Source organism: Telopea speciosissima, chromosome 6, assembly GCF_018873765.1.
Source record: "Telopea speciosissima isolate NSW1024214 ecotype Mountain lineage chromosome 6, Tspe_v1, whole genome shotgun sequence".
NCBI lineage: Eukaryota > Viridiplantae > Streptophyta > Magnoliopsida > Proteales > Proteaceae > Telopea > Telopea speciosissima.
In genome coordinates, this window is record NC_057921.1 from 58252686 (window position 1) to 58473932 (window position 221247).

A 221247-nucleotide genomic window follows, 5' to 3' on the forward strand; every position below is an offset into this window, starting at 1 on the left:
GAGTTGGTTGCCTATTTTCTCTAGTTTAATCACATAGGTATTGAATATAGGTTATATACACTCCCATAATGAAACGGAATAGCATATAATCATCTAATCAAGCCAAAAGAAACGTTTTTATAATACAACAGTAGAATTGGGGAAAAAGAAAAAAAAAGAACCAGCAGAAATCAATTGCACTACTATAGGTGCAAATCTTACCTAACCGTGTGTAGGATCAATCTTTTGAATGAACTTTTATCACATTTGATGTAGCACCACCCCTTCTGAATTTCTGCAAAATGGGTTGTCCCCAAATATTAGGGTTTATCAATTTGTTTATCGATGGGATTAGAGATAAAAATTAGGGTTTATCGATTGGGCTTACCTTCAGTTTAGCCGGATAGCATTTAAAAGAATATGGCCGCAGCTAACCGCTAACTTGTACGATGATGTTCTCTGATTTCGCCGGAGAAAGAAGATAACAGATGTGTTCGAACAAGAAGAAGAAGAGATACATTTTCTCTTTCTCTTTTCTCTCTATTTGTTTTCTCTTCTTATTAGGCGGGGGTATTATTGGAATATTACAAATATAAGGGCAGTTTGGGGTTTAAACGAATATAATTAGGGTGATGTCATCACTTAACAGCTCTTTTTAACGGCAAGGGTACGGTTGATAGAATCTTGGGAATGCAGGGGAGGGGAGAGTCATTTCTCAAAACCCAGGGGAGGGGTTTGTCATTAGACCATAATCGAGGGGAGGGGGGAGTAATTTACTCTAATTAATATATTAATATGTATATATTGATGTCCACACTACAAGCTGCCAAGGAATAAAAAGATTCCCAAGATTCTTTCTTATGGGGTTTATGCTAAAGAATAAGAGCGGATATTCGCAATAGCTTTAGGTGTCTGATAGCTCTCCATCCTTGTGTTGTCGTTTGGGGGGAATAAGAACAATTCGAATGGACCACCCGGTCTAATTAGATGAAATGAAAATCAGATTTTTGAAAATCTTTGCTTCTTTCTAACTCTAATTTATAGGGTTCCAACTGATTTCAAGTGATTCTGATCCTTCTACCAAAAAAAAAAGTGATTCTGATCCAACAATGGGGGCCGATCCCAAGTTCGATTCACTATACTTGAACCATGCTCTCAATAGCATTTTGGTTGGTTGGACCATCTGAACATATAGGTTATATTGGACTAAAGCTCATATATATTGTTTAGCCAAAGCTTCCCTCTTCCTCTCTAAAGTTATGAAAATATGTGTAACTAGACAATAGTGTATACTTTATAGCACAGGTCTCTGGTTCGAGCTGTGCTATACAACACCAAAGTAAATTTCAAGGTGATAATGGATACATTGTAGCGCTAGTGGTGCAAGTTTGGCCCTGATGGCCCAACCCCAACTTGGCCCGGCCCAACTTGATCATGTCTTTTTCTTCATGTTTTATTTTTTTATTTTTTTATTTTTTATTTTTGTTCTTCTTCTTTTCTTCTTCCAAGCTTAACCAGCCTATGTATCTCCCTCCCCCCCATGGTCAAGGCCAATCAGGGTCAATCCGGCCCAACCCTATGGGTGGGTGAGGGTTGAATTTTCTGGCCCTGAGTTAGGGTCCGGTCGGGCCTGGGCTCAACCAAGAGGGCTCAGGATTGGACTAAGATTTTAATGAGCCCGACCCAATCCAACCTTGTTGCAACCCTAGTAGCTATGATGTAGCCTTGATCCCTACTCCAAGACAATGGTGGATGAAGCAAGCCAGTGATTGACGCCAACGGAGTTGGTTGTTCTCTTCTTGTTGTGATCCTTTCTCTCCTTCTTGTCGATCCCTAGGTTCCATGTAGTTTTGTTCCTTGAGGGTCGCTCTGTAGTGCTATAATCCCCACGTAGCTTTGTAGTTTTATATCACCTATGTAATATGTACTTCCATCTTTAATGCCCCCACCCCCCAAAAAAAATTATTTATAAATTTAAAAAATATAAAACAAAGGTTAGGGAAATTAATTAGTCTAAAGAGAATATATTATATACTTCTTCATGTACTACCACTCTAAAACTAGACTCTTATCTGGTAGGTTGGATGTCTTTAGATTATGACATTACATCAACCATCCATCATCTATGGTGGAGGATCTAACCCAAAATCTAAATGCATTAGGTGGCTGTGGGAGCTCCTCAAATAAATAATGAATGTGAGATTATAACTCTATAATTTTAAACACTCTCTCACGTTTCATGTGCATGATAACATAATATGAAAGTAAAAAACTAACGAACCATGAACTCTGATACCATGCTCAAGAGTTCAAATTAGAACTTTACATAAAGAGAATTCCTCGAGTATGTAATAACACTAAGGACGTAAACAAATCAATATGAAACTATAAATCCTACAATATATCTAGGCTTGTTCACTCATTTTTACACGTTATTTCTTTGTTCAAAAACAAGAATAACTCCTCTATAACCACAATACATCTGATAGGGAGGGAGGGAGAGAGAGAGAGAGAGAGTTATGACTTCAAAACATATGACGAGTTTTTATTTTCTCAAGTATGATGCAGTCTAGTGCACCTTTAAAGTGCATAATGCAATGGTCCCTGTTGGATGCACTTTAAAGGTGCATTGAACCGCACTTGAGAAAATAAAAATTCATTTACGATGACAAATGGAATATACTATTTTTAAGTTCCTTGCACTATTGTCCTCACGTACAGATGGCACCTAGAATGTGAGCCCCTTAGATTGCTTGCAAAGCTATCTTTCTACCAAATGCCTTTGACCAATGGGACCAACAAAACGTGGCCACTACAGTCCTGGCTGCTTCTTCAAGGAACAGAGACAGCTATGGAAAATGTTGCAAACCATAGAAACTGAAAATGACGGCATCTATATAGTGAAAAAGATCCTATCAATCCGGGCAGCATGTAGTCATGTGTAGCGTCTGAGATGAGGCGGGCGCATTGACTGCCTTACTCCTACTTGGGCAAGAAATTTAGGCAGGGATAAGGTGATAAATGTACACCGCCTCATCTCAGGTGCTGTACATGCAGCACTGCTGCCCGGTTCAAAGCAATAGAATTGACCGGTTTGACTAGCTATCGCTCAACAAGAGAAAGGATCAACTGCATGTACCAACTGGTGAATGTACATCTCAGAATCAATCAAATTTTAATTTTATTTTCATAAAAACCCCTCTTCCCTTTGTAAATGACAAAAATAGAGCAGGTGGTTGACTCTCACATGTACGTTCACCTGTTGGTACATACAAAGGAACCGAACTCATCGCTCAATAGTTCATCAAGAGTTGGTAAAATTTCAAACGATCTAAGATCAGAATGGAGAATAAGCTACGTCTGATCGGCTAGGTATTTCCTTAACATTGAATCCAAAATTCCATGTGATTTATTTTGTGAAAAAGAAAAAAAAAATCTGAAGGTTTAATTTAGGACCCGGTTGGTCTGGTCTAACCTCATGTTTAATGAATACTCAATAATGGATTCGAAGTATAATTAATGCTATTTTCATGTACCCAGAAGGTATTTCACTGACAACTTACACCTAGCGATAGATCAATTTATAGCGATCACTGTCTGAATTCTCTTTCACAAGAACATTTCTCTTGTCACTGTCTATAGCTATTACTTCATGGGCTATGTGGCCTCATAAAGGCGGGCTTTTTATTTGGGTCATAGTACCCGAGTCTCTTGAGCCCTTTAGCTCATTGAGATGGATTTTTAACTTGAGAAAGTGTAGGAAAGTTTGAAATGTTTCTCTTATGGGAAAGAGAACGTTACCCGATCACGTGCAGCGTGTGGCCCCTATGCCCAGACACAGGACTGTGTGAAATGACCGCCACACCTTCAGGGATTTCGTGCAACCTTGTGTCTAAGCACATAAACCATGCACCGCACGTGACCAAGTAGTGTTCTTTCTCCCTTCTCTTATTTAGCATAGCTTTCTTGGAAACTACAATAGACTTGCGAAGGAAGTGGATATGTCTAATAAAATGTGCTCCCCTTTATAACATAGCCTAATTAGTCTCTATGGTCGTGTAGATGTAACAATGGAATGTGATGTTTCCAAAAATCTGAACTATCCATTTTTATGATTTTTTTAAAAAAAATCTAAATTGACTGTTCCCAATCAGAGTTGGAAGAGTGGACAATAATGTATGGAGTATCGGTATACATGTTGGGATATAAATGGGAATGGGTTCCGAATCTGACACTACAGATTTAGAAATTGAAGCTGAACCTCCCCCCAGCGACCATGTAGAAGGAACAAGTTCCTCTAAACGCAAGGTCGACAGTCAAGATCATCTTAATGATGATGAAGACTTCCGTCCTCAAGACGGAACGCGTACATCTTTTGGTGAATCTGTTTTTACAATCGAAACAGAGGGAATTTACACCAGAAAGGATGACCTACACAAGTATGGGTTGGCTTCTGGGGCACCTACCTCGATTTGACCCATATACCCATTAAGGATTATGATAAGGCTATTAACGAATGGACACAAACTTTTGCCATTCTCATAGTCAATTACAAGACTACTTGGCAAGCTGAGAAGTTCATAGAATAACTCAGTGGTTCTCTATAGGGAGCTGTAAGAGATTTTCTTAAATCTAAAAAAGGGGAAGAGAATTCTCGACGGATTAACTGGTACAGCATCATTAATCAATATACATTTGAAATTGTTCATATCAAAGGCACTGACAACTTCCTGGCTGATTATCTTAGTAGAGATGAATCCTCGCCCTCCAGACAAAGGAAAAGGTAAGGTACCTCCTGGTACTAACAAGAAAAAGTCCTCCAAAGGAATACTTCCCTTTGTTCCTCGACTTAGCGGAATTCTCATCCGAGATCCCCAATCAGCAGTTGCAGCTCCTACCCAAAGGAATGCTTCTGGAACATACGATTCTACCCAAAGGACTGATTGTGTACGAATTCCTGCCACCCCAACAGAATTCACTCCATCAGTTTTTCAACCATACAGTCCCTATTTCTACCCAGGAAAATGTGTGCGACAATACAAAAGGGGGATGAAATATACTCTGGAATTTGACATGTGGCTAAACTAAACCATGTCCTCTCTATCCAATGGTTGGAATGGAAATATCATTTGCCCACGTGGTTGAATAAATACCATGACATTTGAAAATATAATAAACTTTTATGACAATAATATTTTGCCTTTGTGCAAAAGATCGTTGTCAGGCTGTGAGGCCCCTGCACAAGCGTGTGGGGGCCAATGAGAGCGCCGGCAAAGGAATCAACAGAGGTGGAATTTTTTCATTTCAGGAGTGGACAAATCATTTTGCGTGATCCTATGTTTGGGCGCAGGCTACACACAGCCTGAAGGGATCTCTTTCTCTTAATCTCTTTTTTTCTGGGTAGAATCATGTTTGTGGATAAAGGTGTAACTAAGGCCCTGTCTTGGTTGGGAAATTAATGCAATTTTAATAGGTGAAGCTCAAGGCCCAGCTTGATAAAGATAAGATTTAAGCACTAGTTTTCATGGGCCGGCCTGAGTTGAACCCCAAGATGCAGTATGACATTTTTGGGCCGTCAAGGTTCAAATGCTATGGGCCTATGGCTTTCCCATTGATGTGTGTGTGTGTGTGTGTGTGTGTGAGAGAGAGAGAGAGAGAGAGAGAACCCTACCCCATAGTTGCGTGTGAACCTTATCCCTTAATGGCTTACCATTTAGGTCTGATCCAATCCGATTCAAACCCAATCGATTATATAGCATATTATAATTATTATATTGTGAGCTAAAAGAACTAGAGGCAGACCATAGGAGATGTTGTGAGGAAGGATATGCATTGTTTGGGTCTTGTACAAAATATGACATCGGATGGAGCATGTTGGAGGGCTAAAATCCATGTTGCGGACCCCATTTAGATGAGATTCTCCTAAGTTGCTGGGTTGTGTCTCATTCTTCTCTTATTTTCATCTTTCATTTTGTTGTTATTTTCCATCCTTCATCAATCATTTCTCGTTTTTCATTCCCCATCCTTCTTTTCCCATCTCTTCATCCCCTTATTTCTGTTTAGACCTTAGTTTTCCCTACTGTGTTTTGTTGGATCCATATAACCGGTCCCATTAAGTTGGGATAAAGCTGAGTTTGTTATTGTTTATAATTAATATCTTGTCTTTTTGTTTTTACAAAAGAATTACACATAATTATATAACATTTGGGTTTGCACCCTTTGCGGGGGAGCATGGCCCTTGTGCATGCATGGCAGCCATTGAGAGCGAGCACGTTGCATCATGGGGCCAAGATTTCTACCTTTCATGGGAGTGGGGCAGTCATTTCTCTCTATGTCTGGATGTGGGCGATACACTCCCCCCACAAAGAACTTTTCTCCATAACATTTTCACAAAAAAAATAAAGATTAGGAAAAGAAAACTTAGCGAGTAGCGGCAAAAAAAGAATATTAGGATAAAGAAATGAACTCCGAATTCGGCTCCTCTCCTACTAGTCCAACGTCTAGGGAGTGTCTAGTGAGGCATCCAATGACATTGAGCTGTTGGGCGCACACAGTTGTATGCCTACACGCTTCAGCGCCATTTTTTCATTTCTGCTTGAAGTCAGGGAGCGTGTATACTAATCCCGATACCGATTACTAAAACCCTGGCGTGGATATAATGTCTGTCTAAGTCTAACGTGTTCTCAACTCTACAGTCCGATTGGAATAAGATCGGAGATCCAGTTTTAACCATCGCAATGTGTCTTGTCAATCAACGAACAATAATACTCGACGACAATGAGAGAATCTCGGTTATAGTTTCTCTGTCAACCCTGGTTTTCGCGGGAAACAATCTGAGTCTGAGGCTGAGGCTCTTGGGCGGTTGTGAGTTGTGACTTGCGAGCCTTCCTTCCCAAATGGATGCGAAGACCTAAACCAGCCGCCGGCAAACCGTAGAAAATGGAATATTTCGCACTCCCCATCCTATATTAAAAAAAAAAAGAAGCACAAGAACAACAATGCCGGATACACCTCCTTTCAGATCCAATTCCGGCAGAAAATCCGTCGACCGACCCAATTTCACGACGAGAACTAGAACCAACCACAGCACAGGTGGTGAAGAGAACAGAAATCCATCATCAACAAAAATTCCAATTCCAGGAATCAGTAAGAAGCCTCAAGAGAAACTCATTAGTAGTTCCGTACCGAACTTGCAGCGGCACCGGAATCCCAACGTCTTCAAAACCAACGAGAAGTTGAAGACGAAGAAGACGGGATCAGTTACTCCTTCGGCTTGGGCATTGTCTCCTGGTAGGACATCTTCCAACGTCATCAAAGCCATCGATAAGTTGAAGACGAAGCAGACGGCATCGGTTACTCCCTCGGCTTGGGCATTGTCTTCTGGTAGGACATCTTCTATCTTTCCGGTTTCGAAATCGCCGGCTAATTCCTGTAGAACGACGCAGAGAACTAGAAGTGTCAGCAGCGTTTTGTATCGTTCCCGGCAGAATAAGGTTTCATCGGTTCAAGATGAAGCTTTACATCAGTTACGTGTAATGCATACGAGGTTATTGCAATGGAGATTTGTGAATGCTAGATCTGAATCCATTTTAGCTGCTAAGAAGAATTTGGCAGAGGTAATTATCAAAGAAAGACCATTTTTTGTTCTTTGCATTTTGGCCACCATCACCCACTGGTAATTGAGAATTGTTTGATGATTTGTAGAAGAAAATATTAAAGGTCTGGTCAAGGATCATTCATCTCCGGAATTCAATTTTAGAAAAGCGGCTTCAGATTCAAAAACTCAAAAATGATATTAAGATTATTAGAATTATTAACCCTCAAATTCGCATCCTTAATCAATGGGAAGAGATTGAGAAGAAAAATTCAGAAGCAGTTGCAAGAATTGGGAGAAAATTGTTGGCATCGGTAACTGGAATTCCATTGACAGACGCTGCCAAGGTAAGGATCAGGGAAGAAAAACTGCAGCAGAAACTTCTAATCCACCATTTTTTATATAATTATAACTTTCTCAAGTAACTCTGTCTCTAATTATCTCTCCCCCACCCCCCATCTCCTTCCATTTTTTTTAATGGGTCAAAAAGGCTGATACAGATTCAGTACAGAATGCAATGCTCACAGCTATGGGTGTCATGGATAGTATTGAAGCAACGATTACCAAATTCATCTCGCAGGTTGGATTTTTATAAATTTCCCATTCTATAAATTAAGTGGATAATCTTCTTGTTTTGCAAGATGAGTATCAAGAAAAAAATCTCATTTATATTTTCTTGGGGGAAGGGTTTGCTGTCCGGTCGCGTGGCCCTGCACCAGCGCAAGGGCCAATGATGAGACATGCAGGGGCATCCAACAGGAGGGGTGTTGCGGCAATCATTTCACCCCTTGTGTGGGGGCAGGGGAACGCGACCAGGCAGTGTTCTTTTTCCTCATTTTTTGTTTTTTTTTTACCAGGTTCAGGAAATAGATTCATTAGCTTATGAGCTTGTCAATACTGAAGAACAAGCGAGAAAAGGATTAGAGGAATTGAGGAAGGAAATAGCCATTGTTGCATCACTTGAGGTAGGTCTTAATGTAACTTCCTGTATCTTCGGATTATTTCAAATTTATCTTTCTATTTTTATTTTTTTTCCTTTGTTCTACCACATTATGTTCATGCTGTCTCAATTTCTTGGTTTTCTTGCTCATTTATGCTCATTCTCAATCTATCTATTGTTGACAAAAATTTCAAAATTAATATATAGCTTGGACTGTAACATAATATAGCTACTGGTGTCAAAGGCAAAATTAACTCTTCTGGATTAAAATAAACTTGCCCACTTGTTGAATCTATTAAAAAACTTTCCTTACCTCCTTATGCACTTTATATTTACAGAGAAATAATTAGTTGGTGTCAAGAGTTTTGGAGAAAGATATGAATTTTTTTGAGCCTAGATTCTAAACTTTAGAATGATCATTCCTATTTTGATATGTCTGAGGCATTGATGCTTCAAATGGGAGGGCAGGCCTTGGTGCAACTGTAAATTAAGGTTGCTCCATTGTGATAAAGTGGTCATAAGTTCGAGTCTGGAAACAGCCTCTCTGCGAAAGCAGGGGTAAGGCTGCGTACATTATGACCCTCCCGAGACCCCACAGTACGTGGTGGGAGCTATATGGACATGAATCTCTTAGTTTCCCACACATATGCTTGAAAAGATGTATTTAACTTCTCATTCTTTCACCTGAGACTTACTAATGCATTAACTGAATCTCCTTTCATTCTCTTCTTTTTTTTTTCATTTTTTTTTTTTGGGTAAGAAGTGTCTAAATTACTCACTTGAGCATGACCTTCATTGTAGGGAGCCACTTAATAAATCAGTTAATCACAGATGTAGCCAATCCACTTCCATTAGGTGCTTTTTTTTTTCTTTCCTTTTGAAATTTACTTCCATTAATCCATTTAGTGCTTTAATAACACTTAATGAATCACATCTTCAAGGTAACAGTCACAGGAGAAAAGCCTTGGGGCACCATGTCATTCAAGCAGCAAAGGAGAGAAAAGAAAAAATTATTTGTGATCTTATGCTTGGTACAGGAAGGTTAAAGAGAAGTCCTTGGGTTATACTTGTCAAGTGTACAGAAAAAAAGACACGTAGGACAGTAAGCTTGGGTAGCTGGCTTTGTTTACTGGTCTCTGCACCATTATATCAGCCATTTTGTTTCCCCACCCATGAGATTAGATCTTTTGCAGAATTTTCCTTTTTTTTTTTTTTTTTTTTTTTTTGTCTCTTTTATGAATCTCTAACACAGGCCAGTTGAGTATGGATTTATTGTTTTATGTTTATGGCACCAAGCAGCTTCTAATTATCTTTCTGGGAAGAGCAACAGATGCAAAAATATTATGAGAGTATCAATGGGGTGGATGAAGAGATTCTCTCCACCCACGGAGATTCTCTCCTTACCGTGGGTGGAGAGAAATTGGGTCCAATGTAGTAAATGGCTTAATTTGAGCCCTTTACATCAAATTGCAACACAAGCATGGTGCAAACCAAATTATAGGAGAGAGAGAGAGAGGAGGGTTTTTTTTTTGGTAGAAAGAGAGAGAAGAATTAAAGACCACAAACTTCCCGATGTTGCTTTTAGTAAAGCAAAGTAGTAGGAATTTAAAGGATAGGGTTCCTTGAAGAAAGACTAATTTTGCTCTGACACACACATGCGTCAAGATGGGCCGTGGCGGAGTTGGATCCTGTCAATCCGGGCAGCGTGCAGCATTTGTGCAGTGCCTGGGATTGACAGGATGCTTTGACCGCCTTACCCCTGGTCGGGCAGGGCGTTGGGCAGGGGGTAAAGCGGTCAAAGCGCCCTGTCAATCCCAGGCGCTGCACACTGCTACACGCTGCCCAGATTGAAAGGATCTTTTTCTGGCCGTGGCGAGGTGAGGTGTAAACATGATATTTTTTTTAAAATTTTTTAATGTTTGGTGAGCATCGTCTAATACATCGCCGGCATCAACGATCTTTCATTGCATACCATCCAAAATTCTTTGGATGCCGATAATGATTCTCTTTGAGAGACGCATCTTTTGAGTTCTTTTGAACAGGTGTTTCCTAAGGGGTATCTAGAGGAGGTCATGAACACTTTGTTACCTCTCTCTCTCTGTCTCTCTCATTTTGGCCTATTGTTTACTGTTTTGAGAGTTCTCTTTGTTCTGTTTGTTTCGACTTAAAATTTGATATTTAAATGAATTTTTTTTTTCAATGTTTGTTTCCAAGAGGTAAGATATGGTGTAACAGATTTTTGACTATTTTCTTGCCATTTATTTTACCAGAAAAATTATTTAAAATAAGGGTCCTTCTAGGCATAACTCTTCACTATCCATGTACTTCTAATGCATTATTCCATAATGCATACCAAGAAAATTGGATTTGACAGCGTTAAATCCAAAGTGAACAGCAAGAATGCGAAATCGACCCATAATGCATTCCAAGAATGCATACCAAACACAGCATTAGTACTCCTCTTCCAGCCCTATCTATGTTTTTGGGAGTCTTTAATGCTGTTAAACAATGAATTACAAAAGCAAGAAAATAATTTCAATCATATATGTAGGTATGAGGACCTATTAAAGGGAACTCTGCTGGGTTTAAAGAATGCTGTTTTCCAATTACAATTTATCATTGATATTGAAGAAATTCTGTTTTTACAAACAAAAATTTACTCACAAATTGGACTCATAATGGGTTTCTCCTGTAGAAACTACCTAGTTTTTGGCCATGTCATGACCAACCTTTATGCAGGAGGGAGGGAACCCTTTATCTCTAGGATTTCCACCTTTATACTAGGTGGGGAAATTCTGTATCAAATACTACAGTATGCATGCTTACATTGTAAGTGCAGAACATGATAGAAGTTTTATTTAAGGTTCTAACTTCAAAAAAATGCCTGTTTGATCCATTCAGAGACAGCACCAAAAAAGAATTGAAATAATTCCTATTAAACAGCACTGCTCAATTTTGATATACATTCCTCACTCAAACCAAATCCTCAAAAGCTGTTGGTGCTAGACAACCTTCAATTATTTTTCGAGTACCAAAAAATCACAAGAGTGAAGAATTTTAAGTTTACAACCAGAGAAATGGATGTAAAGATTGTTGTAATAGTTCCAAAATAAAAGTATAGAACACAAATGTATCACAACCAATGAGGTTGGTGTAATGGTTCCAAAAAGAGACATTTTGGAGAAAAGAATCAATGATCAACAGGCCTTGGATGGATCCAGAAGAAACTTGGCTGTAGGAAGGAGAGCAACAGCGCCCCGTTGTGGATTCTGAGTATTTCCTATAGACCCTCAACTTTCTCTGTGCTGCCATGGTATGGAAGCTAACTAATAGCTTTGCTCTGTGACTGTTATAATTAACAACATTCTATGAAGAACCATATAAAACACAATTTTGTTTTAAGAAAAAGAAGAAAAGCAAAGAAGAGGTCATTACATTAGCTGTGCTTCCATGTAGCCTGTGTGGAGCTTAAGTGTCTCAGTCCAAAAAGGTGTTTTGTTCAGTGTGCACCTTGCAGCATATACCACTGAAGCTGCTATCATCGATGGACAGTACATAATGGTGGCGTAGCTCATTATACAAAGTTCAGCTAGAAAGAAAACTATACTTCTGGAGCCCAAATCTCCTCATATTTGCTAGCTATGAGCATGGCACCAATGCCCACCAGCTGCAATTCTCTCCTTGAGGTTAGGGTCGGACGGTTCGGTTGGGTTAGCTAAACATGTACTTAACCCATGACCCATCCCAACCATCCCTTCTTGTCAGGGATGTAAACGGATCAAATACGGAACGAATACAGATCGGATGTGTTCGGATTTGGATATATCTTGACTGGATATAGATGCGAATCGAATTCGTATTTTCAACTATTTGTTTACATCCTTGACTAACCTAGACCTTCCTCCCCTTGACAGATATGATTTGTTTTTAACTATCTCGATTTACATCCTTGAACCCTCAATTTCATTAGATATTTAATTTTTTAGTATTAGTTGATGTCTATTCGGATCCAATAGATTTTTTTCTGGGTTATTCAAATTTAGATACGGATGCAAATCGAATTCAGATTTTCAACTATCCATATACATCCCTATTTCCTATTAAGCCAATCAACTTTACATGGCATAAAATTTTACTTTTGACTTGTTCTCCTTTTTTCAATAATTTTAAACTCTGGTTTGTGAGCCAAGTTTATGTATTAATTGAAGTTAGGATCATACTTGCGGTTTGATTTGGCTAAAGACATACTTAACCCAGTCCCAACCATGTCATTTCACAAGAGGAAGAGAGATAGAGAGGGAGACCCATGGAGTGCTGGTACATCAAGCCAATCAAGTTTATACGAACTAACACATTTAAGGGTAAGAGATCATTGCCTGGTCATGTAGCCTCTGCACCAGTGCAAGAATCAATGAGAACATGTGCAAGAGCATCAACATGGATTAGCTCTTTATTTCATAAAGGAGGATGGTAAATTCATGTGCTCATGTGTCTAGACCCAGGAACCACGCAACCAGACAACAACCTTTTTTCCATATGTAATTTGGCGGTGAGCTCACAGTTTTTTTTTTTTTTTTAAGGGTTTTAGTGAGTACGGGGAAAGGAAAGAAGTAAAGGCAGGCAGGTTCAAACCTAATTAATTTCCAGCATTTTCACTATTTAATTTAATGGGTTCTTACTTGGCCTTCCCCTCAATGCTAAGCCTTAAGCTAAAAGGTTGCACAATGGTTGATGTACTGATTTTTGGCCAACTGGAAGGTGATGCGGGAAATTTCAACTCTTGGGAAAACATGGTGTTCTCTATATTAAATATGTTGGATTTTTTTCTCTTTATTTTCAATGATTTGTCTACTTAAGTATTTTCCCTTTTCCCTCTAACGATTTTTATTTCACTATTTTTCCACTATATTTAAGACATGGGTTGGTCCAAATTCGAGGTAGATCCCAATGTAGCTAACATATTCTTTTATATAAAGTATGGGGGTGGGGGCAGGGGGGGAGAATGCTATTTGATCACGTGGCCCACATTGTTCCTGTGCCTAAACATAGAAATACGTGAAAGTACCATACTGCCTCCATTGAAAAGGAAAAACCTCATCCAAGACGATGCTTGTTCATGTACTCCCATTGGTCAACATGTAGGCTCTAAAGACCCAGGTAGCGATTTCTTTCGTATTTGTTTGTTGTCTTTACAGAGCTTGATGCAGTAATAATTGTGAAGGTTATCTCTAGAAGAAGTTGTCTCTGTGTCGACTCTTCCAGATTCGTTCGTTGGGAAGAAGAACGATGGGGTTTTAGAACTGAATTGTCCTTCAAATGGTATAGTTAACCAGGGTTAGAGTGGTTAACTAGGGTTATGGTAAGGGTTGGGGTAACCTGGGTTAAATAAGAACTTAAAAACTTGTTATTAAATTTTGACTGTTAGATCAGCTAATGCCACAACGTCACAATTCTAGGGGGGCACTGACAAGAAGTTACAAATTGGGGAACCTGAGAGGAGAAAATCTGGGGAAAGTAGTTATTTTTCTCTCTCTCTCATAAAATGGAGAATAATTAATTACTTAATGGGGCATTGAAATAATGGGAGAAACAAACTAATCGAATGATCATATCGTAGGATCTTTATCACCTCCAGTTTCGTGCTCAGCCCAATTCTCCAGTTCCTTTAACAAAGGGGTAGAATGATCACCCTACCCCTGCCCAAACATTCTGCCCAAGTGGGATCCACCACCCCCTATTAGAGGAAATGGGAAACTGGACCGTCAGGAAACTGGAGGAGATAATTTTTTCTTTATGCATTGGAATGACAATTATTTTAATGGTCACACAGGCACCTAAAAAGGCATCCTCCCATCTCAATCTCCTTTTGAGGTTTCTTTACTCTTCCTCCAATTGGGCAATTCATCGTAAATTTTCTCGGTAAAACTAAACAATATGTGGTGAAAAATTCCGTGTTTTATTTTCTCTCTTTCGTCCAAGAAAGCAATCAAACACAGCCCAAGACTCTCATTTGTTATAGAACATGGAATGTGTGAAAAAAAAACAAAGATCAAACACAGAGTGACCACAAGAGAAAGTGCAGGAGTGAAAAGCATGAGAACATTAAAATTTGAGGATTAACAAGCCAACTAAGATCATACAACACTACCCAAATAAATTTGAAAGTTATAGATGAGAGGCAGGGGGAGATTTTTATCCACCCCACCCCACCCACACAAGAGGTGGAATGGAGATCTTTCAAAGCAACCAAATATTAGTAAAGCAAGAAGTTACTCATAATCAGCTTAATTTGAATTTGTTTTGAGTTATAGAGTTATGTAAATGAATATCCAGTGACGTATCCAAAAGAGAAGATCTCCGTAACACAATACCAAGAAGTGAAGAGGATTTGTTCTATTAAATCATATGAAGCTTCAAAGAGAGAGAGAGAGAGAGAGAGGTTTACTAGAATTAAAGTGCAACCAAGGAGACAGAATGAAGGTTATCCACTAGGGCTTGTGAGGGTCGGGAGTGTTGGGCAGCAATCACCCTCTCACGGACCAATCGGACAGCTCTCTCCCATCTCTGGCCATTGCCGGCACCAGGAGTTGAACCGGAGGCCGGAATGTCGTCGAAAATTATCCGACTCAATCGGAAAGCAAAGAGAGTGATGGTGGCAGCTAAATCAGTATAAGATATGCCCACAAATCTGCTGAAAGGAAGCTTGAGTGCAAAAGGCCACACCAGAGCAGTGACAAAAGAACTAATGAAGCCATTAGTGGCACTGAGAAGCTTCAGCTTTGCTAATACCAGCATGTGTACCCCCATTTATCTCTGATCACTCACTCAGTCAAGAGCCCAACCAAAATAACTTGAGAACCAACAATAATAATTAATAATCTGTACTTGTTGACTGCTAAAATAAAGAGAGAACAAACAATAACAATTAATAGTTAGAAACAGAGATGGAATGGAGAATGAAAAACAGAGATTGCAGTATTATGACATGTCTATGCTTTTCTGCCATTGGAGACCTTAAAAGCCAAAGAAGTGAGCTATTTACTTATCTTCTGTTAGATACAGAAGTGAGGGTAGTTTTGGTTAGTCATAGGGAGAAGAGAGAGAAAGAATTTGTGTGAAAAATATCTTTAATCATCATTTTGCAATTACCAGGATACCCTTTTTTTTTTTTTTTCTCGGACCTGGATCCTCTGCAGCGCGGCACATGGCCCTGCTGTCCTGGGCCTGCAGTCCAACACAGCAGGGCTGTTCAATGCGCGTAGGACATCCTGCCGCGCTGCAGAGGAGCCCAATCCTTTTTTTCCCCACCTGATTTCTAAAACAATGACTTCACCAGTAAACGCAAAGGTAAAAGCAAGGATCAAAATCTCGGTTTCGGACCTGGTTTTGATCAGACCCAAAACCAAGATGTAGGAGGTTGAAACTTCGGTTTCGACCTTGAGTTTTGTTTTGACTAGGCTTAAAACTGAGACAACCCGAAGATTTCGATCAATTTCGACCCAGATTTAGTTCCATGGGTAAAAGGGAAACATAATGTTTTTTAAGTTGTGTACATTTTGTGTGGTTTTTGTCAATAATGTGTACAATGGAACAAGATTTCATAAAGTAGTTTGTTGAGTGGTCCAGTCCAGTCCAGCCCAGCCAAGAACAAGATTAACTCTTAAAAAGTGCCTCACAACTTCGAGGAAACTTCCATCCTCTTAACTTTTTCAATTCGTCCGTAGGAGATGGGAAGTAGGGTCTTTCCACAGATGCTTCTGACCTGCTATTGTCCAAAATGGATTAGATGTTCAGCAAATTATTATAAACACCATGACAGGGCCACTTAATAGTTTCATTGGCTACACTCGTCTCTTCAAAAATTGAAAAAACAAAGATGAACACTTAACAAAGCAGCCCATTTTTAAGTAACTTAATACTTTTCTTGTCTTTTCTTTTAATAAGGAAAACTCATGCCTTCCTTATTTAATGTACAAAAAGAAAAAAAGAAAAAAGAAAAAAAGAAAAAAAGAAAGAAAGAATAGCTATTATGCAAATGCCATTTGTGAATTGTGTTTGAGATCTTTTGATTTTGATTTATTATTTTTTTAAATTTTGGGTAGGTTTTAATTGACGGTAGAGGGAGAAGAAAGGGACAGGACCCAAAGATAAGAGTGACAAATGGGCTAAAATTTTAGGCAGAGGGATGAAAAAGACAAGGAAAAGATAGCATCAAATCAACTCAAAAAACAAAATAAAGGAAAGTGAGCTTCTAATCATCTTTGATGACAATTATTAGCCAAGTGAAGGACCTGAGTAGCCCTGAAAGTCTTTGATAGTTTGACATCACTGCACTTGTAATGACCTTCAAAAGCTGGTATCTCTCCAACCGAATTGACCAGATAATTAAATGGAGAGAGGGCATCTGAAGGGACTATTTTCCTGTATTATCTAGTCCAGACAAATAATAGCTTTTGTCATCTTTTGGGAGATGGCCATTGATTGATATTGAAGATCTTCATAAACAATAGCCAAATGTGTAGCAGTAGTTGGGAAGAGAATTACATGAATAATATTTCAGAATCTGCAGTTGTTCACCTACCAATATGAGTTCGTATGAGAGCTGAGAGATGGTGACTGGAAATACTTAATTGCCTATGCGCAATGTTGACCTGTTCATCAGATGCATATGTGAAAAAATTGAGAAATATTAAACAAGGGAGAGAGCTTCCCATGCAGTTTAGGGAGGAATCTCCTACCCTATACCAATCACGGCATGGGAAACAGTTTCGTCCAATAGGAGGCCCGCATGGTCAGAATGTGAGAAGGTGTCATTCCTTGGACCAATTCAGCAGCACATTATCAGTCATCTCCAGTCTTCATCTCCATAGTCCATCGATCTGTTCGCCTATTCCATCTTTCCATATCAAGTGATACGTGAATTGCTCAGTATGTGCTTTGCCACTACCGGAGCTGGCGGAAATAGCTTAATGGTAGAGCATATCCTTGTCAAGGCTGAGGTTGAGGGTTCAAATCCCACATTCCACTCCTGGCTAACACTCAAATAGAAACAGATCAACAAGAAAGGAAAAACCAGAACAGAAAGCCCTACAAACCCATTTACTTCCTCACTACCTTTGTTCATGGCTTCATAAAGAATGGGGTTATGTACTTACATCTCTGTTCTTTCACTGCCAATGGATCATTGTCAAGTAATTTGCCAAGCCACTGGCCAGACTTGCTGGAGGAAAGCTTCCCACAGTTTATCTACACATTAGAAATTTCAATGCAATTCAAATACATGTATAAAGATGATATAATCCTTCCAATTTTATTACAGTTTCTTGCAGTGATTAGAGGTGGCAATTAGGTGGGTTCTAATGGCTAAGTTAGGATGTCTCCAGCTAGATGCCCAGCACAAAATAAAAAAACTAAGTAAATTTTTTTAATGTAATTTCATATAAAGCATGGTAATTAGGTAATTGACCAGAAAACCACGAACCTTAAACTTTAAACAATGAGATCTAAAAGCCATTAAACTTCACCAAGAAAAATTAGCCGAAGTTGCAGAGGTTACTAGAGATACTGAAGGAGATATAATTGGGAGAAAGAAAAAGGGAAAGAAAAAACAAGTAAATAAATGAAGGAAAGAGGCTGCTACAGAGAAGGAATAGAGATCACCATCGGTAAAGTTGTAGACAATCACTATCCATTGAGGTCATCGCATTTTGCCTTTAATCTTACAAATGCGCCATTGTAGTTGGTACAAAAAGGATGAAATCATGAAAGGAAGGAGGACAAGGAGGACCTAATAAGGGCATCAGAAGGGTATTTGGGAAAAAGTATTCAAACCTTTGTTAGAGGTTGTGAATCCCGGCTCTCCTCCAGCCGTGGCAGGAGCTGGAGGATCCAGCCCAGCAAAAACAAGGGGAGTTTGGTCATTCACAGGCGGCCCCCTATGAAATGATCAAAACACCCTTGTTTTTGCTGAGCTGGATCCTCCAGCTCCCGCCACAACTGGGGGAGAGTCAGGTCCTAGGAAGATGGCTGATTGTTCATCGAACAATGGGGAAAAACTTTGTCCAAAAATTCAAAGAAGATGATAATGGGAAAAAAAAAATGGAAGATAGAATCTTTTTCTTTCCTTTTCTCTTTCAATCTTTTCTCTCACACCCTTCAAAGGAAAGTGGATTCATGATCAGGTGGGATGTCATGTTTGAAGGTCATGATCACTTACTTTGTATTTTCCGGTAATATAATTCAAGAAAGCTAAAAATGAAAAAAAATAAATAAATAACTAAAAAAATTTAAACATAAGTAGCTAGATAGCAGGAGCAGCAAAAGCACTGATAAAATAATGAGAAAAGGTTCCTCGTATTGCCAGTGTGGAGAATCTCTCACACCAATGGCGACACGAGGAAAGATATCATTCACATGAAGACCACATTGTTAAAAGAAAAAACTAGTACTTAGAAAACCCACGTAAAAGGGTGTTTGGTACATTGATTGCAAAAAATTATTTGTGATAAAGCTATCATGTGACAAATATGGGGAAGAGATCACTGTTTGGTCGCGTGGCCCATTGACCATCCAGGGACCAATGAGAGTGTGTGCAGGAGCATCAACATGAATGATATTTTTGAGTTCACATGGGGTGATGTGATAATTTCGTGTGCCCCTATCTAGGCACATGCTCCACGCAACCAGTCAACGTTCTTATTTTGTTTGGTAGATTAAATGAGAACTGTTTTTTTTTTTCCACCATACTCCCTAAGGACCCAACCACCCTTCATGTAAGGCGGGGGAGGGAATTTAGTCTCCAACCTTACCACTGGACCAATGGTGGTTCTCAATTAAAGCATAACTATTTGTTGCAACACCTTTACACATTGGATCTGGCACTTCTCCACGGAGTCCATTGCCCAGGGATACATCCAACGGCTAGGCTGTCGTACACAAATCCCGATGCATGCCAAGTCAGCATGCATGGCAGCCTGGCCATTGGATGTATCCCTGGGAACTCCCTGGAGAGGAGCCAAATCCCTATAACCGTGCTTCCAGCTTCTTTTTGTTTTTTGTTTTTTCCCACCAAACCCAATCTGGTGGATATTGTTGTTTCAATTTTGGTAAAATCTAAGGCTATGTTTGGATGCTAAGAAAACAAAAACTTACCCCAAGGGGGTTGCTCAGTTGGCAACGACCAACACCTCAAAAGTAAGAGGTCTAAGATCAACTCTCATTGGGACCTGCACCGGTAAATATATATATTTATAAGCTTCCAATTCTAAAATAAATAAATAAATAAAAATAACAAAAATTATGATCACATAATGATTGATTTATGTGTGTTACCATATGTGTCTTCATAGCTATCTCATGACTAGGATAATTGATTCTGTATCGTAATCATAGGAATAGATTAGGATCTTTCCATCTTTGTTGGGTGATTGACCCTTGCATTCTTTGTATATATATTGCCTATTATATCAATAAGATACACACACAAATTCAAATCCTATATTCTATGTTATTTCCTTAACATAGTCTCCAATCATCAATTTATCGCCAGCTCATTGGTCGCTTAATCTATCTTACTGTCACCCACCCTGAGATTGCCCATACGGTAAACATTATGAGTCAATTTATGCACCAGCCCCGTCAACCGCATTTGGATGCTGCGCATCGATTGCTTCGTTATTTAAAAGCAATGCTAGGGCAAGGCATATTTTTTTCTTCAGCTACTTAGCTCCAGCTTTATGGATACTATGATTCCGATTGGGCCACGTGCCCTATGACCAGACGATCAATAACTGGCTACTGCATCCTCCTTGGCTCTAGTCCCATTTCGTGGAAAACGAAAAAGCAGACTACTGTGTCCCGTTCCTCTGTCGAAGCAGAATATCGAGCCATGGCCGCTGCAACTTGTGAGATATCTTGGTTGACTGCTTTGTTGACTGACTTGAGGATATCTCCAACATCCTCCAAACCTCTATATTGTGATAATTAGGCGGCCATTCACATAGCATCCAATCATGTTTTTCATGAACGCACCAAACACATTGAAATAGACTGCCACATGGTTTGTGAAAAACTTCAACAAGGCCTTATTCATCATACTAAAGTTCCCAGTTCTGACCAACTGTCCGATCTCTTCACTAAATCACTTGGTTGGGAACCGTTCCAACATCTCAGCTCCAAGTTGAGCTTTTGTAATCTGCACGCTCCAACTTGAGGGGAAGTCTTACCATATGAGTCTTCATAGCTATCTCATGATTAGGATAATTGATTCTGTATCATAATCATAGGAATAGATTAGGATCTTTCCATCTTTGTTGGGTGATTGACCCTTACATTCTTTGTATACATATTGCCTATTATATCAATAAGATACACACACAAATTCAAATCCTATATTTTATGTTATTTCCTTAACAATGTGTCTATTAATCTTTTTAAATTAAAAAACAATTTAATTTTTCTCGACATCCAAACCCATAGCATAAGAGGTTCATTCTCTGTTATTCATTCCCTAGGTCCCTGGGCAATGGACTCTCTAGAGTGGAGCCGGATCCCAATTATAGAGCTCTACAACCTTTAAGACCCAGGTATACAAATGGTACGAACCACCATTTAAGGTAAAAAGAGAGCTGGATTTACACCCTTATGACCCAGGCATATACAAGTAGTAAGAACCAGGTATACAAGTGGTGGTTCTTACCATGGTTTTAGTGCTTGGTATCGGATCTAGTATCCACAAAATTGATTGATATTGAAATAATTATTGGTATGGATCAATCGCGTCAAACAAGTTTACCCCTGATTAGTGACTTGCGATACCGATACATATTGCCGAATACAGGGGATACCGATAAAATATACTATTATGATATTACCCTTGTATATACATGCAAATCCAGCTTTATACAAGTGGTGTTCGTACTACTTATACAAACTTATGACCCAGGTATTCAAGTAGTAAGAAGTAAGAACCACGGATCAGAATCATCTACGGCCTGCTGCCCGTAGCAGTCATAGCAGCCCACTAATGAGGCATGGTGCAATGAAAGCCTTACCCCTGCTCGGGTAAGGCACTCGAGCAGGGGTAAGGCGGTCATTGCACCGCACCTCATTACGGCGCTGCTATGGCTGCTACGGATAGGCAGGCCGCAGACGATCCAAATTGAAGAACCACCACTTATAGCCCTCACGTCGCCAATCTGAATGGTTGATTGCGTCACTTCACCGCCAAATATGCCACGTGGAAATACAGGGCCCGCGATAAGTTCCCGTTTGACCAATGACCAATGACCCAGGATAATCTCCCTTTACTAATTATTAGATTTGGGGACCGCCCCTTTCCTCGTTTAAGTCGTATGCCCTTATTAATCCTCGTCTGTACAAACCACGTCGGCGCCGGGCCGGCAATCCAAAACCCTCGAAAAAACCCAACTCCGACTTCGCAGACTCACCTGCACCTGCAACTGATAGAAACTAATCTATCGTAGCTGAAACCTTCTCAGCGAAGGATGAAGGAAGAATCAAACGGGCCACCAAACAGAGAGTTATACGCTCTTCTCCATATCTCACCTGAAGCTTCAGATGAAGAAATAAGGAAAGCTTATCGTCAATGGGCACAAATCTATCATCCCGATAAATATCAGTCTCCTCAGGTAATATACTTCTTTCCATATTCATAACCTATTAAACCAATTCCTCTAGTCTGATATGCGGTTTTCAGCGCAACCAAACATCGATTGCTTCCCTGGATATTAAAACTCGTGTACCGAAACATTTATTAAGAATCTTGCATGCTTGATTTGGGTTTACGTTGAAGTATGAATACACAATGCTCTTCTGCATTCTACTCTGTTTAATCCATTGGATGCTGCAATTAATGGTATTATATGTTGTTCGAAAAGGATTGCGGCGGTCTCACTTACTGGGTTTCGTTTTAGTTACTATTCATCAGTTATTCCTGCTGGCTGTCTTATCCGGTGATAGTTATATAATGCTTGATCTTACTTGGATTCTATAAGTGTATTCGAATCATGAGCTGGGTTTATGGTGGACACCCCCCCAATTCTGTGTTTCTTCAAGTTTTAGAAGGTTACCTCGATAATGCTCTTAATACACCATATGATTAGAAAAAGAAGACTGGATTTTTGTATGGGTGGAAATTGGACATGCTGCGAATGGAAGCACAAAAAACTAGGCTCTGTAAGCACATTGAGGGCACTTTGCATCAAGTAGGCACTCAGGCAGTTGCTGTCTAAAAGTTTGATATGACCTGTTTTTTATATGCTTAGACAATTGAACTGGGTTTTGTGGGTTTTGAAAAAGGTCTGGTCAACTGAGCTTTAGGTGGCGGGTAACTTCTGCCATCTCTTTGTGGTTGGTTGGAATATGTCTGATTTGAAAAGTAAACCATAATGTATTTTCAGAATGAAGAGAAGGAAGATAACTGGTGGAAAAGGAGGGTTCTGTAGGCAGATTTATGGCAGGGTTAATCCAATGAATTGACAAGTGATGCAATGCTAATCCCGAACCGATGAAATCCAGTGGAAAATTAGTTTGCGACAGGATTGCAGGGAATAAGGACAATCTAGAATTGAGAGAATTCAAATATCAGAATATCAAATGATCTGATTTAGTCAATATACTGGTTGAACACTCTAGGTATAGTATAGGGAACAAACCAGCAATATTATAGAATAATCCAATGGTCAGATTTTCAGAATATGTCAGAATCTTTCTTAATATAAGAAACTGAAATTTCTACCAGGAAACCAGAATTCGACAGAATCAGTTAACAAACTAATATGTTGATTAAGCAGCAAACAAAATCCTTAACTGAAATCAGAATTGAAAATCGATCCAAAAATAGGAGATTTGAAGAAGCAAGAACAAACTAGGACTATTGAAAACTATATGATTTTTTTTGGTAGTTTTGATCAAACTGAAACTGAAACTAAATACAAACAAAAGATAGAAAGGATATGATTAGGAATCACCGCCTGATCTGCAGAGCTAGCGTCACCATCGGTACCCTAACCTTGGAATCACCACCAAGGAGCCTACTGCATCACCACGCCAGGGAGGTAACTGCCGTCGACATAGCCAAGAAGATCATAACCTCGCAGCAACGGCAGGAACTGAGTGCGCCAGAGGAGAAAATTCGAAGAACTAAGCTTCAAAGGGAGATGTGATGTTACATTTGGAGTAGAGATCGAAGAGGCTAGGAGACGCAAAGAAGCAGAAATGCTACTAGCTGTCATGGGAGATGAAGCGGCCATTGGTGAAGAAGAGAAAAGGAAACCCTAAGAGAGTAAAGGAGCTCGTGAGAGCGATTAGGGCAAGACTGATACCATGTAGAAAGTAAAGGCGAATAATCTTCTCATTAACCAAAGAGAGTATATATAGGATACAATGGAAACCCTAAGCACTAAAAAATAATAAAATACATGACAGCTGGACAGATTAGTGACGTGTATCCTTAACAGTCTGAATTACTGTAGAACCACAGGCAAAAAGCCAACTTCATATATCAAATTCGTGTAAAGTGTTGTAGCCCCTTACAAAATTATATAAAAAACTTAAGGGAAAATGAACTCTGTCCGGGAGCGTAGCATATGCTAGCGAGCTCTCTCCTCCCCCAATGAGATGACATATCTGCCCCTCTATTGTGGGAAGAGAGAGATAGACTCAGGGAAGCTCTTCCCAACTCTTAAAACAAGATTCAAACTAAACCTAAAATTCTTCCACCCAATAGCTTACCTTGGAGGCGGTGTTAGCTAACTAGGAAACTATAAGGTAATGAAGAAAACAACTTGAAACAGGGCTGGACTCATGGAGACCAAATTCAGCTCAACTAAGACACTTTAATAACAGTTAAAAATAAAAAAACAAGACTCTAACTAAACTGATAAAGTAAATCCAGTATTCATTCCTCCTACCCATATGTTAGGCCCATTAAAGTGGCCTATTACAAAGAAAACCTCATGGACCAAAGGCCGAACATGTATGGAACCTTACCCAATGCTTATTTCAACTAAAATAAGCCCATTCCTCTGATTTATCTGCACTAGTAAGACTATTAATAAATTCGTAGAAGTGGAGGATTCGAGTTACTGAATTTCAGGAGACATCAAAGGCAGAAGGAGTAGGAATTCGTTGGCCTCTGTGTTACAACTATTCTTCAAAGGGAGCTCCCTTTTAATGCTTGGTGGAAAGAGAGAAGTGGCAATATCTTTGGGGCAAGCTCACTTAAGCTAACTTGGAAGCTCAAATGGTGTTGTTTTTGTTCAACCATTTTGGAGGCATTAATAGAATTAAATTTCATAATATTTTATGCTCAATTGGTGAATTTTCTTGTATGGTCGATAGCTTGTTTTCACTGGGTGCTTGTGGTTTTCTTGGTTTCCTTCTTGGTTGTGGGGCGGCCTCTATTCTCAGATTATATAGACGACGTGCTATGTTTAATTAAAAACCCCTAGGACTTACTCATATTTTTTTTTTTTCACATGCTTGTTTAATTCAGATGAAGGATATCGCTACAGAGAACTTTCAGCGGATTTATGAAGCATATGAAATTTTAACAGATGAGAATAAAAGGCAAATATATGATATCTATGGTATGGAAGGATTAACTTCAGGTTTAGAGCTTAGTTCAAATCTAAATCAAGCAGAAGAGATAAAGAAAAAGTTTGAAAGGTCACGGCGGCAGAAGGAAGAGGAAAAGGTATATTCCCATGTTAGGCCTTCTGGTTCAGTTGTCGCAGCTTTGTCATTTCCACGGTTTCTAAGTGGTGGTGGCATCATGAGAGGGTATGCATCTCATCTTTTAGATCTTTCTTTGATTTTCGATTTCATGATCCATTTTAAATTGATTCCATATAAATGTTTTAGATTCCTTTGAAGCCTTATAATGAGGGAATAGCTGCTGCTTCTGATCTTTGAAATCTAAAGAAGGGGGGGGGGGTGTGCTACACCCTATTTGTGCTTTTTGGTTTCTTCTTGCTTTAAAAAATGGTTTCTTTGATATATAAAAAAAAATTTAGGCAGTCTAATCAAAATTCTTGGTTTGACAATAATTACTTTGATGAATTTTCTAATCTAACAGAAGCCAACAACATAGTAAGTTGCTTGGTCTGCATATTGTTCCTCTGGGTTTGGGTCCCCTCCTCCCCCCTCCCTGGCCCGCGGATAGTTAGGCCCCAAGGGGAGTTGAACTCATGAACTATTAATTGTGAGGTATTGGTCCTTGCCAACTGAGCTACCCCCTTGGGGTAAATAGATATTATTGGGTTTGAGTTAGTGTCCTTACCCGTCTAACCTTGATTGCTTAGACATCATTCTACCTTTATACCAATTTTATTGGATATTGATCAGCCAACATGCTTCAATTTAGTTTTCAATTTAGTTATTTATCTTTGCTTAATCTGGGAGTTGGTGGGGAACCCTTGGGCCCTTTTTCTGATAAATTTAGTTTCTCATAGGATGGCTTAGAATGAACTTGCAGCTGATCAAAAGGCTGTGGCTTCTGCACTGGTCCTGTTTTCTTTTTTGCTTCTCTCTATCATGCTGAAATTTTAGTAGATGGTAGAAAATCCTTAGACCTGTACTCTGATCTAGTTGGCAGAAAATCCTTAGACCTCTACTCTGATCTAGTTTGGTTCTTATTGGATGGCTAGGGTTATTTACTTGCATTGAATTTGCTTTATTTTTGTTACTTTCTTCATCTGGCCACTGAAGTTTAGTTTAATGCATAACTGTCAGAATGGCAATGTCTAGTGAAGTTCAATCTCAGATATCCAAGCGAAATGCTATTGCTGTTGGTGGCAATATGACAGTAAATGGAAATTCTGGGGGTGGAGCTGCTACTTTTCTGTTGAGGCACCAGAGTTCTTCAGTTGCTTCCATAGAGTTCATGGCATCAGCTGGTTTACGGTCACTTATTGGGGTACAGATGTCGCGGTAGGGCAATTGCTTTTGTAAGTTACCTCATATTTTTAGCATATTCTGCTCACCAGTGATTCACTATCATCATGATCTTATCCATTATTTCACAGCCATCTGTCTCTCCACTCAACAGCATCAAGTGGAATAGCAATATCTTTGAGCGATGGTACAATTAATCTTACCAATACTTGGACTCGGAAACTCTCTGAGACAGCAGATGGAAATGTATGCCTTTTCTTTTCAAAAGTAGACTGTTTTCTTTCTAGTGTTTCTTTCTTTCTTTATGTTGTTTCCTGGTAGAGGGAGAGGGAGGGAGGGAGAGAGGGAGAGAGAGAGATTTTTATTATTGTCTATTGTGAAGGTTTTTATTATGTCTACTGTGGATATTTTGTTTGGAAATGGGAAATTAGAAATTTTTATTATGTCTATTGTGAATATTCAAACAACACAACCAGCTTTTTCACTATAATTTCTGCAAGGAACCTCTAGCTTATTCCACCCATCATCTGTCCGGAACAAATACTAGTGGCTGGCCATTCTCTTCATCCCTGATACAAACCGTAGCTGTATGTTTTTCCCACTTTCTGTTGTCTGTTGACCTACTAGAGTAACAATTCCAGCCATTAAACTCACCTTCCAACTTCACAGAATCCTCAGACACAGCAACCATTCCTTATCTCTATTAACTACTGGCCTACTGCCATATCCCTAACTCCCCAACCCTAGTTTTACTTCAAACCTTAACTTCTCCTTTACCTTTTACACTTTTCTATCTCCTACTTCCACTATAGAAGATGCTGTTCTTGGTTTATTTGACTATAATGATTGAATTACAATGGATCCTTCGTTCTACGTCAGATCTGTGTATCCCATGGTTGTCCTATATCAAATTGGTATCAAAGCTCTGTTTTGTGGCTCTTAGTTATCATTTGCATTAGCAAGGAAAATCAGCTACAGAATTGGGTCCTTGCATTAACTCTTCTTTGTGATTGTGATGGGGACATCATGCCGCACCATTACCAGAGGCCCTTTGTGCACCACTACCAGAGGCGTAGGAGATTACCATGGAGCCAGTTACTATGGTTCGATGATGATTTCATAGGCTACAGGCCAACTCGAGGCTGTTTAGACTTCTAGGGTTATTTTAGTCTTTTTTATCTTAGTACTTATGTTAAATAAGTGAACGGTATTTTAGTATTTTATTTATTTGTTTCTGCAGTTTTGTTTCAGCCCTTGTAACTTAAGTGAGGGTATTTGGGTAATTCCTTTTGTTTTAACTAGGGTAAGGGTATTTTAGGGATATGCATGTCTTTGTTTTCTATTTAGGATTGTATTCAGCCACTTTTTGGAATTAACGAATGAATGAAGATTGAAGACAAGAGTGCTGCGTGAAGCTCTCCCTCCCCCTTTTTCACGATTTTTCCTCTCCCTGTCATGGTACGACCCTCTTTCCCTCATCTCTCTCTCTCTTTCTTTCTTCCCCTCCCCTACGGCTCTCCTTTCTCTTCTCCCTTTTCCCCCCCGGCTGCTGCTGTCGTGAGTCCCTATTCTCCTCCCTGCTGCTGCGTGAATCCCTTCCCCCCCTGCTGCTGTCGGGAACCCCTTTCCCCCTTCTGTCCATAGTAGCTGAAGCACTCCAGCCCCTTTATTGCCATTCCCTCCATCTCCCTCTCAACCGAAAATCCTTGTTCCCCTTCCTAACCCTATCATTAACCACCCCAGCCCGTTCCCAGATTTTATTTTGAAAGCCTTAATCCTAAATCAACCTCTACAACCCATCCCTTCTTTAACCTAAGTAAACAGTATTTTATAATTTTGTTTGCTTGATTTTCCCACCCTTCTCAGCCCCAAAACAGTACCTGTTATGAATTAATTGCCTTGTCTTGATATTGGTTTATATTCCTAATGTTCTAATTAGTGGCTTATTAACTTACGTGGACTGTCATGCATGCTTACTGAATCTTTGAATGCAATGCCATGAATCTTCTTACCTAGCCTTGTGGAGCTAACCATGTATGTTGCTTGAATTGATTCCTAAGACCTATGGTGTTTATTCATTTGATTTATGTTGATAATTGCTATTAGTAAATTCTGTTATTTATGTCTAATGCTGAATGTGGTGTTGTGCAAGTTCCAGCCCTAGTTTAAGTCCATATTAGGGTGTTATAACCAGTGATCCTGTCCTATTGCAGGATACCGTAGCTTCTAGGGTTTGTCCTGCATCAGATTGTTATTTAATCCTGTTTCAGTCATGCAATATTCTACTTATGCTTCATTCTCTTTCTTCTTATATGGAGCCACATCATCAGTTTGAAAACAGAGCTTTCACCATTGTGAACCCATGGTTGTCTTCTTTTTGGAGGAGGTATTCAACAGGACTTCTGTACAGGCCAGATTATTGGAGCTATCCCCATGTTAAGAAGATTTAGGAGGACCTATCTGTGTATAATCAACTAATAAGCATAGGATTGGAATAGAATCATTTAGTCAAGTTCAATTACTCTTGACCTTACTTTTTTACGTTCCAATTCACTGTAAAAGTCTTTAATAAGTGAGGGGTAATTTTCTAATTTTGACTATCTCCCTCCTCCCTTCCAATGTGCGATCCGCCCTTTTCGACTCTGCAACTGCATCTCTTCTCTTCTCTCCAAGTCTTGCCTCTGAATGATGACAATGGTGAAGACAAATGGCAATGCTGGTGACAACAAACATGACCTTTGTAACCATTTACGACCACTTTTTTCTTAACCCCACTCTTCACAGTATGGTCCCTATGGAGGGTAGTTGTGTAATGTGGCAAAATGCTCCTTCGACAACAACCCTAAAGAGAAGTTTCCAACAATCTGGGAGCTGCAGCTCTTCCGGTGATCTTTCCCTTTTGCTTTGTTGCAGTTTTCAGTGATTTATCCCATCATTCGGCGAACTTTGCTTTTCTGGTGATCTCTTCCCTTTTTCCTGTGTCTCTCTCTGTGTCCATCATCCTTCGGTGATTTCTGTGGAGTTTAATGATGTTATTCTCAGCCGTTCTCCGACATTTAAAATCCTCTCTATTCTCTGGCATTTTCAGGCATTCACAAATGCATGCAATGGGGGTTGTTCTTGGGATTCACGGTGGTTTGATGGATTGTTGAACTTGTTCTCTGACATTCTTTGGCTGTCCCTGGGACTCCATTGGGTTAAGGTTGTTTTCCCTGTTTTCCGAAGTTCAGAACAGGGTAGGGTTAGGATTCCTTGGTTTAAGGACTTGAAAGTTTCAAAATATTTGGGTGTTCTGGTTTACTAGTTAAAGTTTCATAGTGATTTCTGATATATTTCTGTTTACTTTCATTGTTGATGTTTGAAGAGCTAGGAAAATGACCATTTTACCCAAAAATTAAATGGATTTTACTAGACAAAGGAAGAGTAATTTGAAGTCTGGTGACAAAAAAATTTTACACCTTCAGAAATGTCAGTCAGAGAGACCCTTTATACTATCATTTTCTTTAATGTGCTTGTTCATTTACTAATATTTATTGCTTTCGTCCAGATACAACTTGTTTTGGGGCCAGAGTCATCTATTGCTGTTGGATGGCAAAAGAAAGATGAGAAAACATCTGCTGCTGGAGAGGTGAAGGTACAGCTTGCTTCGTTTAGGCATGTTCTTGTTTTCATCCCCTACAAAGATCAAGAATGTATAGAAAGTAAGAGTGTTTTTAACTGTAGAAAACCTAGGACCTGTAACCAGTAACTTTAGAGAGGAGAAAAGAGAAAAGAGAAGAAGACTAATGAGAGAACACAAGCTTGGATGAGTCGAACTCCATCCTAAGCCTTTTCTATTTATAATATTCAAAATCTTGAAAGACAAGTAAACTTGGGAAAACAAGTAAGTAAACAAAACAGATAAAATACCCAAAATACCCTTATCAGGTTACATATCTCAACACTCCCCCTCAAGTTGGTGCATAGATATCGCACATGCCCAACTTGACTAAACTAGGATGAAACAACTTCCCAAATTGTCGCAGCAGTGTTTGGCAGTAAGTACCCACTTAAAATGTAGTACTTGGATTTGACACATGGGCGAATGGTTGATGCTCCAAATAATCCTGAACAGTTAAATCTTCAAGAACTGGAGATAATTGATCTTCCAAACTCGGACAGACTTGATCAGCAAACCGGGACAGATTTGTTCTGCAAAGCCTGAGAAGAATCGTTCTTCAAAATAGAAAGAAGCACTGATCTTAATAAAGGCAGAAAAAAAGGCAGACACAATCTTCCAAAAAAGGCAGCTTTCATCGGTCTTCAATAGCTGTCCAGTGATGAATCTCGGATCTTCACAGTGACATAAAATCTTGAAGATAAACAAATAGGACAGCAAACCATAGTTATCAAGGCGGGAAGGCGACCATGGCGTTTTAGAGGGTCAAAAAACAAGGCGTCACCGCCATGGCGGCCAGGTGCCCGCCATGGCGCCCAAGGCGTCCAAGACGACCAAGGAGTCTGGACGCCATGGCGTCACCATGTCGACGCCTTGATAACTATGCAGCAAACATCGAAAAAAACCTGAATCAACCCAACTGTAAATCCAATCCTCAAATAGGCAACCAAATATGATCCCAAAATATCTTCAATACTTCAATGTCCCCCTCACGGCAAATACAACCAATAACTAAAGATGCCCAATGGCAATGGTGGAAAAAAACTGGTCTTCAATGTTTTGCACAAATGTTCTGCAATGTTTGCAAGTTTCTGCAAGTTCTGGAATGGAATTGTACATAATCTCCCCCTCACGTATAGTAGTACATGGGAACAAGTAATGGAGATGATGTAAGGGATAATGGCAAAAAGTGCAAGTTTCCAGAATTTTCCAAAGGTGCTATGGGTAAATACTCAAGGGAATTAGAATTATTGCAAGGGGAATGGCAGAATTGTAATTAAATGGAAATCCAATTATAAACCCAACTAGGCAAAAGGGTAAACTGGGAAGGTATTAAAAGGTAATGGCAGTTCCATAAATAACCAGAATTTTTCAAGGGGGCCTTGGTAAATAAGAAAGTAATGGATCATGTAGGGAATTAGCAAACTCTTAATGGCAAGAAGTAAATAATCATGAGAAGGGTGGGTAGTAATAGAAGGTAGGGTAGTAGCATTAAATACCTAATAAGTTAAAACTTTAAAGGAAAAAGAAAAGGAAACGTGAGGAAGAAGAAAGCCATACAGCAAGTAAATAACGTCTTCATCCTCAAACCCAAAACAGGGGCGGTAATCAAGGGACCAACGAAACCTGAAGAAAAGGGGGTTTGCGACATGGCAGCCATCTTTCTTCCCCAGCGGTAACTGAGGCCTGAAACCAGGGAAAGGAGGAGGCGGAACAAAAGATGCATCTTCAACCTCTCTTCAACCAATTCCAAGAACCAGCCACAAGAGGATAACGAGAACCCGGGATCGATTCAAATTGACAGCAAGCAACAGAAGAACAGCAAACCAAACCACTATTAAAAATCAGAAACCGACTAGGGTTTGACAACCAAGGAAACAAACAGCAAACCAGAATTTGATTCCACAAGTAAATCTTCGATAGCAATCGAAGCAAACAGTAGCAATGACAATCGATGAGTCGTGGCACAGTCAAAATACAGCAATAACAATATATGATGGCAGTAGCAGATGAAGAAAAGCAATGCAGCATATCAATCTTCAACCTTCTTCAATCGATCAAACAAACTTCTGAGACAAGATTTGGGCAGAACTAAGCTGCATTTCCAGAAGAAGAAGAGACTTGATCGATCTTCAAAAAGGAAGAACCAGTGTGCAAAATCTGCAATCTATGATCTCCCAGATGCTAGACATAACTAATTCAAAAATCTGGGCAGAATTGGTGCCATAACCTTGTACAAAACTTGGATCAATCTCCAAGAATAAGCAGGACATAAATCTGCAGACAAAATTCACAAATCTGAATAGATTTGAAGTCGCGATCTATAACCAAAGAACAAACCGCTGCAATCCCTAGTTAACAAATAGAAACTGATCTCCAGAGTAGCAGATTCGACTCTTCAACAAGATGGAAGAAGTTCGATCTCCAATAGCAGGCAGACTCAATCTCAAAAACCAGGGCAGCTGCAGTTTTCATGAAGGCAGCAGCTGTCGATCTCCAACCTTCATTGAAAGAAAAAACAGCAACATAACTGCAGAAAATTTTCCAGAACTGGAAACCGCAAGCCTTCAATGTATAACCACACGATTTCCAAATAAATAAATAAACAAGGATGAAACGAGCAGGAAACCCTAGTTCTTCTTTTCTTTCTATGAACTAGGGTTTCTCCATAAATCGGAGAACCTTGAAACGATTCTCAAATCAGCAATCTTGGAGATATCAGTCACTGCTTGCCTAGCTCTGATACCATGTAGAACACCTAGGACCTGTAACCAGTAACTTTAGAGAGGAGAAAAGAGAAAGGAGAAGATGGAAGAAGACTGATGAGAGAACACAAGCTTGGATGAATCGACTCCATCCTAAGCCTTCTATTTATAATATTCAAAATCTTGAAAGACAAGTAAACTTGGGAAACAAGTAAACAAAACAGATAAAATACCCAAAATACCCTTGTCGGGTTACATATCTCAACTTAAAAGCAGTGTTCTTGTAAAGTAATGTAGTCCTAGAATAGGAAATAATCCTACTAGGAGCCAGGTAGAATCAAGCTCTGGTTAAGCCTGCTGTTTAGGGCTGATTAGGGGCTGTTTTAGGGCAAAATTAGGGTTTAGGATGGGAATTTGGAAATGGGGTTTATAGGGTTTTAATCTGCAGGTTTAGAGGGTCATTATGGTATAAAATATCTGAATTTGGATCAGTTTTAATTTCCTGCAGAAGTTAGGGTTAGGGTTTCGGGTTTTGTAATCAAGAAAAACAACTAGAACTAGGGTTAACAGTAGGATTCAGGGGCTGGGGTTTAGGTCGAGTGTTAGGGGGACTTGGGGGAAGGTTCGATCCAATTATGAAGGTAATCTGTCGGCTGAGACAGTCTAGACAGAATTTGGGCCAATTAGGGTTTTAATGGGGAAGAAGAATTTAGAGTTTGTGATGGATGGATGGGATCCAAAGCTGGATCGAGTGGAGGGGACATAGGAAGGGGGCTGTAGCCTGATTTTGATGGTAATCTAATGAGGGAACAGGTCTGGGCAGAGTTAAGACTGGCTAGGGTTTATGGAATACAAATAGAAATAAAAAGAGGATCGAATGGGGAAGGGGAAAGAAGGATAAAACAGAAATTAATAGGTAGACTTACAGCAGATATCCACGGCAGTAAATCTAGCATTGAAGGATAGAACCACCTTCACAAAGAGCCTCCCAGTCGTCACGGCGTAAGGAGTCGCAGGATCCACCCACCCTTCCACCTTGATAAGCCCACAAGGATGCACACACTCTTGGAGAGCAAGGAGCAGCAAGCAGCCATGAAAATCTCTTTTTTTAAATTCAAATCTGTTGTGGGGGAGCCTCCCATGATTCCTTTATTTATAATTAAAGGCCTAAGCCAAATCCACATACAATCTAATCTCCTCCTCACTTAAATCGTGGAAGGGATCTAATCAAAGTCAAATTACTAATTTAAAATACTAAAATGTCCTATCTACCCCCTACTAACTTAAAATAAAAGAATCTAAATTAAAAACAACTAATTAAAAGAAGATTCCATATTAACCAATAAGAACACTTCACTTAAATTAGACCCATTGAACCACTTGGATGCAACCAAATCTAAACCGGTTCAATCTAAAAACATAAAAATAACTAATTCAATCTAAAAACATAAAAATAACTAAGTATTGGGCTAATCCCGTATGCAACCTAAGTACCCCTAGTTTAGGCTCATTAAAGTGGCCTATTACATAAAAAACCCTTGGGAACAAAGGCCCAACATGGATATAACCCAACCCTAGGCCTATTTCTAAAGAAATAAGCCTTATTTGGTGATCATTCTGCATCAGCTTCTGATATCATTGTTCTCCCCCATTAAATGACATATGCTACAATATGAACAACATATGTATGAACAACATATGTAAGTGATGAGGCTATTTATAAGTGGCCTGTACATCTTGAAAAGGAATCTTACTGTTTTGCTTGTAAATGAGACATGGTCAAAGGTTTGACAATTTTAGTTTTGCATGTCTGAGGTTTGAAATAAATGAAATTTTATAGCATCCAAACCCTTTTGCTAGCATAATTACTTGGAGCAGGAAGGATGTATAAATTAGATTAGATTATGCAAGTGACACTAGTATTCCAGACCTTCACCACTTGTCTTTATAATTTGTTCCTTTTTTCTTTTGTATGATTAATGGCAAAAGGTTCTCTTGATGTGCATTCATAGAGGATATCTCTTGATGGGCAGTGTTAGGTCAATTTTCAGTCCCATTAAGTTGTGGCCTTGAGAAAGAACCATACGAATTCACTGCAAACCCATATTGTATACCATATGTTTAAGCCCAAATACATCCATCTAGAGCCCCATTGCACTTCTGAAACAGCAAGTATATCTGGGATGGGTACAATTTCCTTGAGTTAAGATTAGGGCTAGGGTTTGCTCTGAGGAGTGGCCATGAAGGAGAATAATAAGCGGAGAGAGCTGCCATGGATGGAATGGTCTCGAAGAATCAGAATGATGATGATCTTCACTGTCGCAGAGTAGATGGGGATTGTGGCTTCCAAAGGGTTATTGTCTTCTTTAGCCCACCAACGACAGTGAGCTTTGGCTTGTATTTGGGCAGACAACAACTATTTCCTGCAATAATTAAAAGCAGGGAGCCCATATCCAACCTTTCTTTCCCCCCCCCCCCCCTTTGTTCCCCTTGGGAAATGGCTACTTTGGGTTGATTAGTTTTGCATTAATGATCAAAGTGAAGGCAACCTGTAAAGGCAATATTTGGAGCTTCTCCCCACCAATAATAAAGTGATGGTAAGGCAGAGGAGATTCCCAACCAGTTGCTGATACCGACTTCTTAGACCGAGTCAGATATAAACAGATTTGGTTCACTTCAGAGAGGGAAATTGCCATCGCTAAGAAGATGGAGCTAAGTTGAGTTTGCCATTGCCATTGATGTCTTATCGAACTATACCGTATCAAGTGTATCAAGTTAGTAATATCAAAGGCTATTGTGTGCTTTCAATGTATAGAATACGATTTCATATCAAAGATAGAGATGTGAAGAGTGTGAGACAGATGGTTACTACATTGTCCATCAGGAGATACCTCTCTATGTGTTATCGTCTAGAGAAACCACACCCTTTTGTTTTTCTCACCCCCCTTCTGCTTCTCCACATCTATTAGTGTCTATTCTAGACCTGCCTTTGTCTTATTTGTTCAAGTAATCTTCTGCAGTTTGGAACAAGTTCCTTTGGGGCATCAGCTCATTATACTCATCACTTCTCCTCGAAGTCACATGGCCATATTGGTGGTAGAATCGGAAGGTATATGCTTGATATTTCTTTAAATATCAGAATTGTTGAACATCGTTTTTCTTCCTTATCATGTATCTTTTTGTCTCTAGTTCTTTTGTCTGTTGTACACCTTGTGGGAAGATATTCTTAACATTTGGAATTTTTTAGCCAGGGAGTTTAATTATAAATCTCAAAATGATGGGTTTATGTGAATGTATTTGTGTTGGTTGTGTTATGGATAAATAATTGGCAGTGTAATGCCAAAGATGTTGTGCTAGCACTGACAATACTGTGACATGGTTTTGGGCCATGCTGAGGCATGGTAGCCAATCTGAATGTTAGATAGATAGCGTTCCCCCTGGATTGGCCTCTGTTGGATTTGGTGGTCCCACTCATCCTCTGTATCACCTTTTGTGTTGGACTATCACCTTGTACTTTCAACCATTTTTTTGAAGAATTATTTTGCCACTTGGAAAACTCCGTTTAGTTTTAAACTAAACAAGTGAGCCTGTGCACCAAATTTGGGTGTTAGGCTAAGTGCTTGGTGGCAGTTATAAGCTGGCCATGGTCTGCAGATGTAGATCGAAACATGAATATGAGAAGAGCCAGGAATTACTGTTCACAGGTTACTGTTCACGTGAACAGTGTCACAGCCCATATTGCCTTGATGGGAATCCTTCTAGAAAACCCAAGTTGAAGACTAAAACACTGTTCACGTGAACAGTGTCAAAACCAAAATTTGCCTTGTTTGGGATTGATTTTTAGAAGATCTTGTGGGTCTATCAAGTGGAGGAAGATTCTATCCTAATGCTGCCATAGTTTAGTTACTATTTTCAGTCTATATTAGGTAGTTTCTAATTTCAGTTTGTTACTATTTTTTTTTTGGTTTTGTTCTCTAAAATAGGAGCTTCTATTTTGAAATAAGGCAGCTAGATTTTTAGATAGTTTCTATTTTTCTATCTTCTATTTTGTAAGCTAGCCTACTTCATTAAATTGGCAACCCTTTCGTACTAGTTAGACAATGAATTATTGAATGAAGTCTTGAGGCATCCTTGCTGTCAGTTATGGGGGTAAATCCTTGTTTCAACAGCTGGGATAGCTATGGGTGAGAGACCCAGGGCTGAGAAAGCCCATCCCTGTACCCCCTTCTTCTCCTACCTCTACTCGATCTCCATTGCTGCTGCTGCTTGTGATTGCAATAAATCTCTATGCGAACACACCCTGAAGATCAGAATCCATTCCCAATCAACTCCGAAGGCTGCTGTTGCTGCAAACCATCGATTGAAGGCTGCTGCTGCTCCCTGCGATCTGATTTTGCTGCTGTAACTTGTGAAGGACATATCTCAGCAACCCCCGATCAGAATTAGCTGAGATTTTGAGGGCTGGTCACTGCTATACCAGGGCCTATACTCGATCCCTGTTTGGAGCCCAGATTGCTGTTGGTTTGTGAGGTACTGTACAACCTTCTATTTTGAGGACTAAGTTTCTATTTTCGAGCCCCCTTCATATCTCTGTCTTCAGCCATCAGAACTGGCTGAATTTTGGAGCATAGAACCTGTTCAACATCATCTCCACTCGACCTAAGTTTGGTGGCCTTCTGCTGGCTGATTTGGTTCTTCTTTACTAAGTTACTAATTTTGATTTTGTATCTAATTTGATGTTCTGCTGCAACCTATCATCGATCCTACCGTAGAGTGGTTCTTAGTTGAACCCCATCTATATTATCGACAACTGTGGAACAGCCATTGCACTACTTCCTTCCCTATATAATAGTCATTGTATTCACATATATACTATAGCTGTCAAGGTATTGCCTATGCCCTGTCTAGGTGACATGACACCCTTTAGAGACAAGGCTACTGGTTGTCAATGTGCCTAAACTCAAAATCCAGGGGAAAATTGAGGAAAAGTTGAAAATACATGGAGAAAAAAGGAAGGAAGGGGGAAAAAGTAAAAAAAAAAACAAGAGAGGAAGAAGAAGCAGCAGCCACTGCCGCCACTGTTGAAGATTGCAGCAGCAGCCGCTGTTGGCGTCACTCTAAGTGGTGAAGAGAAGAAGAAGAAGAGGAAGCTGCAGTAGCTGAAGCAAACACCGTTGTCTCCACTCCTGGAATCGGGCCTTTCGAGGAAACTCTTTGGGACCTTCTATGAAGCCCTTTTGCTTGAGTTGGAGAGAGAGAGAGAGAGAGATTATATTATGGTTGAAAATTCAGTATCTAAACAATCTGTGAATTCATGGTGAATGTTTTCCATGCTGCTTTAAAACTGTTGGAGAGATGGTTGCATCTATCTTGTGATAACTTTTATTCAGTACTATTTAACCTTAGTTACCATATGGTACTTGTAATATATTTATCTCTTTACTCTGTCAAATTGGTTCTGATCAGACAATCTGAGTATTCTAGTATTTCTTAATGGGGACTCATGAGCTGACACTGTCCTCATAAATACTCCAGCAGTTGCTGCCAAACTCATTTCTTCCAATGACTTGGAGCTTACCAGCTCTGCATCAGATTTCATTAAAAAGAGTTCTTTTCGTTTGGCAACAGAATTTTTGGGGCTTTCTATCATTCAGTCAAAAAACTTCTAACATCGTGAATTGGTCCCTCTCAGAGTCTTAGGGGAAAGGCTATCTATCAATGGGAAAATGCTGCCTCCTTGTGTATTGTGTGTTTGCGCTCTGGCTACTCTCATATCCATGACGGAAATGCCAGAGAGGGCCGCCATGAAACTATTTTTGGTTGGACAGTTTCATATGCCCATGCATCAAGGCTTCACGAAAACGGGAAAGTTTGAAGGTAGAAGACATTTGCTGAAAGTAGACCTTGAGACTGAAACACTCTTGATTTGGCAGAGAGAGAAAGGCAAGGGCCCTACAAGCGAGGTGACTCCTGCCCGCTAGGAAAACCTGGGACCGATACAAGTAGTTTTGGAACAGTTAGATAGAAGTTTGTGGTTGCAAACGGCTTATTCCCGCAATATACGGATGGATCGACTCCCCTTACTCAACATAGGGCCCACACTCCAACCTGTGGTTTATGAAAATTGGATTGATTTTGGCTTCTTATCCGCTCGTTGGATGCCTGCTCGCTGGTGGAGATCTTTCTGTTCATTCATTAGTTAGATTGAAAACATTAATTTTTCTGCTGCTGTTTGGGTTTCAAGTTCCTATAGAGGCTGAGGTATTTGTAGGAAAGAGTTGTAGGCTTAGGTTTTATATGGGAGTCGCCAGTTGCATTCAGGTTTATAGGCTCGTTCATGAATTCACCTTTATATATAGGAGGAGTGATATGATCCTGATTGAAGGAGTTAAAAGAACTAGGGGCAGGCCTAAAATGACCATAGGAAAAGTTGTGAGGAAGGACTTGCATATTCTATGTCTTGTCCCAAGTATGATCTCGGATAGAGCCTACTCGAGGGCAAGGATTCATGTACCAGGCCTCATGTAGCTGAGATTCTCCTAACGTGCCGGGCTGTGCCTCATTCCTCTTACATCCATCTTTCATTTCCCATCCCTCTTTTCCCCTTCTCTGATTAGACCTCAGTTTTCCCTATTTTGCTTTGTTTGGATCCATGCAGCCGACCCCATTAAGTTGGGATAAAACTGAGTTTGTTGTTGTTGTCTATAGGGGTTTTGACTTCCTGTTGGAAAGTGGAGTTGCAGCCTCCAGGCGAGAGTGCGGGAGAACTTGAAATTCTTTTTCACTTTGTACCCAAGGGGAAAAAAAAAAAGAATTTCCTTTATACTTGCAAGTAGCTTGAGCTACCTTGAGACTTCCTTCCCATTTGAAAGCATCCTTGGTTCTCTATGTATTCCTAAATGTTGTAATATGGGTCCAAGGGTAAATCTGTCTCTTTGTACCGAGGACCATCTGTAGGAAAATCAGTTCCCCGAGTGTATTTCTGCTTCACAAGTCTTTCCCCCTGCGCTCAATCTGTCCCACTTCCTGTTCTTGACTTGTAACTCCATCCTCTAGTTCAATAGAAACATCTTCAATGGTTGGTATCTCAACATCTAAAGGAGCAATCAGCGGGACCTCTTCATTACTTTGAGTCTCCCCCTGCAGAGGTACCGGCGGTGGAAAGTAAACCTCCGACTTCTGAAAGACAACATCCATGGTGACCAACACCTTTCTGGTAGGAGGATGGTAGCATTTATAGCCCTTCTGAGTCAATGAGTAACCAAGAAAAATGTACCGTAATCCTCTGGGATCAAGCTTACCATGGACGTGGTGATTTCGTACAAACACAAAACAGCCAAACACTCTTGGGGGCACCACAAAGGTGGATTTGCCAACCAACATATCCAAGGGACAGCGGCCATCCAAGACACGAGATGGAAGTCGATTGATGAGGTAAGTAGCTGTAAGCACCGCATCACCCCAGAAACGAGGAGGGACAGACATGGTGAACATAAGGGAACGAGCTACCTCCAGTAGATGTCTGTTCTTGCGTTCAACCACTCCATTTTGAGCGGGAGTGTCAACACAAGAAGTCTGGTGTATGATCCCATGACTGTCCAAATAGGAACGGAAAGCACCATCCATATATTCCTTGCCATTATCTGAGCGAAGAATCTTCACCTTGGCATCAAACTGCGTTTGGACCATTTTGTGGAATAACATAAAACAATTGAACATATCACTCTTGCTATGCATCAAATATTACCCAAGTCGTCTGGCTAAAACAATCGATAAATGTGACAAACCATCTAAACCCAGAGGTAGAAACACAACTGGCAGGGCCCCAAACATCAAAATGAATTAACCCAAAAGGACTCAAACTTCTGTTATCTGAAATAGAAAAAATACTCCAAGTTTGCTTTGCCAAAGTGCAAGCATCACAAGAAAAATTGTGTTTATTACATTGTTTCACCAGACTAGGAAATAAAGCAGATAAAACCCCAATCGAGGGATGGCCCAGACGACGATGCCAATTATTCAACTCAAGCAATGCAAAATCAAAAGTAGAAGATGCCGGCTATGATGTCAATGTTGTCCGGGAACTTTCAAGCACGTACAGACCACCAACCACCTTACCACATGCAATCATACTGTCTGTTTCCAAATCCTGAAATAAACAATGAGTTCGAAAAAATATTACTGTGCAGGTTAAATCCTTAGTTAGGCTACTAATAGACAGCAAGTTAGTAGTAAACTTAGGAACATGTAAAACAGAGGAAAGAGTGAGAGAGGAGGTGCACTGAACGGATCCCTTCTCAGAAATAGAAGAAAGAGACCCATCAGCAACCCGAACCTTTGACTGGCCTGAAAGAGGATTATATGTGGTAAAAACAGAGGAAGAACCTGTCATATGGTCGGTTGCCCCTGAGTCAATAATCCAAGAGTCAGGCATGACCGAGGTGCAATTCCCACCAAAAGAAATACCTGGGGAAGAAGGTGCATTAGAAGGAGCAGGTAGAGACAAAGCCAAAGCCGAAGCCGCCATGGAAGGAGATACAAATGCCGAAGAAGATGTGTCCAAGCGATTCATCATATCCCGTAGATTTTGCAACTCAGCCATCACAGAGGAAAGAGACTGTTTAGATGGATCTTCTGTAGCAGCTTGATTAGCTCGAGAGGAACTGGGCCGATTGGAACCCCCCTTTCCACGCCCACGAGTATCCGTAGGACGACCATGAAGCTTCCAACATCGGTCCTTGGTGTGCCAATCCTTCCCACAATGATCGCATTTAATAGGCGGGCGATCACTAGTTGGCCGATCAGTAGAAGGAGGACGAGAGGAATTTCCACGGGAAGATTGGGAACCAAAAACAAGGGCTGATCGTTCCTGAGTGACAGGATGAACCATGGCAGTGCGCCTCGTGTCCTCAGCCAAAAGTATGGCGTAGGCCTGCTCCAAAGAGGGAAGAGGATCCCGATTCAAAATATTGGACCTGATATTATCAAATTCAATGTTTAGGCCGGCAAAAAAATCAAACAGCCGTAAACCATCCTCCCACTTTCTGAAGGCTATAGCGTCAACATCTGTGGTAGCCGTAAATGTGCCCAAAAAATCCAATTCCTGCCAGAGTGTGCACATGGTATTGTAATATTGGGACAGAGACAACTCTAGCTGCTTGGTAGTATGGAGCTTCTGACAGAGTTCATAGCATTGGGCTGCATTCCCAACCTGAGAGTATGTGTCATGAGCCGTCTTCCAAATTTTTGCAGCGGTGTCAAGGAGCAGATAACGACCAGCAATGGTCTGGTCCATGGAATTAACCAAATAGGACATCACCAAAAAATTGAAATTCATCCATCGATCCTGAGCCGATCCAGCCTCTATAGGGCTGTCCTTAGTGCTCGTGATATAACCAGAGAGCCCACGGGAACCAATAGCAAAAAAACAGGAACGAGACCACAGAAGATAATTGTTTCCATTCAACTTTATGGGATTCACCGGAAAGGGAACAAAGTCCCGCTGGTTGGAATCTTCAGAACCAGTCGAAGCAGTCGTGATCTCGGAGTCGTTAGGTATGGTGGTTGGAGAAAAATTGGCAGAGACAAATCCCCAAAAAAAATCAGAACATGTATAGGGGAAAAAACGAACTCCCACCAAGGGATGAAAAAAAATTCGAACAAGGTGGAAGGCCCCCAGGTGTGTAGAGGTGGCGGAAAAAGGAGGGAGGGACCTGCGGAGGTGGCGGGAGGAAGGGGGAGGGTCGGCAGTAGCTGGCGGAGGCGGTGGAGGGTTGGCGGTGGCTGGTGTTGGCTGGCGGAAGTGGTGAAGGGGCTGGCTGTAGGTGGCGGAAGTGGTGGAGGGGTGGTTTGTGGCTGGCGGAAGTGGTGGAGGGGCTGGTGATGGGTGGTTTTAGGGCAGAATGACGAAGAAGAAAAAGAAGAAGAGAGAAAGAAACCACCACTGCTGCACCACCTACGCAATCAACATCTGTTCCTACTCCAAATCTTGCTCCTAGTCATACTTCGGGTAAGCCCGCTCTTGATCCTAGTCTTGATTTACCCATTGCTGTTCGCAAACAAAAAAGAAGTTGCACTTAGCATCCTATCTCAAACTTTGTGTCCTACAACTTTCTAACTCCTGCCTTTCATGCTTTCATATCCTCTTTGTCCTTTGTCTCTATACCTAACACTTGGCAGGAAGCAATAGCCGAACCAAAATGGAAGGAGGCAATGAATGAAGAAATGCTTGCCCTTGCGAAAAATCAGACCTGGGATTTGGTAAGTTCTTCACATGGGAAGAGGCCTATTGGTTGTAAATGGGTCTTTGTTGTGAAGCACAAGGCTGATGGTTCTGTGGAGAGATACAAGGCGAAATTGGTCACCAAAGGTTTCACTCAAAACCAAGGAATCGATTATCAAGAGACTTTTGCTCCTGTAGCAAAGATGAATACTGTACAGGTCATCATTTCTTGTGCTGTAAATCAAGGATGGGAACTCCAACAACTCGATGTGAAGAATGCCTTCCTACATGGAGACTTGGAAGAAGATGTCTACATGGAGGTACCCCCATGTTTTACCTCTTCAGGGACTCGGGGGAAAGTGTGCAAGTTAAAGAAGGCTCTGTATGGTGTGAAGCAGTCCCCAAGGGCTTGGTTTGGCCGATTCCAGAAGGCTATGATCGCATATGGGTATAAGCAGAGTAATGCAGACCACACATTGTTTGTTAAGAGAGTGGGACAACAAGTTACCCTTTTGATTGTCTATGTTGATGACATGGTAATTACAGGCAGTGATGCACCTGAGATTCAGAAGCTGAAAGCTTATTTGAGCACGGAGTTTGAAGTCAAAGATTTGGGCAAATTGAGGTACTTCCTAGGGATTGAGGTTGCCTATTCAGCTAAGGGCGTATCTCTCTCTCAAAGGAAATATACCTTGGATTTATTGAAAGAAACATGGATGCTTGGGTGTAAACTAGCAGATACCCCGCTGGAGCCCAACACACATTTGAAGAGTAAGGAAGGTGAGCCAGTGGACAAAGGCAGCTATCAGAGATTAGTGGGTCGATTGATTTACCTCTCACATACCCGGCCAGACATCACATTTGCTGTAAGCCTTGTCAACCAATACATGCATGATCCTCACTCTTCTTACTTGGAAGCAACATACAGAATTCTGTTACCTCAAGTCAACTCCGGGGAAAGGAGTATTGTTCTCTCCACACAGCCATCTCCGGATAGAAGTTTACACTGATGCAGATTTGGCTGGCAGTCCTGATGATAGGAAGTCCACATCTGGATATTGCATATTTGTTGGAGGTAACCTAACTACTTGGAGGAGCAAAAAACAAGCTGTTGTGGTTCGATCTAGTGCTGAAGCTGAATTTCGAGCTATGACACAGGGTATTTGTGAGCTTCTTTGGCTCAAAGGGCTCCTTCAAGATTTGGGGATAAGTGCTGATCTTCCTATGTGACTCTACTGTGATAGCAAGTCAGCAATCAACATTGCTCACAACCCGGTCCAACATGATCGGACCAAACATGATTGACCGGCACTTCATCAAAGAGAAGCTGGAACAAGGAATTATTTGTATTCCATTTATTCAGTTTAGTGAACAGTTGGCTGATATCCTCACCAAAGGAATCAATACAAAATTGTTTTTTCCTATTATTAGCAAGTTGGGCATGTTTGATATGTATGCACCAACTTGAGGGGGAGTGTTGTAATATGGGTCCAAGGGTAAATCTGTCCGTGGGGGTATTCTTGTATGTGGGTTTTAGTCCCAGATTGCTTAGTTGTAGTTTTGTCATATGATTTCAATATTATAAATAAAGGCTGGGCTATGATCACACAGATCAAGCTAGTATTCACGGAATTCCACATTAAAGATTGAGACAAGACTTGGTATTGGATCAGCAGGATTATTCTTTTCACTTTTCAGTCGTTTTATGGAAGAGTGGGCCTTTTGATAAAAGTCTTTGACATATAAAAAGAGGGGGGGGTGTGTGTGAATAGCCCATGGTCCCTCATGTTTGGGGAAACAATGATCAGGGTCTGTCAAGTTAAAAAATTATGATTGGGACTCCTTTCTTAGGAAAATGTTAGTCTAAGTTATTAGGTCTGCTCACTTTGACTACCAAAAACATTAAAATATGACTATTTGTCCCTACCAAAATGAGTCCTTACAATTAGATCCATTAGATCGTGTAACGTGAGAGCTAGGGAACTCTGTTGGGACTTCTTCCTCCAGAAATGATTAGTCTTCTCCTCTTATTTGTCCAGCATGATTTGGTTAACTTTGTTCTTTAAGTAGCTATTTGGTAGAATCATAGTTGTGTCACCTAGGTGTCCAGGTGCCTCACCTTGCGCCCAGGCCCCCTCCAATGCCATGGGTTGCCTAGATGCATTGACAACTATGGATAGAATTGCAGGATATGAGCAGCAGTTGAGAATCATAAACAAAAGCTTCAGATAATTTCCATTTTGAAGCTTTAGATTTTGAACAATGACTCAAACGGATTCTCAACCTTTTTTCTTTGGAATTTCTATACTAATAAAATCCGATCTGAATCTTTTGATCTTTCACATCAGTCCATGTTATGAATATTCAAACTCGGATTGCCACTACCCATTGCCCTTGGATGGAGATATCCAAGACTTCATTCCCCTGCCAATTGTGAAGACATGCACGAATAAGTGGAGGACTTGAGCTTGATATTTCTGAATATTTTTTGAAATGCTTAAATTTGAAAAACAATTTCAGGATAAAGACTAAAAAGGAAGCAATGTTGAGCTTGAAGCTTAAGCTTGGCAAAAAAAGGAAATTTTTAAAGGGGCGAAGAGATGCCTCATTGATCTCCCTAGTGAAAAACAATGCTCTGCCCCATCTCTTTCTCTCTCTCTCACACACACCCCCAGACCCCAAAGATAAAAGGCATGGGCTTTCTCAATCTGGCCCTTTCTTTGAATCGACACCCCTTCCCTTTCTCTGAATCGACTTCCCTCCCTCCTATTGACTACTATCTGTCTCTCTAACTTCCAAGACGGCATAACACTAGGAGTTCATGTCTGTGATGGATGGGATTATATAATGAAGTCACTGAAAAATGACATAAATCTTTGGCATTCTGGATGGATAGAAGAATTAGTAATGTCAAGTCCACTAATTCACTAGAATGACTGACCAACCCCTTCTCCATTGGTTGTCAGGATGATTGATTAGGGAGAAGCCCTCTTGGATCCCAAGGATAGAGAGAGGGTTAATGTGGTAAATCTCATTTCTTGTTAGTTTTTTCTAACACTTTTTTTTTTCCTCAAGGGGCACTAATCTTAATTTTTACAACCTGAAAGGACCCTGATCATAGTTCCCCAAACATGATGTTCCTAGGTGTAATTTATCACCCTTCAACCTCTCCCCCCCCAAAAAAAAAAAAAAAAAAAAAAAAAAAAAGGGGATTATCCTTCCTACCCATCTTGTTTGCATGTTCAAGTCATTTACTATTGGGGCACACTTCACTCATCATATTCTGTTGGTAGTATAGTGATCTAGTCATAGTTTGAGAACTTTGGTGAGATCTCGCCGAGTTTCTCGGTTTTTGGAAAAGCCGAGACGAGACTGCCTGCGAGTCTCAAAAGTGCAATATCTCGGCGAGATCTTTGTGAGATCTCGGTTTGGTTCTCGGTTTCGACCCATTATTTTAACCCACCTACCACTTAAATACCTTACCTAACTGGACAAAACTCGACATATCTCGGTGAGATCTTGGCGAGATCTCGGATCTCGGGTTGACCCAAAGTTGAGGCTTCGAGTTGGAAAAAAAAAATGCACCAACTCGGCGGTCGAGATCTCGACTCGTCTCGGTTTTTCCAAGAGCCGAGTTGGTCCCGAGACCCGAGTTTTAGTACCTTGGATCTAGTAATTGCTATTATATTTTCCGGTGAATTCTCTAATGTCATCATTTGTCACTGTTATAGATGTTTCTTGTCATTTAAATTGGATACATGATAAAGCAGGAAATACTACAGTGAGTGTTGTAAAGAATAATGATGTGGCACTCTTGTAATATTCATTGAAGTATTTTATCATTTAGTGTTGCTCTTGTAATATTTGTTTTAGTATTTCCTCGTTTAGTTTTGTGACATCAGTATCAATTTTGCAGCACTGCTTTAGAGTTGGAAGTTGGGGGTGGAAGGAAAATATCTGACTTCAGTGCTGTTCGGATGCTTTATTCCATAGGAATTCAGGTAATTGCAGATATGCTTGGAGAGGAAGCATGCTTTCAATTTATTACTGATTGATGCTTTTGTTTTTCAAGTTTATGTTGCTCATTAAACCAAGTATTCTGTAGCTGGTGCTGTTTCCTTCTGTTGTCTTTTGTGTTGGGAGGTTGATAACCTCTGAAGTTCAAAAAGTGATCTGTCTGTAATAATTTGGATATATAATTCCATCATCTATACATTTGATGCTACACGCATGTAGAAGGATGATGCAAGTTCTTATCTCACTGGCAACTTTATGAATGATCCAAGTTATTTCAAGCAATGATCATTGATCATTAGTCATGTAGATTGAGTTTAATTAGATAGTGATGTGTATTTTACACTAATTATGTGATGGAGATATCACTAATGGTTGTGTTTAATTGAATGAAAAATCATGTGTTTGGAGAAATCAATTTCTGGAGTTATCTTTGACCTTTCTTGAGGTTGGCTTCTTGAGCTGAGCTTTAAATTCTTAATGAAATTATTGAAGATCTGGAAGCCATAAATCTAAGGATAATTAATATACATCTAAGAAATTGGTTTCTAAATGCTTTTGGTGAAGTTGAGCCCCACAAATCCTGTTTGCAGGCTTGGGAAGTAATCTAGAAAACCATGACATATGTGCTTGCCTTTGTTAAACATAGTTTGTCATGGGCCCATGGCAGTGTGGCACCGAGGAAAGCCTAAGGCGCCATGGTGCCTAGGTGATCCTTAGGCAAGGCCAAGGTATTGGGGATATGATGTCCTGTATTCCGTCGCTTCCATTCGTTTCCTGCATCGTTTTAGGTTCACATGTTTTTTTCTATACAAGGCACCCAAGGGGAGCGTTATATGTATACTTGCCATATTCCGTGTATTTTTCCATATCCCAAGCATGTTTTCCATATACTGGTATATTTGCTTCATCAAGGTATGGGCACCTTGAAACATAAGGCACTGGTTGCCTTAGGCATCAAGGCATGCTTTGTGGCCTAGGCATCACCATGGCATCAACTAAGTGAACGCCTCGACAATATGTTGTGAGAAGTTTGGTTTTGATGTTCCTGTGATTGGTCTAATCTCAGAGTTTTCTTAGCAACCCATCCCAATACCCAACTTCCCCACTACCCTAATCTTCTGTTAGCTTAAAAACTATTCTAGGCAGCTGAACTTGCTGCCAACTTGTTTAGCATCAAGAAGTGTCCGTATATAGATTCACATGAGCATTTTAGCAACTTGAAAGATCCTTATAACACAAAAGGTTAACAATTTAACATGTCATGCAACACACCATTGATTGGCGACTAATATTCTTGGTCTCATATTTTCATACATCTAGTGTTTCTCCATGGGTTTTATGGGATCTGTATTCTGTTGGTAATAATGATTTTTTAATGTTGCTAGGCATGTGCTGGTAGGTCTCTCTCATAGACCTTGCTAAGAAGGAACTGGAAGTCAATATTTATCTAATTTATGTCTCCTTATAGTGACATTCCATACTATATTCAAACTGGTTTCATGCTATTTTTAAATGACATTGTATCTCCTTATCCTTTTCTCTTTCTGTACTGTTGAGGAGATCCTTTTTTTCTTTACATACTCTGTAACTGTAATAGAATTTTTACATAACTGTTCCTTCAGCTGCTACTTGTCCTTTTCCTTTGATTGCCCTGTAGATGGTACAACCTTTGCCCTATGGAATTTCTGTATAACATATCTCCTTCGTTTTGTTAAAATAGGGAATCTTTTGGAAATTCGAGTTCCATCGTGGGGGACAAAAGCTAATTATTCCTGTAAGCTGTCTCTCATATTTTTAGTTGTGTGAGCTTCAATGATCATACATGTTCAGTTAGTGGTTTTTTTCAATATATAATTCATGGATGTAAAGTTGTATGTAAAATTCTTTTCATCAGTGTTTTTAGCCTTGTTATAGCTCTGATTCTCCTCTTTGCCGTTAAGAAAATATTTTGAAATATCGCACAAATTTTGGAGAAGCATCTTCTGTGAGACGAGGGTTGACGGTAAGGGGTGGTTAATTTAGAGTGTGACCTTGGGGGTTAGATGAACTGTGGGGAGGGGTGTAAAAAACAAAAGAACAGACCATAAAAACCCAACCACCTGGAAGAGAGGAAATGAAACCATAAGACTCCTAGTTCTGCTACTGATCACACTGAAATGCTATGCACTTGATTATCCAGGTTCTGGGAAGGAACTAGAAGGGTGGTCTGAGGTTGGAGGCTGAGTGGATAGAAATTACATAACGAATTTGGAGTTTACGTAAACAAAAGAAGAAAGCACAAAAGAACGGACCAGAAACCCGTGTGGGTGGTTGACCAGAATTATCTTTAAGCAAGGATTTAAGTATCGGTATTGGGTATTGTATCGGAGGGTGATTTTAAAAGACGTATCGTATTGTATCTGAGAGACGCAAGATATGCTAAAGATACACATGGAAATGGTAAAAAAATGCATGGATGTGCTTATGATACATATAAATACAGTTTTGAAGCATAAAACACCTTATTATGCAATATGTAAATATCAGCTTGATGCAAGGATTTAAGTCGTTTTTCCTATCTAGTGATAAAAGAGAGATAAAAAAAAGAGATTTGAGCAGGCAAAAAAAAAAAGAGATCTGCAACTTTAACACTTCTTCGCCCAAATCTGTTTCGATCCGTGATTTGAACGCTGTAAGTCCCCAAAACTTGTTGAAATGCTAAAGATTAGAGTCATTTTTCATATCAGATGATGTCTTCCAATTCATATCGAAGATAAAAACAAGTTTCCAAGGCCTTCGGTTGGTCTCAGTTACTTATCTCACTCATAGTTTCTGTTTTGCAGGTTTAAAGGAGGTGTTTATTACCTGTATACGGACCATATCGGACTGTATCGGTCCCGTATCGGTCTATACAAATGTTTTATTTAAATAAGTATCATATCGGTAAGTATTGTATCGATAACTACCAATACATATACGATACGATACCTACTGATAATTAAAATCCTGGAAGCTACCGATGATACTGATATGCAGTGAACTTGGTCACCTGAGATTCTGGGAGCAAATTACAAGGATGTTGATGAGGTTGGACACACACACATACACATGCTCACACAAACTCATTTTGTGTAGAGCTGGATCTCAGGAAAGAAAAGAGAGGAAAAATGAAAACAAGCTCAACCCTTTAAGGCAAACCCTCTTGAACCTCTTAACTCCCCAGCAATCTGTATGGTAGTTGAATTTCAGGGCTCTCAGTGTCCAACCTCAGTCCCAGAATCTTAGGTGACAGATCGCACGACATATCAATGTCATGAGAAAATGATCTGGGTGTTCTCGGCCCCTTCCCTCTTCCCCTCCCCCTTCTATTGGTCTGTCGAGCTTAGTGTGCATACTTATGTGATATCCCCCTTTCGTTGTCTCTGTTTTCTTTTTATTGTCATTTTGACCTTGTGGAGTTTGTGTCTCCTCTGTCTCTCTCATTTAACTTTTATTTATTTTTGATAATAAAAATCAAATAGATAGACTAAGAGTTCATAATTACATCATCTTGATGGAAAACAGAACAACATTGTTTCCACGTGGCAGTATTAGCAAATGATGTAAGAAGGGTAAAATGTTACTGTCAGTCAGAGCTTTAAACAAAATTCCATTGGAATGAGAAGAGATATGTGTAAGGGTAGGAATAAGAATCCACGGCCAAGGTTGCATATCCGGCAAGGGAAGCAGACGGACCACCCCTTTGCTATCACACCAAACTTCTTTAATCATGTAATTCATTTGAATTTTATTTGATACATATATTCTTCTATTTCCAATAAAAGGAACATTTCAAATTAGTTGTCTCATATTATCTAAATTCCATATTCTGAAGAAATGATACCTCCATCTGACACACTCAAGTGGAGAGTAAGCATATGGAACCTACCATTTAGTATTTTTTTTCCCTCTTTGAGGTTGGAGTCTTTATTTGATCTTTGCCTTTCTACATCCACATTGAGTTATGCATTAGAAAATATTCCAATAATCTACTCTGACCCTTTATTGGATGTGTGTAGGTCTTGCTTTCTAGGGAGTTGACTGCAGTTGTTGCCACTGGAGCATTGATGATCCCGACATCTCTTTATTTCCTTCTGAAGGTTTGTGCAGAAATCTCATTCATCTATTTCTCCAATTTGTGATTATTCCTTTAGTTGATTCCATGTTCAAGAAGCTTTCACAGGGAGTTGTTGAATGTGTTTCAATGTACTGATTGAACAATCACGAACATGAAGCCTTTTATCTTAATTTCTTGGACTAATTTTCCCTCTATAACTGGAGTTAGAAACTGTATGTTTGAGTGCATCCAAGGACAAGAAAACATACCCACCATGGAGAGAGTGAATTTAGTAAAAGAGGACTTCCAGCTAGCATAGTTGTGTTACTTCTTAGCATTAAACTAAATTCTGGAAAGTGTCAAGACTGAACCCATGAAGTCTTAATCTTTGATCTCTGAGAGTAATTTCTAGGTTTATCTTTGTTTTCTCTCTAAGACTAACAAAGAGGTTCTCTCCTTAGATACTGCCTTGTTACTGTTAAGATTTCTGTACCACAGGGATATTTGTGTTATAAGTTTCATTATTTGGGGGCTTATGTGTAAATACACATAAGTCCAGGGGGATGCTTGTAGTATCTTGATATTTTATGTTATAAATACACTATGCTTCTCACTATTAAGGAAACACATAACCCAATTGTGAGCTGTTGTTTTTCTTCTCCTCTTATCTTCTTTATCTCATTTCTTCTCTCCTGCCCAGGGACTGGTTTCCTTGTACTGATGCTGTTACATGGTATCAAAGCAATAGAAATCAGTCACTGCCATTCCTCATTGCTGTTTTGAGAGTCCTCAAGGATTCATGGAGGTGTGCAGCAACTTTTTGCTGTTTCTACTGCTCATGATGGCTTCTCTTGTTTGATGAGAAACTTGCAACAAGAGATTTCTTTTATGCGTGGAAAGATTTTTTTTTGCTACTGATCTGCTGCTCTGGTGGAGTGTTTTACTGCTGCATTAAAGGTCTTATCTAGTTCTGGTTCTTCCCTATAAAGATCAGCCCCTGCGATACCTTGTGTTTTAACTGTTTCCCTGATTGTTATGAAGATGCTGTTGTAGCAGATCCATCAGACCTGCCTCAGTTTTTGAGAGGTATTCTTTGTTCCAAGAGTGACTTTAGACCAGAATTTGGTTAATATCAGATCTGTGGATTGGAAGATATCTGGGTTCCTAAGTTTTTATTTTTGGAACATACCCACAGTTCGAAATCTAACAGTTGGAATTTGATTTATAAATTTTCTTCTATTCTGTCCTTTTTTAGTGTCCTGTGGTACTGCTGTTGGGGATGTGGTCTGTCATCCAAACCTACATTTGACCAGCATTGTGATACGATTAAGGTTTTCTACTTGGTCTTCTCTTTGCGGCTTGTTATTGTCCGGCTTCTGTCCTGCAACTGGTTCTAGTTTGCCTATTGATCTTGACCTGCGCTTGTGGTCTGATTTCATTGTGCTCTGATTGTGCTCAGCCTATTCCCTATTGCCCTTTCTCTACGGTTGTGATTGTTTTTGGTGCTGCAACTATCTCTGTTCTAATATCACGGGTGATTCAAAACCCATTGTGGACTCTATTAATTTCCTAATTACTGATATCAAGTTAAGTGATGCTTCAAACTATTTACTATGGGCTCAGACTGTGAAGGTTTAATATTAATGCCAAGAAAGAATTGAAATATTTAAATTCAATACCTCCATTTATTGGAGATTGCTCGCTCCTTACTTTTTCATATGAATGTTCATAAACATTTTAGGGCAATGCTGTTTTAATTGCTTGTTATCTTATTAGTTGAATGCCCTCATCTATTCTTTAACATCACTCTCTTATATTTGTCATTTTCCAAAATCTTTTTTTTTTCTCTACCACCCCTAGTTTTTGGTTATGCATGTTTTGTCCATAATTTATTACCCGGAATTGACATATGTTGAGTTATGTAACCGGATAAGGGTATTTTATCTGTTTTTCCCCATAGCTACTTATAGTCGGCTATGTAGGGACTTACTTGTAATTGTGCCTCTCTCATTGAAAGTTATAAATAAAGGTGTCCTGGTGCCTCACATTGATCATTCAAGTCATTCATAAATTTATGTTTTGTTAACATGGTATCAGAGCCAAATTTTTCTCTAATTTAGGTTTTCAAAACCCACCACCCTCCCTAGTCCCATCGTTTTTTCTTCCCTCTCTTTCTCTCGATCTTTTCTCTCCTTTCTTCTTGGTTCTCATCCTTCACCTTAGGGCAGCACTAATGAGGTGATCATATGATCTAGTTGCTGCCCTCAAACCTACCTCCTTTTTCCATGACCTTAACTTTGTTTCTACTCGATAGGTGCTGCCCCATTCTCTGCGATATTGGAGTTCTCCATGTTTTTAAAGATCAAGCCTCTATTCCTTTTGTAGGTTGATCTTCCCTTGTTGGAGCTTCATCTGCAACCATCATCAGCATCTATCCACCTCTACGATATTTTTTTTTTGAAGACCTCTAACTCCAATCAATCTCCACTTTCAAACCCTGACACATCGATTTTTGGGTTAGGGCTGCTTGCTGTTGCTGCTTTTTTCAGAGGAGTTTACTACCATCTCGAAGGCCACTCGACCTTGATTTCAGCCTCTGGTTCTGAGTTTTTGGCCAACATCAGGTTCCCTCAATTTTTGGATTGATTGCTCTGTCATATCGATTCCAGAATTTTTTTTTCTTGGCTGGCTGCATCACTCATTACTGCTTCAAGTGTTTAGTTGGCTGCAAGCATGAGAGGCTCCGATTCTTCTTCTGGAACTTTTGGGATTGATGGATAGACCCGGACAGATTTTCTTCCCCTTGCTGCTCCTATTAAGCTCGATGGCACTAATTATCTCATGTGGTCTCGGTCTACATATTTGACCATTGCTGGTCGAGGGCTTACTGGCCATATTCGTGGGACTAACACCATGCCAGCAGACCCTGGTTCTCTACAAGACAGGTGGCTGTCTCATGATGCTATGGTCATGTCCTATTTGCTCCACTCTATGCAACCGGACCTCTCCAGCAACTACTTGCTTCTGGAAACAGCCCATCAAATCTAGAGTGCTGCCAAGGAGACTTACGGGCAGGTCGGGATTGATGCTCAGGTGTATGAGATTCGCAAGAAGGTTCATGGCACCACTCAGAAGGAGCTGTTCGTATCTCAGTACTATGCTGCCCTCAAAAGTTTATGGCAGCAATTGGATCTTTATTCCAATTTTCAGTCCTCTACTGGTATTGATATTGCTGCCTATCGAAAACATGTCGACAAAATCCGTGTGTATGAATTCTTGGCAGGTCTGAATGTAGGGTATGATCCTATTCGAGTGCAAGTTCTTAGCCGGTCTCCTTTTCCTACCCTAGAGCAGTCCTTTGCTTTGGTTCATACAGAGGAGACTCGTCGGGCTGCTATGTTGACTCCTTCTATTGTTGAGAGATCTGCCTTGCAAGCTACTTCCAACCCTACTTCTTTTTCCATTATTGATGGTGGTTATGCTGCCTCTAAAGAGCCTGCCAAGCATGAACACTGCAACAAACCCTATCACACTAAGGCTCAATGCTGGAAATTACATGGGAAGCTTGCTGACTTTGAGGCTAAACGTGGTCGTGGGAAGCCCAAATCCAAGGCTCATCATACTGAAACTACTATTGTTGCTGCTGCTGCCCCTTCTACAGACATTGGTCTCACTCCGGATGAACTTCTAGCTTTCCGTCTCATGCTCTAGGCCTCTTCCGCTGCGTTGCCTCTACTACGGCTTCTACACTGGCCGCCCATTCTGGTTCTCACTTTGCTTCAGGTATTCCTGTCAGTGGTTATTGTCCATCGGGTGTCTCCAGTCCTTGGATTATTGACTCCGGTGCTACTGACCATATGATTGGTTCTTCCCATATTTTTCACCAGTATTCTCCCCCTTCTGAGCAAGACACTGTTCGAGTAGCTAATGGCTCCCTTTTCTTATCTCTGGAAAGGGTTTCATTCGCTGCTCTCCTTCCCTTACATTAAATTCTGTTTTGTATGTTCCCTCCTTTTCTACTAATTTTCTTTCAATTAGTAGTCTTACAAAAAAATTTAAACTGCAAAGTAACCTTTTTTCCTTCTCACTATGTCATACAAGATCTGGTGACAGGGACAACGATTGGTAGGGGTAAGGTACATGGTGGTCTCTACTTATTCGACATGGGTTAGACTTCTCTTCCGCCAGCTTCATCTCCAGGCCATTAGTTGCTTTCAACCACGTCCCCTGACCTCCATCTTTGGCATTGCCGGCTTGGTCATCGTCCCCTTAGAACTTTAGCTCTTTTATTTCCTTAGTTAGTCAAAGCTTGTAAAACGGACGAGTTTTTATGTAAGGCCTGTGTTTTGGCCAAATAGACTCGTTTTAGTTATTCCCCTATGAATAAAAGAAGTGATTCCCCTTTTGCTTAGTTCATACTGATGTGTGGCGCCATGCCCGTCGTGTTTTTATTTCTGGTCATAGATGGTTTGTTTCATTTATAGACTGTTATAATCGTACTACCTGGGTGTAAATGATGCAGCACAAGAGTGAGGTTTTCACTGTTTTCAGCTCTTTCATCGTATGGTTCAGACCAAATTCAATGCTACCCTACAAATTCTGCGAAGTGACAATGGTAGAGAGTACATGGAGGGTTAATTCCAAGCATATTTGGCTGAAAATGGGATTCTTCATCAGACCAACTGTGTTGACACTCCTGCCTAGAATGGTGTGGGCGAACGCAAGAATTGACATCTTTTGGAGGTTGCTCGGGCTATTATGTTTGCCCGGCAGGTCCCTTCTCAATACTAGAGTGATGCTGTCCTTACCGCTGCCTACCTCATAAATTGTATACCTACATGTGTTCTTGCTGGTAGTGCTCCTATTGACATTCTCCAAGGTCCTTCCTTTGTGGTGCTACTAAAAATATTGGCTGTGTTTTTATGCTCGCAACCATGATCCTCATGGCAAGTTTGCCCCTCGTAGCATTGGATGTATTTTTTTGGGTTATTTCGCTACCCAAAAAGGATACAAGTGCTATCATCCTCCTACTCGGGATACTCTGGTTACTATGGACATTATCTTCCATGAGTCCCTAGCTTATTATTCTCAACCACCTCTTTAGGGGGAGCATGATCCAGTATTTGAAGATGTGCCTGCTATACTACCGGTTCCCATTTAGCGGGAGCCATCTCATCCAGCCCCCACTCCAGCATCTAGTTTGGTTCCTGTTTGAGGGGGAGCGTAGACCTATAAGTCAGATCCCTGTTGATGAAGTCTATACCTGGAAGCACAAGGAGCAAGTTGAGATTACCACCACTACTGTACCTCTTTTCCAATCGTCAGAACTTGATCTAGAGCTTGCTTCACCATCTGGTAAGGATCCTTCTCTTGAATTACCTATTGTTGTTCGTAAAGGCATTAGGTCTTGTACCCAACATCCCATCTCCAATGTTGTTTCCTATGATTCATTGTCTTCTTCCTATCCTACATTTGGATCTTCTCTTTCCTCTGTTTCTATTCCACAAAAGTGGTAGTAGGCAATTGCAGATCCAAAGTGGAAAGCAGCCATGATGGAAGAGATGAAGACCTTGTCCAAAAATGAGACGTAGGAGCTAGTGATTCTTCCTCTGGGCAAGAAACTAGTCGGCTGTAAATGGGTGTTTGTTGTTAAGCAGAAGGTGGACGGGATAGTAGATAGATACAAGGCCAGACATGTGGCTAAGGGTTTTACTCAGACCTATGGATCGACTATCAGGAGACATTTGCCCCAGTTGCAAAATTTAATACTGTTCGGATTCTACTGTCATATGCTATCATCTAGGCTGGGATTTGGATTAATTAGATGTGAAAAATGCCTTTCTCCATGGAGAGCTGGAAGAGGAAGTTTATATGGAGATTCTTCCAGGTTTTTCTTCTGACAAGACTCATGGGAAGGTTTATAGGCTGAAGCGAGCATGATATGGGCTAAAGCAATCTCCTCGGTCTTGGTTTGGTAAGTTCCATAAAGCAATGATCTCTGTAGGATACAAACAGAGTAATGCTGATACACCCTATTCATCAAGCGAAATGGAGATGAGATCACTCTTCTTATAGTCTATGTCGATGACATAGTTGTGACTAGTAATGATGCAAATGAAGTTTCTCACCTGAAGACTTTCTTGGGACGAGAATTTGAAATAAAAGATCTAGGACAGCTAAGGTACTTCCTTGGGATTGAAGTTGCCTGTTCTTCCAAAGGCATTTTTCTCTCCCAAAGGAAGTATGTTGTAGACCTACTCTCAGAGACTGGTTTGTTAGGATGTCATCCTTGTGACACTCCATTGGAAGTTACTACTCGTCTGTAAGAGAAGGATGGTGATCCGGATGATAAGGGTCGATATCAACGGTTGGTGGGAAAATTGATTTATCTCTCCCACACCAGACCGGACATTGCATTTGCAGTAAGTTGTCAGTCAGTTCATGCATGATCCTTACTCTACTCATATGGTTGCTGTTCTTCGTATTCTTCATTACTTGAAGTCAGCTCTAGGAAAAGGGATTCTCCTATCTCCACATGATCATCTTTGTATCGAGGCTTACACTTGTGCTGACTGGGGTGGTAACTTTGACAGGAAATTCACTTCAGGTTATTGCACATTTGTAGGAGGCAATCTTGTCACGTGCTATGGCCCAGGGCATATGTGAGTTATTGTGGCTTCAGAGTTTACTCCAAGATATTAGTGTTTTTGTTCATCGTCCAATGATGTTGTACTGTGACAACAAAGCAGCGATCAGCATTGCCCACAATCCAGTGCAGCATGACTGTACCAAGCATGTGGAGATTGACAGACACTTCATCAAGGAAAAGTTAGAGAGTGGGCAGATTTGTATCCCGTTTGTGAAGTCCAGTGATCAACTTGCTGATATCTTCACTAAAGGACAAAGTGGGAAGTTATTTCATCCTAGTTTAGTCAAGTTGGGCATGTGCGATATCTATGCACCAACTTGAGGGAGAGTGTTGAGTTATGTAACCGGATAAGGGTATTTTGGGTATTTTATCTCTTTTCCCCATAGCTACTTATTGTCGGCTATGTAGGGACTTGTAATTCTGCCTCTCTCATTGAAAGTTATAAATAAAGGTGCTTGTGATCACATTGATCATTCAAGCCATTCATAAATTTCTGTTTTGTTAACAACATATTATTTCCATGGGCTATCAAATGTGTCTTTCTTGGGTATTCTCACACTGAAACAAGGTATTGTTATGATCTGATCACTCGACATCAATTTGTCAGTGCTAATGTTATTTTCTTTGAAAATACTCCATATTTTATTGTTTGAGATCGTTCCTGGAAACTGATCTTGTCGATTCTCCCCTTCCTTCTTTGATTCCTCTTTCCGATTCTCCACCACCAGCTGCTGCTTAATTTCTACCACCTCTCCTCCATAGTTGGCTTCATTGTTTGGGGACCCTCCTCCCTCATCTCCACCTGCTGATCTACCTGTTGCTCTTCAAAAAGGTACTCGTTCCTGCACTAAAAAATCTGTGGTTGCTATCTTATTGAACAATATATTTCTATCTTACATTTTCCTTCTTCCCTTCGTGGCTTTGCCTTGTCTTTATCTTTCCATTCTACCCCTAACACAGATTAAGAAGTGTTATCTCATTCTGAGTGAAAATCAGCTATGCATGTGAAAATAGATGCTTTGTTGGGTCGCCAGATATGAAATCTAGTTGATTTACCCCCAGGTAAAGAGCTTGTGAAGTGTTGTTGGGTATATTCTGTCAAGTATAACTTTTATGGCTCCGTCCAGTGGCTTAAAGCTTGGTTGGTTGTGAAAGGATATACTCAAGACCTATGTGATTGATTACTTTGAGACTTCTGTTTCTCCTAGTGCCCACATTAATTGGTTCATGTGCTTATCTCTTTGGCCATTAATCTTGACTGGCCCTTATTTCAGCTTGACATAAAAAAGTGCATTTTTGTATGGTAATTTACATGTGGAGGTTCATATGAAGCAACCTCCTAGGTATGTTTCTCAGGGGAGAATGCACAGGAAGTATGTAAGCTTTGCGTGCAAGGCAATTTATGGTCTGAAGTAGTTACCAAGAGTTTGGTTTGATACATTCAGCGAAGTCGTTACTGGTTATGGGTTCACGCAATGCTATTCTAATCATTCTGTGTTTGTTTGTTGCCAGGGGTTCCAAGGTGATAGTGTTGATTGTTTTTGTTGATATTATCATCTTTGGCAATGATTTATCTGATATTCAAGGTGTCAAGGCCTATTTACGACAACTTATTTCAGATGAAGGATTTGGGCATTCTAAGATTTCTTATAGGTATTAAGGTTGTTTGCAACAAGAAGGGTATTAGTCAATCCCAAAGGAAATATGTGCTTGATATTCTATCTGAGACTAGCATGTTAGGTTCTACGCTAGTTGATAACCCTATGGATCCTCATAAAAAAAATTGGAGTTTGTGACAATAAGAAGTTTGCAGACAAGCATCAGTCTAGAAGGTTGGTTAGTAAACTCATCTACCTTACTGTTACAAGGCTTGACATATCATTTGTTGTTTGTGTTATAAGCCAATTAATGGAGAAACCCAAGCAGGCTCATTGAGACGCGACATGTCGTATTTTGAGGTATCTTTGGGGTTCTTTAGGAAAAGGTCTTATTTATAGGCTCCACAACCATATTGATCGTGTTGGTATTTTGATGCTGTCTGTGCTGGTGTTGTTGGTGATAGAAGGTCGACTAGTGGTTATTGTACATTTGTTGGTTGTAACTTTGTTACTTGGAGAAGTAAGAAACACACTACAATAATTAGATTTAGTATTGAATATGAGTATAGAGTCATGACTCATACCGTAACTGAGTTGATGTGGTTGAAGTCATTACTTGAGGAGCTTAGATTTTCAGTTACTAAACCTATTGATATGTATTGTGATAATCAAGCTGCCATCTACATTGCTAGTAATCCGGTATTTCATGAACAGACCAAACATATTGAAGTTGATTGCCATTTTTTGCGAGATGCGGTGATGCAGTTGTTTATCTCTACTCCGTTTGTTAGCTCTACTGATCCACTTAGATTTGTTTACCAAGGCTTTATTTCGGCATATGTTTGTTCAAGGGTGTTCCAAGCTGGGCATGGGTGACAGCTATGCTCCAGCTTGAGAGGGAGTATTAAGATTTATGTACTGTAGGAGTGTTTATTTAACAAGTTTTATTATTTAAGGGCTTATGCGTAAATGCACATAAGTCCAGGGGGCTGCATGTATTGTCTTGATATTTTATGTTATACGTATACTATGCTGCTCACGATTAAGGGTAACACAAAACCTGATTGGGAGCTGTTGTTTTTCTTCTCCTCTTTTTTTCTCTTCTTTCTCTCTTCTTCCTTCTTTCTTCTTCTCACCTGCAGGGGCTTGTTTCCTTGTACTAATTCTGTTACAGTTACTATGTGGTCAAGCGCATATATATATATATATATATCAACATGAACATGTCCATCAGACGATTCCAGACATGTGGAATACTGATTTTCATTGTCACAACGTTGTCTGTTATTTTGAAGCTTTTTGCAGTCTCTCCCATTTTTAAATATCTTATAATCATGTCTTTATAAGAATTGTTTATACTCAACTTTCTATAGCATGGACTGCATATTTTGTTCCAGGAATATGTACTTCAATGTGCTATTATCTTCTTTGTATTCATGTTATGCAATGTTCTTGGGAATGTGTTTTCTGCCTGATTTGATGTTTGACCTTCGTTGCCTTAGACTAGACAATCCCTTTTTGATAAATGCATGCTAATTCGGTTTCCCTTCTTTTGATTACAGACATTTGTTGTTAAACCTTATTACCTTAAGCGGGAGAAGCAGAAGGCACTAGGGAAGATGGAAACATCTTCAGCACAGGTATGTATTGTTCATGGCTCTTCTTGAGTTACTGGGGTTCATGTATGTTTGGTGGCTATATTGGTTTATATCCATGTTATTATATCCAATCTGGAGAACAGAATGACACTGCTTTTATGTTTGTAAATGAGAAGCTTGTGTAGGACATGGCTAGATACCACTTGCAAAAGTTCAATTCAATTTGCTAATATTTGAAGCAGTAAAATTTGTCATCCAAATTTCAGAGTAACATTAGAGTAATGATGTTCTCCCCTCCACCCCTCTTTCCTGATGAGTAAAATAGTGATGCAATCCCCTCGTCTTGGGTATCCCGGTGCAATCTCCCCCCAACCTTCTTTTTTGGTTCCCTTTTGGCTTTCTTTTTTTGTTGTTTTTTATTGAGCTGCGGCTATTGGCTTTCCTGTAGGCTTATTGGGTGGCTTGTGTTGAGTGGATTGTCCTTTGTTCTCCTTGTATCTTGTTTCCTCTTAATATATTATTTTACTCACTCATAAAAAAACGTAAAAAATACAGTTGTGACTTGTTTAGCCTCCTCAATACTCGAAAAAGGCTTTTTATTAGGTGGGAGGAGAGGATTCCTATTCAATTTTTTGAATTTAGCAACAAATTGGCCAATTTGACTTGATTACCTGGGAGGAGAGAATTCCTATTCAATTTTATTAGGTGGGAGTTTTTTTTTTTGGTTTTGTTTTAACATATACTCTATTATTACTTGTTAATATGATGTAGTTGACAGGATCCTGTGTTTCTCATTTGGTATCACTTCTTTTCTATATAAATATGTTCTACTATGGGGATATGAATATGTGTGTTGTGCTTTGAAAGTCGACTTTTTAACATTTAGACACAGAGTCCTTGGTCATTTGGCTTTTGGTGCTTAGGGGTAGTGTGACCTAATCATATGCAGAACTTAATATGCGATTTATCAGTTATTTCATAGTTTTGGTTCTGAGCATCAGATATTGCCATATTGGTGAGGTTGATGTCATTATTTCTTGCAAGATATTCCTTATTGTCATGAAGACTTAAGAGTGTTTGTTTCCTGCATCTCCTTAGCATGAGTAAAAGATGTTTGGAATCCTCTTTTGTTCTTATAAACTTATCTTGTCTATTGAAGATCCAGGAGGCAAGGGTAGCAGCTGAGAAAGCTCAGCAGTTATTACAGAATGTGGCCAACAGGAAGAAGAATAAGCAATTAGAAACAGGTGGGCTGGTTATTACAAGAGCAATATATGGAAGCCACAAAGCTTTTAACAAAAGGAAGGAATTGAGAGAAGTGGATGGTGACCTTGCTCCACAAGTTGTGGATGTAACAGTCCCTCTGAACTTCCTTCTGAATGATTCTGGACAGCTGAAGGTATCCTTTGATTTCATGCGCTGCTTGCTTCTCTTTCTATGCATGCTTTTGTTGGAACATGTACTGTTTAGCACTTGAGCTTGGAATCTATTTTCTGGCCCTGTATGTTGCTTGAATGAAGGGTAAAAGTATACAAATTGGAAACTCCCAAAGAATGAATGGTGAACGTTTAACTGGAATATGCATGGGAGTTTGTTTAAGCAGTACACTATCATTGACTGTAAATTATATATTCAGTTGTAACTCAACTTATTTCTAAAGTAGTTGAAATATCTTATTCCAGTTATGTGGTACTTAATGTAGTATAAATTATGTTTTTAAGTTGTTTTTTCTAGGTTTTTGGAAACAAGGATGTTTTCATTGTTTTGCCAAATAGAGGAATTTCCAGTTAATATTGAACACGGATAAATAGAATTAACCCACATTTAGGATAGAATTTATCCTTTATTTATTTATTTTTTTTTTTGGGGGGGGTGGAGGGTGTGGCAGAGATGGCAATGAAAAAGTTAATGAAGCAAAGGTCTCCAGCTCTCTCTTGTTTAAGTTGGAAAGGGAAAGGAAAAAGAAAGTTGTTTCCACCATGGTTGTTTGGTCAATTTGGGGGGGGGGGGGGGAGGGAGGGATGAGAGTCAATTCTAGTTGTTTTCTCCATCACCGTTATTGTTGCTGTTACCTTGCCCATTAGCCATCCCAGTCATCATCATCATTTCCATCAATGGAGGAGAGAGCATTTATTGGAGGATATATCAGTATGGATTGGTCATGGGCAATACTGATCCAGATTGTTCTGGATCAGCTGGTGCAAGGAGAGAGGACCTAATAAACAGTGAACTTGCTGATCTACCGGTATAATGGATTTGATTTGTCCTGTCCCATATCGATTGATTGGACTGTCCAACCATATGATGCCAACCCTCATAAACCATGGGAGGGAGAGGAGAAGTGATTGGATAGTGGGTTGTTGCTCTCACATTCAGAGAGAGATGGAGAACAGGTAATCATAGTTGTCGGAGAGGGAATGACTGGAAAGGAAGAAGGGGAATGTGAAAAGGGAATAAACTATGGGGAACCTGTTGCCTAGGTTGCAAAGTTCCCTGATTCATGCTTACTTTTTGACCCATTGTAGGATGAAAATTTGCTCTAGTTATTTCTGTAGTGCTGACATTCCTTCCAAGATTCTTTTCTTTCTTTGGACGGGCTAGAGGGATTAGATTTCTACCATAGGTCACCTCATCTCATGGGAACCAAGTGTACTGAACATGTGCTTTTTCAAGAAAGATGTCTAATCTTCTTTATTTGTTACTAGTTTAAGATTAGTTGCCATCCAAATCTAACTTTTTGTGGCACATAGCACATTTTAATGATCATGATAAGTTGTTTAGAAGCCCAGCCGATTTTGTTGACGAAGGCGGTTGCGTAAGCAATGAACCAGTTCCCATGTTGGGGCAATAGGTTGTCTATAATACATCAAACTAGGCATGTGCCTAGGGGTTTAGCCACCTAGGATGGTGTTTCGTTATGCAAGTCTTCTACTTTCATATTATGTAGGGATAAATAATTATTATAAGGCTATGTTGTTGTTGTTAAGCTTGTACTGTAGAGACATATAATATGTTTGATTTAACTGTGATGTACTACATTTTATATTTTTGAATCATCTGAAGTGTAATATTTTCTGTTAGGTTCATTGATGTAGACCTAGCAGACCAAACTCTGACAACTCACAGAGACAGAACTTTACTCAGAAACTCGCAGGGCACATAAACTGAAGGGAAAAGCCAAAATCAGCTATAGAGTAATATTCCATTGTATAAATAATAAATAAAAATTGTATTGCATGCTAACAGAGAAAAGAAATCTAATAAAGAAAACTTAGAAATCAAAACTCTCCTTAACTTGGAAATTTAACCATATATATATATGTAACACTAAATTATCAATCTCGATTTGTGGATGACTCAGAACCATTGCAGGTGACTCTCTCTGTCCACATGGCGGGCTAGTTAGTTGGGCCTGTCAACCACTGATATCACATGAGTTGAAAACACTAGTTGTTGAAACCATAGTTGAGCAGGTCCCTTGGCAATAGGCTAGCTGCCCAAGTGACGTCTGGGTCCAATATGTGGCCTCATATGGGTGTTGAGCCAACAGCTAGAGATACAGTTGTAGCAATATGGTCCAACATAACCTTTCAACTTATTGGCTCGTAGATGGAGCCCAATCTGGTTGAACATGTGAAGTAGTAGTTTGTAACTAATTTGTATAGGTTAAGATGATTGCAGCTTTTTCTGATGGTGTTCCATCTGTTGTGCCAGCTCCATGAAGGTGTGAAGAAGTCAGGCATCATGGGCTTCTACGATCCATGTCCTGGAGAACTTAAGCAATTGCATGTGGAGTACACTTATGCTGGCGAGCGATTTGAGGTCCTAAATTCTTCTCTTTAGTTGTTCTTTATGCAACTTCATGCTGTTGGAAATAATCTTGCATTGTGTTTTTCCTTGTGCAGGTTATAGTTAATGATTATGAGGAGCTGGTGATACCGCAGTCGCAGCATAGAATCTGAATTCCATTCATTCTTGATTAATTTTCAAATGCTACCTTGGCCACCTCTATCAATTTTGCATGCTTTGGCCATGCCCTTTGAGGTACCCTTGCATAGCACTACCACCTCATTGATTTTGTTATGCAGATATCCCTGGCATATTTATCCTAGTCAAGTTATTGAGAGAACTCCATATTGCTGATGTAATTAATAACTACAAAAGAAATAAAGACCCTCAATTCATTTCTTGCATCTGTATACCAAATTTTTTACTCAAGTCTATGCATGAATATCTCCTCATGGTGATTTCCAGCTTTCATTGTGCTTGTCCAAATTGCAACTTTAATTTTCATATCATGGCTAAATCATGTCGTTCTTGCACCATCTTTTAGCACAGGGTTTGTAATGATAAGATGTACCTAATTGCAAAGTTAGGACCTTCCAAGCTGCTTGATGAGTCAGTCCCCAGTAGGGACATTTTGATCATTTTTCTGAAAACCATTTTAATCTTTGGAAGATACACTTCTAGAGTGGTCTAAAAATCCATTCATCATCGCCCATATTTAGGGTGACTAATGTCTACACTGTTTGATGACCACCGTCTTCGGATCTTTTGTCCATAATTCTCAGAGAGGAAAGAAATACCCTGGTTGAGTGCCACTTCAAGAAGGCAAACGTGTATCCAAGGTGATTTTTCATCAAGTCATTTGACTGAAGATGGCCGTGACACATTGATTTGAGCCACAATATTTACTCTCTCCTTCAGGTAGAAGGATAGTGGTACCCAGAATTATTTTTCACATCACTTTAATTCCAGGGAAGAGTATGAGAAGCATAGTAGATTGTATTCAATCATTCATTAATGGGTTAGTTAACACACTGATCGTTCTTCTTATAGTAACAATTAGAAACTTGCATGAATACATTGGTAGAGGCTACTGGAATATGATGAATCTCTTGCTCCTCCCTTATCTCTCATTGGTTCCTCCTTCATATCAGCCTCATTTCTATGTCAAGGTCTTGTTATCCTGTCCAAGTCCAACCTTCAAGAACTTCCAATTCAGGAAATCCTTGACCTCAAGTCGCAAGGTCAATGAGAGGCGAGTTTACACTTAAGCCAGGCCCTCATTTTATCAAAAACCTTTTAGATAAGCAGCCAAGGATTTACCTTATGCAGTTGATTCTCATTCTTAAGTAGATAAATCCATTAACACTGAACAATGCCATCAGGTTAATCAACTTGAGCAGCACAAGGTTGCTATGAACGAGTTGTGTTTGAGTTTGTGAATACACAAGCTATGAGTTTGTTGTTGGTGTTCATTGTGTTGATCCACACTTGTTCCCTAAGGCATATAGTGCTAGCAGCCGAGAATTTCACATTTCAAAATTGATCAAAATTTCAGAGAAAGAGATATGAAAATAACCAACCGATTACCTCTTTATACAGTCTAAAATAAAAGAGTAAAATAGTACAATTACATAAAACAAGAGGAAGGAAGAAAAAAAAAAAAAACCCAAAAAATTTCATATCCCCAGTTGGGACTTCCATTTGTGTGCCACCTCTGAGAGTGATTTTCTAGAGGACCCCTTTTCGCTTAACACCTTAGTAGCCGCATCCTTGAGGGTCCTCATCCTCTTACATAAGCTCTTCCCTTCTTCCCATTCCAGTAAGCACTTCACCACCCTAGCAATCTCCATTCTCCCCACTATTCCATCCTTCTCAACTTTGGGTGTCAAAGCCACTTTCAAATCCTCAACCAACATCATTGCATTCATCTTTTGTTCTGCATGGAGTGGCCATGCAATCAATGGTACCCCATGAACCACGCTCTCTAAAGTTGAGTTCCAACCACAGTGGGTGATGAACCCTCCAGTCGAGACATGGCTAAGCACTTGTATCTGAGGAGCCCATGAAGGTACTACCAAACCCCTTCCTTTGGTCCTCTCTAAGATACCCTTTGGCAAGAAAATCAAAGGGTCTTCTTCAGTAGTTTGGGCACCTAAATGGGTAGTATTTGGGTTTCTGACAACCCATAAGAATCTTTGCCCAGAACTCCAATCCCAATGTCAGTTCATTTAGCTGCTCCTGTGAGAGTGCACCACCACTCCCAAATGAAACAAACAAAGTGGAACCAATAGGTTGATTGTTCAACCAACTAAGGCACCCAGAAATATCAGTTCCACTATCCCTCGAACCATTTTGAGTGAGTGGCCCTATTGGATAGATAGGTGGCATAGTTGGGTCTTCACTTTCCTTCAAAGCATTAATAGCGCCAGCTTCCATCTCCGTGAAGCTATTTAATAGAATACCATCAGCCAATTTGAAACGCTTGGAATGGTATAAAGTCCATGTATATACCTTACTCTGTCTGTCTTGGACTGAGTCCATTAAATCTTTTCCATGAATTGGCACACATCCTGGTAATTTCACTGGTTCAAGTAGTTCTCTATATTCACTAGAGAGCAACTTGTCAAGTTTGGGCAAATGGAGGGACAACGACAACACCATGGCCGTGGAAGGGAAGAAGATGTAACAAGGAACGTTGAATTCTCTAGCCACATCAAATGCATCGGTGCCAAAGAGATCAACAACCAACGCAGCGACGAGATTTGTGGAAGTTAAGAGCTTTAGAGCTTCATGTAGTGAAGGGAGGGAATGGAGTATGGTGAGGTAGATACGAGTTTCAACATTTGTATCCTTAGAGAGGTCGTCAAGGTTAATAGGTGAGAGAAATATGGTATCGATGCAGTTGGGGAGGGTATCCAGGATTTCTTTCTGAGCTTTGGTTGGAGAACCATCAATAGTTGGGATTGTGAATGTAATGGAGAAATCATGGTCATAGACAAATTGCTTTGCAAATTCAACTAGAGGGATGAGGTGACCCATTCCTGGAGCAGGTAAAATGACAATGTGTGGTGTTTGTTTTGCTCCTTCCATGGTATATATGCCAATGCTTTCAAGGTTGAAGGCAAAGAGAAATTGGAGAAGAGGGCAGGCTTGTGAGGTTGTGCGAGATGTATTTTGGAGAGTTGAAGAACAAGGAATGAGGGAGGGGCTATATATATAGACAGGCCCAGCTGATCTCCTAGTCCTTTATTTAATATTATTTCTTAAACATACTTTCGTCTCTCTCCCTTTTTCTCTTCTATCTCTATCTTTTTAATGCTATCTGATCCTTCCAATTATCCAATTTATTTATTTATGGGTCTTCCTCGTGTCAAAGAAACTCCACGTAACATTGTGACTCCCAACATTATCGTGTTTTGGAGCATCTATCCCAACTTCTTGTTAGATCGGGAGACGAGAAAATAAATAAAAAAAAAAAAAAAATTTCTCAAACAGCCGATTGGCCCTCATAATGATTTGATGTGAATTTTCTTTAATTTATTTTGGTGCTTTTGGATTACACACTCCCTTCCTGGTTTAGCTTTATCTCACTCATTTCAAGAAGAGGGTGGGTGGTAATTTTAGGTGCTCATGTTTCTGAGTGTAAGAGCCATGCAGCCAAACAATGTTCTTTATTTATTTATTTATTTATTTATCATGAATTAACCAATGCACCGAATGCACCTATTATCAGTCAACTGTTGGACATGGACACCGCAACTATAGAGAAATATCTATGTAAGATGATTGGTTGAATTAGCAATCTTCTACATCGGTGGGATTTTCATATTCATAGGAGTGTGGTCTTTGCACTAGCATAGGGCAATCAGAGCATGAGTGGGAGCATCAACAAGGATGGGTTTTTGCATTCACAAGGGTAGCATGGTCATTTCACATCCTCTTGTGTTTGATGCAAGCACCACATTGTGAGACAAAGTTCATTTAAAAAAAACAAAAACTCTGTTTGAGAGCGAGACATACGTCAGTGCTTTCATGTGTCTCTCTCTCTCTCCTCCATATATGAAAAGACACCCCTACCCCCTTGTTTGGGGAGAAGAGAAATAAACACAGAAAAACATTGGCATAGGCCACGCGCTCCTTGACAAAGATCCACTTCCAAGCAGAAAATATCAAGCTATACTGTTAATGAAGGTAAGGATGGGCATGATTTTAGACGTCTGGAAGAGCATACAGAAATTTGAGTTGGCAAGAACCCCAAGCGACAGTGCAATTGACAAGAGACGAGGCCTAATGAAGTTGAAGGTCCTAAGTTCGACTCCGCCTCCCCCCTTGGAGCCACCCGCCTGAGAGAAAACTCCCTAATAAACATGCCCCCAGTATCTACACCTCCTGTTCAAAAAAACAAAAAATAAAAAGTTGGCAAGGGACCACTACACTGACGTTTTGAGATGGTAATGTGAGTGCGTCACTCTTGGAATACGTTTTGGCCAAAATTCATACATATCTTTACCGATCTATGTAAAGTTGTAGTACATGACGTGTACTGGATTTGATAAAATCCAACCTGGAACATACATACATACATACATACATCAAATGGAGATAAGTACTAGTAGTCTAGTAGAGCCCCAAAACCTATAGATATTCTAGAAAAGGGCAATTACTATCACTATCCTACATTTAGCCTATATTTACTAAAATTACCCTACCTTAAATTTTTTTTTTGAAACTACCTTGTTTTTAAACTTTTACATCTCCTTCTACCCTCATGTTTTTAAATACCCAGACTACCCTTCCTTTTCACCTAGTAACCTTTAACCTACCATTCTTCTATTTTTTTTTTTTTCTATTTTTATCATTAAAATAGTAAAAAATGAAAGCACCCACCCGCTTCTTCTCTCTCCCATTTTTTACTCCATTCATTTTTTTTCTTCAATTTTTCTATTTAATTAATTTTTTATTCAACAGTTCATCTTCATCGTTCTTCTTCGAACAAATCATGGTTCTAAGTATCGGTATCCTATCGTTAGTATCGGGTGATACGTACCGATTTTGCTAGTCACCGTCATATCGATAGCACAATATAGACAAGGGGTAAAAATGTCAGCAAACTCATTTTTTAAGGAGATTTAGGGGTAATTTTATCTGTTACAACCGATCCAGGTTGATACCGTATCGGTATCGTATCGATTTTGCAAGTTATTGATACCCATTCCAATATCGTGCACTAAAACCATGAAACAGATCGACTCTCTTCAAAGTACCCCACTTCTTCATTTTTTACCACATGCCAGGCTCAGGAGCTGGTGGGTGTTTTCATTTTTTATATTTTAATGACAAAAATAGTAAATATAAAAGAAGAATGGTAGGTTAAATAGAATAACAGGTTACTAGGTGAAAAGGAAGGATAATCTGGGTATTTAAAAACATGAGGATAGAAAGAGATGTAAAAGTTTAAAAGCAGGGTAGTTTCAAAAAAAACCTTTAATATAGGATAGTTTTAATAAATATAAGTTAAGTGTAGTATAGTGATAATAATTGCCCCCACTAGAAATCATAAAGCTTTCTCCCTCATAACAAAGCTTTGTCCCTCTTAACCTATAGTGAAACAAAAGCGGATAAAGTTCTAATTTGTAGATTAATTACTTTAGGTTGTTTTTGGTAGCCGTCCATTATAGGCAATATTCATGATTAGCTTAATTACCTTCATAAACCTCAATCAAGGTAGGTTAAATCTTTAATTTCAAATTAGATTTATTAGGTGCTGAACAATAAGTATATAGTAAGAATTTGGTTTAGGGACACCTACCGTTGATCAAGCAGTTGCTAGGTGCCCAACACTTTCTCATTCTATAACTTAACATTTACCCTGAGATTTGGAGCATATCTACCATTGAGTTTGAAGTTGATTTAACACTCCTACATTGATAGAGGAGCACCATTTATAGGTTCTAGACCTTAATCTAAGTAGCGACACCCATTTTTCTCATCCACCCTCTTGTGACGTGAGAGGGTACATACCAAGAGGGTATCAAAACAGTCATGTGCTTTTCCCCCTGGGGTATGACAGGACACCCTCCGTCTTGTATACCTAATACCCCTAACCCGATCTACTCCTTGATCTTGATTCAAGGGTGATCCTATATCAATGGTTCGCTATAGACCAAAGGTAAAAAGGATTAATAAAACTCCATTTTTTAAAATGGAAATCATGGGTAAATCTGTCTAATCTAGACCGATACTGAATGATTCGGATCTGTATCAGCTGAGACTCATCCTGTATCCGATACAGATTCCTTAAACAATGAATTGCTAAACTCATAACCATTAAGTCTTCTAGTGTCACAATTTTCTAAAATTTTGGTGCCGGTTCTATAAAGAGTGATGTTTTAAATCTGTATTATTAAATAAAAGATCCTATATAATAGATGCACTTTTTCCTCTTACCTTTCTGATTGAGAGGAGGGTTTAAAAGATTACCAGTGTTTAGTAGAGGTTGAAAGATGAAGTTTTTAAAGTTTCAGTTGCTCCCTGACATTCCAAGAAGTGTTGTATCTATAATTTTGGAATTGGTTCCTTAAAAGATGGTTTCTTTTAAATCGTTGTTACTCATGCAATAGATACACAGTTTTCTTTTTATTTTTAGATTGGGAGGAGGGTTTCAAATATTACCAGTTCTTAGCTGTTGAAAGTTGAATTTCGATCTAAACTTTTAGTCCAGATAATGCCTATAATGACAGTATTCCTCACAGAAGAAGTATCTTTGGCAACTATATATAAAAAAACCAATTGATAACCAATTGAGAGAGAGAGAGAGAGAGAGAACTATAAATAACCAATTGATTTCTCTTTGTACAGTTTAAAACGAAGAATAGAATAACTTAAAACTAATAAAACAGGGGAAAGAAAATAAATTAGATTCCCACTTGGGATTTCCATCTGTGTGCCACCTCTGAAAGTGATCTTCTAGAAGACCCTTCTTCATTTAACCCCTTAGTAGCTGCGTCCTTGAGTATTCTCATTCGCTTCTGTATGTTCTTTCCTTCGTCCCCTTTGAATAAGCATTTCACCACCCTAGCAATCTCAACTCTCCCCACTATTCCATTCTTTTCAACTCTGGGTCTCAAAGCTGCCTTCAAACCCTCAACTAGTAATACTGCATTCATCTTTTGTTCTGCATGAAGTGGCCACGCAATCAATGGTACTCCATGAACCACACTCTCTAAGGTTGAATTCCAACCACAGTGGGTAACAAACCCTCCGGTTGAGACATGGCTAAGCACTTGAATCTGAGGAGCCCATGAGGGTACCACCAAACCCCTTCCTTTAGTCCTCTCTAAGAAACCCTTTGGCAATAAAGTCAAAGGATCTTCTCCAGCACTTTGGGCACCTAAATAGGTAGTATTTGGGCTCTTGACAACCCATAAGAATCTCTGCCCACTATGTTCCAATCCGAACGCCAATTCATTCAGCTGCTCTTGTGAGAGGGCACCACCACTCCCAAATGAAACAAACAAGACAGAACCAATAGGTTGATTGTTCAACCACTTAAGGCACCCAGAAATATCAGCTCCATTATCCCTCGAACCATCTTGTGAGAGTGGCCCTATTGGGTAAATAGGTGGCACACTTGGGTCTCCACTTTCTTTCAAAGCCTTGATAGCGCCGGCTTCCATCTCGGTGAAGCTATTTAATAAGATACCATCAGCCAATTTGAAACGCTTGGAATGGTATAAAGTCCATGTATATACCTTACTCTGTTTGTCTTGGAGTGAGTCCATTAAATCTCTTCCATGAATTGGTACACATCCGGGTAATTTCACTGGTTCAAGTAGTTCTCTATATTCGCAAGAGCTCAACTCATCAAGTTCAGGCAAATGGAGTAACAATGACAACACCATGGCCGTGGAAGGGAAGAAGATGTAAGAAGGAAGATTGAATTGCCTAGCCACATCAAATGCATCGGTACCAAAGAGATCAACAACCAAGGCAGCAACAGGAGTTGTGGAAGTTAAGACCTTAAGAGTGTCATGTAGGGAAGGGAGGGAACGGAGAATGGTGAGGTAGATTCGAGTTTCGACTTTTGTATCCTTGGAGAGATCGTCAAGGTTAACAGGTGAGAGAAAAATGGTGTTGATGCAGTTGGGGAGGGTATCCAGGATTTCTTTCTGAGCTTTGATTGGAGAGCCTTCAATAGTTGGGATTGTAAATGTGATGGAGAAATCATGGTGAAGAACGAATCGTTTAGCAAACTCAACAAGGGGGATGAGGTGACCCATACCTGGAGCAGGTAGAATGACAATGTGTGGTGTTTGCTTTGCTCCTTTCATGGTGCCTATGTATCCTTTCTGCAGGTTTGGAAGGCAAAGAGAAATTGGAGAAGCGCTTCTGAGCTTGTGAGGTTGTGTGAGAGAGATGAATTTTGGAGGGATGAAGAACAAGAAATGGGAGATGGGGCTATATATGGATTGGTCCTGCTCTCCCAATCCTTTATTTATTATTATTTTTTAAAGACATATAGTGATTGTCTAATATAAGCTTTTCCTTGGGTATATAGTCATTAATTTACCTGACTCATTAGCTGGCTTATATAAATATAAAAATTGTTATATGAATATAATAAGAATGGTACACGTGTAATGCATGAATGTAAGCATACTAATTATCCAATTTATTTATTTTTGGGGTCTTCCTCGCGTGACAAGAAACTTTCTGGAGCATTAATGCGAAACCCCAATATTAATTTTATGTTCTAAAGCAACCCTACTGGGAATCTAGAGAGGGCGATTGGGAAAAAAAAAATTATTTACTTCAAATAGCCAACTGGCCCTCATATGGTTTCAATGTTTCATTTGAAATTTCTCTTCGGATGACACACACCCCTTTCTTTGGTTTATATTATCTTATTTTTATTTATTTATTTATTTATCTTGGAGCGTGTGGATGACACACTGCAAGAAACTCTCTCATTTATTTTAATTTTTTAAAACTTAATTATTAACATGGTTTCATCAATTAATGCACCGAAGGCACCTAGCCAGCTATAATCTGTCTTTTTAGTGTTGAATTCTTTGGATTTAGACACTACAACCATAATTAAAGAAATATCTAATAATTAAAGATAAGCACGGCTACGACTTTAGGTTGTCTTGAAGAGATTACCAGAAATTAATTTTAGTTGGCACGGACGGGACCATTGAAATCCCTGAAAATTATCACCTCCAGTTTGCTGACCGGCCCAGTTCCCCAGTTCCTCTAATAGGGGGATGGTGGACCCCACCCGGGCAGGGTGTTTGGGCATGGGTAGAGAGGTCATTTCAGCCCCCCTTTGTTAGAGGAACTGGGGAACTGGGGAACTGGGCTGGTCAGCAAACTGGAGGTGATAAAGATCCTTGAAATCCCCCTTCTTCGTTTCCTCGTGACACTAGACAGTTTCGTAATGGTCACGTTTGGTGATGCCACTTTGAATTACTCTTGAAAATGTTCAAGTCCAAAATTCATTTATTCATTCATTCAAATAACCACCAGTACTGATCTATATATCCAAAATGTACTGGAATTGATAAGATAAATCCAACCTGGAAAATAAATCTATCAAATGTGATAAATATGCAGTTTCGTATAACTACCCAAAAAAAAAAAGAAAAAAAAAGAAAAAAAAAGAAAAAAAAGTGCTATGTCCAAGATGTAAAGATATTCTTTATATTAACATTCCCCCTTAAACTCGATGTTTGGAAACCAGAGTGTTGAAGCATTCTAGAAAAGGTAGTAGAAGCTTCCTCTGTGGTTGCATGAACTCTGCATGTATTTTTTCTTGTGCAAAGTGACCAATCCTTGAGTTGACAGTTGGCAATGCAAGATTGAGACACTGCTCAAGTGGGTTGTTAACGTACGTGAACATTATGATGATCATGAGATTCCATCTAAACGGTTGTGAGTTGTTCATGTATACTCACATATGTTAACATTATGCTGATCATGCATGACTTTACAAGTTTAGAATAACTTATAAACAGAAATTAATTGTCACGGAACCACTACACAATATCATAATGGTGAGGTTCGGTGCATCACTACACAGTGTCTTTTTTTTGTTGGTAAAACATCACTACACAGTGTCATAGTGTAAATGATATGTATCCAGTAGTAATCCAAAATGTGATAAATATGCAGTTGAGTCAAATGATTTATTTATTACATACAATTGGAAATATCAATAATGATATTGTTGGTTTCCTTTTGAATTCGGTGGATGATGAACATCATTGATTAGAACAAGAATTCAAAGACGAATTCTCATTTAATCAGGAGGGAATGATGTAGGCCCGGATCATATGGGGTTCTGAAATCTAATCTAGGTGGTGACTCAAATTCTTTAAGAACCCCCTTTCTTTCAAAAGGAGCATCAACTTGCCTTTCTATTGAAAGGAGTGATAACTTTTAAACATAAAATGACAACTCAATATCATATCATCAAACCCAACGAATCCAGGACCAGTTCGAAGATCACCAGGGTCGGATTTTTGGTCCATGGTTCTCACTGTGGCAACTCTACTAGGATCTTGTCAAACTTCTAAATTGTGAGTTGCTCCTTAACATGACAGGAAGCATTGTATCTATAAATTTGCACTTGGTTCTGGTCGTATTTTTAAAATCTATATTACTAAAAGAAAAAATACCATATATTAGATAAGCTTTATCTTTTTGGGATTGGAAGGAAGGTTTCAAAGATTTTTTTTGGTCCAAGGGAGGAGGGTTTCAAAGATTACTAGATTTTAGCCATTGAAAGTGGAACTTGTAAACTTTTAGTTTAGAAAATGCTTATAATGGAGGATTTTGGTCAAATATGCAGAAACCTTACTCTGACTAAACATGGACCCATGGAGGGAGAGAGAGAGATTAATGAAGTGAAAATAACCAACCAATTCTCTTTGTACAATAAAAAAACATAGATTAAAGTAGTAGAATTAAATAATACAGGGGAAAAGATATAAAAACCGAAAAATGAACTGAAAATAACCAACCGATTTCTTTTTGTACAATAAAAAACATATAATAAAATAGTAAAATTAATTCATACATGGGAAATGAAAAAAACCAAATAAAATCATATTCCCACTTGGGACTTCCATTTGTGTGCCACCTCTGAGAGTGATTCTCTAGAGGACCCCTCTTCACTTAACACCTTACTAGCTGCATCCTTGAGCATTCTCATCCTCTTCCGTAAGCTCATCCCTTCACCCCCTTCAAATAAGCATTTCACCACTCTAGCAATCTCCACTCTCCCCACCAGCCCATTCTTCTCAACTTTGGGTCTCAAAGCTACCTTCAAATCCTCAACCAACATCACTGCATTCATCTTTTGTTCTGCATAAAGTGGCCATGCAATCAATGGTACCCCATGAACCACACTCTCTAAGGTTGAGTTCCAACCACAATGGGTGACGAACCCTCCGGTAGAGACATGGTTAAGCACTTGTATTTGAGGAGCCCATGAGGGAACCACCAAACCCCTTCCTTTGGTCCTCTCTAAGAAACCCTTTGGCAAGAAAGTCAAAGGGTCTTCTCCAGTGCTTTGGGCACTTAAATATGTAGTATTTGGGTTCTTGACAACCCATAAGAATCTTTGTTCACTAAGTTCCAATCCAGATGCCAATTCATTCAGTTGCTCCCGTGAGAGGGCACCACCACTCCCAAATGAAACAAACAAGACTGAACCAATAGGTTGATCGTTCAACCACCTAAGGCATCCAGAAATATCAGATCCATCATCCCTCGAACCATCTTGTGTGAGTGGTCCTATTGGGTAAATAGGTGGTACATTTGGGTTGCCACTCTCCTTCAAAGCCTTAATAGCATCGGCTTCCATCTCAGTGAAGCTATTTAATAGGATACCATCAGCCAATTTGAAACGCTTGGAATGGTATAAAGTCCATGTATATACCTTACTCTGTTTGTCTTGGACTGAGTCCATTAAATCTCTTCCATGAATTGGCACACATCTGGGTAATTTCAGTGGTTCAGGTAGTTCTCTATATTCGTAAGAGTGCAACCTGTCAAGCTTGGGTAAATGGAGGTACAATGACAACGCCATGGCTGTGGTAGGGAAGAAAATGTAAGAAGGAAGATTAAATTCCCTAGCCACATCAAATGCATTGGTACCAAAGAGATCAACAACCAAGGCAGCGATGGGAGTTGTGGAAGTTAAGACCTTTAGAGCGTCATGTAGGGATGGGAGGGAACGGAGTATGGTGAGGTAGATACGAGTTTCGACCTTTGTATCCTTGGAGAGGTCGTCAAGTTTAACAGGTGAGAGGAAGATGGTATCGATGCACTTAGGGAGGCTATCCAAGATTTCTTTCTGAGCTTTGATTGGAGAACCATCAGTTGGGATTGTGAAGGTGATGGAGAAATCATGGTGAAAAACAAATCGCTTAGCAAACTCAACAAGGGGGATGAGGTGACCCATACCTGGAGCAGGTAGAATGACAATGTGTGGAGTTTGTTTTGCTCCGTCCATGGTACCTATATATGCTTTCTAAGGTTGAAGGTAAAATGAAATTGGAGAAGGGGCTTGTGAGGTTGTGGGAGATGTATTTAATTTGGAGGAATGAAGAACAAGGAATGGGAGATGGGGTTATAAAATAGATTGGCCCAGCTCTCTCAGTCCTTTATTTATTATTTTTTGAACATAATTTCATTGTTCCTTCCTTGTGATATTTTCTTCTTCTTTTTTTATTTTTATTTTTATTTTTTATCTTTTCTCTCTCTCTCTCTCTCTTGTGTGTGTGTGATTGAAGTATTCTAACTAGCATTAGCTTTTATAATAGTTATTTATCTTGAAGCGTGTGGATGACACACTGCAATTCTCTCATTTGTTTTAAATTTTTTTTTTTTAAATTATTACCATGAATTCATGACCAATGCACTGACGGCACCTAGAATTTGTCAAGTGTTGGATATTGACACCTTGTTGCGGAACCTTGCGGTACAATGAGTTCAATCCTTGAGAGTTGGCACTGCCCTGTCCTGCCCCCATTGAAATCATCCCTTCTTCGTGTCCTCTGGTGAGGGTAGCACTCCCAAAAGAATAAAAAAAAAGAAAAAGAGAGACACAGCTAAGTGCTAATGGATGATGGTGACTTTAGAAGTTTAGAATAGCTTGCAGAAACTAGTTTCATCGTCATATTTGGTGATGCTACTGCGAGTGTAATATATTGTTTTTACAAGCAAAAGAGAGGACGGAAAGCTTACATATTCTAGAAACAAGAAAAAATTGTTCCTCAATATCTATTAAAAACGAAGGAAAAATATCTCCTCTAGTTTTCTGTCTGGCCTAATTCCCCATTTTCTCTAATAAGTTAGGGATGGTGGATTCCATCTAGGCAGAGTGTTTGGGCAGAGGTAGGGATGTAAACAGATCGGATTCAGCTCGGATAGTGCTATATACGCATTCACATCCGATTAATTTTCGGACGGATTCGGATAGTGCTAAATGGATACGGACACGAATATGGATCGGATATTTTATCCGTTTACATGTAAATATAGCTTTTCGGATAGCTATAGCCTATCCGTATCGGCGTCCATTTAGCTTTCAGACGATTTCAGATTGTGCTAAATAGATACAAACACGGATTCAGAAACGGATTTCAACTATTCATTTACAGCCCTAGGCAGAGGTAGGGTGATCATTCCGATTTCCCTTGTTAGAGGAACTGGGGAATTGGGCGGGTAGGGAACTAGATGAGATAAAGATCCTACAAAACATAGCGGATTATAGGTAACTTAAAGGGGAAAGGTGGATGCGACAAGATAGGCATACACGCCTTCTCTATAGTGATCTACCATATTTGGAAAGCCCGTAATTTCAGAAGATGGGCAGACAAATCTAGTACAATTGTTTAGATTTGAGAAGCCACCACCTTTGAGATCAAATCTATGTTGAGCAGGGATGAAATACGGTCGGTTTTTTTTTTTAAACCCTAGCCCAACCCTAGAAACCTTTAGCTAGCCTAGCCTAGGCCCATCTTGAACCTGACGTAGGATCTAAAAAACTCAATCCAGGCCCAAACCCTGCTAGGCTCAGCCCAGCCCAGGTCCGCTATGATTGATCCTGATCGGGCCAGGCTGGACCGGGTTGGCCTTGATGACCCTAATTTTTGTCAAGGCCAAATTGACTCTGTTTAGCCCTGATTGACCCTGATAGGTCCTTTCAATGTTAAATACTTCAACTTTCAGTTGCTTGATTTTTAGAAAATTATGTATAGAAAGAAACAAAAACTGTATTTGCTATCTAAAATGCATATAGCCCTTATGAAATTGAAAGAGGGATAAGGTAGAAACAGATCTACAAACAGGAATATGCTTGATTTAAAAACTTGCTTCTAATTACCTTAGAAAACTGATGTTGATGCAATCATAGAAGTATATAAGGTGGGGAAAACTGGATGAGCACAATAGCAGAAAGAATATAAACTAATTTAAAAAGCCTTCCTTTTTCATGAAACCCAACTCCATCAACTACTCCAGTCCAGAAAACAGAGCCAATGATAATAAAGAAAGCCAACACCCCAGGGAAAGAAACATAAGAGAGAATGCTCAGGTCCAACTAAACTGAAGGCAAAATTACGAGGGCAACAAGTATAATAAAACTTTCCTTTCCTTTCCCGTTTAGAAAGTAGCAGTGGCAATGACAAAAAGAAGTATCAAGCTCAACCACCCTCCCTCTCATAGTGATGTGTTACACACACACACACACACACACAAAGGACAGCAATAGGAAACTAAAATCAGGCATTATTTCAAAGGAAAGTATAAAGAGAGAAACGGTAAAACACCAAGTCACCAACAGGGAGAGAGAGAGAGACATGGACATTTATCTGCTCCATTTCCTGGGCAGGTCCATTTCCCCAAGTGCCTCTAATAGAGAAAACAGAAATGATCACCTTACCCCTGCCCGGGTGGGATCCACCCCTCTATTAGAGGAACTTGGGGAAATGGAGTGAACAGGAAATGGAGCAGATAAAAAATAGAGAGAGAGAGAGAGAGAGAGAGAGAGAGAGAGAGAGAGAGGGGTGCTCCACTGCTTCGTGCTCTTGAGTTGCAGAAGCCAAAAGAAGAGATTGAGAGAGGAGTTCGATTGAAATTTGCAGTCTTGAAGCAAGTAGCTCTTCGGCGACGACGGTTGAATGCTAGCAACCTAGTACCCCAGCATTCGGTGAGACTTGGGAGTTGGGAGAAAAACGAAAATCCTAAATGAGTAAATGGTTATTACCAAAAAAGAAATGAGTAAGCCTGGGAGTAGGGATGTAAACGGATCGGATTCGGCTCGGATAGTGCTATATCCGTATCTGCATCTGATTAATTTTCGGACGGATTCGGATAGTGCTAAACGGATACGAACACGGATACGGATCGGATATTTTATCCTTTTACATGTAAATATAGCTTTTCGGATAGCTATAGCCTATTTGTATCCGCATCCGTTTAGCTTTCGGGTGGATTCAGATAGTGCTAAATGGATACGGACACGGATACATAAACGGATTTCGGCTATTCATTTACACCCCTACCTGGGAGGCTAAATCGAAAAATGAAAATTGAAACTTCCAATTTCCTAAAGACTAAATCGGTAAATGTGTTTTTACCAAAAAAAACTATAGTCTGGGTTAAAATTAGGGCCGAGCTAGACTCAGTCCGAGGTCTCAACCTTAGGCCAGCCCAGCCCTGACCTTGAGCTTGAACAATTGAACCCTAACCCGCCCGCAAGGTTGAAAAACCCAGCCCAGGCCCTGTTCAAGCTCAAGGTGGGCTAGGGCGGGCTCCGGCCGACAAGGCCAAACTTACACCCCTAATGTTGAGTCTCTCTTTTGGCCCTTGGTTGAATTCCCCCAAGAATCATCATCATATTGCTATTTCTTGGAACTTCCCTATCCCTCCTTAAAAGGGTTGGGATTTGATTTTTTTTCCTTACTTTTCTTATCCCTTGTTGTTCTCCCCTTTGCTGCATTCTTTTTGTATATCTAGGTAGGCTTCATTAAATATAATTTTATTCACTCAAAAAAAAAAAAAAAAAAAAAAAAAAAAAAAAAAAAAACCCACAGAGCAGATAAAGCTTTTTTTTTATAGAATATTTACTATAGTTTTCCAGCACTGGTAAATAAAGGAAGGGATGATGAACTTCTAGCTCAGTGGCCGTCTCCACCCAATATGAGTGCTATAAGTCCAAGGAGTTGAGGGTTCGATTTTTATCCGCCACTCTTCTTGACATATAGTAGTACTAGTAGGTTATAATATGTGTGGCCTTATACATGCCTACTTGTTGGCCCCTAATGGGTCCCTTTTTGGCTCTAATGTGGATCTACCTCCAAAAAATAAAATAAAATAAAGTAAGAAAAAAAGGGCATTCTAACAACTATTTTAATCTTGGTATTGGGGTTGATTCGGACTGGAATGGAATTAGAAAGAATCGGCAATGGTCGGTTCCAAAAATCTTAAAATCTGCCTATTAGATCTGAAAACCTAACGATCCAATCTCAAAAACCGTAGAATCAGCCATTCTAGAACATTGAGAATCGAAGTCGGTCATAGTTGATTTCGATCTGGATCCACCAATTCAACCAATCCAATTCCAATTTTTGAAATTCATTCTAATGATGCAAATAAATCACCATAAGCCCCTGAAGTAGTATTTACTTGAATGATCAAATCCTTCAATAGTTTCTAGGTAGGGACTACTTCTCATAAATCCCACACAAGATGTTTCCAATCTATCAAAAAAGTACAAAGAGATCGAAAACCAATTTCATAGGAACTGACATGGCATATCCCTTAAAATCACTAGACATATTCAACATCAAAATTTAGTAGCATGGTTTAAGAACCTGGAATTGGACACGAGATTAGTCTCCAAAGATTCCGATCAACTCGGATCGGAAATGGATGGAACCCTAGAAATTGCAATGGCTAAGATGCAACAAAGATCCATATATCTGTAATTTTTGGAGTTTTTTTTTTTATTAAAAACACTTACAGATCTTTGGTACAAGAGGTAAGTTTCATTGATTTACTTCATTTTATTGACTAAAGAAGGGAAAAAATGGTAAAAATATATCAATTAAAAGATGATTTCTTTTAAATCGTTGTTCCAAAAACAAAAAATCTCATGTAATAGATACACGTTTTTCTTTTTAGATTGGGATCGGAGGAGGGTTTCAAATATTACCAGTTTTTTTTTGGTAAAGAAATATTACCAGTTTTTAGCTGTTGAAAGATGAACTTCGATCCAAACTTTTAGTCCAGATAACGCCTATAATGGACGGTATTCCTCACAGAAGAAGTATCTTTGGCAACGAGAGAGAGAGAGAGAGAGAGAGTAAATTAAAATTAACCAACCGATTTCTCTTTGTACAATTAAAAACAAAGAATAAAATAATAAAATGGAATAAAACAAGGGATTGAAAAAAAAAAATGTTCATAATCCTAGTTGGGACTTCCATCTATGTGCTACTTCTGAGAGTGATTTTTTAGAGGACCCTTCTTCACTTAACACCTTAGTAGCTGCGTCCTTGAGCATCCTCATCCGCTTCTGTATGCTCTTTCCTTCGTCCCTTTCTAGTAAGCACTTCACTACCCTAGCAATCTCCACTCTCCCCACTGTCCCATTCTTCTCTACTTTGGGTCTCAAAGCTACTTTCAAATCCTCAACTAGCGATACTGCATTCATCTTTTGTTCTGCATGGAGTGGCCATGCAATCAATGGTACCCCATGAACCACACTCTCTAAGGTTGAGTTCCAACCACAATGGGTGACGAACCCTCCGGTCGAGACATGACTAAGCACTTGTATCTGAGGAGCCCATGATGGTACCACCAAACCCCTTCCTTTGGTCCTCTCTAAGAAACCCTTTGGCAAGAAAGTCAAAGGGTCTTCTCCAGTGCTTTGGGCACCTAAATAGGTAGTATTTGGGCTCTTGACAACCCATAAGAATCTTTGCCCACTAAGTTCCAATCCCAACGCCAATTCATTCAATTGCTCCTGTGAGAGGGCACCACCACTCCCAAATGAAACAAACAAGACAGAACCAATAGGTTGATTGTTCAACCACCTAAGGCACCCAGAAATATCAGCTCCATTATCCCTCGAACCATCTTGTGTGAGTGGCCCTATTGGGTAAATAGGTGGCACACTTGGATCTCCACTTTCCTTCAAAGCCTTAATAGCGCTGGCTTCCATCTCGGTGAAGCTATTTAGTAGGATACCATCAGCCAATTTGAAACGCTTGGAATGGTATAAAGTCCATGTATATACCTTACTCTGTCTGTCTTGGAGTGAGTCCATTAAATCTCTTCCATGAACTGGTACACATCCGGGTAAATTCACTGGTTCAGATAGTTCTCTATATTCGCAAGAGTGGGATTCATCAAGCTTGGGCAAATGGAGGAACAATGACAACACCATGGCCGTGGAAGGGAAGAAGATGTAAGAAGGAAGATTGAATTTCCTAGCCACATCAAATGCATCGGTGCCAAAGAGATCAACAACCAAGGCAGCGATGGGATTTGTGGAAGTTAAGACGTTTAGAGCATCATGTAGCGAAGGGAGGGAACGGAGTATTGTGAGGTAGATACGAGTTTCGACCTTCGTATCCTTGGAGAGATCGTCAAGGTTAACAGGTGAGAGAAAGATGGTATCAATGGACTTGGGGAGGCTATCCAAGATTTCTTTTTGAGCTTTGGTTGGAGAACCTTCAATAGTTGGGATTGTAAATGTGATGTTGAAATCATGGTGAAGAACGAATCGCTTAGCAAACTCAACAAGGGGGATGAGATGACCCATACCTGGAGCAGGTAGAATGACAATGTGTGGTGTTTGTTTTGCTCCTTTCATGGTGCCTATGGTTTTCTGTAGGGTTGGAAGGCAAAGAGAAATTGTAGAAGCGCTTCTGAGCTTGTGAGGTTGTGTGAGAGAGATGTATTTTGGAGGGATGAAGAACAAGGAATGGGTGATGGTGCTATATGTATATGGATTGGTCCAGCTCTCCTAGTCCTTTATTTATTATTTTCTTAAGGACATTTATATATAGTGATTGCCTAATATAAGCTTTTCCTTGGGTAATGATTTACACGAGTATATGAATATAATAAGAATGGTACACGTGTAATGCATGAATGTAATCCTACCAATTATCCAATTAATTATTTATGGGGTCTTCCTTGCGGCACAAGAAACTTTCTGGAGCATTGTGACTCCAATTTTAATTATAGGGAGAGTGGGAAAAATAAAAATCATTTAATTCAAATAGCCAACTGGCCCTCATATGTTTTCAAGTAAAATTTCTCTTTGGATGACACACTCTTTTTTTTGGTTTATTTTATTTTATTTTATTTATTTATTTATGTTAGAGCGTGTGGATTACACACGGCAAGAAATTTCTTATTTGTTTTAATTTTTATTTTATAAACATAATTATTATTCATTATGAATTCACCAATGCACGCACCGAAGGCACCTATATATAATCTGTCGTCTAAGTGTTGGATTTGGACACCGCAACCATAAAGAAATATCTAATTAGGTTATTTGAGATAAGGACACCCACGACTTTAGAAGTCTTGAAGAGCTTAACCGACTTTTTTTTTATTTGTTTTTTTGGGGGGTGGGGGGTTGGGGGATTAAGAGCGCATATATATTATTTATCTATTGTGGGGAGTGACCTAAGGAGGAGATAATTAAGGTACCAGTCAGGAGACTCGAACTCAAGATATCCTGGTGAGCATGGGCATGAAGCGCACCATGATTCATCGACTGAACTAGGCAATTGTTGATACTTACAAGAAATTTTAGTTGGCACGGATGGAACCATTGAAATCCCTTCGTGTCCCCGTGAAGGTAGCACAACACTTTCAAATGATTTACACAAAAAAAAAAAAGAAATAAAGCAGCAGTGCTAAGTACTAAATTACTAATGGATGATCATGACTTTTGAAGTTTCGATGGAATAGCTTACAGAAATTTTGAGTTGTCATGAGCCCACTAGATAGTTCCATAATGGTGACGTTTGTTGATACCTCTTTGAATAATCGTCACTCTTGAAACTGTGAAGTCCAAAATTCATATAACCATCAATGATCTATCATTGATGTGGATACTCTGGTCAGGAAGGCCATGTCGATTGAGTGTTCGATGATTTAACTGTGTAACTATTCTCTCACATGTCCGGGACACTCTTTTGAATAAGAATATCCTTTACTAAAAAAAAATAAGAAAAAAACCACCAATGATCTACCCAAAATGTATTGAAATTGATAAATCCAGCCAGAAGATCGAATACATCAAATATGATAAATATGCAGTATAATTATGAAAAAAAAAAAATTTGAATGGTATGTGTAAGGTGTATAGATATTCCTTAACATTCCTCCTTAAACTCAATGTGGGAGTTGATCCAGGGCTTGCCCCGGTGATTCGCTATTCCCTATTCCCTTGGAAGAACTACGTCGGGCGCTTGATCGGTGGTTCAAGTCTCCTTAGCGATACCTAGTTCACATTTAATTGCTTTCCAAGAAGTGGAGCTTTTGGGTACCATATTTGACCCCTTGTGGGTCCCCTCATTGCCTCCTTATGGGGTCCTGGTGAGGTTGATGGCCGGTGAGCCCTTGAAGCACCCAAAAAAAAACCTCAATGTGGGAGAGTCGAGATCATCCTGAGTTTGAAAACCAGAGTACTGAAGCATTCTAGAAAGATAATATTAGAAGCTTCCTCTATGGTTGCATGAATTCTGCACGTATAATATTTTTATTTTTATTTTTATTTTTTTGGGGTACAATGAGATCAATCCTTGAGTTGGCAGCTGGCACTGCCCCCACTGCTAAAGTGGTAATGGATGATGATCATGACTTTAGACGTTTAGAATAGCTTACAAGAAATTAGTTTTCACGGGCCCACTTCACAGTGTCTTAGTGGTGAGGTTCGGTGATGCTAATGTGACTGCATCATTCCTGAATCTATCCAAAATGTGACTACATGATACGTATATACCGAATTTGATAATATAGTAGTTATCTAAAATATGATAATTACTAGAGCCCCAACAATCATTTAGATATTCTAAAAACAACAAAGCTTTGTCCCTCAATATCTATCATGGTTAATTTTAGGGATCAAGATCAGATCGACATAATCGCACAATCTGGTCCTTGATTTCGATACAAACCCGATCTCGTATCAATAGATCGGTATGGATCAAAGGCAAAAAGGTTTTAAAAAACCAATCCCATTTTTAAAATGGAAAGCAATGGTAAATCTATTGATCCAAACCAATATGGGGTGATCCATATCAGTATTGGCTGAGACGAATCCTATATACTTTACCGATTTCTAAAATAATACCTATTGAGATAAATAGCGGACAAATGTCTTGTTTGTAGATTAATTACTTTAGTTTCTCCGAACTACCAAATAAAGTAAAGGAGACGGACATTCTAGCAACGATTTTAAACTTGGAATCGGGGGTTGAATCGGTCACTGTTGATTCTGATTCGAATTGGATTATGAATGGCCGTAATAGATCCTAAAAATCCTAGAATCAGCATGCCAGATATTAAAGCAGAATCGGGATCAGTCGAGGCCAATTTCGATTCAAATAGGCAATTTTACAAGTCTGATTCCGATTTCTGAAAATATTGCATTCTCGTGATGCAAGTAACTCACAATTAGACCTTGAAGTCCTGCTTAATCTGCTCCATTCACTATCAAGAGAAGGAAGGGGAAGACGAGACAGCTGACACTTATGAAGAACCCCCTTTTAAATACTCGAAGAGCAAGAGCAACAAAAATAATGATCAATGTCCTCAATAGCATTCCAGCAAAGACAACAGTTTGGAATATTGATATCCTTAGGGAGAGAAACTCCTGAGTGGGCAAGATGCAAGTAAAAGCCTGCCAAGAGATAAAGCTATGCCTCAGGATATGATGACTAAACCATATGACATTCCATCAAAGAGCAGTAGTACCTTTGGTTTTCACTAGCTAACTCCCAAGTAAAGACAAAGGTGAAGTACTTGGCGTAGGAGGGCATCCACTAAACATAATCCCCACTACCACATGGACTTCTGGAGACTGAATGCAACTAGTTCCAAGGCAAGGGCTGAAGAAGTTTGGGGGGGGGGGGGGGAGGCGCAATTCCTACAAACCATCAATGAGAATAGAGGAGACAGGAACCATGTGACTGGAGCCTGCATCATATCTAATTAATCCTCTCACCAAAGACAGGAAGAAAACCACTTCAATGCCAATTATCAAGCCATAACCTGGTTAAAGAGCTATCATCTATCATGCATTTAATCTTATTTGATGCAATATTCTGGAGCTTAAGGAGCTTCCTCAAAGTCCATGAAGCATCAACAACACATGAGACTGTCCAAATGATATCTGAGTTGAGGTACCTAGAGTATACTCAAATAACCCAAATACTATCTTTCTTCTCTGTAATCCTCCACAGAAGCTTCAAGAGGCCAACTTTATTGACATCTTTAAACCTTCTTAGAAAAAGTCCCCTCCCCCTTCTTTGGAAGGTAGACAGAAGCCCAATTGATACTACGTAAGAATCTATTGTTATCACTTCCTTTCCAAAGGAATTCATAAAAGCCTCAATCTTCCGTATCATCGAGTTCGGAATCCCATAAACACCAGTTCAGTATAAATAAGAAGACTACATGATTGCTCTAACCAACTCCAACCTGCTAGAAAAGGAAAGAAGGTTACTCTTCCATAACTGAAGCCTTTTCTTGAGCCTGTCCGGAATAGATGAGTAGTGACGCTCAGAGAACCTAAAAACATAAGAGGGAGACTAAGATAAGAAATGGGCAATTGACCAAGCTTGCAGCCCACTAGATCCCTTAGGATCTCTTTAACATCAATTGGCAGACTAGAGATGGAGATCAAGATTTTTGGGGATTTAAGGCCAATCCAGACAAGTTTGCAGATAAGCTTAAGGCATTTGAAATAACAGATAAAGATATTTTAGAGGATCTAGAGAAAATGAAGACATCATCAACATAGGTTTAAATGCTGGTATTGTATTGACGGACCCGATATTGATATTGATGACCGGGGCACCTTGAACGCCAGATTTAACAGTTGTTGAAAGCTGACATTTCTAAATTTCCAGTTGCTCTTTGACTTTTCAAGAAGCGTTGTATCTATAATTTTGGGGTTGGTTCGTTAAAATGTGGTATATTTTTAAAATCTATATTACTAAAACAAAAAAGTCCCATAAAATAGACACATGTTTTCTCATCTTCTTTGAGATTGGGAGAAGGGTTTCAAAGATTACTAGTGTTTAGCCGTTGAAAGTTGAACTTCTAAACTTTTAATTTAGAAAATGTCTATGATGGAGGGTTTTACTCACAGGAGAAGTACCATTGGCGACTAGTGAGAAGTATAGTCAAACATGCGGAAACCCTTGCTCTAACTAAACATGGCTCCAGGAGGGAGGGAGGGAGAGAGAGAGAGAGAGAGAGTAAACTAAAAATAATAATCCACTAATTTCTCTTTGTACAGCTATAAACAAAGAAATAAAATAACAGTGGAAAGAAGAAAAAAAAAATTACATTCCCAGTTGGGACTTCCATCTATGTGCTACTTCTGAGAGTGATTTTTTAGAGGACCCTTCTTCACTTAACACCTTAGTAGCTGCGTCCTTGAGCATCCTCATCCGCTTCTGTATGCTCTTTCCTTCGTCCCTTTCCAGTAAGCACTTCACCACCCTAGCAATCTCCACTCTCCCCACTATCCCATTCTTCTCTACTTTGGGTCTCAAAGCTACTTTCAAATCCTCAACTAGCGATACTGCATTCATCTTTTGTTCTGCATGGAGTGGCCATGCAATCAATGGTACCCCATGAACCACACTCTCTAAGGTTGAGTTCCAACCACAGTGGGTAACAAACCCTCCGGTTGAGACATGGCTAAGCACTTGTATCTGAGGAGCCCATGTGGGTACCACCAAACCCCTTCCTTTGGTCTTCTCTAAGAAACCCTTTGACAAGAAAGTCAAAGGGTCTTCTCCAGTGCTTTGGGCACCTAAATAGGTAGTATTTGGGCTCTTGACAACCCATAAGAATCTTTGCCCACTAAGCTCTAATCCCAACGCCAATTCATTCAGTTGCTCCCGTGAGAGGGCACCACCACTTCCAAATGAAACAAACAAGACAGAACCAATAGGTTGATTGTTCAACCACTTAAGGCATCCAGAAGTATCAGATCCAACATCCCTCGAACCATCTTGTGTGAGTGGTCCTATTGGGAATATAGGTGGCACACTTGGGTCTCCACTCTCCTTCAAAGCCTTAATAGCGCCGGCTTCCATCTCGGTGAAGCTATTTAATAGGATACCATCAGCCAATTTGGAACGCTTGGAATGGTATAAAGTCCATGTATATACCTTACTCTGTCTATCTTGGACTGGGTCCATTAAATCTCTTCCATGAATTGGTACACATCCAGGTAATTTCACCGGTTCAGGTAGTTCTCTATATTCACAAGAGTGGAATTCATCAAGCTTTGGCAAATGGAGGAACAATGACAACACCATGGCCGTGGAAGGGAAGAAGATATAAGAAGGAAGATTGAATTGCCTAGCCACATCAAATGCATCGGTGCCAAAGAGATCAACAACCAAGGCAGCGATGGGAGTTGTGGAAGTTAAAACCTTTAGAGCTTCATGTAGCGAAGGGAGGGAACGAACTATGGTGAGGTAGATACAAGTTTCGACTTTAGTATCCTTGGAGAGATCGTCAAGGTTAACAGGTGAGAGAAAGATGGTGTTGATGCAATTGGGGAGGGTATCCAGGATTTCTTTCTGAGCTTTGGTTGGAGAACCATCATTTGGGATTGTAAATGTGATGTTGAAATCATGATCAAGAACGAATCGTTTTGCAAACTCAACAAGGGGGATGAGATGACCCATACCTGGAGCAGGTAGAATAACAATGTGTGGTGTTTGTTTTGCTCCTTTCATGATGCCTATCTATGCTTTCAAGGTTGGAAGGCAAAGAGAAATTGGAGAAGCGCTTCTGAGCCTGTGAGCTAGTGTGAGATGTAATTTGGAGGGATGAAGAACAAGGAATGGGTGATGGTGCTATATATATACGGATTGGTCCAGCTCTTCCAGTCCTTTATTTATTATTTTCTTAAGGCATATAGTGATTGCCTACTATAAGCTTTTCTTTGGGTAATCATCTACACGAGTATATCAATAAAATAAGAATGGTACACGTGTAATGCATGAATGTAATCCTACTAATTATCCAATTAATTAATTATTTATGGGGTCTTCCTCGCGGCACAAGAAACTTTCGGGAGCATTGCGACTCCAATTTTAATTAAAAGTGGAGTGGGAAAAATAAAAAATTATTTAATTCAAATAGCCAACTGGCTCTCATATCATATGGTTACATGTGAAATTTCTCTTCGGATGACACACTCCTTTCTTTGGTCTATTCTATTTTATTTATTTATTTATATATTTATCTTGGAGCGTGTGGCTAACACACTGCAAGAAATTCTCCCATTTGTTTTAATTGTTGTTTTATAAACTTAATTATTATTATTACCGAAGACACCTATAATATATCTGTCTAAGGGTTGATTTCTTTGGATTTAGACACCGCAACCATAATTAAAGAAATATCTAAGAAGGTAATTAAAGATAAGGACGGCCACGACTTTAAAAGTCTTGAAGAGCTTACCACAAATTGTAGTTGGCACAGAGGGTAGCACAGTACTTCCATGTGAATAATAAGAAAAAAAAAGAAAAAAAAAAGATAAGGGAGTATATGGAAGGTGTATATAAAGATATTCCTTAACATTCCCCCTTAGACTCAATGTGGGAGAGTTGATCTAGAGTCGATCCAGATCAACTTGAGTTTGGAAACCAGAGTACTGATCGAAGCATTAATTCTGGAAAGGTGACAGAAGCTTCCTTTGTGGTTGCATGAACTCTGCGTGTATTTTTTTTTTTATTTTTTATTTTATCGGTATAATGAGACCAAATCCTTGAGTTGGCACTTGGCACTGCTCAAGTGGTAATGGATGATGATCATGACTTTGGAAGTTTAGAATAGCTTACAAAAAATTAGTTGTCACGGGCCCACTACAGTCATAGTGGTGAGATTTGGTGATGCTGCTATGACTGCATCACTCTTTTTTTGTGCTAAAAGATTAGCAAGTATATATTAAATAATAAAAAATATGTACAAGAGGTTAAACGCCAGAAAAATATTCATGGCTCAACCAAACCAGAAGCAAAACACCAAAGACTTCAGCCTCACTACACATTAGCAGAAGCGATAGTATGATCTTCCCGTGGCTTCCCAATCAATCGACTGCATCACTCCTGAATCTATTCAAAATGAGATAACTACTAGAGCCCCAAATCCATATTTTCAAAAATAAATATGCAGTTGAGTTAGATGATTTGGATCCGGTATTATCATCCACCATTAATTAAACTATTTACATATTCTAAAAACAACAAACTTTGTCCCTCAATATCTATCATGGTTAATTTTAAGGATCAAGATCAGATCGACATAATCGCCCGATCTGATCCTTGATCTCGATCCAAAGCCGATCTTGTATCAACGGATCGATATGAATCAAAGGTAAAAAGGTTTTAGAATAAAAATCCTATTTTTAAAATGGAAACCAGGGGTAGATCTATTGATCCAGACCGATATGAGGTGATCCCTATAAGTATCGTTGAGATGAATCTTGTAACCTTTACCGATTTCTAAAATGATACCTATTGAGATAAATAGCAAACAAATGTCTAGTTTGTAGATTAATTACTTTAGTTTCCCCAAACTATCAAATAAAGTAAAGGAGACAAGGACATTCTAGCATCGAATTTAAAACTTGGAATCAAGGTTGAATCGGTCACTGTTGATTCTGATCCGAATTGGATTATGAATGACCGTAATGGGTCTCAAAAATCCTAGAATCGGCATGTCAAATCTTAAAGCAGAATCAGGATCGGTCATGGCCAATTTCGATTCAAATAGGCAATTCAACCAGTCTGATTCCGATTTATGAAAACAGTGCATTATAGTGATGCAAGTAAATCACAATTAGACCCTGAAGTCTTGCTTATTCCGCTCCATTCACTTTCAATAGAAGGAAGAGGAAGACGAGAACGCTGACACTTCTGAAGAACCTCTTCTTAAATACTTGAAGAGCAAGAGCAACAAAAACAATGGTCAATGTCCTCAATAGCATTCCAACAAAGGCAGCAATTTGGAATACTGATATTCCTTGGGGACAGAAACTCCTGAGTGAGCAGGATGCGAGTCAAAGCCCGCCAAGAGATAAAGCTATGCCTCATGTTGTGATGACTGAACCATATGACATTCCATCAAAGAGCAATTGTACCTTTGGTTCTCACTAGCTAATTCCCAAGCAGAGGCCGAAGTAAAGTCCGAAATAAAGTACTTGCAGTAGGAGGGAGTCCACTAAACATAATCCTCACTACCACGAGGACTTTTGGAGACTGAATGCAACTAGCTCCAAGGTAAGTACTGAAGAAGTTGGGGGGCCAGGTCCTTTAGACCATCAATGAGAATAGAGGAGACAAGAACCATGAGACTAGAGCCCGCATCATATCGAATTCTCTCACCAAAGACAGAAAGAAGAACCACTTGGATGCCCGATATCAAGCCATTACTTGGTTGAAGAGCCATTGCAATTATTAACCATTTAATCTTATTTAATGAAATATTTTGGAGCTTAAGGAGCTTGCTCAAAGTCCATGAAGCATCAACAACACAAGAGACTGTCCAAATGAAATCGGACTTGAGTTACCTAGAGTATACCCAAATAATCCAAATACTATCTTTCTTTGCAATCCTCCACAGAAGCTTCAAGAGGACAATTTTATTGACTTCTTTAAACCTTAATAGATAAAATTCCCCCCCCCCTTCTTTGGAAGGTAGACAGAAGCTCAATTGATAGTACGTACGAATCTATTGTTATTGCTCCCTTTCCAAAGGAATTCATAAGAGCCTCAATCTTCCTGATCATCGAGCTCAGAATCTCATAAACTCCAATTCAGTATAAATAAGAAGACTACATGACTGCTCTAACCAATACCAACTTGCTAGAAAAGGAAAGAAGTTTTTGCTTCAATAACTGAATCCTTTTCTAGAGCCTATCCGCAATAGGGGAGTAGTGATGCTCAGAGAACCTAAAAACATAAGAGGGAGACTAAGATAAGAAATGGGCAATTGACCAAGCTTGCAGCCCACTAGATCCCGTAGAATCTCTTTAACATCAATTGGCAGACCAGAGATGGAGATCAAGATTTTTGGGGATTTAAGGCCAATCCAAACAAGTTTGCAAATAAGCTTAAGGCGTTCGAAACAACAGATAAAGATATCTCAGAGGATCTAGAGAAAATGAAGACATCATCAACATAAGTTTAAATGTTGGTATTGTATTGACGGACCCGATACTGATATTGACGACTAGAGCGCCTTGTACACCAGATTTAATAGTTGTTGAAAGTTGACATTTCTAAATTTCTAGTTGCTCTTTGACTTTTGAAGAAGTGTTGTATCTATAATTTTGCGGTTGGTTCGTTAAAATGTGGTATTTTAAAAAAAATCTATATTACTAAAACAAAAAAGTCCCGTAAAATAGATACATTTTTTCTCATCTTCTTTTAGATTGGGAGAAGGGTTGCAAAGATTACTAGTGTTTAGCCGTTGAAAGTTGAATTTCTAAACTTTTAATTTAGAAAATGTCTATGATGGAGGGTTTTTCTCACAAGAGAAGTAACATTGGCAACTAGCGAGCAGTATAGTCAAACATGCGGAAACCCTTGCTCTAACTAAACATGGCTCCAGGAGGGTGAGAGAGAGAGAGAGTAAACTAAAAATTATAATCCACTAATTTCTCTTTGTACAGTTATAAACAATGAAATAAAATAACAATGGAAAGAAGAAAAAAAAATTAGATTCCCACTTGGGATTTCCATCTGTGTGCCACCTCTGAGAGTGATCTTCTAGAGGACCCCTCTTCACTTAACACCTTAGTAGCTGCGTCCTTGAGCATTGTCATCTGCTTTTGTATGCTCTTTCTTTCGTCCCCTTCCAGTAAGCACTTCACCACCCTAGCAATCTCGACTCTCCCCACTATCCCATTCTTCTCTACTTTGGGTCTCAAAGCTACTTTCAAATCTTCAACTAGTGATACTGCATTCATCTTTTGTTCTGCATGGAGTGGTCACGCAATCAGTGGTACTCCATGAACCACACTCTCTAAGGTTGAATTCCAACCACAGTGGGTGACGAACCCTCTGGTTGAGACATGGCTAAGCACTTGAATTTGTGGAGCCCATGAGGAAACCACCAAACCCTTTTTTTTTGGTCCTCTCTAAAAAACCCTTTGGCAAGAAAGTCAAAGGGTCTTCTCCAACGCTTTGGGCACCTAAATAGGTAGTATTTGGGTTCTTGACAACCCATAAGAATCTTTGCCCACTAAGCTCTAATCCCAACGCCAATTCATTCAGCTGCTCTTGTGAGAGGGCACCACCACTCCCAAATGAAACAAACAAGACAAAACCAATAGGTTGATTGTTCAACCACTTAAGGCACCCAGAAGTATCAGATCCATCATCCCTCAAACCATCCTATGTGAGTGGTCCTATTGGGTATATAGGTGGCACACTTGGGTCTTCACTCTCCTTCAAAGCCTTAATAGCACCGGCTTCCATCTCCATGAAGCTATTTAATAGGATACCATCGGCCAATTTGAAATGCTTGGAATAGTATAAAGTCCATGTATATACCTTACTCTGTCTGTCTTGGAGGGAGTCCAGTAAATCTTTTCCATGAATTGGTACACATCCGGGTAATTTCACTAGTTCAGGTAGTTCTCTATATTCGCAAGAGTTCAACTCGTGAAACTCGGGCAAATGTTGGACAAGGACATCCGGGTAATTTCACTGGTTCAGGTAGTTCTCTATCATGAATTGACCAATATTGCACCGAAGGCAGTTAAGATCTCTCAATTGTTGGACAAGGACACCCCAACTATATAGAAGAAATTTATCCATGAGTTGGCATTGACTTTAGAAGTCTGGAAGAGCTTCCTATCCCCGTGAGGTTAGCACTTTCAAAAGAATAGCTTAGAAGAAATGAGTTGTCACAGGGGCCCACTGCACAGTTTCACAATATTGGTGACGTTTGGTGTCACTCTTGAATCTATATCCAAAATGTGAGTAAATGACATGTAGAACATACATACATACATCTACATCCAACCTGGAACATACATACATACATCAAGTGTGATAAGTTCTAGAGCCCCAACTTAAAAAAAACAAGGAAATGGTATGTATCCTGCATTATCATCCATCATTTAAATTATCATTTAGATATTCTAGAAACCACAAAGCTTTGTCTCTCAATACCTATTGAGAAACATTGTGAGTTAAGGTCTTGTTTGTAGATTACTAACTTTAGTTTCCCCTGCTCTGCCCAATAAAGTAGAGGAGGGAAGGGCATTGTAGTAACGATTTTAAACTTGGATTCAAGGTCGAATTGGTCACTGTCGATTCTGATTCATATCAAATTAAAATTATTGGCTAGTTTCAACTTGAATTATTCCTGAAAATCCTAGAATTACTCGGCTTGTCGTATCTGAAAACCAGCGATATGATAACAAAAACCCTAGAACTGGTCATTTCAGAATGTCAAAAATCGATTTCGATCTGTATCAGCCAATTCAACTGATCCAATTGTTATTTTTGAAATAGTAGTGCATTCTAGTGATGCAAGTAAATCACCATATGCCCATAAGTTGTATTTACTATTGAAATCAAATCCTTCAATAGTTTCTAGGTAAGGACTACTCTAGCTCCATGAATCCGACTCCGCCATATAGACAGGTAGCTCTTTATAATGGGTTGTTTTCTTCTAAATCGGCATAGGAGCTTCATAGGGGTTGTGGGAACAGATAGATAAACGACTAAATCTAGGGATGGTAGGGTGGTCATTTCCACTCCTATGTGAGGAATTGGAGCGGACAGCGAATTGGAGGGGATAACGATTCTCTGCTTCCTCAGTGGACCTTTTACGAGTATGGGATCAATTGAGCAGTATTGATAGATTTTTAGTTAGACGTCTTCGAACTCTGCTATGTAGAAAGGTAGCTCTTTATAATGGGTTGTTTTCCTCTAAATCGGCATAGGAGCATCATAGGGCTGTGGGAATAAGTAGATCAACAACTGAATCTAGGGATGGTAGGGAGGAATCCAAGCTAGTAGGGGAGGCGGGCTTAGATGGTGAAGCTGCGGTGATGAGAGGGGATGGTTGGGCTGGATCCGTTGAGGTTATCGGTTGGGGTGTTGGGGAATTTTGTATGGTGGGTTGGGGAAGCCATGAGAGGAGTAGGTGGTGGTCCAAGTAAAGAGGGTGCAGGTTTAGGGGTTCGTTCGATTAGGATAGAATTTGATTGATTATTAGGACCTCGATAACCATGATGTCTAGAGCTATAACCCAAGAATGTGTGAAGTGCAGACCTATAATCAAGTTTGTGTTTATCATAGAGTCGTAATAGAGGGAAATATGCATTTCGAAAAACATGAAGTTGACTATAGCTAGGATGGGTACCAAATAACTAGCTTATACATTGGGGAGACATTGTGTAGGAGTAGAGTAGGCATTTGATTGATGAGGAAGACTGCGGTATCAAAGGCAAATTGTCAGTATTGTTTTGGAACATGGGCATGTGACATAAGAGCAAGGCCTGTTTCTACTATGTGTCGAAGATGACGCTCAACCGAACCATTATGTTCATTGGTTTGAGGGGGAAAAGTCATATATACTTTGTAAAGTCATCTAAATAGTGAACATAATACTGGTGGCCTTCGGCAGATACAATTGGTTAAGGTCCGTAGACGGGGTTTTGTAGACTTATGTTCAGCCCTTTTGAAAGGCAGTTTATGATTGCTTTAACCAACTCCAACCTACTAGAAAAGGAAAGAAGAAGCCTACTCTTCCATAACTGAAGCCTTTTCTTGAGCCTGTCCGGAATAGACGAATAGTGATGCTTAGAGAACCTTAAAAGAATAAGAGGGAGACTCAGATAAGAGATGGGCAATTGAACAAGTTCGTGGACCACTAGATCTCTAAGAATCTCTTTAGCATCAATTGTTAGACCAGAAATGAAGAGCAAGATTTTTAGAGATTTAAGGCCAATCCAGACAAGTTTGCAAATAAGCTTAAGGCATTCGAAACAACTGATAAAGATATCTCAGAGGATCTAGAGAAAATGAAGACATCATCAACATAGGTTTAAATGTTGGTATTGTATTGACGGACCCGATACTGATATTGATGACTAGAGCACCTTGAACACCAGATTTAACAGTTGTTGAAAGTTGTCATTTCTAAATTTCTAGTTGCTCCTTGACTTTTCAAGAAGTGTTGTATCTATAATTTTGGAGTTGGTTCCTTAAAATGTGATATTTTAAAAATCTATATTACTAAAACAAAAAAATCCCACAAAATAAATGAATCTTTTCTCATCTTTATTTAGATTGGGAGAAGGGTTTCAAAGATTACTAGTGTTTAGCTGTTGAAAGTAGAACTTCTATACTTTTAATTTAGAAAAAGTCTATGATAGAGGGTTTTCCTCACAGGAGAAGTACCATTGGTGACTAGCGAGAAGTATAGTCAAACATGCGGAAACCCTTGTTCTAACTAAACATGGCTCCAAGAGAGAGAGAGAGAGAGAGAAAGAGAGAGAGAGTAAACTAAAAATAATAATCCACTAATTTCTCTTTGTACAGTTAAAAACAAAGAAAAAAAATTTATATTCCCACTTGGGATTTCCATCTGTGTGCCACCTCTGAGAGCGATCTTCTAGAGGACCCCTCTTTACTTAACACCTTTGTAGCTGCATCCTTGAGCATTCTCATCCGCTTCTGTATGTTCTTTCCTTCATCCCCTTCCAGTAAGCACTTCACCACTCTAGCAATCTCCATTCTCCTCACTATACCATTCTTCTCTACTTTGGGTCTCAAAGCTACTTTCAAATCTTCAACTAGCGATACTGCATTCATCTTTTGTTCTGCATGGAGTGGCCACGCAATCAATGGTACACCATGAACCATGCTCTCTAAGGTTGAATTCCAACCACAGTGGGTGACGAACCCTCTGGTTGAGACATGGCTAAGCACTTGAATTTGTGGAGCCCATGAGGGAACCACCAAACCCTTTCCTTTGGTCCTCTCTAAAAAACCCTTTGGCAAGAAAGTCAAAGGGTCTTCTCCAACGCTTTGGGCACCTAAATAGGTAGTATTTGGGTTCTTGACAACCCATAAGAATCTCTGCCCACTAAGCTCTAATCCCAACGCCAATTCATTCAGCTGCTCTTGTGAGAGGGCACCACCACTCCCAAATGAAACAAACAAGACAGAACCAATAGGTTGATTGTTCAACCACTTAAGGCACCCAGAAGTATCAAATCCATCATCCCTCAAACCATCCTGTGTGAGTGGTCCTATTGGGTATATAGGTGGCACACTTGGGCCTTCACTCTCCTTCAAAGCCTTAATAGCACCGGCTTCCATCTCCATGAAGCTATTTAATAGGATACCATCGGCCAATTTGAAACGCTTGGAATGGTATAAAGTCCATGTATATACCTTACTCTGTCTGTCTTGGAGGGAGTCCAGTAAATCTTTTCCATGAATTGGTACACATCCGGGTAATTTCACTGGTTCAGGCAGTTCTCTATATTCACAAGAGTTCAACTCGTGTAGCTCGGGCAAATGGAGGACCAATGACAACACCATGGCCGTGGAAGGGAAGAAGATGTAAGAAGGAAGATTGAATTGCCTAGCCACATCAAAAGCATCGGTGCCAAAGAGATCAACAACCAACGCAGCAACGGGATTTGTGGAAGTTAAGAGCTTTAGAACTTCATGTAGGGAAGGGAGGGAACGGAGTATGGTGAGGTAGATACGAGTTTCGACCTTTGTATCCTTGGAGATATCGTCAAGGCTAACAGGTGAGAGAAAGATGGTATTGATGCATTTGGGGAGGCTATCCAGGATTTCTTTCTGAGCGTTGGTTGGAGAACCTTCAATAGTTGGGATTGTAAATGTGATGTTGAAATCATGAAGAAGAACGAATCGCTTAGCAAACTCAACAAGGGGGATGAGATGACCCATACCTGGAGCAGGTAGAATGACAATGTGTGGAGTTTGTTTTGCTCCTTTCATGGTGCCTATCTATGCTTTCTGCAGGGTTGGAAGGCAAAGTAAAATTGGAGAATTGAAGCTCTTGTGTGATTGTGCGAGATATATTTTGGAGAGATGAAGAACAAAGAATGGGAGATGGGGCTATATATAGATTGGCCCTTCTCTCCCCGTCCTTCCTTTCTTTATTTTTTTTATATCATAGTTTCGTTGTTTCTTCCTTGTGTTTTTTTCCACTCTCTCGCTGCCTCGATTGAGGTTTACCTAGTGATTTTAGCTACCTTAGATATTTTTGTTATTTATATAATTCTGAGAGTTCTTTTGAGGTAGTCATTTTCACGATTCATTAAATTAGGTTTCTAACAGTTGTTGTCTATTTTACCAAAAAAAAAAACCAGTTGTTATCTATTAAAAAATTATTTTTGAAACAGCCAATTAGACCTCAGAATGGTTTCGTGTGAGGTTTCTCTTGGTAAAGACTAAAGTCTGAATTTTCTTTAATTTATTTTGGTGCTTTTGGATTACACACTTCATTTTCTTGTTTTTTTTATCTATTTTTTATATTATTTAATTTCCTTGGAGCGTGTGGTTGACACACTGCAATTTTCTCATTTGTTTGAAATAAATTTTTTTAATAAATTTATTGTTAATTATCATGAATTGACCAATACTGCACCGAAGGCATTTAAGATTTGTCAATTGTTGGAGGACACCCCAACTATATAGAAGAAATTAATCCATGAGTTGGCACTGACTTTAGAAGTCTTGAAGAGCTTCGTGTCTCGTGACGTTAGAAATCCGGATCAGCTATCCACATGTGGACGGGTGAGGACAGATCTGACCCCTCCAAAAGAATAGCTTAAAAGAAATGAATTGTCACGGCCCCCTACACAGTGTCACAATATTGGTGACGTTTGGTGATTCTACTGAGAGTGTGTGTGTCACTCTTGAATCTATATCCAAAAATGTGAGTAAATGACATGTACCGGATTTGATTAAATCCAACCTGGAACATACATACATCAAGTGTGATAAGTTCTAGAGCCCCAACTCCCCTCTTTTCTTAAAACAAAAAAAAAATATATATATATATATATATATATATATAAGGAAATGGTATGGATCCTGCATTATCATCCACCATTTGATTTATCATTTAGATACTCTAGAAACCACAAAGCTTTGTCCCTCAATATCTATTGAGAAACATTGTGGATAAAGGTCTTATTTGTAGATTAATTACTTTAGTTTTCCCTGAGCTGTCCAATAAAGTAAGGGAGACAAGGGTATTGTAGTAACGATCTTAAACTTGGATTCAGGGTCGAATTGGTCGCTGTCGATTCTGATCCATTTTCAGATTAAAATTATTGGCCGGTTTCAGTTTGAATTAGACCTAAAAATCTTAGAATTACTCGGCTTGTCGTATCTGAAAACCAAGAGATTTGATAACAAAAATCTTAGAACTGGTCATTCCAGAATGTCAAAAATCGATATCGGTGAGGGTCGATTTCGATCAATTCAACTGATCCAATTTCGATTTTTGGAACAGTAGTGCATTCTAGTGATGCAGCTAAATCACCACAAGCCCCTGAAGTAGTATTTACTATTGAATGATCAAATCCTATGATGATTGTATTCGTTATGATGCTGGATCAGACAAGCTTGTAATGGTTCGCTTCATTCTCAAGGAGGGTGGGTGGGACCTTGGCTCCGCTTCCTCAGTGGACCTTTTACGAGTATGGGATCAGTTGAGCAGAATTGATAAACTTTTAGTTAGACGTCTTAGAACTCCGCTATGTAGAAAGGTATCACTTCATAATGGGTTGTTTTCCTCTAAATCGGCATAGGAGTTTCATAGGGGTTGTAGGAACAGGTAGATCAACGACTAAATCTAGGGATACTAGGGAGGAATCCAAGCTAGTAAGGGAGGCGTGCTTAGATGGTGAAGCAGCGGTGATGAGAGGGGATGGTTGGACTGGAGCCGTTGAGGTTATCGGTTGGGGTGTTGGGGAATTTTGTATGGTGGGTTGGGGAAGCCATGAGAGGAGTAGGTGGTGGTTCAAGTAAAGAGGGTGCAGGTTTAGGGGTTTGTTTGATTAGGAAGAATTTGTTTGATTATTATTAGGACATTGATAACCACGATGTCTAGAGCTATAACCCAAGAATGTGTGAAGTGCAGACCTATAGTCAAGTTTGTGTTTATTATAGAGTCGTAATAGAGAGAAATATGCATTTTGAAAAACATGAAGTTGACTATAGCTAGGATGGGTACCAAATAACTAGCTTATACATTGGGGAGACATTGTGTAGGAGTAGAGTAGGGAGTTGATTGATGAGGAAGACTGCGGTATCAAAGACAAATTGTCAGTATTGTTTTGGAACATGGGCATGAGACATAAGAGCAAGGCCCGTATCTACAATGTGTCGAAGACGATGCTCAACCAAACCTTTTTGTTCATCGGTATGAAGGCAAGAGAGCCTGTGCTCAATGCCATTAGTTTCCAAGTAGGTGGAGTCGTTACGATATTCCCCACCCCAATCGCTATGAAAGTGTTTGATTTTGCAATAAAAAAGGTTATCAACAAGTGCCTTAAACTTACAAAAGTTGGAAACATGTCAGACTTTTTTTAGGGGGAAAAGTAGACTTATGTTAAGGTCCCTAGACGGGGTTTCAGACACTTATGTTCAACCGTTTTGAATGGCAGTTTATGACTTTTTCCTTATTGGTAGGCACTACAAATTGCAAATCAGATTGAGAAGAGACAAGTACTTTAAAATTATAGGCAAAATACTGCAAACAAAATGAAGAGATGGATGGCCTAAACGTTTGTGGCACTGATGTAGAGGTGCACGTTTGGCAATGAAATTTGTATTTGAATTGTTTCCTTCTATAGGACAATATATGCATGATTTGAATGTGATTCTTTCTTTGTGGTGTCATACATTCAAGATCAGAATATTCCATGGTGCTTTATGCAACAATGGTGCTACTATCAAAATTTTCTTGATAGTATATCATGGAGAATATCTCATTGCTTCCGTGAAGTAAATGTGGTTAGACTCTTTAGGTAAACAAGCTTCAATTTCAAAATCTTATATTCAGGGATGGTTCCACCTGCTTTTATTAAAGAAGACATTTGTTGGGATATGTAGACGGGACCTCGGTATAGGTTTTAGTGATCCATTTTGTGGATTTTGGGTGCTTTAGTTTTGGATCTCTTTGTCTGTTGATGGCCATCCACGTGTCAACTAATAAGGCAACAAGAACAACAACTTATGTACTTATACAAGGACATGATTCGGATGAGAGAGATAGTTAATAAACTGATAATAACGAACCGAGTTCTCTATGTACAATTGAAAACAAACAATAAACTAAGTAGGAAAACTATACAAACCAAGAGGGAAAAAATCAAATTCCCACTTGGTATTTCCATCTGTGTGCCACCTCTGAGAGTGATCTTCTAGAGGACCCCTCTTCACTTAACACATTAGTAGCTGTGTCCTTGAGCTTTCTCATCTGCTTCTGTATTCTCTTTCCTTCGTCCCCTTCTAGTAAGCACTTCACCACTCTAGCAACCTCCACTCTCCCCACTATCCTATTCTTCTCTACTTTGGGTCTCAAAGCTACTTTCAAATCTTCAACTAGCGATACTGCATTCATCTTTTGTTCTACATGGAGTGGCCACGCAATCAATGGTACTCCATGAACCACGCTCTCTAAGGTTGAGTTCCAACCACAATGGGCGACGAACCCTCCGGTAGAGACATGGTTAAGCACTTGTATTTGAGGAGCCCATGATGGTACCACCAAACCCCTTCCTTTGGTCCACTCTAAGAAACCCTTTGGCAAGAAAGTCAAAGGGTCTTCTCCAGTGCTTTGGGCACCTAAATAGGTAGCATTTGGGCTCTTGACAACCCATAAGAATCTTTGCCCACTAAGTTCCAATCCCAACGCCAATTCATTAAGCTGCTCCCATGGGAGGGCACCACCACTCCCAAATGAAACAAACACGACAGAACCAATAGGTTGATTGTTTAACCACCTAAGGCATCCAGAAATATCAGCTCCATTATCCTTCGAACCATCTTGTGTGAGTGGCCCTATTGGGTAAATAGGTGGCACACTTGGGTCTCCACTTTCCTTCAAAGCCTTAATAGTGTCGGCTTCCATCTCCATTAAGCTATTTAATAGGATACCATCGGCCAATTTGAAATGCCTGGAATGGTATAAAGTCCATGTATATACCTTACTCTGTCTGTCTTGGAGGGAGTCCATTAAATCTTTTCCATGAATTGGTACACATCCGGGCAACTTCATTGGTTCAGGTAGTTCTCTATATTCGCAAGAGTTCAACTCGTGAAGCTCGGGCAAATGGAGGAACAATGACAACACCATGGCCGTGGAAGGGAAGAAGATGTAAGAAGGAAGATTGAATTGCCTAGCCACATCAAATGCATCGGTGCCAAAGAGATCAACAACCAAGGCAGCGATAGGATTTGTGGAAGTTAAGAGCTTTAGAGCTTCATGTAGGGAAGGGACGGAAAGGAGAATGGTGCGGTAGATACGAGTTTTGACTTTTGTATCCTTGGAGAGATCGTCAAGGCTAACAGGTGAGAGAAAGATGGTATCGATGCATTTGGGGAGGCTATCCAGGATCTCTTTCTGAGCGTTGGTAGGAGAACCTTCAATAGTTGGGATTGTAAATGTGATGTTGAAATCATGAAGAAGAACGAATTGCTTAGCAAACTCAACAAGGGGGATGAGATGACCCATACCTAGAGCAGGTAGAATGATAATGTGTGGAGTTTGTTTTGCTCCTTTCATGTTGGCTAAGCTTTCTGCAGGGTTGGAAGGCAAAGTAGAATTGGAAAATTGAAGCACTTGTGTGCTTGTGGGTGATGTATTTTGAAGAGATGAAGAACAAAGAATGGGAGATGGGGCTATATATAGATTGGCCCAGCTCTCCCAGTCCTTTATTTATTTATTTATTTAAATAGTTGCATAGAGAACCATTTTAACCATTCAATTACAAACGACTCGCCTTTGAAGTCCTGCCTAAATCCTCTCCATTCGCTTTCAAGAGAAGAAAGGGGAAGACGAGAAGGCTGACACATCTGAAGAACCCCCTTTTAAATGCCTGAAGAGAAAGTGCAACAAAAAAGCAAAAGGGCTCATGTTCTCTGTGCCACAGCGCAGGTTGCGCCTAGACACATGGGCCTGCCACTCAGGGGGCAGGGTGGTCATTGCCCCCACCCCCATGTGTTTGGGCGTAGCCTGGGCCCCCGGCACAGAGAACATTCTCCCAAAAAACAAAAGTCAATGTCCTCAATAGCATTCTAACAAAGGTAGCAATTTGGAATACTGATAATCCTTTGGGACAGAAACTCCTGAGTGGGCAGCATGCGAGTTAAAGCCTGCCAAGATATAAAGCTATATATGCCTCATGATGTGATGACTGAACCATATGACATTCCTTCAAAGAGCAGTAGTATCTTTGGTTTTCACTAGCTAATTCCCAATTAGAGGCCGAAGTAAAGTACTTGCAGTAGGAGGGAGTCCACTAAACATAATCCCCACTACCACGGGGACTTTTGAAGACCGAATGCAACTAGCTCCAAGGTAAGTGCTGAAGAAGTTTGGAGGCAAGAACCATGTGATTGGAACCGAATCATATCAAATCCTCTCACCAAAGACAGAAAGGAGAACCACTTGAATGCCCGATATAAGCCATAACTTGGTTGAAGAGCCATCAATTATCAAGCATTTAATCTTATTTGATGAAATATTCTGGAGCTTAAGGAGCTTCCTCCAAGTCCATGAAGCATCAACAACACAGGATAGTGTCCAAAAGAAATTAACTCCCACATAATAGCTACATTTTTTTTTCTCATCGTCTTTTAGATTAAGAGATAGGTTTCAAAATTACCAGTATTTAGCCGTTGAAAGTTGAACTTCACTAACTAACCATGGCACAGAGAGAGAGAGAGAGAGAGAGAGAGAGAGAGTAAACTAAAAATAACCCACTAATTTCTCTTTATAAAGTAAAAAACAACTAAAAATAACCCACTGATTTCTCTTTGTACAGTTAAAAACAAATAATAAAGTAACAAGGGGAAAAATGTTCATAATCCCACTTGGGACTTCCATCTGTGTGCCACCTCTGAGAGTGATCTTCTAGAGGATCCCTCTTCACTTAACACCTTAGTAGTTGTGTCCTTGAGCATTCTCATCCGCTTCTGTATGCTCTTTCCTTCGTCCCTTTCCAGTAAGCACTTCACCACCCTAGAAACCTCCACTCTCCCCACTATCCCATTCTTTTCAACTTTGGGTCTCAAAGCTACCTTCAAATCCTCAACTAGGGATACTGCATTCATCTTTTGTTCTGCATGGAGTGGCCATGCAATCAATGGTACCCCATGAACTATGCTCTCTAAGGTTGAGTTCCAACCACAATGGGTGACGAACCCTCCGGTGGAGACATGGCTAAGCACTTGAATCTGAGGAGCCCATGAGGGTACCACCAAACCCCTTCCTTTGGTTCTCTCTAAGAAACCCTTTGGCAAGAAAGTTAAAGGGTCTTCTCCAGCGCTTTGGGCACCTAAATAGGTAGTATTTGGGCTCTTGACAACCCATAAGAATCTTTGCCCACTTAGTTCCAATCCCAACGCCAATTCATTTAGCTGCTCCTGTGAGAGAGCACCACCACTCCCAAATGAAACAAACAAAACTGAACCAATAGGTTGATTATTCAACCACCTAAGGCACCCTGAAATATCAGCTCCATTATCCCTCGAACCATCTTGTGTGAGTGGTCCTATTGGGAATATAGGTGGCACACTTGGGTCTCCACTCTCCTTCAAAGCCTTGATAGCGCCGGCCTCCATCTCAGTGAAGCTATTTAATAGGATACCATCAGCCAATTTGAAACGCTTGGAATGGTATAAAGTCCATGTATATACCTTACTCTGTCTGTCTTGGAGTGAGTCTATTAATTCTTTTCCATGAATTGGTACACATCCGGGTAATTTCACTGGTTCAGGTAGTTCTCTATATTCACAAGAGTGGGATTCATCAAGCTTGGGCAAATGGAGGAACAATGACAACACCATGGCCGTGGAAGGGAAGAAGATGTAAGAAGGAAGATTTAATTGCCTAGCCACATTAAATGCATCGGTGCCAAAGAGATCGACAACCAAGGCAGCGATGGGAGTTGTGGAAGTTAAAACCTTAAGAGCTTCATGTAGGGAAGGGAGGGAACGGAGTATGGTGAGGTAGATACGAGTTTCGACCTTTGTATCCTTGGAGAGGTCGTCAAGGTTAACAGGTGAGAGAAAGATGGTATCGATGCACTTGGGGAGGGTATCCAGGATCTCTTTTTGTGCTTTGGTTGGAGAACCTTCAATAGTTGGGATTGTAAATGTGATGTTGAAATCATGGTGAAAAACGAATCGCTTTGCAAACTCAACAAGGGGGATTAGGTGACCCATACCTGGAGCAGATAGAATGACAATGTGTGGTGTTTGTTTTGCTCCTTTCATGGTGACTATGCTTTCAAAGTTGGAAGGCAAAGAGAAATTGGATATATAAGCGCCTGTGAGGTTGTGAGGTTGTGTGAGAGAGAGGTATTTTGGAGGGTTGAAGAAGAAGGTTTGGGAGATGGGGTAATATATAGATTTGCCCAGCTTGATCTCCGGCCCAGTCCTTTATTTATTATTTTTCTTTTTAAAAGCATAGAGTGATTGTGTAATATAGAAGCTCAACCATGAAACATGGTAGTAGCCACCTTTAGATTAGATAGATATTTTATTATTTTTTCAAAAAAGCCAATTGGCCCTCTCATGGGTTATCTAATTTTAATTATTATATATCTTGGAGCGTGTGGATGACACACTGCAACTCTGTCAAGTGTTGGACTTGGACACCGCATTAACCATAGAGAAAGAAATAATAACTATAAAAGTTTTAATTAAAGACAAGGACGGCCACGACTTTAGATGTCTTGAAGAGCTTACCAGAAATTTGAGTTGAGGGTAGCACTTCCAAAACAATAAAAAAAAAAAAATAAAGAGGCAGTGCTAAGTGCTAATGGATGATCACGACTTCAGAAGTTTCGAATAGTTTACACAGAAATTAGTTGTCAACCTGGAGTGAGTGATAAGTACTTTTAGAGTCCCAACTCCTGATTTCCAGAAATAATTATACAGTTGAGTGTAACGGTTTTCACAAGCAGAAGTCGTAAATGGTTTGGATCCTGCATTTTCATCCACCATTTAAACTATCATTTAAATATTCTAGAAATTACAAAGCTTTGAGAGGACAACAAACTAGTATATGGTTTCATGTGAAGTTTCTCTTCATAACGTCAGAGTTATAAACAGTGCACCGCACTTGAGAGAGGATCACACACTCCCTCCCTTCTTGGTTTATCTTATTTATTTATTTATCTTAAGAGCGTGTGGATGATATACTGCAATTCTCTCATTTGTTTTAATTTTTATTTTTAAATTATTATCATGAGTTCGCCAATGCAGGTAAGACTGTTATAATCTGTCTAGAAAGGTAACAGAAGCTTCCTCTGTGGTTGTGAATTTTTATCTTCTCAATTTGCCTGTCTTTACTTGAAGTCAAGTACATCTAATAGAGGGAGGTGGATCTCACGTGAACGCTGTGGTTGCATGAACTCTGCATGTTTTTTTTTTTTTTTTAAGACTATTCTAACAAGTGGTCCTAGTAAATTGCCACAAAGAGTAAGAAAAATAGTGAGAGAAAGAGACAAATGGAGATTGGGGCTTCACCCCAGGAGGGTGGAACGTCGATTTGGTCATCTACCACCACTCACTCACGAGTCACGAGACTCACACGACTCACCTCTCATGTTGTATTTTATGGAAGAATGTGGTTAGGAAGGCCACGCTCATCGCAAGTTATGTATTAGAAATTTCTTTTTAGGATTAAAGACAATTGAATAAGTTAGTTGAAGAACTTGAGATTCAAACTTTAGGTATCTTACTATGGTCGCCTTCTGTTTGGATCTTTATCATCTTCAGTTTCTTGTCCGACCTAGTCTCTCAGTTCCTCTAACATGGGGGCTGGAATGACCACCCTACCCCTGCCCAAACACTCTGTCTAGGTGAGGTCCACCACCTCCTATTAGAGGAATAGGAGATAATTTTCCCCTTCTGTTCTTGATTCTACATTTCAGTTCCTACCATTAATGACTCTCTCTTGGTTAGCTAGTACTCAATGTTAGAGTTATTGGATAAACTCAACTCAGATGGTTAAGCTATGTTTTCCTTTTTCATTTGAAACAAGGAATGCAATTATTGAAGCATGAACAATGAAAGGTTGTGACTCCTGAATCTATCCAACATGAGATAATTAACTACTAGAGCCCCAAATCCAAATTTTCAAAAATAAATATGCAGTTGAGTTAAATGATTTGGATCCGATATTATCATCCACCATTAATTAAACTATCATTTACATATTCTAAAAACAACAAATTCTGTCCCTCAATATCTATCATGGTTAATTTTAGGGATCAACATCAGATCGAGCGATTCAGATCGACATAATCGCCCGATCTGATCCTTGATCTCGATCCAAAGTCGATCTTGTATCAATGGATCGGTATGAATCAAAGGTAAAAAGGTTTTAAAAAAAACCCCGTTTTTAAAATGGAAACCAGGTGTAAATCTATTGATCCAGACCGATATGAGGTGATCCCTATAAGTATTGGCCGAGACGAATCCTATATCCTTTATCAATTTCTAAAATGATACCTATTGAGATAAATAGCAGACAAATGTCTTGTTTGAAGATTAATTACTTTAGTTTCCCGAACTACTAAATAAAATAAAGGAGACATGGACATTCTAGCATCGAATGTAAATCTTGGAATCGAGGTTGAATCGGTCACTGTTGATTCTGATCCAAATTAGATTATGAATGGCCGTAATGGGCCTAGAATTGGCATGTCAAATCTTAAAGCATAATCAGGATCGGTCATGGCCAATTTCGATTCAAATAGGTAATTCAACCAGTCTGATTCCGATTTATGAAAATAGTGCATTCTAATGATGCAAGTAAATCACAATTAGACCATGAAGTCCTGCTTAATCTGCTCCATTCACTTTCAATAGAAGGAAGAAGAAGACGAGAACACTGGCACTTCTGAAGAACCTCCTCTTAAATATTTGAAGAGCAAGAGCAACAAAAACAATGGTCAATGTCCTCAATAGCATTCCAACAAAGGCAGCAATTTGGAATACTGATATTCCTTGGGGATATAAACTCCTAAGTGGGCAGGATGCGAGTCAAAGCCCACCAAGAGATAAAGCTATGCCTCATGATGTGATGATTAAACCATATGACATTCCATCAAAAAGCAGTTGTACCTTTGGTTCTCACTAGCTAATTCCCAAGCAAAGGCCAAAGAAAAGTCCGAAGTAAAATACTTGCAGTAGGAGGGAGTCCCCCAAACATATTCCCCACTACCACGAGGACTTTTGAAGACTGAATGCAACTAGCTCCAAGGTAAGTGCTGAAGAAGTTTGGGGGCCAGGTCCTTTAGACCATCAATGAGAATAGAGGAGACAAGAACCATGAGACTGGAGCCCGCATCATATCTAATCCTCTCACCAAAGACAGAAAGGAGAACCACTTCGATGCCCGATATCAAGCCATAACTTGGTTGAAGAGCCATCGCAATTATTAAGCATTTAATCTTATTTGATGAAATATTCTGGAGATTAAGGATCTTCCTCCAAGTCCATGAAGCATCAACAACATAGGAGAGTGTCCAAGTGAAATTGACTCCCATATAATAGATACATTTTTTTTTTCTCATCATCTTTTAGATTGGGAGAAGGGTTTCAAAATTACTAGTGTTTAGCCGTTGAAAGTTGAACTTCTATAACTAACCATGGCTGAGAGAGAGAGAAAGAGAGAGATAGAGAGAGAGAGAGAGAGAGAGTAAACTAAAAATAACCCACTGTTGTCTCTTTATACAGTAAAAAACAACTAAAAATAACCCATTGATTTGTCTTTGTACAGTTAAAAACAAAGGATAAAAAACAAGCCAACTGGGATAGTGGGAAAAATAAAAATTATTTAATTCAAATAGCCAACTGGCCCCGGCCCTCATATGGTTTCATGTGAAATTTCTCTTCGGATGACACACTCCCTTTTTTGGTTTATCTTATTTTATTAATTTATTTATCTTGGAGCGTGTGGATGACACATTGCAAGAAATTCTCCCATTTGTTTTATTTGTTATTTTTATAAAGTTAATTATTATCATTATTTATTTTAATTAAATTCAACAATGCACGCACCCAAGGCACCTATAATCTAAGTGTTGAATTCTTTGGATTTTGGCCTCTTTCCACTTAGTGGCTTCATGAGTTCCGCTCTCGTGAAGTTGCTGTTTGTACACACCCCCTTTCTCAGTAAATTTCTCTCTTACCCAAAAAAAAAAAATGAATTCTTTGGATTTTCTACCAAAAATAAAAAAGAATTCTTTGGATTTGGACACCGCAACCATAAAGAAATATCTAATAAGGTTATTAGAGGTAAACACAGCCACGACTTTAGAGGTCTTGAAGAGCTTACCATAAATTTTAGTTGGCACAGACGGGACCATTGAAATCCCTTCGTGTCCTCGTGAGGGTACTAATAATTACTAATGGATGATCAAGACTTTCGAAGTTTCGATCGAATTACTTACCGAAATTTTGAGTTGTCATGGGCTATGGGCTCACTAGACAGTTCCATAGTGGTGATGTTTGGTGATGCCACTTCGAATAATGCATTACTCTTGAAACTGTTCAACCCCCAAAAAAAAAAAAAAAAAAAAAAAAACTCTTGAAATTGTGAAGTCCAAAATTCATATAACCATTAGTGATCTATTTTTGATGCGGATATTCTAGCCAGGAAAGCCCTGTCGATTGAGTTTTCGACGATTTGACTGTTATCCTCTCCATGTCTGAGAGAGCTGTGTAACTACTCTCCCGCGTGTCCTTCACACTCTTTTGAATAAGAATATCTTTTACCCAAAAAAACAGAAAAAAATACCCAATGATCTACCCAAAAAAACAGAAAAAAATACCCAATGATCTACCCAAAATGTACTGGAATTGATAAATCCAACCTGGAGATCGAATACATCAAATGTGATAAATATACAATTATGTGAAATTAAAAAAAAAAAAAACAAAAAATAAAACCAAAAAATTTGAATGGTATGTGAAGGTGTATAGATATTCTTTAACATTCTCCTTAAACTCAATGTGGAAGAATCGAGATCAACTTGAGTTTGAAAACCAAAGTACTGAAGCATTCTAGAAAGATAATAGAAGCTTTCTCTGTGGTTGCATGAATTCTGCACGTGAATATATATATATATATATTTTTTTTGAGTACAATGAGATCAATCCTTGAGTTGGCAGTTGGCGCTGCCCCCACTGCTCAAGTGGTAATGGATGATGATCATGACTTTAGAAGTTTAGAATAGCTTACAAGAAATTAGTTGTCACGGGCCCACTACAAAGTGTGATAGTGGTGAGGTTTGGTGATGCTACTGCGACTGCATCATTCCTGAATCTATCCAGAATGTGAGTAAATGATACATATTTATTGGATTTGATAATCTAGTAGTTATCTAAACGGTAAATTACACGTCATCCCCTGGTATTCAAATGAAAATCAGATCACCCCCTGGTTTAGAATACTGACATCATTACTTAACAGCATAAAACTAATGGTAGGGACTAATTTGTCATATTGGGGTCTAAACCAATGGATGATTTGAGTTTTTTCAAAAACCAGGGGATGATCTGAGTTTCGTTTCAAAACCAGAGGGTGATGTGTGATTTACCCTTATCTAAAATATGATAATTACTAGAGCCCCAACAACTCCATATTTTCAAAATTAAATATGCAGTTGAGTCAGATGATTTGGATCCTGTATTATCACCCCACCATTAATTAAACTATCATTTAGATATTATAAAAACAACAACGCTTTGTCCCTCGATATCTATCATGGTTAATTTTAGGGATCAAGATCGGATCGACATGATTGCACGATCTGGTCCTTGATTTCGATCCAAGGCCCATCTCGTATCAGTGGATCGGTATGGATCAAAGATAAAAAGGTTTTAAAAAAAAATCTCGTTTTTAAAATGGAAAGCAAGGGTAAATCTATTGATCCAGACCGATATGGAGTGATTTGTATCAGTATCGACTTAGACGAATCTTGTATCCTTTACCGATTTCTAAAATGATACCTATTGAGATAAATAGCTGACAAATGTCTTGTTTGGAGATTAATTAGTTTAGTTTCCCCGAACTACCAAATAAAGTAAAGGAGACGGACATTCTAGCAAAGATTTTAAACTTGGATCGGGGTTGAATCGGTCACTGTTGATTCTGATTCAAAGTGGATTATGAATGGTTGTAATGGATCCCATAAATCCTAGAATCAGCATGTTGGATCTTAAAGCAGAATCGAGATCGGTCATGGCTAATATTGATCCGAATCAACCATTCAACTAGTTTGATTCTAATTTCTGAAAAGGAAGGAAGCCTACTCTTCCATAGCTGAAGCCTTTTCTAGAGTCTGTCCACAATCGGGGAGTAGTGATGCTCACAGAACCTAAAACATAAGAGGGAGACTAAGATAAGAAATGGGCAATTGACCAAGCTCGTGGCCCACTAGATCCCTAAGAATCTCTTTAACATCAATTGGCAGACCATCGATAGAGATCAAGGTTTATGGGGATTTAAGGCCAATCCAGACAAGTTTGCAAACAAGCTTAAGGTGTTCGAAACAACAGATAAAGATATCTCAGCGGATCTAGAGAAAATGAAAACATCATCAACATAAGGTTTAAATGTTGGTATTGTATTGACAGACCCGATACTGATATTGACGACCAGATTTAATAGTTGTTGAAAATTGACATTTCTAAATCTCTAGTTGCTCTTTGACTTTTAAAGAAGCGTTGTAGCTATAATTTTGGGGTTGGTTCGTTAAACAAAAATTATATTACTAAAACAAAATAGTCCCATAAAAATAGATACATTTTTTCTCATATTCTTTTAGATTGAGAGAAGGGTTTCAAAGATTACTAGTGTTTAGCCATTGAAAGTTGGACTTCTGAACTTTTAATTTAGAAAATGTCTATGATGGAGGGTTTTTCTCACAAGAGAATTACCATTGGCGACTAGAGAAAAGTATAGTCAAACACACGGAAACCCTTGCTCTAATTAAACATGGCTCCAGGAAGGAGGGAGAGAGAGAGAGAGAGAGAGAGAGACTAAACTAAAAATAATAACCCACTGATTTCTATTTAGTTAAAAATAGCTAAAAATAACCCATTGATTTCTCTTTGTACAGTTAAAAACAAAGAAAAAAAATAACAATGGAAAGGAAAAAAAATTTAGATTCCCACTTGGGATGTCCATCTGTGTGCCACTTCTGAGAGTGATCTTCTAGAGGACCCCTCTTCACTTAATACCGTAGTAGCTGCGTCCTTGAGCATTCTCATCTGCTTCTGTATGCTCTTTCCTTCGGCCCCTTCCAGTAAGCACTTGACCACTCTAGCAATCTCTACTCTCCCTACTATCCCATTCTTCTCCACTTTGGGTCTCAAAGCTACTTTCAAATCTTCAACTAGCGATACTGCATTCATCTTTTGTTCTGCATGGAGTGGCCACGCAATCAATGGTACTCCATGAACTATGCTCTCTAAGGTTGAGTTCCAACCACAATGGGTGACGAACCCTCCAGTCGAGACATGGCTAAGCACTTGTATTTGAGGAGCCCATGAAGGAACCACCAAACCCCTTCCTTTGGTCCTCTCTAAGAAACCTTTGGGCAAGAATGTCAAAGGGTCTTCTCTAGCGGTTTGGGCATCTAAATAGGAAGTATTTGGGCTCTTGACAACCCATAAGAATCTTTGCCCACTTAGTTCCAATCCCAACGCCAATTCATTTAGCTGCTCCCGTGAGAGAGCACCACCACTCCCAAATGAAACAAACAAAACTGAACCAATAGGTTGATTATTCAACCACCTAAGGCACCCTGAAATATCAGCTCCATTATCCCTCGAACCATCTTGTGTGAGTGGTCCTATTGGGAATATAGGTGGCACACTTGGGTCTCCACTCTCCTTCAAAGCCTTGATAGCGCCAGCCTCCATCTCGGTGAAGCTATTTAATAGGATACCATCAGCCAATTTGAAACGCTTGGAATGGTATAAAGTCCATGTATATACCTTACTCTGTCTGTCTTGGAGTGAGTCTATTAATTCTTTTCCATGAATTGGTACACATCCGGGTAATTTCACTGGTTCAAGTAGTTCTCTATATTCACAAGAGTGGGATTCATCAAGCTTGGGCAAATGGAGGAACAATGACAACACCATGGCCGTGGAAGGGAAGAAGATGTAAGAAGGAAGATTGAATTGCCTAGCCACATCAAATGCATCGGTGCCAAAGAGATCGACAACCAAGGCAGCGATGGGAGTTGTGGAAGTTAAAACCTTAATAGCTTCATGTAGGGAAGGGAGGGAACGGAGAATGGTGAGGTAGATACGAGTTTCGACCTTTGTATCCTTGGAGAGGTCGTCAAGGTTAACAGGTGAGAGAAAGATGGTGTTGATGCACTTGGGGAGGCTATCCAAGATTTCTTTCTGAGCGTTGGTTGGAGAACCTTCAATAGTTGGGATTGTAAATGTGATGTTGAAATCATGGTGAAGAACGAATCGCTTAGCAAACTCAACAAGGGGGATTAGGTGACCCATACCTGGAGCAGGTAGAATGACAATCTGTGGTGTTTGTTTTGCTCCTTTCATGGTGGCTATGAATTCAAAGTTGGAAGGCAAAGAGAAATTGGATATAAAAGCGTTTGTGAGCTTGTGAGGTTGTGTGAGAGAGATGTATTTTGGAGGGATGAAGAAGAAGGATTGGGAGATGGGGTTATATATAGATTTGCCCAGCTCGATCTCTGGCCCGGTCCTTTATTTATTATTTTTCTTTTTAAAAGCATAGAGAGTGATTGAGTAATTTAAGCTCAACCATGAAACATGGTAGTAGCCACCTTTAGATAGATATTTTATTTTATAATTTTTTTCAAAAAAGCCAATTGGCTCTCTCATGGGTTATCAAATTTTAATTATTATTTATCTTGGAGCGTGTGGATGACACACTACAACTCTGTAAAGTGTTGGAGTTGGACACCGCATTAACCATAGAGAAAGAAATAATATCTATAAAAGTTTTAATTAAGATAAGGACGGCCACGACTTTAGAAGTCTTGAAGAGCTTAATTACCAGAAATTTGAGTTGAGGGTAGCACTTCCAAAACAATAGAAAAAAAAAAAATAAAGAGACAGTGCCAAGTGCAAATGGATGATCACGACTTTAGAAGTTTCGAATAGTTTACACAGAAATTAGTTGTCAACCTGGAGTGAGTGATAAGTACTTTTAGAGTCCCAACTCCTGATTTCCAGAAATAATTATACAGTTGAGTGTAACGGTTTTCACAAGCAGAAGTGGTAAATGGTTTGGATCCTGCATTTTCATCCACCATTTAAACTATCATTTAAATATTCTAGAAATTACAAAGCTTTGAGAGGACAACAAACTAGTATATGGTTTCATGTGAAGTTTCTCTTCATAACGTCAGAGTTATAAACAGTGCACCGCACTTGAGAGAGGATCACACACTCCCTCCCTTCTTGGTTTATCTTATTTATTGATTTATCTTAAGAGCGTGTGGATGATAAATTGCAATTCTCTCATTTGTTTTAATTTTTATTTTTAAATTAATATCATGAGTTCACCAGTGCAGGTAAGACTGTTATAATCTGTCTAGAAAGGTAATAGAAGCTTCCTCTGTGATTGTGAATTTTTATCTTCTCAATTTGTCTGTCCATACTTGACGTCAAGTACATCTAATAGAAGGAGGTGGACCCCATGTGGATGCTGTGGTTGCATGCACTCTGCATGTATTTTTTTTTGGTTGGTACAATGAGACCAATCGTTGAGTTGGCAGTTGGGACTGCTCAAGTGGTAATGGATGATGATCATGACTTTGGAAGTTTAGAATAGCTTAAAAGAAATTAGTTGTCACGGGCCCACAATACAGTGTCATAGTGGTGAGGTTTGGTGATGCTACTATGACTGCATCACTCCTGAATCTATCCAAAATGAGATAATTAACTACTAGAGCCCCAAATCCATATTTTCAAAAATAAATATGCAGTTGAGTTAAATGATTTGGATCCGATATTATCATCCATCATTAATTAAACTATCATTTACATATTCTAAAAACAACAAATTCTGTCCCTCAATATCTATCATGGTTAATTTTAGGGATCAACATCAGATCGAGCGATTCAGATCGACATAATCGCCCGATCTGATCCTTGATCTCGATCCAAAGTCGATCTTGTATCAATGGATCGGTATGAATCAAAGGTAAAAAGGTTTTAAAAAAAACCCAGTTTTTAAAATGGAAACCAGGGGTAAATCTATTGATCCAGACCGATATGAGGTGATCCCTATAAGTATTGGCTGAGACGAATCCTATATCCTTTATCAATTTCTAAAATGATACCTATTGAGATAAATAGCAGACAAATGTCTTGTTTGAAGATTAATTACTTTAGTTTCCCCGAACTACTAAATAAAATAAAGGAGACATGGACATTCTAGCATCGAATGTAAATCTTGGAATCGAGGTTGAATCGGTCACTGTTGATTCTGATCCAAATTAGATTATGAATGGCCGTAATGGGCCTAGAATTGGCATGTCAAATCTTAAAGCATAATCAGGATCGGTCATGGCCAATTTCGATTCAAATAGGTAATTCAACCAGTCTGATTCCGATTTATGAAAATAGTGCATTCTAATGATGCAAGTAAATCACAATTAGACCATGAAGTCCTGCTTAATCTGCTCCATTCACTTTCAATAGAAGGAAGAAGAAGACGAGAACACTAGCACTTTTGAAGAACCTCCTCTTAAATATTTGAAGAGCAAGAGCAACAAAAACAATGGTCAATGTCCTCAATAGCATTCCAACAAAGGCAGCAATTTGGAATACTGATATTCCTTGGGGATATAAACTCCTAAGTGGGCAGGATGCGAGTCAAAGCCCACCAAGAGATAAAGCTATGCCTCATGATGTGATGACTAAACCATATGACATTCCATCAAAAAGCAGTTGTACCTTTGGTTCTCACTAGCTAATTCCCAAGCAAAGGCCGAAGAAAAGTCCGAAGTAAAATACTTGCAGTAGGAGGGAGTCCCCCAAACATAATCCCCACTACCATGAGGACTTTTGAAGACTGAATGCAACTAGCTCCAAGGTAAGTGCTGAAGAAGTTTGGGGGCCAGATCCTTTAGACCATCAATGAGAATAGAGGAGACAAGAACCATGAGACTGGAGCCCGCATCATATCTAATCCTCTCACCAAAGACAGAAAGGAGAACCACTTCGATGCCCGATATCAAGCCATAACTTGGTTGAAGAGCCATCGCAATTATTAAGCATTTAATCTTATTTGATGAAATATTCTGGAGCTTAAGGATCTTCCTCCAAGTCCATGAAGCATCAACAACATAGGAGAGTGTCCAAGTGAAATTGACTCCCATATAATAGATACATTTTTTTTTTCTCATCATCTTTTAGATTGGGAGAAGGGTTTCAAAATTACTAGTGTTTAGCCGTTGAAAGTTGAACTTCTATAATTAACCATGGCTGAGAGAGAGAGAAAGACAGAGATAGAGAGAGAGAGAGAGAGTAAACTAAAAATAACCCACTGTTGTCTCTTTATACAGTAAAAAACAACTAAAAATAACCCATTGATTTGTCTTTGTAAAGTTAAAAACAAAGGATAAAAAACAAGCCAACTGGGATAGTGGGAAAAATAAAAATTATTTAATTCAAATAGCCAACTGGCCCCGGCCCTCATATGGTTTCATGTGAAATTTCTCTTCGGATGACACACTCCCTTTTTTGGTTTATCTTATTTTATTAATTTATTTATCTTGGAGCGTGTGGATGACACATTGCAAGAAATTCTCCCATTTGTTTTATTTGTTATTTTTATAAAGTTAATTATTATCATTATTTATTTTAATTAAATTCAACAATGCACGCACCCAAGGCACCTATAATCTAAGTGTTGAATTCTTTGGATTTTGGCCTCTTTCCACTTAGTGGCTTCATGAGTTCTGTTCTCGTGAAGTTGCTGCTTGTACACACCCCTTTTCTCAATAAATTTCTCTCTTACCAAAAAAAAAAAAATGAATTCTTTGGATTTTCTACCAAAAATAAAAAAGAATTCTTTGGATTTGGACACCGCAACCATAAAGAAATATCTAATAAGGTTATTAGAGGTAAACACAGCCACGACTTTAGAGGTCTTGAAGAGCTTACCATAAATTTTAGTTGGCACAGACGGGACCATTGAAATCCCTTCGTGTCCTCGTGAGGGTACTAATAATTACTAATGGATGATCAAGACTTTCGAAGTTTCGATCGAATTACTTACCGAAATTTTGAGTTGTCATGGGCTATGGGCTCACTAGACAGTTCCATAGTGGTGATGTTTGGTGATGCCACTTCGAATAATGCATTACTCTTGAAACTGTTCAACCCCCAAAAAAAAAAAAAAAAAAAAAAACTCTTGAAATTGTGAAGTCCAAAATTCATATAACCATTAGTGATCTATTTTTGATGCGGATATTCTAGCCAGGAAAGCCCTGTCGATTGAGTTTTCGACGATTTGACTGTTATCCTCTCCATGTCTGAGAGAGCTGTGTAACTACTCTCCCGCGTGTCCTTCACACTCTTTTGAATAAGAATATCTTTTACCAAAAAAAACAGAAAAAAATACCCAATGATCTACCCAAAAAAACAGAAAAAAATACCCAATGATCTACCCAAAATGTACTGGAATTGATAAATCCAACCTGGAGATCGAATACATCAAATGTGATAAATATACAATTATGTGAAATTAAAAAAAAAAAAAAACAAAAGATAAAACCAAAAAATTTGAATGGTATGTGAAGGTGTATAGATATCCCTTAACATTCTCCTTAAACTCAATGTGGAAGAATCGAGATCAACTTGAGTTTGAAAACCAAAGTACTGAAGCATTCTAGAAAGATAATAGAAGCTTTCTCTGTGGTTGCATGAATTCTGCACGTGAATATATATATATATATATATATATATATATATTTTTTTTTTTTTTTTTGAGTACAATGAGATCAATCCTTGAGTTGGCAGTTGGCGCTGCCCCCACTGCTCAAGTGGTAATGGATGATGATCATGACTTCAGAAGTTTAGAATAGCTTACAAGAAATTAGTTGTCACGGGCCCACTACAAAGTGTGATAGTGGTGAGGTTTGGTGATGCTACTGCGACTGCATCATTCCTGAATCTATCCAGAATGTGAGTAAATGATACATATATATTGGATTTGATAATCTAGTAGTTATCTAAACGGTAAATTACACGTCATCCCCTGGTTTTCAAACGAAAATCAGATCACCCCCTGGTTTAGAATACTGACATCATTACTTAACAGCATAAAACTAATGGTAGGGACTAATTTGTCATATTGGGGTCTAAACCAATGGATGATTTGAGTTTTTTCAAAAACCAGGGGATGATCTGAGTTTCGTTTCAAAACCAGAGGGTGATGTGTGATTTACCCTTATCTAAAATATGATAATTACTAGAGCCCCAACAACTCCATATTTTCAAAATTAAATATGCAGTTGAGTCAGATGATTTGGATCCTGTATTATCACCCCACCATTAATTAAACTATCATTTAGATATTTTAAAAACAACAACGCTTTGTCCCTCGATATCTATCATGGTTAATTTTAGGGATCAAGATCGGATCGACATGATTGCACGATCTGGTCCTTGATTTCGATCCAAGGCCCATCTCATATCAGTGGATCGGTATGGATCAAAGATAAAAAGGTTTTAAAAAAAAATCTCGTTTTTAAAATGGAAAGCAAGGGTAAATCTATTGATCCAGACCGATATGGAGTGATTTGTATCAGTATCGACTTAGACGAATCTTGTATCCTTTACCGATTTCTAAAATGATACCTATTGAGATAAATAGCTGACAAATGTCTTGTTTGGAGATTAATTAGTTTAGTTTCCCCGAACTACCAAATAAAGTAAAGGAGACGGACATTCTAGCAAAGATTTTAAACTTGGATCGGGGTTGAATCGGTCACTGTTGATTCTGATTCGAAGTGGATTATGAATGGTTGTAATGGATCCCATAAATCCTAGAATCAGCATGTTGGATCTTAAAGCAGAATCGAGATCGGTCATGGCTAATATTGATCCGAATCAACCATTCAACTAGTTTGATTCTAATTTCTGAAAAGGAAGGAAGCCTACTCTTCCATAGCTGAAGCCTTTTCTAGAGTCTGTCCACAATCGGGTAGTAGTGATGCTCAGAGAACCTAAAACATAAGAGGGAGACTAAGATAAGAAATGGGCAATTGACCAAGCTCGTGGCCCACTAGATCCCTAAGAATCTCTTTAACATCAATTGGCAGACCATCGATAGAGATCAAGGTTTATGGGGATTTAAGGCCAATCCAGACAAGTTTGCAAACAAGCTTAAGGTGTTCGAAACAACAGATAAAGATATCTCAGCGGATCTAGAGAAAATGAAAACATCATCAACATAAGGTTTAAATGTTGGTATTGTATTGACAGACCCGATACTGATATTGACGACCAGAGCACCTTGAAGACCAGATTTAATAGTTGTTGAAAATTGACATTTCTAAATCTCTAGTTGCTCTTTGACTTTTAAAGAAGCGTTGTAGCTATAATTTTGGGGTTGGTTCGTTAAAAAAAAAATTAAATTACTAAAACAAAACAGTCCCATAAAAATAGATACATTTTTTCTCATCTTCTTTTAGATTGAGAGAAGGGTTTCAAAGATTACTAGTGTTTAGCCATTGAAAGTTGGACTTCTGAACTTTTAATTTAGAAAATGTCTATGATGGAGGGTTTTTCTCACAAGAGAATTACCATTGGCGACTAGAGAAAAGTATAGTCAAACACACGGAAACCCTTGCTCTAATTAAACATGGCTCCAGGAAGGAGGGAGAGAGAGAGAGAGAGAGAGACTAAACTAAAAATAATAACCCACTGATTTCTATTTAGTTAAAAATAGCTAAAAATAACCCATTGATTTCTCTTTGTACAGTTAAAAACAAAGAAAAAAAATAACAATGGAAAGGAAAAAAAATTTAGATTCCCACTTGGGATGTCCATCTGTGTGCCACTTTTGAGAGTGATCTTCTAGAGGACCCCTCTTCACTTAACACCTTAGTAGCTGCGTCCTTGAGCATTCTCATCTGCTTCTGTATGCTCTTTCCTTCGGCCCCTTCCAGTAAGCACTTGACCACTCTAGCAATCTCTACTCTCCCTACTATCCCATTCTTCTCCACTTTGGGTCTCAAAGCTACTTTCAAATCTTCAACTAGTGATACTGCATTCATCTTTTGTTCTGCATGGAGTGGCCACGCAATCAATGGTACTCCATGAACTATGCTCTCTAAGGTTGAGTTCCAACCACAATGGGTGACGAACCCTCCAGTCGAGACATGGCTAAGCACTTGTATTTGAGGAGCCCATGAAGGAACCACCAAACCCCTTCCTTTGGTCCTCTCTAAGAAACCTTTGGGCAAGAATGTCAAAGGGTCTTCTCTAGCGCTTTGGGCATCTAAATAGGAAGTATTTGGGCTCTTGACAACCCATAAGAATCTTTGCCCACTTAGTTCCAATCCCAACGCCAATTCATTTAGCTGCTCCCGTGAGAGAGCACCACCACTCCCAAATGAAACAAACAAAACTGAACCAATAGGTTGATTATTCAACCACCTAAGGCACCCTGAAATATCAGCTCCATTATCCCTCGAACCATCTTGTGTGAGTGGTCCTATTGGGAATATAGGTGGCACACTTGGGTCTCCACTCTCCTTCAAAGCCTTGATAGCGCCAGCCTCCATCTCGGTGAAGCTATTTAATAGGATACCATCAGCCAATTTGAAACGCTTGGAATGGTATAAAGTCCATGTATATACCTTACTCTCTCTGCCTTGGAGTGAGTCTATTAATTCTTTTCCATGAATTGGTACACATCCGGGTAATTTCACTGGTTCAAGTAGTTCTCTATATTCACAAGAGTGGGATTCATCAAGCTTGGGCAAATGGAGGAACAATGACAACACCATGGCCGTGGAAGGGAAGAAGATGTAAGAAGGAAGATTGAATTGCCTAGCCACATCAAATGCATCGGTGCCAAAGAGATCGACAACCAAGGCAGCGATGGGAGTTGTGGAAGTTAAAACCTTAATAGCTTCATGTAGGGAAGGGAGGGAACGGAGAATGGTGAGGTAGATACGAGTTTCGACCTTTGTATCCTTGGAGAGGTCGTCAAGGTTAACAGGTGAGAGAAAGATGGTGTTGATGCACTTGGGGAGGCTATCCAAGATTTCTTTCTGAGCGTTGGTTGGAGAACCTTCAATAGTTGGGATTGTAAATGTGATGTTGAAATCATGGTGAAGAACGAATCGCTTAGCAAACTCAACAAGGGGGATTAGGTGACCCATACCTGGAGCAGGTAGAATGACAATCTGTGGTGTTTGTTTTGCTCCTTTCATGGTGGCTATGAATTCAAAGTTGGAAGGCAAAGAGAAATTGGATATAAAAGCGTTTGTGAGCTTGTGAGGTTGTGTGAGAGAGATGTATTTTGGAGGGATGAAGAAGAAGGATTGGGAGATGGGGTTATATATAGATTTGCCCAGCTCGATCTCTGGCCCGGTCCTTTATTTATTATTTTTCTTTTTAAAAGCATAGAGAGTGATTGAGTAATTTAAGCTCAACCATGAAACATGGTAGTAGCCACCTTTAGATAGATATTTTATTTTATAATTTTTTTCAAAAAAGCCAATTGGCTCTCTCATGGGTTATCAAATTTTAATTATTATTTATCTTGGAGCGTGTGGATGACACACTACAACTCTGTAAAGTGTTGGAGTTGGACACCGCATTAACCATAGAGAAAGAAATAATATCTATAAAAGTTTTAATTAAGATAAGGACGGCCACGACTTTAGAAGTCTTGAAGAGCTTAATTACCAGAAATTTGAGTTGAGGGTAGCACTTCCAAAACAATAGAAAAAAAAAAAAATAAAGAGACAGTGCCAAGTGCAAATGGATGATCACGACTTTAGAAGTTTCGAATAGTTTACACAGAAATTAGTTGTCAACCTGGAGTGAGTGATAAGTACTTTTAGAGTCCCAACTCCTGATTTCCAGAAATAATTATACAGTTGAGTGTAACGGTTTTCACAAGCAGAAGTGGTAAATGGTTTGGATCCTGCATTTTCATCCACCATTTAAACTATCATTTAAATATTCTAGAAATTACAAAGCTTTGAGAGGACAACAAACTAGTATATGGTTTCATGTGAAGTTTCTCTTCATAACGTCAGAGTTATAAACAGTGCACCGCACTTGAGAGAGGATCACACACTCCCTCCCTTCTTGGTTTATCTTATTTATTGATTTATCTTAAGAGCGTGTGGATGATAAATTGCAATTCTCTCATTTGTTTTAATTTTTATTTTTAAATTAATATCATGAGTTCACCAGTGCAGGTAAGACTGTTATAATCTGTCTAGAAAGGTAATAGAAGCTTCCTCTGTGATTGTGAATTTTTATCTTCCCAATTTGTCTGTCCATACTTGACGTCAAGTATATCTAATAAAAAGAGATGGACCCCACATGATCGCTGAGGTTGCATGAACTCTGCATGTATTTTTTTTTGGTTGGTACAATGAGACCAATCGTTGAGTTGGCAGTTGGGACTGCTCAAGTGGTAATGGATGATGATCATGACTTTGGAAGTTTAGAATAGCTTAAAAGAAATTAGTTGTCACGGGCCCACAATACAGTGTCATAGTGGTGAGGTTTGGTGATGCTACTATGACTGCATCACTCCTGAATCTATCCAAAATGAGATAATTAACTACTAGAGCCCCAAATCCATATTTTCAAAAATAAATATGCAGTTGAGTTAAATGATTTGGATCCGATATTATCATCCATCATTAATTAAACTATCATTTACATATTCTAAAAACAACAAATTCTGTCCCTCAATATCTATCATGGTTAATTTTAGGGATCAACATCAGATCAGGCGATTCAGATCGACATAATCGCCTGATCTGATCCTTGATCTCGATCCAAAGTCGATCTTGTATCAGTGTATCGGTATGAATCAAAGGTAAAAAGGTTTTTAAAAAAATCCAGTTTTTAAAATGGAAACCAGGGGTAAATCTATTGATCCAGACCGATATGAGGTGATCCCTATAAGTATTGGCTGAGACGAATCCTATATCCTTTATCAATTTCTAAAATGATACCTATTGAGATAAATAGCAGACAAATGTCTTGTTTGAAGATTAATTACTTTAGTTTCCCCGAACTACTAAATAAAATAAAGGAGACATGGACATTGTAGCATCGAATGTAAAACTTGGAATCGAGGTTGAATCGATCACTGTTGATTCTGATCGAAATTGGAATATGAATGGCCGTAATAGGTCTCAAAAATCCTAGAATTGGCATGTCAAATCTTAAAGCATAATCAGGATCGGTCATGGCCAATTTCGATTCAAATAAGCATTCAACCAATCTGATTCCAATTTATGAAAATAGTGCATTCTAATGATGCAAGTAAATCACAATTAGACCATGAAGTCCTGCTTAATCCGCTCCATTCACTTTCAATAGAAGGAAGAGGAAGACGAGAACACTGGCACTTCTGAAGAACCTCCTCTTAAATATTTGAGAAACTCCTGAGTGGGCAGGATGCGAGTCAAAGCCCGCCAAGAGATAAAGCTATGCATCATGATGTGATGATTGAACCATATGACATTCCATCAAAAAGCAGTTGTATCTTTGGTTCTCACTAGCTAATTCCCAAGCAAAGGCCGAAGTAAAGTCCGAAGTAAAGTACTTGCAGTAAGAGGGAGTCCCCTAAACATAATCCCCACTACCACGAGGACTTTTGAAGACTGAATGCAATTAGCTCCAAAGTAAGTGCTGAAGAATTTTGGGGGCCAGGTCCTTCAGACCATCAATGAGAATAGAGGAGACAAGAACCATGAGACTGGAGCCCGCATCATATCTAATCCTCTCACCAAAGACAGAAAGGAGAACCACTTCGATGCCCGATATCAAGCCATAACTTGGTTGAAGAGCCATCGCAATTATTAAGCATTTAATCTTATTTGATGAAATATTCTGGAGCTTATGGAGCTTCCTCCAAGTCCATGAAGAATCAACAACATAGGAGAGTGTCCAAGTGATATTGATTCCCATATAATAGATACATTTTTTTTTTCTCATCGTCTTTTAGATTGGGAGAAGGGTTTCAAAATTACTAGTGTTTAGCCATTGAAAGTTGAACTTCTATAACTAACCATGGCAGAGAGAGAGAGAGAGAGAGAGAGAGTAAACTAAAAATAACTCACTGTTTTCTTTTTATACAGTAAAAAACAACTAAAAATAACCCACTGATTTGTCTTTGTACAGTTAAAAACAAAGGAAAAAATAACAGGGGAAAGAGAAAAAAAAAATTTAGATTCCCACTTGGGATTTCCATCTGTGTGCCACCTCTGAGAGCAATCTTCTAGAGGACCCCTCTTTACTTAACACCTTTGTAGCTGCGTCCTTGAGCATTCTCATCCGCTTCTGTATGCTCTTTCCTTCATCCCCTTCCAGTAAGCACTTCACCACCCTAGCAATCTCGACTCTCCCCACTATCCCATTCTTCTCTACTTTGGGTCTCAAAGCTACTTTCAAATCTTCAACTAGCGATACTGCATTCATCTTTTGTTCTGCATGGAGTGGCCACGCAATCAATGGTACTCCATGAACCACGCTCTCTAAGGTTGAGTTCCAACCACAATGGGTGACGAAACCTCCAGTAGAGACATGGTTAAGCACTTGTATTTGAGGAGCCCATGATGGTACCACCAAACCCCTTCCTTTGGTCCTCTCTAAGAAGCCCTTTGGCAAGAAAGTCAAAGGGTCTTCTCCAATGCTTTGGGCACCTAAATAGGTAGCATTTGGGCTCTTGACAACCCATAAGAATCTTTGCCCACTAAGTTCCAATCCCAACGCCAATTCATTAAGCTGCTCCCGTGAGAGGGCACCACCACTCCCAAATGAAACAAATAAGACAGAACCAATAGGTTGATTGTTTAACCACCTAAGGCACCCAGAAATATCAGCTCCATTGTCCCTCGAACCATCTTGTGTGAGTGGTCCTATTGGGTAAATAGGTGGCACACTTGGGTCTCCACTTTCCTTCAAAGACTTAATAGCGACGACTTCCATCTCGGTGAAGCTATTTAATAGGATACCATCAGCCAATTTGAAACGCTTGGAATGGTATAAAGTCCATGTATATACCTTACTCTGTCTGTCTTGGAGTGAGTCCATTAAATCTCTTCCATGAACTGGTACACATCCGGGTAATTTCACTAGTTCAGGTAGTTATCTATATTCGCAAGAGTGGAATTCATCAAGCTCGGGCAAATGGAGGAACAATGACAACACCATGGCCGTAGAAGGGAAGAAGATGTAAGAAGGAAGATTGACTTGCCTAGCCACATCAAATGCATCGGTGCCAAAGAGATCAACAACCAAGGCAGCGACGGGATTTGTGGAAGTTAAGAGCTTTAGAGCTTCATGTAGGGAAGGGAGGGAACGGAGAATGGTGAGGTAGATACGAGTTTCAACTTTTGTATCCTTGGAGAGATCGTCAAGGTTAACAGGTGAGAGAAAGAGGGTATCAATGCACTTGGAGAGGGTATCCAGGATTTCTTTCTGAGCTTTGATTGGAGAACCTTCAATAGTTGGGATTATAAATGTGAAATTGAAATCATGGTCATGGACGAATCGCTTAGCAAACTCAACAAGGGGGATGAGGTGACCCATACCTGGAGCAGGTAGAATGACAATGTGTGGTGTTTGTTTTGCTCCTTTCATGGTGACTATATATAGTTTTCTGCAAGATTGGAAGGCAAAGAGAAATTGGAGAATTGAAGCTCTTGTGTGCTTGTGGGAGATGTATTTTGGAGAGATGAAGAACAAAGAATGGGAGATGGGGCTATATGTAGATTGGCCCAGTTCTCCCAGTCCTTTATTTATTTATTTTTTTGTGTTTTATCAAAGTTTCATTGTTTTTTCCTTTTTCTCGCTGGCTTGATTGAGGGGTTTACCTACTGATTGTAGGTCCCTTGGATATATTTTTTTTTCTATTTATATAATTTCGAAAGTTCTTTGGGTAGTCATTTTCACGATTCATTAAATTTGCTTGCTTCTAAGCTCTGACAGTTGTTATCTTATTAAAATTTTTTTTTTGAAACAGCCAATGGCTTCTAAGTCCGAATTTTCTTTTATTTATTTTGGTGCTTTTGAATTACACACTCCCTTTTCTTGTTTTTTTTTTTTGGATATATTATTTAATTTCCTTGGAGCGTGTGGTTGACACACTGCAATTTTCTCATTTGTTTAAAATAAAAAAAAATTTTAATAAACTTACGGGAAATTATCATGAATTGACCAATATTGCACCGAAAGCACTGAAGATCTATCAATTGTTGGACAAGGACACCCCACCTATATAGAAGAAATTAATCCATGAGTTGGCGCTGACTTTAGAAGTCTGGAAGAGCTTCGTGTCCCTCCGTGAGGTTAGCACTTTCAAAAGAATAGCTTAGAATCTAGAAATGAGTTGTCACAGGGGCTCACTACACAGTTTCACAATATTGGTGACGTTTGGTGCCACTCTTGAATCTATATCCAAAATGTGATCGAGTAAATGACATGTCCCGGATTTGATTAAATCCAACCTGGAACATACATACATCAAGTGTGATAAGTTCTAGAGCCCCAACTCAAAAAATTAAGGAAAAGGTTTGGATCCTGCATTATCATCCATCATTTAAATTATCATTTAGATATTCTAGAAACCACAAAGCTTTGTCCCTCTATACCTATTGAGAAAATTGTGGATTAAGGTCTTGTGGGTAGATCAATTACTTTAGTTTTCCCCGCTCTACCCAATAAAGTAAGGGAGACAAGGGCATTGTAGTAATGATTTTAAACTTGGATTCAAAGTCGAATTGGTCACCGTCGATTCTGATCCAGATCAGATTAGAATTATTGTCCGGTTTCAATTTGAATTAGTCCTAAAAATCTTAGAATTACTCGACTTGTCGTGTCTGAAAACCAAGCGATTTTATAACAAAAACCCTAGAATTGATCATTCCAAAATGTCAAAAATCGATATCAGTGAGGGTCGATTTCTATCTGTATCGACCAATTCAACTGATCCAATTTCATGCAAGGGAAAGAGTTAAATGTTGGCAGGCTAGGGGGTCCTTCAGCAATGTGTTTGGTTATGTCATTGGTGTGATCCCAACTTTTATTTTGTGGGAATTGTGGAGGGAGCGAAATAATAGAAGGCATGGAAATGGGGGGCGGTCGACAAACATGATTATTGCTAAGGTGAGTAAATGGTTGCAAGAGATTACGCTTCCAAAATTTTCCTAGGCACACAAAGGGATGAGGGAGGAGCTAGCAATGCAAGTGCTGAAAATCCAGCTGCCCAGAATAAGACCGAGGTTGCCAAGACCGGTGTACTGGAATCCTCCATTCAGGGGAGTGAAGCTAAATGTGGATGGTGCGAGCAAAGGCAACCCTGGGCCCAGTGGAGGGGGAGGGATTATTCGCAATCAAGATGGTAATTTAATTATGGCCTTCGCAAATTTTTATGGTCACTGTACCAATAGTGAAGCGGAAATGAGAGCATTGATGGATGGATTGCGCCAGTGTGCTAGGCTGGGGTTGGTGGGATGCCAAGTGAGCTCGGACTCTAAGGCTATAGTGCAGGTGGTTACCACGAAAAGATGTGAGATTTGGAACTGTTGGTATTGGTTCGAAGAGGTGTTACAGTTGGTGGATACTCTTCAAGCTTCGGTGGATTTCTCTTTCAGAGAGAGTAATAGAGCTGCAAATTTCCTTGCAAATTGGGCTTGTGGCAGCCAGGTAAATTCGGTTTTTGAGTCTCAAGGGGATTTACCCGCGAGTTTGCGACGCATAATTAGGGAGGACAAGGCTGGGCTCCCAATTTTTCGCTTCTAAGGTAAATCCCTGGTGTTTGCTATGTTGTAAGCGTGGGACCCTATGGAGTGTTGAGAGAGCTTAGTCTTCTCTGGGTTTGGGGTAAGGCAGACTATGTCCCCCACATGTATTTGCTTAGCTTGATTTTAATAAAAGCCTAGGGGCCAGCCCGGGTCCCAAAGAATATTCGGGGTAAAAAAAAATATAAAAAATAAAAATAAATAAAAAATAAACTGATCCAATTTCGATTTTTGAAATAGTAGTGCATTCAAGTGATGCAGGTAAATCTCCACATGCCCCTAAGTTGTATTTACTATTGAATGATCAAATCCTTCAATAGTTTCTAGGTAGGGACTACTCTAGCTCCATGAATCCTATATGAGATGTTTCCAATCAAAGTTCATAAACCTATTAACAAAAAACATATGCATCAAGAAAGTATAAGAGAAAACCAACTTCACAGGAACTGGCATGGCAATATTCCTTAAACTTCCTTTACAAGGTTCGATCCGTGCATCTTTTGATAAGACTAAGTCAAGGAGGATCCATTACGTGGCTTGTCACTCTATTTGTAGGTCAAGAGCAGAGGATGGTTTAGGAAAAAAAAATGGATTTAAGTTATAAATGGGGTTGGTATTTTAAAACAAATCTGATGGGTGGTCTCACAAAAGGAGTCTTTATGGATGAAGTAGGTGAATCACGGATATTTGAGAGGGGATTCTATTTCAACAACAAAACCAGCCCAGGACACTTCTTGGGTGTCGAGGAAGATCATCAAGCTTCGGGACCATGCAAGACCATTTACTCGGCACATAGTTGAAAATGGCCTTATTACTAAGTTTTGGTTAGATCCTTGGCACTCCAATGGGGTTCTAGTGCTTACCTATGATGATCGTATTCAGTATGATGCTGGATCAGACAAGCTTGTAATGGTTCAATTCGCTTCATTCTCAAGGAGGATGGGTGGGTCCTTGGCTCCACTTCCTCAGTGGACCTTTTACGAGTATGGGATTAGTTGAGCAGTATTGATAGACTTTTAGTTAGACGTCTTCGAACTTCTCTATGTAGAAAGGTAGCTCTTTATAATGGGTAGTTTTCCTCTAAATCGGCATAGGAGCTTCATAGGGGTTGCAGGAACAGGTAGATCAACGACTAAATCTAGGGATGGTAGGGAGGAATCCAAGCTAGTAGGGGAGGCGGGCTTAGATGGTGAAGCAGCGGTGATGAGAGGGGATGGTCGGCCGTTAAAGGGTGGGGTAATGTTATGTGTAATAGTCCCACATCGTTCCCATAAGGGATTGGATGTGGGCAGATATAATATTGGGTTCCCTCCCCTTGTACAACGGTTTATGAGGGTAAGATCTTCCAATCTTAACATTATCAGTTGGGGTGTTGGGGAATTTTGTATGGTGGGTTGGGAAAGCCATGAGCGGAGCAGGTGGTGGTCCAAGTAAAGAGGGTGCAGGTTTAGGGGTTTGTTCGATTAGGATAGAATTTGTTTGATTATTAGGACATCAATAACCACGATGTCTAGAGCTATAACCCAAGAATGTAACTAGCTTATACATTGTGGAGACATTGTGTGGGAGTAGAGTAGGCAGTTGATTGATGAGGAAGACTGCGGTATCAAAGGCAAATTGTCAGTATTGTTTTGGAACATGGGCATGAGACATAAGAGCAAGACCCGTTTCTACTATGTGTCGAAGACGACGCTCAACCGAACCATTCTGTTCATCGATATGAAGGCAAGAGAACCTATGCTCAATGCCATTAGTTTCCAAGTAGGTGGAGACATTGCGATATTCCCCACCCCAATCGCTATGAAAGCGTTTGATTTTGCAATAAAAAAGGTTAACAAGATTCTTAAACTTACAAAAGTTGGAAACACGTCAACTTTTTTGAGGGGGAAAAGTCTCATATACTTTGTAAAGTCATCTAAATAGTTAACATAATACCGGTGGCCTTCGGTAGATACAATTGGTTAAGGTCCCCAGACGGGGTTTTGTAAACCTATGCTCAGCCCTTTTGAATGGCAGTTATATGGCTTTTTCCTTATTGGTAGACACTACAAATTGCAAATCAGATTGAGAAGAGACAAGTAATTTAAAATTAGACAAAATATTGCAAACAAAATGAAGAGATGGATGACCTAAACGGTTGTGCCACTGATGTAGAGGTGCACGTTTGACAATGAAATTTGTATTTAAATTATTTCCTTCTATAAAACAACATATGGTTTGAATGTGATTCTTCCTTTGTGGTGTCGTGCATTCAAAATCAGAAAAATTCCATGATGCGTTATACAACAATGGTGCTACTACCAAAATTTTCTCGATAGTATATCATGGAGAATATCTCATTGCTTCCGTGAAGTGAATGTGGTGGCAGATTCTTTAGCTAAACAAGTTTCAATTTCAAAATCTTATACTCAAGGGATGGTTCCACTTGCTTTTATTAAAGAAGACATTTGTTGGGATATGCAGAAGAGACCTCGGTATAGGTTTTAGTGATCCATTTTGTGGATTTTGGGTGCTTTAGTTTTGGATCTCTTTGTTTGTTGATGACCATGCCGAAGGTAGACTAGAGATCAAACTTGTTGTGTCTCTTTTATTTTGTCGTTCTGGTATGCTTGGACATGAACCCTGAAATATATTCTTCTTATTTTTAATATACTTTTACTGACCTTTAGAAAAAAGAAAAAAAAAATTGTATGGCAGAGGATTTTATGCCTTAGATTGCTCCCTAACATGCCAGAAAGCGTTGTATCTAAACTTTTGGAGCTGGTCCCTTAGAGAGTGATATGATTTAAATCTGTAATGCTAAAATAAAATAATCCAAGGTAGTAGATGATCTTTTTTCCTTGTCTTTCAGCTTAAGAGAAGGGCTTCAAAGCTTTCCAGAGTCTAGTGGTTGAAAGTTGAAATTTCTATAATTTTGGAGTTGGTTCCTTGGTGGTATTTTTAAAAATTTTATTAATAAAACAAAAAATCCCATATGTAGGATACACTTTTTTCTTTTCCATGTTTTTTAAGATTTGGAATGAGGGTTTCAAAGATTAGCGGTGTTTAGAAAATGCCTATGATGGACGGTTTTCCTCATAGAAGAAGAACCATTGGCGTGACTAGCGAGAAGTATGGTCAAACAAGAGGAAACCCGCCTTGCTCTGACAAAACATGGCCCAAGAGAGAAGGTAACAGGTTAAAGGAAATCCACGTGTCAACTAATAAGGGAACAAGAACAACAACTTATGTACTTATACAAGGACATGATCCGGATGAGAGAGATAGTTAATAAACTGATAATAACGAACTGATTTCACTATGTACAATTGAAAACAAACAACAAAACTAAGTAGGAAAACTATACAAAACAAGGGGGAAATAATCAAATTCCCACTTGGAATTTCCATCTGTGTGCCACCTCTGAGAGTGATCTTCTAGAGGACCCTTCTTCACTTAACACCTTAGCAGCTGCGTCCTTGAGCATTGTCATCTGCTTTTGTATGCTCTTTCCTTCGTCCCCTTCCAGTAAGCACTTCACCACCCTAGCAATCTCCACTCTCCCCACTATCCCATTCTTTTCAACTCTGGGTCTCAAAGCTACCTTCAAATCCTCAACTAATGATATTGCATTCATCTTTTGTTTTGCATGAAGTGGCCATGCAATCAATGGTACACCATGAACCACACTCTCTAAGGTTGAGTTCCAACCACAATGGGTGACCAACCCTCCGGTAGAGACATGGTTAAGCACTTGTATTTGAGGAGCCCATGAGGGTACCACCAAACCCCTTCTTTTGGTCCTCTCTAAGAAGCCCTTTGGCAAGAAAGTCAAAGGGTCTTCTCCAGTGCTTTGGACACCTAAATAGGTAGTATTTGGGCTCTTGACAACCCATAAGAATCTTTGCCCACTAAGTTCCAATCCCAATGCCAATTCATTAAGTTGCTCCCGTGAGATGGCACCACCGCTCCCAAATGAAACAAATAAGACAGAACCAATAGGTTGATTGTTCAACCACCTAAGGCACCCAAAAATATCAGCTCCATTATCCCTCGAACCATCTTGTGTGAGTGGCCCTATTGGGTAAATAGGTGGCACACTTGGGTCTCCACTTTCCTTCAAAGCCTTAATAGCGCCGGCTTCCATCTCGGTGAAACTATTTAATAGGATACCATCAGCCAATTTGAAACGCTTGGACTGGTATAAAGTCCATGTATATACCTTACTCTGTCTATCTTGGAGTGGGTCCATTAAATCTGTTCCATGAATTGGCACACATCCGGGTAATTTCACTGGTTCAGGTAGTTCTCTATATTCGCAAGAGTTCAACTCATCAAGTTTGGGCAAATGGAGGACCAATGACAACACCATGGCCGTGGAAGGGAAGAAGATGTAAGAAGGAAGATTGAATTGCCTAGCCACATCAATTGCATCGGTGCCAAAGAGATCAACAACCAAGGCAGCGATGGGAGTTGTGGAAGTTAAAAGCTTTAGAGCGTCATGTAGGGAAGGGAGGGAACGGAGAATGGTGAGATAGATACAAGTTTCAACTTTTGTATCCTTGGAGAGATCATCAAGGTTAACAGGTGAGAGAAAGAGGGTATCGATGCAGTTGGGGAGGGTATCCAGGATTTCTTTCTGAGCTTTGATTGGAGAACCTTCAATAGTTGGGATTGTAAATGTGATGTTGAAATCATGGTGGAGAACAAATCGCTTAGCAAACTCAACAAGGGGGATGAGATGACCCATACCTGGAGCATGTAGAATGACAATGTGTGGTGTTTGCTTTGCTTCTTTCATGGTGCCTATCTATGCTTTCTGTAGGATTGGAAGGCAAAGAGAAATTGGAGAAGCACTTCTAAGCTTATGAGTTTGTGTGAGAGAGATGTATTTTGGAGGGAGGGATGAAGAACAAGGAATGTGAGATGGGGCTATATATGGATTGGTCCAGCTCTCCCAGTCCTTTATTTATTATTATTTTTTTAAAGACATATAGTGATTGTCTAATATAAGCTTTTTCTTGGGTAATCATTTACACGAGTATAATTATCCAATTAATTATTTATGGGGTCTTCCTCGCGGCACAAGAAACTTTCTGGAGCATTGCGACTCCAATTTTAATTATAGGGAGAGTTGGAAAAAATTAAAAATCATTTAATTCAAATAGCCAACTGGCCCTCATATGGTTACATGTGAAATTTCTCTTCGGACGACACACTCTTCCCCTTCTTTGGTTTATTTTATTTAATTTATTTATTTATTTATTTATCTATCTTGGAGCGTGTGGATGACACACTTCTCCCATTTGTTTTAATTGTTATTTTTATAAAGTAAATTATTATCATTATTCATTTTAATTAAATTCAACAATGCACGCACCCAAGTCCCAAGGCACCTATAATCTGTTTTAGTGTTGAATTCTTTGGATTTGGATACCGTAACCATAAAGAAATATGTAATAAGGCTATTAGAGGTCTTGAAGAGCTTACCAGAAATTTTAGTTGGCACGGAGGGGACCATTGAAATCCCTTCGTGTCCTTGTGAGGGTACTAATAAATTACTAATGGGTGATCAAGACTTTCGAAGTTTCGATCGAATAGCTTACCGAAATTTTGTATTGGCTCACTAGACAGTTCCATAGTGGTGACGTTTGGTGATGCCACTTTGAATAATGCGTTAGTCTTAAAACTGTTCAACACCACCCCCCCCCCCCAAAAAAAAAAAAAAAATCTTGAAACTGTGAAGTCCAAATCTCATATAACCATCAGTGATCTATTTGTGATGCAGATATTCTAGTCAGGAAGGTCCTGTCGATTGAGTGTTCGACGATTTGACCATTATCCTCTCCGTGGCTGAGAGAGCTGTGTAACTACTCTCCCTGGTGTCCTTCACACTCTTTTGAATAAAAATATCTTTTACCCAAAAACCCAAAATGTACTGGAATTGATAAATCCAACCTAGAGATCGAATACATCAAATGTGATAAATATGCAATTACATGTAATGATATATATATATATATATATATATATATATATATATTTGAATGGTATATGTGTAAGGTATATAGATATTCCTAAACTTTCCCCCTTAAACACAATGTGGGAGAGTCGAGATCAGCTTGAGTTTGAAAACCAGAATACTGAAGCATTCTAGAAAGATAATAGAAGCTTCCTCTGTGGTTGCATGAGTTCTGCACGTATAAATTTTTTTTTTTTTTTTGGGTACAATGAGATCAATCCTTGAGTTGGCAGTTGGCACTGCCCCCACTGCTCAAGTGGTGATGGATGATGATCATGACTTTAGAAGTTTAGAATAGCTTACAAGAAATTAGTTGTCACGGGCCCACTACAAAGTGTGATAGTGATGAGGTTTGGTGATGCTACTGTGACTGCATCATTCCTGAATCTATCCAAAATGTGAGTAAATGATACGTATATACTGGATTTGATAATCTAGTAGTTATCTAAAGGGTAAATTACACGTTACCTCTTGGTTTTCAAACGAAACTCAGATCACCCCTTGGTTTAGAATACGGACATCATCACTTAACAACATAAAACTAACGGTAGGGACTAATTTATCATATTGGGTTCTAAACCAAGGGATAATTTGAGTTTTTTCAAAAACCAGGGGTGATTTGAGTTTTGTTTCAAAATCATAGGGTGATGTGTGATTTACCCTTATCTGAAATATGATAATTACTAGAGCCCCAACAACTCCATATTTTCAAAATTAAATATGCAGTTGAGTCAGATGATTTGGATCCTGTATTATCATCCCACCATTAATTAAACTATCATTTAGATATTCTAAAAACAACAAAGCTTTGTCCCTCGATATCTATCATGGTTAATTTTAGGGATCAAGATCGGATCGACATGATCGCACGATCTAGTCCTTGATTTCAATCCAAGGCCCATCTCGTATCAGGGGATCGGTATGGATCAAAGATAAAAAGGTTTTTAAAAAAATCCCGTTTATAAAATGGAAAGCAAGGGTAAATCTTTTGATCCAGACTGATATGGAGTGATTTGTATCAGTATCAGCTGAGACGAATCTTGTATCCTTTACCGATTTCTAAAATGATGCCTATTGAGATAAATAGCAGACAAATGTCTTGTTTGTAGATTAATTACTTTAGTTTCCCCGAACTACCAAATAAAGTAAAGGAGACAGACATTCTAGGAACGATTTTAAACTTGGAATCGGGGTTGAATCGGTCACTGTTGATTCTAATTCGAATTGGATTATGAATGGTCATAATGGATCCCAAAAATTCTAGAATCAGCATGTCAAATTTTAAAGCAGAATCGGGATCGGTCAAGGCCAATTTCGATTCAAATAAGCAATTTTACAAGTCTGATTCCGATTTCTGAAAATAGTGCATTCTCGTGATGCAAGTAACTCACAATTAGACCTTGAAGTCCTGCTTAATTTGCTCCATTCACTTTCAAGAGAAGGAAGGGGAAGACGAGAAGGCTAGCACTTCTCAAGAACCCCCTTTTAAATACTCGAAGAGCAAGAGCAACAAAACTAATGATCAATATCCTTAATAGCATTCCAGCAAAGACAACAGTTTGGAATACTGATATCCTTAGGGAGAGAAACTCCTGAGTGGGCAAGATGCAAGTAAAAGCCTACCAAGAGATAAAGCTATGCCTCAGGATGTGATGACTGAATCATATGACATTCCATCAAAGAGCAGTAGTACCTTTGGTTTTCATTAGCTAACTCCCAAGCAAAGACAAAGGTGAAGTACTTGGAGTAGGAGGGCGTCCACTAAACATAATCCCCACTACCACAAGGACTTTTGGAGACTGAATGCAACTAGTTCCAAGGTAAGGGCTGAAGAAGTTGGGGCCGGGGGGGAGGGGGGGCAGTTCCTACAAACCATCAATGAGAATAGAGGAGACAAGAACCATGTGACTAGAGCCCGCATCATATCTAATCCTCTCACCAAAGACACGAAGGAAAACCACTTTAATGCCAGTTATCAAGCCATAACCTGGTTAAAGAGCTATCATCGATCATGCATTTAATCTTATTTGATGCAATATTCTGGAGCTTAAGGAGCTTCCTCAAAGTCCATGAAGCATCAACAAGACAGTAGACTGTCCAAATGAAATCTGACTTGAGGTACCTAGAGTATACTCAAATAACCCAAATACTATCCTTCTTCTCTGCAATCCTCCACAGAAGCTTCAAGAGGCCAACTTTATTGACTTCTTTAAACCTTCTTAGAAAAAGTCCCCCCCCCTTCTTTGGAAGGTAGACAGAAGCCCAATTGATACTACGTAAGAATCTCTTGTTATCGCTCCCTTTCCAAAGGAATTCATAAGAGCCTCAATCTTCCGGATCATCGAGTTCGGAATCCCATAAACACCAGTTCAGTATCTCTAACCAACTCCAACCTACTAGAAAAGGAAAGAAGCTTACTCTTCCATAATTGAAGCCTTTTCTTGAGCCTGTCCGGAATAGATGAGTAGTGATGCTCAGAGAACCTAAAAACATAAGAGGGAGACTTAGATAAGAAATGGACAATTGACCAAGCTCGCGGCCCACTAGATCCCTAAGGATCTCTTTAATATCAATTGGCTTACCAGAGATGGAGAACAAGATTTTTGGGGATTTAAGGCCAATCCAAACAAGTTTGCAAATAAGCTTAAGGCGTTTGAAACAACAGATAAAGATATCTCAGAGAATCTAGAGAAAATGAAGACATCATCAACATAGGTTTAAATGTTGGTATTGTATTTGTTACAGCTTGGCATATTTTAACCCGAATCCGAATGTAGGTCCAGAACCCGAGGTCGTAGCACCGTGTTCGTTATGGAATGTAGGTTGGGTATTCGAGCGAATAGAAGAAGAAGATGGAATCCATGCCGCAATTCGACGTCTGCCAATAAAACGACAGATACCTCCCCCGTGCAGTTGTGAGATCCACACGCAAATTTACAACTCGTGGTAAGGAACCCCAACCTCGTATTAGGTGTTTTTGGTTTTATAAATATGTCCGTGTGGGCCCGCTTGTGGAACACTTTGACTTTTGGATGTTCCGACACGGAGAAAACAAAAAAAAAGAATTCTCAGGTTGATGCACTAGTTGATTGCCGCATCAACCAAAGAATCGTACCTTCGTGGATTTTTGCTCTTGGAAGTGCGGGACCCAATGTTTTGGATCAGGGATCTCGCCGCCGCACCCCGAATATTGGATTGGAATATTTACCCTAACATTCTAGGATCCATGGGGCCCACAAAATCCAAATACCTGCGCAGGGGTCGGTTTATTACATAAATAAACAAAATCTCACAAAAGACAAAATTTATGAATTAGTATTGATTTTGGATTATGTAGGATATTAAGTTATTTAATTATGTAATATGGTTTAATATGTAAATGGCACCTAACAAAGTAAACTGACACCTAACCAAATTAAGTAAAAGTATTAAATCGTAAACTGACACCTAACTAGCTTATTCTTCAGATACTTAAACCGTCTTTAATATAAAAATCAACCTAAACAATCTAATGGGACACGTTACACTACTCTAACTAATTAAAAGAAAAAACAAAAACAAAAACACTAACATCTATCAACATTCCACTAACCGATTTAAGGTTAACAAAAGGGAATTAAAACTTATCTAAAACTATTTCATCATCTACCCATAGGAGTGAAACAAAGAAGTAGAGAAAAAAAAAAAAAAAAAAAAAGGGAAGAAGAAGAAGAAAGGGTGCCGGATTGGGGAGGAGTGCTAACTCAAGGTAAAATTCTCACTTCCTCACTCTTCTCTAATTAATCATAATGGATCCTACTAAACCCATGATGATTAGGAATAAACCATGTCCTTTCAATTTTTGTAGTTTACGAAATTGATTTTGATTTATGGAATTAGAAGCTTAAACTCATATATGTATAACCCTAGCTCTTTGCTAACCTAGGTACTAACCTATTCACAGTTCTAGGGATTGAATTAAAATAATTGATGCATATTCGGCCACATAGAACTGTTTTATCCAAGAACTGATCCATGAAACTGCCGTTATGGCTGTACCCACCTTCAAAACCCCGATTTTTTCATACAAATCGACCCTAACATGGTCTCGTTCATAGTAATGATCACGCAACAACATCCATGATCAATTGAATGTGGATTCAGCCCGAAACCCCCATTAGACATTCTATTTTCTTCATTTTTGGGACTGCTGTGCATCTCTGGTCGATGTCCCAATTGACTGGTTCATCAACCAGAGAATAACTATATCAATTTTTTGAACACTGTCATCTCAGGTTGGTGTCCCGGTTAACTGTCTCATCAACCTGAGATGCCATTTCACTCGTGAACACATCCTAGACCTTACCTAACCCTACCACGAGGTAACCCTAGGACCCCACACAAGTTCGTGACACTTTCTAACACCGGATATGGTTAAACATTCATAGGACGTTACCGTTCGTTTGACAAGTCACGCCGACCACCGACGTCGAACGAAACCCAACATCACGATCATAACAAGGAAAGTGGGATAGGCTTTGATTGTTTTAGGAATGTTTAATTTCATTCTTAAATACAATTGTCTATAGTTATTTGCATATTTAAATTCCAGTTTTACATGTGATAATTATTGTTCTGTTAGTTGTAATTTATGAACATGAACAATGTATTGTGAAATATGCTTTGTGAATATTTGTGTTAGAATAGACGTCGTAGTCGGCTTGGAAACGAGTGGTATGATGTGACGTAGTATGGGATGCGGGAGCACTGTACACCTCGTACGATGCCATTTAGAAGCATATGACTAGGGATGTCAATTCCTTAATGCTACAACCCTTACTAACAGGGGTACAGGTGTTGGGGATCATAGCCCTTTGTCCCGAGGAGTACATGCCGGGGTGGGGTCCAGGGTATGATTATCAGGGGTCTACCCACCGGAAGGTATACCGTACCGACGACCGATGTGGGCCCCATACAACAATTGAGGTACGTCTCAGGAAAATGGGAAGGAACTGAGATCGTTACCCGAGTTGTTGGCGTGGCATTAACCTAGTGACTTAGGCATTGCTTGTTAAATGTAAAATTAGGTTTAAAATTAATCCATGCATGTAGGATTTATTGTTATACCCGCACCCCAGGAGTATAATTAATTATTAATTCTTCCCCGTGACGTGTAGTTATCACTGCCACGTATGCCGGTGAGTTGTTCTCACTGGTGGTCAAACCCAGCTATATTGACCATAGTACGAGGTTGCCTGTGGAAACTAGTCGGGACCACGGAGGTTGCACCTTGACGTGTCAGGGGTAAGTAGTTGACCAAATTTTGTTGTGTGCTTACTGCCCTCTCAAAGCCCTCGAAGTGTGGTCCAAAGGCCCTGACCTCTTATGGTGGGAACCACCTTCCTAACTCGCATCGGAGGCAAGGTTACTCGGCTGCCTCCGACCCGCATCCAATGCCGCTAACAAGGACCCTTGTGGGTGAGACCCCGTGGCTAAGGTGCTATTGGTGCCCTGCCATGTTTGACCCTACCCAAATAGACCCTAGGTTACACTTATGAGGCCTTATCCAAATAGGCCAATAAATGTGAAGTCTATATGAGAGAGAGGGGTAAGACTATTCCTTAGTCTTTCTTTTTTCTTTCTCTTTCCTAACCTAATCGTGAAAGGAGAGGAGAGCTTTGAAGAGAGGAGGAGAAGGAAGGGAAGAAGAAGAAGGAAACGGCTGCTGGGTTTGGAGCTTTAAAGAGGGCACCTCGTGTGTACCTCAAACCAGGTAAGCCAAGTGCCCTTTTCCCCCATTTTTCTCTCTTCCCCCTTGCTCGTTTGAGCTTGGGTGGTTCGTTGGTTGCAGCCCCAAGATGGGGATTTCTTTTTGGAAACCCAAAGGGTTAGCTCGAGCCATGTGTAGTTTCCCCTTGTAGGATGCTATCCCATTTTCATTACAATCCTATAAAGACCTCTAGTTTGACCTCTTGCTGAATCTATTTGATTCTAAAGCTTCAACCACCAAAGAAAACCCCAAATCTGGATTTTTGAGCTTTTGATCCTTTAAACCCCCTTAAATCTTTGAATGTTGGGTGTTTCTAAGACCCAAATAGACTCCAAGACACCCCTCCCTAGTCCCTTGAGGCTTAGAGAACCAAATGGGACAACCCTGGGCTTTTAAAGACCTTGAAATCACACTTGGGTTGCATCGGAGGCAAGACTGCGTGAGTCCGATGTTTGCCTCCGATGTGTCCCGAGCTCGCAGGAAGGTCGGAGGCAAGGTCGAGGCAGCTCGCCGAGTCCGACGTTGCCTCCGATGCAGTTTTTAAGGCTTATAACTTATGTAAATGGTGGGGTTTCTCTATGAGGCCTCCCCTACACTCTCTCACACTCTTATTCACTTCCATAGGTGCCAATATATGTGCAATGGGGTGATTTTAAGCGGGAATCGTTGCGCTTATACAAATTCCATTTGAAGTAATTGGTGAGTGGGTTTGGGTGACTGTTTGAGCTTGTTTACTATTGCTTATTCATGCATTTATGAATTATATTGTGACATTATCATTCAAGCATGATTGCATATTTGCATTTATTCTTATTCGATGATGATGATTTGGATGATATGGATTTGTGTTGGGTTACGTGTCGGAAGTATTGGCACCGAACCCCCGTATACGTGGAATTGTATATTGCATCTCATTCTTGCTCGTATGCGCCGTGTTGTGGTACCCGGTGTTAGATGGAATGGGACGTTGACACACCCGGATGTACCTCTCAACACGATAGGATTCATGTAGTATATCTGTGGTTAGGCTCAGTTCCCTATGCTACGACCCTTACCAACAGGGGTTTAGGTGTTGGGTAGCCAGAGCACCTGATACCTGTGGAGAGTTAGAGAGGCCAGGCCAGGGGTAGTAATGGTTATCGGGGTCTGCCTCTGGGTGGTGATGACTACGACCGGCGCGGGCTCCATAGTAATAATTGAGGTTGCATTGTGGTGAGAATGGAAGGATCCACAATGTCTTCCCGAGTTATTGCAGTAGCATATACCCATTGACTTAGCATTGTGTGTTAGGTGGTAAATGGCTCAGTTCCCTATGCTACGACCCTTACCAACAGGGGTTTAGGTGTTGGGTAGCCAGAGCACCTCGCCTGTGGAGAGTTAGAGAGGCCAGGCCAGGGGTAGTAATGGTTATCGGGGTCTGCCTCTGGGTGGTGATGACTACGACCGGCACGGGCTCCATAGTAATAATTGAGGTTGCATTGTGGTGAGAATGGAAGGATCCACAATGTCTTCCCGAGTTATTGCAGTAGCATATACCCATTGACTTAGCATTGTGTGTTAGGTGGTAAATGAATTAATAATAGCATGCACCATGGACTATTTGTGATTGTGTGATTGTGCATCCCCTTTTCTCTCTCACTAGCTCGGTGGAGCTAACCCCCGTGTACACATTCTTTTTAGATTTTGATGCGTATGATTGACTTGTGGAGCCGAGACCGTGGATCGAGGATCATGGGGATGGTTGCCCATGATGATTGTGCCTTACGGGCTGTATTGATACTTGGGACTTGTTCCCTTCTTTTGTTTTTTTTGGGGCCACGTGCCTTGTATAAATATTTATTATTATACTTGTTTTGGGGTAGTTATGCTATGGTCATTCGGGATATCCATCCAAACTATTTATGTATCACTTAGCCGTGTGAACATGAGGTAACTACTGTAAACGCTTCCGCTTATTTTATGATCGTTGGAAATGTAATATTCCTTTATCTTTCGCACTCTGATATTATTGTATTATAATATTGGTTTATGACTGTGAGTTGGCCACTGCATCGAGATCCTGGCGGTGAGGTGGGATGACGCGTGTCACCCCAATCACACCCTGATATTGTATTTTATCCCTTGTCGGGATAGGGGTGTGACAACATGGTATCAGAGCCATGATGCTCTGCACCAACCACAGTCTTGCGGACTCTTGATTTACTCTCCACAATTAGGTTCTAAATTAAAAATCTTCAAGAACATAAATGATTGTGTGCAGACATAGGAGAAGACTGATTGTAGTGAAACAAGGACTTAGAAGATAATAGATAACATGGAACTTAGGACTTGAACCATAGGCTGTTAAGCTACAACTATGTAATTGCTTGGTTGAGTCTTAAGTAGGTCATAGATGGGCAACTATATGTTAAAATTCATAAATAATAATGACTCAATTATAATCACCCACAATTATCAACAATGAATTAAACAAGAAAGAATTAAGTAAATACATAGAGATACATATAAGATTAATTACAAATATCAAATTGTTCCAAATTTTCTTGGGAGGCAATCATATCCTTCCTATTTCAACATTCATGATTTCATCTTTTCCAACAAAAATATATGAGTCCATCCTGCTCAATCAAGAGATACCAATCTAAACACCATAATTGTTCCAGATTCTCTGTTTGGGCATAACTGTGCCTTTCCCAACTCAGAATGCAAGACTCCATTTGTTCCAACTCAAACATTTGATTATGTTCATCTCAGATTAAATATACAAGTCTACCATTTCTAAAAGTTTCCAGTTGTTCATCCTAAGACAAGAACTAGAAGAACTGATCCGGGATAACTTCAATTTGTTGAGAGAAAGTTGGGATAGTCATTTGCACCACCGCCACCATCGCGACCAAGAAAGGTGTTGATGTCATCTACCCCTCTCTCGATACCCTCTAGGCGCCGAGTCTGGTCGAAGAGTTGCTTCGTGACCTCATCGAAGCCTTCCACCACTCGTAGGTTCAGCCGCCTGATGGTCGTCTGAATGTCAATACCTCCCACCTGATGAAGGTATAGGGATTCCTTCTAGGTGAACAATAGATCTTTGCTCCTCCAATGGACATGTTGATAACGCCGACCAACTGTGCTGCAGTGAAGGCTATAGGAACCCCCTTGACATATGAGACAACCCGATAATTTTGTATGTCCGGGTTCTCGGTGTCCAGATTTGTTTAGAAATGGCGAATGAGTTTCAAGTAGTATGGTTCAGGAAGGTTGTGAATGTTGGTCCACCCCAATGCCTCAAATCTCTGCCCCACCTTGTAAGCTTGAGATCATCCAACACTACATCCCGCCCTTCCATTATATTTCTGAAGCGGAAGTAGTCTCGGTAAAGCTCTTGGTCCTCTATCTTTTGGAACCATAGTGGATCTAGGACAGTTGGTGCAATTTGTTCAACGCATGCACGTTGTGTTCTTGGAGCCATTGATTGTTTTAACCTGCAGCCAAAAGCCAAGTAGATAGCAAATTAATACCTTGAATGCTAAGGCCTAAGTAGATGATCTATGTAAGGTTATGGGGTTTAAAACCTAGCCTTTGATTCTTTTCCCAAGGCAATTAAGTTACAGCAGGATTCTTAGGCTAGAAATTTCTGATTTTTATCAAATTGTGATCTAAGAAGTTGGAGAAAAAGGAAAGGCATGGCCATTATGTGAATGACATGATAAATAATGAAGATTCATGGTCATAATATGCCTAAAAAGTAATATTTTATACAAAATAGTGGGTTCAAGCAAGAAATGGGTTTATTCAATCATGGAGCATGCCTTGAACTTCAAAGAAATTTTTCAGATTTTGTGGTTGGAAGTTTGAATCTTGGAAAACAAGTAAATATGATTTGTGACAACTCAGAGAATGTAAGCTAAGCCCTATCTAGTAAGACCGAATCAAATATGGCAAAAGAGAAGAGAAAAGATTCTAAGGATTTTATCAACAATCATGTATACAAGGAAATATGTTTGAAGATAAGAAAATGTGATAATTTTTTTATGAGATTTTATGGCATGTAAAAGAATTAGATTTGAACTTGGAGAGTTTTCCCAAAATATTGTGAATTGATAACTTTACCACAATCAAAACCTGAACATAATCCTAGTAAAATTCAACTAGACTTGACAAACATAGCAACAGTCTCTAAAATGCTTGCAAAGACTTGAAAATTTATAAAAGATGCAATAATCAAACAAAGATCCAATAACTTAGTGTCATCGATCAAATAGGACTTGATTTACACCTAAAAACCCTAGTTTCGGCCAATCGATTTGGTATGAATTTGGTGTACATGGCCATGGGATTACAAGCAAAATCAAGACATGATCACAACTTGAGATGATTCATCCCAAATCCAAGAAAGAGAAAGTAGGAATGGGAAGAAAGCCATATCTTGAACAACTGAGAGTTGAACCTTGAGGCTTAGGATTACAAGAAAACCACCTAAGGGGAGCTTAAACGGAAGTCCCTGTAGAGCTTTTTCTCCCTGCGGTTATGTCCTTTTCTTTGGAGCCAAAAATGAGTTTTAAAACTCGTGGCTCTGTTTTGTTAAAATTCTACGAACAAACGAACGAACGGATCCACTTGTCGTGAATCCGCTCTGCACAAAACTCGAAATTATCATTTTAAAACTGTGCGGATCAACGAACAGATCCACACTCATGCATCCATTCGTAGATCCGTTTGACTTCAACTCTCTCTGCCTTTGAGACTTCTGAGACCGGACGAATGAACGGATTTGCATTCCACATCCGCCCGTTAATCCGCTCTACCTATTTTCACGGAGGAGTCACGAACGCACCCGGAATGCTGACGTCGCTTGTGAGTCCACCCGATTTCTTTTAAGATTTTGAGCCTATTTTGGAGACCTTTTGACCACACCTATATGTGATGATCATGTGCCTATACCCTAGATCGACCACCCCTGTTGTGTGACCCATTTGTGGGGACCACTTAAGTCTAGTTAATACCTTTAAATTGAAAGAGGTTACGACTTGTACCCGACTGGGCCCGCTAATAAGAACTAGCAGGCATTGGTAATCGCTGTGACTCCTCTCTTACATGAAAGGAGAAAAGTTACCTTGAGGATGAAGATCCATAGACCCTATGAATGTAAGGACTCAAACCTTATGGATAGGAAAACCTAAATCTATGCGGGTAGAGACCCTTAATGGGGTGCGTGGAATCTAAACCTGTGGGTAGGTACTAGGAAAGGAAAGTAATAGGCTGGTTTGGGCTGTTTATTTGAGTAAGCCATGAAGGTCACGTGTATTTGGAAGTCACTCATAACACCTCAAGCTAGTGATGACTCTATTTGGACTTTACTTGGTCCATCCAAACCTTGTTTAGACTCATAGAGAAAGTCCTACACCGTGATTCGACTTTCCAAAAAAAAAGGGGACTTAGCGAACCGTACCTGAGAACTTCTTGTTCTGGTGGATTGACCTAGATGACAGATATGTCCATAGGAATTTGAATGTAATTATTGAATCTATGCCTACATATTGGTGTGATATATATATATAGTTATCCCTTAGAACCTTGGACTTGTGTGACTAGAGTGATTCTCTGGTACTATAAGTATGACTTACCTCGACCTTGCTGTGAAACTAGTTGGACCCCTGACCTTGGTTGACCAAACCTTAGGGTAATGAATAATGAATTTAATGACCGAGTAGGTTAATTTATTGAGACCTGCTTGAAGAGTTGACTTGGACCAAAACTATTGAAGGGTTATTGGTTCTCGAAAGAGGACTGATGTGGACTCTTCCCTGTGGGATAACTGTGTAGTAGGTTTAAAGGTTGTGAAAGCTGAAACTGAGGGATGTAACAAGACCTTCTCCAACGACAGATATGAATGGGGTAATGGATCACCAAATGCGTTCCCTCCGTACTGGGAGTGAACAATAGGAGATTCCATCAATATTCCAAATCATTCTAAAGTTGGGTTAGGTAATGAGACAACCAGGATGTGAAAGCCTTCAGAATGTAAACCCTATGTTGGGTCATGGACAGGTTAAATCCTGTAACCCAAGAATGACCAGAGTAGTGAAGGCTAGAGTGGTATCACCTGGTCTGGAAGATCTAGGGAACCTTTGTTCCTTGAGACTTAACTTAGTAGTTGGAACCCTGTTTTTCTAGGGTTATTGTGAACCACACCCCTGTGGTAATGTGACCCTGTAAGGAAAAGAGAATTGTGGAACCTGACTTGCGGTGACATGTAGGCACTGCCTCATCTTGACCCGACCTTTGACTTAGTTTAAGATGTGGGTGACTTGGGATGTTGTTATCCAACAGCCCTTATCACTTGAGACCCTAGCTGCCTCAAATTTCGGGGACGAAATTTCTTGTAAGGTGGGGAGAATGTTATACCCGCACCCCAGGAGTATAATTAATTATTAATTCTTCCCCGTGACGTGTAGTTATCACTGCCACGTATGCCGGTGAGTTGTTCTCACTGGTGGTCAAACCCAGCTATATTGACCATAGTACGAGGTTGCCTGTGGAAACTAGTCGGGACCACGGAGGTTGCACCTTGACGTGTCAGGGGTAAGTAGTTGACCAAATTTTGTTGTGTGCTTACTGCCCTCTCAAAGCCCTCGAAGTGTGGTCCAAAGGCCCTGACCTCTTATGGTGGGAACCACCTTCCTACTCGCATCGGAGGCAAGGTTATCGGCTGCCTCCGACCCCGCATCCAATGCTGCTAACAAGGACCCTTGTGGGTGAGACCCCGTGGCTAAGGTGCTATTGGTGCCCTGCCATGTTTGACCCTACCCAAATAGACCCTAGGTTACACTTATGAGGCCTTATCCAAATAGGCCAATAAATGTGAAGTCTATATGAGAGAGAGGGGTAAGACTATTCCTTAGTCTTTCTTTTTTCTTTCTCTTTCCTAACCTAATCGTGAAAGGAGAGGAGAGCTTTGAAGAGAGGAGGAGAAGGAAGGGAAGAAGAAGAAGGAAACGGCTGCTGGGTTTGGAGCTTTAAAGAGGGCACCTCGTGTGTACCTCAAACCAGGTAAGCCAAGTGCCCTTTTCCCCCATTTTTCTCTCTTCCCCCTTGCTCGTTTGAGCTTGGGTGGTTCGTTGGTTGCAGCCCCAAGATGGGGATTTCTTTTTGGAAACCCAAAGGGTTAGCTCGAGCCATGTGTAGTTTCCCCTTGTAGGATGCTATCCCATTTTCATTACAATCCTATAAAGACCTCTAGTTTGACCTCTTGCTGAATCTATTTGATTCTAAAGCTTCAACCACCAAAGAAAACCCCAAATCTGGATTTTTGAGCTTTTGATCCTTTAAACCCCCTTAAATCTTTGAATGTTGGGTGTTTCTAAGACCCAAATAGACTCCAAGACACCCCTCCCTAGTCCCTTGAGGCTTAGAGAACCAAATGGGACAACCCTGGGCTTTTAAAGACCTTGAAATCACACTTGGGTTGCATCGGAGGCAAGACTGCGTGAGTCCGATGTTTGCCTCCGATGTGTCCCGAGCTGCAGGGAAGGTCGGAGGCAAGGTGAGGCAGCTCGCGAGTCCGACGTTGCCTCCGATGCGTTTTAAGGCTTATAACTTATGTAAATGGTGGGGTTTCTCTATGAGGCCTCCCCTACACTCTCTCACACTCTTATTCACTTCCATAGGTGCCAATATATGTGCAATGGGGTGATTTTAAGCGGGAATCGTTGCGCTTATACAAATTCCATTTGAAGTAATTGGTGAGTGGGTTTGGGTGACTGTTTGAGCTTGTTTACTATTGCTTATTCATGCATTTATGAATTATATTGTGACATTATCATTCAAGCATGATTGCATATTTGCATTTATTCTTATTCGATGATGATGATTTGGATGATATGGATTTGTGTTGGGTTACGGTGTCGGGAAGTACTGGCACCGGAACCCCCGTATTACGTGGAATTGTATATTGCATCTCATTCTTGCCTGTATGCGCCGTGTTGTGCTGGTACCCGGGTGTTAGATGGAATGGGACGTTGACACACCCGGATGTACCTCTCAACACGATAGGATTCATGTAGTATATCTGTGGTTAGGCTCAGTTCCCTATGCTACGACCCTTACCAACAGGGGTTTAGGTGTTGGGTAGCCAGAGCACCTGCTGCCTGTGGAGAGTTAGAGAGGCCAGGCCAGGGGTAGTAATGGTTATCGGGGTCTGCCTCTGGGTGGTGATGACTACGACCGGCGCGGGCTCCATAGTAATAATTGAGGTTGCATTGTGGTGAGAATGGAAGGATCCACAATGTCTTCCCGAGTTATTGCAGTAGCATATACCCATTGACTTAGCATTGTGTGTTAGGTGGTAAATGGCTCGTTCCCTATGCTACGACCCTTACCAACAGGGGTTTAGGTGTTGGGTAGCGAGCACCGCTCTGTGGAGAGTTAGAGAGGCCAGGCCGGGGGTAGTAATGGTTATCGGGTCCGCCTCCGGGTGGTGATGACTACGACCGCGCGGGCTCCATAGTAATAATTGAGGTTGCATTGTGGTGAGAATGGAAGGATCCACAATGTCTTCCCGAGTTATTGCAGTAGCATATACCCATTGACTTAGCATTGTGTGTTAGGTGGTAAATGAATTAATAATAGCATGCACCATGGACTATTTGTGATTGTGTGATTGTGCATCCCCTTTTCTCTCTCACTAGCTCGGTGGAGCTAACCCCGTGTACACATTCTTTTTAGATTTTGATGCGGATGATTCTTGTGGAGCCAAAGACCGTGGATCGAGGATCATGGCGATGGTTGCCCATGATGATTGTGCCTACGGGCTGTATTGATACTTGGGACTTGTTCCCTTCTTTTATTTTTTTTGGGGCCACGTGCCTTGTATAAATATTTATTATTATACTTGTTTTGGGGTAGTTATGCTATGGTCATTCGGGATATCCATCCAAACTATTTATGTATCACTTAGCCGTGTGAACATGAGGTAACTACTGTAAACGCTTCCGCTTATTTTATGATCGTTGGAAATGTAATATTCCTTTATCTTTCGCACTCTGATATTATTGTATTATAATATTGGTTTATGACTGTGAGTTGGCCACTGCATCGAGATCCTGGCGGTGAGGTGGGATGACGCGTGTCACCCCAATCACACCCTGATATTGTATTTTATCCCTTGTCGGGATAGGGGTGTGACATTTATGCTTCTATGTGTGTGGTCTATCTTTACTTGCTGGGCTCAGTGGAGCTCACCCCTGTAGAATTTCTCTTTTTCTTTTAGATGATATTGCAGGTGGATATCATGGTGACAGGGAGGATTGTTTCGAGCCGGATAGTTATGGTGATGATATGCATGCTGATTTGGACGGAGAGGGGTGTGACCCCTATTATCCTGACGATCAGGATATTCCGAGAGAGTAGGAACTAAAGATGTAGTCTAACTGTTCTGTTTTCTTTTATTTTGTCGTTCCCTACATTCTTTTGATGGATGAAAATCCATTGTAAATACTAGGTAGGTTACTCTTCCTTTTAAAAAATGTACATAGAAAGTAACTGAATGTAGAGAATAGTAAGTAGACTAGAGGACTGGATCTTTATGTAAATAGTACAACTTGTGCGCACTCTGACTAAGTAAGTTTGTAAATATTTTAATCTTTTGGTTGCTTGTGACTTGTACTTACTGCATCTGGATCCTAGAGGTGTTCGAGTCCCTCGGGTATTCGGGTCAGCCATCGGATCCTCCTAGGGGGGTTCCGGGGTGTGACAGTATTGACGGACCCAATTCTGATATTGATGACCGGAGCACCTTGAACACTAGATTTAACAGTTGTTGAAAGTTGACATATCTAAATTTCTAGTTGCTCTTTGACTTTTCAAGAAGCCTTGTATCTATAATTTTAGGGTTGGTTCGTTAAAATGTGGTAATTTTCTCATCTTCTTCTAGATTGGGAGTAGGGTTTCAAAGATTACTAGTGTTTAGAAGTTGAAAGTTGAATTTCTAAACTTTTAATTTAGAAAATGTCTATGATGGAGGGTTTTTCTCACAAGAGAAGTACCATTGGCGACTAGCAAGAAGTATAGTTAAACATGCGAAACCCTTACCCTAACTAAACATGGCTCTAGGAGAGGCAGAGAGAGAGAGAGAGAGTGACTAAAAATAATAATCCACTAATTTCTCTTTGTACAATTATAAACAAAGAAATAAAATAACAATGGAAAGAAGAAAAAAAAATTAGATTCCCACTTGGGATTTCCATCTGCGTGCCACCTCTGAGAGTGATCTTCTAGAGGACCCCTCTTCACTTAACACCTTAGTAGATGCATCCTTGAGCATTGTCATCCGTTTCTGTATGCTCTTTCCTTCGTCCCCTTCCAGTAAGCACTTCACCACCCTAGCAATCTCCACGCTCCCCACTATCCCATTCTTCTCTACTTTAGGTCTCAAAGCTACTTTTAAATCTTCAACTAGCGATATTGCATTCATCTTTTGTTCTGCATGGAGTGGCCATGCAATCAATGGTACCCCATGAACCACGCTCTCTAAGGTTGAGTCCAACCACAATGGGAGACAAACCCTCCGGTAGAGACATGGTTAAGCACTTGTATTTGAGGAGCCCATGAGGGTACCACCAAACCCCTTCCTTTGGTCCTCTCTGAGAAGCCCTTTGGCAAGAAAGTCAAAGGGTCTTCTCCAATGCTTTGGGCACCTAAATAGGTAGTATTTGGGCTCTTGACAACCCATAAGAATCTTTGCCCACTAAGTTCCAATTCCAATGCCAATTCATTAAGTTGCTCCTGTGAGAGGGCACCACCACTCCCAAATGAAACAAACAAGACAGAACCAATAGGTTGATTGTTCAACCACCTAAGGCACCCAGAAATATCAGCTCCATTATCCCTCGAACCATCTTGCGTGAGTGGCCCTATTGGGTAAATAGGTGGCACACTTGGGTCTCCACTTTCCTTCAAAGCCTTAATAGCTTCGGCTTCCATCTCGGTGAAGCTATTTAATAGGATACCATCAGCCAATTGAAACGCTTGGAATGGTATAAAGTCCATGTGTATACCTTACTCTGTCTGTCTTGGAGTGAGTCCATTAAATCTCTTCCATGAACTGGTACACATCCGGGTAATTTCACCGGTTCAAGTAGTTCTCTATATTCGCAAGAGTTCATCTCGTCAAGCTTGGGCAAATGGAGGAACAATGACAACACCATGGCCGTCGAAGGAAAGAAGATGTAAGAAGGAAGATTGACTTGCCTAGCCACATCAAATGCATCGGTGCCAAAGAGATCAACAACCAAGGCAGCGATGGGAGTTGTGGCAGTTAAAACCTTAAGAGTTTCATGTAATGAAGGGAGGGAACGGAGTATGGTGAGGTAGATACGAGTTTCGACTTTTGTATCCTTGGAGAGATCATCAAGGTTAACAGGTGAGAGAAAGATGGTATCGATGCAGTTGGGGAGGGTATCTAGGATTTCTTTCTGAGCTTTGATTGGAGAACCTTCAATAGTTGGGATTGTAAATGTGATGTTGAAATCATGGTGAAGAACGAATCGCTTAGCAAACTCAACAAGGGGGATGAGGTGACCCATACCTGGAGCAGGTAGAATGACAATGTGTGGTGTTTGTTTTGCTCCTTTCATGGTGCCTAAGCTTTCTGCAGGGTTGGAAGATAAAGTGAAATTGGAGAATTGAAGTTCTTGTGTGCTTGTGCGAGATGTATTTTGGAGAGATGAAAAACAAAGAATGGCAGATGGGGCTATATATAGATTGGCCCAGCTCTCCCTATCCTTTGTTTATTTGTTTATATCAAAGTTTCGTTGTTTCTTCCTTGCGTTTTTTCCCTCTCTCGCTGGCTTGATTGAGGTGTTTACCTAGTGAATGTAGCTCCCTTAGATATATATTTTTTGTCTATTTATATAATTCCGAGAGTTCTTTGGGTAGTCATTTTCACAATTCATTAAACTAGCATGCTTCTAAGCTCTAACAGTTGTTATCTTATTAAAAGATTATTTTTGAAACAGCCAATTGGCCCTCAGAATGGTTTCATGTGAAGTTTCTCTTAGTAAAGACTAAAGGTTGAATTTTCTTTTTATTTATTTTGGTGCTTTTGGATTACATACACCCTTTTCTTGTTTTATTCTATAATATTTAATTTCCTTGGAGCGTGTGCTTGACACACTGCAATTTTCTCATTTGTTTAAAATAATTTTTTTTTTAATAAACTTAAGGGTAATTATCATGAATTGACCAATATTGCACCGAAGGCACATAAGAATCTGTCAATTGTTGGACAAGGACACCCCAACTATGTAGAATAAATTAATCCATGAGTTGGCACTGACTTTAGAAGTCTGGAAGAGCTTCCTATCCCCGTGAGGTTAGCACTTTCAAAAGAATAGCTTAGAAGAAATGAGTTGTCACAGGGGCCCACTAGACAATATTGGTGACGTTTGATGATTCTACTGTGAGTGTGTGTCACTCTTTTTTTTTTTTTTTTTTTTTTTTTTTTTTTTGATAAGAGTGTGTGTCACTCTTGAATCTATATCCAAAATGTGAGTAATGAGATGTACCGGATTTGATTAAATCCAACCTGCAACATACATACATCAAGTGTGATAAGTTCTAGAGCCCCAACTCCCCTCTTTTCTAAAAACAACAAAAAATATATATATAAGGAAATGGTATGGATCCTGCACTATCATCCACCATTTAAATTTTCATTTAGATATTCTAAAAACCACAAAGCTTTGTCCCTCAATATCTATGGATTAAGGTCTTGTTTGTAGATTAATTACTTTGAGCCCGCTTGATAACCTTACGAGAAATAGTTTCTGATGTTTTTTCGTTCTGAGAAACGAAAAAACATCTAAAAATCGCTTGATAATAAAGTGTTTTTTGTGACTGTTTTTGAAAATATAAATCAAAATTTATGCTCCCTGAAAGATTTTTGACAATCGTTTCTTAGTTGAAAATTGGAAAAGTATGCCCGATAAAAACTCCTATATTCTTTCACTATGCTCTTTTGTAAAATTGGAAAAATGTGCCAAACATATCCTTTTGTTAATTTTATTTTTTTTTAAAAAAAAAAAAAAAAGGTTTTGCTTGTTTCCAAGAACAGGTTTACCAAACAGGTCAAAAACGGTTTCTCAGAATCGAAAATGAAAAAACTGTTTTGTTGTTTCTCAGCACATAACCAGAACAGAAACACCCGTAAGGTTATCAAGTGGGCACTTAGTTTCCCCCGCTCTGCCCAATAAAGTAAGGGAGGCAAGAGCATTGTAGTAACGATTTTAAACTTGGATTCAAGGTCGAATTGGTCACTGTCGATTCTGATGCAGATCAGATTAGAATTATTGGCCGGTTTCAAGTCGGATCCGGAGATTCCAAGAAGATCAAGAAGATACAATGTGAGCTCAGAATCCAAATCCGAGGCAAGAAGAGGTTGACCTTAGTTTTGATCTCGAAATCAATAGAACTCCAAATCTGATTATAGACCTGAGATGAGGAGGTCCATCTATCCATATTCCTTAATTTCCTACTATGTATGATAAATAGTTGCATAGAGAACCATTTTAACCATTCAATGACAAACCACTCACCTTTGAAGTCCTGCCTAAATCCTCTCCATTCACTTTCTAGAGAAGAAAGGGGAAGACGAGAAGGCTGACACATCTGAAGAACCCCCTTTTAAATACTTGAAGAGCAAGTGCAACAAAAAAAAAAAGAGCTCATGTTCTCTGTGCCACAGCGCAGGCTGCGCCCAAACACATAGGCCTACCACTCAGGGGGGCAGGGTGGTCATTGCGCCCACCCCCATGTGTTTGGGCGTAGCCTGCGCCCCCGGCACAGAGAACATTCTCCCAAAAAACCAAAGTCAATGTCCTCAATAGCATTCCAACAAAAGTAGCAATTTGGAATACTGATATTCCTTTCGGACAGAAACTCCTGAGTGGCAGCATGCGAGTCAAAGTCTGCCAAGAGATAAAGCTATATATGCCTCATGATGTGATGACTGAACCATATGACATTCCATCAAAGAGCAGTAGTATCTTTAGTTTTCACTAGCTAATTCCCAATCAGAGGCTGAAGTAAAGTACTTGCAGTAGGAGGGAGTCCACTAAACATAATCCCCACTACCACGGGGACTTTTGAAGACCGAATGCAACTAGCTCCAAGGTAAGTGCTGAAGAAGTTTGGAGGCAAGAACCATGCGACTGGAGCCGCATCATATCTAATCCTCTCACCAAAGACAGAAACGAGAACCACTTGGATGCCTGATATAAGCCATAACTTGGTTGAAGAGCCATCAATTATCAAGTATTTAATCTTATTTGATGAAATATTCTAGAGCTTAAGGAGCTTCCTCCAAGCCCATGAAGCATCAACAACATAGGATAGTGTCCAAAAGAAATTAACTCCCATATAATAGATACATTTTTTTTTCTCATCGTCTTTTAGATTGAGAGATAGGTTTCAAAATTACCAGTATTTAACCGTTGAAAGTTGAACTTCACTAACTAACCTTGGCACCGAGAGAGAGAGAGAGAGATAGAATAAACTAAAAATAACCCACTGATTTCTCTTTATAAAGTAAAAAACAACTAAAAATAACCCACTGATTTCTCTTTGTACAGTTAAAAACAAAGAATAAAGTAACAAGGGGAAAAATGTTCATAATCCCACTTGGGACTTCCATCTGTGTGCCACCTCTGAGAGTGATCTTCTAGAGGATCCCTCTTCACTTAACACCTTAGTAGCTGTATCCTTGAGCATTCTCATCCGCTTCTGTATGCTCTTTCCTTCGTCCCTTTCCAGTAAGCACTTCACCACCCTAGAAACCTCCACTCTCCCCACTATCCCATTCTTTTCAACTTTGGGTCTCAAAGCTACCTTCAAATCCTCAACTAGGGATACTGCATTCATCTTTTGTTCTGCATGGAGTGGCCATGCAATCAATGGTACCCCATGAACTATGCTCTCTAAGGTTGAGTTCCAACCACAATGGGTGACGAACCCTCCGGTGGAGACATGGCTAAGCACTTGAATCTGAGGAGCCCATGAGGGTACCACCAAACCCCTTCCTTTGGTTCTCTCTAAGAAACCCTTTGGCAAGAAAGTTAAAGGGTCTTCTCCAGCGCTTTGGGCACCTAAATAGGTAGTATTTGGGCTCTTGACAACCCATAAGAATCTTTGCCCACTTAGTTCCAATCCCAATGCCAATTCATTTAGCTGCTCCTGTGAGAGAGCACCACCACTCCCAAATGAAACAAACAAAACTGAACCAATAGGTTGATTATTCAACCACCTAAGGCACCCTGAAATATCAGCTCCATTATCCCTCGAACCATCTTGTGTGAGTGGTCCTATTGGGAATATAGGTGGCACACTTGGGTCTCCACTCTCCTTCAAAGCCTTGATAGCGCCGGCCTCCATCTCAATGAAGCTATTTAATAGGATACCATCAGCCAATTTGAAACGCTTGGAATGGTATAAAGTCCATGTATATACCTTACTCTGTCTGTCTTGGAGTGAGTCTATTAATTCTTTTCCATGAATTGGTACACATCCGGGTAATTTCACTGGTTCAGGTAGTTCTCTATATTCGCAAGAGTGGGATTCATCAAGCTTGGGCAAATGGAGGAACAATGACAACACCATGGCCGTGGAAGGGAAGAAGATGTAAGAAGGAAGATTGAATTGCCTAGCCACATCAAATGCATCGGTGCCAAAGAGATCAACAACCAAGGCAGCGATGGGGGTTGTGGAAGTTAAGACCTTAAGAGCTTCATGTAGGGAAGGGAGGGAACGAAGTATGGTGAGGTAGATACGAGTTTCGACCTTTGTATCCTTGGAGAGGTCGTCAAGGTTAACAGGTGAGAGAAAGATGGTGTTGATGCACTTGGGGAGGCTATCCAAGATTTCTTTCTGAGCGTTGGTTGGAGAACCTTCAATAGTTGGGATTGTAAATGTGATGTTGAAATCATGGTAAAGAACGAATCGCTTAGCAAACTCAACAAGAGGGATTAGGTGACCCATTCCTGGAGCAGGTAGAATGACAATGTGTGGTATTTGTTTTGCTCCTTTCATGGCGGCTATGCTTTCAAAGTTGGAAGGCAAAGAGAAATTGGATATATAAGCGCCTCTGAGGTTGTGAGGTTGTGTGAGAGAGAGGTATTTTGGAGGGATGAAGAAGAAGGATTGGGAGACGGGGTTATATATAGATTTGCCCAGCTTGATCTCCGGCCCAGTCCTTTATTTATTATTTTTCTTTTTAAAAGCATAGAGTGATTGTGTAATATAGAGGCTGAACCATGAAACATGGTAGTAGCCAAGTTTAGATTAGATAGATATTTTATTATTTTTTCAAAAAAGCCAATTTGCCCTCTCATGGGTTATCTAATTTTAATTATTACATATCTTGGAGCGTGTGGATGACACACTGCAACTCTATCAAGTGTTGGACTTGGACACCGCATTAACCATAGAGAAAGAAATAATAACTATAAAAGTTTTAATTAAAGACAAGGACGGCCACGACTTTAGAAGTCTTGAAGGCTTAATTACCAGATATTTGAGTTGAGGGTAGCACTTCCAAAACAATTAAAAAAAATAAAGAGACAGTGGTAAGTGCTAATGGATGATCACGACTTTAGAAGTTTCGAATGAATAATTTATACAGAAATTAGTTGTCAACCTGGAGTGAGTGATAAGTACTTTTAGAGTCCCAACTCCTGATTTCCAGAAATAATTATACAGTTGAGTGCAACGGTTTTCACAAGCAGAAGTCGTAAATGGTTTGGATCTTGCATTTTCATCTATCATTTAAATTATTATTTAGATATTCTAGAAACTACAAACTGGTATGGTTTCATCTGAAGTTTCTCTTCATAATGTCAGAGTTATGAACAGTGCATCGCACTTGAGAGCATGAAAATCTCCAGAATTGTATTTTATTTATTTTAGTGCTTTTGGATGACACACTCCCTTCTTGGTTTATTTTATTTATTAATTTATCTTAGGAGCGTGTGGATGATATATACTGCAATTCTCTCATTTGTTTTAATTTTTATTTTTAAATTATTATCATGAGTTCTCCAGTGCAGCGAAGACAGTTATAATCTGTCAAGTGTTGGATTTCGACTCCGCAACTATAGAGAAAATATCTAATCTATGATGAGGACGGCCACGGCTTTAGAAGTCTGGAAGAGCTTTACAGAATTTTTTGAGTTGGCACGGGACCATTGAAATCCCTTTCTATCCTCGTGAGGGTTGATCTTCTAAAATAAAAAAAAAAAAAAATCCATGGGAGAGCCATAGGGGCATGCAGGGTTTGCATCATGGGGGTGGATTGGTCATTTCAATCACCCCATGTGTCTGACGTAACTTGTGTCCCCGGTGTAGAGAACTTTATCCCATAAAAAAAAAAATAGAAAAAAAAGAAGAGGCAAATGATTTCATAAATCCAACCTGGAACATACATCAACTGTGATAACTACTCGAACCCCAACTTAATATTTTACAAAATAAATATGCAATTGAGTGTAATTATTTTCACAAGTAGAAGAAGCAAATGATTTGCATCCTGCATTATCATCCACCATTTAAATTATCATTTAAATATTCTAGAAACCACAAAGCTTTGTCCTTCAATACCTATTGAAACAAGGACATTCTATCACCTATTTTAAACTTGGAATCAGGTTGAATTGGTTATTATCGATTCTGACCTGGACCGGATTGGAATCAGTCGGAATTGGTCCCAAAAAATCTTTGAATTGATCTGTCAAATAATCTAAAACCAAGCGAATCAATCCCCCAAACCCTAGACTCTACCATTTTGGAATGTCAAGAATTGGGATTAGTCACAGCTGATTTTGACCCGAATCAGCCAGTTCGATTGATTTGACTCCAATTTTTGAAATAGTGCATTCTAGTTACGATTGAATGAATAGTTTCTAGGTAGGAACTACTCCATGAATCCTACACGAGAAGTTTCCAATCTAATTAGTTCATGGACCTATACACAAAACATATGCATTGATAGTGAAAATGGAGTAAGTACTGTATTTTTGTATATTCAGTGTATTAGTATATGTACAATAGAAGACCTATATATCGGTCTGACTGTACAAGATTAGACCGAGGCCTCAACACCAATCTAGAGAAACATCGTGGTGTAAACTGAATCTACACTGCACAAAACTAAATATAGACGATTGTTCCCTTGGTAATCCAGGACGAGCTCGAGCAGAAAGAGTTTGTAGTGATCATCGGGAGAACATTCTTTGTGTCTACAAAAAATCCCTAGATATTTCTACAAATTTTGAGGCTGAGTTTGGTGCTCTTACTGGTGGATTGCAAAGAGGCAAGGACCTTGGAATCACTAATTTGTGGATTGATTATAATTCCGTTTCAATGGTCATCTTAGTGCAATCCGACCGGTCCCAATGGTTTACTTGGCAAAAATGGATCTCTCTAATTCCTTATTTTTCATCTATTAGGTGGAAGATCGCCCACTCTCTAAGAGAATCAAATTCAAATCTGAGTGCTCAAAAAAAAAGTAAACTCTATACTCTTCCTGATTATTCTATCTTTATTTCATTCATAGAAAACAGATCCAATCCCAGATCCATTTATTGTTACTGCGATAAAAGAGTAAATATGCTGATAACTAGATAGCTTTATCTACATGTGCTTAATAAATACAACCCCTCGTACACACTTCAATTGTATTCCACGAATTCTATTTCTTTAGACAAAGACTCTGTTTTTTCCTCTTTTCGAATGGTAAATAATTCTCAGAACATAGAATGTGAATTAAACCCATGTTTGAATTGAAATTAAGATACTGATGCAAGTTCTTCCCTTTTGAATCAGATAGATTCATATTTGAAAGAGGTTGACAATAAGTTCTTTCAAAATTGACTATTTGCCCATCTGTTAGGGGTATTCCAGAAGTGTCTGCGATCGAGTAAATAGCTCTACGAACGAAGTTACAGATTACCTATCAAAAGAAGCCATGAAATCCTGAACAATCAGTCTTGTTGAAGATCTGCCCTTTCATGTCATGGAAGATATTCAAAAAGATATTCTAGGAATGCCTAGGTTTCTTTAATTTTAGCTTTGTTGCTTCTTTTCTAGGGGAGGATCGGCCCCGAAGAATCTTAGCTCCAAAATGGCTAGGATGTGTGCCGGACCCCACATCGCAAGAATCGTTAAATCTATAATTTTTGGTTGTGTTTGGTATACATTCTAGATCGATTTCGCATTCTTGGATAATAAAAACAACTATTTTTATCATCCAAGAATTCGAAATCGACTTGGAATGCATACCAAAAGCAGCCATGGAGTTGATTCCTTAAAAGGTGATAAATCTGTATTACTAAAATAAAATATCCCATACAATAGAGACAATTTTTTTCTTCTTATCTTTTTTTTTTTTTTTTAGATTAAGAGGAGGGTTTCAAAGATTAGAAAAAGAACTTAGCTGTTGAAAGTTGAACTTCTAACATTTTAGTTTAGAAAATGCCTATAATGGAGGGTTTTCCTCACAGGAAAACTAACATTTGCAAATAGTGAAACGTACGGTAAAACATGCGAAACCCTTGCTCTGACTAAAAAAAGGCCCCATAGAGAGAGAGAATGAATGAACTGAAAATAGCCATCTAATTTCCTTTTATACAGTTAAAAAATAAAGAATGAAATAATAAAAATAAATAAAATAGAAAGAAGAAAAAAAAATTCATATTCCGAATTGGGACTTCCATCTGTGTGCCACCTCTGAGAGTGATATTATAGAGGACCCCTCTTCACTTAACACCTTAGTAGCTGCATCCTTGAGCAGTCTCATCCTCTTCCGTACACTCTTCCCTTCTTCCCCTTCCAGCAAGCACTTCACCACCCTAGCAATCTCCACTCTCCCCACTATCCCATTCTTTTCAACTTTGGGTTTCAAAGCTACCTTCAAATCCTTAACTAGCGATACTGTATTCATCTTTTGTTCTGCATGGAGTGGCCACGCAATCAATGGTACCCCATGAACCACACTCTCTAAGGTTGAGTTCCAACCACAATGGGTGACGAACCCTCCAATTGAGACATGGCTAAGCACTTGTATCTGAGGTGCCCATGAGGGTACCACCAAACCCCTTCCTTTGGTCCTCTCTAAGAAGCCCTTTGGCAAGAAAGTCAAAGGGTCTTCTCCAACATTTTGGGCACCTAAATAGGTAGTATTTGGGCTCTTGACAACCCATAAGAATCTTTGCCCACTAAGCTCCAATCCCAATGCCAATTCATTCAGTTGCTCCCGTGAGAGGGCACCACCACTCCCAAATGAAACAAACAAGACTGAACCAATAGGTTGATCGTTCAACCACCTAAGGCATCCAGAAATATCAGATCCATCGTCCCTCGAACCATCTTGTGTGAGTGGTCCTATTGGGTATATAGGTGGTATACTTGGGTCTCCACTCTCCTTCAAAGCCTTAATAGCGCCGGCTTCCATCTCGGTGAAGCTATTTAATAGGATACCATCAACCAATTTGAAACGCTTGGAATGGTATAAAGTCCATGTATATACCTTACTCTGTCTGTCTTGTACTGAGTCCATTAAATCTGTTCCATGAATTGGCACACATCCTGGTAATTTCACTGGTTCAAGTAGTTCTCTATATTCACAAGAGTTCAACTCGTCAAGCTTGGGCAAATGGAGGAACAATGACAACACCATGGCTGTGGAAGGGAAGAAGATGTAAGAAGGAAGATTGAATTGCCTAGCCACATCAAATGCATCGGTGCCAAAGAGATCAACAACCAAGGCAGCGATGGGAGTTGTGGAAGTTAAGAGCTTAAGAGCTTCATGTAGGGAAGGGAGGGAACGGAGTATGGTGAGGTAGATACGAGTTTCGACCTTCGTATCCTTGGAGAGATCGTCAAGGTTAACAAGTGAGAGAAAGATGGTATCAATGGACTTAGGGAGGCTATCCAAGATTTCTTTCTGAGCTTTAGTTGGAGAACCTTCAATAGTTGGGATTGTAAATGTTATGTTGAAATCATGGTGAAGAACGAATCGCTTAGCAAACTCAACAAGGGGGATGAGATGACCCATACCTGGAGCAGGTAGAATGACAATGTGTGGAGTTTGTTTTGCACATTTCATGATGCCTACACTTTCAATGTTTGAAGGCAAAGAGAACTCGGAGAAGCGCTTGTGAGCTTGAGAGGTTGTGCGAGATGTATTTTGGAGGGATATAGAACAAGGAAGGAGGGATAGGGCTATATACAGATTGTGCCAGCTCTCCCAGTCCTTTATTTATTATTATTTTTTGAAAATAGTATCGTAGTTCTCTCTCTCTCTCTCTCTCTCTCTCTCTCTCTCTCTCTCTCTCTAATTGTGTAATAGCACACGCCGTGCAGCAATTTCCTACTTCTAAAAGAAAATCAACAGAAAGTATTAAAAATAGAAAATGGCAAGTTCATGCGATCCCAATTCTTGAGTTGGCACTGGCCCCACTGTACAGTTGTCATCCCCACGTGTCTTCATGGCGTGTAGTTCTTAGAAAAACTTTAAAAAAAAAAATGGATAGCAATTGCCAAAACAAAAAAAAAAAACAAAGCAAAGTGTTGGCTGATAGGTTCCAGAAATTTTAGTTGTCACCAGCCCACTGCATAGTATCAAATAGTGACGTTTGGTGATGCTACTGCAAGGGCGTCACTCCTGAAATGTAACGTCAAAAATCATTCATATATAATCCTCGCAGGGCAAGACCTAATGAGAAAGATATTCTAAGGATTCCACTGACTGTGTTCAATCTTTGGATTGTGATTTTTCGTTAGGGGAAAGTTTTCATACACGGTCGTATAAACCATGTATGAGAGAGAGAGTGGGAGTTTCAAGGCATTAATTAATGGGTGGGGATTTCTGATTTTTCCAACTCTTTATGAGAGACCCTCTCACATACACGGCTTGCACAGCCGTGTATGAAAACTTTCCCTTTTTTGTTATTTAAATTATTTTTTTTTTCCTTATTGTCTATCTTTTATTTTAATCGATAATACAGTACTAACTGAGTTAGACATTTGTATTTTTTTATGTTTATCCATATCACTCAGTATATAAGGTTCCCGTGATTGTATTACTCACTGTTCTGACCAAGTTATTTCAACTTTCTGACAAAGAACACAATAATTGAGAAATCCTAATAAACCTGTGCCAACTCAAATTTCTAGAAATTCTTGACTTCTACAGTCATGATCATCTATTAGCAATTTAGTACTTAGCAGTGCCCTTATCTCCATTTTATTTTTTTTTAAGTGTACCCTTTTTCTAATGAAATTTCAAATTTAGGGCATATATCACAAGGACCAACTGCATTAATCAACAGTGGCTTGTGTGGAGAGAGCCAACTTACTGAATTTCCAACATAAAAGTTTCTCAACCATTTAACAATCCCTCAGTCTAAAATAAACCTGAAGGTAAAGAAAAGAATGTAGATAAGTAAAATTCAACATTACTGACCTTAATAACTTGTATGCACAGCCACTGAGATTCAAAATCTACGCTAAAAGAAGGAAGAATAGGGGAAGAAGAAATCATCTTGGACACCCCAAAAACCTGTGCAGATATTGTACTCCCAGCATGGTTTTAAAAAAGCAGAATTGGGATCAAATTGGTCAGTGCCGATTCCGATTTGAATTGGCCTAATCACGAAATGGAGCAGAATCGGCAGGAATCAGCCGGAATCAATAGGATCGGTCACAACCAATTCCGATACGAATACGACCGATTCACCAATCCGATTCCCGAGTCTTCAAACCATGACTCCCAGTCATAAGAAATCATGTTTTATAGCAAGTTCTCCATTTACTGAGTTGAAGGAAACCTCAATCTCAGTGGAAGAAAATTTGTCAATATTGCATGATCCATTGATACCAACTTCCACGGGCTTACTCAGAAGTTTTACTCCTTGTTTCCAATATCTGCGTTCTGAAAGGAAAAAATCATTCTTCAAACACTTAAAAGAAAAGAAAATTCAAATGCTGGTTGAAAGGCTGTAAAATGCTCTGTCACCAATCTACTTAAGTCGCTAAAGTTAACATGATCAAGCAATGCAGCTGATTAGAGGAAAAAAAGGATGAGGTGAAAAGGTGATCAATAGTAAATCCATGTATTCAGTTCAACTAAAGCATACCTGGTCCTGTTGACAATACAATGGAGTTGTCTGCATCCAACAGCCAATCAATCCAAAGGGCGAATCCATGACATGTACCAGATTTGATAAATCCAACCTGTAACATACATCAAATGGAATAAGCACTAGAGCCCCAACTCCAGATTTCCAAAAAGAAATATGCAGTTGAGTGTAATGGTTTTCAATGTTTCCCCATGACAAAGACTCGACTAATGCACAAGCAGAAGAGATAAATGATTTGGATCCTGCATCATGTTTTTCGCAGTGGCACCATGACACCACATAATTCCCAATTCGGGTATGCAGTCAGAATGATCTAGCATAAAACACTACTGGAACGACTGTAAGCACAGTTCAACCCTGATATGCAAACTATCCATTAAAAATATAAGACATTACCTTGGTTTTCCCAGAACATGGACTCAGCGGTTTTGTGAAATCAAACTCCATAACTGTAAATACCTCACTGAGTGCCTGAAAATATGTTGACACCAATTGCATTATTATCCATCATTTAAGCTATCATCTAGATACTCTAGAAACCATTAAGCTTTGTCCCTCAAAAACTATTGAGAAACAAAAGCAGATAAAGGTCTTGTTTGTTGATTAATTACTTTAGTTTCCCCACACTGCCAAATAAAGTAAGGGAGGCAAGGACATTCTAGTGATGTAGGTAAATCACCACAAGCCCCTAAAGTAGTATTTACTACTGAATGGTCAAATCCTTCAATAGTTTCCAGGCAGCGACGACTTCTCCATAAATCCTGCACGAGACGTTTTCGATCTAAGTTCATACACCTGTTAAAAATACATATGCATCAACCAAGTATAAAGAGAAACCAACTCACAGGAAGTGACATGGCACAACCCCTTAAAATTCCTTTACATGGAATGATCCGTGCATCCTTCGATAAGACTGAATCAATCATGGTCCTTTCCTTCCTTCATACAGTTCAAAATGATAAAGGATGACAGATGTAAACTATTTCATCTGAAGAACATGATAACTCAGAAAAGCAATACATAATGACTGACATAATTTTTTATCAGTCATCAAAAGAGAATACATGGTTATAATCGCTAGACATGTTCAACTACAAAATTTTGATGCAGATAAAGAAGTTCCTGTTCATGTGAACAGTGGTGTGGGTCCTTTTTGGTAGAGATTTGGGGATTAGTTGCTATTTTGTTTACTTTCTATTTCTTTAGTTTCCTTGTCTCTAGTTTCTATTTTCATAGTTACTATTTTGGTGTTATTCTTTTTTTTACACAAAAGGGCAGAGTTCTATTATGTTAGGTTGCTATTTTATTTACTTCCTATTTTGGTTAATAGCTAAGATTTTAGTTAGCTTTTTGTACAAGTCTCAATATTGCTTTGTAAGAGACTTTCTATTTTGTTTCTTTCCCTTTTGGTTTCAGAAACTTACACTATATATATAACAGACTTATTGGGTCCTCCCCACGATTTACTGAAAAGAAAGAAAAAAAAAAAAAGAGTTGTTTTACAACCATGTTGCTGTCAGAGACTGTTGCTCTGGGAGAGAGTGTGGTGAGAGGGCATTGGTGAGAGATCAAAATACGGTGAGAGGCCGTGGATGAGAAACCCATCCCTATCCCTTCTTTCTTTCTTCCCTATTTGTTGCTTATTCTTCTGTTCTATATTATTTTCTGTAATTCAACCTATTCCGGTGAAGCATTCGAAGGCCTGTTGCTACCGTTGAAAGTTCCTGTTGGACAGTCTATTCATCTTGACTGTAGGATAGGTTAACAGTGCCTCATTTCTACATTATTTGGCATTAGAGCCAACCATTACCAGCAATGAAGGGCGTTTATCTGACCTGGCCAACAACCCAAAGGCTCATGATTATGTTTATAGAGGATTGAAGTGTTTAATACCCCGCACGATCGTTGAGCAAAAGTTTGAAGCCAACTTTGGTCACCTATGCCCTCAACTCCCAAGGAATGCTACCATGGCAGTCATTGAAGTTTTGACGGTGGAAGAGCAACAAGTAGAATGTCCTACCTCAGTCGAAATGAAGCAACAATCTACTCAACAGGTTTACATTATTACGACCTTCAGTCGAAATACAGAAATGACCAAAATGTTTCAGTTGTTTCAGAAAAATGACACAATCAATTTATATAAAAGAGACAATATTTCGATCGAAATTTCGACCTCAATACGGAGGGGTTTCAATCGAAAGCTCTAGGAACTCATAGAATTCAGGATTTAAGGACAAATGGCTTCAATCTTTGACTATATCAAGGCATTGTGGAATAGTGCAATGCATGTACATTGCTCCTTTGTTGGATTTGAATCAAGATTTGTGCAACATTCGAATTTTATGGTCAATCCTTTTTTCTTTAAACTAACTCTTGTAAAAATAGGATAAATATATATTGGGAACTCGTACAACGCAAGTTAATGGTGAATATGGTGGGTATGGGATTATGGCCAGTATAGCTCTTCTTCAACATTCACTACTAAATATGAGGGTCAGTCACATCGTGGGCCATCTTTTGTGGAGAGCTTCTTCTCATACCCAGCCCCCAACCATATCAACCCAGTCCCCCAAGCAATTACCAGTTACAGTGGGTCCACATATGCCCAGGAAGATCCACGATGAGTCATACGATGAAGTTATGGGAGAGGGTTATTGAAACCCACCTGAGAAAAGAAACTACTATCTCAGAGATCAATTTGGTTTTATGCCAGGAAGATCCACGATGGAAGCTATTTTCCTACTTAGGAAACTCATAGAAAGATACAAAGAAGGCAGGAAGGATCACCACATATGATCTTTATTAACTTAGAAAAAACCTATGACAGAGTTCCTAGAGAGTTAATCTGGCAAATATTGGAGAAGAAAAGGGTGTCATGTAGATATGTGGACATTATTAAATATATGTATGATGGTGCAGTGACTAGCATAAGAACTGTGGGGGGTGAAGGTAGTGATCTCCCAATTACAATTTGGGTTACACCAAGGGTCAGTCTTACACCCTTATTTGTTAGTGCTTAACATGGATGATTAAACCAGAGACATACAAGATGAAGTTCCCTGGTGTATGCCTTTTGTTGATGATATTGTTCTAGTGGATGAGACAAAGGCAGAAATTAATGCCAAGTTAGAGTTATGGAGATCTACTCTAGAATCAAAAGGTCTTAAGATAAGCAGAACAAAGACAAAGTATATGGTGTGTAACTTTAACCTCACTAGACCGGTTAATGAGTAGTGAATATTGTTGAGAAGGATATCTCACTCCTACAAAGTGACTATTTTAGATATTTGGGTTCTATCGTACATAAAGAAGGTGATATAGAGGATGATGTTGCCCAAAGGATTAAAATAGGATGGATGAAGTGGCGAGATGCGTTTGGAATGATGTGTAATCGAAATATTCCTTTAAAGCTTAAAGGAAAATTTTATAGGACTGTCATACGACCGACTATGATGTATGGTGCAGAATGTTGGGCAGTTAAGAAGCGCCAAATAGATAAGCTAAGTGTTGCGGAGATGCGGATGTTGAGATGCATGTGTGGCAAAACTAGGAAAGATAGGATAAGGAATGATTATATTAGAGCTGATTTGGGAGTTGCCCCGATTCAAGATAAGCTTCGAGAGTATCGTCTAAGGTGGCATGGTCATGTTCAACGGAGGCCTTCGGATGCTATAATTCGGAGAAGTGACTTGATTCAGATTGAAGGCATCAAAAGAGCTAAGGTAATGTAGTCCTAGATAAACAAGGATCTACTAGAAGCCAGGTAAATCAGGATCTCACAATCTGCTGGCCGATTAGGGCAGAATTGGGAAATTAGGTCAGAATTAGGGTTAGGCATAGGGTAATGGGGTTGGATCTTATTTAGTAAAGCCAGGCAGTTTTTTAGGAGTCTAATGGTGTAGGTTTGGTAAGGTTTGAGTGAGGATTTGAAATTTAGAAAATTAGGGTTTTGGGTTTTGGGTTTTGGGGAAGGTAAGTGAGGTGAGTTCTAGGGTTTAGGATGGGAATTCAGGGAAGGGGTTCAGATCGAGTGTTCCAATGATAGGGAAGAGTACTCGTTCAGGGTTTAGGGCTGAGTTGATCCTTAAAAGTACTACAAATTCTAGGGTTTTGGGTTTAATGAAGGTTGAGGGAATTTTAGGGTTTGATGTTAGAATGGGGCAGAAGTTACAATCGAGTGGGGGGAATGCGGTAAGGTTGTTGTGGATGAAGTTTGGATGAAATTGATGGAGGGAATTGAGCTGGACAGGGTGAAGATGGAACTAGGGTTTAGGGGATCGATTGGAGATAGATAGGCTTAGGTTGGAAGATTAGAAGAAGAAGGGTAGTTGCAGAATATTGTAAATTACTTACTTGAAAACTGAATCTGCAAAGGCAGCAGCTTGAAGAAGATAATGTCTCCCAATCTACAAGATGTAAGGAGATTAAAAGAGGATCCTGCCGGTCTACCAGACGCAAGGAGCCGATTGGAGATCCACCAATCCCTTTCACCTTGATATTACTCACAAGGCAGCACTCTCAAAGGAGCAATTCAGCAACAGCAATGGCAGCAACGGAAAACGATTTTTTTAAAGTCTGAATTGTGGGGGAGCCTCCCACGATTTTATTAATATATAATATGGCCATAGGCCCAAATCCTACTACAAATCTAAATCATTCCCCTTATAAAATCGTGGAAGAGGTGGGACACTATAATTAAAAGCTAAAATTTAAAAGATTCCCTATCTACCAATAGGAAATAAAAACCTAACCACCAATAGGATTATTTCACTTAAATTGAATCATGGTCTGAACCAGTTCAATTTAAGTTTACAATTAAACTGGAAAAAAAAATTAATATGGGGAATAACTAAAGCTGAAATAAACTAAATGAAAGGAAACCAAGGCTCCAAACACTAGGCCCTAATCTTAGAGCTGATTCATCTTGCGGATGCTTGGATCTACATCATAGGGGCACGCCTAAATGACCCTAGGAGAAGTGGTGAGGAAAGACATGCTTAGTGTAGGTCTTGTCTAAAGTAAGATCTCGAATAGAGCTGATTGGAGAGCAAGGATCCATGTAGCTGATCCCATTTAGTTAGATTTATGCTGAGTTGTGTCATTATTGCTGTTATATTCTTTTCTTTTTACTTTTATCAATCTTTTGTCGTTGCATGGTTCCATGTAGCCGATCCCATTTAGTTGGGATAAGGTTGAGTTGTTATTGTTGTTGTTGGTGTTGGTGTTGTCGTTGACTCGTTGTTGTTGTTGTTGGGTCCGCATATGCACCTTCATGGTCTGGTGATCTATATCTTAGGTTGGATTACTTGCATATGTTAATGATGCCACCTATAGGACTGCTATGGTGGACTTCAAGAATCATTTCTTCAGGTATAGTATAACATGGCCGGCATTTGTCATAAAATCTGAGGCTTAGTTCCACTGGTCCCAGAGGCAGCATAGTGATTATGAGGCTCCCCGTAATAGTGTGTGGTATTGTTTGTATGGTTGTAAAATTACAATGTGTTATACATTTGTACTTCTTAAGTATTTAAGTGTCTACGATGACACTTTTTGATGATGTATTGTGGATTTGTAACGTCAAATGGTTTCACAATTTGTTGATCATGTAATGCTTTTTAATTTTATGGTTCTTCATTATTAATTGCATATTTCAATTGTTTTCATTTAATGTTATATGTTAAAGGAAAAAAATGTGTAGCACAGGCTGTATAGGGGAAAGGATACAGTAGGCTAAGTCGTAAACTACCAAACTATGGTCTAAAGCCAAAATTCCACTTTGGGGGTTTTTTCCAAATGATTTAAACGTGTGAAAGCATCTTAAATAGACACTACAAGAAATTTTGGTGCAAAATTCCATCATTGAGCCACCAAAATGGCCATTTGGAGTTGATCAACAAAATGGATCAAATTTTGACCCAAATTTGCACATTTCATTGATACATTTTGGTTTGACCCTGGTCAAAACTGAAATTAGGGACCTTGGTCCCAGTTACTATTTACCTTCTTCCAAAAGGATCCTAAACTGTTTTTTGAATTTACAAAAACTGCCATTATATTCATTATTTTAAGTTTTATCACATTGGAGGGCCCATAGCAACCTAAATAATCTTTTTTGCATAGGGACTAGGAATACTTGTACATTGTCCTTTTGTCTAGGGTTGGATGGCTATGATGTATAATTTTTGCTGGTCTTTGTACCCATGCTCATTCCCTTTCTCAGCTTTCTCTTCTCAATAAAACTCTTCTTTGACTTAACAAAGAAAAGGTTCCCCACTCCCCATTAATGTAATTTCTCCTATTTTTTTTCCCTACAAAGACCAATAAAAAAACACAAACCATAAAAAGAATAGCAAATATATTATTACCAGAACCGCAGGTTTTGCCATGGAAGCATCGCTTCATTTCCATGATAGAATGGTTCTCCAACTAACAGGTCAACCTACCAACAAAAGATGAAGTCATTTAGTACAGTTCACTACATTTAGAAAATGGTTCACCACAGAGAACAAGCAACTCATGCATTCAGGGAATTCCTGAGAGGTATAAGTTGACTCACTTATTCTGGTACAAAATGTAGTTCCAGTAATAGATTCCAAATTTTTCAAGAAGCTTTGGTGATGTGGAGAATGAACAGATTAACAATAATTTGATAGCTTTTGGGTGAATAAAGCAGATTTTTATCACTTGTGCAACTCTGTATGGGCACTTATTCTCTCTTTGGAAGCTTTTGCTAAAGTTGTGTCAGAAATTTATCCATCCAACATTTAGTGTATTCTATTTGAAGTACGAAGAAATTTTAGAGGTTGCTTCTTCCATCAAAGCCCCTTATCTTTTTAGTTTTTTTCCCCGGGTGGGGTTGTTATAGGAACTATATCATTTTCTCTTTGTTTTGGTTGGTGAGGGCCTGATGGGGTTGTTGTAGTCTTATAGATAACCATAACATAATTGTGAATGCATCCGAAATGGGTTTGTTTGTTGTAGAACCCAAACCAACACGAATGAAATACTTCTAAATTATGGAGAAGATCTCATAATAAGTAAAAATTAAAAGAAATGACTTTGTTCAAAGATATAACCTCAAAGTGATCTAGAACCTAAATTATATAGTTTCTTTCAATTAAAAATCTAAAAGTATGTCATTAGTATCTCACCTTTTCCTGATTAGTATCCTCCAAAGTCAAGCATGTTTCTCTCTTCCCAATAATTTTCAAACGATCCATGGAGAAGCCATTTGCATCAGCAACAGCATGCAAATAATGGGCACCCTTCTCCCGTAGACCCGGAAACATTGAAATTACATCTGAAGTTGGTGAAAGATATGCAGTAAGGATTGTCAAGAACACACTATCATCTGCAACAACACATAAAGAAGGAATCTTCTTCTGCACCTGCAAGGGAAAACATATTATCAACAAACCATGTGTCATAGCACAGCAAAGAAACCATAGAAAACCGTATAAATAATCAACATCCATCAAACCCCCGAAGAATGACTGTACATCTGATAAGAAGCAGAGACATACATCTATCGTGCAACAAAGTCTCCCATAGGCAAGTCAACTCAATTGACAGTATTTTTTATTCAAGTATGAGTGGTCTTATTTTTATTTTTACATCATAATGCAAGCTAGAACACTAGCTCTTGGATGTCTCAGAGAGTAGTTAACAGAGAAGTTCAAGTGTTAGTAGGGAATTGGATCGAGAGAGTCTATAAATGAAAGGGTAATAAAGGATGCCAAAGGCACATCCTGAAGCTTGTTTGTATGACGTTCTCTCTTTCAGTTGATTTGTCAGAGTCCTATAGGTGTTGCTCTAATTGCTGAGTTTCTTATGGTTGTTATAAGCTTCTGATTATGGATTCTGAGTCATAATTGGACTCAGGATAAAAGGGCAGTACACTTGGGTGGCTTTTGGTGAGTGGTTATAATATCTGGAAAGAAATCAGCCAAATATTGGTATCCATGAAAAACAGGATTATTAGCAATGTAAATTGCATTGGTATCAAAGCAAGTATGGCAATGGATTGAGTGACTATATCAATGCATTAAAGATCAGCAGTAGCAATAGAGAAGAAAAAGAGAGATTGATGGAGAGAAGGAAGAAGAGGAAAACTGCCACAGTTTGTGACTTTGTGTTGTGAACAGTATGCATAAACCGTGGGGAGTGGGGATATATTTATACTTAAAAATACCAGCAGACAACTACACCATCGACATACTTAAGTCACACACCATATAACCCAAAACACCCTTCACTAACATAAACATAAACCGAGACTACACTTAACACTCCCCCTCAAGCTGGAGCATAGACATCACCCATTCCCAGCTTATAACAGCCTTGTAGAAAACCATTCCGAAATAAGGCTTTAGTAAAAAAATCTCCAAGTTGACTATAAAAGTTAACAAACAGAGCGGAGATCAACTTCTTCATCACTGTGTCTCGAACAAAATGAAAATCTACTTCAATATGCTTCGTCCTCTCATGAAAAACAGGATTATTAGCAATGTAAATGGCCGCTTGGTTATCACAAAACATCTCTATCGGATTGTTGGTATAATAACTAAGCTCCTGAACAAAGGACCGAAGCTACATCAACTCAGCAGCGGTGTGAGACATAGCCCAATATTTTGCTCAGCACTGGAATGAGCAACTGTAGTCTGTTTCTTACTTCTCCTCGGAACAAGATTTCCTCCAAAGAAGGTACAATAGCCTATAGTTGACCACGATTACCATGTGCTCTAGCCTCTAGCACAATCAACATCAGAATAACCAACAATACTAGTCAGACAATGACGATGATAACTAAGTCCCTTCCCTGGAGCACCCTTAAGTTGTCTCAATATACGACAGGTTGCTTCCCAATGAACGTACTTAGATGTCTGCATAAACTAATTAATCACACCAACAGCAAAGGATATATTAGGTCGAGTAACAGTAAGATACATAAGTTTACCGACTAGTGTTTGATACTGATGCTTATCTTCAAACTCCTTGTCATCAGACGCTCCAAGTTTAACATAAGGGTCCATAAGGGTATCTATAGGCTTACAACTAACATCCTTGTCTCACTCAGAAGATCAAGGCAATACTTCCGTTCAGACAAACTAAGTCCTTTCTTACTGCAAACAACCTCAATACCAAGTAAATAACAGAGAGTGCCCAAGACTTTGGAGAACATAGGACAGAACCGCAATATATATAGCCTCAAAAGTAAACAAGCTGTAGCCTTTGGAGCAAGTCAGCAGCAATAAACAAGACAGAAACAAACTAGGGTGAGAGCAACCTATCCTGAAAACACATATTTGGGTGATTTGAAATACCAGGAAGAATCAAGGATCAGAAGGACACAAAGTTGAGATTGAAGGCCCTTACTATGGAGGGTAATAAAACCCTAGAAGAGCAGGAAGATGTGATGAACACTCCAGAATAGGGTAGTTCAATACTGCCAGAAAAGTGCCCAAAAACAGAGTACCGCCAGTCAGTTTAGGGAGTATAAATTAATCTGCAACAGTAGCTTGGATCAAGGCTATATTGATGTCGAAGAACCCTTGTAGATTGAACTTTAAAACCCCAGAATATGGGACTGATCTGTCGGCCATATTGGAATTAATTGCACCATGAAAAACTACCAAAAACCTTCAGAAAACAGAGTATCGGAGATTTCAGTTGTAGCAGGCCATCAGTAGGTGATGTAGTTAATACTTCACAGCTGTAGGAAACCCTAGTTCTTCACTGTATTATCAATTAGGATTTCAGAAAATAATATACACAACACTGGTTGTTGAACAAAAGAGAATACCAAAGACTCTCAAAATAGAAGAACTGTAATAACCACTGGATCTTTAATGCTCTGATACCATGTGACAATATCAATGCATTAAAGATCAGCAGTAGCAATAGAGAAGAAGAGAGATCGATAGAGAGAAGAAAGAAGAGGAAACCTACCCAAGGTTTGTGTAGTGAATAGTATGCCCATGGTTTGTGTAGTGAACAGTATGCACAAACCGTTGGAAGGGAGGATATATTTATACTAAAAATACACCAGAATACAACTAGACCACCGACATACTTAAGCCACACATCCTATTACCCAAAACACCCCTCACTAACATAAACATAAACCGAGACTATACTTAACAGATTCCTTTGTGTTCAAGCTTAGAGTTCGCTTGTCCAACGGAAGCTGGCTATTTTGTTTATTGATGAAGGGAAAAGTGACAATTTCGTCTTGCAATCTATGGTGGAGATATTATCAAAGACCAACCAGATCATCATTGAGTCTGAGGATGATGTCTTTGTTGAATTCTCGATTTCCAACATTTCGATGGTGCTTATTGTGAAGTGTTTGATTCCCCTCGATGCATTATTGCACTTGGGTTGAGAGTGGTTGGAAGAACAAAGAGGCGTCGTTGATTGCGACAGAAATTTGTACACCCTACAGTCTTCTCGCATGCGCCAGACATTCGTTCTTCAAGGATTGGTTCGAAATATTCGCAGAGTCAAAGAAAGTGATAATGACAGTGCAGCCACAAGATGAGCCTAACGGGTCAACAGTCAACACATGAGGAAGACTGCTCGGATGTGGCCATGTGGGACAACAAATTACGGTCAAGGGAGACAAGAAGGTTATTGTGGGTGAGGCAGCTGCAACAACAGATGTTCTTATTGAGTTTGTTATTCCCCACATATTTCAAGACACAGATGCAACATCAAAGCTTCATATCTTGAATTTTGTTCAGGTTGCAGATAAGGAGCAGCTAGTCCCCGTTCGTGTGTTTTATTTCTACAGCTCTACAAAACTCGTGGGTGAGTTTTTCTCAACGGTGAGAGAATTAATGCAGAAGCAGTTCCTTGGACCAGGCCGAACCCGTTTAGGAATCCAGATGGAGATGAACCAGGTCCAAGTTGGTCTTTGGTCTAGCAGGATATAGGATTTTATTTATTTATATTTTCAGATGAACACGTAATCTTTTATTTCGGTAGGTTGAGTAGAAGATATTGTTAGTTTATGTAACATGAGTACTTTGGGTATGGGTTATTATCTTGCTAGTTACCTTGTATTGTGATTTTATGTTTTTTTACCTTTTACCTCCTTAGGGAGATGTATGTAATTTCTAATATTTTAAGTTAGTAAATCAATATAGGGGAAGGACACCTCTTCTCTTCTTCCCTCTCATCGTCTTCTTGCTTCCTCTTACCTTTCTCTTCTCTTTTCTTCTCTCTTACCTCGATCCTCGCTTACTTCCAACTATATCTACTAGGATTTAGTTTCCTAATTGTTTTGAGTTTCCAAACTAGGTTTAGGTTTCTTTTCATGTTGGGTTTCTTATATTTATATACATGTACCATGCTATTGGAATTCAGATTGAGAATGAGTTGAATAGTGAGTTGTTGAGTGCCCGTGAGTGTGCAAACTCTTCTTCCCTCCCCCCCCCCTTTTTCTTCCCTGCGATCTCCCTCTCTACCTTTCTCTTCTCTTTTCTTCTCTCTTACCTTGATCCTTGCTTACTTCCAACTATATGTCTATATCTACTAGGATTTAGTTTCCTAATTGTTTTGAGTTTCCAAACTAGATTTAGGTTTCTTTTCATGTTGGGTTTCTTATATTTATATACACGTACCATGCTATTGGAATTCAGATTGAGAATGAATTGAATAGTGAGTTGTTGAGTGCCCGTGAGTGTGCAAACTCTTCTTCCCTCTCCCCCCCCCCCCCCCTTTTTTCTTCCCTGCGATCTCCCTCTCTAACCTTCCCATGCAAGAATTCCCTCCCTCTTCTTCTTCTTCTCCTTTCTTCTATCTTGTTGTTCTGTCCTGTTCAGTCCCAACATGGTCTGGTTTCACAAGAGAGACACATATCCATCTTGATCCTTCATCTTTCCATCCCAAGCGCTAGGGTTTGAGTTGATTCATCTAGGCAACCTTACCTGTAACATCTTAGGCCCAAATCCTTGCCGGAGTTGTGAATTCCAAAGTCGAGTTCAGCGCTGGTACTGTTGGCGCAGAGTTGAAGACAACTCTTCACTCTTTCCCTTCCTCTCTAACTATGGGAATCCAATACCATGTCTGGGCGAACCTACGCCTGAAATTTCAGGCCCAACCGAAAGCTATTGAAGTTCTTCTCCTTCGAAGGTTCTGGTTTCTGCCCTGGTTCAAAATCCAGAGGTTGAAGACGATAGACTTCCCCTTCAAATGATTCCTTCTTTTCCTTCTTTTTTATCCTCAGTATCCAAAATACCCCTCATCTCTCATTTATTACTCCCTACCCTTCTTTTTTAATCACTTCCAAGTCTAACGCTACATAATAAATTCCTCTTGTGTCCTTGCCTTTAGTCTTATCAAGTGACCCTCCCTTGTTTGGTTAATTACGACCATGCCACTTCCCCTTTGACTTGGGATAATTAAAGTTCTGCCACTCAATTCTTGAGTTACTATTTAGTGATTGGGTAGGCCAATAGCCAATCCAATAGGATATTTTGTGACCTGGATTCCGCATCAGTACTAAACCTTATATGCTTGTGTAATGTACATAGATTATGAGGGGGGGAAAACTTACAGCATTTCTAACAGCCATTAACATGGAAGATCTCCACTCTATGTCTCCATATATTCCAATTCTTTCTGGTGACAGTGTAAGCTGACAACCTTTGATATGCAAGTCATTAGGCTCAAGCACTACTCTTGGATCATCATACTTGAGATTATATGAGATGCTAGTGTCATCATGAACAGCTTGAAGATGAACCTGGTGATCCTTGGATACAGACATTCCCAACCCCGGAATGAACCAAACGCATTGTTTCCAATGGTCACACCAATCTGCCGCACCTATAAGCAAAAATCCATATACACTTTCTAAAGATCATGAATGCTATGTAGAATTTTGAATAAAAATCTTATTTAGTCCAGGCGCATAGCATTACTGGAATATTTTAGCTTGAGAAACACCACCTTAGGCAGAAGGAGAAACCTAAAAAGTTTGGCACCTACAGTTGCCAACAAAAAATGCTTCACTCACAATATGATTCTGTTTGTTTCTCCACATTACCAGAAGGGGAACTTATCCATTTTGGGGCAGTGGAATAGAAGACTGTCCCTTCATAATCAAGTTGAAGTACCCACCTGAAAATGAAATAAAAAATACTTGGTGCAAAATCATTCTAGACAGAGTTGAAACACAAAATGATCATTACAGCATAAAAAACTTTACCATGAAACTATAGCATGAACTTTACCATCACAAGTTGCCTGTATGTGTATCTCAGTTTGTCCATGACTTTCAGGTCGTTTCCAAAAGTCAAATTCGAAAACTTTGAATGGTTCTGATAACTAGATGACAACAAAACTTAGTAAGAACAGACCGCTTGTATTCCCTTGGGATATTATAGCTTCTTAAGAGTCAATTGACGTCCATACCAATCTTAACTCTTCTGATATTGCATCACAATGCATTGCATATTGTTTTAATTTGGCACATATGATTGTCTCTAACCCAGCAGGGGCAAGATGCACAGTATCCAATGCTTTGGCTTCATTATGGTGTAAATCATGCAGCTTCCATAAGAATGTGCATTCAACCAACTGAGACACAGAACAAAATACACACCAAAAAAACTTGAAATGGAAGTGTTTCTACTGAAATGCACAAATACAGCATCATAAGTACACAAACACATACAGACTCACCCCACATAAAAGAGCAGGATGCAATTAACTGATTCAAGTCAATGAACCAACTCCTTAGACAATATCATGAATTATTGTTAGAGAAAGTCACCAACTGATGCTCTATATGATCCATTGAAATATGAAACTTTTCAAATATGCTCTATAATAATGTATTTCCATATAATCCACTATTCCCAATTAAATTTCAAGAAAATGAATAGAAATGCAAAAAATCAGTTATGATTCAGCACCTGGCCATAAGTAGTTGCTCGGTATGGAACAGTATGTGGATTACCCACCAATACCTTATCATGTGCATGTTGAAGAGTAGGTATTAGTCCTTCACCCAATAGCTCAGAGTCTAGTATTTCACTAACCTGCATTTGGAATCGAAAGGACTCGATGAGCTTGAAGACAAGGAATCAAAACATACTACCATACAGCTGACGGTCAAATACTTACAAATAAAGGAAGTATTCATTAAAAGGAACCAAACCACGTGGAAATGCCGGCCAAATCCTATACCTTTTTAGGATTTTCAAATCGTCGAGCCTAAATCTATTGCTTAATTGGTTAATATCACACACTGCAACCACGAGGTCATTGGTCGCAACCCAACTTATATAAGGGAAAACATCTTGCAGATCATTTTGGCCCCATGTTAGGATCAATGGCATTTAGCAGCATACAAATGCAGATTGAAGGACATCCCTGGATCCATATGAATGAACCCTTTCTGATCTGTTTAACCCTAACAGCTGAGTTTTCTCTGTTTTGTCCTAAGATTTCTAAACCTGCGATCCTGTTTTCTGATCTCCTGTTAGAGTTATTCTGTTAACAGACTAGAACCCCTCCCCCCCATTAGGTGGCCTCTTATCAATTCCTCTACGTGAAAAGCATCATTTTCAAAAGTTAGAAGAAACCAGCAAAGTTATACTTAAAACCATGACAATGAAGCTTAAATATGTAATGGGAAATATAAAAGTCATGCCCCTTACTAATGTATCTGCACGTGATGTAAGATCAGTGTCAGCATTGAGTTCATCTGAGCGCTTATGGATGATATGGATCTTCTTGTCCATGTCATTTACTCGTAAGACTTTCCGCATCAATTTAACCATGGGAAGGTAAGACTCACATGCTGTCACCATCCCCTTGGAACCAGTACATTGCTGTGAATCAATGGAGTCCATTGCTCGTGCAGCCATCATTGATAACAAGCCAGTTCCAGCACTACAAAAGAACTTTACAACAGTAAGCAGAGGCATTGGAAGGGGGAGGTCCGAACTGCTATTGGAGGGATTACTGACGTATAAAACCTGATAAAACCAAGGTTATTCAAGAACGTAAAGGAAAATAACATAAAAGGACCTTGACAATATCTGATGTCTATTTTGTTTGGTTTCTTGATTTAAAGGTTAACTATTGCCTTTCATTTTTAACATAACTAGATTATGTGGCATCCATTGTCATTGTAACTACACAAAATGCAATCTAGGAGACAAAGTAACAAGCTCAACAAATTATGGGTATCAGAATGGGTCGGAGACTGTTAAAATAAGGAACTTCAGCATGGATGTGAGTATCAGGAATGTACCCAATGGATGCATTATCAACTCTTCTAACATAAAATCCAGATAAAGTTAATTTTTTCATTGGTTTCATGAAATATCAGTTTCTGGAAACCTGACCGACATCGTTTTGGGGGTGTTTCAAATCATTTCAGGAAACTGAAGTTATCGGAATATTTTGGTTGCCGAAATGTTAATTAACCCAAAATTCCAACTAATGAGCTGCAGTTTTTGAGGTAGATACCACAGACATATCATAAACACATACATACATATCTATATATAAAGTCAACAAAAATTTAGATCATAAATTCCACACGAAATGACAAATATATCTGACATTTTATTTTGGTCCCCTCACCGAAATAGCCTCAAAAACAACATTTTAAGTTAAAGAACTCTAAACTACTGCAGAATCGCATGCCCAGGGACACATTGGACCAATAACACCACAACTGAAACATCGATCTTCAACCTTTCAACAAAGAAAAAAAAAACCATTGTGCTCATTCAAACATATGAACATAAACAATGAGAATCCGCAGGACAATCGAATAATTCTCACCAACAACAGAAGAGAAAACTGATGGTTGGTAGAATCATGGGTCATTATCTACTCATTATGAAGACTAATTTGACTAAACTAGGAAAGAAACATAATTAATTTACATGATTGATAGTGCATTACATAAAATTTAATAATGAGCAACGTCTCAGTTCATTTCATTGGCTTTAACATAAAAATCCAATACAGTTACTTTGCACTTGCTGAATGAAACCAGAATACTCAAACTTGTCTCATCAAACAACAGTACAAGCAAAAATAGTACTTCTCATTCGGACTACAGGGCTGAATGTAGAACTTAAAACTATGTCCAAAAAAAGTAAGGTACCCGATATCAAGAACATGGCAAGCCCTAGTTACAGTTTTCTCGATGGCTTTACGGAAAGCTCTATTTCTTCGGGAGTCATTAAGCATATCAAGATACGACGTTGACGACAAAAGGGCCTTAGGTGAATTTTCAGTATCTTCGCCTTCTTCGACCACAACCCATTCCGAGTTTCCAGTTAAAGGGTCGAATTTAAGCTGGAAAATGCGCTGAGATGATTCCGAGTTCATGCTCCGGACAACCTTATACTTGCTGCGACCAATGGAAGAAGGGTTGAGCGGAGCTAAGTGGTGACAGGTAGGGTTAAATATCAATTTTCTGAAGATTATAGAAGCCATGAACGTTGAGACATGGCTAGAATGTGAGAATATGAGTTTCCACTGTAATGGACATATGAGGAGAGACACTGACGCAGGTGCAGCAAAGTAAGAGAAAGATGATAGACAAAGATTGGGGTCTATAAAAACACGTGGCATTTGTTAACTAAAACGATGATACTGTGGGTCCCAATTGAATGAATTTTAGTCAAAAGTCAAAAAATCGGGCGGCCACCATCATCCGATCTACGTTGTTGACCAAGTGATTTGTAGACGAGAAAGAGAATTAGTAATCTGCACAAACGCCATAAACCCTAGTTGCTGGCAAACCAGAACTCTAAACCTCACAAAATGGAATGACTCTTCACTGTAAGTCTCTCGGCAATCTGAGCTCCGGCAATGGCACTAATAGGAGTGGGTTCCTGAAAGATGTTACTTCTCCTGCGCAATATCCACGGCATTAGACGGAGGAATTCTCGAAGAGTAAGCCACTTCTTATCGATTTCCTGCACTAATCGATCGCTTAGTGTCTTTAACAGGTTTCCATCTCATGGTCTCATAAGAGTTTCCCCTTTACCGTCCACTGTGTTTAACTGGTTCACTAATTTCCTGTATGTGATTCGATTCCCTTTTACAACCGACGCCAAACCTGACAACTTCGGCGAAGATTTGGACAGAGAATCGATTCGTAAGATCTTTCGGGAAGAACAGTGGGACGATGTTAAGGTCTTGAGGTTGTTTGGTTCAGTCTTAGCGCCAATTAAAGTTTCCAGGTTATTGGTAGAGCTAAAGGAAGACGCTCGACTAGCGCTGAAGTTCTTCAATTGGGCTGGAAAACAAACGGGTTATTGCCATACAAGTGAATCGTATTGTATTCTTGTACACATATTGTTTAGGGCCAAAATGTACTTTAATGCCCAAGAAGTTATCAAAGCTCTGATTTGTTCGAGGCAAGTTCCACCTGGGTCAGATGTTTTTGACATTTTGTGGTCGACTAAGAGTGTCTGCAATTCAGGTTATGGAGTCTTTGATGCTCTGTTTGGTGTCTTGACGGAATTGGGGTTGCTCGAAGAAGCCAGAATGTGTTTTTCAAGGATGAAAGGTTCCAAATTATTCCCAAAGTCGCGTTCTTGTAATAATCTCCTGCACAGGCTCTCTAAGTCGGGACAGGGAGACTTGTCAAGGAAGTTCTTTAGCGAAATGCTTACAGCTAAAATAGTCCCATCGGTTTTTACTTACAATATAATGATAGATTTGATGTGCAAGGATGGGGATTTGAAATCAGCAAGAGGCTTATTCACTCAGATGAAAGAGTTGGGTTTGACACCAGACAATGTCACATACAATTCTCTCATTGATGGACATGGAAAGGTCGGACTATTGGAGGAAGCTGTGAATTTGTTCGAGGAAATGAAGGAAGTAGGTTGTGATCCTGATGTGATTACATACAATGCTTTGATCAATTGCTTCTGTAAAGATGGAAGGATGCCTCAAGCATTTGTTTATCTCCATGAGATGAAAATAAATGGGCTTAAACCCAATGTTGTAACTTTTAGTACATTTATTGATGCCTTTTGCAAAGAAGGAATGATGCAAGAGGCGATCAAGTTTTTCGTCGACATGAGGTTGGTTGGCCTTACTCCCAATGAGTTCACCTATACTTCTCTGATTGATGCAAACTGTAAAGCAGGAAATCTAGCCGAAGCCTTGGAATTGCTTAAAGAGATGTTGCATGCAGGAAACAAAATTAACATTGTTACCTATACTTCTTTAGTAGATGGGCTCTGCAAACAGGGGAAGGTAGAAGAAGCAGAAGAAGTTTTCAAGGCAATGGTAAAAGATGGGGTGGTTCCTAACCAGCTATTCTACACTGCCCTTGTTGATGGTTACTTCAAAAATAAAAAGGTGGAGAAGGCCTTGGATTTGTTAAAAGAAATGAGGAGACAATCCATTGAACCGGACTTACTACTCTATGGGACTGTTATATGGGGCCTTTGCAACCAAGGCAAGGCTGAAGAAGCTAAGATTTTAATTGGAGAAATGAGGGAAAGTGGCGTAAAGGCAAACCATGTCATATACACGACGGTCATGGATGCTTATTTCAAGGCTGGAAATACAATAGAGGCTTTCAATTTGCTACATGAAATGCAAGATTCTGGTTTTGTTCCCACTGTTGTAACTTACTGTGCATTAATAGATGGATTGTGCAAAGCTGGATCAGTTCAGGAAGCAACCTATCATTTTGGTAGGATGGTAGAGATAGGTTTGCAACCAAATATTTTGGCTTATACAGCCCTAATTGATGGTCTTTGTAAAAATAATTGCTTTGAAGAAGCCAATAAGTTGTTTGAGGAAATGTTGGAGAAGGGTTTGACCCTAGATAAAATTGCTTACACATCTCTGATGGATGGGAACTTGAAGCTTGGGAGGCTTGATGAGGCATTTGATTTGAAGAACAGAATGGTTGATTATGGTATTGAACTTGATTTGCATTCTTACACGTCGTTGATCTTGGGGCTAGCACGATGTGGTGAACTTGAAAAAGCTATGTGTGAGCTTGATGAGATGATTGGGAAAGGTGTTGTTCCTGATGAAGTTGTTTATAGTTGTCTGATAAGGAAGTATCAGGAGATGGGGAAAATAGATGAAGCAACTGAATTGCAAAATGAGATGGCAAGAAGGGGTCTAATCAAGAAAGATGGTGATTCTTCTGTACCAAATGAACAAACCTAGGGTCTATGCGTGTCCATCACCGCTTTGTTGTTATTAATGAATTCAGTGTGCCAAGAGCACAGTAACATTTCACTTTCCAGAAGTACCCAAGCAATGAGCATAGAGGACAACATGTCTGTGTTATTGGCAATCACTAGTGGAAAGAATGATATTCAATGCTGGTTTGCGGCTCCAACCTATCCCTCGATTCCCTTCTCATTGGAACTGAAAATGCCAGACTCCATTCAAGCATCTGCCACACAGGTTGGCCATGGCCCTAAGCATTTGCAAACTTTTCTTTGATTAAAAGAATTATATTGATTCCCTTGTAGCAGCTGACCTTTATCTCCTTACTCGTTAGAACAAGGAGAGTCAAAGGCATTGATTTTGTCATTTGTGAATGTAAAAATTGAAATAGCTGCCACTGCAACAGTGTTTCCGTCATGCTCTGATTGTTTAGAAATAATTATATCATGTTAATGAAATAGCTTCTCTTTCCCAAGATTGCTAACCATTTCTTGCTTATTCTACCCTGTAAATCGTTAACATCCTTTGAATTAAGGATGTGAATGTGTATTTGCTCGCTAATTGTATTTTCATGGGCTGACAATCTTGAAATTTGTGGCAGATTGATGGGTTCCATAGTGGCTGACATATGTGCATTCAATATTCTTCTTCATGCGGGAGTAAAACGAAAGGCCTCTGATTTGTGCTTTGTGAATTTGCAGAAGCTTTCCTTACATGCAGCAAAGGTGATTGATTTCTCTATCTGGTTCATATGGTTATAGCCATTCAAAATAGATATGGAATAATATTGGCTTAAATGAATGAGGTACTTGTTGCATAGAAGATATTGTGTACGTGATTCTTGTCACTGTCAATGAGCAGAGAACATATGATCTAATTGTAGCATATGTTAAAGATGTTAATGCAAATTGCTCGTCTGCCTTAAATTTATTCCTTTACAAGAGGTGCTGCACCATCAGCTTTGACCAATAGTTCCTTATGCACCTAATGCCAGGTGCAAAAACTAGTTATAGGCTCCCATGAAGATTATATAACCTATTTGGTATTTACGGCTTTAAAACCTTATTATTTTCAGATTTTTCACACAATCAAGGTGATCTAACTTGGGAACAAAGCTTCAAAATCTGAAATTTATCAAACCAGAATTGTTTGAAAGAATCAGAAAGTAGAGTTGCTGCTAATTGTGGTTATGAGCTGGATATGTACTTTATGGAGGCCATTGAGATCTAAAAAGTAGCAAGCAATTTCAATTCGCCACCTCTTTTGGTGCAAAAGATGAATTAGTTGCATACTTGAATGATGTTGTTCTTATTGGTAAGGAGCTATATTCTTTTCATGATAGACCTGTTGATCCTTTTATCCTATCTGTTCCACAAACAGTGAATGGTGTACAGATCTAAAAGCCTAGAGTATGAATATTCAAACCATCCTTTTTCAGAAATCTGCACCATATACATTAATGAAAACCAGGCTTGTGTCAACATCTGCCTAGCTATATATTGCTTAATGGTATCCTGATTGATCTCTGTGGTGTAAGCCCGTAGGAAGTGTTTTCTCTGGTTATTCTTCATCCTAATATTCAGTTATCCTTTCTTCTGTGTCTGCTGATAGTGGGGTTTAAAATTGTACAAGCCTCTTATTGATTCTCATTCAAACACGACCTGGGAGAAAATTCAGAGTGGAGAAAGTGGAGAGGTTCATGTTGAACTAATGCCTTCCACAGCATCAAGTGGCAGACTGCCTTCCTCTGACTTTCATCTTTTCCTGATTCGAGCTGCTTATACTTAAAATTCATCAGATGTTGGAGTCGTCAACTTCATCTTCATAAATATTCGGAATGGGTCCAACTTTTTTCTTCTTTACGTTCAACTATTATGAAATAAACTTGGTATTGCTCTGGTTTATTGAAAGAAAAACAAACAAAAGGAAATGAAACTCAATGTTTCTCTGGTTATCTCATTGTGACTGTCAGGTCTGTTGTCTCCAAGGTTCAAGATTTCAGTTTTGAGCCTGGTTTCGACTTTCGACCTGGCTCGAAACCGAAATTTGTACAATTTCGGCAGAATTTTTTATGAAGGGTTTCGAGGCCCAAATGGCCAAATCAGGTTCCGAAACTTCTAGGAGCTCTATTTTAGGTCCTCTAAACATAGTGAAACCCTTACATTTTAAAAAATCACCCCCAAAATTGTAGTTTGACTTCTGATAGTATATGTTGTATGCTGCTATATGCATTCTCTAATATGGCCTATTCCACACAAAATTTAGTAATGGAACACATTTAATTCAGTTAAAACAACTTAAAAATACATTAAGAATGAATAGACATAAAATTGTAACCATTTCATAAATCATACATCATACTCGGTTCATTACAAAGAGTTAAAGATATGGGAGTCTAAATACAAGCAAGTCACCCCTATGCCCGTCCTGGAGTCCTAGTACCACTTCGAGTTCCGAGCAGGATCAAAGCACTAGAATGCTGCCGCTGAATCAAGTTATCCTCTGATTGTATCACAAAAGCTGGCCATATCATAGTATGACGGAAGAAACGCTCGAAGTCCTCCACGGCAGCCCTATAAATGATCGTCGACAAACAAGAGGTACCCTAACCTAGAATATAGATCTCTAAGCGGTGAGGAACTCAATCAAGAGCCACTGTTATTGGATGGTGTCGCTGGAACCAGCATCAACATGTATGGTTGGGGGCCGAGAACGAGAAGATATTGTCCACAAATGATGACCCAGTGTGTGACTAACCCTCATACTTAGTATAATGACTATGAAGAGCTAAACGGCCCATACCTACCACTACGGTGTGCAACCTATAAAAATTGAAGGCCAACCACCAATCAGTTATCCTATTTTTGCAAAAATTGATTTTTGGAAAAACTGATATACCTCTAACTTTAAATCTTGCAGAAATCTTCCAACAACGCAGCAAATTGCCGCTTCCAATCCGTTCCTCTGCTGCCCAAATACTTGTTTCAAACTTATACAGCAGTGATTTGGACAAGAAATCACAAAAAATATGTTCTCCCCCTTCCCTATAGAAACTTGACGAAACAAATGAAATGGGTCGAAATTTTGACCCATTTCTAATGTAGAGCTAGGTCACAAGTGAGTCAAGTCCAGAATAGGATCCCAAATACAACGGAATCAATACTGATTTCAGATCCAATAACAGTATATGAATAACCATCCAACAGTAAGAACAATAGGTTAAAATAACCTTTGTAACTCCTAACAATGCCTAGCAAGATATTGAATAACCCCAGCCAAAGAGAACAATAAACAGCAGCCAAATATGGCCGGCCACTGATCAAAAAATAGGGTTAAAACCCTAGAAACCAAGAAACTTCAGAGGCTCACTTGGATGGGCCTTATCTTCCCATCGAGTGGGGGTCTACTAGGGATGAACAAATCCTCCAAATCTCAGCCCAAAACACGGGTTAGATGCTTAGATATTTGAAGACCTCAGAAATAGAAAGTATGGACCAGAATTAGTAACTGACTTATCACAGGGTTGATGGACCAGCGGATGATCCTGAAATTACTATAGAACAGCAGGGCTGGGATGTATGTTTGATCTTCAAAAGATGGGCAGCAACTGATGGATGGATGGGGAGATCTTGAGGCTCGAAAATTCTGGAGAAAAGTCCAGTACCGCAAGGAGTAACACAGCCCTCTACGATCAGCAACTGGAGGGAAACATCCAAACACTCTTATAGCATTCAATAGTAGTTCCAGCAATAACACAAGACCTTCAATCTAATCTCAGGTGTGCAATAAATCTCAGAACAGTAACTTTAACACAGGGAAATCGAGTGGAGAGAAAGAAGAAGGTAGAAAGATAAAGGGATCAAGCTTCTCACTCTCTCCTAGGCATCTCACCCACAAGGCCTCTCACATCACTGTCTTACACAGTCTATTGTGCAAAGCAAGCTTCAATTTTCATTCATAAATCATGGGGAGGAGACTCTAAGGTCCCCAATACATATAGTGTAAACTTTCTTTTAAAAAAAAAAGCGTCCCAGCGCCCGAGGCTTCCACTACTGCAGGGTTTGGGAGGGGCAAATTTACGCAGTCTTACCCCCTGCTTCGCAGAAAAGCCTCTTTCCTAGTTTCAAACCCACAACCAACAGGTTTCAATAGCGCAACATAACCGTAGTGCCAAGGCTCGCCCATAATGTAAACTTTCTAAAAACAGAAAATAGAAAGTAAGTAAAAAGGAAAGAGAACTAGAAGCCTCTTACAAGGGAATATTGAGGCTTGTTCACTAAGCAACTAAAGTCTTGACTAAGTAAACAAAAGCTGAAATTAACTTAGGAAATAAATAACAAAGGATATCAAAGAAGTCTTCAGCCAGCTGTCCCCCAAGATTTGGCTTTGAGTGAGCCAAAAACACCCAACCTGCATGGGTTGGCCCTATGGCCTATGGCCTATGGGTCTGGTCCACTTAATGTGGATCATAGGCCAGGCCCTGATGATTCTTGCGGCTGTATTTGAGGCCCAATAATCTGTCGACATCAATTTCATTCGATACTTCGCTTTTATTGTAAAAGGAATGTAACATTTTGCATTAAATTTCGGCCGAAACCTGGACATCCTTGAGTATCGCATGCTATTTCGTTTCAACACTTGTCGAAACCGAAATATTTCGCGAAATTTCACAAATCTCGGCAAAATCTGAAACCTTGGTTGTCTCCTGAAGTTTGGAGTTTGCGTTTTTTTCATACTTATGCCATATTAGGGCATGGTGTGAAAACACTCCTTGTGCTGAAACTTGTAAGCTATTGAAATGTGATCTACTGTGTACTAATTCTTATATATATACTATCATTGAATGATTCGACCCCCCCCCCCAAGAGAAAAATTAATTTGGTTTATCTGCAGTGTAACTTTTTAGAGGGCGGACCTCGGCGCAACAGTAAGGTTGCCCCAGGGTTTGAGTCAGGAAACAGCCTCTCCGCGAAGTGAGGGTAAAACTGCGTTCATTATGACCCTCCTCAGACCCCACAGTGGTGGGAGCCTTATGCACTGGGTACGCCCTTTTTATCTGCAGTATAAAATATAACTCACTTGGAGCATTGGCAATGGAAGCCTTTGGTGGAAGGCCAATTCAGGACATATAGCTTATTTGACATATTGAAAGCTCTCTTTCTTTTGATAATATAACTTATCTTAATATCTTTTATTTTTTTCCTAGGTATGATAGTTTCCATTTTAAGTATTTGATTTTATTCTGTTGTTTTTTATAGGTGTCTTTTGATTTTGTAATAAGCGAACATGGGAAGAAGTTTGAGAAACAGGAATCAGGTCAGACATTTATTATAGCAAGCATGCAGATTGCAGACATTGTGGAACACACCAAAATGATACAATTTAACATTTGTGAATGGGCAGTAGTTATGTGGAAGCTCTTTTTACTGGTGAGAAATAGATGGAAAAAGGAGTGAATTTTATATTGGTTCAATGATTTTGTGTCCTAAAGAACCATGGTGACATTTTTGGATTGTCGTAACTTAGATTATTAATCGCACAAGGGAAAAGACCCTAACAGTACCATAACAAGATTGCAGAACATATTGTGATCTTGAAAGCCTCTTACAAAAAACTCTGTAATTATAAAGAATTTTGGAGAAATGAAGCCAGTGTCTTACATTGTGATCTATTGGATGTCCTTGGAAATCATAAATATATATTACAGTTTTCAGAAAATAAAGCATTTATGTTTGGAAGTATGTCTGCCTTAAATCCAAAATTTTAAGCTGATGGATGAGAAGAATTGCAATACCCTTGTAGTGCACATGCAGAGGAAGGAAGGCTTGGACTCACCAAATGTTGGTTTACAACTTGTGGATCTGTTGTTACTAAAATCCATCTGATTACTGTACCATATGCTGATATAAGATCTTTCATTTGATGGTGTAAAGAAATATGAAGAATCTACCGTCTCCATAAGAAAAAAAAAATTGGGAATAGCCAAAGAAAAAGGAGAATGTACCTGCTTTGAGTTTCTCCATTCCTGTGGCCTGTGGATAACTTTCAAAGCTCTTTTTTGGTTTTGAGGGGTGGGACCATTCAGATCGGATGGTTATGTTTCAATTCATCAAGCCATCAGCATGGTTTTAGACCGAAGATCTCAGCTCCCTATTCTGTATTGCATTTGCTTTACCTAACCACAGACAGGTCAAATATGATTTTTCTTATGGAGAAGTACAAGATAACGACATTCAAATAAACAAACTCAGTTATGGTTATTTCTGTAACCTAAGATCAATTTTTGGTGGTTTGGCTACAAGAACGGTTCCTGTTGCTTCCTTTCGCTGACTCTTCAGGTCTTTGAGATCCCATCAAATTTGGTTTTGGACGCCAAGGGTTTTCATTGGATGGTTAGCCAGGTTTGCTGCAAATTTTCTTTAGTTTCTAGATCTTTATGTGATTTTTATCATTTCTTTCAAATATTTTAACTGTATGATTCTAAGATATCCCTTCAACCTTGTCTCCTAATCCTTACCGAAGACCTTTAACTCTTTAAGCACCATATTCTTCTCTGGCCCACCCGTTCCCCCTTTCAAACTCACGAGTCACAAGACTGTTTAAACCTTTTTAAATGTTTTAGGCGAAAAGTCAAACCAACCCCAGTCACGAAATCCAAATTAGAACAAATCCTGACCGTCCAAGATAATAACATTCTCACAAACGGCCCTGATCAATGACTGGGTGGACCCCAGTTCATTGTTGAAAAGCATCTCCTAGGTTTCTTACATGCATATACTCTTACAGTACCGATTGCACTTTCCACGTCAAACGATTCAAACCTAGGCAAGACTAAATGAGCCATTTCTATAGATGGTAGATTCCAAGGAGATTCTCTGGAATCATTCCTTCCCATTTCCCTTAACTCACCAATCACCATTTAAGAACTAGCAAAGTCGTTGGGAATACGGTCTGCCTTAGTGAGAACAAAGAACCGAATATCCTTGAGAATGCTTTTACTTCAACGTGTCTTCCAGGTTTTCCACCCACCCCCAGCACCTCCCTCACTCGTCACGCTTAGCATATGCTCACAAATATTCTAATTCTGCTTTTTTCACTAATAAAACCCTCTCTTATCTTCCTTTCTTCTTGCCTTACTATCAGATCTTGTTTCCATGCTTTTTATTTCTGTGTTTAAGAGTTTGAGTAAATTCAAGTCATGAAATTCGGGAAGAGACTGAAACATCAAATTCAGGAGACTTTGCCGGAGTGGCAAGACAAGTTCCTGGCTTACAAGGATTTAAAGAAACTTGTCCGGCTTATCTCATCTGCGCCTTTGCCGTCCGAGGGATCGCGGGAGTATAGGAAGGCTGAATTGGGTTTTATCTATTTGTTGAATGCTGAGATCGATAAGTTTAATTCCTTCTTCATTGAACAAGAAGAGGACTTCATAATCCGCCATAAGGTCAGTGTTGCTGTGTTTTCTTTAGTTTCAGTTTGTCTATTAGAGGTTTCCATTTAAGTTATTTTAAGCCGGAGAAAGTAACATTGGGTCGGTTTGGTTCGCGCTTGAGTCAAACCAACCCCGGCCCGAATTAATGTGGGTTATTTGGAGGATGTTTTCAGTAGAACCAGAAACCAATACTGTGAAATGCCTGGTTACATGGTAGATAGATTCCATCACTGTACACAACCATTTTTGCTTGTATTGACTTGAGTAGCCTCATTAATCCTCTCCTATTGAAACTTGGAAGTAATTTAGTAATGTATATAGGGACTCTTATCTTTGCCCTCAGTCTCACATTTGCCCAATTAACTTAGAGAGAGATTAGTTTTACCTAAACATTCCTCATAATTTTCTTCAAACCATAAAAGCTCTAACAAAGCATGATGTTCCTGCAACTAGTACTACTGCCCATCTCTTGAAAAGTCCCTTATTTTTCCTTCCATCACTATACAAGAAATGGGGGAAATTAAAAGAGTGACATATTGTTGAATTAATGGTGATTCCTTTTATGTATAGGAGTTACAACAGAGGATCCAGAAGGTGATTGCTACATGGGGACCAAATGGTACCCAGCCTTCAGAGGTGGATTATAAAGAAGAGATGGGAAAAACCAGAAAAGATATTGTCAATTTCCATGGTGAAATGGTGCTTTTGGAGAACTACAGCAACATCAATTACACAGGTACTTAATAGGCTCAAACCTGTCACTTAAGAAGTGATGAACCCACCATTCCTATGGGTTCCATCCATGAGATCTTTCATACCTAGATGAGAAGGCTGTTCATGCTTTTGAATTGTTGAAAAAGGTCAAATTTTCGCCTGTGGATCTCCTTGGAATGTCTTAACAGCCCTTAACAAAATTTTTAATTAACAGTAGTTCAAATTGCTTATGAACTTTCAAGAATAATCAAGAAAAATGAATGTTGCAGGATTGGCTAAGATCCTAAAGAAGTATGACAAGAGGACTGGAGGTTTGCTGCGCTTGCCCTTCATCCAGAAGGTGTTGAGCCAACCTTTCTTTACGACCGATCTTGTTTCAAAGCTTGTTAAGGAGTGTGAGAACACCATAGATGATGTGTTCCCTGCTGAAGAGGAAGGAGAGATAAGAGCGCAAAGAGGAGAAAGAGAAGCAACATTGGTAGCAGAACAGAGCATTTTCAGGAATACAGTTGCTGCTTTAGTGACTATGCAAGAGATGAGAAGAGGAAGCTCTACTTACAGCGAGTTTTCTCTTCCTCCTCTCAACTTGACTGACTCTGATCTCATTCAGTCCTTGCAAGTTCAGTCTCCTATTCCCATTCCCTAATCGAGGAGGTATCAAACTGCCATTTTTTTAGGGCAGCTTTTATGGAAGGCATGTCAATAGGGTATCTATGGACGGCTCACCTACTTGTACCACGTAGCAAGTCTGACGGAGACTAAAATTTTGTAGAGAAGCAGACCCATAGGTCTTCTACTCACATGTTAAGTTTCAGCTCAAATAGAATTAGCATAGTGACAAAATAAAGCTTTCAAAAATTTAAGATTTACTAATAGGGTACATGACAATGCTTAGACTACCGAGAAGGTGTATGACAATAAATAGGAAAGTATATGATTAAATATAGTATGAAATTTGGAAGTGACCAATTCAGACCATTCTCTAGATATCGAATGGTCAAGATTGCCACATCACCAATCCACATGGCACAAGTAGGTGGGGGTCACTCATAGATACTCTATGGATAGGAACGTCCGTAAAACCTTTTGCGTTTTTTTTTTGTTTTTTTTTTTTTTAAACTTTCCGCTTAATTGTAATTCTGTTGACATAGAAATGCTTTATTACATACATAATTAGAGAAAATGGATGTATGTACACACAGGAACATTATAAACAATAGAAGACCACAGTTCTTGCAAAAATAATTATTTTGTGAAGTTTGGATTATATTTTTAAAAAAGGAAAATCTTGTTGTAACTAAGGTTGTTACAACTTACAAGAAGATTTTAACCTTATTTTTTCGCCATTTCAGTATAACATGTTTTTTTTTTCAATGAGAGTAAATCCTATCATTTCATATAAAAATTGCATTAAATGTTGCACTAAATAACTTTTAATTTTTCGAAAACCGTTTTTATCATTGCATTAAATAACTTTTGAGAATAATACAAACACCCCCTCGCTAGTTAATCAAAAAAAAAACAAAAAAGAAGAAAATATGATTTTATGCTTAAATAAATTTAAGTATGTTCATTCTATGGGTAGCCAACTTAACCAACTTTGTACAAAGGGTTTTGCATGTTGCAGCCTTTTGGCTGCTTAGTTAGCTTGTAAATAAAAATGGGAGGTTCCCACGACCCATGTCACCCTCTACTCATGAAAATATATAGTATAAAAACATTTTTCAACATAGTACAATAATAAATTAAAATTTTGAAACAATAATATTTTGAAAATAATTCATCATCAGTTATTTGGTGATACAGTGGTGAAAGTACAAAGTGTGAATGGTCATACAATTGAAATGGACCATAAAATTTGACATATGATTGGTCTCTCATTGACGTGGACATGTCATACTTCCATGTGGCTCAAATAGAAGACCACCTATTCAACATGGTTAAGTAGTGCAGCAATCCTTGGAAAGAGAGAGAGAGACACAGTAAGGCTCTAGTGTACGCTATGCGGCCTAACAGAGAACTCAATCCTGTAAGTTTAACATGGTTATGCTTAGCTTATATCGTTAAAATTTTTCAGTGGTTATTTTGATCTTTTGTTCAAAATAAACCTTTTCCACATCATTCTTTCTCATAAAAAGGAAGGGTGGAAGCACTCGATATCATATCAAAATTGAAGTCAAATTTTCTTCTTAAAATAACATAAATATTAGTGATCCTTCAGATTTTTTTCTGCCATAGTTAACTTAGACCTAAACGATCCTCAGTTACTGCGTCAACATCTACAATGACGATTCTATCTTCTTTGTGATGGAGGATCATCTACATCTTGCAACCATAAAAAATGTATTAAATATAGGGAAAAAGTTGTTTGAGCTGTTGTTGTAGGGTACACCAGCATCTCTCTCTCTCTCTCACGCTCACACACACACACACACATGAAATGTCCTTGCTGCTCTCCAATGTACGATGCCATTTTACCGTACCTCATAGGTGGATTTCTCTATGCTGCTTGCTCAAATAACCCTGTCCCTTAAATATGTTTAGGATTGTGACTCCCGATAAAGCATTTGGGGGACAATTGTGTAAATATACTATGATTTGAGATAGTTTTCACAATGATACAGAAGTACCCTAATGATACCTACAAACCGGGGGGAAAGATAGTGATGGAATAAGTAATCAAGTGCACTCAACTCAACCTCTTATTTAGTAGGAGCTTGTAATCTAGTGTGAAACTTGGATAGTAGGAGCATTTTTTTTTGCCTAAGGATCACTAATATTATGTTATTTTAAGAAGAAAATTTGACTTCAATTTTGATATGATATCGAGTGCTTCCCCCCTTCCCTTTTATGAGAAAGAATGATGTGGAAAAGGTTTATTTTGATATGAGTTTTTAATCAAGTGCACTCAACCCCACTTTCACACTAGATTACAAACTCCTACTATCCAAGTTCACACAATTTGTTAGGCAAGCCTAACTTCATAACCCACTAATAATAACTCCTAGAATAAGTCCTTCTATAGCTAACCATATGAGTTACATAATCTTGCTCTTATTCCAGCTCATGCATGTAACAAATTTCATCCCCCTAAAAATCAGTCTTGTCCCCAAGACCACAATCTGGAACTCATTTCGACATCTTCCTAGATTGTGTCCATTTGCTTGTGGCTTAGGATGCAAATTTTCCTTGTCATTGTGTGCTACTGGGAGGTTGCCTTGAATAGGGTAGCAACTACTAATCAACTTCTTCAATAAGGAGACATGAAAACTTGGATAATGCGAGAGTCCTCATGCCTTGCTTTGATACCATATGATGCATGCACGAGAGGAGGAGAGAAACTAGAGTAAAGGAGAAACGAGATAAATAGGGAAAATAGCTTTACGGACGAAACTTAGCGTCTTTGGCTTTACTGAGAAAGCCTGACCTCGTTCTCCAAATAGAAATTATAGGAATCTTTCATCATTCAAAGTTGTACTTATCATTCCATAGTACACCTATTTAATAGGCTTAAACAAGTTACACTGGATTACAACTCCTACTACCTGCTTTCACACTAGATTACAACTCATACTACCCACATTCGCACTATTTATAAGTTACATAACCCCTTAACCCACTAATAATAACTCGGGAGAATGTTTTCTGTGCTGCAGTGCAGGTGCCTGCCACTCAGGGGGGCAGGGTGGTCATTGCACCCACACCCATGTGCCTGGGCACAGCCTGCGCTATGGCACAGAGAACAACACCCCTAATAACTCCTAAAATAACTCCTTCTATAGCTAATCGCACGAGTTACATAGTCTTGCGCTAACTCCACCTCATGCACATAAAAACGTATTAATCTCCTTATGTTGCCATGTTGACATAATATGATTCTATTATGAAATGCGGCTGCTAAGTATGTACAAGTGCCAATTTTCGAAGACTCAACAATGTCCCACGATGCCAGTGTAAGAAACCTACAAGTTACACCAACAAGGGCCTGGAGAATGTTATCATCCATATGAGATCCACACAGAACTCACAAGATCAGAAAATAGGGGAGAAATTGTCAATATGGGGCCCCCTCAATGAAATGCCCAAAAATTGCAATAGGAAGATCAAACCTAGCCTTTGACATAACGTATTCTCTGTCCAGCAGCATGGCGTTGGGGCCAATAGGAGTCCATGCAAAAGTATCAACAGAGGCAGAATTTTCGTTTTTCAGGGGGACAGGGTGGTCATTTTGCCCCACCTTGTGTCTGGGCGTAGGGACTACACTGCTCTTCAGATATTTTTTTCCCCCAAATCGATAGGTTTGATCTTGCTGTCAGGCTGCGAGTCGCGACTTTTGTTTCAATGGTTATTAATCGGGTCGACTGAGGGGAAGACACTTGGACAGAAAAGTCGTTCGGGGCAAGGTAATGGCGGGAGCGGGGCCATGTTTGTTCTGTCAGATCGCTCGTTCCTCCACCTCTACGCAACTCCTTCACTCCGTCTGTTACTAAGGATCCTTCTCTTCTCCATTTCCTTTCCTCGCGTTGTTGAAGTAATAAGTCTTAAATTACTTGCATTTCGTGTAGGATGAGAAGGTCGTAGCCTTTCAAGATATCAATCCTTCCGCATTCAGGTAACAATCTAACCCTTTGATCTTCTAATACTTCTAATTGTTATGGAGCGTTCATTTCTATAATATGTGTTTGTTTATGGGGCAAAATTCGATATCTTTGATAAACATTAGAACAGAAACAGATTCTCTACCATACCGTTCAAACGACCAACCATGCTTTTATTTCTTAAAATGTTTATGGTCAATTAGAATTGATTAAATCCACATCTTTATCTGGGATCAGTTCGGATTTCTTTGGAGTTTTAGTCACTTTGGCGGTTGAGTATATTATTTATCCAAATAGAGCGTATTGACTATCTCTATCTCCAACACAAGTTTGATGGATATAATCCTATTATTTCTTTTCTTTTTTTTTTTTTCCTACATATTTGTTCTTCATCTGGGTTGGAACAAATTACTAGAATTCGTCCCTACCTATGTATCAGTCGACATTTTTCACAAATTTTACGAACAGAAACCCTTATTTTCATATTTGTTAATCCTTACCTTAATTTCGAATTTAATCCTTGGAAAAAAAATAATAAGTGTCTTGAAATTTTGAACCGCCTATTAGAGTATTTCTTTCTTTTCTTTTTTTTTCTACATATTTGTTCTTCATCTTATGAATTTTAATTATCTATGTGAGTAATATAACTTGTATATTTATCTTCTTACTCTTTATAAAAAAAAAAAAAAGAAAAGGGAAATACTCATGAAGCACAGCCTTCATGCTTTTGATAATTATAGTTCACAGTTTTGGCAAGTTGAGAGCTTCAGCCCATGCCCTAAGCATTTGACAAACATGTCTTGTTTGCTGAAGTCCTTTCTTTCTAAAGCTATAATAAACTGATTTAGAATCTCTCATATAGTTGTATTTAGTTTTCCCTATGAATAATCTATAGCATTGGGTTCTTGTTCCAAGATGTTTGTCCCACTTAGGGACCTTATAATCTCCTTCCACCAACAAGGCTTTGGTAGTATTTAATCCTTCTTCTGTGCCTATAGTGTTTTTACAGTTTACAGTTTTCATTTATATGTATCATACAACTTGAGACTCTGCTTACAAATCTAGAAATGAAAAATGTATATTTGTTTTTACACTATATAGTGAGCATCAAGCTGTTCGCTGGATTTTTCATGTGCCTGTGCCAAATCCAGAACTGCTTTTGCTACAGTCTCATGCAAGTAAATTGAAAACTCTTGGATTTGCCTTCCTCTAAATACTGTAAATCATATACTTTATTACTCTTCACTGGGTTAGAAAACATGATACGACATAGAGCTTTTGGTTTATCTCATCATTTACTGTATGATATAGATATTGCATGGTAATTGCTTTTTTTTTTATGTTTATCCTTGTTGTTTATGTAAGCAAGTGAAAAGTTTCTTTCCTTAGCTTGATCATTTCTACTTTTATAAACTAATAGGCATTACCTGGTCATTCCTGTGGAGCATATTTCAACAGTCAAAGACCTCCAAAGGAGAATGGACGATTATCAATTGGGTACTGTTTTGAATATAATGAATCTGTACCATTAGTCTATTAACTTTCTTCCACTTAATCTCCAATTTGTATTTCCTCCCTAGTGAGCCATATGTTGGACGTGGGACAAATTCTACTACACAGAGATGCACCAGACTCCAAGCAGTACCGGTATTATATTTTCAAGAGAATATATATATTTTCCTTTATTGGGTGCAAATGCGTTTCTTGGATACTATTGTTTCCATTCACTAAGTAGGATTGATTTGATGTGTTGTTGTTGCAAATTGTGTCCTGTGAGTGTAGTATGAGCAAAGGCCCATAGCTTGTTTTGTTGAAGGATTTGTAAATCAATGTTGCTAAACCAACAGCAAATGAGATTCCCATTACTGCACTCTTTGAGTTGAAGGTAGGTGCTTTGGTAGTTCCTTTGTACATTTTCTGGGTGGCTGTTCCTGCTTCATCTCATACCCCCCCCCCCCTCCCCTTTATTAATTGGATCAGAGGTTTAGGCGAAAGTAGTCAGCATGCAGGGAAGTTTAAAACATACTCCCACAAGGAACATAAAGGGAAACAGGCCTTAGTAGCCTGTTTAAGTGAATGTCAGCTGGGTCCACCAGCCAAAACCGTGGGCTAGCTAGTTATTTGCTTTCGAAGTTCTTTTATTAGCTTTTAGTTAATAGTTTAAGTTGTAATAGGACTCCCCCACATTGGAGAGTCCTATTTTGGTTTTTAATTTTTATTCCTATTAGATGTACAACTGTCTTTCAGTTTTCCTTGTGGGATACTCAGTTTTTACTCAGTTTTATTTAAAGGCTTGTAGAAGAGCCCCTTGACTTGAGTTTCAGGCAGATCAGATCAGAAGCTCTGATCTGCCAGGGTGAAAATTTTCCCAAATCTGTCCCCTTGTGTTTCCAGATTTGGTTCTTTGCCTTGTGACTTCAATCCAACCATTAAAACCCTGCGGTATTATAGAGTATGGTTAGTCTATTGGTTTGTGAACCCTGGTCAAAATCTGACCTTCATCAGAAAATGTTGACTTTGACCCTACTGTTGACATAAATTCTATTTTGGGGTTTACTTGTGTCTTGTTACACGGGTGTGTAATTCTGAACCTAGGGTTCATGCTACCTATCCCCCGTCAATTGCAGTGTCGTAGATGCACAGCATGAGATCAAAGTGATTTATAGGACATGGGGATTAAATTTTTCGGTCACTTTTATGATTTTCCTTTTTTTTTTTCATGTCTAGTCTATGAAATTAGGTTTTTCAAGTCATAAAAAGTCAAATGAGAGTCATTTTTGGTGTGACTTGTGAGTAGGAATGCTGTTTAGTACAAAGCATCTCATCTACTTATTTCAAGTTCTACTATCTGTAGATATCGAGTCACCCTGTATATAGAGAGAGGTCATATGTGAGTGCTCAAATTGAATTTTCGGATTTCCATTAAAAACATCGGTGGGTTTCTTTGAAAACTTCTCTGTGCTTGTCTGCGTCAAGTTTTCGGTCCTTTTTCTGCACTGACCTTACCATATAAATATCAAATTATATATCCCGGGACATGACTTCAATCTGATAATAGAATGTCTTCCTTCACTGAAAGAAAATCAGAGACTTTCGTGATTCCAACTTTCAATGGCCCTTTAAGTTCTGTTGAGGCTGGACCAGCTGGATAACGATTATGAACACAATTCTCTGGGTGAGTGAAATTTCATTACTATGTGAGAATGAAGCAGATTTCAGAAGATCTGCAACAGAACAACTATGGATGTCTGGAATCAGGAGATGAAAAATATGGACATTTAACTCTGGTTGAACCTATTACATTTCCATTTCCTACCTTTCTTTCCCCGCGTCAATTTCCAACTCTCCTATTGCAAAACACTGATTACATATCCAGTATAATCTTGAGCAAAGTTCTTGGAGGAAGGAGAAATGGTAGTGGAGATGTTTGACTGGACAAGGATTTGGGTGGCCACATCTTTGGTTAACTATGGAAATATCCGGCTACTGGTGATTCTCGTCGTAAGCAGTAACCTATAGAAGACTTAATATGGTCCTTAGTTTAGATGTGATGATTCTATTGGCCTTTTACCCAAGAATAGTTACTAATGAACCATAAATTAACAGAAACCAGTTGCACATTTGTGGTTAGAACATGACATATATGTATTACTATAAATATAATAAAAAAATCCAGGGATCTTTGTTGTCTATTTCTGGTGAGCTTCACCCATGTTACCTGTGTTTCTAAGCTTTCTTTACCTTCCGCAGATTTGGCTTTCATCAGCCTCCATTTAATAGTGTTAACCACCTCCATCTCCATTGTTTAGCACTTCCCTTCATACCCGGGTAAGCATTTTGGTTTCTTGTTTTTGGATGACCCAAATTCGATATAAAATTTATGTATATCTATCTGTGTTAACTATTAACTCTTAAAGATCGTGAACAGATGGAAATCTATAAAGTACACTTCTCTAGGACCCTTTGGTGGATTCATCGAGGCTGAGAAGTTGCTGGAGAAGCTAAAGCCAAAAGCATCTAACTAGTTGTAAATATGATAGTGTGACGGTGCTTCTGTAGCTTGTGTAGGCATAAAACTGGACTTTACCCACATTCAAATTGTGAGTTTGTTTTGAGTCTTTTGACCTGATTCTTGGAAACAGTTGCTTGTGCTAATTATCCAGGCATCAATTAGTTGGCATAAAGAAACTCAGTATTTGAGCTTTGACCGTGAAACCTTGAAATTTTGGCTTTTACTAAATATGAGGTCCTCATATCAGGCAAATCCAGACTTTCTGTCGATGTTTGTCTTCTTATGGTTGCATTGGCATCTACTTGGGCAGCCTGTCACCTTGCAATCTGATCATGGAACAGAATATCTCTACTTTTTGTCACCATCCTCAGTTCAGGTTAGCCTTGCTCAGGACCAGCTATTATTGCCCTTCTTTATATTTTTATTCAGAGTTACTGAGCACATGAGCTTGGTTTCTCTGACCCTTATGAAGATAGGCTCAAGTAAGAATCTGTAGGTCAAAAATTGGTTGCTTTATGTGGAACATCTGATCTGTGGACATTTTATTTGGACCATTTATTATATCTTTCCTAAAGAGGCAGTACAAAAGATTGTTTGTATCACCTAATCATATAAATTGTTCACCATGATTATCCCTTTTTTTTCCAATGTTGAGATCCATCAAATTGCTATCTTGTGCTTCAGTTTATATGTAATGCTGTATGATTTTGTTTGGATTGCCATATAAAACTGCAAATTTTGTTGTACTTGGGTTCTTTGTTTGGTTCTTCAAAGAACCGTCACGACATTGCTCATCAAGCATCATGATATTGAATTTCATTATAGGCATCATGCTATTAAATTCCATTATATTCTGGAAACATCTTCTCCGTAAAGAGGGGGTAAGGCTGCATACACTATGACCCTCCCCAGACTCCGCAGTGGTAGGAGCCTCGTGCACTGGGTAGGTCCTTTTATAGTTATCATCATCATTTTTATTGGACTGTAGCTTGATTCCAAACCAAAACTTCTCCCGCTACATGTTACTAGCTTGTTCCATATTTGGAAACCTTTTCTTTCGTGATCTTCAGTGGTTTATCAATTGTTTTGCATTCCTATTGGATTTAGAGATTATTTATTAGGACTGATTAATTCTGGTTTTCTCGCGAAAGTGGTTGGGGGTGTCTTTATAAGGTGTTCATAAATGGATAATCTGCCTAATTGTTTGGTGTTACCCTTTGGGCCATCAAGACAGGGATAACTTCTGGTGTCTTAAGTTGGTGCGATAATATGCAAAGCCATACAGAGAAATCATTTCTAGGACAAGAAAAAGTGTTCCCTTTTGGCTGTGTGATATAGTTTCTGAGTTTTCTTGGGGTTTTCCTCTTTGAGTTTCTCTGTTGGTTTAACACTTTTACCCTCTATATAACCTTCTTATTTGATAGTGGAAAATCTTTAGCAGTAGATGAATGTTTAATCTGTTTGTATTGTCTTGTAACCTTAACTTGTTTTTGGCTAAATTCCATTTGTCTCACCAGTTGGTATATCTATCACATCTCCACACAACAGTTGGCATCTTCTGAAAACATCTTTATAAACATAATATTTACATCATCATCAACCTCAAGCTATGTTTGAAATGCAAGAAAGGAAAAGAAAAGATAATTTTTCAAAAATAAGAGAGAGAAAAAACACATAAATTCATCATTGCTTGTATTTTATGTTTTTTTTGGGGAAATTTTCTATCACTCCCCTATACTTGCCTTATATTTACCGAAACCCCCCTACCCCATGTTTCTTTTCTGATTCTCCCCCAAAAGTAAACTTTCACCTCTCTTTCTCCCCTCATAATTCTAAATCCATAAATTGCCCATAATCCCCTGCCCTGCCCTGCCCTTCCCTATCGCATCCCCCTCCAGAACACCCTACTCTTGCAATCCTTCTCCGGCAGACCCCTCCCATGTCCTCCACCCTTCGCCCCATCCCCATGTATTCCTCATGCCACTTAAGTGGCTGAGTTGCATGATGACAAAGAGGCTGAATGATGTATGTTGTTGCTGTTAGATAGGAATCAGTATTAGTTGAGTTTGCTTTTTTTTAATTTTCTTGTAGGCGAGCTGATGGAGTCATTGAGTTAAGAGTAAAGTCAAATTAAGTTTCAGGTTAGGATTAAGACTTGTTTGCTTCTATATAACAATATGCAAGCAGCGATCTTCAGTTGGATTTGATGAATTAAATTTATTTGAGTTGTTTATTGTTACCAGACTGGTACAAGAGCAATAGGTCCTGAGACCTGTTCTTCTTCCTTCCCGTAGCTTTTCTGTGTACAACCATACCCTCTTTGGCTATCATTCTCTACTCCCATCTTTCTTCTCCAACAACAACAACAACAAACTCAGCCTTATCCCAACTTAATGGGGTCGGCTATATGGATCCAGAAAAAAAAAAAAAGAAGTTATGAAGAGGAAAGAGGCACGGCCCAGCACAACGGAAGAAGCTCAGCTAAATGGTGCCCGCGACATGGATCCTTGCCCCCCAGTCGGCTCTGTCCGAGGTCATATTTAGAACAAGACCTAGGCTATGCATGTCCTTCTTCACCACTTCTCCTATGGTCATTTTAGGTCTGCCCCTAGCTCTTTTATCTCCTTCAATCGGAATCATATCACTCCATATAGGGGCATCCGTAGGTTTCCATAGAATGTGACCATACCACCTTAAACGACTCTCTCGGAGATTGTCATTGATCGGCGCAACTCCCAAGTCTGCTCTTATATGTTCATTCCGTATTTTATCCTTCCTTGTTTTTCCACACATCCTTCTTTGCATCCTCATCTCTTCTACACAAAGCTTGTCAATATGACACTGCTTAACTACCCAACATTCGGACCCATACATCATGGCCGATCGAACAACAGTCCTATAGAACTCTCATTTAAGCTTTAAAGGAATACGTCTGTCACACAACACTCAGGACACACCTCTCCACTTCATCCATCCCACTTTAATTCTCTATGAAACATCATCCTTTATGTCACCTTCTTTATTTATGATTGACCCCAGATATCTAAAATAGTCACTTTTGTAGTATCTCTCTTTCCTCAATTCGCACCATATCAATATCCATCACAGTGTGACTAAAATTACACCTCATATTTTCCATCTTCGCTCTACTAATCTTAAAGCCTCTTATTTCCAAGGTTGACCTCCAAAGCTCCAACTTAGAGTTAATCCCTTCTTTTGTCTCATCCACCAAAACAATATAATTGGCGAAGAGCATACACCATGGGACCTCGTCTTGAATGTTCTTGGTTATATTCACCTGTTATCAATCCTCTCTGACCTAACCTCCTTCACTCTCGATTCTGGGCACTGATTTCCTATCCATAGGCGATCTAGTACCTTCAATCTCAAGCCCTAAGATCACGTAAACAGTGAGAATAAAAAAACTGCAACTTCTTCCTGTTACAACCTCCGGTAGTTGCAGGGTTTTTTTCCATACAACCCTTTTGGTTGCTTGTTCGACTTGATCTTGGAGAAGTTACAAGGAAGCCCTCTTACGATACTTCAACTGAGAGTCCAAGGCCATGCCGGAGAGTTCTAGTCGAATTCTTTCCTCTTGTTGACATTGGTTTGTGTTGTCTCGAGGTAGGAGATGGCTCCTCTTCTCTTCTCCTTTTACGATCTACTGATTTCTTATTTTATTCTATAGGTTTCCATTAATACCCCTCACACTGATGCAGATAAGTCACTTAGAGGGCTTATTTTAGTGGAAATAAGCCTTGGGATGGGTTATGTATGTATTGTGCCTTTGATACTATGTGTTTATTTTGTAATTGGCCAATTTAATGAGCCTAATTTAAATAGGGGTAGAAAGTAAGAAAAAGGGATTTTCTTCATTAATTTAATTAGAGTCCTATTTTGGGTCTGTTTTCTTTATGATTTCACTTTCTTAGTCAATTTAGGATATCCTATAAGTTAAGGATGGGTTTGGCCTTTCTTTTTTAGTGTCTAAGTCTATTTTTGAGTTTTCTATATAAGTTTGTAAGGGAAGCCAGCATTGTACACGAATTTGAATGAATAGAAAAAAATTTTATGCAATGTTGAAATCTTGAGATAGTATAGGTGAGAGGCCTAGAGTGAGATGCCCATTACATTCCCCCGTCCCCTTCCATTGGTTCTTGATTCCAAACCCTAGTTCAGTCAAATCGAGTTCAAGAGTGATACAAGCTGCTGGGATTTCTTTTCAACAGGTTGTTACATCGATTTCTTGAAGATTATTACATCATGATCATTACTGCTTCAACAGGTAATTAATTTGGTGGGATTATTTCTTTTAGTTATCTTTTTGAGATCTCATCATTCTTCTCCAACCAATTTTTGAGATCCTATTGTTCTCTTGGGATCCCATTGCTCTCTTTCTTGTTCTCTAGAGGTTTTTTCTATTTGATCTTGCCTGGGATTAAGCCTATTCCAGCTCTAGTCTTACATTATCATAAGCTTTAATGGCTCTTCTCTGCAACCAAAAAGCTTTTTCTCCTCCTCTCCTCTCCCCCCCACCCCCCTCCCCAACCGGGAAGTCCCAGGGCCCCCCCCCTCCCAGAGACGAGAGGTTGGGCGTGGCTTTAGGGGGCTGGAATTTCGCCGTGGAATGCAAGCGAGTGTTTTCGACTGAGGAGTTAAAGTGGATCTAAATTGAGGTTATTGTGTTTCAGGGTAGAGGCCCGATGGCTCTTCCATTTTAATCCTGCAAAGGAATGCGGAAGCAGAAGCAGAAGCAAACTGAAGAAGTTGCAGAGAGAGACAGAGTTAGAGAGTTTTCAAAAGCTCAAGAGGAGAGAAAGGCCATTAGCTTCTCCTCTCCCATTACTTTCAGTTTTCTGTCGAAACACCTTTTAGGCTGCAAAATCCTCTCTTCTGCATCATCCGTGGTCATCAATCCGTCCATACCGATCAAGTTTGCTGGACTTTGGGTATTTTGTAATGTTTGCAATGATTTTTGGGTCGACATTTGCCAGATTGCAGGCCATTAAGGAGCAGATCATGGCATAGTTCCTGGTCCTTGTAGTCATGGTTTAATGGCGTTGGAGAGGAACTGGGAGGAGATGCATAAGGCTTGGGTAGTTCAGGAATTCAAAAGTACCAAGGGAGAAAGAGAGGTGGAAGTTTGGATTTTTGAGGGGATCAAAAAGCAAATTGGAGCATAAAGGACAATGCTCCTCAAGATGATAGCCCCAGCTGTTGAGAACGAGGAACCCTATTAAGCAACAACTTCCATGAAGGGGAAAAAAAAATTTATCGTTGGGGTTGTATTAATATGCCAAACGTTCTGCCATATGGAATCAATCTCAAAGACTACCCGCCACTGCTTGGTCTGGGGAGGATCATATTGTACGCAGCCTTACTCCTGCTTTCGCAGAGACTGTTTCCAGACTCGAACCCGTGATCACTTGGTCACAATGGAGCAACCTTACCGTTGCACCAAGGCCCGCCCTCAAATGAAATAACCCAGATAAGAATCAATATTAGAAGTGGTGATTAGTCCAAATCTGGCTCTTGAGTTGGCGATTGAAACAAGTACTCGGATTGAGACTGGGGTTTCTCTTTGTTATGACTCCATTATTGGCCAATAACACTTTCGGTGATCCCTACCAAACATGATGTTAAAGTCCTAACCTCAGCATCTTTAGGTAAAAACAACATGATTTGAAGAAACCAATACAAATCCTATCATCCTGTGGAGGGTCTTAATCCATTGGCCGACCATTAAAATCCCGAATGGCTTCAACTTGGAACTTAGAAGACAAATTCCAACAAGAGAATGGTTGGCCAAATTGGAAGACCATTGCTGCTAACCTTCCCAACTATTATTAAATCTTGTCTGTATTCTGTCATCATCATTCAAAATATATATTACCAATTTCGTCTACATTAGTTTGTTCGCTGCTCAAGGGTGCAGTTTTTCCAGACCAGACCAAGAGAATATAAAATTCCCCTCTTTTTTTTTTTTTTTCTTTTTTTTTTTTCTTTTTGTGTTTGTTGTGGTGTTGGGTGGGGTACACTACAGTACCTCTATTATGGGCTCAATCATTTCGTCCAAATCTTAAACCATGTTTGGCTTTTATGGGCCTCTTCAATCAATTTGTTATATCGAATGGGGCCCAGCACCAACCTTATTTAATTGGGATTTGACTTAGTGATGGTCTTTGGATCACAAGAGACCATTCAAAACCCCAGCTGTCAAACTCCTAGGTTTTCATATATTGACATTTTAGTAATTTTACTCTACATTTTTGGCAGTCCATTTCCCTTTGACCACGACCATTTTTTCAATAGTTCCATTCTTTTAGGTAGAGCTTTAAAACTGTACATGGTAGAGTATAGTCTCAGTTAAGGCTGAAATTTGATATACCAAAGACCCTACCCAACAGCCTGAGGTGTCAAAATGGAGCCTGAACTGAAAAAAAAAACGAACAGATCGAATCAAAAAACCAAACCGAATTGGATCAAACTCCTTATTGGCTAGGTTTAGGTTCTGACATTTTAGAAACGATAAAAAATCCAAACTGTCTGGATCAACCAAATAGCCCGAAACGGTAGAAAACCAATACAAAAGCCTATTTTTATACTATCAAACCAGTAATTAAATGACAAGGATTCAAATCGAAGCTAACTGGACCAATAACAATCGGGTTCGATTTAGAATTTAGAGTCCGACTCCTTATCGATCAGATTTTGGTTTGATCTGATATATAAAAAATAAAAAATAAAAATAAAAAAACTGATAGAAATTGGACCAAACCAATCATTTGACAACCTTACAACTTACAAGCCACAAAGTTTGAGCGTAATAGAGCTATCACCTATCGCTATGGCTTCAACTCCAATTACATTTGGTTCAGCCTCAGTCTTGGACCTCTTTAAAGCTTTAAGCCATATTCACCTATTCTCGATCTACCACATTAACTAGGAAACAAAAAAAGATCCGAAAAGGGAGAAAAAAACAAAAAAAAAGTAGAGCTATTTTATGTTTAAGGGTTTGGTCATTGGTAGCTTGGTGCTTGGAAATGGAATATACAATAATATCCCAAGCAGCTGGCACATACAAGACTGAAAACGACTCAAGAAGGGAGACACCCACACCCACACTGGTCCCTGTGACCTTTCCTCTTTCCCCCCTCCTTTGGATTAGTTAATCCCAGACGCTATTCAAACACTCAATGCCTTTTCATGCTTTCGCATACCATACCATACCCCTGTTGCTACACAAGCAGTGACGCAGAAGCTCCCCAAAAAGAGAGAGAGAGAGATTCAGAGATGGCGTCGTCATCAAGTTTTGCCTCATCCCTCTAGAGATACAGCTGTGTCAAGAATAATCTCAAAACAATCTACCAATGGTTTTTCTGGTGGTTGCCCGTGTGGTGTGGTGTGGTGTGGTGTGGTGTGCCACTTTTTGGCTCTCACGAGAATCTAAGTCGAATCCAAAAACAGAGATGTCGTCACCCTCTTCACCAACCTACCTCCGTGGGTCCCACCACTTGGCTACAACTTTAGCCACGCGGCAGTGTTTGAGTGGTTGTCTTCTTTGTCTTTAAAACAGCTGGCAAGCGAAAGGCCGTGAGTGAGGCCAAAGCTGAAAATATATCTGCCTTCTTTAGGACTTTTTCGGACCAAATTACCCACGTGTTCTGTACAAATGACCAACTATATAAGTTATTTCCATCCGTCGACAAGCCTTAATTCTACATTGGATAAGTGATGAATTTTTGAATAGGAGGAATACTTACATAGAGTGGTGGCTCTACCGCTATAGTGGAGAAGCCTGCTTTATAAAATGAACTTGTACTCCGCAGGGTCTGACCGTCACCAAACAAATGTTCCCAAGCTCCAACTCCTCCATTAGTTAAGCTTTCTGAATGATTATTGTGATTTAATGGCTTCCTTTGAATCATACCCTTTCCCTTCCTTTCCAAGTGCCAATAAAAACCTCAGCCAGTAGCTTCGACCCCTCTCAGGTCTCACCCACCCACCTCTATTAAAACCAACAAAAACCCTCCTCTTTCTCTGTTCCTTGTTTCTCGATCAAAACCTCGCCTTTCATACTCATTTCTTGAATTCATGGCGTCTTTTATGTTCTTGCTCTTCTTTTGTATCTCCATTCCATTTCTCTCTGTTTCGTCTTCACAGATTGTTCTTCCTCTGAGTCACTCTCTGGTAAATACCCAATTTAACAATACTCATCACCTTCTCAAATCCTCCTCTGTTCAGTCCACCACCAGATTCCGCAACCACCACCATGGCCATCTTCCACGCCGCCAAATCTCTCTCCCTCTCGCTCCCGGTAGCGACTACGTCCTCACCTTGTCTCTCGGCTCTGACCCAGCTCAAACCATCTCCCTTTACATGGACACGGGTAGCGACCTCGTCTGGTTCCCCTGCGCCCCTTTCGAATGCATACTCTGCGAAGGCAAATACGATACCTCCGCCACCACTCCTCCTCCTAACGTCTCTTCCTCTGCTTTTGTCCCCTGTAACTCCCCTTCTTGCTCCGCTGTCCACTCATCCCTCCCATCCTCTGACCTCTGTGCAATCTCTCGCTGCCCACTCGTGACCATTGAAACCTCGGATTGCTCTTCCTTCGCTTGCCCACCTTTCTACTACGCTTACGCCGACGGCAGCTTCATTGCCCGTCTATACCGCGACAGTATATCGATACCAATGTCATCTCCTTCGCTTCGCCTCAAAAATTTCACCTTCGGGTGTGCTCACACCGCACTCGCAGAACCAATCGGCGTGGCTGGTTTCGGCCGAGGCGCTCTCTCTTTGCCAGCACAGCTAGCTAATCTCTCCCCCCAACTCAGTAGCTCGTTCTCTTACTGTTTGGTTTCTCACTCCTTCAATGAGCAGAAATTTCATCGGCCTAGCCCATTAATTCTTGGCCGTTACTCTCTGAATGATGAAGAGAAGAAGCAATCTGTCGATGGGGAAAGTGACTTTCAGTATACAAAAATGCTTGACAACCCCAAATACCCATACTTCTACTGCGTTGGGCTTGAAGCAGTCTCAGTCGGAGGGAGTAGAATTCCGGCACCGGAGATATTAAAGAGAGTGAATAGTAAAGGCGATGGTGGGATGGTGGTGGATTCCGGCACCACATTTACAATGCTACCGGCGAAGCTGTATGAAGCAGTGGTGGCAGAGTTCGACCACCGAGTCGGCCGGGTTTACAAGCGGTCGAGAGAGACAGAAGACCAGACGGGGCTCAGTCCGTGTTATTACATTGATGACTCGGTGAATAAGGCGGCGTTTGCGAAGGTGCCGAAGTTGGCACTGCACTTCGTAGGGAACGCAACTGTTGTTCTACCGACCAGGAATTACTTCTATGGGTTCACCAACGGTGGTGATGGAGTGGGTAAAAAGAGGAAGGTGGGGTGTTTGATGTTGATGAACGGTGGAATTGATGCGAATTCAGGTGGGCCCGCGGCTTTGCTGGGGAACTACCAGCAGCAAGGTTTCGAAGTGATGTACGATTTGGAAAAGGGTAGGGTTGGGTTCGCCCGGAAGCAATGCTCTACCCTTTGGGATAGTCTGAACCGGGGACGCTAACCTACGCTGGTTCTCTCTACCTTTGCCAAAGGGGTTGACTTTAACACTTAAAAGTCGAAAGCGGGCGGGGCCAGCGAGCGAAGGGTTTTGACCTCACGTGGAGTTCTTGTGAATACACCGAGTCTGAGATATGTGAATTGTGAAAATAAATTATAAGTAATGGGGTTGTAAGAAAGAAAAGATAAGATTGTGTATATTATGGGTCTGCACACGTGTCCTCATTAAAACAGATTAAATCGACTTAATAAAATCTTAGGCGTCCGTTCATTGTACATCTTCGTCCATGGCCAGCTGGATGTGAAATTCGATGAGATCATCGCAAGTTAATGAACCATATGGTCTATGACAATTTTTTTTAGTGAAACTAGATGGGTACATCCAACGGTCCTGATTTTATGTTGTATGCTGAGACCCTGTGCTCCTCCATGGGAGTAGGTGTGTATGACCCACTCAAATGTTAGGTTCCGGAATCTTGATAATTGTGGCTGAAATCCTGGGATGTTTCTTTGCTCTGGAATAATAGCCACAAGTTAGTGCGCCTAAACCTAGTCGATTTATATGCTAATCCAAAAGACTCAACTTTAGTTGGTGAAGTGGACCCACCTTCATTATTAGCTTCCATGTATAAAACACCCTCTACTTAATACTTCATTTTTTTATTTTTTATTTTTTATTTTGGTTAAATACCTTACTACTTAATACTCCAAGCAATCATAAGATGAGATTCCACTCCGGAAGATTGGGTGTGTGCCAGTGCAGAGAGGGTTAAGCTACCTACTACATTAGCGATGTATGATTGGAATTGGGATCAACGAGTGGTATTTTGACTGAATATCTCTCGTTGCAGCCACATGATAACCGACTTGAAAAAGTAGCGGATCGGCCCAGCGGCTAATCAAGCCATGAAAGTAATGTCGCTGGTACCGAGTGTCCGAGTTGGCGAGTTGTGATTCTGGGATTCTGGAGTGCTGAGCTGTGCTTCGAAAAGCGGAATATCCACGTGGTAAAATGTCTAGAAGAATGCCGCCGTGAAACCTTGACTCGTGTACGTCAGCTTGTTTGCAGTTCCTAAAGTCCGAATAGAGAAAGTGACGTCGTTCTCTCTCCTTTCGTGTGCTTAGTGCTTAGTGCTTAGCTGTCTGCCATTACCCGTACGTGTGCCTCTAGACATCTTTTCCTCGTGGGTTCGTGCCTCTTTGCTCCACGTATTGTACACGTCAGCCCTCACAGTCCCCATTGTTCCGACCGATAGTTGGCCGAATAGTATTGCAACTTGCTTACCCGTTCTCGTGCATCGAGATAACTCACTACGGACAAGAAAAAACAAACAAAAATCTATCAACAGTTGACTAGGGCAATTGGTGAGCCATGGTATGCTTTATACCCATGTTCACCAGGAAATCTTGAGTTTGAATCTCCTAACTGGTACCTCACCCTTCTCTCCCTAAAAAGTAAATAAAAGTTCTTAATTCCCGAAAAGAAAAACCTCTACAATGTCCTAATCTTGTGGTGGACTGAGAGCTAGACACGTGAAAGATACAGCATTCAAGATGCCCGCACTATAGACGATTTTAATCCACACACTATCGATGTCGATACTTGTATCAGTCTCATTGGGTTTTATTTTATTAATTTTTCTTAATAATTGTAGTCTAATATTGATGATGAGATGTGTTTTTATTGTGTTTATCATGGCTCGTATGATCCATTCATCATCCTAATTTTTTTGGATTTTATTTCTATGATTTCATGCATGTATTATTAGAAATTAGGGTTTCCTTCGCATACAATTTTTTAATAATTATGTTGATGTTTCTTGATATTTTTTCCCATTTTCTTTATGGTAATCGTATCATGATAGGTTAGGTCATCTAAATATTATTTTCCTTAATTTTTCTTTTCATATTAGGCTAAGTTTTGTGCGTAGGAATATTTAAGTAATTTTGGCAAGCATATATAACATACGGAGTTTAATAATCTTTCTATATTTTATTTATGTGGCTTTCTGTTTTTGAACTTTTATATCATTGTGGTATGATGTGGAGACATTGAATATATTTTATTTCCATTGATCGATTATATAATCTCGTGCTTAATGAATGAGTAGAGTGACCATTTCTATAATATAATGCATCTCTGAATAGTGTTTCAAGTACTTTATAGATCTTAACATGTGTTTAACATGTCTTTTATTTATTTTAATGTACACTACTCCTTGCATTGTAGTGCAGCTAGATAGACTTGAGTCCCCTATTTCCTTTTTTATTTCCTTTTTATGTTCTTTTATTATATTTTATTGTATACTTTTGCAAAGTATATCATGGTGCATATGCATGGCTTGACATATTTGAGTGGCATATAAAAATAAACAAAAGTCTGGTTTAATCCGGTAGACCGAGGTTTTTAATATTTTTTTATCCATAACTTGACACACTCGATCTTCGGTCGAACCAACTTGAATTGGAATCAATACTTTTATATGTAGGTTCTAAACCCTAATTTAGGTGACAACTCTTTATCATTTGAGTCTTAGACATTTCTTTCTTGATCTTCTATACTTACAACAGCTATTAACTTGACATGAGAGATACTAATACAGGCAATATATATCTCTCCCATAAAGTACAAACCCTTCAATCTTTTTTTTTTTTCACTCAATGTAGTTAAAGGTGTAAATTGATCCGGTTCTGGGCTATTAGTCTGGTTCTGGCCCTAAGGAGGTCAGGACTAGAATCAGACTAATAAACTAATTGGTTCCAAATCTGGGATCTTTTACCATCAACTAATGGGTGGGACGGTTCCAAATAATCTAATATAAGAAAGAAAAAAATTCCTAACACATGCTACATATATTCAATAATATTATAATAAGACACTAATTTCAATCACATGAAATATGCAACAAACCATCATTTATTTCTTCAAATCACAGAACCAATCCATTGCACCTCTTGTTTTATATTCAATTAAAAAGTAGGAATACTACTACCCTCATAAATTATGATTATTTTAAAGAATCTTATTGAGTTAGAATTCTCAAATGGACCTTTAAATCAACAGTCAAAAAATCTTTATTAAAATTGTATATGAGACAAGAGGTATTAGTTAAAATTTAAAACTAATAAAATAAAGGGTTTGACATTAGCTCTCATGACATATAAGTCTTAAGAATTATATAATATATAGAATTAGGATGTGAATTTGTTCCGGTTCTATCGATTCCGATTTCAAAGGTTCTTAATCAGTCTATCGGATCTCAAACTATTGGGAGACCAATAACACAATCGCTAGTTCTAAAACCGGTCTAATAACTTATCGATAGATCCAAAATCGATCCAATAAATTATTAGATAGATCGACTCCGGTTTTTTGCAAGCCGTTTCTCGAGTACCCATTTGAAACCCTTAAATGTAGTCAATGGGCATTAATTTGCACTTAGCAGGAAGTTGGAGTGGGGTTGTCCAATGGAAACGACAACATTGGAAGAAAGATATTATTTTTTTAGTGGCAGTACATTCAGCTCAATTCATGAAAATATTTTCATGTTTGCTATCGTGCCGATTTATGAAGGCAAGGTCAATCAATGCTTGCTTGCTGGGCCTCTTCCATATTTAAATACTTAATACCGTTTGTTTTATTTGCTTCCTTGCTTTTATTTCTGTACGATGGAGCTTGCAAGTTGCGTGTGATTGTCATTCAAAATTTAAAGGATAAGGATTCCCTATGGAGGAGAAAGTTTTCCTTCCTTCACCACACGGTCAACATTCCACCCACATCATCTTGGGCTTTAGTATGTTCCTTCGAAATACTTTCTCTCGTTAGAGTTGGGATCAGTTCTCGTACGAAAACGCCTCACAGGCGTAAAAATGGAATCCACCATGTGGGTCTCACCATGTCGTTGATCCCTTCCCTTCTCGATGATCCCTTCCCTTCTCGATATCCTTTCACACGTATCTGAAACCCTACAGTGAATGGATTCTCTCATTAACCATGGTTTAAAGGAAAACTCAATCAGGCCATCTATCAAACATTGAAGTTGAATTGAATCAATACATTATATGATAGGTTCTTATCACATAAGTTAAGGGTGACATGGATAAGCTATCTTTTGAATCTAAGCACCAACTAAGCAGCCATAGGGCAAATAAACTTGCTTAATGATGCCTACATAGATACTCCTCTCTAAACTTGGTCAAAACTACACTTTTAATGACAATAATTTCACCTATGGTAAAAGGTTCTCGGTAGGTATCAGTCAAGATTGATTCGAGTTGATTCACCGATCCCTCCTTATGACTTAGCTGAAACAGGTATTTTATGTATCCAAGTTTCAACTCAATTGGTGAGTAAACTCGGAATTGAGACTGATAGTGGCCGATTCACTCATGAGTTCTAATACATAAATTCTTGATATTGAAAACCCTTAAGACTCCTTTTCTTGTATATTGAATGCAGACCCACAAGTAAAAGATCCTAGCTAGGTTCCTCTATTAATGTCTATGTTGATGAGTCCATCTATACAACATAGAAATTATAAACCTTATAAAAAATAATTCATAAACATAGGATCTGGGACAAGGAACCTTAAGGTTACTCTGTAAAATATACCCTGATTTGCAAGAGTTCCAACTTGATTGAAAAGTAACCTAGAGATGCTTGTCAAAAAAAAAAGGGAATAAGCATGCACATGTACTAGATTTGCTTAGCATTTAAACTTAAATAAGCCTAATTTAATTACTCCATAAACTTCTACATGGACACTCCGAGAGATTTTGACAGTTGACTTGAGAGAGACGCTTTCCGATGAATGGAACGCCGAGATAATAATCAAGCTGAAGGGTAGTAGTCATCTGGAATCTATTATATAGAAGAACTCTTCTATTTTCCTTAGATTAATACTTCTCATATATCCTTGAAGAATTTTATTTTACCATTAAAAAAAAACTGAATTTTATAGAAATCAATGATATAGACCCATTTCTTCTTAAGGTAAGAGGGGGTCTGGTACAGTACAGCAGAATGACCACCACCAAACCCCCAATGGAGAAAGAAATGAAGTGGCATTCTCCATTGTATGTGATTCTGTACATGCATTCCGAGGTTTCAATGCAATTCTTAGATGCTCTGAAAGCTGGAACTCATGTTCCTTATATCATGTGAGATCATCTGAGTTGACCAATCAAGATCTCCCTGGCCATTACATCCATTGCCAACATTCTGACAGTAAAACCTCTTGGATTCTTCTGTAATTCAAATTTCTTCCCTCCCTGCCTTGTTGCCTATCGAGTAATTTATATTGGGTGTGAACAAATTGATCAGGGCCTGATTATATTCTTTCAGATGTCTGTGATTCTAGGAGTTATGTGTTCATGATCTTCATCACTTAATGATTATGTTTTGTTCATAGTTAGAGGGAAACCTTTTGCAGAGCAAATTTCATATGAAAGACCCTGAAATAGTTGGGACAAGGCTTTGTTGAATTGAGTCATTGTGCCACTTTTCAGAACTGCAACAGGAGTCATGTTCAAATAAATTTAATGCAGGGTAGTTCCCAAGTAATTAGTAGAGTCCACAATGCACACACAAGCAAGAAACAATGGTTTAGAACCAAGCATACCAATGAGAAATGTGAATGAGTTAGTATCTCAAAAAATTCTGGCATTAGAAGATGCAGTTAAGGACCTCAAGATGGTAGCTCTCAAAATTTAATGGTCCAAACCATTGGGGATTTAAGCTAAATTATCTTGTAGTTTTCTTTCTTTTCTTCCTCTTTCCTGAATTCTCTTCAACAAACCCCCCCCCCCCCCCGGAAAAAAAAACAGAAGTTTTGATAGAACTTGTAAGGCAGATAGAAGAGCTGAAGAAGATATTAGCTTCATTTGTAATGTATCTCAATACTGAAGTAAGTTAGTGCTCTGCTTGAAGCCTAAGGATCAATCTTTTTTCTTTATTGATTTATCAGTCAGAGAGGAATATGAACTTAATGTGACATTTTTACTTAGTTGATATGCCAATCTACTACTCTACTAGTCATTTGATTGACAAAGCAATATGTTTTTCTTCACATAATGAAAATTAAAAGTATATATTTCCATTCACTCTCTGTACTTCAAAGCGAAAGATAGTTGAACTTTTCGTCTTTTATCATAAGAACCTCTATTCTGTGTAATAATTTGTTTTCTTATAATGGAGGAAAAACACTGAAATTCATCAATGGCAGTTAAAGCAGGTAAAGAATAACAATTTGTGCATTATGTTTGCCTGATATAGTAGATCCTGTAATAGATAATGACATGCCTAATACATAACCAAATTTGTAGGTTTAGTCCTCAGAAGATGTGTATTACTAATAGACTCCTATCAATGTCTCTTCTTTTTTTTTTGTGGAAAACACATCAGACTGAATTTTCTATGGTTTCAGATTACGAACAGTTGCTTACAAATCTTACAAGCTGAATTAGCATGGTATCAATAGTATAAAAACACCCACAATTTCTTTGGTAGATATGCTTCAGATTTCTTCCCCCTAGCCTCAGGCCCTCAGCTCATCATGTCAAGACCATTGGGTTACTTCAAGAAGGCCAGTTTCTATACCAACCAGCCCATGCAGAGACTAACCCACTAATACCCAGTGAGACAGCATGGTTGCAGAATGGATTAGGCTCAATGTCTGCCAATGCAATAATTAGATCAGCAACATTGGCAGCCACAGCCATCAACCTCATCACCCTATCAGCTCTGATCTTCCTTAAAATTTCCTCTGTCTTCATATCTTTCTCTGTAATGTTTCCTTCTTTTGACCCTGCAGGTGGCTGCAGAAGGAGCCTTCGTTGTGCCTCAATTCCCTGTTTGATGATAATGAAGTCAGATATGATGAAGAATACATAACCCAAAGACTCTCCAAAGGCTGAAATGAAGCTCATCTTCGTGGCTAGCCCTGTATCTATCGCTCCAATTCTCGACAACCATAGGAAGTGATCGAAGAAGAAGTAGACCATCTCTCCAGCATTAGCAAGAACAGCAAGGAAACGGAAGGTTGGGGTAGAGCCTGGGTTTCGGCGGAGACCATTGAAGCCAGTGAGGAAACGACCTGTTCGAAAAGCTTTACGACCGAGTCCAGATGATACCTCCCACTGTTTGAATCTTTGAGCAATGTCTGGGTGGGTAGTCTCAACGTGCCAATGAACAAGCTTAGAGACATACTGAAAAGTCTTGACTAGCTTGTCTATGCCATCTCTCTTTGCTAGGAAGACAACAAGCTTATCTACTGTGTCATTCATGGCTGAAGCTATGAGGAATGAAGAGATAGAGCCTACTGGTTTAGAGGGATGGTAAGGGCAGTGGGTATATGCATTACAATTAAGGAGCGCCACAGAAATTATTAGAACTTGGATAATCCAGCAAGCTATACTTCTCTTTGGGACTTGTGGAAGAGAAAAAGAGACTTAAAAATAAAATCTATCACTGTTTGGAGAATTCTTTTGGAAAAACACCCACCATGTATCTCATGAGACTCTCTTGTGTGAGTGTCCTTGGAAATATATGCCTGTGGAGAATGTTGTAGGTCCGTAAGCTCCATCTGGACCATAAATTGAAACTGGAGGGAGGGGGTGGGGGATACTATTGATATGGCATAACTTTCAATTATACGGAAAAATATTTTTGATCCAATGGTCAGTAATATCCAATGTACAATATATTACAAATAACAAAAGAAGTGTAAATTATACATGAGAGGTTGAGCCTTGAGTTACATAATGATACACTTTAGAAAAAGGGAACACGTTCTCTGTTCGGGAGCGTGGTTTCTGCGCTAATGCAGGGAGTTCGGTTCCTCTGCACAGGTGAACATACATGTGAGAGTCAGTCATATTTTAATTTTGTTTCCATAAAAATACCTCCTCCCCTTGTAAAGAGCAAAAATAGGACAAGTGGTTGGCTCTCACATGTATGTTCACCTGTTGATACTTGCAGATGATCCATTCTCCAATGCTGGAGGGGGAAGCATCAACAGGTGCGATCATTTTACCCCAGCTTGTGTCTATACAAAAAAGGCATGGTAATTTCTTGGGCTAAGAGGAGCCTTAAAAGAACATTTGCTTACTTAGCAAAAAAAATTTGGGTTTAATGTATGTAACTTTTTGTCACCGAAGTGGTGAACAAAGAAGTTGTAACCTTCTTTTGGGGGAAAAAAACAGTGTCAAGCTACATACCGTACCCTAGCACCTTCTTTATTTTTCTCATCCCTTCTTTTAATTGTCCATTGTCTTATTTTCAAAAATTGTATAATACATATTTAATGTAGAAATAAAAAATAATTTTAAAAATAAAAAATTATTTAATATAATATTTAATACAATATTTAAGTCTATTTATGTGAAATGATAGGATTTACTTTCTTTAAAACAATATATATTATATTTATTTAAATTTTAAAAGAGAAAAAACAAAAGAATATTACGGTTTTCTTTTTTCAAAAACTGGGTTACAATTTACAAGTTTTTTTTTTTTTGGTAAGAACAATGTACGAGTTACAATAAGATTTCCTTGATTTATTAACTGTTGGTTTATGTTTACTATTCATTTCAACGAGTGATGAGGGCAGACAAAGTGGGATTGGATGTAGAGGAGATTCCAATCGGATGATGGCCCCATCCTTGAGCCAAGTCCTTCTCGAATCCAATGGGTATAATACTGAATCTGTGTAGAGAGTAGACTTCGTACTCTGAATTGGCTGTACCCAATGAATTCTCACAACAACGTCCATGGATGTCCCAAATAGTGTACGCTCTCTCTCTCTTATGCCCAGCAAATCTCCGCCTCCAAAAACATAAGTTTGGACGTCACCACTCCGTTGACCAACTGTCGTTCGTCACTCGTGGAAGCTGGAAGCTAATCAAACAAACCAGAGCTTCGATCCGTTTGTTCCCGAATTTCAATTTTCCATGTACGCCCATATAGGCATCGAAGTATCAATTATTTGATCGTTCTTTAAAATAGGTAATTCCGATTTCGTTATATTCCAGTGCATAATTTTGGTTCCCTCCCTAATCTTTTGTTTCCCCTTGTGCACCTGTGCTAGGTTTTTTCTGAAATTTTGTTCTTAGTTTGTCCGCTCTGATTGAGATAAGATTCTTAAACAATTTATTGCTAGTTAAATTCTGGAATCTATTTCAATCGTTTTATTGAGGTTATAGAAGAAAGAGAACCTTCAAAGGCATGTTGCAGGCAGAAAATTGTTGCCTTACATGTAAACTAAAGCGTATCATGGATTTTTCATCCATTATGCAGAATTTCCAGATTTCAAATTATCCTATATGGATCTGCCTGCCTTTAGGGCACTTGATTTAATTCAAGTCTCTATTATATGAGAATTTCCTTAATATTTAGTTACAAAGTCTCTATACAGAAATTCAAACCCTGCAACCAATAACCATTAATGGTTGCAGGGTCCAGAATGTTTCCCTATTCCCCCCCCCCTCCTCCTTTTACTTTATGATCGTCCACTGGAGAGATGTATGGGTCTTATTTAGAAATTTTAATGCTGTTGGAGAACTTACAATGAGGAACACCATGCGTATGCTTTTCAGGAGTCAAGACAAAGCCTTTGCCTTACTTTGGTGGAGTGGTCTAACATATGGTGGGATTGGCTATCATACTTACTTTGCATATATTTAGCTTTTTCTCCTATATGAAGCTTTGAAAGGAATTTTTGTGAGAAATTTCTATTGTTGTTTGTATATAGGAAAAATTTTAATGATTTTGAGATACCACTTGTACCTGGGAGCAGAAGATTATTCTTAACAGCTGTTTTGCAAAATGACGATTGTCACTTCCACCCAACATTATTGAAATTCTTTAAATCTTAAACCAGATGATGGCATCTTTGGGGTGGTCACCACCAACCATTGCAACAGCTCCTGGTTCACAGTTCCGTCTGCAAAGCCTGGGATTGTTGAAAGCTCCAAGACCACTACATGGGTTCACCTTTTCTCGTATTCGTCTCAAACATGCCCCTATTTGTTGCACCAAATTGACTCCCTGGGAACCTTCCCCCATCACATATTCTCTTACTGAAGATACAGATGAGAGCTTCTTGAAAGGAAGTAGTAACATATTTGAATCTATGAATGCTAAAGACACAGCTCAAATTCCAGCTCCTGGTATTGTAAATGCAAGTGATCAGCTATCCTTGCCCCAACTTCTTAAATGGCCTATATGGCTTCTGGGTCCTTTTGTGTTGCTTACCACAGGCATGGTACCCACACTATGGTTACCTTTGTCATCTGTATTTCTTGGTCCTAACATAGCCAGCTTTCTTTCCTTAGTGGGGCTTGATTGTATCTTTAACATTGGTGCAACCTTGTTTCTCCTGATGGCTGATGCATGTGCTCTACCTAGGGAGCCAACTGAAACCTGCAAAAGTGAAGCTCCTCTTAGTTACAGATTCTGGAACATGGTTGCAAGCGTAGTTGGCTTTGTCATCCCACTGTCAATGCTCTTGGCTACGCACAAAGGCATTATAGAACCACAACTGTCATTTATCTCTTTTGCTGTACTTTTGGGTCCCTACCTTCTGCTTCTGTCTATACAAATGTTGACAGAGATGCTGACATGGCACTGGAAATCAACAGTGTGGCTTGTTACCCCAATTGTTTACGAGGCCTATCGGTTGTTGCAGCTGATGAGGGGGTTGAAGTTGGCGGCAGAACTTGGTACATCTGCATGGGTTGTGCATACAATTAGAGGGCTGGTTTCATGGTGGGTGCTGGTCCTTGGGATGCAGTTAATGAGGGTTGCCTGGTTTGCTGGATTCACTGCTCGAGTTCGCAAACAACCTTGAGCTCCATTCCATCCCATCAATTGTAGATATATGTTTTTAGCTCTCTAGCCATGGGAAAGACTCAGTGCAGGATTCTGGTTTCATGGCTGCATCTTTTAGTGTACAATTGAACAATGTATACATTTAGAATTCAAGAATTGGTACAAAGAACATGTTGAAGTTGCTAAGGCTCTGAGTTTTCTATTAACTGTGTGAAACTACTTCATTCTGGATCATAGGCTGTGTAGTAAATATGGGGAATTTGAGCATCTAGGGTTGGGAAGATTACGATCCTCGTGCTGATCTCCTCTCTTGATTGTGCCATGTTACAGGCCAGCTTGGATTTTCTATTATAAATACTGGGTATCCAGAATCTCCCTAGAGATTATTGCTTCCTCTTTGCTTTGATTATTATCAATAAAAGCTCACTATGATCAAGAATTTCTATGTTGCAGGTTTTTCCTTTCACTTGGTATCATACCATAGAAATGCTAAAGCAAAGGGGAAGAACCCACATAAATCCTTTAGCTATTGGTTTACTGAAGTCCCCAATCCTCCTTCCAGGCATCATATGTACTGGTATCTGAGAGACTTTTTTTCTGAAGATACAGGATGCAAACAATACCATTAAATGGAAGTATTCA

General features: G+C 39.3%; 21 protein-coding genes and 4 pseudogenes across 23 annotated transcripts; 7 read left to right on the forward strand and 18 right to left on the reverse strand.

The window, feature by feature from the left end:
* The first annotated feature begins 6977 nt into the window (after positions 1–6977).
* On the forward strand, positions 6978–9559 carry LOC122665988 (QWRF motif-containing protein 7-like). The gene is made up of 5 exons (XM_043862105.1): positions 6978–7595; positions 7684–7920; positions 8064–8153; positions 8431–8550; positions 9455–9559. The coding sequence occupies exons 1-5, from the start codon at positions 6978–6980 to the stop codon at positions 9557–9559; spliced, it is 1170 nt and encodes a 389-aa protein (XP_043718040.1).
* A 12338-nt stretch (positions 9560–21897) lies between these two features.
* LOC122665164 (chaperone protein dnaJ 13-like) lies at positions 21898–65189 on the forward strand. Its single transcript, XM_043861241.1, has 13 exons — positions 21898–22162; positions 25030–25316; positions 26268–26465; positions 26561–26675; positions 29977–30063; positions 35813–35901; positions 46931–47015; positions 48752–48805; positions 51069–51149; positions 60916–60993; positions 62111–62350; positions 64666–64773; positions 64857–65189. Exons 1-13 carry the CDS (start codon positions 22019–22021, stop codon positions 64911–64913), a joined length of 1623 nt encoding a protein of 540 aa, XP_043717176.1. The 5' UTR covers positions 21898–22018; the 3' UTR covers positions 64914–65189.
* Positions 65190–66416: 1227 nt separating this feature from the next.
* LOC122665989 lies at positions 66417–67853 on the reverse strand (annotated as a pseudogene).
* A 3801-nt stretch (positions 67854–71654) lies between these two features.
* LOC122665263 (hydroquinone glucosyltransferase-like) lies at positions 71655–73070 on the reverse strand. The gene has a single exon (XM_043861368.1). It carries the CDS (start codon positions 73068–73070, stop codon positions 71655–71657), a length of 1416 nt encoding a protein of 471 aa, XP_043717303.1.
* Positions 73071–75847: 2777 nt separating this feature from the next.
* LOC122665072 (hydroquinone glucosyltransferase-like) lies at positions 75848–77282 on the reverse strand. Its single transcript, XM_043861132.1, has one exon. The coding sequence runs from the start codon at positions 77258–77260 to the stop codon at positions 75848–75850; it is 1413 nt and encodes a 470-aa protein (XP_043717067.1). The 5' UTR covers positions 77261–77282.
* A 4934-nt stretch (positions 77283–82216) lies between these two features.
* On the reverse strand, positions 82217–83632 carry LOC122665051 (hydroquinone glucosyltransferase-like). The gene has a single exon (XM_043861108.1). The coding sequence runs from the start codon at positions 83630–83632 to the stop codon at positions 82217–82219; it is 1416 nt and encodes a 471-aa protein (XP_043717043.1).
* A 4720-nt stretch (positions 83633–88352) lies between these two features.
* Positions 88353–89810, reverse strand: LOC122664275 (hydroquinone glucosyltransferase-like). Its single transcript, XM_043860023.1, has one exon. The coding sequence runs from the start codon at positions 89763–89765 to the stop codon at positions 88353–88355; it is 1413 nt and encodes a 470-aa protein (XP_043715958.1). The 5' UTR covers positions 89766–89810.
* Positions 89811–93754: 3944 nt separating this feature from the next.
* Positions 93755–95310, reverse strand: LOC122665990 (annotated as a pseudogene).
* Positions 95311–97619: 2309 nt separating this feature from the next.
* LOC122664271 (hydroquinone glucosyltransferase-like) lies at positions 97620–99035 on the reverse strand. Its single transcript, XM_043860019.1, has one exon. It carries the CDS (start codon positions 99033–99035, stop codon positions 97620–97622), a length of 1416 nt encoding a protein of 471 aa, XP_043715954.1.
* Positions 99036–102423: 3388 nt separating this feature from the next.
* LOC122665991 (hydroquinone glucosyltransferase-like) lies at positions 102424–103788 on the reverse strand. The gene has a single exon (XM_043862108.1). It carries the CDS (start codon positions 103786–103788, stop codon positions 102424–102426), a length of 1365 nt encoding a protein of 454 aa, XP_043718043.1.
* A 1349-nt stretch (positions 103789–105137) lies between these two features.
* On the reverse strand, positions 105138–106553 carry LOC122664272 (hydroquinone glucosyltransferase-like). The gene has a single exon (XM_043860021.1). It carries the CDS (start codon positions 106551–106553, stop codon positions 105138–105140), a length of 1416 nt encoding a protein of 471 aa, XP_043715956.1.
* A 6906-nt stretch (positions 106554–113459) lies between these two features.
* LOC122664269 (hydroquinone glucosyltransferase-like) lies at positions 113460–114893 on the reverse strand. The gene has a single exon (XM_043860017.1). The coding sequence runs from the start codon at positions 114873–114875 to the stop codon at positions 113460–113462; it is 1416 nt and encodes a 471-aa protein (XP_043715952.1). The 5' UTR covers positions 114876–114893.
* Positions 114894–121339: 6446 nt separating this feature from the next.
* Positions 121340–122773, reverse strand: LOC122664270 (hydroquinone glucosyltransferase-like). The gene has a single exon (XM_043860018.1). The coding sequence runs from the start codon at positions 122753–122755 to the stop codon at positions 121340–121342; it is 1416 nt and encodes a 471-aa protein (XP_043715953.1). The 5' UTR covers positions 122756–122773.
* Positions 122774–125744: 2971 nt separating this feature from the next.
* LOC122664273 lies at positions 125745–127160 on the reverse strand (annotated as a pseudogene).
* Positions 127161–132683: 5523 nt separating this feature from the next.
* On the reverse strand, positions 132684–134099 carry LOC122665992 (hydroquinone glucosyltransferase-like). Its single transcript, XM_043862109.1, has one exon. The coding sequence runs from the start codon at positions 134097–134099 to the stop codon at positions 132684–132686; it is 1416 nt and encodes a 471-aa protein (XP_043718044.1).
* A 17186-nt stretch (positions 134100–151285) lies between these two features.
* LOC122665993 lies at positions 151286–152714 on the reverse strand (annotated as a pseudogene).
* Positions 152715–155730: 3016 nt separating this feature from the next.
* On the reverse strand, positions 155731–157146 carry LOC122664268 (hydroquinone glucosyltransferase-like). Its single transcript, XM_043860016.1, has one exon. The coding sequence runs from the start codon at positions 157144–157146 to the stop codon at positions 155731–155733; it is 1416 nt and encodes a 471-aa protein (XP_043715951.1).
* A 3655-nt stretch (positions 157147–160801) lies between these two features.
* Positions 160802–162228, reverse strand: LOC122664274 (hydroquinone glucosyltransferase-like). Its single transcript, XM_043860022.1, has one exon. The coding sequence runs from the start codon at positions 162215–162217 to the stop codon at positions 160802–160804; it is 1416 nt and encodes a 471-aa protein (XP_043715957.1). The 5' UTR covers positions 162218–162228.
* Positions 162229–163594: 1366 nt separating this feature from the next.
* Positions 163595–180776, reverse strand: LOC122664267 (protein arginine N-methyltransferase 7). Its single transcript, XM_043860015.1, has 15 exons — positions 180391–180776; positions 178925–179159; positions 178178–178303; positions 177675–177839; positions 177469–177587; positions 177277–177380; positions 176815–177086; positions 171407–171643; positions 170621–170694; positions 165098–165191; positions 164864–165013; positions 164649–164723; positions 164250–164346; positions 163882–164044; positions 163595–163691 (listed from the first exon to the last, which is right to left on the reverse strand). The coding sequence occupies exons 1-14, from the start codon at positions 180723–180725 to the stop codon at positions 163887–163889; spliced, it is 2241 nt and encodes a 746-aa protein (XP_043715950.1). The 5' UTR covers positions 180726–180776; the 3' UTR covers positions 163595–163691; positions 163882–163886.
* Positions 180777–181013: 237 nt separating this feature from the next.
* LOC122664266 (putative pentatricopeptide repeat-containing protein At2g02150) lies at positions 181014–189184 on the forward strand. Of its 2 annotated transcripts, none has more exons than XM_043860014.1 (3): positions 181014–183680; positions 184045–184248; positions 188702–189184. In XM_043860014.1, the coding sequence occupies exon 1, from the start codon at positions 181134–181136 to the stop codon at positions 183435–183437; it is 2304 nt and encodes a 767-aa protein (XP_043715949.1). In that variant the 5' UTR covers positions 181014–181133; the 3' UTR covers positions 183438–183680; positions 184045–184248; positions 188702–189184. The 2 variants fall into 2 exon arrangements, with proteins under 2 accessions (XP_043715949.1, XP_043715948.1); XM_043860013.1 differs by having other exon boundaries at positions 184045–184168.
* A 1136-nt stretch (positions 189185–190320) lies between these two features.
* Positions 190321–192253, forward strand: LOC122663910 (SPX domain-containing protein 3-like). Its single transcript, XM_043859576.1, has 3 exons — positions 190321–190887; positions 191446–191611; positions 191859–192253. Exons 1-3 carry the CDS (start codon positions 190642–190644, stop codon positions 192233–192235), a joined length of 789 nt encoding a protein of 262 aa, XP_043715511.1. The 5' UTR covers positions 190321–190641; the 3' UTR covers positions 192236–192253.
* Positions 192254–195947: 3694 nt separating this feature from the next.
* LOC122663861 (bifunctional adenosine 5'-phosphosulfate phosphorylase/adenylylsulfatase HINT4) lies at positions 195948–200508 on the forward strand. The gene is made up of 6 exons (XM_043859516.1): positions 195948–196067; positions 196155–196201; positions 197608–197684; positions 197768–197834; positions 199938–200015; positions 200116–200508. The coding sequence occupies exons 1-6, from the start codon at positions 195996–195998 to the stop codon at positions 200210–200212; spliced, it is 438 nt and encodes a 145-aa protein (XP_043715451.1). The 5' UTR covers positions 195948–195995; the 3' UTR covers positions 200213–200508.
* A 7527-nt stretch (positions 200509–208035) lies between these two features.
* LOC122666265 (probable aspartyl protease At4g16563) lies at positions 208036–209847 on the forward strand. Its single transcript, XM_043862429.1, has 3 exons — positions 208036–208083; positions 208131–208194; positions 208263–209847. The coding sequence occupies exon 3, from the start codon at positions 208294–208296 to the stop codon at positions 209779–209781; it is 1488 nt and encodes a 495-aa protein (XP_043718364.1). The 5' UTR covers positions 208036–208083; positions 208131–208194; positions 208263–208293; the 3' UTR covers positions 209782–209847.
* A 6356-nt stretch (positions 209848–216203) lies between these two features.
* Positions 216204–217107, reverse strand: LOC122664335 (peroxisomal membrane protein 11-4). Its single transcript, XM_043860112.1, has one exon. It carries the CDS (start codon positions 217059–217061, stop codon positions 216354–216356), a length of 708 nt encoding a protein of 235 aa, XP_043716047.1. The 5' UTR covers positions 217062–217107; the 3' UTR covers positions 216204–216353.
* A 1541-nt stretch (positions 217108–218648) lies between these two features.
* On the forward strand, positions 218649–221045 carry LOC122664333. Of its 2 annotated transcripts, XM_043860108.1 has the most exons (3): positions 218654–218731; positions 219274–219281; positions 219597–221045. In XM_043860108.1, the coding sequence occupies exon 3, from the start codon at positions 219656–219658 to the stop codon at positions 220622–220624; it is 969 nt and encodes a 322-aa protein (XP_043716043.1). In that variant the 5' UTR covers positions 218654–218731; positions 219274–219281; positions 219597–219655; the 3' UTR covers positions 220625–221045. The 2 variants fall into 2 exon arrangements, with proteins under 2 accessions (XP_043716044.1, XP_043716043.1); XM_043860109.1 differs by lacking the exon at positions 219274–219281 and having other exon boundaries at positions 218649–218670; positions 219596–221045.
* The last annotated feature ends 202 nt before the right edge of the window (positions 221046–221247 follow it).

Excerpts from the sequence above, each read along its gene's own strand:
- LOC122665991 (XM_043862108.1), bottom strand. The coding sequence starts at position 103,788 with ATGGGTCATCTCATCCCCCTTGTTGAGTTTGCTAAGCAATTCGTTCTT.
- LOC122664266 (XM_043860014.1), top strand. The coding sequence starts at position 181,134 with ATGTTACTTCTCCTGCGCAATATCCACGGCATTAGACGGAGGAATTCT.
- LOC122666265 (XM_043862429.1), top strand. The coding sequence starts at position 208,294 with ATGGCGTCTTTTATGTTCTTGCTCTTCTTTTGTATCTCCATTCCATTT.
- LOC122663910 (XM_043859576.1), top strand. The coding sequence starts at position 190,642 with ATGAAATTCGGGAAGAGACTGAAACATCAAATTCAGGAGACTTTGCCG. Across the intron at positions 190,888-191,445 it reads ACTTCATAATCCGCCATAAG|GAGTTACAACAGAGGATCCA; the intron begins GTCAGTGTTGCT and ends TTTTATGTATAG. Across the intron at positions 191,612-191,858 it reads CAGCAACATCAATTACACAG|GATTGGCTAAGATCCTAAAG; the intron begins GTACTTAATAGG and ends TGAATGTTGCAG.
- LOC122664269 (XM_043860017.1), bottom strand. The coding sequence starts at position 114,875 with ATGAAAGGAGCAAAACAAACACCACAGATTGTCATTCTACCTGCTCCA.
- LOC122665051 (XM_043861108.1), bottom strand. The coding sequence starts at position 83,632 with ATGAAAGGAGCAAAACAAACACCACACATTGTCATTCTACCTGCTCCA.
- LOC122664335 (XM_043860112.1), bottom strand. The coding sequence starts at position 217,061 with ATGAATGACACAGTAGATAAGCTTGTTGTCTTCCTAGCAAAGAGAGAT.
- LOC122664268 (XM_043860016.1), bottom strand. The coding sequence starts at position 157,146 with ATGAAAGGAGCAAAACAAATACCACACATTGTCATTCTACCTGCTCCA.
- LOC122664272 (XM_043860021.1), bottom strand. The coding sequence starts at position 106,553 with ATGAAAGGAGCAAAACAAACACCACACATTGTCATTCTATCTGCTCCA.
- LOC122665992 (XM_043862109.1), bottom strand. The coding sequence starts at position 134,099 with ATGAAAGAAGCAAAGCAAACACCACACATTGTCATTCTACATGCTCCA.
- LOC122665988 (XM_043862105.1), top strand. The coding sequence starts at position 6,978 with ATGCCGGATACACCTCCTTTCAGATCCAATTCCGGCAGAAAATCCGTC. Across the intron at positions 7,921-8,063 it reads CATTGACAGACGCTGCCAAG|GCTGATACAGATTCAGTACA; the intron begins GTAAGGATCAGG and ends TGGGTCAAAAAG. Across the intron at positions 8,551-9,454 it reads CACTTGAGGTAGGTCTTAAT|GTAACAGTCACAGGAGAAAA; the intron begins GTAACTTCCTGT and ends CACATCTTCAAG.
- LOC122664270 (XM_043860018.1), bottom strand. The coding sequence starts at position 122,755 with ATGAAAGGAGCAAAACAAACACCACAGATTGTCATTCTACCTGCTCCA.
- LOC122665263 (XM_043861368.1), bottom strand. The coding sequence starts at position 73,070 with ATGAAAGGAGCAAAGCAAACACCACACATTGTCATTCTACCTGCTCCA.
- LOC122664333 (XM_043860109.1), top strand. The coding sequence starts at position 219,656 with ATGATGGCATCTTTGGGGTGGTCACCACCAACCATTGCAACAGCTCCT.
- LOC122665164 (XM_043861241.1), top strand. The coding sequence starts at position 22,019 with ATGAAGGAAGAATCAAACGGGCCACCAAACAGAGAGTTATACGCTCTT. Across the intron at positions 26,466-26,560 it reads ATTGGGGTACAGATGTCGCG|CCATCTGTCTCTCCACTCAA; the intron begins GTAGGGCAATTG and ends ATTATTTCACAG. Across the intron at positions 26,676-29,976 it reads CTGAGACAGCAGATGGAAAT|ATACAACTTGTTTTGGGGCC; the intron begins GTATGCCTTTTC and ends GCTTTCGTCCAG.
- LOC122664275 (XM_043860023.1), bottom strand. The coding sequence starts at position 89,765 with ATGAAAGGAGCAAAACAAACACCACACATTGTTATTCTACCTGCTCCA.
- LOC122664274 (XM_043860022.1), bottom strand. The coding sequence starts at position 162,217 with ATGAAATGTGCAAAACAAACTCCACACATTGTCATTCTACCTGCTCCA.
- LOC122664271 (XM_043860019.1), bottom strand. The coding sequence starts at position 99,035 with ATGAAAGGAGCAAAACAAACTCCACACATTGTCATTCTACCTGCTCCA.
- LOC122665072 (XM_043861132.1), bottom strand. The coding sequence starts at position 77,260 with ATGGACGGAGCAAAACAAACTCCACACATTGTCATTCTACCTGCTCCA.
- LOC122664267 (XM_043860015.1), bottom strand. The coding sequence starts at position 180,725 with ATGGCTTCTATAATCTTCAGAAAATTGATATTTAACCCTACCTGTCAC. Across the intron at positions 177,840-178,177 it reads GAGCAACTACTTATGGCCAG|TTGGTTGAATGCACATTCTT; the intron begins GTGCTGAATCAT and ends TCTGTGTCTCAG. Across the intron at positions 165,192-170,620 it reads TGGCAAAACCTGCGGTTCTG|GAAGGAAAGGACCATGATTG; the intron begins GTAATAATATAT and ends AACTGTATGAAG.
- LOC122663861 (XM_043859516.1), top strand. The coding sequence starts at position 195,996 with ATGGCGGGAGCGGGGCCATGTTTGTTCTGTCAGATCGCTCGTTCCTCC. Across the intron at positions 196,068-196,154 it reads CTACGCAACTCCTTCACTCC|GATGAGAAGGTCGTAGCCTT; the intron begins GTCTGTTACTAA and ends CATTTCGTGTAG. Across the intron at positions 197,835-199,937 it reads CCAGACTCCAAGCAGTACCG|ATTTGGCTTTCATCAGCCTC; the intron begins GTATTATATTTT and ends TACCTTCCGCAG.